The following is a 207,107-nucleotide window of genomic DNA, read 5'->3' on the forward strand; positions in this document are numbered from 1 at the left end:
TTGCTGCCCCTACTCCAGCATCTCAGCCAGGATCCCCTGACACCTTTTCATGGTGTCTTCTTCACCGCGGATGTCTAACCCCATTGATGCCTCACCCCTCAGTTCCCCAGCAGCATTAGTATCTCTCTCCATCCCTCCCTCTCTTCTCAGCCTCAGGACTCCTGGGTTTAAAGATTCAAAACATCATTTGCATGTTAGTCGCTTGCACCTCCTTGCCCTGAAAAGTCTCCATTGTTTGTCTTGACCGTGTAGGGTAATTTATATTTTCATAATATTTATATTTGAACATAGAAACCTCCAGTCCTTCTTCCCTCTTAGTTGTCCCCTCAATCCACAAAGCCTCTATGAGGAAGGGGCTCTTTGTACAGCTGTGACTCCACACCAGGAATCAATTCTCTCATTTGCACATCCCCAGAGGACACTTTGCCTATCTGCCTGTTGGACAGTTCTCTATGCGAGCACAGAATTGAGGTCTCACTTTTCACTTGGAAAGCACTGAGCTTCAGGATGGGGGTGTAGCAAAATCCACCCTAATTTAGTCTACAAATTACTCCATCTCTCCCACAACCCCTCACCTGAATTGCCCTTTCTGGATCTGTACTACTTAGAGAAAGTGGACTGCAGCCCTACCTCACTGGTAGCATCTCTAGTGCTGTGCTTTGGCTGTGTGTGCTCTGGGCTAGAACCAAAGACCAGCCTCACCACTTCCCAGCCACAGAAGCAAAGGCGAGTAATTTAACTTCTCTGCAGCCTCAATTTCCAGGATGGTACCAATCCTTGGGAATTCGTTGAGCTCTGCTTTATGACACAATGTATATTTTAATTTTGTAAATGTTCCATAAGTGTTTGAGGAAAATGTATATTCTCCAATTTTGGGTTCAGTGTTCTACATGTGTCCATTAAATCAAGTATGTGGATTGTGTCAGTCAAATCAGTATACTTGTTGGGGTTTCTGTCTGTGGGACTTATCACTTGCTGAGAGAGGTTTTAAAATCTCACACTATGATACTATGATGAAGGATTGGTTAAGTTCTCCTTATAATTCTGTTGAGTTTGGCTATAGATAGATATGTAGATGATAGATAGATGGATATCTGATAAGAGTGTTTCATCAGATGCATGCAAATCTAGAATTCTTATAGCTTCACAGTGAACAAAGTCATTTATCATTATGAAGCAACTTTCATTGATGTAGGCCTTAAAGCCTATTTAAACAAATGTTATTATAACTTAATAAGCTTTCTTGTCATTAGTATGTGTCTGGTATGTTTCCCACAGCTTCACTTTCTTATCTCTACCATTCTGTTTCAGATTGTGCTCTTGGAAACAACATATAGTGCAAATTTGGTTTTTCTATCCAATGGGAAGTCATAGTCTTTTAACTTTGGAGTTTAGTTCTAATATATTTATACTTATTTCTACTATCTGATTATGTGCCATTTGTCCCATTTTTTCTCTATTTATTTTTATTCTCTCCCCTCTTGACTTTTAAATGTTGTGGAGGGCTTGGGGTATTTTTTTTATTACAAGAGCATTTTTATCTTTTGTAAAATAGGCATCATAATAGTATCTACTACAGTGTATGTTGTAAGGATTAAATGAGATGAAGCAACTCATACAAAATGTGTATCCAGTGCCTAGCACATAGTAAGCACTAATAAATGTGAACTATATTAGAAGTTCTAGTACTCTTTCATCCTTAGGGTTCCCTCATGTCTTGCAGTTCCGCTTCTGTTGTTCTCCTTTCTGCTGACGTTGTCTCATTTGTTCTCAGTGCTTTTTCTTTCATTTCTCCTTTGCTGCCATTCAATTTCCTGTTTCCTCTTACCCTTTTATCCCCATGGTGGAGCCTCTTGGGGAAGAGAGTCAGGATGGAAGGATTTGGTGGTGCAGCAGAGACAGGAGGAGACAGAGCGGTGCCTTGTCCACTGATTCCCATTCCACAAGATGATAAACTATTGCCCAACATGCAGCCAACTCTGAGCATCACTCTAGGCTAGCCATGGTGAAATTGGATCAGCTGGAATCCTCACTTTCTCTGAAATGAATGTAAAGCCAGAGAACTCACTAGCTAGGATAATATTTACTTCCTTAGCACCTTCACCTGTGAAGTATAGCCAGATGCTCACTGTCCACTCTCAAGAAGAAATCTTGCTGTGGGAGAGTGGGTGTCACCCCACTAGAAATTTGTATATACAAACCAGAGCCTGGAAAGAGGAACAAGTTGTGCTCAAACACATTGTGGTCAGAGGAAAATTTTGTCATCATTGTTGTGACATAGCTACAACTAAATTTAGCAAGCTGTATATATATTTTTTTGTGTATGTGATGCTTGGAGAAAGCAACCCATTGTTTCCAAAAAGCAGAAAAACCCCAGACCAAAGAAGAAGCCCTCTTCTAAGTTGGTATTTTATTGGCATGGTGATTCCTTACTCCAGTTACTTCAGATCTTTGCTTTTTCTCTGTCCTCTGTAGCATGACATTCTTTCAAGATAGATTGTGTCACTGGAGGAACATGGTCACTTGGTGGAGTTTTGGGTGTTTTTCTGTTCCTTGGTGGTTTCCACACTTGGATTATACTAAGTGAAGTAAGTCAATCAGAGAAAGGCAAATACCATATTATTTCATTTATATGTGGAATCTGCAGAACAAAACAAGCAAAATTGAAACAGACTCATAGACATAGAGGCCGAACTGGTGTCTTGCCAGATGGGAGGGAGATAGGGTGCCTGGATGAAAAAGGTGAAGGGATTAAGAAATACAGACTGGTAGTTACAAAATAGTCATGGGTATGTAAAGTACAGCATAGGAAATAGAGTCAATAATATTATAATAACTGTGTATGGTGTCGGATGGGTACTGGAAATATCACGGGGATCACTTTGTAAAGTATATGATCATCTAACCACTGCACTATTCACCTGAAACTAACATGAAATAATATTGAATGTAAACTGCAATTGAAAAATAAAATTAAAAAAAGAAATAAAAAGAGATATTGAACTTCCATATTTTGAATGGGCCTCACTTCAATATGAGAGTCTAATCTTTTCTTTTTTATTGAATTTATTGGGGTGACATTGGTTAACAAAATTATATAGGTTTGGGGTATACAATTCTGCAACACATCGTCTGTATACTCTATTGGTATTGTGTATTTACCACCCCAAGTCGAGTCTCCTTCCATCACCATTATCCCCCCTTTACCCTCTCCTACCTCCCCCCACCCTGTTTCCTCTGGCAATCACCATACTGTTGACTGTGTCCATGAGTGGTTCTTTTTTTTTTCCTTTGGAAATTAGCATATACTAATTTTATTCTTCATAGTAAATTTTAAATAGATAGTATTTGTATTTTTAAATTTCTTTATTACAAAAGTACAATTTCAACTTGTAATGTAGGTGAAATGCAAACACATTTCTGACTATATACAATAACAAAATTCCTCTCCATGATTGAAAAATTCTAAAAAAACAAACTATAAAATGTACTGGATCTATCTTCATCAAAGGGAATGCTGCTACCAGCATGAAAATAAGAGCAATTTAATTTCTTGCAATCCACAGAAAGTATATGAAGTAGAAGGTGAGATAAACATATGCTGCAGACAGGGGTGCATAGTGAAATACATCTGGGAGGGGAGAGAGATTTAGGAAAGAGTGGGAAAGGGAATGGAGGAGAGAGAGAGAGAAAGAGGGAGATGAGAAATGGGAGAGGTCTTTCAAATGTAGTAGTCAGATAACTATCCAATTTGAAGTGACTCAAAGGGGGTTTTACCTTGCCTCCTATTCTCTCAATTTTTAAAAATCTCAGGACCCCTTTAAATTCTTAAAAATTATTGAGTACCCCAATCCTACTTTCTTCGCCTCTCCCACAGATTCATTCCAAGGGCATGCCTTACTCAATAGCCTACATTGTAAACTATCTCAGGGTTTATATCCTGGGGAACCTAACCTGTGAAAAATGTCTAACATGGTGTCTACCATATTTATGCCTCAAGTATTGAAGTAGTTAGTTTCTTCAGTTATAGGTAGACTTGACTGTAAACAAACTAAATTTAATAACTTCTAGACACTTGTGGCGATTATAGACTTTGTAAATATTCTTCAAATCTCATAAAGTATTTAAGAGATAATGGCATGTATTTAAAATAAGGTATAATTGTTAGGGAAATGCAGATCAAAAGCACAATGAGTTACCATTCCACAGCCATTAGCATGGCCATTTATTTTTAAAAACCACAGGAAATAACAAGCATTAGTGAGGATGTGGAGAAGTTGAAACACTTGTGCATTGTAAAATGGTGCAGCCGTTGTGGAAAACAGTTGGAAGTTCCTCAAAAACTTAAACATATAATTATCATATTATCCAGTGATTCTACTTCTAGGTGTATATCCAAAAGAATTGAAAGCAGGGATGTGAACAGATATTTGTAAACCTATGTTCATAACAACATTATTCACAATAGCTAAAACATGAAAGTGACCCAAGTGTCCATTGATGGATGAATGGATAAACAAAATATAGTATATACATACAGTGGAATATTATTCAGTCTTGAAAAGGGGAAAAAATTTGACACATGCTACAACAGTGATGAACACTGTTGACATTATGCTAAGTGAAATAAGTGAGTAACCAAAGGACAAATACTATATTATTCCTTTTATATGAGGTGTCTAGAATAGTCAGATTCATAGAGACAGAAAGTACAATGGTGGTCACCAGAGGCTGAGAGGAGTGGGAAATGGGGAGTTACTGCTTAATGCATACAGAGTTTCAGGTTGGGATGATGAAAACATTCTGGAGATAAATTGTGGTGATGGTTGCACAACATGAACATACTTAATGCCACTGAGTTGTACACTTAATGGTTAAAATGGAAATTTTTATGATATGTATATTTTACCACAATAAAAAATAAAACATTTTAAAAAGTATAAATATGACTGAAATCTTGCAATACATTAGTAAATTGGTTACACAGAATAGTTAATGAATTATTTCTTTTTATTGCTAAATAATAGCTCATTGTATGGATATACCACCTTGAAAACATTATGCTAAATGAAAGAAGCCAGTCATAAGAGACCACATATTGTCTGATTCCATTTATTTGAGACGTCCAGAAGAGGCGAGTCTATAGAGACAGAAACTAGTTTAATCATTGCCTAGGGCTGGGAGGAGAAGGGGAATGAAAAGAGGAGTGACTACTAATGATGCTAATAGACACAGGATTTTGGGACAGGAGGGGTTGGTGATGAAACTTAAAATCATTTAATTCATTTTATTTATTTAATTTAGTGATTGATATTAGGGGGGAAGGGAGAGAAAGAGAGAGAAACATTGATTTGTTGTTCCACTTATTTATGCATTCATTGGTTGCTTTTTGTATGTGCCCTGACCAGAGATTGAACCTGCAACCCTGGGTATCAAGATGACGCTCTAACCGACTGAACTACCCAGCCAGGGCTGTGAATTCATTTTAAATGAGTGAATTATATTTCAATAAAGCTGTTGTTAACAAATACATTAATGAAAACCAAAATAATAGAAAAGACTCTTTTGAGGAATATATTTGTTGATTGATCTAGGAAATTAAATGTTTATGCCTCAATGTGGAAAGGTTCATGGGTGTTCTTGTATTTCCTTTCAATCATTCAGTAAGTACTTAGTGAAAATGTTCTTTGGGTAAATAACACTATTGAAGGTACATAGCAATCTACAAAAAACAAAGCATTGTCTTAAAATATGGGATCTGCCTTTCAGAAGGTTGCACTCTGTTTAAGGAGACAAGCCATACACACATGAAATGAGACTAATTAAGGCAATGCAGTGTTGGAGTTCAATTATCAACATGATAATGATTCCATTTGCCACACACAACCAACCAAACTTACTATTATTATAAAATTAGTGATACTAAAAATAAGATTTTATAGTGGTTAAGAGTAAGGGCTCTGAAGCCAGACTGCCTGGTTTGAATCCTGGCTCCATCACTTTCTGGCTGCATGACCTTATGCAAGTTACCTAACTTCTCTATGCCTCAGCTTCCTCCTTTTGAAAATGGGGATGATTATGATAATAACACACTTCAGAGGGTTGTTGTGTAAGGATTAGATGTATTCATGTAAAGTACTTAGGTCCTGGCACATAGTAAATGCTCAATAAAAGTATTAGTTACTGTTATATCCAGAAAATGATGGGTAATCCGTTTGATGACTATTGAATGTTTAAACATACTTTTTAAAGATACTTCTTAACAGAGCTGTGACTCTTTTGTCAGAGATTTTGGCAGCACATATGCCAGGGTGATATTCAGAAATGTCATGATATTATTGGCTCAAGGTATCTAAACTGTCTACTATCCTGATTGGGCAGAAACTAGGGGTTCAATAAGTACTAGAATTCAATGAAAAAAAGGTAGATTAAAGTGTTAACATTTTGGATGATAAGGTTATGCAATATTTTTTGCTTCTATCTCATTTTTCCCTCAAAATGATTGGATTATTTTATTTGGTTTTATATATTTATTGCTAATATTTGTTTTTTGTCAATTGTTAGTTTTTAAAATTTATCTTTATTGTTGAAAGTATTACAGATGTCCCCTTTCTTCCCATTGACCCCCTCCACCCTGCACCCCCAGGCCTTCACCACACTACTGTCTGTGTCCACGGGTTAACATTTGAAGCCTACAGAAATGTATAGGGACCAACATGACGGACACACATATACCAATTAAACTGGGTTATAACTTTAATAAAGTTAGCTTTATTAAACTGTAATACTGTACCATATTTGCCCAAGTGTGCTTTCTTTCTTTTTAAGAATTAAGACATAGACAGAGTTGACACCCCATATGCACTGTTCCCAGAGTCTCTCTTACACCATCTCTCCTTAGAGTTCTCATTATCTTGAATATTTTTATACTATTACTACAATGAGTGTGTTCATAAATAATATAGGAATATTTTGCATATTTTAAAACTATATAAAAATGGTAGTCTGTACATATGTCGTTCTGAAACTTGCCTTCTTCATTCAGCATTTTGTTTGTGAGACTCATTAATGTTAACACATGTAGCTATAGTCCATTCATTTCCCTTGTAGAATATTGCAGAGTGTGTATGTTTACTTATCCATACTGATGGAGGGCATTTGTATTTCTTCCACTTTTTCACTATTACAAATAGGGTTGTTATGAACATTTTTTGGCATCCATGCAAGTTTCTTTAGGTGTCTGTCTAGAAGTGATATTTTCATCTTCCACTTTACTTGATATTGCCAAATAGCCTTGTAAAGTCGTCATACTCTTACCAGCAGTGCCTGCAAGTTGCCATTGCTTCACATTTTTGCCAAAACTTATTTGTTGTACTTTTAAAAGTTTTGCCAATTTGATAGGTGTGAAATTGTCCCCTATGTAAAACATTTGGGATGGTGATCGGTACATAGTGGGGTCTCAAGAAGGGTGAGTTATTATTTTAATTAACATTTCCATAATCAATATGGACATTGGGTACCTTTTCCTTTGTTTACTGGTCATTAAAGTTTCCTCCTCTGGGAACTACATCTTCATGTCCTTTCCCCATTGTTTTTGACTAGGTTATTTGTCTTTTTCTTATTGATTTATCAGGTTCTATTTTTCTTACACTAATCCTTTGTTGCTTATGTAGTCTATGGCATGTTTTTAACTTCATTTATGGTGTCTTTTGTCATTTGGAATAATATTTTTTGTTTTAATGAATTCAGATTTATCATTTCCTCCTTTGAATTCTGCTTTTTATTACCTTGTTTATACAATCCTTCCCTATTAGTGGTTATGATTTCTCAAGGAGCTCTGTTTTTCTGCCCAGAACTTAGGTAACCAATCTTTCATTTAGTATCCTCTGCCAATGGGAAGGCTTTTTTCTAATTTGCTATTTCACCGAGGGAATAAGTAATCAAGAGTCCAGGACTTATATAATGCTCTTGGTTTCAAGACCTTGGCTCCCCTCTCTGTATGTGCATTGTACTGAGAGCAACAGAACTCCAAAATAATAGTGCCATAAACAAGAGACAAATTTGTCTCACATAACAGTCCAGAGAAAGGCAGTCCAGACTGATATGGAGTGTTTGTCCCCACCATGCTCTCAGATACCCAGGCTCTTTCTATTTTGTTGTTCCACTTTATGTAGCCCATTTTTCAGATCACTTCATGGTCCAAGATGGCTGCTCCAGCTGTAGCCTTCACTTTTACATTCCAGCCAGCAGGAAAGAGTAAGAAGTCAAGAAGATGGGGCATGACAGCTGTCTCTGTCTTTCAAGGAAGATTTCCTGTAGCTTCTATATGACATTTGCTTTTGTATCTCATCAGTGAGAACTTAGTCACAGTAGTCTTTATTCTGGGTGGTCATTTGTCCAACTCAAAACTAGGAGTTCTGTGACTATGGATATGGAGGAGAATGGATATTGGGGGATAACAAAGTCTTGGCCATAGTGCTCAAATCTCAGGTAACTAGATCACAGGTTGTCTGTATACCACTCTAGTTTTTAGTTCTCTCATCTTTTCTGGCACCTTATTTTCTTGCACTCCCGACTGTGCCTTTCATCCATTCATTTAGTAAATATTTATTGAGCATCTACTATGGCCTAGGAACTGTTTTCAGAGCTGGGTTTACAGCAGTAAACAAGACAAAGATCCTGCCCTCATGAGGCCTATATTCTAGTTGAGAGAGACAGACCATAAACAAACAAGAAAATGCAACCCTATAATGTCAGAGGGTGTGAATTGGTATGGAGAAAAAGGAAACAGGTTATAAACGGATGAAGAGTGGTAGAAGTGTGATGAGCACTTATTATTCAGAAAAGAACTCTGTGATAAGGTGACATTTGAATAGAAACCTGAATGAAATGAGGAAGAAAGTTATGGCATTATTGGGCAAGAGCATTTCAGAAAGAGGTAAGAGCAACTGTAAACACTCTGAGGTGGAAGTGGACACAGTTTGTTCAAGGAGCAGCTAGGAGGCCTGTGAGTCTGGAGCAGAGCCGGGTGGGAGGGGGAATGAGGGGGGTTGGAGAGGGATAGCATCTGTGCTCCAGAGATGCCAAAGTGCCAGATAAGCCAGGGCTTGGTAGGCTTTTGCTTTCATTGGAGTGAGAAGAGAAGCCATTGGGAGGTTTGAACAGAGACATGACATGATCTGCCTTATGTTTTAAAAGGATCACTTCAGCTGCTGAGTTGAGAATGGACTTTAAGATAGTAAATAGTGGATTCAGGGAGATAAGTTAGAAAGCTACTGTTTTTGGCAAGGCAGGAGATGGAAGTTATTTGAATTAGGATGGTAGTAATGGAGGTGGTGAGAAAGGGTAAGATTAGAAGTATATTTTGAAGGTACAGCCAAAAATATTTGCTGAAGGATCAGATACAAGGTGTGAGGGAAAGAGAAAGGTGGTGGATCGGCCTCCTAGGTTTCTGACCTGAGCAACTGATTAAGTGGTGACACCGTTTACTGAGATGGGGAACTCTGGGTAAAGAGCAAGTTTGGGGGATGGAAACCAAGAGTCCTGTTATGACCAGGTTAAATTTTAGCTCTACAAGGAGAGAGGTCATTATACGATTGGGTATAGGATTTTTGAGTTTAGAGAAATCTGGGTTGGAGATACAAATTTGGGCGTCATCAGCATATCCATGGCTATGAGATTAGATAAGATCACCAGGAAAGGCAGCAGGGAGGCTGGTAGATTTGGAAACTGGTGTGATGAAGGCATTCTCTTCTGATTCCTCCAGTCGGTTTTTTTGGGTTTTGTTTTTTTCCCCTTTTTTCAGTGAAATAAGAAGAAAGATCGTTTGCTGACAGTGAGATGGTAGAGAGGAAACTGGAGGTTAGAGTAGAGGGGAGATGGTATGGAATAACTATGTGATGTTATATTTTATAAAACGTTTCTAGGTGTTCGTTGTGGGAAGGATTTTTGCATTATCCAATGATCAGTTTGCTGTCATAGCTCATTTTTATGAGGGAAAAAGTTCCTTTTAAATTAAAAGACATGTAGATACTTACAATCATACTGTCCAAAATAATCCAAAAGATTCAGAAACTGGCTTATTAGGCAACATAAAGCGAAGAAATAAAAAAAGAAAATAGGAACTGAATTGGATTTCCCCTTTATTTACACAGGAGGGGAGACATCAAAGAGTGATTTACCTTGCTCCCAGCAAGATTTGGCAACTGTCATCACGTAGACAGGGTGAACTCCCATATTTTGCTACTAGTCATGTTTCCAGAGAAGAATGCTGCTGCTGTCCAATGGCACGCTGAAAGTATAGACAGGGCAGAGGACTAGAAATCGAGGAGCAAATGCCTTCAGGTGTCCTTGGCAGATTATCTGGGTCCTGGCTACATGCAGATGGTGTGGTTCCAAGCTAAAGCATGTCTCAGTGCCCACTCTGGAGACCATTGGAGGAAAGAAAGCAACCCTAGTCCAGCCAGCCTGTGAGGTTAGACAGAGCCAGCATGTGTTCAAATTGTCTCTTCATTCTTTGCTTTGTAGTCCCTGTCACTGGGACTAGATTACAGAGCACTATTAACTCTCCTCCCAGGCCACCTCAGAAAACAATGGCACACAATAACATATTATTTCTCCAGTGCCAGGTGAAGGAAGAGGCAAACTCATCTGTAGCTTATACTTCACCCAATGAGGAACTTGAAAACACAAGAAGCATGTGTACTTCCGCATGTCTTGGTTGTAGATCTTTCCTTGTAGTCTTCACTTTTGCTTAACTGTCCATGTCAGAAAACAATATGGACAAGCAGCTCAACTAAAAGAGTGTAAGTATGGATGAAGAGGTGGGACAGATTCAAGAACTGTTTAGGAGGTGGGATCTGTGGGACTTCCCTGGTTAGATGTGGGAAGGAAGGACAGTAAGGATTCCAGAGCAGCTACATCCTGCCCACCTATCTCTATAAGATGAGCCCATGACCTAAGAATGGATTTTCCATTTTTAAATAATTGGAAAGAAATCAAAACAAAAATATTTCAGAATATATGAAAATATGAAATTGACATTTCTGTGCATATAACTGAAGTCTTACTGGAACACACACCCCATCCATTTGCTACATATTGTCTGTGGCTGCTTTCTTCCTGAAACGGCAGAGTTGAGTAGTTGTGACAGAGATTGTATGGCCTGCAAAACTTCAAATATTACATATTTGGCCCTTTATGGAAAAAGACCACTACTCTAGATTATTTACCTGTAGGTTTCTGGCCTGGGTAACTGAATGGGAGGTAGAGTCATCACTGAGATGCATGCAGAACACGAGAAGAGGAGTAGGTTCCCAGGGAAGAGGTGGGAGCATGATGATCGTGAGGTGCCTGTGGGTCCCCAAGGGGAAAAGCCCAATGAGCAGCTGGGTATAAGGCTGCAGAGTTGAGGAGAGAGGCCAGGCTAGAGAACGTGGACATGAGTATTAGCACTCTTACCCTTCTCTGGAAGTGAATTGCCAAATTTCCATAGTCTCTTCCCACTGTTTTGGTAGGAGGCTTGGAGCTCCAATTTTATCTTCAGTTTCAGTGTTTGCTTTAAATATAAAGCTTTAATTTCTCATAGAATCCTAAAGGAGTGGCACAAAGTGGGTTAAAACTGCAGAGAGGGCTTCTAAGAATTTATTCAAGAAACTGGAGTAATCTTCAGTTTAGTCTCTAGTCTTCCTAGGATATAAGGCCTTTTTTTGTTTTATTTTTATTTATTTATTATTGACATAGTATGAAACATAAGAAAACTTGTTTAAATTACAGCTAAATGGTGGGGGAAGGGTGTAACTGGATATTTTGATTTTATTGTTCTAGGTTGTACTTTGACAGAGTGGAGAAAAACAAAACCAAAAAGGCAGCATCTTTTTTTAAAACATATCTTTATTGATTTCAGAGATAGGAAGGGAGAGAGAGAGAGAGAGAGAGAAACATCAATGATGAATCATTGATTGGCTGCCTCCTGCACATCTACCATTGGGGATGGAGCCTGCAACCTGGGCACGTGCCCTATCAGGGAATCGGACCTCGCTCGATCTCCTGGATCCTAGGTCGATGTTCAACCATTGAGCCATGCCTGGCTGGGCAAAAGGCAGCATTTTGTATTCTTGAATGCACATGGATTACTTTGGAAAATAATTGTTTTTCACAATATAAAGATTACATTGATTTCTCTGGATACCGCTTATTTCATTGGTTTGAACCCTTTTGCCCAAATGAAATGATCTTAGGAAGCCTTGATAACAGAGACAGAAGTGGGGCTTGCAGGGGCCTGGGTGTGGCTGGAGGAGGTTGGGTTCCATCTAGCAACTGCCTTCTGGTGTCAGTGAACTGAGTTTCCCTCCCTCCCTCCCTCCCTCCCTCCCTCCCTCCCTCCCTCTATTATTTTCCTAGATCTCTCTTCTTTTCCTATTGATTCCTCTCAGTGTGGTGGCTACGAGCATGAATTTTTACACCAGGTTCTCTGGGTTCAAACTCCAGCTCTGCCACTTATTGGTCATATGAACTCAAACAAGTTATCTAGCTTCACTGTGCCTCAGTTTTCCCATTTATAAAATGGCAGATAGTATTAATAATTACCTCACAAAGTTGTAGTGAACATTAAGTGAATTAATTTATGCAAAGCACTTATAACAGTCCCAGGCACATATTTAAGTACTATATGAGTTATTATTAACGTCATAATTCCCTTCCTTAACCTTTGTTCTCCTTTCCTCATTTTTTACTGTTCCGCAATTACCCTATGTGTATTACTGCCTAAGCATGAGTCTTGTTTTATGAATGCTGGGGTGGTTGTGTTTTGCTTAGATGTGGTTCTGTCTTTGGGCCAGCCAGAGTAAAGTGGGACCTCTATGACTCAAGGGAGAGTCCTCACCTGAACAAGTCAAGTCCAGATGTCAGTCACCTTGGTAAAAGGCCTGTGTTAGGGAAAGTCTTCATTGGTATGTCTAGTGGGACACTGACTGTCCATTTTCACCAAGAAGATGTCAAAATGTCTGGGAAGGACCTCCTAGGGTGAGAAGAAGGTTGTAGGGGTGAGAAGCAGAGAGAAAAAGCAAGGAAGCTAGATGTCTCTGAAGTGGTCCCAGTCTTTTTTAAGGCTATATATCTGAGATATTTATTTCCCTTTTGTTCCCTCTTAGAGTTCAATAAAGGCATCTCCTCCTCCTTCTTTGACTATTATTGTTTTAATTTACATTTCTTTAATAAGAAAGTTGAACATTTGTTCATGTTTATCAAACATTTATATTTTCACTTCTGCAAATTGCCTATTCATGTCCTTTACCCATTTTTTCTACTTGGAAATTAATCTTGTTGATTTGTAAGAGTTCTTTTTATACTAAGGATATTTATCCTTAATCTATCATATGTACTACAAATACAGGGTGGGCAAAAATAAGTTTATAATTCATATGAAAAAAGACATGCAGCTTATAATGATTACAGTAGCTTTATTAACTGTTTTGTGTACTCACAACTGTAAACATACTTTTGCCCAACCCTGTATTTTACTTATTTTTTTTTCTTTTGACTACTTATAATGTTTTTAATTTAAATTTTATGTGATCAAATTTATTAATCGCTTTTCTTTTTTAACTTCTGGATTCTGACTCTTTCTTAGAAAGACCTTCTCAACCTCAAGATTGTACACATAGTAATGCATGTTTAATTTTGGTTCCTTAAGAGTTTTGCTTTTTACATTTGAAATCTATTTTTGTATAAATAGTAAGGTAGAGATACCTTATATTTCATGCAAATACTTGGCCAATTATTCCAACACTATTTATTGATTTATTTCTTAAAATGCAACCTTTGTCATATACATTTTTGTATACACCTGGATCTATTCTGTTACATTCTTCTGCCTGTGCTTTTCTATATTAGTAAATGCCCAGTTTAGAAAAATTAAGAATTTTTTTAGAGTAGTTTAAGGTTCACAGCAAAATTGAGAGCAAGGTACAGAGATTTCCCATATACCCCATGTCCCCACATATGCATAGCCTCCTCCATTGTCAACATCCCTCACCAGAGTGGTACATTTGTTACACTTGATGAGCCTACACTGACATATCAGAGTCACCCAAAGTCCATAGTTTACCTTAGGTTCACTCTTGGTGTTGTACATTCTATTGGTTTGGACAAATCTATAATGACATGTATCTATCATTATGGTATCATATAGAGTATTTTCTTCCTTTTTTGTTTTTTTAAATCCTCACTGAGGAGTGAAGAAGACATTTTTTCCATTGATTTTTTTTAGAGAGAGTGGGGGGGGGAGAGAGAAAGAGAGAGAGAGGAGAGGTTTCGACAAAAACACATCAATTGGTTGCCTCCCTCATGCGCCCTGACAGGGAGTGGGAAGTGAACGGCAACCCAGGTCGGGTACCTGCCCTTGACAGGGAATTGAACCCATGACCCTTCGGTCCATGGGCTAATGCTCTAACCACTGAGAAACACCACCCAGGGCCAAGGCCTTAAAAAATTTATCATAATTGTTGAAAGTATTACAAATGTCCCCCTTTTTTTCCTGTGCTTCACCTCATCATCCCTCCCCACCTCCAACCCTTGGAATACACGGATGTTTTGTCTCCATAGTTTTGCCTTTCCCAGAATGTCATATGGTTGGAATCATATAGTATGTAGCCTTTTCATATTGGCTTTTTCACTTAGTAATGTGCATCTAAAGTTCTTCCATGGCTGTTCATGGCTTGATAGCTCGTTTCTTTTTAGCACTGAATAAGATTCCACTGCCTGGATGTACCACAGTTCATTTATCCATTGACTTACTAAAGGACATCTTGATTGCTGCCAAGTTTTGGCAATGATTAAAATTGCTATAAACATCCATGTGGTGGTTTTTGTGTGGACATAAGTTTTCAGTTTCTTTGGGTAAATATCAAGGAGCACAATAGCTGGATCACATGGTAAGAGTAGGTCTTGTTTGTGAAATTGTCAAACTGTCTTCCAGAATGAATGTATCATTTTGCATTCCCACCAGCAATGAATGAGTTTCTGGTGCTTGACATCCTTGCCAGCATTTGGTGTTGTGCTTTTCCAGATTTTGACCATTCCAACAGGTGTGTGGTGGTTTCTCATTGTTGTTGTGTGTTTTTTAAAAATTTATCTTTATTGTTGAAAGTATTACAGATGTCCCCCTTCCCCCCATGGACCCCCTCCACCCACCCCCAACCCCCGGTCTTCACTTAACTATTGTCTGTGTCCCTGGTCTCATTCTTGCTTTAATTTGCATTTTCCTGATAGCATATAATGTTGAACACCTTTGTAAATAGTTTTTTTGCAAATATTTTCTCTCAGTCTGTGGCTTGTCTTCTAATTCTCTTGACATTGTCTTTCACAGGGCAGGAGTTTAAAATGTTAATGAAGTCAGCTTATTATTTCTTTTATGGATCTTTTTTAAAAATATTTTTTAATTGATTTTAGAGAGAAGGGAGAAAGATAGATAGAAACATCAGTGAGAGAGAAACATCGATTGGCTGCCTCCTGCACGTCCCCTACTGGAGATCAAGTCTGCAAACCGGACTTGTGCCCTGACGGAATCGAACCAGACCTCCTGGTTCATGGGTCAATGCTCAACCACCAAGCAACACTGGCCGGGTTCATGGTCCTGTTTTTGGTGTTGTATCCAAAATGGCATCACTATACCAAAGGTCATCTAGGTTCTCTCCTGTTATCTGCTAAGAGTTTTATGATTTTGCATTTTACATTAAGATCTGTGATCCATTTTGAGTTAAGTTTTGGGAAGGATGTAAGGTATATGTCTAGATTTATTTTTTTGCATGCAGATGTCCAGTTGTTCATTCCAGTACCATTCGTTGAAAAGACTATCTTTGCTCCCTTGTATTGCCTTTGCTCCTTTGTCAAAGATCAGTCGATTATATTTATGTGGGTCTATTTCTGGGTCCTCTATTCTGTTCGTTGATCTATTTGTCTTTTCTCTCATCAATCCCACACTGTCTTAATTACTGTAGTTTCATAGTAAGCCTGAAAGTTGGGTAGTGTCAGTCCTCCAACTTTGTTCTTCTGTAAATACTTCCTCTTGATTAATTATATTATTCATTTTAATGTCTGTGAGGGCAAGCCTTTGTTTCTTATTCCTCATTTTTGGTATTAGGTCTTTTTACATTTTAATGCTTTCTGATGAACTTTACAATTTGTCAAGTTAAAAAATCCTTTTGGGGTTTTGATTAGTATGGCACTGAATTTATAGATATTTAGAAGAGAAGTCACATGTTTATAATTGTAACAAGGTATGTTTCTCCGTTGATTCAGGATTTTATTTTTATGTCCTTCAGTAGATGTCCTCTATACCCACTGCTCTTCCTTCAGGGCTAATATCTTAGAGATCCTGGGTTTTGTTTTATTAAAGGAATCAGGCCGCGACAACAATAGAATTGGAATTGTTTGGCCTTGTTACCAAGTTTGAAGGTTGTTAGTAGTGAGAAAGACTTCTCCAGAAAGTGGAAGGAATAGCTACAGAGATCATGAAGCAGACCTTGAACACAGAAATGAAGGTCAACCAGACCACTACCGCTTGTGGTATGCAAGTGTGCAAGGGGCAGATAGTTGCAATTGAGGGTAAAATCATCCATTAGTAGGACAGTGAGATCTCTCAATGGACTTATTGGTGGGATGACCAACAAAAGGGTCCTTGAGGACAAACCATCTTGTGGAGTAGCCATCCAGGAAGCCAGTGAGGCAGGTAGTCCTTCTTAGACAGCATGTACCAACTTCTGCACCACTGATATTAGGGGCCATGTAAATTTTTGTTGTGGGGGGCTGCCTGTGTATAGTAGGGTGTGTACCATCATATCTAGTCTCTACTTTCTAGATGCCAGTAGCTTTCCCACTTCCTAGATGTGACAACCAAAAATGTCTCCAGACATTGCCAAATGTCCTCTGAGGGAGCAAAATCACTCCTGACCGAGAACCATTGCTAAGATCTAAGGGACCATGGAGCAAACAACCAACCAACGTGAGCATGTGAGGTCAGCTAGCAGGGTGCCAGTGGTGAAGGTTGGGGCCTATGCAATTCAAAGTCTCGCCCAGTTGGCTTCCTGGAAAGGGGAAGTACAAGATACCCCACCCCCACTCTGCCACATCCTGGTAGAGGAGGCAGGATGGTGGGGTAGCTGACTTCCTAGGGTTGTCCCAGCATCAGCACAGGAGGTGAAGAAATGGAGCAGGGGCAGAGACCCATTTGCTCATGGCCATCTGAATGAGGGAGACTGAGGGCAGAGAGGTATCCATCTCAGAGAAAATTTTCAAATTTTAGGTCAAGAGGGAAATTCCGCTTCAAGATGTTTACTTAGTGGAGGCTTGTCAGATATTGACTAAATGTCAGTTTCACCGAGTTGCAGCAGCTGTAGAGGCTTGGTGAAATGTCCTTAGGTGAGATGGGCTGGATTTATGGGTTATGGCTGTGGAAATCCATTTATCAAGACTGGGCATTGTGAACCTAGTGTGAGGAGAGTGCCCAGCACAGGAGTATGCAGGTGCTACTTGGAGAGATGAAAGGACTAAGTGGGGGATGGCACTAGGGGGTAGGGGCCAGCATTTTACTAGAGTCAAGGAGACAGTAGACCTCAACTCCAATCCCCATCACCTGAAGTGAGAATGAAATGTCTGTAAATAGGGTTAATTGGGCAAAATTTCCCCTAAAGGGTTTCTATAGCTACAGAGAAATGGGCAGGAGCTGGGGAAGGGGAACTCTGAAAAGCTGTCTGATCTATTTTAAGAGAGCTGTAAAATAGTTATCTGTGAGTGTTGACAGTTGAAATCCAAATGAGAGGTATAAATGAAACTCAATTGAAGGAGGCTGTGTTTTAGACTTTATAAAGGGAATACTGAGGGAGCAAGCCCCATCAATTCAATCTCAAATAAAAAACCACTCTGTGTAATCCTGATAGTGGAAGGAAGACAGAGGATGTGCCAGTAAGCAGAGGGACCCTACAGTTAGGGAGCATAAGGGACCCCTCCTCCATGCTCAGATGTGTATGGAACCTATGACGATAAACAACTGGCTTCTGTTCAGGAAGACAGACACAGCGGCAGGGCTAATATTTAGCCAGGATGCACCAATATGGCAGCACTGGTTGTTAACAGCTAGCATCTGTGTGTGTTGGCCAGCGTCCATACCATACAGGAAATACTGTCCTTGCATGGGGGCAAAGTTCTCCATCATATGATGAGACTTAGTGAAGCTAGGTGATCTGTAGAATATCAAATGGCAAAAATGGCCTGACCTCGACCTGCCCATTTTCCCTCCTCCACTTCCACCTGGAATGGAGGGATGGGTCTAGAGACATTGATGTGGTAGATGGCAAAATTCTATGCTTTGGGGCAGCATGTATACAGATTTTACCAATTATATATATATATGTACCAGGTAGTGTTCTCTGTGTGTTACATACTTCATTGAATTTCCACAATAATGTTAATAGGTACAATTAATACCTCATTTTGCAGATGAGAAAATGAAGGCAGAGAGGTTAAGTAATGTGCCCAAGGTCCCACAGCTTGGTAAATGACAGAGCTGGGATTCTTACCCAGCCAGCTGAGTTTCAGATTCTTTGCACTTAACCACTAGATGCTATATAGAATTAATGCCCAAACTCTCAAAATGAGTCATCATTAGAGGGAAGCCAAAGCCCCCAGGTGAGGCATGGGGACCCTTAACTAGCTCATCCCCACCAAAAAGTCTCATCCAGAAGCACAGAGTTATTATGAAACATCCCTGGGGGCCATCATGGTGGTGGCAATTCAAAGAGTAATGACAAAAATCACAAGACGGTTAAACCAATGGGGATAGTGCTGGAATTTTCCCTCCTGAAGATTCTCTTTCCAGGGCTAAATCTTTGAGTTTTGTTTCCATAACGAAGTGGTGGTGGCGGGTTACCTTCTTTTCTTTTTAAAAAAATATGTTTTTTATTGATTTCAGAGAGAGGAAGGGAGAGGGAGAGATAGAAACATCAATGATGAGAGAGAATCATTGATCAGCTGCCTCCTGCACACCCCTACTGGGGATTGAGCCCGCAACCTGGGCATGTGCCCTGACCAGGAATTGAACCGTGATCTCCTGGTTCATAGGTCGATGCTCAACCACTGAGCCATGCCAGCCGGGGAAGGGTTACCTTATTTTCAAAAATAAACATTCTTTGTATATATCCAAAATTATTTGCATGAAAATAATTTCTCTTACATGTGACCTGAAATGTATTCAGTTGACCCTGTGACTACTTGGGGTTGTGGCGGAACAAAGTTACCTTCTGAAAGGCTCTCATTTTCATTGTACTTATTCTATAGGGGTAACTTTTAACTCAGTCTCCCTTCCTCTCTATTTTGTGTGCCTAGCTTTAGTTTGGGATTAGGAGGAAAGATGTCATAGTACTTTTTACCACGCTGGTAGAGCGGCTCTGGAGGCCTCTCAAATCCTGACTATCGCATGGAAAAATTCTGAAATAATTCACTACATGAGTGCTATCGGACCTGATCAGCTTTGCATTGAACATAACTGCACATCTATACTGGCTCTGCTTTTGGGTCTCAATATTAAATGTTCAAATATATTAAAGGTAAGCACTATTATTTATATCCTTCAAAGAGACATAAGATGTTTCTCTTCAAGGATACAGCATTCAGATTAATTCAGTTAATGACAGAAAAAGATTACCTTTGGATTACATATGAGATCATAACAGTTTATCTGCATATCTGCCCACTGAATGCTGCCTTGATCATTCATATGCCTGGCTCACAGTAGGTAATCAATAAGTGTGTGATGAATGGTCTACAGTTGCCAGATTGCAGCCATGACCTGTTCACATAATAGCTTCCATTAGTTTTCTATCAAAGCAACATGCGGGCAGCATGAAGGGTGAGTCCAGATCCTTTAAGATTCTCAACTCTAGGAGATCTACTGAAGCAATTATTACAAAATACTACCATACAGAAAGAACCAGAGTTATAGCTCAGAAATTGAGGTTGCCTGAAAAAGTTTTCTATCAGGAAAACAAAGCAAATTGAGCATAATTTTTCTGGACAAAAAGAAAAGGCTGATTTACTCAGTTTGAGTCTAAGACCAAGGAATAAAGGAGTCTGAGAAACACAAGATAGAGTATGATACCTGATTTTATATACATTCTATTATTATTTTGCTTTGCGTGTCCCGTGCAGTAGTGGTCAATTTGTATAATGAAATGAAGAAGTTAAAAATTAACTTCGTGTTAAAAACTCTGCCTAAGGTACTTCCTCAACACACACACACACACACACACGCACGTTCCTACCCATCCCTCAAGGCTCTGTTCGTGCCTGTCTCCTCCACAAAGATTTTTTTATTCTACATCTAGAATGGTTCTGACTACTAGAGACACTTGTCATTATTGTTGATTTAATATTAGTAGATCTCTTTGTATTATCTTTTGTATGACTATATCTTCCTCAACCACAGTCTCTTTGAGTGCTGCAATACTGTCCACATTGCCTTGTACAAAGTGAAGGCTCCAAAGCACTTATTCTGTGCCAGGCACCTTTAGATTCTGGGGAAAAAGAGGTGAAAATCACAGACTCTACCCTTATAAATCTTACCTTTTTAGTAAAAAGGTAGAAGAATTGAACCTTTTTTGGTCTCTCTAGAAAGTTGCAGCAGACTATAGGATATAGTATAAAATAGTTGAAAACACTGTGGACTGTGAGTCAGGATACCTTGGTCTCATCTCTAATTTGATGTGTATTCTGAGTACATTTCTTAACCCTTTATCATCCATTTCCCTATATGCCATATAGGAATCATATGGTCACTGGGAGAACTAAATCAGAAAACAGATACAAATCTTATTGGAGGGGAACTGTCTCAAAGGCATCTATGAAAACCTCACGGCTAACACCATACTTAAAGGTAAGACTGAAAGCTTTCTCCCAAAGATTAGTAACAAGACAAGGATGTCTACTCTCACCACTGCTGTTCAACATTTTACTAGCAAGGTCTAAGAAAATGAAATTTAAAAAATCAAGATTGGAAATGAAGAAGTAAAAGTCTCTGTATTTTCAGATGACATGATCTTATATAGAAAACTCTAAAGAATTCACACAAAAAACCCTTAAAGCTAATAAATGAATTCAGCAACATTTCAGGATACAAGGTCAATATACTAAAATCAGTTGTATTTCTATAAACTAGCAATGAACAATCTGAAAATGAAATTAAAAAGACAACTCCATTTACAATAGCATTAAAAAGAATAAAATACTAAGGAATAAATTTAACAAAGTGCAAGACTTAAACACTGAAAACTACAAAACATTGTTGAAAGAAATTAAAGACCTAAATAAATTTTCAAAATCCTTCATTCATGGATTGAACACTTAATTTATTAAAATGGCAATGCTCCTCAAATTGAATTATTCATAGTAAATCCTACCAAAACCCCAGCTACCTTTTTTTCCCCCTGCAAAAACTGATAAGCTGAGTCAAAAATTCATGCAAGGGGCCCAGAATATACAAAACAATCTTGAAAAAGAAGAACAAAGAGGACTCACACCTCCCAATTTAAAAACTTACTGCAAAGCTACAGTAATCAAGACTATGTGGTACCAGCATAAGGACAGACATTATAGATCAATGGGAATAGACTGAGAGCCCAGACCCAACCTATACACTCATGGTCAATTTTTTATATATTTTATATTAATTTTTAATATAATTTTTAATTTTTTATAAGGGTGTCAAGACAATTCAGTGGAAGAAAATAGTCCTTTCAACAAACGGTGCAAAGACAACTGGATATCTATATGCAAAAGAATGAATTTTGAACCCCTACCTCACACCATCTACAAAAATTAGCTTGAAATGGATCAAAGACCTAAAAGTAAGAGTTAAAACTATAGAACTAGAAGAAAACATAGGTGTAAATCTCCATGACTTTGGATGAGGCAATGTCTTTTTAGATACAACATCAAAGCATAAGGAATGAAAGAAACCAGATAAATTGGACTTCATAAAAATTGAAAACTTTTATGTTTCAAAGGGCACTATTATGAAAATAAAAAGGCAACCCACAGGAGAAATAGATTGAAATCATATATCTCATAAGGCACTTTCATCTAGAACATATAAAGAACTCTTGCAACTCAACAATAAAGACAACCCAATTTTTAAAAAATGGGTAAAGAATCTGAATAGACATATCTCCAAAGAAGATATAAAATGGCCAATAAATGCAAGAAAGAATGCTCAATATTGTTAGCCATCAGGGAGATGCACACAAAAACCACAACAAGCTCCTCTGTGCCTAGCACAGCCATGGCTTGTGGTCCCAAGAAGCATCTGAAGCATGTAGCAGCTCCAAAGAATTGGATGCTGGATAAATTGACTGTTGTGTTTGCTCCTCATACATCTACTGGTCCCCACAAGCTGAGAGAATGCCTCCCTCTCATCATTTTCCTAAGGAACAGACTCAAGTATGCCTTAACAGGAGATGAAGTAAAGAAGATCTGCATGCAGCAGTTTATTAAGATCGATGGCAAGGTCCAAACCATTATAACCTACCCTGCTGGTTTTATGGATATCAGCATTGACAAGACCGGAGAAAATTTCTATCTGATCTATGATACCAACTGTCACTTTGCTGTTCATTGTATTATACCTGAGGAGGCCAAGTACAAGTTGTGCAAAGTGAGGAAGATCTTTGTGAGCACACACAAAAAAATCCCTCATCTAGTAAACTCATGATGTGCTTGCACCATCTGCTACCCTGATCCCCTCATCAAGGTGAACGACATGATTGAGATTGATTTGGAGACTGGCAAAATTACTGATCTCAAGTTTGACGGTAACTGGTGTATGGTGACTGGAGGTGTTAGCCTGGGAAGAATTGGCGTGATCACCAACAAAGACACTGTGGTTCTTTTGACCTAGCTCATATGAAAGATGTCAATAGCAACAGCTTTGCCACCCGGCTCTCCAATATTTTGTTATTGGCAAAGGCAACAAACCATAGATTTCCCTTCCCCATGGAAGGAGTATCTGCCTCACCATTGCTGAAGAGAGAGACGAGAGACTGGCAGCCAGAGCAGTGGGTGAAGTGAGCTCTAGGTCACATGATTGGAAGAGTCTTTATACTTAAAGATAACACAGCAAAAAACAAAACAAAAACACCCCACAATGAGATACCACTTCACACCAACAAAATCCACACCAACAAAACCACCCCACAATAAGATACTACTTCACACCAACTATGAAGGTAATAATCAAAGAGGCAGATAATAACAAGTCTTGTAGAGAATATTGAGAAATCAGATCCTTTATATACTACTCTGGGAATGTCTAGTGGTGCTGCTGCTGTGGAAAATAGTCTGGCAGTTCTTCAAAAGGCTAAACATAGTTACCATATGACCCAGTAATTCTACTCCTAGGTATGTGCCTAAGAGAGCTGAAAACATGTCTACACAAACGTGTATGTAAGTGTTCACAGCAACATTATTAATAGACAAAAGTAGAAATAATCCAAATGTGCATCAACTAATGAATGGATAAAATGTAGTTTATTCATACAAAGGAATATTATCCAGCTGTAAAAAGGAATGAAATACTGCCCAGCTGGTGTGGCTCAGTTCTTTGAGCATCGTCCTATGCACCAGGAAGTCGCCGGTTCACTTCCCAGTCAGGGCACATGCACGGGTTGCAGGCTCCATCCCCAGTAGGGCATCTGCAGGAGGCAGCCGATCCATGTTTCTCTCTCAGCGATGTTTATACCTCTCTTTCCTTCTCCCTCCCTCTCTCTGAAATCAATAAAAAACTTATTTAAAAAAGAAATGAAGTACTAATTTATGCTGCAACATGGATGAACCTTGAAAACATCATGCTAAATGAAAAAAGCCAGTCACAAAAGGCCACAAATGTATGATTCCATTTACATAAAATGTCAAGAACAGGCAAATCCACAGACACAGAAAATAAACTAATGGTTGTCAGGGGCTGGGGGGTGAATGAGCAGTTACTGCTAACATGTTTGGGGTTTCATTTTGGGGTGATAAAAATATTCTAAAACTAATTGTGGTGCTGGTTGCACAACTCAATGAATATACTAAAATCCATGGAATTTTGCATTTTAAATGGGTGAATTGTATGGTATGTGAATAGTATCTTAATAAAAACAGAAGAGAAAAAAGCATGTTGGAAAATGTTTTAAAATGCCATACACAGAGGCAAAATCTTTGAAGAATTTAGTTACAACTTCAAGCAGGAGTTCGATAAAAAAAAACCACACACACTTTTCTTAGAGAGTGACTATTATGTGGTTAGGGACTAGAAAAAAAGCATTTATTGTAAATGGACCAGATAAATAAAGCACTCTTATTAGCCAGCTCCCAGGATAGGGGAATAGCCTTGTTAAACAAACCCAGCCCCATGCACAACCAACTTTTATTCTATTCCTTCCCTGTGTGCTTTGATAGCTGAAGTAATACACTGTTACAACAAGACTGAGACTGAAGATAGCCCAACATTTTGTGGATCAGAGCCTGAAATATATATCTGATTATGAATATTTTCAAGAGTTTGGAAATTCCTATTATTCCAATACATTGTTTAGGTTCTTCATCTCAGATAAAAGTAGTATTTACAATAAAAAGGGTTTTATAAAAATTCCTATTATTCCAATACATTGCTCAGGTTCTTCATCTCAGATAAAAGTAGTATTTACAATAAAAAGGGTTTTATTATGCTGACCTATTTTGTTTAATTAACCAGTGAGTAATCTCTTGTTCTATGGTATGTTGGTCAAAGTTCCAAGGCTGTTGTTCTCTGTAATTTTCTGCCCATACTCTGAAAGTTGGCAAAATAAATCTAGGAAAATTGTGTCATGACCAGGAGAACTCATTGGCCACTGGACACAAAATTATTTTCAACTTTTCCTTTTTTCTCCTTAGCCATCAGTAAGTCATGTCCAGTCTTTCAAAATACCTCTTGTGCTTGTCCTTTCTTTTCTATTCTTTACTCATATCTAGGGATTTATGAACCCATAACCAGAATACTGCAGTAGCTGTCTAATTGGTTTCCATATTTCCATCTCTCTCTGACTCAAATACACATATAAAGGATTAAATATATTAAACTACAATATAAAGGATTTAATCTCTAAAAATAACATTTAATCAAGTAATCTCTATGATTAAAAACCTTGACTGGCTCCCCCGTTTACTGAGTCAAGTTCAAACACTATTAACCTGGCACTGAAGGCTTCCAAAATCTAGGTGCAAATTTTGTTTCCACATGTACCATCTACCACTTTCTTGAAAAAACTGGTTTCCTCTCCATTCCCTGAACTTCTGCTAATTCTTTTTGTACCTTTGCTTATGATGTTCCTCCTGCTTAAAATATCCTCTCATTTTGAAAGCCTGTTCAAGGCTTACTTTTGTCCATGAAACCATCCCTGAACATTGCAATTCACAGTGACCTCTCATTCTGTGAATGTGCTGAGTTAAGGACAAAAAAAGGTTAAGGACGACCAAATGAATATTTGGCAATGCTCATATACAACTTATATTGTTAATTCTTGTATTATTTCCTTTTGTGTATATCTTGCCTCCTCAACTAGACGCAAGTTCTTTGAGGGCAGGGGCCAGTGGAACCTCAGTTCTTGAACTTAAATCATTCCAGGAGGCTGCCTGGGAAGCGGTGTGTTGAAAAAAATGAATCATTTTTTCCAATTAGAAAATATTCACAACACAATTTCCTGAGATGTCAACAAAGTGAAGTTTAGCGGTAAACTGACTTATACGCATACATTCTCTCCTTTGTTTGTTGCCTGAGAGATACGTGACTGATCATACAGGTATCAGCATGAAAGGGTTGTCGGGTTGAAAACTGAAGTTTTGTTCAACAACTGAGACATTGTTTCCTGTGAACAACTTGGTTGAGAACCGAAATTATTGAGATAGGAGATGTTCGAGAACTGAGATTTGACTGTACTTTAAATAATTACCCACAGTGCATAACAGTGTGCTTGGTGATGTGACAGGAACTAATTATCGACAAGAGTGCTGGCTTTCCCAAGATGCCGCATTCTCACATGGCAGCACTCTAGTGACAGTTCCTTTCACATTCATGCCAAATATAATCACTTTAAAGTGTAAACTAACTCTACAGGTCACTCCAAGATATTAAGGAATTACAAACTGCCTCTGAAATTTCTGAATCCCTATTAAACTACCAAATTAGTCTTCAATAATTAATTTCATGCCCCCCTGAAAGTTTAAAAATGGCATGTAAAGAAAAATGGCCAAGGGATTACTGGCTTCCAGTCCATATGGCAGCGTAGGTAAATGTGGTACTCACATTCTCCCATAACCACATCAAAATTATAACTACGGAACTATGATTCAGAACTGCCTGAAATCTAGATGAACAGAAGTCCTACAACTAAAGGAGTCCTACAATAAAGCATCAGCCACATCTAGACTGGTAGGTGGGGCAGAGATGAGGAATGGGCTAGTTCCATACCCACAGGCAGAAAAAAATCAGGAGGGATATCTCAGCTTCAGAGGTCACCCTTTAGGAACAAGGCGTCCCAGCCCCACACCAGGCCGCCCAGACCAGGATTCCAGTGCCAGGAAGAGAAGTCCCCATAACTTATGGCTGTTAAAACCAGTGGGGATCATGGCTAAATGAGACAGAAGCTGTGGGAGTTCCAGGTGTTCCTCTTAAAAGGCGGTATGCACAGACTTACTCAGGCTCACTCCTTCTGGGTTCCAGCACTGGGGAAGCAGCTCAAAGGCACCAGAGACATACAGGGAGGAACTGAATTCTCTGGCATCAGGGCAAGATCTGGGGGGGGGGGCAGCTTTCTCCCATAGAGAAGTGAGGGCAGAGGCCATTGTTCCTTTTCTGAGCCAGCAGGCGAGCATCATATCTGAGTCTCCATCAACTTGGCTATCATTGTTTGCCCCACCCTGATGATTCCCTGAGACCCTGCCTCACCCAACTTGCAGGCCCACCCAAGCTATTCCCAGTGGCTTTTCCAAATGAATGGCCTGTCTTGGCTCATGCTTCAGACTTTCTTCAAATTTCTCAAACAAACAACATCTGGCCTTGGCGTGGCCCATACCTCTTGCTAAATGGCTCCAGGCCCGGCACTAGGGACTGTCGGCCTTGGTTTTCAGCTTAATCTCACTGGGGAACCTCCAAACCCAGCACAAGCAGCCATGTATAGATCATTTTGTAGCTCATACTTGATGGCCCAGGGAAGAACACAGGTGGCAGCTGACCTTGCCTTGCAACTCTGGGGAGGCCCCAGGGCCAGCATACTCAGTGAACAGCTTCAGATCATGTTGAAGCACCACCCAACAACTCAAGGAGCAGACTAAGCCCTGCTCCTTGGGGTGGGCCCCTGCATAGCTTTTCCTCCATGGTGGTTGAAGTCAGTCCTTACAGCCAGTCTGATTGACCTGGGGGTAAATCCATCCCATTAATGTGCCAATAGTAATCAAGGATCAACTATAACAGGAGGGTATACACAGCCCACAAGATGAGTGTACCTGGAGTGCCCAGCTCAGGGGAATGGGAACCTGTGCCACTGGACCCATAGGACACCTACTTCATAAGGCCACTCTACCAAGCTTAGGAGATGCAGCAGCTCTACCTAATACACAGAAACAAACAGAGAAGCAGCCAAAATGTGGAGAGAAAAAATGTGTCCCAAATGAAAGAACAAAACTCCAGAAAAATAGCTAAACAAAATACAGACAATCTACCAGATGCATAGTTCTAAACATTGGTTATGCCCTGCTTGGCTTGGTCAGTTGGAGTGTCGTCCCATGTACCAAAAGGTTGCAGGTTCAATTCCAGGGGAGAGCATATACCTAGGTTGTGGGTTCAATCCCCAGTTGGGGCACATACGGGAGGCAACCAATTGATGTTTCTTTCTCTCTCTCTCCCCCTTCCTCTCTCTCTAAAAATCAATAAAAATATAACCTCAGGTAAGGATTAAAAAAAAAATCACTGTTCATAAGGATGTTCAATGAACTTAGGGGAAGAGTAGATGAACTTAGTGAGAATGTCAACAAACAGATAAGAAACATAAAACAGAACTAGAAAACATAGAAAGGAACCAGTTAGAAATGAAGAATACATTAACTGAAATGAAGAATACATTATAGGGAACCAATAGTAAAATAGATGAACCAGAGGATCAATCAGAGATTTGCAAGAAAGCAGAAAACACCTAATGAGAACAGCAAAAAGAAAAAAAATCCCCCCAAATGAGAATAGTATAAGGAGCCTCTGGGACAACTTCAAGCATACTAACATTTGCATCATGGTGATGCCAGAAGAATTAAAAACCTTATGTAAAAAAATGATGGAAGAAAAAAAAAAATGATGGGCCCTGACTGGTGTCACTCAGTGGTTACAGTGTCAGCCCATGAACTGGAGGGTTGAGGATTCGATTCCCGGTTAAGGGCATGTACCTGGGTTGCAGGTTCAATTCCTGGCTGACCCCGGTCGGGGTGTGTGCAGGAGGCAACCAGTCGATGTGTCTCTCTCACACTGATGTTTGTTTCTCTTTCTGCCCCCTCCCTCCCACTCTCTCTTAAAAAAAAAAAAAAAATCAATGGGAAAAAATAATGATGGAAAACTTTCCTAACCTGGTGAAGGAAATAGACATATAAGTCCAGAAAGTACGTCCCAAGCAAGATGAACCCAAAGAAGCCCATACTAAGACACATGATAATTAAAATGCAAAAGGTTAAAGACAAAGAGAGAATCTTAAAAGCAGCAAGAGAAAAGCAGTTACTTACTTACAAGGAAGCTCTGATAAGACTGTCAGCTGATTTCTTAACAGAAACTTTGCAGACCAGAAGGAACTGGCTCAAAATATACGACCTACAACCAAGATTACTCAAGCTATCATTTAGAATTGAAGGACAGATAAAGAGCTTCCCAGACAAGGAAAAGCTAATGGAGTTCATCACCACTAAACCAGTATTACATGAAATGTTAAAGGGTCTTCTTTAAAAAGAAGAAGAAAAAAGATAAAAATGTGAATAATAAAATGGCAATAAATACGTATCTATCAACAATTGGATCTAAAAAGCAAAATAAACAAGTGGAACAGAAACAGACTCATAGATACAAAGAACATTCTGATGGCTGCCAGATGGGAGAGGGGGTGAGGGGATGAGTGAAAAAGGTGAGGAGAGTAAGAAGTACAAATTGGTAGTTACAGAATAGTCATGGGGATGTAAAGTACAGCATAGGGAATATAGTAGATAATATTCTAATAACTATGTATAGTGTGTCAGATGGGTACGAGATTTATTGAGATGATCATTTTGTAAGTTATATAATGCCTAATCACTGGGATGTATACCTGAAACTAATAGAATATTGTATGTCAACTGTAATTGAAAACAAAAAAATATAAAGAAAAATGACCAAGTCAGATGCATAATCTCAAAGATTTACTTGATCACAAAGTATTTAAAAAGCCAAGGTTCCATACAATCCATTTATACTTCAGTGTCTGTTTTTCTGTTGTTTGCAAAATAGGCTAACCTACATAAGAAAAATAAGTCTAAAACTTAAAATTTACATGAAAAGCAGCCAAAATTATATGGATAATTCAAGCTAAAAAAGTTCTTCACATCTTGGTTTCTCCTGAATTATTTAGGTAGTCTGAGATTTCTTCATTGTTAGAAATGTAATTCCTAGCTTGCAGTTGCTAAGTCTGCGGTGGTTATGTATACTGACCCAAGAAATGCTACAACCATTAAGTTCTAGCAAAATGCTTCTTAACCTTGTAAACTGAAGAAAATAATCATTACAAATCCCTACCTCAGACTCTGCTTCCCAACTTTGAAGTTGCATAGCATGTACTGACTGCAAATTCTCAGAAATGTTTTTTCAGCTAATGGATAGCCTCAGATGATAAAGTTCTGGCAACAAATGCCGCTTGCTAGGGAATCCCATGCCACATGTGAATCCCTCATCTTGTGTGTTGGAGGAGACCAATTTGATTACCTGGCATCATCAGATCAAAAGGAACAGACTGAAGGAACAGTGATCTTGGTATTTCTATGTATGTGCTTTCTTTGTGAAATTTTCCTTTTTAAATAATGCTTTTGTTTCTTTTAGCCCAGCCTTGACTACCAGCAGGCAAGACTCTAAATTATCTCCCCAATCTGAAATATCCATGTTTTATGGAAATTTGACCATTTTTTCTCTAAGGATTAGTATAATGAATTGAGTGTGTGGTCAAAAAAAAAAAAAAAAATGCTAAGTTCAAAGTATTATTTCCTTCACTTCTAATTACAAATAAGTTTTACCTTTTATTGTGTTCCGTTATACAATTTTACACAGTACCATTATTATTTTAAGCAATAATTAAGCAATTTGAATTTATGTTTTTGAGTTCTATTTCTCAGTATATAGATTTACCTAAAAAAGTATAAACCAAGCACAGGGGTGCAATTTTCCAGGCACTTCCACGTTGCTTAAATATTTACAAATATGTAAGCACCCTGTTTGAAAGCATGAACATTTTGGTGTCAGAAGGAAACACTCCATGTACATCAAATCTTTCAATTTTAACATTTGCACAGCTCCAAATATTCCTGAGAAAGGTCAGTCTCGATCTTGTGTTACATCTGTGGGTCCTCATATTTCAGCAGCATATCTCGGGGAACCATAACCTCTGTCACTCGATGTACCACTAATTGCACAAAATACATGTAACGTGTTGTTCATCCAGGGAGAATGCATCGTGTCTTCCTGTAATATCTAAAACAAAGGAAATCTGCGTGTTTATCAGGAAGCAAAATAGCCACTGCCCAAAAGTATGTGTTTCTGAAATTACAGGCATATTTCAATTTATCAGTGACACTTAGCTATTTAAAATGACATCAAGCAAAAAGAGCAAAAAAATAACATTACCGACTTAAGTCTTCAAAGCTGTATTACAAAGGCAGCATAGCAAAAAAGCAGAAAAGATCTGGTTACTCATTAAGAAAAACACAAGATTGTGTAATGCAAAATTCAGTAAGAAGTGAGAGGTAATGTAATCTTTAAAGTGTTTTTTAATGCACGATCATAACAAGAGCTCTAAACAGTGGGCTCTTCGATATGAGTTTATGGACCATCTTCTAGCATAGTATTCTCAGGATCACCTGTGGGGCTTTTCAAACATGCAGATACCCATGCACCTTCCCTGGAGACTTGGAAAATAATATTAAATGATGAGAAAAGGTCATAAGTGCTTATTTCTAAACATGCTCTGTAATTATATAAGCTAACTGATAGATTTTTATGAATGTGAACTTCATAAAAATATTTTTATATCCCATAAATATATAAACATATATACCCATATTAGTATACATACTTTTAAATTATCTACTTTGTGTGATCAAAAGCAACAGAGATCTTATGTTTAGATTAGGTGAAAGAAAAGAATAGCATACACATAACATCCAATCTCTTCACCATACCATCCCAACTTAGGTTTCAAGTTTTCAGTACTTGGTTCTCTCAAGTTAGCTCTGAAACTTGAGTATTAAACCTGCAAATTGGTCTATGGTGGCAGTAATGCATCATATCCCTTACGTTGCTACAAATCATGTCTTATATAAAGTCCCTAATAGAAACAACTCCTCTTTATAACAATCACCACTCATGACATGAACCTGAAAGCATATAGATGTTTAAGAGATGACTAATTGATTACCTACACCTTTCAGATGTGACTGCTGTAAAGGGCAACTCATTGTAAAGAAAATAAAACATACCAAACAGACACTACAATGGCCACCACAAACTGTATCTGATTAACAAGTCTGTAATTAATAGGTTTAAGACAATATAAGTCCCTTTTTAAAAGTCAACAGCTTGAAGAAATTTTTAAAAGGACTGTATATTTTAGTACTGTAACACATTATATTGAAAAGAAATAGCCAAGCCATATCTTTTTGTTAAATAATGACTTATGGAGCTCAACAGAATAACTCATATTTCAGTACATGTTAACAGTTTATTTTATTTTGTATTATATTTTCCTTTGGGAAATAATGTTTCAACATATGTGACCAAAAAGGGGCTTTCTTTTATATGAGAGTCTAATAGAAAATATTGATTTACAAAAATTGACTATAAAGTCAACATTTGCCTCAAGCAAGGCACATCTGAATATGATATATTAGGACAAGAGAGCTTGCATAAATATAAACCAACAGAAACTAAGATTTTCCTTGGTTAGCTAGCAATATATAATCTCAAGTGTCTAAAATACTGGTCTCTACAACTAAATAAAATAGTCATGATTTATGGGAATTAAATGAGACAGGTGGGAAATACGAGAGCAGATTTGTAAAATCTACGGTTCATGGGGGAAAACTATAAAATGATTGCTCTAAATATCTTGATCACAGTAATAGCAGTAATCTGAATAATTTGTTTTCAATTTGAATATCTTAAGAGTTCATGCAGTTAGGTCATGCAGCTGCATGCAAATTAAACAATTTCAATATAGTAGACATTGGCTTAAAATGACATGTGTAATTATTTTATATCTTTTGTGAAGGAGGAGCTTTTGCTGTGTGTTTTTTTTCCTATGGATTATGAAGAACAGAAACTGATAAACTGGACAGTTTCTAGGAATAAATCATGTCATCTATTTGATAAAAGTACACCTGAGAAAAGTGATGGTAAAGAAAGGTATACTCCCACTGTATTTATGGGCTGAGTTTGAGATAGAAACAATAAAGAAAGTGAAATGGTTCCCCATCTTCCTAGGAGACAAAAAAGGGCCTCTGAAAACTGAGCAGCAAAGGGATGCTTAGAACAGTATGCAATCATTCCTAAGGGGGCTAATAGAAGTAAAGATAGAAAAAGAAGAAAAAGAACACTGATTCCAGACTCCTCAAGCCAACAAGATTTTCAGCCACAGAGAAGGGCAAGGAGGAGACTGGGACAACCAACTGGTCATTGAACAGATGGGATAATGAAAGTGTGGCTGACTGGATTATCTATACTGAGCAGATGTTGGAAAGTTAGACTCCTGGTTGCTCAATGCAGCCTTGGACTAACAGTAACTAAAATCCCCACAGCTCTTTCTTAGAAAAAGCAGACAAAATAAATTCAGAGAAGTAGAACTTGATTTAAAGCCAACTAGTTGTTTTCCTAGAAAAATTCTTCCCTTCTCTTCTCCATCATCACACTGAAATCCTTTGGATGCTAACCACTGTCAGCTTGTTTATAAGTACAACCTTTCTGTGGCAGTCTCATGAGGGTAAGTGCCTTCAAGTAATCACTGAAATACAGGCAGTGGGACAGATGATGGTCTCCTTTCTGGAACCATCTTTAAGAATGTGTTTTCTAAAGGGTTGTAGTTATCTTGTTTCTTTTGAGTCTTAATTTCTTAAAAATTGAGAGTTTGAAGTGTTTCTAAAGCAAATATTTATCTTAGTGGGTGTTTTCCTGAGTAAGGAAATGAAGGAGACTTTATAAGCTTAATAGGCTAAGTCAATGAGGGACTAGACCATCATTCTGAGACTTTTACACGCGTGTTTAAGATGTTAAAATACTTAAGACAGTCCATGTATAGGGTGGTTGTAAATACAAATTTCAGGACCCCAATATAGCGGTGAAGTTTCCCCAGGATAATCCAGGAGTACACCAGTTTTAAGGTACGTAGCTATATAAAAGTCCTAACTACCTAATAATGGCATAATTTGGCTCTACGTGATAAAGGGTCTTTGTTTCTGTATTTTACAGGTTGGGTTTTACTAAGTTAAATTGTCATTACCACTCAGTCATAGATTAAAATGCTAAGAACTTCTATGAAAATAGTGAGTTTCACAGGCTGTATGAGTATTAAGAAAATTTCTAAATTTTGGAAATCACTCAGTATCTCACCTAAAGGACAGTATCTAGTTTCTTATAGCCACAGTAGGGATATTCATTTAGGGATTTGGCTATTGAGCCAATCATTAACTTCTTTAGGAACCTTCTTGAGAGACTCTTATCCATGCGCACAGTAGATCAATTCAGACTTGGTCAGCTAGTCACTTTTAATGGCATTGTGGCACAAAGAACAATATGGTTTATATCTGATAATTGCTTTATCAATTGCTTCAAGTTTGGTTAGCATTATGTCATTTAAATGATTAATGATAATATGAGCAAATTTTAAAATACAGACTGAATAATTTCAAGCTAATACACTTTGAATAGATTTTGTTAAGTAATAGTTTAAGGACCCAAGATCATGTTTTCATGTTCAACCACCCTAATACTTGCCTGCTCATGGATAATGTCAGACAATTCTTTCACCATTTCTCTGAAATTTGACTTTAGCCCTTCATGGTACTCAATCTGATCCTCTTTAATTAGCCGCTCATTTAGTTCAAGTGCGATGCTGCATGCTTGTATGAATTTCCTGTAGATGAAGATCAAAGATGAAGGTTTTGTTATTTACTCCCAGAAAGTCTCACTGACAATCATTCTGATATTAACTTTAACCATGGCTTGCTTGCCTAGAAGGAAAATAAGAATACTGTATTTTTCCCCTGTGCCTTTGCTAATACCACGTCATATCTGAACTAACCTTTCCTTTGTTTTCTGTCTTTTCTCTCCAGTTTCTTATGTCCTTTAAAACTTGGTTCAAAATGTACAGGACGCCTACTTCCTCAGTCATTTACTTGTCATTATATTAGCTAAATTTGTGCTAACATTAATTTGTATCTTTATATGAGTCATTCATTAAAAAATAATTTATTTGGGACTATGTACCCAGTACAGTTCTGGGTGCCGTAGGGATGAAGCATCTGCCCTGGGCTCGTAAGAGTGGGCAGAGTGGATGACATCATAAAAGGATTTTTCCATTATTTTGTGTGTTTATGTTTAATATCCATAATTAGAGTGTAGGTCTTAGGAGACAAAGTACCTCACTGCCCATTTGTTTTGTATCCCCATCATAGCAACTAGTAGAATCTTTTTGTACATTCCAGGCACTAATAAATATTGGTGAATGAATGACTACTGGTTACTCTGCAACCTGGAACACCTAGCTGATAACACATAGACAGGAAAAGTAAATGAAATAAGTTGGGAGCAAATGAATGGGTAACTTACCATCTTTCTTTTAGTCTATTTATTCAACTGTCTCTCTTATTCTGAATGTAAACTCTTCTCATATATTACATAGATTCAGACATCCCTTAGCTTACAGGAATGCTCACTGAAGACAAGCTATTAAATGCCCTAGACTGGCAGAATACAAGTAGAACTAAGGACACAGGACAGGAGGCAAACCTCTTCAACCTTTCATTCCCATCCTAAATGGTCAGAAATGCTGTGGCATGAGGTCAGTGGGGCAAAGGAGGAAACTGCATAATGAATTTAGGCTTGTGTTTGTGTCACAACATCCAAAGCAATAATAAGTTGGTATAGTTAATCTCTTGTGTCACTAGAACACTGTTAATGTCCTGCAGCAAGAAAGAGATCCCAAATTTACTCACTAAATTACCATTAGGAGGTCACTTAAAATACTGTAAAGAGAATAGAGAGTGCCCTTTTTTGGATGGATATTATTTGGTGAATATTTTGGTTTAAGAAAAAATGGAGTAAAGACTAGAGGTCTGATCTGAAAACTACAAAGCACTTACCTAAACATGTCTTTCAACTCATTGACTTTCTTAGGTGGATACTTGCTAGCTTGGCTATCATTTAAGAAAGCCCTTGCATATGCTAAAGGACCAGCATTTACCTAAATTACAGAAGGAGAAATATGAGAGTTGTCAGAATGTAATCAAAAAGTAATTTTTGCATTTCTCTTTTTTTAAAAAAACCCAAATACATTAAAAATCTGCACCTGAGAAACATATTTACTATTATTACTATAAGGTTATTTGAAAAATGATTAACTAAAGCAAATAATCTGCAAAGATGATATTCTAATAAATTAGGTAATGATTTCTGATATGTAAATACAGAGTTTGGCTATATTCAGAGGGATTTATGTTCAAGTCCTCTGACACAACACAAAATTTATTTATTGAAATTGAACACAGTATCTGTACTGAGTTAATAAAAAAGGCACAGGTGTTTGCACTCATAAGACTATAACACACAATTGTAATTAATGCTTGCTCTGTGCCCTTAGGAAAGCAAGAGGAACATCAAGAAACATTTAATACATGTTTAGCAACCAACATACCTGCACTGAAACACAGCCCTGCAATTTAAGTTGGAGCTGAATCATGTCCACATCAGCAGAAGAGCAAAGTTTTTGCAGCTCTGCAGTTTTATCTTTTATTTCATCAGTAGCAACATCAATTGGCTTTAAGTTAATCTGCTGCTCATAGTTTATAGGGATCCTCTTCTTCACATATGGAAACGAGTTTGAAGCTATTGAAATGTTAAGATTGATTTACTATCTTAAAAAGTCGTTTACTCGAACAGCCAAATTATTTTTAAAAATCCACTGTGCTTAATTTCCCCCATGCCTTCTCTAGACAATAGCTTAGGGTACCACATAGTACCTTATTACTTCAGGATTGAGAGAAAGAAATTCTCTTTATGAGACACCTCAGAGCAATCACGATTTACATATAGAATAACCATGGTTTTATCACATGCCCATGTTTGTGCAAGCCAGTGACTGAACAGCAGAACAATGAATGATTAAAATTTCAGTTACATTTCCTGGCTGGCCAGCTGCTACTTGTGTTTCTTACAAAGGATCAAGTCAGACAAGTTATATGCAAAGTCCTACTTACTGGTCAGGATTGTACGGCGTTTGCACTGTTCTTCTATGCAGCCTTGCTTTTTACCAGATAATGTATAAGGAGCCTCAAAAACAAATTTGTTGATATTATGGTTTCTTTCAAACTCAGTCTTTCTTTCTGTAAGTTCTTTGTCATCAAAGTAGGGCTTCACATAAGTGACTTGGATATGAGCATATTTTGGATCAAGCTCTTTGGCATTTACCTATAAATAAGAAAGTTTTGCTTTTTATTCAATAAAAGGGAAAAGGGGGTACAGGTAAGCTACTAACTCTTTTGAGATCAACTGAGGAACACTGCCACTATGGCTGTGTTCCCAAGTTGAACAGACACCTGGAGGAGGTCTTTGTTCTTTTATTAGGGATCATTTCTTTCTGATTATAAAGAAGTTACAGAAACCTATTTGGAGATAACAGAAATGTAGGAAGAATATTAAAAACTATAACCCTGCCCCTCAGTAGTGACCGTTATTCCCATTTTCATATATTTCCTTCCAATCTTTCTTCTATGCACATATATTTACAAAACTGAGATCACTGCTTTATAATCTGAATCCTTAAAAACATATTAAAATGGTCAACTGTATATTTGAATTCCACCTAAATATTTATTAGAGGGAGGACTCTGAGAAGATGAGAGAGCACCAGAAATCTACCTTCCTACCTAGACAACAGTTACATCAGACAGACTTGGCCAGTGTAACTATTTTCGAACTCTAGAGTCTATTGAAGGCTTGCAACTTCTGGGGAAGACTTGAACAGAAAACTGCAGTTGATTTTGATCCGTTTCAGCTCTTGGAAGCTACTCAGACCTCACACCTCAGCCCCATGTCAGGCAGCTGTGCACATGTTCCTGGAAGAGCATTATTCACAACAGCAAAAACATGAAAGCAACCCAAATGCCCACTGACAGATGGATAAGCAAAATGTGGTATATACACACAATGGAATATTATTCAGCCTTCAAAAGGAAGAATAAATAGTCCACGTTATGCTACAACATAAACGAACCTGAAGATATGCTAAGTGAAATAAGCCAGCCACAAAAAGACAATTCCACTAAGATGAGGTATTCAGAAAAGTCAAAATCAGAGAGACAGAAAGTAGAATGGTAGTTGCCAGGGGCTGAGGGCAGAGGTGGAATGAATTATTGTTCAATGGGTAGAAAGCTTCAATTGTACAAGATAAAGAGCTCTGAAGATGGACAGTGGTAATGGCTGCACAATAATGTGAACAAAGTCAGTATCGTTGAACTGTATACCTAAGATGGTTAACGTACACTTTGGTATGTGCATTTTACCACCATAAAAACATGTAGTTGTATATTGTTGTCATCAACATGACTTTTAATGACTGTATGGATAAACATGACTTATTGGACCAGTCCCTCATTAATAGATTCGGGTTGTTTTCCAACTTTTTGCTATTGCAAATAATGATGCGATGAACATCTCTGCATTTAAAACTGTGCAATTTCCCCTCCTGACTTATTCCTTAGGATAAATTCTCAGAGAAGTTGCTTAGTTAAAAGATTTACATGTTCTTATGGATTTTGATATATATTACCAAGTACCCTACAGAAAACCTTATCAATTTGTACATTCACAGCAGTGTTTGACATTGTAAGAATGGGTACTCTTGACCGTATTAATCCTATCTTATGGAGGAAGGGGTCCTCAGGAAAGCACACTGGTTCTGTTCTAGAGACATAAAATTTTAGTGTTTTGGACCATTTTGTAAAGAGCCTGAATTCCATGTTAAGAAGCTATGATGCTGGAGGCAAATCCCAGAACTGTCCCTTTTGGAGTTTCAATCTATAGGTTCTAACAACCCTCTCCTCCAGCAGTCTTTCCATGAACTCCAGATGATGCCTAGGATGCTCTTTCAGTGTTTAAGCCAACTAACACTGACCTGTACTTTATCAATATCCTTGCATTTTATGATAGTCAGGCCTTTTTGTGTTTAGTGTAAGAAACAAAATATCAAACAACAGAGACCTTCTAAGAAATAGTCCCTGTATCCCCTTTTTTCCTCCACATATATAGGACGGACAGGGGATAGAAAGTTTCTTACCATCTTTTAACTTCTCCCAATCCATTCTACTTGTTCTTATATAAAAACCTAAAAGTCTATCTCCAGGAACCTTAACCTTCTTTTCCCTCCCATTAAAAAGCTAGATCTCTCCAGAGAGCTCTTAGGAGATAGTTCATGTAATTATCTGGCTAAGACAAAACATAGAAGGCAAATAAAAAAGGTTAAGCCTGATTTTAACTTTATAAAAGTGAATTACATATGTAGTAAATCATTCTAATAGTACACAAGGGTATATATGAAAAGTAAAAATTTCTTTCCATGTAAGACTCTAGTCCCTCTCCTCAGGGGTAACTATGGTTAACAATTTGATCTGTATCATTTCATAAATTTCCTAAGCCTAGCTTATACGAGTGTATGTGAATAAGCTTTTACAAAAATGTGATCATATTATCCATACAGTCCTGCACCTCATCTTTTCCCCACTAAATAATATTTTGGTAGATTTCTAAGTGTTGATGTGAAACTCTTTTTTTTAAAATATATTTTTATTGATTTCAGAGAGAGGAAGGGAGAGGGAGAGAGAGAGAGAAATATCAATGATGAGTCATTGATCGAGCCCGCAACCCGGGCATGTGCCCTGACCGGGAATTGAACCCCGATCGCCTGGACCCTAGGTCGATGCTCAGCTGCTGAGCCACGCCCGGACGGGCGATGTGAAACTCTTAACACCTAGGTTACTGTATCAATTCTGTGGGTAATACCACCATTTCTTTAGCCATATGGACATTTAGACTGCTTGCAGGTTTCTGCTATATAAACTTTGCAGCAATAAACACCTTTAAACATACATTTTTATGTGTGTACATCTACAAGATAAAATCTTAAACGTGAAACTGTTGGGTCCAAGGACATCCACAGTTTAAAATACTGGAATATGTTACCAAACTGCTCTTTACATTGTCTGTGTTCTTAAAGCAGATTTTGTTTTTGGCAAGGTAAAAGAGTGTTTTTAATTTTTACTGTCACACATTAAGAAAGAAATAAGGATGTTAAAAGTAGCAACTGCTTATTATATCTGTTGCCTGTGAAGAATGACTACAATATTGTGCATACACATAATGTTATGAGTCCAAGCACCTGATGGTGGTTTGTCACTAGCACACGGTGGCCAGGTTTTCAGAGGCAGAATAAAACAGAAAACTGTATGTTGTTCAGCAAGCCTGGCTTTCTATTAATTTCCCATTTATAGTATTAGTAGCGTGGCAGCAAGCCTAAGACTATCTGGCTTCAGACAAGGAGATACAGTCTTCTGTTGTCTTAATCCAATAAAATACAAAATAGTCAAAACTGATAAGGAAAGAAGCAGGGAGGTTTTGCCAAATATTAATGAATTTTGATGTACCAGTAAATCTATTTTTATATGTCTAAGGTTCAAGGTAAAACCATCTCCAAGAGATGTAGGTAAGTATACAAAGTGAAGAGATCATTTTCATGGTAGACAGTGAAGTCTCCACCACTGCCATAGGCTTTTGCACTTTGGCAATGCTGCCAACTAGCTGTTAAGCGCTTTGCAAAGCACCAGGCCCATCAGAGTTACTCAGTAAATACTGCTGTGGCCTCCAGATCCTAACTGTATAAGTCCTTTCTACCTTAAAAATCAGCTCTCATCCTGGTCATTCCCAAGGTGACTAAGGATGGTCAGGCATTTGTGCTGTGCTTTCCTGAAATTCCATCTATAGGGATCTATGCATTTCCCAGGAAAGGGCCTCTCTCTTTTTTTCAATCCTCACCCAAGGATATTTTTTCCATTGCTTTTCAGAGAGAGTGGAAGGGAGGGAGAGAAAGAGAGAGAAAGATCAATATAAGAGTAACACCTTGATTGGCTGATTCCCGCACGTACCCCGACCGGGCCCGGGGATCGAGCCTGCAACCGAGGTACGTGCCCTTGACCGGAACCCAACTGGGACCCTTCAGTGTGCAGGTCAACGCTCTAAGCACTGAGACAAACTAGCTAGGGTGAAAAGGCTTCTCTTGATAGAACCTTTCTCATCCTGCCTTGGCAGGACCTGGTGGGATGGATAAGCTTTAGAACAAGACCAAAGGTATCTCTCCTAAACCCACTTCACTGCAAATATAACTACTGAACTAGGGATATCTTAGAATAAAATGTGTGCCCCAAGATGATTTTTTAAATATATATTTTTATTGATTTCAGAAAGAGGAAGGAAGTAGGATAGATAGAAACATCAATGATGAGAGTCACTGATCAGCTGCCTCCTGCACGCCCCCGACTGGGGATCAAGCCTGCAACCCGGGCATGTGCCCTGACCCAAGATGATTTTAATCATAAAGTATGACATTGAGAATCATGATGAGCAACAGCAATGAAAATAATAGCTAACCTTTATTAAGTCTGCTGGCTTCTATTATTATTAATGAATGTTTTTTATGTACCAGGAACTCTATAATCACTTTCCATATATAAACTCATTTAATCCATATAACAACTCCACCAGGAAGGCATTATTATTATTATTATTATGTTAATCCTCACCAGAGGACATGCTTTTTATTGATTTTAGAGAGAGAGAAAGAGAGAGAAAGAAACATTAAAGTGGGAGAGAAACATCGATCGACTGCCTCCTGTATGCACCCCGACTGGGAATTGAACCTGTGACCTTTCAGTGTATGGGATGACACTCCAACCAACTGAGCCATACCAGCCAGGGTGAAGGCATTATTATTATTTCCATTTTACTAATGAGAAAAACAAGGCACAGAGAGGTTAAGTAACCTCCCCATGGTCACACAGCTAGAAAGTGACAGAGAATGGAGATTTGAATCCCACTCTCTCTGACTCCAAAGCCCCTGTCCTTTCTTTCACTATCTGGAAAGGCTCTATTTCCATGATTCTCCTCCACCAGCTAATGAGGAAAAGTCAGGAGCAATAAACCATGCTTGGAACTAACAATTAATGATCTCACTATGCAGGGTAGAGTTACCTTGTCTGAATCCTGAATTATTTTCACATTCTCTGTACCAAATTTTTCACCATAAAGTTTAACGAGTCTCAGGGAAATCTCCGAGAGGCCAGTGAGCTTTGGCTCTTTGTAGATGTACTCCTTTCCATCTTCTTCTTCAAAAAAGGACTATTGTAAAATTAAACATACAATAATTTATAAATGGAATGAGCAAATAGCATTGAAAGAAAATCTACTAAATACCTAGCAATAATGCATTTGAAATACATTTTAAATAATAGTAATGCACTAAAAGCCACATCCATATATTCCCCCTTTTAACTTCAGATAAGTGAGAATTTTCAAATTCACAGTCATATGAACATCTAATTGGCCTGAAGATTTCCACACTAGATTTTTCTTGTTCCCAGTATACTTACCTGTTTTTTATTTGAAAGCTTGCACTACTAGATATTAAATATATACTTTTAGAAGCTTAACAGAAAATGAAAGTAAGGGGAAAATTCAAATGCTCTATGTTGTACTCTGACCTAATGGATTTAGATATGAGAGCCAAAGTGAACTTTACACTTACATAAGAGGCTTCCTGCTACTGTGATAGGCACTCTATCTGGACAGAATTCCAGATCCAGTAACTGCTGCTACAATTATCTAATCATTCAAAGGTGAACATTTAAAAAGAAAATAAACTTTATGAACTAAAGTATACTTACTTGCCCATAAAAGGCAACTCTGAAGAAAGTGCCTAAAAGTCTTTTTTTGGTGTGCATAACCTCCAGAATTTTTGTGTAAGCTCCATGAAGAGTTCTATAAACTTGAGTAAGTTTCTGAAAAATGAGAATATACAAATCAGCTTTGTCTGTTGGTTAATTACTAAATGTCTTTAAGATAAATAAATGCCCTGGGGGGAAAAACAACAGTATTTTCTTTTTAAAATGGTTTGAAAACCCTCTCTCCTATTGTCACAATTATACAAAATTCTTAAACAACTTTAGCTCTAAGGGTAGAGCTAAAAAGAGTCAAACAACACTGTATTTTTAAGTAACATGCTTTATTTCCTTAATATCTCAATGGTAACATGCACTTTAAAAATACTATATTATTATTGACTACTATTTTCGGTACGTCTGAATTATTTAAACTGAAAGAGAAGCAAAATGCTTTGCTTGAACCTTTAGGTGGAGAGATAGAATAAACAATTTATGCAAAAACTTTTGGAGATAAAATGAAAGGCAGATACAAAAATAAGTAATACTGAGCCTCAGTGAGGGCTGCTTTTATACAAGTTCACAGACGTTTTCAAAGAATGTATTCTGCACACCCAGAAAAGGAGAGCACATTGTGCAAAGAATATTATCAAGAATGTGAAATGACAACCTATAGAATTGGGGAAAATATTTGCAGATTACAGATCTGATAAAGGTTTTGTATACAGAGAATACTGAGAACTCTCACAATTCAACAAAAAAGACAACTCGATTTTAAAATGGGCAAATCAAATAGGTACATGAAAAGATGCTCAATATCACTAATCAGGAAAATGCAAATCAAAACCATACTGAGATACCACCTTTTAGAATGGCTATTATCAAAAAGGCAAGAAATAGGTGTTGGTGAGGATTTGGACTCTTCATGCATTGTTAGTGAGAATATAAGTTGGTGCAGTTACTATGTAAAACAATATGGAGGTTCCTCAAAAAATTAAAAGTAGAATTACTAACTGGTAGAGCAATTCCATTTCTGGGTATTTATCTGAAGAATATGAAAAGAAATACACACCTCCATGTTCAATGTAGCATTATTTATAACAGCTAAGACATGAAAACAATTTAAATGTCCATTAATGAACAGATAAAGAAGATGTGGTGTGTGTGTGTGTACCCACAATGGAAAATTATTCAGCTATAAAAAAAGAATGAAATCTTGCCATTTGTAACAACAGGGATGGGCCTTGAGGGCATTATGCTAAGTGAAATAAGTCAGACAAAGAAAGAGAAATACTGTATGATCTCAACGTATATGTGAAATCTAAAAAACAAAAAAACTGAGCTCAGGGACGTAGAAAAGAGATTGGTGGTTGCCTGAGGCAGTGAGTGGGTAGGGGCAAAATGGGTGAAGGGGGTCAAAAGAGACACATTTATAGTTATAACATTAGTAAGTCACAGAGATGTAATGTACAGCATGTTGACTACAGTTAATAATACTGTATTGCATATTTGAAAGAAGCTATGAGAGTGGATCTTGAAAGTTCTCATCACAAGAAAAAAAACTATGTAACTGTATGTGGTGATGGATGTTAACTGGACATATTGTGATCATTTTTCAATACAAATATCGAATCATTATGTTGTACCCCTGAAACTGAAACTGATATAATGTTATGTCAATTATACCTCAATAAATTAAAAATTATATATAAAAGAAAAAATATGGGCAAAGGACTTGAATATACATTTCTCCAAAGAAGATATACAAATGGACAAGTAGTACACACAAAAATGTGCAAAATCATTGGCCATTAAGGAAATACAAATCAAAACCAAAATGTGATATCACTTCACATCCACTAGGATAGCTTTAATAAAAAACCAAAACAAGTGTTGGTCAGGATGTGACATGTGTACATTGCTGGTGGGAAGTAAAAGGGAAAGCAGTTTGGTGGTTACTAGAAAAGTTAAGCATAGAATTGTATGGCCCAGATATTCCACTCTTAGATATATACCCAAGACAAATGAAAACATATGTCCATACAGAAATTTATACATGAACGCTTACAACATTACTATTCATAATAGCCAAAAGGTGGAAACAGCCCAAATGTCTGTCAGTAGATAAATGGATAAATAAATTGTGAAATATCATTCAGCCATAAAAAGAAATGAAGTTCTGATACATGCTACAAATATTATACTAAGTGAAGAAAGCCAGACACAAAAGGTTGTATTTTGTATTAATCATTTTTTATGGCATAGCCACAATAGGTAAATCCATAGGCATAAAGCAGATTAGTGGTTACCAGGGGATGGTGGACAATGGTTATTTCATGAGTATGGGGTGTTTTTCCAGGGTGATGAGAACATTTCGAAGAGAGAGAGGTGATGGGTTCTCAATATCATGAATGCACTAAATGCCACTGAACTATGCACTTTAAAATGGTTAATTGTATGTTATATGAACTTCACCTCAATAAAAAAGGAGAGCGCCTGGCTGGTGTGGCTCAGCGGCTGAGCATTGACCTAGGATCCAGGAGATCGTGGGTCAATTCCCAGTCAGGGCACATGCCCGGGTTGTGGGCTCGGTCCCCAGTAGGGGGTGTGTAGGAGGCGGCTGATCAATGACTCTTTCATCATTGATGTTTCTATCTCTCCCTCTCTCTGAAATCAATGAAGATATATTTTTTAAACATTAAAATTAAAAAAAAGGAGAGTATGAAAGCAGAAGTTCTGTCTCTAAAATTCTTTCCATATTATTTCCTGCAGTTGAGCTCAATTTGAGGGAAATTTGCCTTACCTCTATGGCTACTATCTCCGACACTTCTCAGCCTATCCCATAAGGATACACTGAAAAATTACACATCAGCATCCTAAGAACAATGACTTCATCACATGCAGAGTGTTTGGGGATCTATACAGACCCTTACACCCCTACAAGGAAACAGTTGTTGTTCCCTATTAAAAAATATTATTTCCTTTAATGTATAGGGAACACCCATTTTCCTTTCTTAGCTATTAGTTGACTAAGTAGCAAAGTGTTCCCTGGGTTTCTAATAGCTTGACCTTTAAACCCAAGAGCAAGAAAGTAGGTATTTTGAGTCTTTTCCCAGAGGTTCTTAAGATATAATGTTTTGATAGGAGGGGTAGTGCCAATTCTTGTCCCCTAGCCCATTCTTTGCCATCTATATGACTTAGAGTTATTTATTTAACTCTTGCTTATTAACATAACCACTTGAACTCCACTATGATTTCTCAGGCATGCCCCGTATACACCAAAAGTATGGCAAAGAGAGAAAGACCCAGGACCTGGGAAAAGAAAGTTTTATCAGAGCCAGTTTGGAGAGGAGATTAGAACACTGTGCAGATGATGATACTAAGTACCCGTGTTCTCACTCTTAGAAACATCTTCAACAAAAACAGACTGATATATATGTTATAATTACCTGCTTGCTATATTTAAGTATAAAACAGCTTTGCTTTTTTTTTCTTTTCTAAATGGACCCTTCCCAGCACAGCAGGAGTAGAAATTATGACATGAATTCAGAGATGCAAATATTTAAAAAAAAAATCCTGTTTAGCGTTGGTGGCAACAGCTGTTCATTATACTACTATGCTTTATTAACTACCCTTTATCAACAGCCTTGTCTGGCAAATTAATCTGGAAAAACTCCTCATAATAGAACTATTACTAGTGTCTTATTACCTCCCAAATTGTCATCTGCCAGCACCACCTTTAGCCTCTGCCATGGAATTGCAAAGAATAGAATCAAGTCTATGCCTCTTCTGGGGCAACATGAAAATTCAGTAGCTTTTTAAAGTGAAGGTTTAGTGAAGTCATCATTGATTTTTTTTTTTATGCCCTGAGAGAAGTAGGAAGATGGCTAGAGAAAACCACTGGTTTGAGAACCACTGGTATCATCTAAATTTATATTTTGGTTGCCTTAGCCTTCATTTCAATTGGAGCATTTATATAAATGTAAGGTAAGATTCTAAGGATTGAACATTTTTAAGGATTATAACTTTCCAACTGGACAAATGTGTCAAAGTGATACACTAAGTATTTATATTCTGTGATAAAACACAAATGTCATACTATAATTAACCTTCTGTTCTTCAGAGGTGACATAGTAGAGTGATAGTACCATAACTACATTACTATTTTTTCCAAGACCAAAATAAAATATTAAATCACAGATTTGGAAAAGGTTTACTATCCAGAAAATATAAAGACCTCTCACAATTCAACAAAAAATGGAGTAATGATGCAAATGTTTAAACTACTGACCTCAAACTCACGGCGTTTCTCATAAATTGGAATGATCAACTTGGAAATCTCAGAAATTATTTCATAACGTTCTGCTTTCCATAAGCCATCCACACACTGTTCTAGCAACTCCAGCAAAACCTCCTGCATTAAAACAAAAATGCAATCAGGTATTAACAATAGTTTTAGAGTTCTGGACAAATAAAATTTGAACCATTTCAAGTTAATAAAGGATAAATAGAATGTACTAACTTAAATGAAATGCACGGGATTATATTTCTGTAACTATAGTTTTGAAATCAAATAGCTGAAATATTTGAAATTGAAACCGTTCTTAAAAATATGAAATTGTTGACAACAGTAAACTACATTTATTTTGTTTATTCATATAATGAAAATATTGACTGTACTTACAAATGGTAACACATTGGGAAGGATTATCTTTTAAAGGGGGTAAGTTGTTCGTTCCAAACTGAGGATGTCTGAATCTCTAACAGGGCGAATTTCACCAAGCCTATAAATGTCCCTTATTTTTCCGTTACATTGAAATTATATACTACATATAATAATCTTAAGAAAATTTGACAACTCTTAAGCTGTTGCATTCGTGATTAGGTATTTATTAAAATGATGTGATTTTGGTAAAGAATGCTTCCTTCCTGACTATTGGTTCTAAAATTAGTGAGAATGATAGGTGATAGCTCAGGATAGAGATCTCTGACCTTGCCAGAACGGTAACAGCTGCTATACAACAAACTTTTGTGAACCATCACCTCATGTTCTCAACAATAAAATGATGAAGCCAATTACTGATGCTATCCATAAGTCTTCACAGTTTATTTATCTTAAAGATGTTTACTTCACACCTATAGAACTGATTAATAAAATGGCTTTTCCTATATGTCTTTTAAACAGTTTTGAACACATCTTTTTAAACCAGCTCTTTCACTTGTGTTTCTTGTTTAGCTGGTAGCAACACCCTATAAACCCTTAGCTAGAAAACTAAGAGCAGTTTTTACTTTACCTTCTTTATGGGTTGAGTTGTCCCTCAAAAAACCAAAGTCCTAACCCCCAGTACCTCAGAATGTGACCTTATTTGGAAATAGGGTCATTGCAAATGTAATTGGTTAAGGCGAAGTCATACTGGAGTAGGGTGAGCTCTTAATCCAATATGACTGGTATCCTTAGAAGAAGTCAGTCATATAGGGTGAATACCATGTGACTAGAGACAGAGATTAGAGTAATGCAGCTATAAGCCAAGGAATGCAAAAAATCAACAGGCATCATCAGAAATTCAAGGAGTCAAGGATACTCAGAGTCTAAGACGACGTGATGACACCTTGATTGCAGGTTTCTAGACTCCAGAACTGTGAGACAATAAATTTCTGCTGTTTTAAGCCACATAGTTTATGTACTTTGTTGTGGCAGGCCTAGAAAACTAATACACTCTCTTTCTTTATTCATCCCCTAATCAGTTCATCACCAAGTTTTACCAGCTTTACTTCCTAAAACTTTTCAAACTGGTTCTTCCTGTCCATCTCACTCTGATTGCTAAGGTCCAAGACCTCATTATTTTTTCCTAATTGATCTTCCTGCCTCCAGCCTTGGTGCTTTCCAATCTATCATCCACATATCTGCCATAGGGTTCTGATTAAAATGCAAACCAAACCATGTACCTCTCCCCTTCTTAAAATCTCATGATGGCTGCCTATCATTTACAGAATAAAGAAAAACTCTTTCATTTGGCACACAAGGCATGCAAGGATCTTGCTGATACTTCTATAATCTATCTCATTACACCCAGCCTGGTACTTTATGCTCCAACAATAGTAAAACTACTTGTAGTTCCCCTGAAGCACCATAGTATTGTCTTAATTTTGTGCCTTTGTTCATGCTATACTGTCTTGTTCTTTAATCCCTTTCACTTGGTTAACCTCTTTAAAACAGCTTAGGTATCACCTCTTCCAGGATTCTTCTCCTGATCCACACAGAGCAGCAAGACACTAGACTTCTTTTTCCTACTATGATAATTCATTGAATAAATATTTATCACTAAACTTGCCCATTATCTATGCATCTGACTTTCCAATTAGGCTGTGATTCTTTAAAAGTAGGGACAATATCTTATTTATATTGGTTTTTTCAGTCACCTGGATAGTGGCAGTGCACAGTTGTCCGTTAAATGTTGTTACTTTAACAAATGATCTTATATTAACATTTAATAGGTAAATTAAAATTTCCAGCAACAATGGGAAGGAAGAACTTTCAAGGAATTAAAATTTTGTTATAAACTAGTGAGGTCTGTCCTAGGAATGTAAAGTTGGTTTACAATTATGGAAAAATTCAATGTAATATACCAACTCATGCCTACTAGAGTGGCAGAAATTTAAAAAGACTGGCAACATCAGGTGTGGAGCAACTGAAACTCTCATTCATTGCTGGTAGGAGTATAAAATGGTCCAACCACTTTGGAAAACTCTTTGGTAATTTCTTATAAAGTTAAAATATATAACTTCCTTAGGATCTAGCAATTTCATTCATAAATATTTACTCAAGAAAAATAAAAGCATATGACCTAGCCGATTTGGTTCAGTGGTTAGAGCATCAGCCTGCAAACTGAAGGGTCCTGGGGTTTGATTCTGGTCAAGGGCACATACCTCAGTTGCAGACTCGATCCCAGCCCTGGTTGGCACACATGCAGGAAGCAACCAATCGATGTGTCTCTCTTACATCGATATTGCTCTCTAGCTCTCTCTCTCCCCCTTCCACTCTCTCTGAAAAGCAATGGAAAAAATATCCTCGGGTGAGGATTTAAAAAATAAATAAATTAATAAAATAAAAGCACATGTCCTCAAATGGTAATACATAAGAATGTTTAAATCAGCCTTATTCATAACAGCACCAAACTGGAAACAATCTAAAATCCATTAACAGGAAATATATTAAAATATAATATATCGATACAATTGAATATTACTTAGTAATGAGCAAAAAACAAATATGAGATATACTGAACATAGATGCTTCTCAAAAACAGGTTAAGCAAAAGAAGCCACATACAAAAGGGTACATACCGAACAATTTCATTTTTATGACACCAAAACATGGGCAAAACTTATCCACGGTGATTGAATTCAGATGGTGGGTGTGGGGAGACTGTGGAAATGTGCACAAGGCTACTTTCTAGGGGAATGGACTTGTTCTATTTCTTGTTTCTGGTGGTAAGTTACATGGGTGTATACAATTGTTAAAATCCATCAAACTGTTCATTTAAGATGTGTGCATTTTGAAGGGGATCCAAGATGGCAGAATAGGTGGAAAGTACAAGTACTGCCTCCCATGACCACATTAAAATTACAACTAAATTACAGAACAGTCTACCTGGATAATCATCTGAAAACTAGCTGAACAGAAGTCTTATAATCAAAGATTTACAGAAGATACCACATCAAGACTGGTAGGAAGGGTGGAGACACAAAAAGGGCTGGCTCTGCTCCCACATAGGGCAGTTTGAATCTGCATGGTGGGAGAAAATTAGGTTTACTGTGTGAGTATGCAAAACAGTTTATTCTTATGTTATTACTTATTAATTATTGTATTATTTTCCATACAAACTACTGCAAACCTACTTTTGCTCCACACTGTATATTACCCTGGTGAGCTTCATGCGCCTGGTGACTCCCTGAGAACCTGCCTCATGTAAATCTCATACCCCCACTCCAACGCTCCTTCAGTGGCTAGCCTAATGGACAGTCAGCAGTGGATCTCAGGGTGCCTTAAGTGTTTTGCTGACCTGCTCCAGGCCCAGAACTGGTGGCAGCCAGCCTTGGTGAACAGTGAGGCCCCTCCCATGCAATCAAGGCCCAGCACAGGCAGCTACCAATCATGGATCACTTTGTAGTTCCCAATATGTAGCCCATGGCTGGTCACAAGCAGCGCCTGACATTGACCTGCATCAGGGTCCCTCCAAAGAGGCCCCAGAACCAACACAACTGGTGGCTGGCTTCAGAGCACTATCCAATTAGCTCCACATGTGGTACACCCAAAGGATGGTCTCTGCAGGCACCAGATCCTGCTGGGGCAAATTACGCTTCGTGGGGACAGCCCCCCCCCCCCCCCCAGCAACTTGTACATTGCGGTTGGGGCCAATTCTCACAGCCAGCCAGACTGAGGGTCAACCCAAACCAGAAACGTGCCAACAGCAATCCTGACTTAACTACATGAGGGATCACATAACCACACAAGAGAGACTTCCAGAGCACCCAGCTCAGGTGATCTGAGAGACTGCACCACTGAGACCCACAGGACACCTACTACATAAGGTCAACCTACCAAGGCTGGGAGACATAGCAAAACTATCGAATACAAAGAAACAAATAGAGGCAACCAAAATGGGGAGACAAGGAAACATGTCCCAGCCCCGCAGTAGTGGCTTAGTTGGTTGGGTGTCATTACATGCACCGAAAAGTTGCAGGTTTAATTCCAGGTCAGGGTACATGCCCAGGTTGTGGGCTTGATCCCCAGCAGGGGGCGTGCAGGAGGCAGCCAATTGATGTTTCTCTCTCTCCCTCTCCTTTTCTCCTCTCTTTCTACAAATCAATAAAAAATATTTTAAAAAAACAGCAATCGAGTTAAAATTATTTTTTAAAAGGAAACATTAACTGCTTTCCTTGAGAGTATGAAAAAGAATCAGGCTCAAGGATATTTCTAAGAGTAAGTTGAAGCTGCTTTTTGAAAGGCAATGATGAAACTTCAGTTTGTGCTGATCCATTTATCTCCCACAAACTCCCTGCAATCTTTCCACTGCCAGTCATAAAAACTGGAGGTCTATGGAAAATCATCTAAGGCCCCAAAAGTGAATTGATTTACCCAAAGCTTCAGTCACATAATGAACTAGAATTAAAATTCAAGTACCTTGATTCTCTGTTATGATTAATTCAGCAACTATGTTTTAAATATCTACTCTTAGATTCTGGGAGTAAAAGGAAATCTCACTGTCATTCAAGTCATTGATAAAGCCTCACATTCATGCAGCACTTAATGACTTATAAAGAGCCTTTATGTTTATTGTGAAATGACCAGGATAGTATTACTATATTTTACTGATGAGGAGAGACACCCATATGGAAACAGTAGGTAAAGCTTCCAGGCATATCATTTTAGTTAAATAAACCAGAGCTAACTTGAGATTTGCTTGTATTCTAAACAAAAAATTCATAAAATATTTCTAAAGTGTGTCTCTGTCACTTTAACTAACCTGAGTGCTTCTTGTGTTTCTTAATACAAGTTAAAATATATATATTTCTATGGGACTACAATCTCTTAAATCTCTCTGCTTTTGTTGTTTGTTTTTTTCTTTTTTTCATGTTCCCATTCTTCAATTGTGAACTTCTCTATGGTTCAGTCCTTGGTCCTCCGGTCTTCATTTGCTATGTTATCTCCCATCCTCACTCTGCTTTGGCTCTCACACAGACATGACTTCCAGATGTTGATCTCCAACCCTTATCTTTCTGCTTAGGTTCCGTTCTGAATTTCTCATGGCCTAATGGTTATTTCCATTTCAATAACCTTTTACTTCAAATTCAACACACATCAAAAACTGAATTCATCATCCTCCCTGTAAAATTATCCATCTGTGATTTTTCTCTAATATCCAAACCTGAAATCTCAGAGCTACTTTTGAGTCTTACCCTCCCACAGTCAGCAAGGTTTCCTCTTTCTGTCATAGTGTTGCCTGAATCTATCACTGTCTCGGTTTAGGCCTCAACTGCCTCACATCTGGACCCTTAGGGCAACCCCCACCCTAGACTCTGCCTCCAGCCCCTATCTACCTATCTCTAATACATCTCCCACATTACCAACAAATTAATCTTTCCTCTTCCTTGCTTTCATCTTGTGATTATTCTGCTCAAAAACCTTTGATAGCAATTCAACATTCTAATTAATAAAGCCGAAATATTCATAGTTTCTCAAAATCAGCCCTCAGCTACTACTCTTCTCTATATGAACCCACTGGCTTAGTCCACAGAATCCCCTTGCTTGTGCCCCAAACATGCCTTATACTTTCCCGCCTCTTAACTCTTGTCCTTGCTAGTCTCCTGCTAGAGTGCCTTCAGGAAGAACTCATTCTTCAAACCCCTCTAATCTAATACTTCCTCTGTTCTACCTCAGCTCAAAGGCATCTCTTTCACCTTTGACTTTGCATGGAACATAGTTTATATTATTCAAATGGCACTGTCTTGCTGATTTCCCTTCTGTGACGGTGTCTTATCTTTCAGGTAGACATTAGAGGTTAGAGTTCAGCTATATCTAATTATTTGACAGCTCCTATATCTTCAAGTCCAGAGCTTTGCTTATAAGTCAGTGCTTAGTATATATTTGTTGATTGTGTGACAACTGAAGCTCTTAGCTATCCATATGAAGTTTAGAGTAGAAATTTTCCATTTAAAAAAACTTACATGCATACTCTGCTTAGCTGTTACCTTAACTATGTTTTTGTTTGTTTAATTTTTAAAATATTTATTATATATTATTTTAATGTGAATTAACTATGTTTTTAATGGAGATTTCCCCAAAGTATGTTGACCCTAGTCTTGTTACTGTGATGGTGATTTGAGGACAATAAACACTGCATTTCTCAAACCAGACAATAGGAAGAGTTCCAGATACAGGACGCTCCACATTCCTAACAGGAACATCTTTGCTCTGGGCAGTCTTAATGCTTACAATTCATCAACCCCTAGTTACCTTCTAAGTTGTAATAATTTTTAAATAAAAATATATTTTAAGAAGTTAAATTTATATAATTGACAATGCAGGCCCTGGAATCTTACTTCAGTATAATGGACATCCATCATTCCAGCATCTTCTTTCATTGCTCCTTCTTCATCTATATTGGGAGTAATTTTCTTGAAGGCTGAACATCCATTAGGGAATAATTCTGTGTGAATTAAAAAAACAGTGATGTAAATTTATATAAGAAAGTGTATTGTAAATAACAGGTAGCCTTACAGCGATTGGTTACCCTTAAAAATAAAGGCAGATATTTTTGTGAGGAACAAAGTTATAAGTATAATTTTCAGTTACAAAATTTTTTCAAATTTTAAGCTGGAAAGTCACTGAAATAACTGTTTAGAAAACAATCACAACTATATGAATTTTTAGGTTTTGGGTACATAAGTTAAGAATTATGTACAAACTGAAATGTCTGTGTAATTATCCTCAAAACAACGGATAAAATATCAATTATGAAAGAAAAAAGACTTGCCCTTCATAGATAGCTGTAGCTTCTGTATTCCTGACTGCTACCCTAGGGAAAGCAAGATGCAAACTTTCTAAGTAGAGAGCACTGCCTCGAGCACAAATTCTCCATTAAAAAGTGGGAGGAATTTGGAGGATAGGGAAACTGTCCAACTCTTGATAAAATAAGACAACTAGTCAGAAGAAGGGTAAGAGGTAAGAGTCCTGAAGGGGTAGGGGGAGGAAAAAACCTGTGATTGGGAAGGCACTGGGGAATAAAAGCTTTGTAGAACTTAAGCTATCAGATCTTGAGTATAAAGATTTGGGAAAGTGATCAACATTACCCTATAAGGAATGAAAATAACAGACTCTCTGGGAAAGAAAATTTCTTTTTCAGGGCTGATGGGGGAGCCCTACAGGCCTGAAGCTTGGTTGAACCTTGGGTGCTATGCGGTGGTGGAAGAATGTAGAAACTTGACTCTTGTCTTCCCTGGGGGAAAAGAGTTGTGCCCTTACTCAGGAAGAGAGACATCAAGTCTGTCCTCCAGAGAAAGATCTAGAACATTTTGAGGTTCTCAGACAAAAAAGAAATAGATCTGTTTTTTATTTTATATTTTTGGGGGTGGGAATAACTAACACCCAGTATCACCACTTCAAGGTAACTTTGGTTAAAAGAATAGAATGATAATCCTTAAGGTCTCTCTTGTAGAAGGAACTAGAGCTCTGGCTGAAGGAAGTATGAGGCTGGGGGTGGGGCAGAGAGAACTGCACACCTCCCTCCCCTTTCCCTTTCCCTTTCAGTTCAGTTCTGAAACATAAGAAAAAAAAATCTGTAGTCACCCCTGGGGGGCAAGGGCCAAGCCCTTGCTTGTTTAGGCAACCACCCAATGACACATTATTTTTTTTCTTAAAAACTCTATACAGAAGAATGAGTCTCCAACGAGTCAGCTGGTCAGTAGTATTTCATTCCATCTTGATTTAAACAATATATTGACTTCAAGAATAATGGCTTAAGACTTTGAGGAAACATAAACTTATTGGCAATTGACATGCCAGAGATTTATAATATAGCTAACTCTCCTTCCCTTTTGTACTCATTATCAAAGGACACTTAATGATAGAAAACAAATGATTCCAGAATTATTCAATTATTTTTTAAATTTCTCTTTATTGTTGAAAGTATTACAGATGTTCCCCTCTTTTTCTGTTAAATAAGTTTGTTTTAAAAGTGTAAATAAAACCTTTTTTTTTTTTTTTTTCAGTTCTGTACACAAACATACTTTTATTTACTCAGTGAATATCTAGGTCTTGTCTAGATCATGGAGTTCTCCAACTGGATGACAGGTTAAAGGTTCAGTTTTTAACTTGTTTTAAATTAGTAGTCTCCTTTAGTATTACTGTCAATTTGACCAAATAATTAACAAAAGAAGGTGTTTTGGATCATCTGAATGATTAAATCTAAGGGGAAAAAGCCTGGGGATTTTCCCACTGGCACCATTTTAGAATAAGTTTTTCTAGTTTAAGCAAGTAGAATATTACAGTTTTAAAAATAGATGGCACCTATAAATAAACATGCAAACTTCTAAATATTATTTTTGTTTAAAATGCAAAACATCACTTTTTCCCATGCAGACAGGGCCCTTTGATTTCTATGAAGTACAAATTCTAAAAAATCTTGAAGGTATTATAAAATAAATATTTAAATAATTAGTTAAAAGCACAATTTCCACTTGTTGAAATATGTCATACTGCTTGGTGCTCAGGCAAGCTGCTTCAAGCTAACGTCCAAAAAAATCACAGCAATACGTAGATTCTATATTAGTTGCTATTTTGTCTAATCCTATAGTTATATTTTTAAAGCTTAAGGATTGATAATTGAGATAATTCCTGATTTTTTGTTTGGTTTTAGGGTCTTTTGAATTCTTCATTAGATAAATTACAGATCTCCATGTCTTTGAGTTTGGTTACTGGGAGGTTATTATGATCCTTTGGTGATGTCATGTTTTCTTCATTTTTCATGTTCCTTTAAGTCTTGCATTGCTGTCTTTACACTTGAAAGCAGCAGTCACTTCCAATCATCTTTACTGACTGACTTTGGGAGAGAAATGCCTTCAACCTGCCCTGCTTGGGATTTTGAGGCTTTCACAGATCTTCTATGGATACACTGGCTCCACACTTCTTGTTCCCTCTTGTGGGAGAATTCTTAAGCTTATATGCCTTCTCTCCATCATGCAACACACCGGGCCAGGTACTAAGAGCCTCCCTTTTTGCTTTCCCAAGAGTGGTGCTAAAATTCAAGTTTGTGGTCTCTCCCTGGCCCACAGATTCTGGCCGACTTTCTGCGCATGCTCATTAGCTGTCTGCTAAAGCTTGCTCTTAATCCCACAGGGGCATGCATAGGGAGATGGCTACAGGACAGGAGAGGTGTGGCTGAGGCACATGGAGCACTGGGGGTGCTTGTGGGCCAGTTGGAGGGATCTACGGGCTAAATGTCCCTAGCAGCATGTTGGTGGGATTCTTGATATAGTATATAATCTGTGTCCCTTTAATGCCTTCTGAGAGTCCTATCAGCCATTCTCTCAGCTTCTTCCTGCCCTCACCCTCAATCATGAAGTTTACAACTGAGCACTCCGGATGGGGCAAAAGAGCAATGGGCCTCTTTGGCAGCATCCTGTACATCTGTGGAAGCCAGGTGCCCACTCACATGCTCTCTCTTCCCTGTGGAAGAAATCACAGGCAAGAGGTCTCTCTTGGCACTGAGCTGTGCCACCTTGAGGAAGGGGTGACACTAGTAAAGTTAAACTACCCTCTCCAATGCACCTAAACTTGTGTGCCTGTGTGTGTATTCCAGTGGCACGCTGGAACTTCTCCACTGGACTCCTGGATTCCCACCAAGGCTCTCTTGTTTATGGGTGACTATTTACAATAGTATTCTCCAGGGCCTCCTAGACTGCAGCTGGGAAGGGCTGGAACCAGTTCTTGGGCCACTGCAGGATCCACAGCCAGGACTGAGATCTGTCTGCCTACTACCTAATGCAGAGGTGGGTAACACTTCTCCCAGGCCCCTTGGCATATAGCGCTGGATCCCACAGCTCCCACAAAGGCAATTTTGTCCATGAATGGATGCCAAATTGTTGTTGTTGGGGGGGGGGGGGGAGACTAACAGGGATGTATTATTTGGCCATGTTGCTGATGTGCTGACTCCCTTTAATGCCAAGGTACTGTTACAGTAAAGTGGCCGTGGAGATCAAATCTGTGGCCAGTTATTGGTGAACTTGAGGCAGACGAGGGGAAAGTAAGTGACTGGTATTATCCAGAGCTTCTCATGAGCCCTGAGAAGAATTTAATTTGTAGCAGACTTCCAGGGAGACAGTGTTGGAAAATAAACATTGGCTATCAGGCTTGGCCCTGTGCTATTTAACTCTTAATGAAAGCAGAAGGCAAAATGAACAATCCAGTTTTTTAAAAATAACAACCTCTGTTAAACACTGAATGAGGCTAAAGGTGAACATATTTTTCAGAGCTCAATTATATCACATTCGCAGTTACAAGCTACAAAGATAAAAACTATTGTGCTAACTGAAATTCTCCCCATCTCTAATAACAGAAATATCTTACTTTTTCGATGAAGAAACTCTGCCACCAAAGCTGCTACATGGACATAACACATTGCTGCCTGAAAAAGGATGACAAATAAAGAATTGTTAGAATGTGCTCTGGGGGTTTGGCAGGGTTGTGTTTAGAACAAAGCCTAATGTAGTTACCTCAGAAAAATCTCCATTTTTCACATGAATCTTGGCCATGCTATCTAGCCAGGTTTTCCTGAGCTCTGGGGTGCTTGCATATGACTTGGCTAAGCTATACTGGAGATCAATTAGCATTTCAGGGTCTTTCTCATGCTCCTTCATTTGAGCAGTGGCCATAAGAACAGTACGAATTCTCTTGGTCAAATCTTTGACTTCTGTGGGAAAAGCAGTTGCCTAATTTCAAAACAAAAAAAGACATGTTTATCAATATTACTGATGTGCTCTAAGCCTCGGCATTCAATCCTGGGGCTAACATACGATTTTTTAAAAATTGGTTTTACAGAGAGAGGGAGGGAGGGAGGAAGGAAGGGGGGAGAGAGAGAGAGAAATATCATTGCCTCCCGTACACGCCCTAACTGGGGATTGAACCCGCAACCTGAATATGTGCCCTGACAGGATGTCAAACCCGCAACCTTTCGGTATATGGGACGATGCTCCAACCAACTAAGCTACGCTTCTTGGTATTTGGTTCTTGGCATGGGGCATGTATAAAGAATTTATTATTTATTATTTATTTATTTATTATTAAATATTTTTATTTTATTATTATTATTTTTAAAATATATCTTTATTGATTTCAGAGAGAGGAAAGGAGAGGGAGAGAGAGAGATAGAAACAGCAATGATGAGGGAGTCACGGATCGGCTGCCTCCTGCACGCCCCCAACTGGGGATCGAGCCCGCAACCCAGGCATGAGCCCTGACTGGGAATCGAACCCTGATCGCCTGGATCCTAGGTCGACGCTCAACCGCTGAGCCACACCCAACCAGGCAAAGAACTTTATTATTATTATTTTTAAATATATCTTTATTGATTTCAGAGAGAGGAAAGGAGAGGGAGAGAGAGAGGTAGAAACATCAATGATGAGAGGGTCATTGATCAAGCCCACAACCCGGGCATGTGCCCCGACCGGGAATCGAACCCCGATCGCCTGGATCCTAGGTTGACGCTCAACCGCTGAGCCACGCCCGGCCGGGCAAAGAACTTTAAAATTTTGTTTTGTTTTCTCTCCTTTTTAATTTAATTTAATTTTTTCCATCACCATTTATCCCCTCTATACCCTCTTCCATCTCCACCTCACCCTGTGATCACCACACTGTTGTCCATGTCCATGAATTTTCTCTTTTTTTTTCTTTTTTGCTCAATCCTTCTACCTCCCTCCCAACACCCCCCTCAGCTGTCTGCCTGCTCTCTATATGAGTATGTCTCTATTTTGCTTGGTAGGACAGTAACTAAAAATTGACAGTAGACTTTTTATCAGGCAGTGGTCTACGTGCTTTACATGTTTTAATTTTTATAACAATCCTGTGATTCAAGCACTATCATGATTCATTTTACCAATGGAAAACTGAGGCACACAGCAGTTAAGTAGCTTGGCTAGTCTCACAGTTGGTAAGTGGTAGAGACAGGATTTACACCCAGGTAGTCTGGCTCCAGAGCTAGTGATCTTAGCTAGTCTTCCATACTGACAAGTATACCTATCCTATCCACCAACTACCACATACAATAAGGTGAAAACCATACTACAGTGCCCACTTATACAAATTAGAGCTTATGAAGCACAGAACACTCTAAAGGATTTAAAGAGATAACCTCTCTCAAATGTTGTTTTCGTTCCCCCAAACCAGAAAGTTAGAGTTTCTTTCCTCTTTATTATGGCCATTAAGATAGTCCTATCACTTTCTCTTAACCCCACTGGAGTAATCACAATTATCTGTATGATTAAAGACGATGAATAAGTGACAAATATAGGGGTTAGGGAGCTTTCCAATGTGAATATAACTAAAAGTGGAGGAAATAGATTTTAAAAGTGCCTTCTTTATCCCTTTCAAGTAATACTTATATACATAAAGTTCCTTCTTAAACATTAAGAGAGATTACACTTACTGGAGGAAAGACATACCTTGTTGTAATAGGGTTTATTGGTAGTGACTAACCTACCAGAATAAAACTAAGTCATTTCAGAAATGAGTCATGCAAAAGATTTCCTATCAAGGAGAGCCAAAACAGACCCCATTGACTGTGAAAAAGTTTCAAATCCAACTTTTATATAACATGGAATTAAGGATGGTAACAACTGTTAGAATATGAGTAAAAGATCCTAAATGACAGAAGCTGTTTCTGCGCTCATGGGAATAGTTGGAGCATATACTTATTTCCTGGGGAACCAATAGAACTGGCTGGAAAGCAAACTTTCCCAGCCTGACAGTGCTTTTTTTTTCCTTCCCAGTCTGAGTGATGTTCCTGTGGGAATATTTTTTGCTACACAGAGTCTACACGTCCCAAACATCAAGTATGCTATGACTGTGAGCTTTATTTTTTTCAGACTTTAAACAAAATTGCCCAATTATGCTGGAAGATGACCTTTCCCAAGAATGGAGATGATTCCTCTGGGAGGAAAAGTCCTTTATTGGCAGAGGTTTCCTCTTCCCTTGTATACATATATCACTGAAGATTAGAAAGAACCTGCTCTCTGTGCAACAAAACAACAAATGAATTTTGACAGTGATACAGGTTTTAAGTATGTAGGTAACAAAGAGGAATGGAGTTCAGGGTCTTTGGGAGTGCCAATAAGTACCTATGGCAAACCTGAAAAACTAATTTGAAAGAAGCCCGGCCAGGCGTGGCTCAGCGGTTGAGCATTGACCTGGGATCCAGGTGATCGGGGTTCGATTCCCGGTCAGGGCACATGCCCAGGTTGTGGGCTTGATCAATGACTCTCTCATCATTGATGTTTCTATCTCTCTCTCTCCCTCTCCTTTCTTCTCTCTGAAATCAACAAAGATATATTAAAAAAATAAATAAAAGAACCCTGTTATTGTCATCATAGATGTATATCTTAAAAAAAAAAAAAAGAAAGAATATATGCACCCCTATGTTCATAGCAGCATTTTACAATAGCCAAGATTTGGAAGCAGCCCAAGTGCCCAACAGTAGATGAGTGAATAAAAAAGCTGTAGTGCCTTTATCCAATGAAAAAGTACTCAGTTGTAAAATAGAAGAAAATCTTACTTTTTGCGACAGTATGGAGAGTATTATGCTAAGTTAAATAAGCCAGTCAGACAAAGACGAATAGCATATGATTTCTCTTATATGTGGAATCTAATGAACAAAATAAGCTAACACACTGGAGACAGACTCATGGATACAGAGAAGAGACAGAGAGCTGTCAGAGAGGAGGGCGTTGGGGGCTAGGTGAGAAGGATCAAGCAAAGAAAAAAAAGACTCATGGACAGAGACAACAAGGTGACTGCCAGAGGGAAGGCAGTGTAGGGGAGGTAGAAGAGGGAAAAGGGGAGATAAATGGTGATGGAAAGAGACTTGACTTGGGGTGGTAAACACACAATACAATATACATGTGATGTACTATAGAATTGTATACTTGAAACCTACATAATTTTATTAACTAATGTTGCCCCAATAAATTCAATTAAAAAAATTTAAAAAGTTATCTATGGCAAGCCATAATCAGTTAACAGATGATTCTTAAAACTCATCAAATAATAAATTCCTTCTGTGCCACTCCTCATCTGTTGGAAATGGATCAGGCAGCTTTAACTGCTCTAGGAAGTGAGATCTTGTGAAATTTCAAATATGATAGTTAAGAAGGAAATGGCCCGGACGAGCGTGGCTCAGTGGTTGAGCATCGACCTAGGATCCAGGCTATCGGGGTTCTATTCCCGGTCAGGGCACATGCCAGGTTGCAGGCTCGATCCCCAGTTGTGGGCATGCAGGAGGCAGCGGATCAATGACTCTCTCATCATTGATGTTTCTATCTTTCTATCCCTCTCCTTTCCTCTCTCTGAAATAAAGATATATTTTTTAAAAAAAGGAAAGGATACATTTATTTTCTGAGTAAGTTTAGAAATCAAGCCCAGAAAAAAATTCAAATCCTACTAGCCATAACAACTGTGTTTACACAGTATAGTCAGTCATCCATTTGTTCAACTAATATTGACTATATGCTAGGTACCAAGCAGCGTTTTGCTGCTAGAGATACATTGGTGTACAAGACAAAGCCTGGACTCATGAAGCTTACATTCTATACACTCTACTCTACTGAAAGTCGTGAATCCAAAAACAGTTTAATTCTAGGAGTATAAACTTCCCTGACAGTGAAAGTGCTTCTAATTGACTAAAGCGAGAACATACCTTCATAGGTCTGTCACTATTAGCAAAATTGTTGATAATGAATAAAGACTCCTGAAATCTTGATCCTCCGCTTAGTGCTACATCAGCTATCAGCTGACTTACAGCAATTATTATCTGTGGGCAAAAGCAAACATTGTTTTTCAATTGTCTTTTAAACAAATGCTGTTTATTTTCATCATTGTGTAAGCCCATAAGCACTCATATGAAATGTTTCTTTTAAAGATTCTACACAGTTCCACCATCATCTACTTTCTTCAGACATGAGGAGTTTAAATTCTTCTACTGAAACAGCAACTTCAAAGGTCCCAATTTCACATTTTTTTGGAACTTTTCTTGATTAGATATGAAAATTTTTTCAAAGCTCATAGTACAGCCAGATTCAAAACTGTTTCATTAACAGTGAACTGAAACAATGGTGATCAGGTCTCTATTTTGAATATGCTTGCTAGGTTGTACCTATGGCAAAGTTGAGAATAAATGATATTTTTTTTCTATGGTTTCTCATTCCTTTTCGCTAGTCTATTTAAGTGTCCTGAACTCCCAACTCCAGCACCTCAGTTCCCTTTTTTGTTTCTGACTAGTGCTTATCTAGTTTAGACAGCAGTACATGTAATGGCCTCCGATGGTGCTTTTTAATCTTTCAGGATCCCTTTAAGGAATGCCTGATTAATTCATGCTAAGGTGTTAATGGCTGGAAGCTTTACCTCTGGTCTTGGGAAGCAGGATACTATAGGAGCTATGAGTGCAGGCTCTAGAATCAAACTGCTTCAGATGCAAATCTTGACTTTATCAATTATTCACTGTGGGGCTTTGGAAAATTTACTTAACCCTATTGTGCCTCACTTTCCTCATTTGTAATATGGGAATGAGATGTTCTGAGGATTAGAGAGGTCATAATCATAATAATACTAGTTAATCTTTTTTTTGAGCACTTACTATGTGCCAGACATGGTTCCAAGTCTTCACATTTATGAACTGATTTACATTTGAATAACAGACTTGAGAGAGCTGATGCTTTGACCCAGAAGAACAGACCCTACTGGGGAATTTCAGGCATACTGGCACACTAATTGCAGATATGTTTGGGGGAAGATGTTATTCAAGTGACATCCTCATATAAAGGTGAATTATAAAGGCCCTTACATATAATGCTGGCCCTAATACCCAAAAGTAACTATATAGCAGATTTTTACAAAAAGAATACACTTTCATCGGATTTCCATGTTACTGATGACATTTCTAAAAACCTGCTTATAGCTGTTTCCCCATTTATGACCCATTTCCAATAAACACCTGCAATGGGACAGACCATAGCAGTGAAGACATAAATATAACCAAAGGTTTCCCATATTACAAAGAGGTCCACTAAGCTAAGAAGTTCCAATTATGTTTTAGTTCAAGGCTGTTTCATTAAATAAGCAGAAAAATATGGAGATGTTAAATAACAACTACCATGTACTAAGTGTCTATTACATGCTAGTCATTATGCCTGGCACTACACACACTTTATTTTTCTCCCTCATGATAGCCCTGCAAGGTGAAATATACTTGGCCTCATTTTACAGATGAGGCAAATAGTTAAGACAGACTGAGAAACTTGCCTAGGGTCACATAGTAAGTAGCTGAGCTACGATTAAGCCCAGGTAGGTCTGATTCCAAAGTTCATTCTTTCCACTACACCTTGAGACTTCTCTCATTTTTTACTTACTGGTCATGCTGGAACACGAAAAACACAAACTGTATTACTACCTGTTATGAAATATTTAATAAGTGTTTTGTTTGTTATTTAGTCATCTCATTTAATCTTCACAACAATCCTATGAGGTAGGCACAAATATTTACCACTATTTTACATATGAAGAAACTGAGGCATGGACACACTAAGGAAGTAATCTGCTCAAAGTCATACAGTGTGTTAGTCCCGGAGCCTGAACTAGGGTCTATGTTCTTAGCACTTATGCTCTAGAGTAGTGCTTTCCAATAGAAATACGATGTGAACCATGCACATAATTTTCAATTCTCTAATAGCCGCATTAAAGAGTAAAAAGACACAATATATTTTACTTAACCCAATATATCCAAAATACCATTTCAGCATATTGTAAACATAAAACAATTGAGATAGTTTACTGTTTTTGGTACTTAGTCTTCAAAAGCTATATTTATGGCACATCTCAATTCAGACTAGCCACATTTCAAGTGCTAAATGGCCACATGTGGCCAACAGCTATTATATTGGCCTGGGTAGCTCTAGGTCTTGATCTAGAGGCTAAAGATTGAATAGAAGAGGAAGAGGTTTGATTTTCACTGACCTGCAGATGGGTCCTCAGAAAGGTTTTCCTTTTGGTGTATTCAAAGTTGTTTCTCATCAGAAGATACAAAAGTGCAGACGCTTCATTCCTGGTTGAGCTAATCTTTGAGGTGCAGCACTTTAAAACCTCATAGCAAAATGCAGCACACATGTTTACCCTTCCTTTGAAAAAGGCTGAGGGAAACTAAAGAACAGGAAAAACATAATTAAGTATCTGAAAACCCAATCATAGAAATCAACCAACTATCAAATGCCAACTATATTCTCACCTAAGTCTATGCTAGGTGCTTTGAGGATACATAATGAACTTAAAGACTAGGGCTCTGCTCTAGAGAACCTGAACTAGTTAAACACATAAAAGCCAGAATGTGTCAATTACAGAGCCATTCGAGTCAGTATACAAGTCACTATAAATATGTGAGGTGCTGAAAATAAATGGTACAGATTGAGAAGAGCTCATCATGATCTAGAAAAAATGATAAGTAGATTGTTGATAATAAGCATTAAATTAATGAATGACTGAACCAATGAATGATTGATGGGTCTCAATCTGACCCTTAAAAATGGGAAGGACAATCTGAATTATTTACTCTTGTGCTTTATATTTAAACAGTTCCTTATATTATGAACTTCCAAATGCTGAGAAAATTATAGTGGGAATCTACTGAGCAAGTAAAGTTCACCTTTTAACAAAATGGGGTATAGATGAAGTGTATACACACAAACATATACATGCACCCTCTGTTTATAAAAAGCGTTAAGATATATTTTGCATAGGCAAAGTAGTCAATATTATCATCATAACTTTGGTGACAGATGGTTATTAGACTTTTTGTGCTGATCATATCTGATGAATATGTGTCAAATCACTATGCTTTACACCTGAAAGTAATACAATATTGTATGTCAACTTTACTTTAAAACGACGTATTTTTGGCATAGAAAGAGAGTACAACAGTCTAATACTTAAAACAGCCAAGTGGCTATTACTTTAAGAATGTATTCAGTCTGCTTTGTGGAAGATAAACTATACACATAACATGGGCTTGTTACAATCTCTCATGCTTGCATGCCTAGGCAAGCAAGGAGTAAGCTGCTTCTGGGTACACAATGGATGTTTTTCAGGAAGTGCGAAGCTAGAGGGTCAACCTTTACAAAATCACTTCTTGGAAATCTTGAATTTAAACCCATGTTGTAGGAATCTATCTTTTTATCACCTTAACACCAAGCACAATGATATGAAGATATGAATATTTAATAAGTGTTTTCTGATTGGCCAACAGGAAATCTCACTAACAGTTTCATCAGATAAAAACAAATCTTGCTGGACAAGATATTCTACTATGAAAATAAAGGTGTATGGGAGGACATAGCTGTAATGTAGTTAATTCACTATATTAAGTCTTCTATCCACATCACTTCTCTGAGTGGGCAATGGCCAAAATTATCTGTGACCTCCCAACTGTCAATTCCAATGGACTTCCTTTCCCCCTTATCTTGTTAGATCACTCTGTAACTCATAATAATGTTGACACTCTCTTCTCTTTTGGCTTGCATGATAGCCTTCTTTCTTGCCTTCCTACTTCTATGACTGCTTCCTTTAATCTCTTCTGCAGATTTCTCTTCGAACCTCTTCCATGTTGTTTTTCTCCAATGTACTACTCTTGACTTATTTTTTGTTTCTTCCTCTATATACACTCCAGGAGAAATCAAATCATTCCCATGGCTTCAACCACCATTCATATGCTGATGATCTCCTTAGTTCACTGTGCTCCAGCTAAACTGGGCCTTTCAGTCCCCAGAATTTCAAGCTCTTTCCCAACTCTGGGCTTTTGCATATGCTTGCCCTTCTCCCTGGAGTGTTCTTCCTTGAGCTTTTCCAACAGCTGGCCCCTTTTCATATTTTGTCTCATTTAAACAGTGACAAACCTATCTAAAGTAAGAAATCTCTCACAAATCATTATTCTCTATCATAGCACCTTGGTTCCTTCTTAGCAATTATCATAATTACTATTTTATTTACCTGTTTATTTTCTGTCTCCCTCCCCCCCAGGAGACTGAAAGCTTTATGAAGACAAGATTGTTCTTTTATATCTCTACTATTCTATCTCCAGTACCTGCTACAGTGCTGGGCAGACAGAAGGTATTTAACAAATATAGTATGGATGAATATATGGATGATGACTCCAAGTTTAGCTCTCTAACCCAAATCTCTCTCCAGAGCAAAGGTCTATATATCTGATTGTCGATGCTAGCAGCTCTAACTGGATATCCTTTAGGCACCCTAAAAAAGAACTCATTACCTTTTACCCTTTTCTCTACATTTTGTATCAACCACCATGACCCACTATACAATCACTAAACTGATGACCAAATCCTATAAAATCTATATTCTTATCATGTCTTATATCTGCCTTTGACTCTCCACTTCCACTGCCACTGCCTTACTTTAGGGCCTCATTTGTATCTAGCCCATTGCAACGTCTTCTTACTGCCTTTAGTATCATCACCAATCCATCTTCCACACTACTTTTTAAAGATTTTTCCCTGTCCACACCAATTCTGTTAATACTGTACAAATCTAATTGGGTTACTTCAAAACTCCCTGGTGCCTGAAAGATGAAGTCTAACTCCTAAGATGAGTACACATTTACCTCTTCATCCCATCTCTTGCTGAGTCCATGCTAAGTCCTAGCTCCACAGTTGCAGAGAAGCTTTTGCTAAATTAGAGTGTTTGCTCTCCTTCTCTGCCCACCCTCAGTTCTCTGTATAGACTTCTTTTATCCTAATGGCATTTGTGGATGTGTGTGTGTGTTTGTGTGCACACTTCTCTCTACTGGACAATAAGCTCTCGGACCAGATCCCCAACATAGTATCTAGCACCAGTAAGAACCTACCCAGTAATTGTTAAATGAACTATTTTTGAATCTCTTTCTCATTTCTTATAAGATGCTTATAGTGAATTTGGTCTTCCATTTATTTCTTTTGTATTAAGGAATTGCAATTAAAAACAACCTTCAAATCTACCTAATTTCTATATCAATTAAATGCAACAAGTGATGACAAAAAAGTTTTCCATGCTCAGTTATCCGATTATACAAATCAATTAACTGAGTTTCTTTATTTTATTAGAGTTATACATACCAGAGGGGAAGGCCTGAACTGTACCTTTCTATAATTTTAACTCCGTCTTGGTTTATGATGCTTTTTATTATGTTTAAAAGCTAACAGAAGCAGACCAGAAATAATTCTCTGCTGTTTCAGTCATATTTATTCCTAAAAGTCCAGCCTGAAGTTTTTTTTTAAATGAGGTAAGTGGCCTGAAAATTTACAGCCCACAGATACAATTAGCATTGAAAGGAAGAGCTCATTCATTTGACCCTATATTGAGTGTCTACCATTTGCAAGATATTACACAAGGGGTTATAAAACTCAGTGTGTGCTTTCAAAGTACTTATACATGAATGCACTAATAGCTTATATACCTTCGGCATAATACTTAAAAAAAAGGCAAAACAGAAGAAAAACTGGCAAAGTTGTAATTGAAAATGGTATTTTTCAAAGGAGCTTACTGAAAAAGGTGCAGCGATGACTAGGTGAAATGAAATAAAAAGCACATTCTGATTTTAGGGGATTCTTGGTTAGACCCTCTTTATGTATTTGGCTGCTCTGTTTCTATATTTACAAAGGCAGTACAGTAAACCCTCGATTTTGCAGACCTCCATTTAACGGAATTCAGATTTAACGGACTTTGATTTAACGGACAAAATTTCCAGTCCATCTATCATATGTGAAAATTAACACCCTGTTAATTTTAAAATGCTTTTAACCAAGACTTGCTTATAATTAAATGAACAGGTTATTTTTTGTTATTAATTCACTGTTATTTTAAACAAATAGGCCATATGTTGGAAAAAACACTGTAGTAATTTCACCATCATTAATATTACATATCTACAGCTATAGTATACATATTTAAATCCAAGAGTCACCGCCCATAAACAATGTTCCGGGAATGATTAGCACATGATCACACTGTATCATAAATGGTAACTGGTTCTGTTTTCCCATAGCATGACTTTGTGCAGCAGATGTTCCCACGTGTGCTAAGCCACACCCCAGCCATGCGCATTTGTTTAATCTCAGTGACTGGTGAATGCACGCATTTACTAGACCTATTCAGTATAAATTTAAAATTACAGTAATACATATGGAAAATGTTTCTGTGAAATTAAACTTTTCATACATACTTTAATTACACAAACATGTTTACTTAAGTAAAAACAGGTAAACTAACTGATTTGTCAATTTTTTTTAACATACGTATTCGGGAAACCAGACACCCCTTCACCTGAATTAGTCCGTTATATGGAGGTTTTACTGTACTGGCTTAATGGGTTCAGTATTTGAGATGTAGATCTCATCACAACGATCCTCTTTTCCCTCTTTTCGTCTTTCCATGAAGCAAGCCCACTAGCAGCTAGAAAGCTCTTGTCCTTACCTTACTAATGAAAGCTCGCAATGAGGCAAATACATGTTTCAGTGATGCCTCAGATTGTCCGTTTTTAAGAAAAGCAAGATGAATATCAAATACTTTTTTCATTAACGGGTTGTGGCCATCATTATTTAAAAGTTGACTCTAAAAAACATGAAAATACATTTTATAGAAATAGTTTATGCCACCATGCCCCCAGAATGAGAGATCTGACTTGACCCATGCCCATTTATCAATCCACTGTCCGAAAGTTTCAGAAACACAGGAAGTTTAAAACATCGGTGCCATCTTTCAACTTGGAAATCTCAAAATACTACATAAATTCATTTGTACTTGACTCTATCATTTTAAGCATAGATGAAAAAATTATTTTTCCAATGCAACACGCCAAATACAGAACTAGTATGGGAAGAGTAATTTCTATTAACCTAACCATATTACTTCTCAATTAAAAAACCAGTAAACTTAAAATAAATGGATAAAAGGAAACTGGCCTTTGTATTCCTCTGAGGGAGACTAAATAATGTAAGAATTAAGGAAAATATTAATCCTATTTTAAAAGTCTATTATCTAATTTACTTTTTAAAGCATGCTTAGTATAAGATATGTTTAGCCGCTGGTGAAACATTAAACCCCCTATGAGTAGAGATAATAGGTATGACAATTGAACAGACCATATAAATTGTTTAAATGCTCCTTGTAAAGAGAGATATAAATGACACAATAAATTGTAGAGAAATATATCTATTGGTTTATGAAGCTATTCTTTAAAAAAGTATTGGTTAACTTCTCTAGCCCTATTCTCCTATCCCTTCAAAAAACTAACAAGTTACAACTTGGCCAAAAACAACAACAACAAAAAACAAAATAATATGCAGAGTTGTGATGAATCTAATGGTAACATCGACAGCCAGAATCTATGAAGGGTGTTAGATTTTTCTGGCTCTTTCCTTAGTCTATTTTCAAGTATGATGTATGGTTAGAAGCATAGAGCCTTGTGATGACTGGCCTAGATCTGAATCCTGAGTCTGCCACTGACCAGCTATATGACATTAACCTCCCTGTGAGCCTCAGTTTGCTCTTACCTCAAAAACATCCCTGGTGCCCATTTGCAGTCATCCCCCTTCTCCCTCCCCCAGCCCCACAATAAAAAAGCTGAATTAATATTTGTAAAGCACTTAGGGTAGTACCTGACATCAATCAAGAGGTATGTTTGTTAAATAAATAAGAAGCATCTTAACAGGAGGGAGGAATACAATGCAAGCCTTGAGACTAAATACCCTTACTTATTGGCACAATAAAAAATGAATTTGGTTTGCATTTTAACGAGAACAAACAATATTTCATAAAGGGATTCTGAAGCCTATTTCTTATTAGCATCTAATTCTGCTTTCCCTTATGAGCCTCTTTAAAAAGGACAGAAGGGGGAGAAAAGAAAAAATTATCTGTATAACTCAGGTATAAGCAAGCAAGATTTTTCAATTTTCAGTTCTCCCCGATGTTACATTACAGTTTTGTAGTTTTAACTCTTCTAACACTTCTATTATCTCAGTCTACTCCTTTAACAACCTTGCAAGGTCACTGCCTTTACCTTATTCTTTTTAATCATAGCAATAATGATTTGTACTGAAAGGCAAACAGCTGAGAAAAAACACTAAGTTCCTGACTAGGGATGCCAGCCAGGCTGCCTGGACATTATCTAGCTTAAGAAGACATCTCATCACAACGCGGATTTGAGCAAACCGATTCAATCATAATTTGGGCTAAAAATTACTGGATATTTTAATGAAAGTATGAAAGAGAACTGTTTTTAACCACCAAAATGAAACTATTAGATATGAGTAAATCTCAGTGAATTCTCAATGTCACACTTTAGTCAAACTTGGTCTGCCATCCAAGTTTCCTGATTGCTATGCTTCCTCTGACTGGTTATTCTTTGTATAATGTTTTCTTTGCAATGATGCCAGCTGAATTTTAACTCTTTATTTTTACCTTGAAGCACTGGGTAAAAAACGATATGGTATCTAGTACTATTAAAGAAACTTCAGTAGCAGTATTGCCTTCAAGAAGTGCCTGATGGAAAATGTCTGCTTCAGTTGTTGTAGAACCTAGGATTTAAAAAAAAGTAAATTAAAACTGCTGAGATTCACATTATAGTTTTGAATGATTTTTTTCCAAAAAAAAAAAACTCAAGCAAGAAGAGAGGAAGCTCTCCATACTTGCAGATCTAATGAGTTTCCCTGTATTTATTCCTGAATCAAATATGGTCTTGGTTAATCAAGTCTACTAATTTTTACTTCAGCTACATATCAACAGCTCTGTACACATAATTAGGTGCCCACTCCTTTGGAGACAAGATTTTAGTGATGAACTAGGGCGATATAACTAGGAAATAATGTGGGAGGCATTTTAGGCCATGCAGGCTGTAAGACGCATTTTTTTACGTCTTGAGTCTGTTAGCTCAGGGCCCATCTGCTCAAGGCATTTGTTTTTATAATTAGTCCTTATCACAAGGCCACTTTTGCTGGCTTCCTTCTCTGCAACCTCCAGAGGACTGTATGAAAATGAAAGTGTTCTCACTCTTTTACTTTTTATTAATATTTGCTTTTCAGAGGATAGCTTCCATTTATATAACCCTCTAGCTTCCCCAGCTGGGCAAGATTTCTCTCTTTGTCCTACATGCCTTGTCAATAGTTCAACCTGTGTGAAATACACCTTTGTCAAAACAGTATTTACAGTTCTTTAATTTTTGCAGTCAGCTCAGCATGTATAATCCCTTAAAATCATTGAATAGTAACTTTAAATAAATATTACATATACTATTATGTTATACTATTATTTGCATTAAAGTTTAATAGTAGAGCCCTGGTGTGGCTCAGTTGGTTAGGCATCGTCCTGTGCACCAGGAGGTTGCTGGTTCGATTCACGGTCAAGGGCACATGTCCAAATTGCAGGCCCAATCTATGGTAGGGGGTGTGCAGGAGGCAGCCAATCAATGTTGCATTCTCACATAGATGTTTCTCTCTCCCTCTCCCTGCCTCTCTCTCTAAAAATCAATAAAGTATTCTTTAAAAAAAAAGTTTAACAGTAGCAATGAAGAATATCCAGAATAAGAACAACTCAGTGAGAAAAATTAACTTAATGCTGAACTAAGAAAAAAATACATTACCTAAAATTGCTGAAAAATCCATGCATATTTCATTACAGTCATGTATGATGAAATGATGGTATATAAATACACAGATATGCAAACAGATCAATGTATGTGAAATCATTTTCAATTATATTGGTTATTTAAAACAAGGTTAAATAGTATTACATGTCTGTTTCAAATGGGTGCCCTACACACATTTTCACTTACTGTGATTAAGTGTAAATGAACTTTCCAGGCTACTAAGATGCTGAAGTCGGGCCTGCATTACTCCTGATCTGTTTCGAAGAGCTGGCATGGTTTGAGATTTTCTGTCTACTCCAAAGTGTTTTGACAGCCAGGCATCATGCACCCTAAAATAAAATTTAAAGTTAGGAATTGGAGTACTCTGATACTGTATTTCAATGTTAGGTGTGTTTTTTTAACTAAAAAAAAAGATTAGGTTTCCACATAAACACTATACTATGATCAATATTCTTCCAACTATTACTTGGCTTAAATGAGACATCACTGGAAATTTTATGAAGTTTTAATGTATATTTAAAAGAGCTGATACTTTAAGAATATAGTTAAGGAATTTAGAGTTATTTACTTCCCTCCTTCTCATCAATTACATCAGTGTAAAGTAGACAACACTCTACAAGATTCAATCTTTTCTTAGGAGGTGAGAAAGGGCAAGAGTCAGTGGAAACAGTGAGAGGGCTGCTAAAGAGTTGAAATGGAGTGGGGGGAATTCCTGGATGTTGAAGAACGAGTGTCAATCAAATGTTTCTAAACTTGTGTTAAACTTGGGCCAGAAATTTTTACTCTTTAAACAGGCCTATTGCAAGAATTTGCAATTTTTTCTTTAATGTTAAGGTTCCATTAAAAAAAAATTACAACCGGGTCATACAGGAACAAAAGAAGAAAATGAGTTTGTCTATTCTCTAGGAAACATAGTGGGAGTCAGCAGAATGTTAGAGGTTAAGGCTCATGGTGGTAGATACCATGCCAGCTTCAAATCACGGGGAAAGACAGTGGAAATTGTCACCTGAATTACCTATTATTAGGATGTTCCAGAGACGCAGCAATTATAAACCCTATACAAACAGCCTCTTCAGTTTTTGGAAGTGCAATGGAATTTAACATAAAAAAATGAACTCTGTTTGTGTTTCTTTAATGACAACTAACTCTACTCCTACAATTTATCTCATTGAGATAAGCAAATAATATTTTCCTTAGGGTCCCTCAAGCACTTTTAAAGATTTATTTCACTAAGATTTATACAGCAAAAAGGAAAAATTGATCATTTATAATGTTATCCCAATCACTGCTGAGGATTTCTGTTTACCTTAGCAACTGAGGTGTGTACTGAGAGTTTGTAGATAAAAGTACAGACCTTACAACTGTCCTCAGTTTATGGTTTCCTGCCTTCTCCTGAATCTAGCCCTTCCAAATACATCCTTCAGAAAAGACAGCATTTGTTCCAGATTAGGAAAGAAACTCTGCGTATAGGGCTAACCATTACCCTTTGGAAAACGTAAATGTATCAGCTCACATTAGTTTAATTTAAACTTTGAGTTGAGATATGTTATATAAATCAAGGGTTGTCCTTTTTTAAATTTCTTGGGGTGACATTGGTTAATAAAATTATATAGGTTTCAAGAGAATTCAAAATGTATTAATAATGTACTTTTTACATGGCATGATCAAGGCTGCCCTCTGTTGGAAGAAAAAGAAAAAAGTGGAAATTGCCAAGGGAATTACCTTGCTATGTTTCTTTTCCCCATGTACCTAAAGTGAAACAAACATACTCTAGAAAGAAGAACAGCAGCATGTTAGTAAAGTAGTATAATTCTCTGCAATTTAACAAGTAATATTTGAAAAGTCATGTGCTACAAAGAATGACTACTTAAGTCATATTATAATGTATGTTTTGGCAGACAGAAATAAATATACACATAACTACTTGGGGGCTTGCCATATTATATCTTTCTACATTTATTTGCTAAAAGTACATCGGCATCAGAAACGTCCATGTCTTCATGTACAATTTTAACAACATAAAAAAACCCCGTCAATGTAAATCATCCTTTGAGTCCTATAACATATCATAGCAAAGGTATCTAGTACAGTTAATACCTAAAAAAAGGTTCATAAGCCCTAAAAACTGGAGTAATTGCTATGCTTTTTTATAATGGTGTTAAAACACTTTCTATTACTGAAAATCTCAAATACATACAAAATTAGAGAGAACAGCATTCTAATCTCCAACATACCCAGCACCTACCAGCCTGAACAATAATCAATTCATAGCCATTTTTGTTTAATCTCTACACTGAACAAGTCCTCTGCTCTCCCTCCACCCTCCCTCCATACTTCCCATAGTTTTTGAAGCAAATCCCCAATATGATATGTTTTCATTAGGAAATATTTCAATACTTTCAAATAATTAGAGTAGTTTGTTTTCTTTTTAATCTTCAGTGTTTTGTTTGCTGCAATTTCCTGCAAAATTCTGAAAGACTTTAATAAATATTTATGAATTGATTACACTCTTGTTTTGGTAGATACGCACATATAATATAATAAATAATAATATAACATAATATAATAATAATAATAATAATAATAATATATGTACTATTTATTTTAAATTTTCCTACATTTCATTCTAATTTTTCTTTTAGTTTTCATTAATGTAAAAATAGTTCAACATACAATACAGGACGGGGCAAAAGTAGGTTTACAGTTGTTTGTATGGAAAATACAATAATTAATAATAATACAACAATAAACTGTTTCTCATACTCAAAACTGTAAACCTACTTTTGCCTTGCCCTGTATAGAACAACTTCCCACATCTACCTAGAAAAAAAGACTAGATTTTCCCCCAAGTGCCTTGGAATGGAGATATCTGTATCTATATCAATCTATCATCTATCTATGTATCTATGCATTTGTGAAGTGGGTGGAATTACTCAGCTCCACCTTAGAGTACAAATTCTAAATTCCAATCATTTAAGCTTCTCTATTAAGCCAGCATCTGCCCTGAATGATGTAGGACATCTGATGCCACTTCTAGTTTTCCAGATCACAAAAAGACTCCTACTAAGCTATAAAAATGATCTATTATTAGTTAGGGTTTTCTATAATATCACAAGTATTCCATCACCATATTTTCCCTCTATGTGTGAAGAACCTGTATGTCAGTATCTGTATTATCAAAATAGTTTAAAATTTCCTACATTATTAGCAAATAAGATGTTGAAATCAGGAAAAAGGTAATATTTTATTATGTATAAAACTAAGCTCCCCCCAAAAGGGGAAAATTTATAAAAGTAAGTTAACTTACTCTAAAAGTATGAGAATGTTTATGAGCTCCTGAGGTGATACTTTATTCCAGTAAGTTAAGAGAGTATCTGAAAAAGGAATAAATAAAGTGTTAGATCTTGAAATAGAGCAAATAGCACTGTGAACCCCAAAGTACCAGTAACAGCTTCAACAACCATCAACTCACCGCCAGTTTTGCTCAATACACACACTGTATTCTTTTGAATTAATTCCAAATATATGTATTTTAGTCTAATTATTTTAACTTCTTTTTATTTTATGAATGTTCTTTTGGATAGCTCATCCCAATCTTCCTATCATCCTTGAAAACAAAGGAAGGGAAGCAGACCAGGGGTTTTTAATGAACTTCCTCAAATTTTATGCAAGATGGTTCATTTATGAGCATTTTGCCTAATGGTGGGGATATCAAGTACCTCTGCCTGCTACTCAAAGGGTCTCTGAACCAAAAAGTCTGACAACTCTAAACTTTACAGTAGATAATGTTTCCTCCTCTTTGCCTTTGGGTTATAAACTCAAGTCCTGGCAATACACACACAAACTCCAACTATTTCAGATATAAAAGTCCCTTAAATCTATTACATATACTTATATTTTTACCTATTTCTTTACTTCCAACACACCTGCTTATGGAGTTGTTTTTTTAAAGGAAATTGCTGCCGCTTAACTCTCTAATTCTTTTTCATCTTACTCAGATATAGCTAGCGGTGTCAGCAGATCCACTTCTAAGTGTAAACATCCTGCAGGTATCGGAAAAGCAGGCAAACGACCAAATTGCAAGCCCAGCTAGAGCCTCCTGAGGATAGGGATGGAGGACCAGGTAATGTTGGTTTGTATGAAGGGGGAGATGTATGAGGGTTTTGACTTTACTTACAATTTTTTAAAGACCAGGAGTATTGACAGTTTCCAATGATTATAAAATATTGGTCATCAAGAATAAAAATGCTAGACCTGAGTCAAATTAGATTTGTTTTGTATTTTTAAATTAAGCTAGAAGTGACTTCCTGTATGCCCCCCCCCCCCCCCCCCCGCCTGCCTTTGGATGCCTCTCAGCTCTGAGAAGCTGGGCTCCCAGAAGTCACCGGGCTTCCGGCCTCTCCGGCTTCCGGCCTCTACAAAACGGTCGACCACAGGCGCCATTTTCCCTTTGCTGCGCACCAGCTTTTCCTGTCAAAAGACTGGGGCCTCGTTTCCACCAAAAATCCAGACTCCTTCTTGTCATCCCTGAGCCATCCCCTGCCCCGTGACACCATACCCTGAGGCAGCTTTGCATAAGGTCTGTAAAAACGGTGAAGGGCTTATCCCTGCGGCGGGCTAACACTTAGAAACTCTTAAACCATCTTTTAGTCTGTGGCGTCATCAAGCCGCTGGCTAGTCTCAGCCATTTCCAAATCCGAAATTGGTGAGACATGATGCGCAAAGGGAACATGGGTGGAGAAGACAGGAAAGATGATAAGATACCTCCAGAATCTGATAAAATGGAGTTAAGTATATGTGACGTGTCGAGTGATGATTTTAAAAAAACCTGGCTAACACTAAAAAAGCTCCATGACAAGGAGCTACACCGTTTACAGGCAAAATTAACCAGTTTGAGAAAAGAGCGGTTGGGGGATGGAAGATGGACAGGTTCCACAGCCAAAATTAGAGAGCTGACTGAGCAACAAAAAGTCCTTAATGGTACCATTCAGGCCTTGCGAGAGCAGTTACGCTCAAAAACATGTGACCGCTGTATAGTGAATGAAACATACAAGAATACACTACAGCAAGAATTTTATGATATCCAACAACGAAACCTTAGGTTTATTGCCGAGATTACTGCAGAAAGGAATAAACTAAGAGAAGAAAATAAAATGCTTTCTGCAAAACTTAAAGTGACACAGAAAAAGCTTAGTTTTTCTGAGAGTGATGATGACTTCATTCCTTGTGCTCAAAAGCGTGGGTCAGTTTTTACAGTCAGGGATCCACCAGAGGGAAATCCGGTGCTTCTGCCTATGAGATTAAAAAAGGAATCAAATACTGAACAGATGAAATCTAGAGGGAACAAGGAACAACATACAAAGCCATTTCTTAGTCCAGACCTCTTTGACATGGCAGACACCACTTTTGAGAGTATTGCGTCTAATGCCACTAAGTCTACCACTGGAGGTACTTCCACCCAGAAGTCACCTACACTTTTTCCCTTAATATATACACAGAGTACTCAAAGGGAGCATGAAATTCAAGTTGTCTCAAACCTTTCTGAAGACAAGCTTGACCAGGCAAAAAAGATACAGATATTTACACACAAGACCTCCACACAGAAGACCTCTACTCAGATGGACTTCCCTTGGAGCTTTTCCAGTTTTTCTACAGAACAAAATCCAGCAATTGAAGTAATGTCTGAAACTTCAGCAGAGGAAAATATGCCTGATAATAGAATCTCACTTCACACTTTCACAGAGAAAAAAGAAACACGCTCTTCAAATGTATTTCCATATGACTATACTTCAAGTAGGAAAAGATCATCAGTTGGTATTCCTCGTTACAACATTGGGTTTTTGGGAAGAGACAGCAGTTGCCAGATATCTTCCACTGAACAATTGACTTTGAGAAAGAATACTAGTGAATCTACAGTTGCAACAGGGTATGGTGTTGATAACCCTCAAGGTGATGACAGTCCCATTTTGGGGTCTAGGATAAAGAGAAAAGCCAGGATGCAGCGTGAAAGAAAGAAGTAACTCTCCCTCATCCTCTCTCTTAAGGAAACTGCTTTTCTTTCACAAGAGGACAGTCTTCCAGTCATTTGACACTATGTAAATAACTGATAACCTCTGACTCTGATTCCATTTCTCAGGACATAGTAAACAAGGCAATAACACTTAAAACATAGTTTGGAAAATATCTTAGACTTTGAAACTGAATTACTGCCAGTTAAAAAACTACTGCTCCCTCTACTTCTATATAAAAGCATCTTTTTGTTGAAATTAAGTTGCTACTGTTTATGAACTAATATAAAAGAAAGCCAAGAGAAGACCTGACGTGAGTTCAACACTTAAACACATATAGAATGACTAAAATGAAATATTTACCGGACAAGACAAATAACTAGAATACATCTATTGATGAGGACCCAGAAGCTGAAATTTTTCAGAATAAAATGAATATGACTTTATAGATATCATACAGCATGACCTTATATGTACATAAGATAAAAAGGAGATGTGACATTGACTGTATACTACTTAATTAAAAATGTGCTTTTAAAAAATCAAAAAGCAGAAGAAAGAAAAGTCTAACAAAGATCAAATTTTTAGCAAGTAAGGTCAACATTTATGAGGAGGACTTATGAAGTTCTCAAGAAACAAAGCAGTTATGGTTTTACCCATGACATCAAAAAAGCAGCCAGGAGCTTGTCACTGGCATCACAATATATGGTATGTATGTGTGTGTGTGTGTGCGTGTGTGTGCGCGTATGCCACAGTATATGGAGGGTATGTGTGTGTGTGCACACGTGCATGTGTATGCACATGCCTCGCGTATGCCACAGTATATGGAGGGTATGTTTGTGTTTGTGTGTGTGCATGTCATGCATGTATGCACATGTACTGGAGTGGAAGAGGGGAGAACTAGTCAGCAATGCATCTCCTCCTCTCTTCAATCTTACTTTCCCTGAGCTGTGGTGGTGGTGAACTTTTTTTTCTTCCCAGTTTTTTTTTTCCATGTGTCTGTTGGGTCTTTTTTTTTTTTTTTTTTTTTTTGATTTATTGAGAAAATTCATGTATCGTTAAGACTCACCCATTTTAAACAGTACACAGCATAACAGTTTATAGTATATTTCAAGAGTTGTAAAACCATCACCACAGTTTTAGAATATCTTCATAACCCTATGAGGAAACCTTGTACACATTAGCAGTTAACTGTCTATACTCTCCCACTTTTCACCTTGTGGGAAGACAAAAACAGTGAGCTACAGCTGTAGTTGTTAACTGATCCATTAGCTCCTGGGAAAAAATACTGCCAGGTTGAAAATGATCTCCCTTTACTCATTTCTTTTACAAAACATGGAGGTCCATCACATAGCCTCAATATATTCTTTTTTTTTCCATAAAGTACTATGTAAAACATAAATATACTTTTATTTTTAAAATATTCTTTTTTGGGGGGGTAACAGCTTTTTTTGTTGACAGTATTATAGATGTCCCCCCTTTTCCCTGCTTTGCCCCCCTCCAACAAACCCCTGCCCCACCCCAGGCCTTCCCCACACTATTATCTATATCCATAGGCTATGCATATATGTTGTCTTTGACTTTTACTTTAAGTAAAGATTCTGTTTTATCTGTTTATTTTATCTGTTTTATTAAAATGTACCTTAGAATTTATTATATCTAGCTACTGATTTGTTTTAATGTCTCTCTAGCTATCAACTTACTTTATGTTTTTTATTATTTATCCTGCATTGTTATAAGAAAGATTTAAAGCAATGTATATTTACTGAAAATGGAAAATAAGTGAAAGATAACCACTATAATGAACAGAACCCAGGTGCTTTTATGTTCTTCATTCCTGCATTTTTTCTTTTGAGCAAAAATATTCAGAAAAGGAAGGGAATTGTGTGAATAAATATGATATTTGAGAATAAGATAATCTGATTTGACTTCCAGGTCCAGAAGACATGTAGTTTATGAAAATTCTTTGTAATGTAAAGAGGAATTGATAATACTAGTAAATAATATAATTACATACCAAGGGGGGGAAAAGTGTGAAAAGGAACCTGAAACCATACAAAACCATAAAGTTGTACTATGTAACAATGGCATTCCTTACCCTCAAAGAACCCTTCTTGTCTTTTTGTTTGCTTTTTGTTTTCCAAATCCTGGGTCAAATAAAAGTTAAAGTATTAAATATGAATTCCTGTTATTGTTATTCTTTTCTGTTTACATTGGTCATTTAATCCATTATATGCTCTGCAGGAAAAAATGTTTAGCAATTTAAAAACTATTTCCTTATTTTAGAAACTGAATTTTGAATTAAAATTATTTCAAAGAATCAAATGTACATGACTGAAATGAACCTTAAAATATAGGAACAGAGTCTTCACAGATCTGTTTCTAATGAGCCTGTGCTCTAAATGATGGTCAAACATTTGTTGCATGAAATAGCCTGTGAAGGTAAATGTCTACTAGAGTCCAGGCTTAATATGCTGGTAACTCACCTTCAGAAATCATTTTTACTATATACAGGTAGCACATCAAGAGGCTTCTGATTTCATACTGATCCAATCGATTATACTGGGATGATACACTGCTCCTTGTAGAACTCTGCCGGGTCTATAATAGAAAGACAGGAATTTTGTGAACAATATTGGTACTATAGTTTCCCATAGCCTTTAACTCAACTATTTTTATCATTAGTCCTGTTTGGGAAAATTCTAAGAATGAATCCAAATTTTATATCACACTTGGAAGGTAAATGGGCTCTTTGTTGCTACCGCACCTAGTAATATCACTAGAAATTACCTTCGTGTCTTCACCAAGATATAGCCATAAAGACTGTGAATGTTTAATTCCCACAGGTCCCATGTTTTAGTAGTAAAAAATTTAAATAATCATATGTGGCTATTCCAGGAAAATAGCTTTTACATCAAGCAGGAACTTAACTAAGGTACATAAAAGTATAAGAAACATTTTAAACTCTTTAATCTCTCATTGGAGTTTTTTATAGTCCAAACTCCAAATTATAGGTCAGAAATCTACCTTCAAAAAGGCTAATGATACTACAAGATAGTTACAATAAGGAGGACCCAGTAATACTTCAAAACTAGAGCTTCTACAAAGTAGTGATGTTTCTATTCTGTTAAAGTATCAGTTGTTAAGCATGCCAAGAACTGACCTATTTGGGGATTTATATGAATAAATAATTTACCCTTGTTAAAAATCAGTACTTTCAGTTGAGCTACAGTGGGCTGGGGATATACATTTAATAAAGTAAGATTTACTAAGAACTTTCAGTTGGAGTAAAACATCTAAGTTCTGAATGACTGCTAGCTGTGTAACTACTAGCAAGTCATTTAACCTCTTTGTCCTTTATTTGCCTTACCTATGATAGTGTCGTAATTCTAAATGGTGTGAAATAGAAACCTTTGTGAGTAAATTACTATTTATCTAAAGGTTTAAGGAAGTATAGTCCTGTGGTTCTCAAGGGGTGGTTCCCAACCAGCAGCATCAGCATCCCCTGGGAACTTAGAAATACAAATTAGCAGGCCTCATCCAAGACCAACTAAATCAGAAACTCTGGGGCTGAGGCCCAACCATCTATTTTATTAAGCACCTCAGGGGATTCTGATGCACACAACGAGTGCCATGATATAGGAGGAAAAGTGCTGGAATTAGAAAATCTGGGTCCAGGTCTGGCCCTGACAGAGTTGTGTGACTGTCCTAAATCACAATCTCAGTTTTCATTTGTAAACTGAAAGTTGAAATTATTCTCATGGACCTTTCTAACTAATTTTTATATGATTCTATGATATCACATAGCAGCATGACAACGTTTTACTGGTCTAAAATGAGTTTTTTTTCTGGTCGGCTGGCGTGGCTCGGCAGTTGACCATCGACCTATGATCCAGGAGATCAAGGTTCGATTCCTGGTCAGGGCACATGCCCAGGTTGTGGGCTTGATCCCCAGAGTTGGGCATGGAGGAAGCAGCGGACCAATGACTCTCTCATCAATGATGTTTCTATCTCTCTCTCTCCCTCTCCCTTCCTCTCTCTGAAATCAATAAAGATCTATTAAAAAAAATTAAAAAATAAAATGAGGTTTTTCTGACTCAGTGCATACATATCCCATAAACTTTAGTGTTAGGCTTGAAAAAATGAGATGGAAGAGTCAGAGAGCATATTCTGATGAAGTGATATCAGATGCTGAAATCCTTAATTTGAGGATCTAATTTTTTCCCTATATTAATGTAATTATTATAAAAGAATGTAAGGCTGAATTAATCCTGCCAGGAAGTGATTTGGTTTAAGTGACAAGGTACATTAGATGTTTTAAACTTGAACATTCTCTCTCTAAAACAGGTTACAGTACTGTGTGCAAGGGGTTGAAGGAGGTATTCTGAGTTAGAACTCTTAAAGATAAGTGTCTTAGCCCTTATGAAGAGTTCAAGATGTCCAAGTAGCAGCTGCCAGGATAGGAAGCAAGTGCTAAACCAAAAATTATGGGATGCTTTTGACAAATCCAGTACAGACTACAGGAGAGTGGCCTCTTATTTACATAAAAAGGAAGATTGTTGTAGCCAAACACATCATTAGGGTTATCACACACACACACACACGCATGCATGCACACACATGCGAGCGTGCATGTATGTATATTCTTACATTTTCGCCAGTGCTGCCCTGATCTGGAAATCCTGTTGCTCCTTCTGGGATGAGGGAACCTCTTGAGTCTTCCCTCTTAAGTCCATGTCCATTTGGAAAAGATCCATAAGCTGGAAAAAAAGCCAAGTAATTGTTAGCAACAGCAGGAACTGCCAAAAATACATTTTAAAATAAGTACTGGGTTAATTAATTAATTAATTTTGTTTATTTTTTTTTTTTAAGGTTTTAAAAATTTTTTTATTTGGACATATGGTACTTTTAAGTTTTTATGTGGTCAAATCTCTCAGTCTTTTTCTCTATGGTGTATATTTATTTATTATTGTTCAAAATATTACAGATGTCCCTTTTTCTCCCCAATGACCCATTCCATCCTGTCCCATTCCCTCCCCAGTCCCTCTCTGCGCCATTGTCTATGTCCTTGGGTTGTGCATATATACATATAAGTTCTTTGGTTAATCTCTCCACCCACCCACCCCCCTCCATCCCTCTGAGATTCATCAGTCTGATCCATACTTCCACGTCATTGAATCATTTCTGTTCATCAGTTTATTAAGTTCTTTAGATTCCATATATAAGTGAGATCATGTGATGTTTGTCTTTCTCTGCTTGGTTTATTTCGATTAGCACAATATTCTCACAGTGAGTGCTTCACAGTGAAACCTCTAAGTACTAGCTTAATTTAAGTAAAGATACAATTTAGGGATTAGATCTTCATCATCTAAAACTGTAAAGTTTATATATTATATCAAAACACATAAGAAGCCAAATAAAGGGTTAGCATTTTTTTTTTTTTTTTTTGGTATCTCTTGAAACACTTTACTATGTATGAAATTCCTTTAAAATAATTTTTTTAAAAAGCCACACAATTTGAGAGGCAATTTTATAGATAAGGAAACTTGGGCCCAGAAAAGGAAGGTGTCTTGTCCAAGACTAGAGACAGATAAGAGGATTGGAGGCCAGTGTTTTTCTCATTATCCTCTACTATTTCAGTATACTAAGATATATTTGACAAGCTTAGACAAGGAAATCTAAACAAAGAAATGTGGCTGCAAGTGTGAGTCAGGTTTTAATTAAACTTTAGTAGAGATCATGCTATGTATAGTTTTTATTGTAAAATATTTCAAAAAATACATTTCTAAACAGCCATGCAATGTATAATCTTTAAAGGACTTAATTACCAGTGTCTTTGTCAGTGCTCAGGCTCCCTCTATTTGTAGGTGAAGTGAAGCCACATGCAAATTCATCCCTGGATGCCTGTAACACAAAGTGATACTTCTGTCACTTAAACAAATTTGTACACTAGGGTAAGAAATCAAATTAGACTAAAATGATACCCTGATATTTTTTTAATCCTCACCCGAGGATATTTTTCCATTGCTTTTCAAAGAGAGTAAAAGGGAGAGAGAGAGAAACACGGATGTGAGAGAGGCACATCGATTGGTTGCCTCCCACATGCACCCCGACCAGAGCCGGGGATTGAGCCTGCAACCGAGGTATGTGCCCTTGGCTGGAATCAAACCTGGGACACTTTAGTCCGTGGGCCAATGCTCTAACCACTGAGACAAACCAGCCAGGACTGATGCTTAAACGAAGCTCACAGTGAAAGTCCAAATCAGTATCGGTATTTAGGCGACAAATCTTTAAAAAATGGGTATTTGCATACTGTAGTAAGCATGACCTCTGGCTAAGGTACAGTTAGTGATATAACTCTAGATGACTGGTAAAAGCTGCAACTGGTACAGTCTGGTTCAATTCTCCTTGCTTGGAACCAGGGGCAATGCTAGAAGGAGGGGTGTGAACAGAAGCCCTAGGTGAACTTGAGCTCCAAAAGAAAAAACAGGCAAGTAAAATATTTCCAAATATCATTGTCAAATGTTGTGAAGTAAACATAAGCATGAGCTACTGTATTTGTGAAGAAAGACCAGCCTGACACCCAGGTGGGTGATATAATCGGGAGCTACAGGTAATCATTAGGGAGGCATAGAAGTAGCTTTCTGGGGAAACCAGTGCAGGCCTGACAAATTGAGATAGGGGTATTTCCAAAGGAAGCTTTAAAGGACACAGTTTAACCTGCCACTCAACAATGTGACAGGGCTACTGAAAGTGTAACAGTGATCTTGGGCCATACAGAACATGGAGTGGGGAGGTGAGGTAGGAGTTAATAGTCCCACTGGGCAGACTATAAAGTGTACATTTCTAAGCACCATATTTTAATAGGATGATGGGTAAAATGGAGCATATCCAGAAGAGTATAACCAAGAATATAAAGGTTTTAGAATGACAAATGATAAAGTGGAGATAGCTGGTCTGGAGAAAAATTTAGAAGGCACATGTATAAGAGGTATCAATGTAAAGGTGGGAGTAGATTGTTCTATATACTATCTCTAGAAGGCAAAACTAGAACAAGTGGACAGAAAATCTTTTAGGTCTAATGTGAGAAGGGAAGTTTTGATTATTATAATGGCAAAAGGTGTTTGGCTAAGTGGGAGACTGATCACCTCCAAAGTTCCTTTCAACTCTAAGAGTCTAAGTGGAAAAAAGGCACAGACCAATTGTGATGAGTTAAAATCAACTCTTCAAGAAGTGCTGAAAGGGGGCTGTCAAGGGAGGAGAGGAGCAAAGGAACAGTTTAATCCCAGGTGCCTAACATTTTGGAGGTGAAGAATCTTTTGTTCCGTTTTCAGGCTGAATAAATATATGAAGGCACAGAACAGCAGCAAATCTTAAAACACTGGGTACAGGGAATTCTTGGTGTTCTCCTGGACCTTGTTACTTAAAGTGTGGTCCTTGGAGCAGAAGCAGCCAAAAGTTTGTTAGAACGCATAATCTCAAGCTCCATCCAGGCCTGCTGAATCAGAATCTTTGTTTTAACAAATTCCCCAGGTGATTCTTATGCACATTGAAGTTGGAGAAACACTGCTCTAGGAAGAAGTGTAAATGTAAAAATGGAGTGAAAAGCGAACCATGTAAATTGAGACCATACAGCATATGAGCCCAATTACAAATGTAGTCAATAAAACAAGATAAAACACCAACAGAAACACATTACTACTTACAGAATTAGGCATGGCTGCACAAGAATACAAGGTATCTCGGCCTGCTAATCGCTGTATATTTTCCAAAAGCAGTCCAACAAATGGGAGGTACAATTGTGCTATTTTGGCTTGCTGGTTCTGAAAAATAATTATCAGAAGCTTATAGGTATAATGATTTCACTTATTGTGAAATCTAAAAAACAAAATAAATGAACAAACAAAACAGAAATTAATAGATACAGAGAATAAATGGACCGTTGCCAGATGGGAGGGGTTGGGAGGAAGGATGAAAAAGGTGAAGAGATTAAGAAGTACAAATTGGTAGTTATAAAATAGTCATGAGGATATAAAGTACAGCATAGTGAATATAGTCAATAACATTGTAATAACTATGTATGGTGCCAGGTGGGTACTAAACTTATCAGGATGATCACATCATAAGGTATGTAAATGTCTAATCACTATGTTGTACACCTAAAACAGATAATATTGTATGTCAACTGTAACTGAAAAATACATTTAAAAAAAGTTTAATAGGTATAAAATATGTATGTATTACAAATAAAGTTGGCTCTATCAGTTTTAAGACTAAAAGCAGGCTAACATCCATAACCAATTAGTGAATCATGAGTCTATTTATACTTACAGTCTCAGAATTACCACAGAACATTGTTGGTATTTGGATTTATACAGAATACAGTCAAATCACATGCCTCAAACACAACTACATAATGTAAAAGGCAAAAGTTATTTTTTAAAGAAGAGTTGATCTAGAAAAGCAGATAATATTAGTCCTACTCTTTCACTCCAGTGAGGGCTGAGTTTTATGAGAGCAGGGATCAGCATGTCTGTCCTGTTCACTGCTTCATCCCCAGTGCCTGGGCACATAGCAGATGGCCAATATACATTAGCTGAATAGATGAATAAATGAATGAATGAAGTGAAAAAAACAAATTACTGTATTCGTTCAAGAAACATTTTTTTGCTTTGATTAAAACAGCAATTAAAACAATGTGATCTTGGCCCCTAAATCAATTATAGGGATTGGGAGATTGATATATTTATAAATATGTAAATAAAGCTGGCCACAATAGTCTTAACTCATGTCGTACCTCTTATACAAATTTATTTATTGCTTTTCTCAGCTATAGACATTCCTCACCAGATATGTGCATACACTCAAATCAGCAAAAACAGTGGTTTTCATGACACAAGAGTTGCCCTCTATATTTCAGGACTTTAGGAGGCTTGTCTGGAGATTTAGATAAGACCTCTAGGGCACAAAGGTCAACCTAGAGAACACAGATCAATAGTATATCATCTTGCTTTAATTTGCATATTTGCATTTATTCTTGAGTTTAAACAATTTTGCATGTTAATTTGCCATCTGCACTTTTTTTGTACATTTCAAGGACCCATCTTAACAGACTTCTAATTTCTAACCCTATCGATAACAGTCTCTTATCACTGGGAGATTCAGGTTCAGTAGGACTGGGCTGAGTCCTGGGAATCTGCCCCAGATGATGCTGATGTGCACAGAGGTTTGGGTATATTAATCTTGTCCAACTTCCTCAAGGCAGGAATGGACCTTACCTGTATCCTTGACAAATGGTTAGTTTATAAACTTCTTAAACATTCCAATTTTTTCATATATTCTGATAGAAAGGTTCTTTAGCTGATTTACTCCTTGAAGGTTCTACCTGTTAGGTATAACTCTTCCCTTTGGAACTACAAAGAATAAGCCTACTTCCACTTCCACTTCCACTTTGACATGGCAACCCTTTCAATATTTGGAGACAGTTACCATCAATTGTCTTAATTCACTCTTTGCAAGGCGAAACAGCCCTTATTACTTTCCTTTACTTTTCACATGGCTTTGGTTTCAAGATTTTTCACCATCACGATCACCCTTTCTTAGTAGTTCTCTAATATTTCAGTGTCCCACTTAAGATTTGAGAGGCAATACAATCTAGTGGGTAAGAGCACGAATTTTAGATTTTAGAAACACATGAATTTCAGCTCTCCTGTTACTAGTAACTTGATTGTGGTCAAATCACTTAACCACAGTTTTCTCTTTGGTAAAATGGGGATGATAATAATTCATGTGAGTTATTCAATACAGTGTCTGGCACAGAGATGCCTCAATAAATTTTAGCTACTATTATTAATATTATAGCTTCTAGATTAGAGCCCATTTTAGTTCTGATAGTGAGTGATCACTAGAGAAGGAGAGGCTACAGTTCTCTCAGGTGAATAGGAACACAGGAAAACATACAGTCAGTGCAAAATATATTAAAAGCAAACAACCTCAGAATCTATTAATAGAAGATGACTAAATAAAATAAGGTATATCCATATAATGGTATACTGCAAATTCTTTTAAATGTGGTAGATCTACCTTTAGGGTGTATTGTTAAATGAAAAAAGGAAAATGCATAATGGTTTCTATTATACAGGGTGGGGCAAAAGTAGGTTTAGAGTTGTGAGTACATGTAACACAGTTTATTTTTGCATTATTATTTATTATTTATTGTATTATTTTTCATATGAACAACTGTAAACCTGCTTTTGCGCCACCCTGTATATATTATATATAGGCTTGTGCATGTGTAAAATAGAAGCATATATAAGAAAATGATAACAGCAGCTGCTTCTGGAGAGATGAATTGGGGCATGGAGGTAAGGAATGTAAGAAAGGCACTATTTATTTATTTATTTATTTATTTATTTATTTTTACCATGTATGCAGATTACTTTAAAAAAAAAAAAAAGATTTGACCACAGCCCAAGTAGAAATTGGAATTCTCTTAGGTATCAACATCACTTGCAGTGGGTACAGTAACTGATACAGACCTCAGGACACACGTTAGACATTGGACGTTCTTGTTCTGAGCAGGAAAGATGTCTCATGGTAATTTATAAGAAGTTGGGAGATTTCCCAAAGCAGTTTATGAATAACGCGGAACAGGGACCAGTGACACCTCCATAATTTCATTAGAGGAGGGCTGAGGAATGGCAATGTGGTTGGAACTGAGAAGAGGAGGTGACTAGGGGATCTAGTCTCAAAGCAGCCTTTCCATAGGAAGCATTTTCTTTTCTTGACTGTGTATTTATTTGGAGTCACTTTGGGAGACATGATTGAAATTATAGGTACTTGAAGCTCCTCTCTCTACCCTCACTTTGGCATCTTTATTTATTATTTGACAAATGGCCTCTTAGGCCACCTGTGGATTATTTGGACCAAACAGAGGAAGGAATTTAAGCTTTGGTTAATCAGGCCCATGAAGCAAAGCTCTATTGGAGAGAATCCCATACTCATTAATACCTGTCTGAAGGTTTTGAACAGAGAGGAAAGGGCTTTGGAAGTTACTGAAAGAATAATGGGTTTGGCATTTCAATCTTTCCCATAGTCTAAAACCTCAAACACTCAAACAGGCATAATGTTTAACTTATTTACAGATAACAATAGCTGTGTGTGTGTGTGTGTGTACATATACTACTCTCAGAATTTTAAAAGTAAATAATGTCCAAATGGGTGATGTAAAATTCAGATTGTCCCCATCTTATGACGGTTCAAGTTATGATTTTTATTTACTTTACAATGGTGTGAAAGTGATATGCATAATAAACTATATGAGATATTCCACACCTGATTATAAAATAGGCTTTGTGTTTGACTATTGTGCCCAACTGTAAGCTAGTGTAAGTGTTCTGAGCACATTTAAGGTAGACTTGGCTAAGCTCTGATGTTCGGTAAGATGTGTATTAAATGCATTTTCAACTTATGATATTTTCCATTTACAATGGGTTTGTTAGTATGTAACCCCATCAGAAGTTGAGGAGCATCTGTATTTAAAATTCCACCTCTAGGTAAGGCACTAGTGAAATCCCTTTTCCTTCACTTTCACCTAAAGAGGTAGGGTAGGGGGGAGTACAGCTTCCTGCTTCACGGAGGGAAAGTTCATTTTGTACCTTTCCTGTGAATCCATTGAAATCACAGCTAAAGATGTTTTCCTCCACATTGCATAAGATCCTTTTCCCCACTAATGGCATAAGCAGCAATTAACCAGAACCCAGCAGTAACTAGCATTTTTAAAGGTGTGACTAAGCTTGGTTGGAATGGATGACTTTTAAGATAACTGGTATAATATATCTAAATGAAAAGCTAACTTGTGTTAGGTCAGTATCAACATTCACCAAAAAGGGGGCACATAACAGAGCAAACTACAATAAGTGGGAGAATGTTATTATAGTTATAATGTGACAAAAACAATGCGAACTACAGTAAGTAATAAATAACATCTTAAAGGTGAGGAGTTTAAATCTATTTTATAATAAAATCATGTAAAGCAAACTAGCAAAAAACTGTAATTAAAAAGTTGTAATTAAGGAAATATAACTGGATATAGCTGGCAGGCATTTTCTGTTTATTAAGGACAAATGGGAATGCTGCAGAGAAAGAATAAAATCAATTTCCAAGTCAGCTTTCCAAAGTGATTATAATAAGTAACATAACTTTATTTATATTTGAATGCAAAAACAAAGGGACCGATGATTAGTTATGAAACAATATGTTACCTTGAGCCATTTGATAGCAGGTGAGTTAGGTTATTCTAAATGCATATAGTTTGCAGTACACATTTTCAAGCCCATAGGATTTAATGTTAATAAGGTTTGAATATATACATTAAAGGTGCAGCAAGCCCGGCTGGGCGTGGCTCAGCGGTTGAGCGTCGACCTAGGATCCAGGAGATCAAGGCTCGATTCCTGGTCAGGGCACAGGCCCGGGTTGCGGGCTGGATCCCCAGTAGGGGGTGTGCATGCAGGAGGCACCCGATCAATCACTGTCTCATCATTGATGTTTCTATCTCTCTCTCTCCCTCTTCTTTCCTCTCTCTGAAATCAATAAAGATATATTTTTAAAAATAAGATAAAAAAATAAAGGTATAGCAAATATGAACTATAGCCATGGCCTTCACACACAGACTCATGTGTAATGTATGCAAGGTTTACATCCACATCCACATTTATTCAGTAAGAAGAAAAACTTCCTATTACATATTCTATAGTTGACATACTTATGTTTTATTATTAATCACTTAGAAATCAATATATTTATTTATGGATATATATTAAGGTATATATTTGAAAGAGTTCACATGGATACAACAGTATATGATGTTTTTTGAAAAATCATAATTTGTTTATGTAACATCATGAAATGGTTATGTTGTTCTTAAACATAGCATGAGAAACCAGTGGGTTTTTTTGTTTTTGTTTTTTAACTAGGACAACACTTTGGGTTTTTTTAGTTTTGCTTTTAACTAGGACAACACTTTCAGTTTATTCAGGGAAGGCAAATACACATTCATGTAACATCATGAAATGGTTACGTTGTTCTTAAACGTAACATGAGAAATCAGTGGGTTTTTTTTGTTTTTAACTAAGACAACACTTTCAGTTCATTCAAGGAAGGCAAATACACATTGTTTATATATCATTAAAAAATCCCATTGCCCAGCCGGGCGTGGCTCAGTGGTTGAGCGTCGACCTAGGATCCAGGCGATCCGGGTTCAATTCCCGGTCAGGGCACATGCCCGGGTTGCGGGCTGCAGCCAATCAATGACTCTCTCATCATCGATGTTTCTATCTCTCTCTCTCCCTCTCCTTTCCTCTCCCTGAAGTCAATAAAGATATATTAAAAAAAAAATCCCATTGAGTTTCCTGGGAAAAATATGGCCAAAGGGAGAAAACAGTGTTTTTTTCCAACAGTTAACTAAACAATATTTTTAAAACCTAATCATTTGAAATGGAAACAAAACATATTTGTAAAAATAAGTTCATCAATGTCATATTATGTTCCTTACTGAAAATTTCATCTTTAATGTGAAATCTTAGCAGAAATTTACTAATATGACATTGATGATTATATAGACATCCTTACCTTGTGCTGGTATCTAGTATCGAATGCATGTTTTATCAAAAGATTCTTTATGACAGAGATAGCTGTATATCTGATTTCATAATTGTCTTGAAGAGCAATGGAGGTTTCCCTCAGAAGTAGACCAACCAAGAAGTGATGCTTGCAATATTCATCTGATAAGCTGTATTCAAGATTTGAATCTGCAGTACAATGAAATTTAAAACTCATTTATAAAAATATTCAAAAATTATTTTAATATTAAAATACTATTTAGTAATATATGATCATGCTAGCAAGAGTTATTATTTTATTATTAATGAATCTGAACGATTATTTTATCATACAGAACTAGCATGCAAAATTTTACAAGACAGGGGCCCTCATAATTAGGTCTAGATGATAGCCTTAATGGTAATTTCAGGGGGTAGGATAGTCCCTAGATTCTTTTCCTTCCTAATTCTTTTAATGCTTGGAAATCTTAGAATAGAACTTAGAATGATAATGGTAATATTTGGCAATGTCTTAACACATTTCTTTATTATCTGAAGAGATTTAGTTACGACTACAAATTGGAGTAATTCTATATGACAATACTTGATTTACTTATCTGTTTATACTTGCAAATTAGGAAAAGGAAGAAAAACTAGACAACTGAATCATTCTAACAGTACTAACTACTGGCTGTTCTAGTAAATGTCACATAGTGACCTAAATACAATGAGATACAAGAACAATAAGAAAAGCAGCCTCATTCCATTCCAATTCATCTTCATGTAAATACAAATCTAAATTTTATTTCATAAAATCAACACTTCAAATTATGTCTTTCACTTCCTTTTAGATCCTCAATCCATTTTCAATCCCAGCTGCTAATACACTAGTTGGGACTTGCCTTACAACTATTCAGCAAAGATTGTGATTAAGTTTAGTAATTTCTAGAGTAGATTTCTACAATATTTCCTCTAGGCTATGCTTTAATTTAGTTAGGCCATAAAGCCAAAGGATACATCTTCTATTTTGTTTTTTGGCCACTTTAGCATTTAATATAATGCTATGCATTCAGTTAGGAGTTAATAAATGCTGTGAGTAGTCAGATTTAATCCTAAATCTTGATGCTCTATCCACCCCTTTTCTCTGACTTCCTCATAACTATTAATAAATACTGGGAGAAGTATGTGAGCTATACATGCTCAAAATCTAATAAGGGAGCAGTTGAATATTTTCCCTCTATTTTCACTGGCTATAATTCAATCACTAAAACCACTGCTCAGCAGCTACCCCCTAGAAACCAAAGCAGATGACTTCCTTCCTGCCATTAGTCATGCTCCTTTGTGAACCCCCATCACTTTCTATGCACAAGAGCCAGTACTGACTAGCCCGGGTGGCCTTATCTGGGCAGATTTTACAATGGCAGTTTTTCACTGCAGTGATTTAAAGAAATCTAATCAGATGAGTTCACCCACTCCTTCAAAACTGTGCCCAAGCAGTCATGAAACAGGGTCAGAGAGAAGCAAGGCAAGCATGGCAGATGACACACACTTAAAGGACTGTGTTAGCTACCCTCTAGCCCTCGTGCTGGCAGGAGCCTAAACTTGTTTTCTGATGATAATGTTTTCAAGTTGATTCTTCTAGAAATCAACACTCAAGTTTATTTTAAAAGCAAACAAATATACTGCCTCCTACATTTTCTGGATATATTAACTAAAGCCTCATTTTGGCTAGGGAGGATTTGAAAAGCAAACAAAGGCCCCGTCCATCTTAGCCATTCATCAAATCAATTGTTTTTAAAGAAAGCAAACTACTTTAGAGTGAACCGAGTTAAACCTACCTACTGAAGTCAAACGGTCCACCGCAAATGAAAAAAAATCTAATTAATACATGAAAAGAAAAGGGACAAATAAAAAACATAATAACATAAGAATAGTGCTACACAACAAAGCATTCAATAAAACTAGCAATGGAGACAAGTGAAGGCATTTCACAAATTTAATACATACATATTACTATTTTATTTCTGCCTTTATACAGTTCTTTTGAGCTCCTTCCAGCAGAAATGCATTTATATGATTTTCTTAATTCATTCTCATACAAGAGTACAAACACTACTACAGAGAGCAATTTTTCTAGTATCTAACATCTGTGTTTAAGTAACAATCTCTGTAACACACCAGATTTCTTCACACTATAAATACTACCATACTGACACTATGAAGGAAATGCAGAATACCATTAACAAACCTATCTGCAGATAGTAACAATTCTGAGGTTAAATTGACTGGTTTAACTAGAAAATACTATACTAGTGCTAGCAAAAAAAAAAAAGGGGGGGGGGGAGAACACAATTCCAAATGATGGAAAACACAAATACCTACCTTGAACTCGCTGAAGTTTAGGTTTTGCAAATGCCATTGGCAAATTTAGAGGAATGTAATGTTCATGATTGCAAATTGTTTGTAGGAATTCAAACTTGTATTCAGACAGAACCTAAATGGAAAGAAATTAGACATGAATACATAGTCAGGAGGCATTAAATATTTTAATAATTAAATACAGAACATTAATTTTCAAAACAGAAGTGTTTAGTATTTTAAGTATTTCTGGAAAGGTGACCCGTGCAGGAAAGAGTTAACACAACAGGCCCAAGACTGCTCTTCTTAAAAAGACCGGTTGGTTGTTGGCTGGCATTTGGGAAACTGGATTTTAAAACGTTCCCTACATGATAAGAGTGTACATTCTGTGCCAGCCAGCTCAGACTATCTGTACAAACAATATGATTTATGGCGAACACCTGCTTTCCTTTCCTTTCCAAGGCTGAAATTTTGACCAGTTTTCAATCCATGAACTGCCCCAATAACAACCCTAAACTCTGAGTCTCAAATGGGCTTCTCTGAACAGAAAGATTGCACATTGGTGGCTGCATTTGCACTGCTGGGGAGAAGGCGTGCTGTGTGAGTCTTCACAGGAGGAAGGACATGCTTGGGAAGCCTGCACACACATTGCCAAGGACTCCACTTGATGTCTTTTTCCCTTACTGATCCAGCTGAGCATCTTAGCCGTGAGTACGACTACATGTTGAGTCCTATGAGTCTTTCTACTAAACCACCAAACATGTGGATGGTCTTAGGTGACCCCCAGAACACTATGTAATATTCCCTTTTTTTTTTTTTTTTTTTTTTAATATATCTTTATTGATTTCAGAGAGCAGAAAGGAGAGGGAGAGAGAGAGAGATAGAAACATCAATGATGAGAGAGTCATTGATCAAGCCCGCAACCCGGGCATGTGCCCTGACCAGGAATCGAACCCCGATCGCCTGGATCCTAGATTGATGCTCAACCGCTGAGCCACGCCCGGCTGGGCAATATTCCCTTCTTTGAGGTACAGCTATACTCAAAGTACCTAAATGAAAACAGCAGTTTCAAATCCTCCAGGGGACAATAAATGTCACCTTTGATCTCACACTACAGTGTCTGACATCTACTACAGTTATGTCCTTATAACTTACCTTAGGATCTTTGGGGCTGAATCCAGATATATAGTCATTTATCAAATTGAAAACAAATCCTCTATCCATTAGTGTCAAACAGCGCTAGAGAAACCAAATCACAATGAACAGTTAGCTTCATAAGTCTAAGTCTGTCAATATAAGTTTTTTTTTAATTTTTAAATTTGTTCCACATCTTTGGGATGACACTTTTTCTTTTACAGGTAATAGAATAACAGTTTTCAGATCATTAGGTGACCTTAAAGAAAGAGAGAGTTGTCACTGGAATTGGAATGCAATTGTACAATTTTATAAATAAAATCATACATGGTGTCGCAAAAAATGTATACACAAGTTGAATAATTATTAATTCCAATGGGTTAAATCTGAAAAGAAAGAAACATCATTTGAGCTATCAGTTGTTGAAGTGTATATACATTTTTTGGGACACCCTATATATATACACATATACAAAAACATACATATACTATCTATATATACATATTTCCATAAATACACATACACATATATTTCCATATATACACATACACACATATATGTAACCTATTCAGTTGCACTGCCCCATTTGGGTCAACTCTCAAAGTGTAAAGTGAAGTGTAAAGTGGTCATTTTGCTATTCAAAGTGAGGCTTGCCTATGTAAATATTTCAGACCAAATGTTTTTCTGCATTTTATGAAGTCTTGGCTATTAAAACATTCTTCCTCTGTGACAGCCCTCCTAATTGTTCATATTTGCCTGCTGTCATTCTCCTCGTTAAGGCTCTCATTACCTTGCCAACTGAACACTACAGTTAGCCTCCTAACCAGTTTCATGCCTCTAATCTTTCCATCCACCTAAGTGTTTCCAGATTAATCTCTAACTCCAAGCCCTAATCATGTCACCTGCCTTCCTAAAAGCTTTTAAGAGTTCTCTATTGCCTCTAAGAAATAGAAGCATTGCAAGAAATATTAAAGGGACTGCTGTAATAAGAAGAAATAGAGAGAGAAACATAGGCATAAAGAATTCAAATGGCAATAAATAAGGGCCTATCAACAATAACCTTAAGGACTTTAAGGCAGAGATCAAGAGCAATACAGTCATAGTCATGGACTTTAACACCCCACTGACTTCACTAGATAGATCTCCCAGACAATAAGTCAACACAGAAACAGTGACTTTAAATGGGACACTAGATCAGGTGGATTTAATTGATATTTACAGAAAATTTCACCCCAAAGCTGCAGAATGTACATTCCTCTCAAGTACACGTGGGTCATGCTCAAAGACAGATCACATATTAGGACACAAAACTAGTCTCTACAAGTTCAAGAAGACTGAAATCAGATCAAGCATCTCAGATCACAATGGCATGAGATTAGAAATCAACTACAGTGAAAACACTCAAAAACATTCAAACACATGGAGGCTAAATAACATATTATTAAACAATGAATGGGTTACCACCAATAAGATCAAGAAAGAAATAAAAAACTTCCTGGAAACAAATGAAAGTGAACACACAACCCAAAATCTATGGGACACAGCAAAAGCAGTTCTAAGAGGGAAGTTCACAGCACTGCTGGCCTACCTCAAAAAGCAAGAACAATTTTTAGTAAACTATCTAACCCTACAACTTAAAGAATTAGAAAGCTCCCCTGTGAAGCTGTCGGACCAGGGCTTTTGTTTGCTGGGAGTTTTTATTACTGCTTCAATTTCATCAGTTGTTATTACCCTATTCAGGTTTTCTGATTCTTCCTGATTGTTTTACATGATCTCACTCATATGTGGGATCTAATAAACAAAAAAGACTGAGGAACAAAATAGGTCCAGAGATCTATTTTGGAACAGACTGATGAGTCTCAGTGGGAAGGCGGGGTTGGGGGAGTGGGTAGAGAGAGATTAATCAAAGAACTTATATGGATATATGCACAACCCAGGGACACAGACAATAGTGTGGGGAAGGCTCGGGGGCAGGGAGGGGCAGATGCAGGGTGGAGGGGATCAACGGGGGAAAAAGTGAAGATATCTGTAATACTTTCAACAATAAAGATCAATTTAAAAATAAAATAAATAAATAAAAATAAAAAATGAATAAAAAATAAAAAGATATGTGGATGTTTGGTTTTTAATAGACAAAAAGTATTACGTAGTAGTGTTAAAACTTTATTTTAGTTCTGGCAAAGAGTGGTCTTATATCAGAAAATCCTACTCTGGAGATCTGAAACCTGGCTGTGAATTTTTAATAAGAAAATGAGGGTAATGTTAGACATCTAACCTGCTTGAATGGATTATTGGCTATCAGGTTTTTAATGTATGGTTGATACACGATAAGGAGCTGTGACAAGAGGGGGGTGGAAAGGAGCAAGTCAAAACTGAGTGCATTACAAATCCATGCCCCATCCCCACAACAAATCAAACAGTGTTGTTACCCACTTCAGAGCACTGCATTCTAGCATTTCCCCTTACATACTGATAACAAAATATAACAATAAATGCAGTCTTCCATAACTATAAAAGTTTCTGGGATCACTCAAACAAAATAATCTCACTGACCAAAATTACCAATTTTCACCTACATGGGTTAGCAACATGTAGACTGCGGTTACATCAGTAACAGGTTGCTTTAAGTTCAAAAGACCAACAGGGGTCAGAGAAGTGATATAAATGCACAGAGAGTCAGGGGTACACTAAGGAGTGGTGGGGATTTTGGTAACCTAACTAAAGACACTCAATTTAATATATTTGAAAAAACAAACAAACAAACATGTAAAACATGCCTCTGGCAAAGTCACCAGTGTGGGACCTCTAGTTTAATTAATTAGTCATTTCAGTGGGAAGAAAAAAAATCAAACTTTGGCTGTTTAACAAAATTGATAAATCAATTCACTTACAAGTCTCTCCAGCAGCCTTATAGAGACCTAGCTGAATCTCTAGAAATTAGCTAATTTTTTCCTTTGGCTTTAAAGAAGATATGGGTGAAGAATAACTTCTTAACCATGGTCTGGCTGCCTTTAACTCACCTTCAGGAAGTTAGCCAAACTATAATTGACATTTCTGGACTCATCAGGAATCTCCGCATAGCGAATAGTCACATGGGGAATTATTGCCAGAAGCAAGGAATGTAAGACATGATGATATGCCTCAGGAAACCTCTGGCCTCTGGGAAGCTTAAATTAAACAGGCATAGAAAACAGTCAGTTGCAAAAGGTCTAAATCAATTGTCATTTTTATTTTCACATATATTCTACATGTAAGTGTTTTTTTTAACTAGAGTATAATTTTTCTCCCAAGTTAAAAAATGGCATATTTTACATCATGATAGGAACTATCTGGATCTCTAGTAATTTAACTGGCTGAAATCATCAACAAGAGTATAGTAATTCTGATCTAAGTTTAGAATCCTGTCCCTCAGATGTAGACACATCCCAGTTTTTCATTCCATTTTTTTTCCTGACACACAAAATATAAATGCATCCATGCATCTCAATTTCAGTAAACCCTTTCTCTGAAAATTATAATTAAAATGATAGAGATGAGGTAATTTTTTTTTTTAATTTACAAGTCTTGGCTTTATAATTTTAATAACTAAAAACATTTCTTTGTACCTTAAAACAGTTTGAAAACACAACTAAATGTATATACCACATTCTAGGAACACATCTATTGCATAAAGTGGTTTTAACTGTGTACATGCCTTTGACCTTTCTAAAAGGAAGGTCATTTCTGATTTGGTACTTGTTATTCCAAATGAATGTTTTCAACATAGACATTTTAAAACCATAAGACAAATGGAAAGCTTCAAAGATAGTACATTTTACATGGCAAATAACTAATATGAAAGAATCTAGGTAAAAGAACCTCTCAAGATTAGACTTTAAAAAATATGAACTGTCAATGTCAGACCTCAGGTTTATGCAATACATTTAAATTTTTTTATTTTTCAATTACAGTTTACATTCAATATTATTTTGTATTAGTTTCAGGTGTACAGCACAGTGGTTAGACAACCATATCCTTTACAAAGTGTTCCCCTGATACTACTAGTACCTACCTGGCATCATACATAGTTATAACTATATTCCCTATGCTGTACTTTAATCCCCATGACTATTTTGTAACTACCAACTCATACTCTTAATCCCTCAACCTTTTTCACCCAGCCTCCCAACGCCCCCTCCCCTCTGACAACCAACAGTCTGTTCTGCGTCTATGAGTCTGTTTCTGTTTTGTTTGTTCATTTATATTGTTCTTTAGATCTGACATATAACTGAAGTCATATGGTATTTGTCTTTCTCTGTCTTGAGTTATTTCACTTAGCATTAATACCCTCTAGGTCCATCCACGCTATTGCAAATGGTAAGATTTCATTCTTTTTTATGGCCAAGTAATATTCCATTATATATGTACCACCACTTTTTTACCCACTTGTCTACTGATGGGCACTAGGGTTGCTTCCAAATCTTAGCTATTGTAAATAATGCTGCAATGCACATAGGGGTGCATATATTCTTTCAAATTAGTGTTTTGGGTTTCTTCAGATATGGCCCAGAAGAGGAATCGGTGGATCATAAGGCAGTTCCATTTTTAATTTTTTGAGAAACTTCCATACTGTTTTCCTTAGTGGCTATGCAATACATTTTTTAAAGCAAAATTGAAAAAGCGAAGGGCTAAGAGCCCTTAAATATAAAAGTGGCTTTGCATGTCATGGCCACCTGTGAATACAATTAGCCTTCTTTGTCTACGCTAATTAAGTATTACCCTTGAGTCTACTTACCTTAATTTTATTCTCTTCCAACAAGTATGTGGCCATAGACTTTGCAATGGTTTCAAAGAAAAACCATGAGTACTAAAATAAACAAATAAAATCAATCTTAATAGTTACCCAAATCTTTGAAGCTTAGAAAACTTTAACAAATCCATGTGGATGTTATGTCTAACTTTAATAACATTTTAAAGTGATCACAATTCACAATCTAAGTTCCACAGAGTAACTTCAAATGGTGGCAGAAAGGTCAAGTTGTACCTCAGAGCCAACTGTGATGTACAAATGGGCTTTTGGTGAGAATGTTTGCTTAATGGAAAATAATGACAATAATAAGAGCCACCATCTGAATGACTACTACATGCTAGAAACGATGTCTTATGCTTTACTTATATTTTAGAAATGAGGGATTGAGGTTCAGAGATGCTAAATAACAGCCCTAGGCCACAGAACTACTAAGTAGTGGATACATGATTCTAAGTCATGTCTACCTGATCCAAAATTCTTTCTATTACACATTTGACTGAGGTGGAGGGGATGGGGAGGGTGAAGAGAACGAAATTCTGGAGAACTTGAGGAAAAAGGATGCATGGGCAAAGTGATGAGGAAAGTAAGGGTCACATGAAAAAATTATAAAAGACTAGAAATGGGAGGGTATCAAACAAGTCTACCTCTGGCTGCTTTTTTCCCCTTTTGTCCTGTTTCCTTACCTTTAACAGTTTGTTTATTGCTAAAAAGTCTGCAGACTGTTTCAATATTGCTATCATTGTACTAGCCAGGGTTTCATGTATTAGCTGGGCCTGAGGAGCACTTGGTTTTTCAGGTCGGAAGCTATACTACAAATAAAGAAAATGAACCGTAAGACAAAATTCTCACACAAAAGCAACTGCTCAGAAAGTAAGCTTATTCCACAAACCTTTATGAAGGATCTTAAGTAATTATCCAAGCCTTCTTCATGACACTTTGAGACAATATGTAAAAGAACCCTGAAACAACAGTCACAAAAGTCAGCATGTCAGGCTACAATTAATTACCATCATTTGACTGTTTGATAAGACCACCATATCTAACCCTAAAAATTCCCATTACTACCTCAATAATTAAAGGTGAGATGTTTGCATAAGATGTAATGGTAGTTTGTGTCTAACTGGTTCAAAAGGATATTTTAGTTTGGCAACCCAAATGTTCATCTCCTTTTTAAATCTCTGTCTACATTTGAAGTATAGTCATAGCTACTATGAAGTAAAAGAAGTTGAGTAAGGTAAATATTGAAATTCCCTCTAGTGAGAAGAAAAGAAATAGAAAAATAAAATGAGCAGCATGTCAACAGATGGGGAAAAAGGGAAGGGAGAGGTAGGACAGGTATAATAACATGAACTAAAATTGGAAGTAAATATAAAAGTTGTAGAAAGTTTTAAAGTTAAGAGATTAGCAGTGGTTCTCAAAATTTAGCATGAATCAGAGTCACAGGGAGGGCAGGCTGCTCAGCCCCTCTCCCAGAATTTCTGATTTTTTAGGTCCGGAGTGAAGTTCAATGATTAGCATTTTAAATAAGCTAAGCTCTCAGGTGATCTGATGCTACTGTTCTGGGAACCGCATTTTGAGAAGCTCTGGACTAGAGTAATGCTTCTTAAATTTCCATCCAGGCTATCCCCAACAGCAAGCGGAGAAGAGCAAACAGTGTGCAGGTGTGTGTAGCTTGAGTCCTGATGGTGGTAGCAGCAGAAGCAGCAAGGCCAGAAACATCCACCACTGAGCTCACGATTTTTTTGAAGTCTCCTGTTTTAATTTCTAAATTCAGTTGCATTTTGCATTCTACTCTACAACATATCCATATTGTTTCATATCAAAATAACACTTCTTTTCCCTTTCAAGTAAAAATTGATGGCTTAAGGTGACTCTGTCCAATATATGAATGCCACCAGCCACAAGTGGCTATATAAATTTAAATGGAATATAATTAAAAATTCAATTTGTCAGTTACACTAGCCACATTTCAAGCGCTCAATAGCTAAATGTGGCTAATGGCTACCATATTGGACAGCACAGGTGTAAATAGTACATGATTGGGGAAAGTTGTATTGGACAACACTGGTCAAGGGCAATGGTTCTCAAACTCTGGTGCATTATGGAATCACCTGGGAAACTTTAAAAAATACTAATGCTGAGTTCTACTTCCAGAGATTCTGGTTTAATTGGTATGAAGTGTGGCCTGGCAGAGGAATTTTAAAAAGCTCCCCAGGTGATTCTACCATGCAGCCGAGTGTTAGAACCCCTGGTCAAGGAAAACACATGAAGCTTATCCTACTATGGCTTATGGTACCATCCATCCCTGGGGATACAAGTCCCTCCATCTGAGAAACATGAAACTAAAGAAAACTGATATTAAATTTCTGATATTCAGGTTCTCATTTGGAAGAGCAATTTATATTTAAAATGAAGAAATGCAAAAGGAAACAAAACTTGCTTCTTGGTATTTCAACACCAAAACTCACATGGTGCAGTTGACAGGAACGTCATCTTCATGGGTCATATTTGTGAGAACTCGGAAGAGTTGCATAAGCATTACAGGTAGAAACTGTATCATGACTTGGATCTCCATGGCATGCAAACACTAAAATAAGTCATAATTAGTTATGAAAACAAACAGAAATATGATATAACTTGCAAATGTGAAACAACAAAAAATGAAATAATGAGAAATATATTCACTAGAACATAAGCTTATTTAAATGTGAGCTCCATGGAACAGGGGATTTTGTTAATTATTTTATCTGCATCTCTATTTTGGCACTCAGATCTCATTAATATATATAATAGTAAATGCTTACTGAAAATAACAAGTATAACTGAGATAAACAGGTTCTGGAATAAAGACAACTGACTCTTGGTAAACCGACACTCAATTGAGGAGAGATCAGATGTGTTTGGAGGTACTGGAGACGCCTACTAGACCCGAGCATTCAGTGTGTTTTACATGGGAATGTGGGCCATCAGTTAATCTGATGAGAAGATAAGTGGGATTCAATAAAGTGTGTTTCTATATATAGCTGGCTTTACACTGGCGCCATCTATAAAACTGAGGCAGTTCTGCATTCTAACACCCTCATAAAACACTTCAAAGTGCCACAACTCTGTCTCTAGTGATAGGTGTACTAACATCATAAAGATGAAATGTGTGCATATACACCCAGAAATAATACATGCAGCAAAACTGGTAAATTTTCTTTCTTCTTCCTCCTCTTCTCTCCACATTCAGTCACTCACTCATCTAAGCAACCAGCTAACCAAAAAAAAAAGTGAAAATAAATCTCACTGAGCACCTCCTACTACATCAATTCAATTAGTGCTATAGGAAGTACTGAGATGAATGAGACAAGCCTCTGTGCCTAAGGAATTCAATATTTATCTTTGTCTCTCTGACTTATGCTTCATCTTCCCATCCCTTCTCTCACCATCCCTTTTCACGACACTATCTAATCTATATCTGAGTCACCTCAACAGGAACCTCTTAGATCTCTGTGCAACTTCTCTTCAAGCAGATGCATAAGGCAAAACGTTGAGCTCAGGGAACCCATGGGCTATCCTTCAAGTTTTTCCTTCCCCTTCCCTTCACCCCTACTACCATCATCTCTTTTCATGACCTTCTAACCTATAACCAAAATAGTCTAATAATTTTCTAGGTCTCTACAATTTCTCTTTAATTTCAATACCCTAACTCTCATTTCTACATTAATTTTCCTCATATACTGATTATGTCAGTTCATCCTTGCCAAGTTTTTTTTAAGCCTCCCCATTACCAAGGGCAGTAGGTCTCAATCAGTGGTCACTTTATCCCCCACAGGACACCCAGTAATGTCAGGAGACATTTTGTGTTGTCACAACTGGGGGTGTGCTACTGACACCTAGTGGGTAGAGGTCTAAGATGCTGCTAAACATCCTACAATGCACAGGGCAGCCCATTACAACAAAGAATTATCCTGCCCCAAATGTCAACAGTGCCAAGGATGAGAAGCTCTGACCTAGAATATTAAGTCCAAGTTTTACTTAAGACCCAACCTACATTTTTAGCCTTAACAGTCGTCATTCTTCCCAAGACCAAACTGGTGTCTTCACTACTCCTTGAATACGTGTATCGTATGCATTCCTACTTTTGTGCATTTGTTCAGTTTTTAGCCAAATTCTGGCCACCCTTCCAAGTCAAGTTCAAACCCCCCTTCAATGAAGCCATTCATTCCCTCATTCAACAAAGGTGCACTGAATGAGCTTCCAATTGCCAAGCACATCTAAAAAACATGATTCCTACCATCAAGCCATTCTCAGTCGATGGGGGAAAGACAAAGAACTAAATTACTACAATACAAACAATAAAGAGTACAATAGTGCTATACACAAAATGCACAAAGGAAAAAGCAACTGAGTCTTCAGGTGAGCAGAGAATGTCTGAGAGGAAGAAGTTTAAAGGATAAACGGAATAATGTACAAGAGAAAAGAGGGATGGGTGGTGCATGCAGAATTGATCTCCCTACACCAGTGCTGCTTCTCCATTTATTCTCAAGACAGCAGCCGGAGCATTCTTTATGAAAGGAACATTCGATGCCATTTCCCCTTGTGGAAAACAAACAAAACAAAACAAAACAAAACAAAACAAAACACAACACAACACAACACAACACAAAACAAAACAAAACACCATGAACAAAAAGCTGTCAAGGGCTTTCCGTGCCTACAGGACCCTGCCTATCTCTCCAAATTCATCTCATGTCATCCTCTCCCCTCGCTGCTCACTGTGCTCTAGCTACCCTGTCCTGTCTTTTTCCCCATGTCATTCAAACATGCCACCACAAGGGGCTTACAGCTGCTGCAATATTCTGTTATCCTTTTACACAGCGTTATCAGCTGTTTGTCTTCCTCTCATCAGTCTCTTTTTAGCTTAACACGTCATCTCCTCAGAAAGGCCTTCCCTGACAGCTCTATCTAGAAGGCATTCCTGGTCATGTGAGATCCCATTAACCGGGTCTATTTTCTTCACAGCACTCATCTCTATGTAACACTACTTACTCAGTTATAATCTCTCTACCCCAACTACTGTAGGAATGTTGTTGGAACTGGTCCCCATTATATTCCCAGCACCTAGTACACTATCTGGCATACAGTACGTGCTCAACATTTCGTGAATGACTAAATAAATAAATAAAATTAGGAACCAAAGGGTAAAATAAAAATTGGAGCCTCTAGTCTCAGCAGTTCCTCAGTTCACTGAACCCTTTGCATTTACACCCTGTATCCTTCGATTGGCATTTAATCACATATTACTTGGGACAATCATTTGTACTGCTAACTTATATTGTCATTTAACTTATGTACGTACTGCCTCTCCGATTAGGGAGTAAGATCCTTACAGACAATAACCCTAACTTATTCTTCTTCACAAGCTGCACATCATCTAAGGAAATATTAAATCTCGAATAAGAGCTCAACAAGTAATTGTTAATTGGGTTGATGAAACAATGTCATTTACAGGGACAACAAGGTGTGGTAGAAGGAACATAAAACTAGGAGTCAAGAGACAAGTGTGACAGGCTCAGCTCAACTCCACTACCAACCAGCTGAATAACCACAGCAAGTCTCCTCTATTTGGGCTTGTTTCCTCATCTGTAAAAAAAAAATCTCTAAAATCTCCTTCAGCACTAGCATTCCTTAGAGGTGGTGGGTTATTTCTGTAACCACATGGCACTTCACTCACTGCCACTAGAGGGAGAGCGTAGGTCACAAATGTCAGGAATTTCACACCCTTACAACTACAAATATGAGTACTTTCTTCTTTCCATTTTAAGAATAACACTATATGAAAATGATGTCCTGTTCCATTCCATTCTGTTAAAACCTTTATAAAGCTGCCTAACTGGAGAAAAACTCAAACATCTTAGCAGACTAAGCATTCATTCATCCATAGAGCTGGAGTTCTAAACATTGCCTCAGGAAAGGACTTGAAAGGTATATGGCTACTATACTTCTTAATGATAATTAAGAATAATAGCCACCATTTGTTGACTATCTCCCTGCTTCTATCCTTCCCACAGTACATTTCTATATGATAGGCAGAATAATACTTTAAAAATCAGTCATAGGATGTCACTCCTTTGTTCAAAGCCCTGCAAGGCTTCCCATCTCATTCGGGGTACAATTCAAACTACTTATCATGGCTTATGAGGCCTTAACCCAACTGGGTCCCCAGCTACCTTTCTGATGTGATATCCTATCACCCTGTGGGCAGCCACAGTGGAATTCCTGCTGTCCCTTGAATGCACCAAGCAAGCTCCTTGGGGCCTTTGTACTTGCTGTTCCCATCTCTCCTCCAGAAATCCACATAGCTGGTTCCCCATTTCCTTTAGATCTCTGTCAAATGTCACTTTACCAAAGAGCTCTTCTTTGACACCTTATCTTCAAGAGGGACCTCTTATCACCCTTTATTCCCCTTCACTATGTTTTGGTTTTCTTTATGGCATTTATTATTACCAGACATGACATAAATATTTAATCATTTATTTGTTTATTGTCCATCTGCCTCCACAAGAAAGCAAGCTCCTTGACAATAGGGACATTGCTTTCTTCATTTACATTCCCAATGCTTAGAACATGCCTGGCCCATAGGAAGCACTTAAAAAATAAGTGTGGAATAAATTATCACAGTGGATACCCTATCTTGCTTCAGCCTCACAACCACCCTACAAGTTGGTGTTATTGTTATCCCTGTGTGAGAGATGAGGAAACAAAGGCCTGGAGAAGTGAAGTAACTTGGCTGGGGTCAATCACTGAGCTACTAAGTCACAGATCTGGGATACAAACTCAAGTCTGTGATTCCAGAACCCATCCATATCATCTCATGTTATACTACCTCTCTAAAAGAAATGAACATTTTTGTTTCCTGAGAATATCATGAAGCATTAACATAGGTCCAAAGGGAAATCCTGTAGAGGCTTCATTTAAAAATCCAAATTCCTCAGACTACCCATGGCTGACCTAGTAAAGGAGCAAGCAGATAAAAAGTTGCTGTCAGCAACTTATGACATGAACTTCAGTCCTAGCAGGTTAAATAAAGTGTTGGATTCTCAACACATTTGATAAATATGGTGTTTCTTAGATTCTCTTCTATGCAACACAAAGAAACTAGGTTTCTTTAGTTGATGATAGTCTTTCATGCATGGCCATGGGAACCATTTCACATTTTTTTCCAAGCAAAATGATTCCACCTCTCTTGGCTTTTCCCCCATAGCATTCTCTACGTTTCCTGGGCAGTCAGCAGGAAGAGAAAAGATCTGAAAAATCAATTTCTAGGACTGAAATAAACATTGTCGTGAGATTTTCCAAAAGATGTCCTCGAATTCCGGCTATAACATTTTCTTCCTAATGGAGCAACTCTGCTTCTAAACAATCACTTGCTGGAAAAGTACATAACAGAAAGTGTTCTCTTGAGGATACACCACCAAAAGTATTTTAACGTATTAGTTTGATTCTCCAATCAAAATGTGGCAACAGAAAGGCATCAATCAAAAACAACCCTTTCACAGAAAGCTGCTGTTCATTTACCTTTAAATATTTAATGAGCTCCCCTGGAACTTCTTTCGAGCCTGACTGAATCAGCTGGCAATGATGGAAGAATTTGTGCACATGTAGATCCTGGAAAACAGATGGACACAGGCATATGAAACTTGATTCATTACCCTCAAATGCAGGCTCTGCCTTCTCCCTCCTCCTGCATCTTGCAAACCTATTTATCCAGTATTCTGATGCCCAGACTTGGCAGCTGCACCTACCAACATGTGTATCCATGCCCCATGAGCCTCTTGACCACCCATCACATAAAGCAGCAAGACCAGGTAAATTCAACATGTACCTGAGCATATCAGGTAGGCCACAACTTATGCCCAACTAATCTTCATTCATTTAATTCCTTTTTTGACTGGTAGTATAGTCTCTGAAGTTGGGCTGCTTCTACATTTGAATGAAATGAGCAGGAACATGTATGAACTGACAGGGGAAGCAAAGATAGCAGCAGGGGGTTACCAGAACAATAGTCTCAGGCACTCAGTGCCCAAGTTGCCATGACGTTTCACTGGCCAGTGAGTCCAGCTGTCCTCTATGGAATTTACAAGCACTGATTTTGTGGACAGCATAGACTACATCAGGAACTGGAATAATGAAATTTGGATTTTGACCTGCTTCCTTTAATTATTACTTGTGTGACTTTGGGTAAATCACCTAAACTGATTGAGCCTGTTTCTTCATGTATAAAATGATGATGTGGGCAAGGGGGAGTGAGAAGGTCCCTGGAGGCCACATCAAGGAGCATGGAAGTCTTCTTCTCCAGCTATGATTTTTCAAACTGTGCCTGAGGCTTCTCATAGACAGTTGACTGTAATTTTATGGATGCTGAGGCTAAGAGTCAACTACAGTAGCTAGACACCCATGATCCACTGACTTTGAATATCTGTGTTCAACTCCCATCTAACCAGGAGAAAATCATCAGACAAATTCTAATAGAAGAGCTTCTACAAAATAACTACAAGATACCAGTAACTCCAGAAAACTGACAAGGTCATCAAAAACAAGGAAAGTCTGAGAACCTGTCACAGCCAAGAGAAGCCTAAGGAGATATGAGAACTAAATGTAATGTGCTATCCTAGATAGAATTCTAGAACAGAAAAAGAGCGTTAATAGGTAAAACCTAAGGAAATCTGAATCAAGTACAGACCTTAGTTAATGATTATGTATCAATATTGGTTCATTAATTATAACAAGTGTGCCATACTGATATAAGATGTTAATAATAGGGCAAACTAGGTACAGGGTATATGGGAATGCTGTACTATCCTCACAAATATTCTGTAAATCTAAAACTGTTAAAAAAAATAAAATTTTTAAAAATGGTGGTAATAGCCTCCGTATTCCTTTCAGAGTTTATGAGGCTCAAACCTATTAATGGGAATAAAAGGATTTTTTAATTTGAGAAGAACTACAAAACTTGAGCTATTATTATTAAAAATGATGTTATTACTAATGAGAAAGTCTCCCAGGCCACAACGTCTATAAAGCTGTAGGAATCATATATAGACTATTTAGTATTAAAACTGACAAAATTCAGATAATGCAACTTACTTGAGTGTAAATGGTGGACTCTAGGTGGCTTTTAATCTTCAACAAAGGCTTTGCACCATCTACCCACTTAATATCCACATTAGATTGCTGGGAACAGAAAATACACACATGAGTTTCTATAACATAGCAATGGCTAGATGAGCAACATATCACACCTTTATGCATTTCAACTTTTTTTTCAGAAACAAATGTGTTAGTTTCATACAAAGGGAATTATTGAATAAAATAACCTGCCTTTAGAATAAATGTATCCTAGATCATTTTGAATTTCCAATCCTTCACAGGCTGATAGTTTTATAATTACAATAAAAATGAATTATAAATTAAATGAATCTTTTAAAATGATGCACAAAACCCAAACCCGTTTTTAAGATTGTTATTAGAATCAACAGGCATAAGGTTACTTTGTCAAACTATTATAAAGTTTTCTAATCATTCATTTTCCATATGTATCTCTGTTGTGAACCAGCAGCACTCCTCAGACTACACTTTGAATTGCTATCAACTAGACCAAACTAGGCCAACAGAATTCTACTTTTTCAACATTTTACCATGATTACTTCAACAAATGCAGATGTTTTCCTACCCTTCTTGATTCTGCATCGTTCAGGTTCAAGTAGCCTGGGGGAAGATTGGCGGAAACTGGCAGCTGCTGCTCAAATGTGATGATTCTACCATCCTTCAGCAAAGGAACCCAGGCAAAGCCAACTGCCAAGACAATGATCACCATGAGAAATGAAATTGCAAATGCAATTAGCTACACAACTGTCTGACTGCTGGGGAGCAGGACAAGGTGGTGATGTTTCCAGAGGTCTGCACATGGAGTCCAGGTGTTGGGCATCTGAGTACTGGGGAAGGGACAATGAGTTTGGGTCACATCCTAACCCCAGCGTGGCCACTAAAAAGTTATTTATGTTATTTCCTTGACTATAAAAATGGGAACAACATGCAGTCTTTCCATTTAATAGAGTTATAGAGAGACCAAAGTGAGATAATGTATGAAAACACTTTAAAATGTGAAAAGTGCATCGATATCATTATCTTTACACTTTGGGGATAAATTTGGGTAGACTTATTTTTTAACAATTCAGATTTGTCTCATCTACCCTTACTAAGGGTGCAGTCCCTTATTTGAGCCTATCTCAGACAGCAATGACCAGGGTCTGAAATATCTTATAGCCACCCTAGGGTAAGGGACTATGAAAGACTAAGGTTACAAGTCAAGGTTGCATTCCATATTTACATGAGGCAGCATTTGGTTGGACAGCTTTCTTGATTACAGAAGGAGGAAGTATAGTAGGAAAATGCAATCAGGGCACAGTGTTTACAACTTGAATCCACTGAGAGATTTCCCCATCTCTACATTTCTTAACAGTTCTACTCAAAAGAGCCTCTTGGCTTTGTATTAGAAAACTCATCATGTTCTAGCTAAAAAAGCCAGAACCATCTGTGTCAGTATTTCCATTATAGAGATTGCTCTGGGATTCAAGGGTTTTTAACTCAGCCGTAAAAATCTTCTCTGGACGGAGTTTTGGCATTTGAAAGGGGGTGTTGGCTGGAGAGCACTTTTTAAAGCCATTGCTTTCTGATTCTTTAAAATCTTTCCGTGAGCGTGTGTGTGGGCGTGCCTGCGTGTTTATACTGTGAATACAGAAGTCAACACAAATCTGGTTAGAATATTTTCATTCACGTGTTTACTTTGGCACATGCTTTAATTCTTAAAAGAAGACTAATATGTTGCTTTCTCTAAGTAGACGAAATGGTTTTCTCAGACTCTGAAACACATCTGAAGGGCATCTTTATTAGTAAAACTTCAGAAATGGTTTACCCAGAGCTCTTCTTTTATAAAACATACAGGAAAGTAACATGAACAGAAGAACCATTCAAAAGGATTCTGTCAAAGTAATTAAACTGAAAATTAGACAAATGACAGAAGGTTTCCAGCCCAGGAAATAGGAAAATATAATTTCTTGTTCTTAGGCAATATTTTTTCCTCATAGAAATTTTTTAGATATAATTCAGATACCATACATTTCATCTATCTAAAATACAATTCAACGGTTTTTATGATACTCATAAATTTGTGCATCTATTGCCACTACCTTAATTCCAGAATCTATTCATCACCCCAAACAAGATTCCATATCCCTTAGAAGTCCCCGCCACACCACTGGTCGCTGACAACCACTAATTTACTTTCTGTCATTTTGGAATTGTTTAAACAACATTTTCGCACTGTGAATTCATCACAGCATGGTCAAGTGTGCCTCTTAGTCAAAACTCATACAGAGCACTTGGAAGCTGTAAATGTACAATGTCAAGCACACACCATCTGGCTCTAAGGTGTGAAGCCACTTAAAGGATGGACAGTTAAAAACGATGAGTGGGACATAAAATAACAGTCTCATGCTCTACTGAGCATCTTGCCCACTTCTGCCTAGGATTTGGATAAGGAAATAGTAATTTGTCTTTCAGGAGGTACACTGTCATGGGTTCACTCTGCTCTCCAAGATTTCTTGTCAACCCTCTATAGGGATACAGAACAGGACCATACTATCCACAAAAGAAACTTCCTAATATTTAGTCCTGCCACCTGTTGGACATTACTCAGATGTCAGACCCAACACTGGTCCAAATCATCATTCTGACCTGCAATTCTGTTACTTGGCAATACAATTGACCGTTGAACAATGCAGGTTAGGGGCACTAACCCCCACACAGTCAAAAATGTGCATATAGCTTAAATCAGTCCTCTGTACATGTGATTTCCAACCACCAATTGACCTTTGAACAATGCAGTTTTGAACTGCATAGGTCAATTGAAAAAATCCAATATATGTAAGTGGACCTGTACAATGCAAACCCATGCTGTCCAAGAGTCAACTGTACCTTCTTTCCAATTTTGAAACTGCAGTGCTAACTCTGAGTCATCTCTCTAGTAGTCACTCATTTGCTAGGTCTAATATATTCTTATTCTGCAAGTCTCATTGTCTCCACCCCTCTGCTACTGCCACAGTGTGCCCCCTTTCTTTCCTGGGCTTTTGAAGTACTCCCTAACTGGTGTTCCTTCCTTCTTCCTGCTCCAACTCACCTCACCCATTATATTGTTGCCTGGTTGGATTTCCTACAAAATAACCCTTACTGGTGTTTATAATGCTTTAGTATTTCCATATTGATGACAGAATAAAATCAAATCCACAGCCTGGCATTCATTCAGGGCTTTCCATGATCTGACGCCTCCTTTTCAACCTGACATCCCCAATTATTCTTCTCCTAGCATCCTGTGCTTTGGTTGTATTGAACTCTTTATGACTCCCTGTTCATTTCCCTCAATACTCTGCCTCTGTACAAGCTGTTGCTTTATTCTGGAATCCTCTACCTTTCTGTCATCAATGCATTATTAAACTCTACCCTGCCCCTAAGGCCTCACCCAAACACCATCTCCTCCTGGAAGCCTTCCCGGATTCCCAGCCACATGTCCCTCCACCAGCTGAAGTAATAGCTCGCTCTTTTCTGAGATCACACAACACCACTTTCCTGGTAACTACTACTTTCTATCTTGTATCATAGTTATATACATAGGTCTCATGTCCCCTATAAGATCATGTGTTCGCTGAAGATGAGATCTACCTTTGACTGTCTGTTGTATTCCCCATAGTACCTACTACAACATCTTGAGCATAATATTCAGACATATTTGATGAATGAATAAATGAATTAATTTAAGATTAATCCAGGCTAGTTTGGATCTGAATCCTGGGGCATGCTAACATTTATATAGTAGGTGTGACACAGGCCATGTTCATAGAGACTTCTATGTTCTCCCAAGGATGCTTCCCATCAGTTTATCTAAAGCCCTGCTGAATAGGACCAGTGCTGGGGCTTCACTACTCAAGCTTACTCAAATTCATCAAATCTGTTCTCTCATTAGAACCAGGCAGCCCCCAATCTCCCTCAGGCTAAAAAATGCCCCTAGCTCTAGACTTCCTTCCTTCTTCTTCAGTGAGTAGAACTGGAAAATTCTAGCTGCTGGGCTATTCTACATAAAAGAAATAGTACAAATACTGCATCACAATATGTGTTTCTCTCTGAGAAGGGCAATATTACTTATGTTGCTTATGGTAGTCCAAGCACATTGGCAAGCATTTGGACATTTGATAGAAATGATGATAAAGTGAACATATAACTCATTTTTTACCAATGAAATTTTTAACTCAGAAATGGGAGACTTTTTGGTGAGGAAAAGAAATGGTCTGTTGCTTGATGAAAAGAGGTTGTGCTCTGGACAATTCCATCGCAAAGAGCCTGGGAGGGAGAGAGGCATTGAAAGCACACACGTACCTGGAGTTTCAACTGTGTCCTGCTTTTTGGTTGTTCCTTTTGTGTTAATTTCACAACTTACATGATAAAAAGTGAAAAGCAAATGATGTTTCTGATGCAAGTGAAAGGGAAGCTCGATTTTAATCTGAAATGACAAAATTACACATAGAATTTTGTTTTATTTTAATTGTTAAGATGGACTGTCAGTCCTACAGTTGTTTCATCATACTTTTCCAATGACATACTTTTCTAAATGACAGGCCAAGTGGTAAAATAGGTATCATTAAAATGTATTCTAAACGATTATCTGTTCAGTTTCAGTTTGATGACAATATTCTCCTGGGTTGTGGGGGCCAACTTATTACTTTTGAAGGAAAGTCCAGTGGATTCTCCTGGATTCAACTTTGTAGCAGGATTTTCTGAAACACTGGATCAAAACCACATCTTCACAGCCCAGGGATGCTTTGTCACCCAATTTGAGTCAGCGAATACAATCATCCAAAACAGGCATTGAATCTGAAAGGCTACTATTTTCTAAGTTGCTGCCCTTCTTTGCATGAAAAAAAAAAAATGAAGCTTTGCAATTAAACATGCAAAAAGTCACTATGGTATTATGGTATACACAAATTACAGTTCATATAAATTTCTTTAAAAGAAAAATACTTTACCCATGATAAAAAAAAATTGTCATAGCTGACGCATGAATTTAATCCTAAAAATTAATACTTTAATACAAACATCTCAAGTAATTTTCCAAACAGAACTGAACTGAATGTTTGTAATGCCTCTTGAAAGTATGTGAAACAAATTACAAATTCAATTGATTTAACATACATGTATATACCCACACAGAAACACATGCAAACATGCTTTCTCTCTCTCTCTCTTCTCCCTCTCTCCATCTCTCTCTCCTGGTCAATATATAGTGAATAATTATAAAGCCTACTTAACTCTGGCATCCTAAAGATAATATGGACTACTTACTACGTCATCGTTTTCTATAGTGACTGGCATTGGCTATAGAGGAGTATGTGTTCAACAGCTTGGTGAGGGACATCTGGTGTAATTATCATTCACATAAAGCATGGTTCTGATGTTTTAACTAATTTCTGTTGTATGTATGTTTCACCACAGAATGTGCCTATTCACACCATCCAGTCCATCTGGTTATCTAATGCTCTGCTGCACATAAATATGGCCATACTCCTTCCCTGGGTTGAAAAACACAAGGTCACTATCCTTTTCCCCATCTGCTATGAGACTAGGGGGACTAGATTGAGAAAGCAATGAGTGAGGTCTAAGGCTGGCATAGAAGGCTTCCACATGACAGCAAGTGGACCTGGGGACATCATGACAGCAGGGGTGATAGTTTCAGACAAAGTCAAGAACGGAGACATGAGGCCTGAGAAGCAGAAACAGCAGAGCTTCTGGCCTGGGATTTACATCCAGGTGCCATGGAGACATGTGGGAATCAAAAGCAGTGTGCAGTCCGGCTGGTGTGGCTCCGTGGTTGAGCACTGACCCAGGAAACAAGAGGTTGCTGGTTCGAGTCCCGGTCAGGGCACATGCCCGAGTTGCAGGTGCGATCCCTGGTGGGGGGCATGCAGGAGGCAGCCGATCGATGATGTTTCTCTCTCATCGGTGTTTGTCTCTCTCTATTCCCCCTCCTTTCCTCTCTCTCTCAAAAATCAACAAAAACATATTTTTAAAAAAGCAGTGTGCAGATTTGGATAAGCCAGGTATATGCAGACTAGAAGAGGCTGTGAAAGAGACACTAAGAGAGCCACGGGGAAGTACACAGAGACATAGAGACAGACACATGGGAAGAAGGAAAGAAAGGCAGAGACTGGGTCTGAGGAAGGGAGTGCAGTGACAGGGAAACCATGCCACTCAACACTGCACAGAGGCATTTGGTACAGCCAGTGGGATTCTGGTGGCCCAGCCGTACTTCTCTCTTGAAACCTTTCACTTACAGAGAGGTACACACCCCTGTGCAGAACTATAGGAGGAAAGAGCTAGAAGGACCTTCCAAAGAACCTCTTCTGAATTTCTTATTTTAAAGCTAAGGAAATGGAGCCTCAGAAAGGGGAAGTGACTTGCTCAAAGTCAGAGAGCCAGTTAATGTCAAAGCTAGGGCTAGAATCCTAATCCCAGTCTGATGTTTGTTTCCTACATTGTGACATCATGCCAGAGCCCTTCAATTTGTGGGCAAACCTTCTGCTGTAATCAAAGGGAACCAAGCAGGCAGTGACCCTTTGTTTTAATGTGACATTTTCCATTTTCAAGGGACAAAACACTCAAGGGATTAAAAGTGCATGAAAACAACTGAAAGAGAAAAAGAAGAGCAACCACTGTGTTTTATAAATGCCAAAATAATGTATTTTTACCTCGTCATAGAACTCTGGATTTTGGTTGTGATGCGAAACAACGGCGTAAGCATTTGTGGTAAAAACAGGCCCTGCAGGTTTCCCATAAATACACTGCAAAAGAAGAAACAGAGTCATCCAATGCAGTTCTCCAAACATGATGCTAGGGAACCACATACAGTTAGAAGTACCTGTGAGCACAAGGCCATGGCCAAGGCCACTGACAGAGTTCTCACCATGAGCTTATAAATTCCGAATCATTTATAGTCACCCCAGACAACACCTAACTTGGTTGCATGATTGCTTCTGAATTTCCAGCCATCAAAGAAATGCAATTGCAAACTTTTTGACAATAAGAAACCTAACCCAGCTAATCATTGGAAGGGAAACACTCTCAAACCTGGTCCAGAAAACTTACTTCTCTAATGCTCTTTGCATTGCTTTAATACGAAAAGTTCCCACACAGCGAGTCACCAATATTTGTTGAATGCTTGTTGTGCAGTGGGCAAGGCGAGGGGTTAAAAACAACAACAAAAAACAGCAGACACATTTGTAGCCTAAAGAAATTCAAAATTAAGCTACAGACAACTTACTATTCTGTCACTTTACGAGCCACATTTTAAAAGTCACTGGCTTTCTGTGATACCAATAAAATAAACGTAAGGCCTTCTATGGTTCCATGAAAAGATCTGATTTCATTCCTAGTGTGACTTTTTCACTTCCACAGGCCTTAATAAGCTCAAGGATGAATATGGAGTCAGCATGCCAAGGTATTAATTGCCTCATTCTGTTACTTCAGAGCCAGCCTCTAGGGCAGTTAAGAAATGAAATTGAGACTCCATGTGAGTATAGAGCCAGCTCTCCTTAAATATGGTTATGAAGGTAATTTGCAGGAACTGCTGAGAGGTAACCTAAGAATCTTTAAGTACACAAAAGGATACTGCGTGGGGAAAAGGAACAGTTATTCTCATCTCCAATAAAGGGAGAATCAGAGAAAACAGGCTTCATTTGAGCCAGCCTTAATTTAACTTAGGTTTCTCTATGAAAAAGAAATCTCTTTTCAAAGGTAGGGCTATAAAACACTCTACAATTTAGTTAGGGGGCAGTCCAGCCTCTTTCCCTAGGTAGTTTGAGTGGAAGACTAGCCATCCATCTGTCTGATTTAGGCTCAAGCTAGAGAAATGGAGAGCCAGATAAACACTTTATGATGGCTAAATGTTCTGCCTTCTCTCTCAGGCCTCTGATTAATGGGGTAAAGAGCAAAAGGCAAAAAGCAGAAAGAGTAAAAATGCAAAGGCAATGTGAGGTCATAGGTACTTAAGGATTGCTGTATCAGATAGTACTAAGATGCTGCTTTTCATAGATCACTAATCCAAGTTTGGAGGTACCATTTGGCGAGTCACAAAGTAGATGTCTATCTCAGATGAAAGCAGTCATGCTGTGTTTCTGTCAGCTCAAAGCCCGGTCAGGTTTCAAAACCAAAGGAGTTTATACTCCCCTGATGGTACCATTATAAACTGTCAGGTCAAAGGAGAAAATGACCTTGTACTTGGGCATCAGAGAATGCAAAAATCAATGTGGAGCAAAGGCAGAAATCTGGTACATGAAGCTTACCCATTTTTAAAGCTCCTACCTCATTTTGTTATTTCTTAATATTTAACAAATGTAAGAGTAGAAAAGACAGTATAACATTTGTCACTTTAGTACATTTTCTTTTGACATTTAAATAAATTAAACTTAGTGTATGGAACTACTAAGCATCAAAATCTCTATCTCTACCAAAATCTCTATCTCTACCAAAGATGCTTATTAATATCATAAACAAACCTTTAGAGCTCTGGCATCACTTTCATCTGAATCCCGGAATTCCACACAGACTGCAAGGTTCCTTGCCTAAAATGATTAATCATTCCAAATGAGTCACAGAATAAGAAGGTTATAAATAACATTTTATACCCCAAAATGTATATTTTTCACTGTTTACCTTGGCAAATGTTTTCTGGCTATCGTATTTTAACTGCAAGGGATATACATACAGATGGTTCTTGTAAATGGTAAAAGGATAACAATATTTTGTCATTTCTGGAACAAACTCTTCAACCTCCACAGTAATATTTTGACAATTCTTTTCGAAAGGCTTCAGGGGCACATATGAAGAAGTAATACAATCTATAGCCAAAAAAAAACAACAACAAAAAAAAACACACAGGCAAAGACAATACAATTTAAAAATCATTAACATATTCCTACATTTATAAAAGCATACATTGACTGTATTCTCAAAGAGTATTTTTTTTAAATACGTTTTTATTGATTTTAGAGAGAGGGGAGGGGAGAGAGAGGGAAAAACATCAATCGGTTGCCTCCCGTACATACCCCAACAGGGGATCAAACCCACAACGTGGGCATGTGCTCTAACTGGGGATAGAACCAGCAACCTTTCGGTACATAGGATGACACTCAGCCAACTGAGTCACACCTTCCAAGGCTCAAAGAGTGATTTTAAAAACAGAATTCTCAGTGATTGACAAAAAGTCATATAATCACTTCAAGAGCCCACAAAAACAAGCTAGAGTAGCCTGATGCTTGTTTCAGTGGAACCCTTCAAACTAGACATGGATTGCTATTTCATTCTCAGTGTACAGTAGAGTGATTTGCCAAATATAACACATCATAATTTTGACAAATTTAAAGTCTGCAAAGAAATCCATTACACTTTTCCTCCTGGGGCTGCAATTTCGCTTTTACTGCAAAGTTTTATTGGTATCAGGGAAATAACAGTAAATTTATGCCTCCATTATTAGATCATGGCCAGTCACTTTTAAAAAGTTAACTTGGTGCAGGTGCAAATTTCCACCTAAGAAATAATGGAAGCCTTTTGAAACTACAGATCTTATGATGTGTTACCAAAAATAAATTCAATACTCCTGAGCATGGAAAATACAAAGCCTTTGAGAAGTGTAGCAGTGTATTTTATTGAAGTAGCCACTATAGTAAAGGGGTTCTAAGGGGTTCTAAGACTGCTTGTCCTTGTTGCAGGGCCACAATGATGGAGAAGGAAGGTCCAGCGAGAGGCAGACCCGGGGACACAGTATTTAAGTGGGGGTAGTTTTCTCTGATTATTATAGCAATACTTACAATAAAATATCTGGAGTAAAGGTACACAGACCAAGTGACCATTCCACTACCCAGAGGTAACTACTGTTAATATTTTGGCATATTTTCTTCCAGTCTTCTTTCTAGGCATGTTTTATATAATAATAATACAAAAATCCTACTGTATATAAAGGACCTTACCCTCCTTTTGGGGGCATTTTATCTGATGTCTTCTTATTTCACAAATTCTTTATAAACATCATTTTTCATGGCTGCATAAAGTTTCATGGCATCGTTGTACCATAATTGGCTTACCCTATCTGACCATGTTGGACTCTTTGGTTGTTTCCAATTTTCTCGCAATATAAACAATGCTGCGAAGAACATCTTTATGCATAAACTGTCTACATTTCATATTATTTCTTTAGGAAAAATAATCCATTGTATTCTCAGATGTTTTAAAATGTAAACTGCTACTCCCCTTCTTACAATCCTTTAGTGACTTTTCATTGCACTTGGAATAAAATCCAATCTTTTAAGGAGTTACCATGGTCTATACAATTCCTTGCATGATAAAATGCTTTCTACTTCTCGTATTTTGTCTTCTGTCTCCCTTGTTCCCATTGCACACCACACTAGATCCACAATGGCTTCCTTTCTGTTCATATAAACCAAGCTTTCTCCCACTTCAAGGTCTGTACATGTGCAATGCCCAGAGTGGGAACGGTACAGTCCCACCAACTACTGCATGCTGGTTGGGCCACATGATGGGCCTTCCTTGACCATCCTTTTGAAAGCAGCCCACCCCAATCACAGCCTGAAATTAGTCACTCATCTGTTTTCCGATTTATTCTCTGTCATTCCTTCTAGACTTTAATCTCCATAATTTTAAATCACCTAGTAGGTATTCAATAAATATTAACTCAATAAGTTCTTATTCAGTGAGTAAATGGATATATAGAATCTCAGAGTTAGAATGCCTTAGTTATGGACATCTATGGATATCTATTGTGAAATTGTACTCCTACTCATGATAGGTGATGGTGCCTGGCTAAAACCTACCAGCATCAGACAGCTTCACTTTAAACATTTTTGTAAATTTGATAGATGAGCAAAAGCTTTTTAAAATTGCATTAGTGGCATTATTACTAAGATTAAACATTTTTCAAATATTTACTAGCCACTTAATTTGATTTCTTGCAAAGTGTCTTTTGTTCATTTTTCTTCTGGGATTTTAGGCTCCTGTCTGTAGATAAGAACTTCTCCGTTTTGATCCCTTAGTTGATGAAACTTATCCAAGGCAAAAGGCAGCAGAAAGTGACTGGGGCACACTCACAACATCATGTATTATATATGAAGCAGCATCTTATACAATCAGCTTTCTGTAACTATTCACCATGTGTGCTGGGTTGAATTTGTGTGCCCCTAAAAACTCATGTTCACCAGAACTTTAGAATGTAATCTTATGTGGAAATAAAGTCTTTGTAATATGTAATCAGTTAAGATGACGTCATACTGGATTAGGGTGGGCACTAAATCTAATGACTAGCGCTCTTAGAAAAGGGAAGGTGGCCAAGTGATGGAAGAAGCAGAGAAAGGAGTGATGCAGCTACAAACTGAGGGCTGCCAAGAATTTCCCGGAGCCAGTAGAAGCTAGGAAGAGGCAAGAAATGATTCTTCCTTAGAGCATTCAGTAGGAGCATAGCCCTGGTGACGCCTTGACTTTGACTTGTAGCCTCCAGAACCATGAGAATAAATTTCTGTCATCTTAAGCCACCCAGTTTGTAATACTTTCTTACAGCAGCCCCAGGATATGAATACACCATGTAAACCTCAAGAAAAATATTAAAAAAGTAAAACCCTAAGATTTAAGCATAGCCATAAGACTTATTTGCAATACATGAGTTCTTACTTGATAAATCCACAGGAACACATTCTACTGTGATGTTTAGCTGCCCAGGAATAATCTGCAATTTGGTCTTCTCTGGCCTAGGGATAAAATAAGAATATTTTATGCTTAAAAATGATGTTTACTAAATGGACTGGTTAAACTTAAAAATTTTAATCTCCCATACAGGGTGGGGCAAAAGTAGGTTTATAATTTTGAGTATGTGAAATGGTTTATTCTTATATTATTTATTATTGCATTATTTTCTATACAAACAACTATAAACTTACTTTTGCCTACCCTGTATATGACTCACATTCATCATTTTAAGAAATTATAATTCTATTATACTGATTTACTGCAGTAACTCCACATACTTACTTCTTGTATTCTGAGAGCAACTTGAGAATGTCTTCATTTGAAAGCTTGCTACTATCTTGTTTATACAAAGGAGAAAATCTCCCGTCCAGATCCAGAGAGCCTTGAATATCTTTGAAAATGGGTCTAAAATAGCAACAAAAAGGGGTTTAAAATTTTTTTTACAGGATTGATAAATAATAAAATGAGTACTGGTAGAAGTATAAAATTGTGAAACTACTTTGGAAAATAGTTTGGCAGTTTCTCAGGAAGTTAAGCATGCACCTACACCATGATTCTACAATTCCACCCCTAAGCATATTTCCACATGGTACATGAATGTGCGTAGCATATTTATTTGTTACAGCCCCAAACTGGAAACAACCCAGATATTCCTCAACAAGTGAACGGATAAACAAACTGTGGTATATTCGTACAATGGACTACTACTCAAAATGAAAATTGATACATACAATAATATGGATGAATCTCAGAAACAGAATGAACAGAAGCAACCAAATAGAAGGGTACACACTGTATGATTCCACTTATACGAAGGTCTAGAATAGATCAAAGTCATCTATAGTGATAATTAGATTGGTGGTTGCCTGGGTGGGGGTGGGATGGCTGATTGGACAGAAACCTGTGGAAACTTTCAGGAGTGACTGACAATTTCTCTACTTCACATGATTGTATACATTTGTGAAAATTCATTAAGTTGGACATATAAAATGTGTACATTTTCATCAAAGATAAAGTATATCTCAAAGTTGACAAAACATAAATTAGATCTTTAGATCAATTTATATAGAGTTTATAATACATGTAGAGTTTCCAGTATAAATTTGAATTCTTCCCTCCCCCTTCTCCTCTCCCATTTTAAAGCAGCTATTTTACTGCAAAAATATGTGAAGTAATGTGCAAGTAGCCAACACACTGGAATAGCTATCGCCAGAAACGTAATTCCCCTGGCAGAGCCTCTGAAGATGTGGTTACAGACATTAACCACTGTTCCTACTTCTAAGCATACATCCTTTATTTTCAGTAAACAGGTTTATTATACATCTTTTAAATACTCCAGCCAAGCCTCCAGAGTGAGTTCCTGCTACTGCTGACAACCAAAATAATTCAGGAAGGAAAAATAGCATAATTTCTCATCCAAACTAGGGAATCAAATCTTCTAACTTAGAAGATTTTAAAATTAATTTCTCTATGAGCAAAAGAGCATCAATCACTTCACACCTGTCAGAATGGCTCCATCAACAAATCAACAAATGACTTGTGCTGGCGAGGGTGTGGAGAAAGGGGAACCCTAGTACACTGCTGGTGGGAATGCAGACTGGTGCAACCACTATGGAAAACAGTATGGAGGTTCCTCAAAAAATTAAAAATGGAGCTGCCTTATGACCCAGTGATCCCACTTCTAGGAATATATCCTAACAATCCTGAAACACTAATCAGAAAGAATATATGCACCCCTTTATTCATAGCAGCACAGTTTGCAATAGCTAAGATCTGGAAACAGCCCAAGTGCCTATCAGTAGATGAGTGGATAAAAAAGCTGTGGGACATTTACATCATGGAATACTACGCAGCTGTAAAGAAGAAGGATCTCGTACCCTTTGGGACAGTATGGATGGACCTGGAGAATATTATGCTTAGAGAAATAAGCCAGGCAGCGAAAGACAAACATCACATGATCTCGCTTATATGTGGAATGTAAAGAACTTAATAAACTGATGAATAGAATAGATTCAATGACATGGAAGCATAGATGAGACTGAGGAATGTCAGAGGGATGGAGGAGGGCGGGTGGGTGGAGGGGAGAGAGTAACCAAAGAATTTATATGCATATATGCACAACCCAAGGACACGGACAATGGTGGGGAGAGGGACTGGGGAGGGGGATGGGATGAGGTGGAACGGGTCATTGGGGAGAAAAAGGGGCATTGTAATATTTTTAACAAAACAAAACAAAACAAAACGAGCATCAAGCAGCTACTGCTATGGCCTTAAGGGGGCACAGTGTGCAACAGTAGTCTAGAGTAGGTTTTGAAGTCAGCTATGGGTTCTGATCCCTGCTCACACACATTTTGTGTAAATTTTTTCGTTTTACTTCTGTGCCTCAATTTCCTTCAAGATGGGGATAATAGTATCCATCTCTTAAGAAAATGTACATTAATCAATTAGACCACTGCCTTATACAGTTATTGAGTTAGCACTCAATAACTATAAATGATAATAACAGCAGCAGCAGCAATTGACTTTTCAGGCCGGGGCATCACTAAGGATGCTTATATTTAACCTTATATAATGCCTAACTATACCACCCTTCCCTACTCTTTGCGATTCACCTATCCTTGGCTATCTTTTTTCCCCCATTCTGTAAAACAAGGACAGTGTGCTTTTTCATCTATCAATATACAATGCTTTTTGAGACCTTCACAAAAATGACATGATTATAAATAGTGACGGAAGAGTTAATTAACTTAGAGTCTCCTACCCTTATGCTACTCTCCAGCACCCACGGAACATAATTAATTGAATTATTCAGAACATGGTGCCCTTTCCCCAGAAGTTCTAGAGAGCTGTGTACAGGCTGTTCCACAAACAAGCCAGTGAACCTTGTACTTCAAAGGTGGGATAAGCAAGAAACACATTTTAAGTAATCATTGTATACAGATTTGCAATATTTGGGGGAGGGGGCGATCATGTAAATCTACCATAAGATATGTGGTATAGATAACGTTTCCGGATAAATATACTACCTCTGAAGGGTTTGCCGAATTAGTCATCAGAAAGCAAAAAAATCTATTAATTACACACTTGCACTTAACAACTGCATTTTTTGCCTTCTCGTTTTTGTATGTTTTCCAGAATTATTCTATGCTAGCTTTTCAAAGCATAAACCCAGCCAACTCTGAAATAGTGGGCATACTGGATGTACATCATTTACTATAATTTCTGGTTTTCTGGAAAAAAATTTCCATCACTTTAGCAAATAAGCTCTGCTTTAAAATGCAATAAAACTGAGTGGTGTCAGTGGGATCAGTACCCCAAGCCAAAAAAAAATTCCCTGAAAGCAAAACATAAGAAGAAATGGAAGGGTTCTTTGATGCACAGCAAATTCTAAGAGAAAGAATTCTCATATCCTGTTATGGACTGAATGTTTGGATCCTGCCCCTGCCCCCCTCCCTCCCCAGCCAAAGTTCATATGTTGAAATCAATCCCCAAGATGATTACATTAGGAGGTGGTACCTTTGGAGGTGATTAGGTCATGAAGGTGAAGCCCTCATGAATGGGATTAGTGCCCTTATAAGAAGAAGCCAGAGAGCTTGCCTGCCCTCGTTGCACAGCATGAGGACAAAAAAAACTCAGCTGTCTCCAACCTGGAAGAGAGTCCTCACCAGAAGCTGACCATGCTGGCATCCTGATCTTGAGACTCCAGAATTGTGAGAAATAAATGTTTATTGTTTAAGCCACAAACATTTGGCATAAACATTTGTTTAAGCCAGTAAAACGTTATAGCAGCCTGAAGGGACTAGGACACATCCCAGGTGCCCCACAACATAACTGGCAAACTAGAACTGGCTTGTCAGAAACAAACTGCTGAATGCTGCTGGCAAAGACAACATCCCTCAAGTTCACATATGAGCATGATGAGGAGGGTCAAGATTACATATGTACACACCTGGCAGCCCAGGCAAAGGGCATTCTGTATTGTCCAAGGCGACTGCACACTTGCTTGGCTGTCCTGTGCACCTTCTGGGCTGTCTAAGGTCAGAAATAAGATAAGCTCAGATTTGTTCAAACTACCAGGGATTTCCCCCTAAAATAATTTCCCCAACTTATATAGTATAAAACACCAAAATCTAGAAAAAATATATTGAAATAGCTACAAATAAAACACAACACACATCAGGTACCCACTTTCCAAGACCAAAGCAGTCTTTCTTAAAGGTTTTATGTTTTCCCATTAACAGAGCCTTTGAGATATCTGGAGACAGACAAAATGGATGTAGGGTATGTTTTGGACCAGACTCCAATTGGGAAAATTTTAAGCAGTTTAAATGTGTATTTCCTTTTACACATGAGCAGACTAACACTCATCATTCTTGGGAGAAGTGGATATAGTTGATCTCTGAACTCTCAAACTAAAAGCCAAGTGACCAAGAGTCAATACAATTCATTTAGCGGGGATAGGAGCTGCTGTATGCACAGGCACTGGGAGATGACAAAGGATATTAACTGTCTATAGAATCTCAACGGGCTGTGAAATGCTGGCTACATGCTTTCCTTAGGGATACAGATGCCAGAAGCTTTTATCTATATTGAGACCCTTTTTTCTTCATAAATTAGTCACGTCTCCTCAGCATCTTCCACTTCATAAACACTACTCAAATACACAAGTAAATGCCACATAGAACAGATGGACTCTTCATAAATACTCAGTAGCTGGAGAGCTCTAATGAACTGTGCGTGAACACGGTCCCTCTCTGGGCCTCAGTTTTCTCATTTATAAAATGAGAGCAGAGAATTCAATCAATAATTTCCTTAAATTTAGACTTCAGAGCCCAGAAATTTGGATGATTATATGGTTCGCTGACTTTTAATGTTGCCATTTAAATACAAGAAAGAGTAAAAATCCCTACCATTTAATATACCAACATTTCATGAAGGAGAAATAGGTGTAATGTTTACAAAATGGCAAGGGCAAAAATCTCAGAATAAAACCCAGCCCTTTGAATTGAGTACAATTAGCTTCAGGAATTGCTCACTATCTTGTCTTTCTTTTCTCATTTCATCTTCACACAGGAGTAAATTCGACTACTACAGTCTGGCGTTTGGGAACTACAGAACTGGATCTTTACCCTCCCACCTCTGACATTCTAGGGTCGTCCATAGAGCTCGGCTGGGGGGGGGGGGAAGAAAGGTGGCTATTGCCAAGGACACAGTACAGTGTCAGTGAACAGATGTTACTGAAAAACCTTTAGCTCTTATTTTGATAAGCCAGCAGAAATCAGATTGTCATGTAAACGAAGCATAAATGAAAAGGGTGGGGAGTCACATTCAAGCTTTAGCATGCACAGTCACCTAGTCTAATGTACAATATTTTCACAACATGCCGAGAAAGTAGGTTTTGGGGTTTTTTTTGAGGGGTCACTGACAATTCCATTTAGAATATCAGTAAAAGGCAAGTTCTACATTAAGCTGAAATGTTCACAGACGATCTTTATAAATACCTTTGCTGGGTCTGAGTTTTTGATGTAGGGTTCTGCACAGTGCGCAATGTTGCCCTGGAGCACCTTTTCAATCCGTGCAACTAGAAAAATTTCAGGATGTGGATTCGTCACTGAGAAAATTCCCTGGAAAAAAATGATTTCCATTAGACTTGTTTATGTAACCTCACACATATTGTTGTTGATTAACGATTCCTAGTAGTGTTTTTAGCATAGAATGTTGGTAGTCAACAGAGAATCATGTCCAGGGCTATGGAAATAGGTTAACATTTCCTTTCAGAGTTCCCCAAACTCCCGATGTTCCTTCCAAAGTGGATTTTCTATTTTGTCACCTACTTCACATCAATTAGTCTCTAAAGTGCAGGTGGTTGCCCTTGCTGCTTAGTTTCTTGTGTTTAGCTGTTCGCAAGGTGCATTGTTGGACTTAATTAATACAACGTGTCTTGTTTGGCTTAATTGGCATGTGCTAAAATACTGTGCTTTTCTCAAATGGAACTGGGTAAACATTTTTAATTAAATGTGACTGCATGTAACTCCAGATCCATTCACTGACAATTAATACTGATTGCAGCTAAGAAAATGTGGTACTGGTCTGCTCAACAGCTTTCAAACTGCATAACATAAAAACTAAAACATCCTGTAGAAAGGATTTATTTGTGACAGGTAAAGAGCTCTGGGGCTTTCAATGTAAAGGCAGGAGACAAAGGATCCAAATCTCATTTTGTTCCTGTGGGCTTTATTTAAGGGTACTAATGTAGATGTAACTGAAGATACAGACGTTTTCTCTGAATGCATGTGGAACAACCTTGTCATCCCCTGCCCAGCTCAGCTTTTTCTAAATATAATGTCTTCCAAACAGCCTGTTAGTTGATTATGTCTGTTGTTTAAAGGAGCATCACACAAAGGAATCGAAGTGGAAAAATCCATCATTGGGACTCTACCAAGTTTTGTTTCTCTACTTGGTATATTATCAACTGTGTTAAGATAGTGCTTTCCAGTTTTCAAAGCATTTCAGACACATTATCTCATTTGTTCCAGATAAAACCCTCTGAGGTAGACAGAGCAGAAGAGAAAAGTGAGTGCAAGACATTAAGCTAAGTAATTCCTCCCATAGTCCAAAAGCTTGTAAGGATCCTGGGTTAATGGCTGATCTGGGTTTGAATTCCCAAGCAGCAAGCATGGAATGAAGTGGTTAAAACTGCTCAGGAGCCCAATTTCCTGGGTTCAAAGTCTGGCGCTACCATTTACGGGGTTTAGGCAAGTCACATCCCCTCTATGTCTCAGTTTCTCATCTATGAAATGGGGATGATGATAGTACTAGCCACTCAATCAACTTCTTGTATGGATTCAGTGAAGTCATACGCATTAGGTACCTGATTGACTAGAGTGGCCCAAAGCAACTCAAGGTCACAGAACTGGATTTCCAATACTGCCAGGAACATGCTGCTCGAGCTGTGAGATGTGGCTGGCAGACTGCCTCGAGTGTCATTTCATGCTTACCGACTGTCACCTAACTATGCTAGATTTTTGTGCATTATCTCAGTCTTCATAAAAACCCTCAAAGCAGCCACTATGGTATCCATATTTTAAAGATTAAGAAATTGAGGCTTAGAGATGTTTATACAGCAAGTAAGTGGGCCAGACTGTATACAGCCCTGACTGTATACAGCCCTGCAGCCAACATCTCACGCAATGACGCTGGATGAGAATAGTACTATCTCGGTTCTGGAACGTCTCCCATCTCGAACAATTTTGTTCTCGACCGAGATATTCAAGGAAAAAAAATGTCTCAGTTGTCAACCTAACAACCCTTTCCTGCTGATATCTCAGCACGACAAAAAGTGTCCTTCAGGCAACAAAGGCAAGAATGCCTTTGTTGCTGGCAAAATTGAAGATTAACACAATTTTAAAACATAAAGAGGTCATCAAGAGTGCTAATGTTGCTAAGGGTGTGAAAGTGCTCTCAAAACCACAATCACAGGCAAATGATTAGGTAGAAAAACTGTTGATTTGGATAAACGAAAAGCAGTTAGCCGGTGATAGCATTTCAGAGGTAGTGATACATGAAAAATTTGTTTAAGGCTAGTAGGGGTGGTTTGATACATTTAAGAAGTATTTATTTATAGATTAAACAATATATTAGACATGTACTGTATACAACAAATATTAAAATAGAATCATTTATGGGTCTGGAACAGACTAATTCAATTTACATGATTTCTAATGGAAAAAAATGACTCAGTATTCGAATAAATAGCTTCTTGAACAGCCTTCCAGAACTAATTAAGTTGAGAAGTGAGGTTCCACTGTACTGATTACTGCTATAGCTGACGTCCACTGAGTATCTATGGTTTCTCATTCCCAGTACTCAGCATTTCCCCACACTGACAATGCCAGCGAGGAGTATGATAACCTGAAACAATTTGACAATTGACAAGAGCAAGCTGCTTCCACTTGTTTATCTGTGATCACTATTACTGCTGCCCCTCCTAACAACCACATGACACCGAGCTAACATGGTGAGCCTGGTCCAGTGCCGAGCACTTTCCAGGATGGCACACCTTGTCTGACCCTCTCAACAGCCCTGGGACACAGGTACTAATGTTACCTCCAGTTTACAGGCAAGGATGCTGAGGCATAGAGATGTTCATTTTTTAACTAACACCAAGGATTCCAATGTAGGGGTATACTCTCTGGAGCTGTTCTGCCTTTTGTCGAATTAGCTTCTAGCCTTGCCCTGTTCCCAACACACAGAAGGGTAGCCAGAGAGAGTCCAGGAAGCCCATGTGGGCTGGGAGTCTGCCCTTTAGACAAGGCCTCTGGTCCAGTCCTCCTTTCTCACCAAGGAGGCATAGATGTGCTTGTACCCACACCCCCCACAAGGTAACTCTTACCCACTTCAATTCTCCCTCCCTCAAAAGAATAGGTCAGGTTCCCCCAGTTCCCAGCACTTACATAACCCTCTAGGGCATGGCAAGGCATGCAGTGGCAGGGGTGGGGGTGCTCTCTGCACCCTTTCACCAGCCCAACAACTGCTATCCCCCAGCAGGGAGGCCAAAGAGCCACAGGGAGGCAGACACCCAAGAGTCAGCAGCTCCCCACAATCCCAACTCAATCTTGGGGGACATGGGGCATTGAGCTTTCAGGGCATCTGGGAAGAAACTGCCAGGGGGCTGAGAGTAAAGTGACTGGTCACACTAACTGTGGTGTCAGGGAAGCAAAAGTACTAAATGGAGCCAACTTCCTCCATTTCCTGTGGCCACCCCATTGCTCCTCAGGAAGCCACTGGAGAGAAAGACTCTGAGGAGCAGATGGAGAGAGCCTAGAATGGCTCCCAGGCCCCCGACATCTACTAAACCCTGGAAGTTGCTTTTTCCTATAGATAATGCTGCCACTTGAATAGCCGAGCTGGAAGGGAATGGCTGCCAGTCAGCCCTTTGTGGGAGTGCTGGGGCTGCTTCCTTCTCTCTAGGGTGATGTGAAAGCAGTACATTATAGGGGTAAAAACCTGGGCTCTTTAGGGAGCCTGCTATACCTAGATTCACATTTTGTTCCCCATCTTATTAGCTCTGTGACCTTGGGCAAGCCACTGACTGCTCTGTGCTCAGTTTGCTCATCTGTAAAATGGGGATAGTAATAGTGCCTAGCTACTTTACTGGGGTGTTGTGAAAATTAAATTACTTCATACAGATAAATACCTAGAGAAATACATCATCAGTAGTAAGTGTTTGAATTGCCATTGTTGCTGGAAAATGGCTGAGCTGAGATCTGCTAGCATTGAGTCTCTTACATAGCATTGCTTCCTTGTCCTAAATGGGAAGAAGTTGAGAAAAAGACTTCTTCCAGATAAAATGTTCAACTATTTGAAGTCAATGACCATTTTCTGGTATCTTTAGTTGATTTGAAAAAGGGTTCAAAATGATAAAGCTGTTTGAAGCCACTGCCCATCATTCTCATGTGTCCAGCTCTCATCTATTCCTTTGAGCCCTCTCTCAAGCCCCACATCTTCTCTGGAGTCTTCTAAGTTAACTCCTGACCACTGACCTCTCCTCACATTCCAAGCTCTTCTACTACAATTATGCTGTATACTTTAGCACTTACTTGCATTCTGCCTGACATTGTTGATTGAGGCCTTTCGAACAGATCTAGGTTCAAACCCTGCCTGCACCATTACTGGTTCTGTAATGATGGGCAGCTTACTTAACCTCCCTGAACTGCAGTTTCCTCATCTGCAAAACAGCAATGATTATACGATTTCACAAGAGTGTGATGATTCCATGAGACACCAGTGGAAAACTCTGGCACACAGCAGATATTCAAAACATGTTGATTTTCTTCCTGACTTAGACTACAAGTGGGATGACACCTGGAAGTGAGATCACAACTTCTTGCATTGAACATATAGCTAGGTACATTGAAGTAATACAGTAAAATACATCATTGGCTTAAAAGGACCTATTTGATATTGTACAGGAAATTGTAAACATACAATTCAATAGCAAGTTCTCAAATATTTATAACACTGAACTCACTCAATCTCTCTTTTAGAAGCACAGACTGTTTTATGGAATGTGCATATATGAGACAACTATAGTCTGAGTAACAAGCTAAGGGGCCGTAAGGGAATAAGGGACAATGGACAAAGCTACCAAAGAGCTATAGCCCAAAGAGGGTAGTGACAGCACATATTTGGCAGTCTGTATTAATGAGCATAATCTTTGACCCTCAAAACCCCAATGCTGGGAATTTATTCTAAGTAGATAATTCAAAAAATTAGCTAACGTGTACACACAAGGATGTTCAATGCAGTGTTATTTATGATTTCCAAAAATTAGAAATATTCTAATTAGCTAAATCAATGGAATACTCTGTTAGCCTTTAAGAATGTGACTATCTAGAAATATTGATATAGAATGATAACCACGATGTTAAATGAATACAGTAGGTATAAAACAGCATGAATATGATATACATTACATATACTTTTATACAAACTGTATGTGTTTATATATACACACAACAGAGCTATCTAGAAAAATGTTCACCAAATTGTTAATAATTACTCTGTGGGTGGTGTTTTTACTCTCTTCTTTCTACTTTTTTATTGTGTGAATTTTCTACATAATAATGTGTTTATCTTTATAATCATAAAAAAGAACATTTTTATTTTGGGGAAAATAAACCTCCTTACAATGTGAGCTGCTTTGTTCTTCTTACTTTAATTCTTTGCCACACTCTAGTTTCCTTTCAATTGCAAAAGTCTAGAAGGCAATCAGTTCTGCTCTGCCTAACCTCTTATAGCTGCCACTCTGGTCAGAGGTCAAAATGCCAGGGAACTGTTAGGCTCTTTCTAAAGGGGATTCTTTGTACCAGACAGGACGGAAGAGAGTAGCATTACAGCTGCAACACAAGCATTTCCCTCCCATTGCTTTTCAACCGGAACTCCTTATATAAAGAGCCTTTATGCTCCATTAAAACTATCTACTCATAATGGAAATAGGAATTAGGGATGGGAGGTTATTGTGGGGTCACTTTTTCTTCAAAGAAATAAGCCTTTCAGGTACCTATTGCCCTGCTCAGAAGTATGCACATGGGCGTGTGTGTGTGTGTGTGTGTGTGCGCGCGTGTGTGTCTGTATCTATGTGTCTGTCTGTCTCTATGCTTGTGTATGTGTGTCTGTTATCTGCAGTCTATGTCACAAAACACTTTGAGACTCACATCATGATCCCAATTAAAACATTACTTCTCGAGTGTATTACTAGCATATTTATTTGTTGGTTTCTATTTTTACTCTCCAACTTCAGCCACTAGAAAAACACCTATACACAGATCTTACAAGAGATGAATGCCCATTGAAAACACTGGCCTGAAACAATGAAATAACCCAAGGGTGTTTCTGTTTCTTATTCTGAAGGCGCTGCCAAAACGAAAAGATCATCGTTTACCTGCTTTATGTAGCGTAACTGAGACTCAGCAATTCCGTGAATGAAAGACTCGGGTGAAGAGCTTTTTGCATGTCCATCACTGGCTGGTTGGGCTGAAGTGCCCCACAGCATTTCCCGAACAGATGGGGGATTAAGGTCTACGTGGAAGTCAGCTGAAATCTTACAATTGTTCTTTACATCAAATAAGGCAAGATTGATAAAAAAAGGTTCAACCTGGGAATGAAGACAATTCCATTTTTAAACTAAGACTTTTTTAAGTGGAGGGTGGGAAGGGACACAAATTACAAAATAATTTTTTTATTCCTCAAGTATCTGTGATTACAGTTTCTTTCTGAGTTTAGCTAAAATTGCATTACAGCTCATTTGTACAGAAGAAAGAACATTCTAGATAACAAGCATACAAATTTTAACTTTTGTCAGGTATAAATAATTTCACACTTATAATTTTTTAAATGATGAGTAAAAATCAGAAGCTAAATTTAAAGCACACCAACTGTTCTATAAATAACATTTAATTTTCTATAGATTTATCGAAATTACCCCAAAATAATGCCAACGTTATAGAACAGAAATAAATCTTCCCTTTTGTTATGTTACAGTGAACTGGATTATACATTTCATAAGAGCTAATATCAGTCAACATCACATTACTTGACAAAAGCTTTGTTGCCCCATCAGCAGCTTTGGAAGACATGATTCCTCTCTACAGATGGCATTTGAAAGCTGGTCACAAAGAGAAATTTCATGCCAGATGGCATAAAGATTAACCCTTCACACACAGAAAGTCTGCTGGTGTATTTCGGCTATATTGTAAGAGAATATTTTTCAAAGACAAAACTAGAACCAAAAACAATCAAGATGATCATGAAATGCAGACTCTTGGCAATTTACATTTATAGTTTCAAGTATTTCTGAGCAACTCAAATGATCCACTAATAATCAGAATTTTCTGTGCAGAACAAAATTTATTCACTCTGAGAACAGTGAGTGAGGCTGATTGCACAGCATCTGGACCCCTGCATGGCTTTGGTGTTCATTACTCATGGCTCTGAGCCAATTTCACAGAAGTCACATTCTCTAGTAGAATTCACAAATTTGAGGGTTCTCCAGGTTCTGGAGACATGTCTCTCTTGAATGTCAAGAGCCTATTCTATCTGCTATTTTAAATAGGTAACACTTTCACAAATCTTTCAACATGAAGACATATTCCTATTTTGGCACAAGAAAGACATTTATGAAATTCTTCCATGTCAAAGGTATCAAAACATGTAGCAATGGAAGTTTTATCCAGTAAATTAGTTCTCAGTGATTAAAAAAAAAAGATGTTTTCTTAATGCACTGGTTTAAGGGAGGTAGAAGGAAAAGTCATACATACATTTGTGGGTGGTCCTTTTGCATTGTCTCCAACTTGACCCAAAATATTGAAAGTTAAATCATGGCAATTTACCAAGAAACGTTTATTGCATTTCTCCTCAAATGGCTTTATATCAGGTTCAATTCCTGAAAAGTCCAATCTCTACAAAACAGATAACATGAATCATTTCCAAAGGAAAATAGGATTCATATTAATATAGATCTATGAGTAAAAATTACAGAATCCAACAGTTCTCTGTCCATTCCTCATTTGAACTCTTTTCATTTTATTATTCAACAAGCCTTTGTAGAGTTCTTAGACTAAGGTTCAAACACCAATAAAGAAATGCTGGAGGGAGATAATAAGGCTCTGATTTCAAGCAAAGGAAAAGTCACAATGGTGTACCATGACCTACAAAGCCCTATATCACATGACTTCCTACCTCTCCTCTCTGACCTCATTTCCTACTACTTTTGACTTTCCCCCCACCCTCTGTTCCAGCCACACTGGCATCCTCAGCTGTTTCTCTAGCACACCAAATACACTCCCACCTCAGGGCCTCTGCACTTGCTGTTCTGCTGGGAACCCTCCTTCCTCAGATAGATAAATGGCTTACTCTCTTCATTTCATTCAACTGCCATTTCCGCAGAGACCTTCCTTAACTCTATAAAAAACTATACACACTCTGAGAGTCTATACTCCTTTTCCTTGATTTAGTTTTCTAACAATACTTTTAAAATGTTTACTTAGGTGTTTATTGTTTGCCTTCCCCACAAAATATATGTTTGAGAATGGTAGGAGTTCCGTTTCTTTTATGAGCTGTACAGGAGGCAAAACTGACATGAATGGACATGGGAGAAATCAAGAATTACACAATGGTCTCTAACTTGGAAGATTCGGTAGATTGTGATGTTATGAACTTAACTGTGAAATCAAGACGAATAGCAAATATGAGGAGAGAATGAGTACAGATGATTTCAGTTTGGGATGTGTTGAGTCTGAGGTGATGTAAGTGGTTGGAAAAACAGGAGAGGTCTAGGTTGGAGATCTCGATTTGGGAGTCAGTGGCAACTAGGTTGAGAAGGAGGACAAGGTTGGAACCCTGGTGACCACCTACATTTAAATGATGAACAGAGGGAGAGAGGTGTCTGTGTAGGAAACTGATAAACACTGAGCTCAGCTTCTAAAAGAGCTGTGGTATTGTACCTTAGCTGCCACAGAAATACACACACACACACACACACACACACACACACACATATATATATATATATATATTTTTTTTAATTTTTGGTATTATAGAATTTGCTTAAAGTTTAAAACAAAGATATTGAGAGTCAAGGAATTCCTCTTAGTACGGGAGGAATTTGTCCCTCCCCAAACAAACTCACAGAATCCTCCTCCTCAGCTCACAGAGCTCAGGCAATCTAAGTTCATCTGTTCATTTTGAACGTTTGAACAGACTGACATTCTGTTCACAAGTGGGAGGAAAAGTATCGATTGTGGGACAACTTACTCTACTTTCATTAAGACCAGAGACATGGCAGGCAGGAAATGACTGGGTGAATCTGAGCAGAAAATACTGCCAATATGAAAAACTCAAGCCAAGAAACACAAGAATTTTTCTCAATTGCCGAAGTAATTCAAGCCAAAACAGGTATTGCACCTAAAAAATCTTGGATAATTATAGCCATTCTGACCCAGCCTGTATCACTAACAAAATCCTCCTTAAAAGAGCCCAAAATGTAATATGCATACCTGAAAGCACAATCCTTCCCCTCCCCACTCCTGAGTCTATTTATCTACAAAGGGAATACAAATGTGTGGGCCTAGACAGCTCCCCCCTGAACACTTATCTATCTGTGGAGCCAGAGGAGGCAAGTCATTGCCATGGAGATCAATTCTAATTTCCGTCCATTTATCTGCTCTCCTTTCTATCTTAGACAGTGGAATGTGAAGAGAAGCTGAACTAAACCACCCCAGCCCCCAAATCCTTTCCCTTCTGAGGTCTGTGAGTGCAAATATTGGGACATATGGCCCCCCAGTAGTTCAAGGTGGGAGCCATTCCCTTCAGTCAGTCAGTGTTTCTTTATTCTCTAAAGTCCATGGTAGAAAGCATATCTGTAAACACTGAACTGTGGCGAGAAGAGAAGGCTGACGTCACAGGATGGCACTTCGCCTAGTAAAGGTACTCAACACATACGACATGGGCTTCTCTCTAACGAGGCTGCCTTCCATAATCAACATTAAATTCAATTTTCTGTCTTCAAAGTTTCATCACTACTGTGAATTGTTCTCTCACTTGTAGCTCACTGATAAGCAATTCAAACATAAAATCAGTTTAGTTCCATGACCACAAAAACACTACATCACTTTTTTTTTTTTAAAGATGCTGAATTTAGTTTCAACCACAGTCAATTGGCTTCTTTGTATAGAATGAAAGGGGCTGACATGTCCAATTAAAGCCCAATCAGGAGGAGGGAGGGGGGAGGGGGATCAAAGCCTCAGACATGCTTGGAACAAGGAAATAGCTGAATGAATATCTTAGAACTAACATTCCCAAGGCCTGCTATACTGTTAAGTCATATAACTTATATGCACAGTGTAATAATGATATAGGAGGGAAAGGAAAGATGAAACATTTAAAACAAATTTTTCCCATATAATAAAAATACCACATGAAAAAATAAAATTACTTGGAAAAAATTTCTGCATTATTTACAGACTATATACTTTTTCCATTTCAAACAAAAAAATATTGTAATTAGGAAACTGTAAGATGCAAAAAGAAGACACCAAATCAGTCTTCCCAAAATTATATTTTCACTAAGAAAAAATTGTAATGCTAATATAATGCATATTTTTCTATTTAAAAAAACACACAAAGATTTTAACTAGAAATCACATGTAGAAAAAGTGAAAAGAAAAAAATCAGTCATACCACAAATAATTTCATTTTCTCATGAAATGTTTTTCATTGGGAAAAATACATGTAATACTTAAATACTGTAGAATTTTTCCATTTCAACCAATCAGCAATTTAATTAGAAAATATTATGAAATTAAATATTAACTGTGTATCTCTTCGTTTAAAAAGTACCTAACTCATGAAAAGGTAAAAATCCACATGCACATAAACCTGCATTTCCTGTAGCACTTCCCATTTAAAGTGATAGTAAGCCAGACATGAAAATTACCGGTTCTACAGGCCTACATCAAAACTGGAAAATCAGTCGCCTGTTTCACGTGACCTGGTGTTCTTTATACTGCTGAAACTCACTGTTACTAGACCACAATTGTATCTAATAGGTTAAAGGAGCACCAACACCATCTTGAAGGATTCTTTAACTTATCCATTTTGAGGCATGAGATGAAGTGAAAAGAACATAGAGAATTGAGAAAGAAAATCATATATATTTAGTCCCAAACTATCTGGGTATGTGACAGTCCTCATATGACAAATATAAAGCAATCAGTATTTCCCAGGAGTGCAAAAATCAGTGATTTCAACATTTTACAGGTGGCGTTTTTTCCCAATAAGCAATAATTGTAGGATTATTTAAATAAATACATTATTAATACCTGAACTTCCGAGTCAAAAGAAAAGAGGTTCTGTCTTCCATCTCCTCTACTGAGTTTGTTTAGCTGTTCAGTTTCTCTTCCATACTAAAAATTTCAAAATATATATTTATATATATGCATACATGCACCAAACATTATTTCCTTCAAAACAGTATTAAATACCATTTAAATATATAGTTTCTGTGAAACTAGCAACCTGACACAGCTTCAAAAATATCCCATTCTCTATTTCCATGTACTTAAGACAGATAAAGAATGCTTGCTTGGCAGAGAGTCACTGTCACTATCACCCACAATAAGCTATAGATCAGGTTCTTAGACACTCTATGTTCCTCTCATAACATTAAGAATATTGTTCAACCCGTAGTACCAAAAGGAATCCAAGAGACTGGATGCAAAAGAGAAATAAACAAGACAGAAAATACTCTCTTTTACATATTCATGGTGCTAGCCATAGAATATTATATACAATTCTGATTCTGTCACCTTAGGAAAAACATAATGGGCTGTACAGTCTGAAATGACAAAGAGTCAGAAGGGGTATGTTAAAATCTATAAAATCACAGAAATCCTAGATCAGGGGGTCATGAGTATGTTCCTAAATTTTGGAAAATAGCTTTGAAACTTAAGAGAAGGATAATTTTAAAATATAAAAAGATACTTCTAAAATTGTGTAAATTAGTAGTCTAGGAAAAGGAATAAAGTAAAAATAAACAGGTTTGACAAGTATTTAAATAAATAAATGAGTCATTAAACTTTCTAATCTATTGTAGTATAGAGTCCACAGAGTATAATATCTAACCCTACTAAGATAGGTGTGATAATCACCTCCATGCTTTCAAAATTAGCTCATTTCAAGCTCCACGGAGAGAGTAATTAACACAAATTATATGTGTTCACCAAAATCTTTGAAATTATTTATATACATATGTATTTACATATAGAAAATATATGATTTGCATATGAAATTAACATATATAAATCATTAGATTGAATATTATGTTCAATCTGCATCAACAGCCCCTTGAAAGGAGAATATTTATTTTATGAATGACACAGAGTACAGTCAGCCTTCCATATCTATGGGTTCCACACTCACAGATTCAACCAACCACAGATCAAAAATATTGTTTTTTAAATGTTACATTGCTGCTATGGTGTACCATGTAATTAGTCCTATGATGGTTGCACCTGTACTGAACATGTACAGACTTTATTCCTGGTCATTATTCTCTCAACAATACAGTATAACAATTACTTGCCTAATACTTACATTGTATTAGGTATTATAAATAATCCAGAGATGATTTAAAGTACACAAGAGAATGTAGGTACATTATATGAAAATACTATGCCATGTTATATAAGGGACTTGAGCATTCTCGAATTTTGGTATTCCCCAGGGTCCTGTAACCAATCCCGTGAGGATACTGAGGGATGGTTGTAATTGAACTGAATAAGAAGTAGCAAATAAAACTAATAAAGTCACAACAATCTACAAGTACTTCCTGGCACCTAGAAGAAGAAAAAAGATTTTCCAAACTGTTAGTTGGCACTTTACAGGTCCAACTTCAGGAGTGTAACTTTTCTTTTAAAATCTCTACCTGTTGCACTAATTTGCTGTTGCTTTTAACTTAGAAATGACATTGCCAAATGGAACCCAGCATTAAAACTTTAATAGCTAATCCTGCATTATCTCAGTTGAAGGCAAGTTGCCATAAGAAAGAGGTACCTTCATCAGTTCTGGATGCATGCTCCTTTCCAAACTGGCCATGATGCTCTCGGCTTTGCCTTGGCTGCTAGTTTCATCATCTGTAAATTCATTGAAAGCAGATGTTCCAAATCATGCAGACCATTACTAATAACCTAAAAGGAATATCTTAACTATCTCTCCCACCCCATCCTCACCTACTAGATTTATTGCAAAGAATTTTGATTATGAAAGCATAGGGAAAACTTTAATGGACTTTTGAAAATCTGCCATGAATTCTCTATCCATTTTAGTCTGGTTATATTTCATGTGTCAGAGCCTACACAGTATCAACTCTTAAAAAAATCTATCAACCTCCATAGTCACTTTTAATGAAGAAGCAGGTCAACCTTCAAGATTAAGAGTTAAATGTTCACCCTACACAACAGACATTTCTATGGATTAAAGACAAGGGCTTTACCTCAATAATGAATCGTTAAAAAATTCTGACCTTGTGCTGCTTCTACTGTCTCCTTTTTTTCTTGCACTAAACTGTCAGTATTGATCTGGATAATCTTTTTCAAAGTTATCAGCCATTCCTCCATCTCTTGCTCATTTTCAGCAGCCAGATAATGGCTGTACTTATCTAACATTTTGAGTTCAAAAGCATGGCGGCGCATTTTGGGGCACTAGAGGAAAAAAAGAAAGCATGTGTTCAGTTAGTCTAGTTGCTCTTTTAATATTAGATTTCACTAGTTTATTTACTTCTACCTCAACACAGCACATAAGTGCACCAATACTTTTACGAAAGAATTGCTTCTTTCAACTAGAAATAGGAATTCCAAGACAATGAATGACCATGTCAAATGTCATCTTTTTTGTTCTCTCAGTACTGAGCACAGTGGTATGTGCACAAAGTCAGTATAAAATGCTATTTGTTGAGTATTATCGTTTAAGGCCTTTTGACATCCATCACATTTAGAGAATAACACTGCAACATAAAAGTAACCAATGTTTTATAATTTTCACCCTGCTTAAAGTTTTCCTTGCATATTTGTAGATTTTCAAAATTGGCCCTTAAAAACAGGCTTAAGTGGACCTGAAATAAATCTGGTACTTGCTTTATATCATAACATAAAATGCAATATCAATATCTAATGCACTTGACCATGCATAAGATGCACAAAACTGTAGTTGATTCACATTAAATTGTGGCTCCCAGTAAAAAAATAAAATAAAAAATGGAAATGGCCAATGCTGATAAAATGGCAAATAAAAGCCGCCTCCTTTCTTCAAACATGATGACACATTCTTTTATATTACCACCTTCTCTGTCATGACCAAAGAAATGACACACTCCCTCTCCCAAATACCTCAGCATTAGCTTTAAGAAATGTTCATGAATCAATCATTTCTACTGCACAGTCATTATTCAAGAAGGAACCAAGAAATTTGCTCCTTCTCATCTTCAAAGCATAGTAAAGGATGACATCAGACTACTGTAGCAAGTCATAAAGATTTATATATTTGAAAATATTTGGGAGGGGTGATCATAAATAGATGAGGAAAGCAGAGCCTAGGAACACTATAAAGAAAGGTCAATCCAGACTACAGCTAATTGAGAGTTTCTGTGGTTTGTGTGTTCTCTTTCTTCCAGTAAGATAAAAAAGCTGTTATTTATATGTATATGACACCTTCTAGTCACAGAGATTTTCATATTCTTACAAGTTGTTTTTCATTTCATTCTTATGACAATCTCATTTGATCAGGTAATAGATATCATTAATCCCACTTTACAGTTTTAAAAATTAAGATTCAGGTATGTTGAGGGCATTGAACTCACATCCCATGCCTCCTAATCAGCCCAGTGCTCCTTCTAATTGACCATGCCACCCTGGTTCTGTAGTAATGGCTCCTATCTCTTGGTCAATTGACTTTTTATTTAGATCATCTCTCTGCCCTGTTTCCCACCCATCTTTGTCCATGACCTCTCAGTAATTCAAATCAGCAAACATTTGTAAGCCACTACTGTGTGTAAAACACTGATAATTATTATAGAGGACACAGACATGAATAAGACATGGCCCCTATAGTCCAAATATGAAGGTGGAGAATTACCCACAAGTTAGAGTATGATTCACAAATTAGAGAATAATAGAGGAAAAAGCAAAGTGGTCACACAGGGAAGGTGGAGCTTAATTCCACTTGTTGGGTATGAGGATGAGGAAGGAAAAAGAAAATTGCTCATGGCAGAAGTGCTATTTGAGCCGAGTCTTGAAAGATAAGGTTCAAACAGGAACAGAAGGGGAATGTATATGTCAAGCAGAGAAACAAATGTAAGAAAGGCACATACATGTGAAACTCTGTAGAGGGCTTAGCCTAGTATGATTAGAGCACAGACTGTATGGGGGCATGTGCTTATAAAGCAGGGTAAGGCCCAATCACTATGGGCCTGCAATGCCATGGTAAGACATTTAGATCTCACTCTGTAAGACAATAAATCAAGAGCCAAGCCCGGCTGGGCGTGGCTCAGCGGTTGAGCGTCGACCTGGGATCCAGGCGATCAGGGTTCGATTCCCAGTCAGGGCACATGCCTGGGTTGTGGGCTGCAGCCGATCAATGACTCTCTCATCATTGATGTTTCTATCTCTCTCTCTCCTTTCCTCTCTCTGAAATCAATAAAGATATTTTTTTTTAAAAAAAACCAAGAGCCAAAAGGTTTGGGGTAGACAACTGAAGGACCCTATGTCTGTCTTAGGAAGATAGATTGGAGCAGGACAACAAATCCGAAGGCAGGAAGGCAAGACTCTAGGCAAGAGAGGAGAAAGAGGAGAACCAGAGGAAGGGAAATGAGAATGGAAAAATGGTAAGAGATTCAAGAAGCCCTTCAGAGCTAGACTTCAAAAGACTGGGCAAACACCTGAATACTGGCACAGATCAAGAGTGGGCCAACTGCAGAAGATTCTGAATTGTCTAGTATAACCATGTTGGTGGATGAGATGCCGTTAACCAAGAGAGAAAAATGCTGAGGTTCTTAAGAGTTGATCAATAACCGTTTTTAAGAGAGATAAAGAAAGATTACCTCTACAGCCCTACCTGAACAACGTCAATGCAGGCGTCCAAGTAGATGCAACCTTTAGATTCTTTTGAATTTTTTTCATCTTTATATGAATTGAGAATATATGAACCATCAGGAAGTTGAGTTAAGTAAAAATACCGTCTCTTGAACACCTATGGGGGAAAGACCAGCAATGATACATTTGTTACTTTATACACTGCATTTGAAATGTTTCTTTGAACTAAAAACCTTGAAAAGCTTGCCACAGGCATTATATATGAACAATCCTCAGACAACTGTGAGAAGTTGTTAGGAATTATAATGACTCTTTTTTTTAAGATGGAGAATTCGAAGTCAAGTGATTTACTCTCAGTTAATCAAATATCTAGAAAAGAGGTTTTAACACTTTAAAGTTTATGAAGTATTTTTGTATTTGAATTACTATTTATTTCACTATAGCATCCTTTTCCCATTTAATTGCAAATCATGACTGGTCTTATAATTTCCATCATATCATCACAAATCCAAGTATAAACATAATATATACATACACAAACACAGCCCTCTATCACATATTTATATTTCACCCACACATCTGACTGCACTCACCTATGCTGTTCCAGTGTCCCCACTTCTGAGAGTCCAGCTTATAATGCACTCACGGAGAGTCACTAGTTACCTACCAATTGTGCAATGACCTGAATGCTGAGATTTGAGTCAAAAGGCCCAATGGAGTTGTGCCATTTGTTTGCAACTGGGGATTCACAACAGTTAAGAAGTAGTCTGTTCCTACAACTCATAGCAAAAGCCACAGGAATTGGGGAAAAGGAAAAAGCCTGATTCGTTCTGATGCTATCTCTTTATTCTCCCCTGAAAAGAATCTTGGACCTGATGAAGAAAGTGAGAAAAGGGGATTTTGAGCTTGCTGATGAATCTATGCTTCTTTCAGTAAGCCACAAACTCCAAGCTGTGTCAAGCATTTGTTAGGGTAAAATTCACCAGGATGACGGATCTAGAATAACATCAGGGAATGGGAAGAGAGACTAGGAAATAGACTTTTAGTTATTATTGAGGAAATGCATTCCAATGCATCTTATGTTACTCGCAGGAGTTCGCTTTCAGATTTAAGCTTGCCATATTTAATCGCCCATCCAATTATCCAGTTATGATCTGTGACTATTTTAAGAACTATAATTATGAAAAGAGTATTATTTGGCAATCTCATTCTTGAAAACTACTTCACTTCTGGCAAAGTACCTGAAATATCAACAATTTATTTCTCCATAGCATCAGTAAACAAAATATAGAAACATGTTAAGGGGCATTTCTTTTTAGGAAAACCAGTAAATAGAAGTAATATACTTGCAGTTATTTTGGCCTTGTTTAAACATCAATTTTACAATGAATGACAAAAATATACCAGTGGGAGGAACACCCTAACAGGTTAGACTGGTAAATGCTACAGCTTCTATTTCAGGGAGTGGCCATGTGGGCTATGTCGTATCAACAGAAAGGAGTCCAAGCAAGAAAATATCACTTTGTTTTTCAATGCCAATCAAGTAAATGTTACAGCATTAGGATACTAAGGTAGAAAGTGTGTGTGTGGTAGCATATACATACATTTTCATATTTGATTTACCCACAGTTAAGTTTACTCAAGCTGAGAAAACTTGATTCATTGGAGAAATCTAGATTCATACACAAGTATACACATGGTAAATATATATAGACAGAAATAGATATGTTTGCTTATTTTCATGACAATGGTTCATTCACATCTGTTATTAAAATGATGGAACCAGAGGACCTAAAATTACATACTGAGCTTATTTCCAATGAACAAAACACCAATTTTCAAAAAGTTATTATAATAACTATTTGAGGAAAATTAAAATACATTTTCCAGGCAAAAATGAATATGAAAGATTACAACCAGATTAGAATCTGAACAATGATCAAATCTAAAATCAGTACAGTGGTACAGTCTGTAGAATCCACTTACAGAATCCATAGCCAGCAACAAAGGGGGGGAAGAGGAAAGGAAAATACAGAGCAAATATTTGTGGCACAGAGTCAAATTATAGTCTGTAAAAATTTTTTCATGCACAGGTGCCTCACCAAGGAAAGATGTTTTGTGGCAGCCGCCACTTCCAATATTAGCCAAGCACATCATTACAAAAGAGATGGAAAGGGATATGAAATTATAGTAAATCACTTCCTGTAACACTGTAATTATGTCTAAATGTGACACTGAGGTAGGTAGCTCATGAATCTGGGGAGAGAGCAGATGCCTACAAGTCATATGATCTTGATTCTCATCCAGCACTCCTGCTCACAGCAGTGAAACTGTCTCAAGACTGCTTCTCTCTCAGTTTCCTCACTTGTAAAATGATGGGATCAGACTAGATGATCTGCAAGATCATTTTTTTCATGATCTACAAATAATTTTATTTAAACTGAATGAATAACACAGCAGCCTTCCTAGGCTAGGGGCCGCCCTCCCCGAAAAATTTCCCACAGGCTAAAAGCACAGAGGGAAAGCAGGGGTGAGGGGAGGTAGAAGGGGGTAAAGTGAGGATAAACGGTGATGGAAGGAGACTTGACTTGGGGGGTGAACACACAGTACAATATACAGATGATGTATTGTAGAACTGTGCACCTGAAATCTATATAATCTTATTAACCAATGTCACTCCAATAAATTCAATGAAAATAAATAAAAGCACAGTTTGTACAGTAAGGAAGTTTTAAAAGTCATTTTCTGTAGAAATCAGACTCTGCCTCAACATATCTGTAAGATTTCTTCTCTTTCTAATATTCTATGATATATGTTAGGTTTCAACTTCCAGGAAGCTTTTAAGGTGCCTTTCAAAGAAGAAAGGAGTAGCCTAAATCTCTCACGTGGAAGCAAAAGGAAAATCAGAAACATGACTTCCCTGACACTTTTTAAATTTCCAAGATGTTGCTATTTTGGGTACAGGTCTACATTGTTGTTGGTTTTTTTTCCTTTTTAAAAAGAAGACAGCTGTTAAAATAATGACTATACAGAACAGTGGTAATTATTCTATATCATACCTTTCATCCGAAGGCCTCAAGTCCTTTGTAACCAATAACTAATTCCTTTGATGTCACTCTGGAATAAGAATCATTATCCACATTTTACCTAACAGCAAACTAAGAGACCAAGAGCTCACTCAAATTCACACATGCAAGCCTGGCCCATGTGGCTCAGTGGTTGAATGGCAACCCATGAACCAGGAGGTCATGCTTTGAGGTCAGGGCATATGCCCAGGTTGTCGACTCAGTCCCCAGTAGGGTGTGTGCAGGAGTCAGCCAATCAACGATTCTCTCTCATCATTGATGTTTCTCTCTCTCCCTCCCCCTTCCTCTCTCTGAAATCAATAAAAAACATATTAAAAAAATTCACACAGGCAAGTCAGTTTTGGAGCTGGAATCAGAATCATGTGACAGAGACAAACAAAGAGACTTTTGCCCACACCTTTCCAATGGCTTCCCATCAAGGTTCGGATAAGACCCAAAATACTCACCAAAGCCTGGAATAACGTACATGATCTGGCCTCGAATTACCTCATGGACTTTATTTCTAATCATGCTGCGCTTACCTGCTGTTCCTCAAACACCTCAAACACAATCCTTCAAGCTTCTGCATTTTCTGTTCCCTTGGCCTGGAATCCTTTTCCCCACCTATACACATTCTTCACTCTCTTATTTCTTTCAGGTCTTTGCTTGAATCTTACCTCTTCTGAGAGGCCTCACTGTAATACCATATTTTTTTTTTTCATAGAACGATCACTATCCAAATATATCGTATTCACCTATCTGTTTATTTGCTCTCTCTCTTTTATACTACTAAGGTCCATGTCTCATCCACTGCTATACCCCCAGTACCTATAACAGTGCCTAGACTCAATCAAATTTTGCAAAATGAATGATGAATGAATAATTCATTCTCTAGTGCAAACTTTCTAGTAGTTTCTTCCAATAGAATGGTGTTTCTTAATGCCCATACTTCTCCTCCTCGCCTTTATTATTTTTCCTAGATGGTGAAAACTTCCCACCTTGCTCAGTGAGAAGCATGAATCCTGACAAGGGGCCCACTCAGACCACCCAGAAGAAAACAACAGAGAGAAAGCCAGAGATCATTCTAGAGGCCCTGAGCTGTCTGGATGAAAACCTTTTAAACATGACCCTTTCTGGAGCAAGAACAAAGGCCTTTTAACACTCATCTGAATCAAAGATGGAAGGCAGGAAAGTTTGAGAGCCCAGAATCCTTTAATTTAGGAGAGCCTTTTATCATTTTATATACCAAATCTCAATAGTGCTTACCTATGTGTATTACCTAGAGGGTAATTCTTTTCTGCCAATTACATGAACCAGGACCCCTGAGAAAGGATGCGCTAAAGGCTTTAGCAAAGTAGAAATGGGGCCAGGGAAACTGACTTTATGGAGGTCTCAGACAGAACAGAAAAGAAGAGGCAGTGAGGAAAGGGACAAAGCAGGAGAGCAAGAGACATACTGGGTCTCAGAGTTGTTCTACACAAAGGTTAAAGACACAATGGGGAAGAAAACCCCATAACTTACCAGAAAATTGGGTTGTGCTTAATTAAGAAAGAATGTCAAGAAGTTTATCCTGCTGCAGAACCCCTATCAGTAGGTTGGAATCTAATAAATCACTCATCTCTCTCCACCATATCATTTTATAGTCCCACCAAGTTTTAATCTATCACATAGGTCTACCCTCTATGAAACTGGTTAAAAATCAAATAGCTTTTCTTAAATAATTCCACCATAACTGAGCACTGGACATTTTTTAACTATTTAGTTTGAGGCAAAGTCTAGTAGGAGGGGTCTACAATCCACCCTTCTTGTTACAGATGAATTCTTTTATCAGCTTGATTTCAGCATCTAATGGCCCTGCTCAAATTTTCAGTGACTCTCACCCGGCTAGTGTGGCTTAGTGGTCAAGTGTCGACCCATGAACCTGAAGGTCACAGTTCAATTCCCGGTCAGGGCACAAGCCTGGGTTGCAGACTTGACCCCCAGTAGGGGGTGTGCAGGAGGCAGCCGATTGATGATTCTCTCATCATTGATGTTTCTCTCTCTCTTTCCTTCTCCCTTCCTCTCTCTGAAATCAATAAAAACATATTTAAAAATTTTTTTCAATCACCCTCAATTATCCACATGGTAAGACTCACATGCCTGATCCAGCATTCAAGGGGCTCCCACAATTCTACTAATAATATAAAATAATAACAATTGCTGCCATCTGTGGAATGCTTAGTCCATTACATTTTCTGGCAAAGTGCTTTCCTCATATTATATCATTTAATGCTCATAACGACCCTGTGTGGTAATTACTATTATCATCTCCATGTTACAGAGGAGAAACTGAGGTACGAGGAAATACCAAAGGACCAGACCAACTTTATCTCCCATGACTACCCAACTTCTCCTAACACAACTGCCCTGTACATATTGCCTGCCATACTCATCTCCTTTCTGATTCCCTTCCTTTGAGGCACTACCTCCTTCAAGAAGCCTTCTCTGTCTCCAGATGACAGTGATCTGGACTCATATAACACTTGGTCTCTGTAACACCTTTAAACAATTCATTATTTTTATTATGTCTCATCGCCCCAAATAGGTTTTAAGCTCTACAAGTCACACTTCTCTTTACCCTCTGCAATGCTAGCATGTTATACTAGTGTTCAGTGTATATTTGGTGATGAATTAATTGATTCCTAATAGCATCAGGCATATGAGTAGCCCCTAATAAATGACTTTCAACAGTCACCAATGAATAAGAGAAAATAAAGCATAAAAAACAAATTCATGAAAAATCCCTTACCCATAAAATGAGTGCAATCCATTTGTTAGCTGTGAGAGACAGTATGGTAGATTTGGCAATACGACTCACTAACACATCAAAGATTTTCTCCTTTTTGTTCCAAAAAACATGGTGACCTTGACCTCCCAGCAATTATTTTAATATTGTATGTGCTTTCTTATTTTCTTAGGTAAAATACTCTTTTGGTTTGTTCTCCCACTGCAGAAGGGGAAAAAACCCTCCCGTAACAGTCCAAAAACAAGTGGGGACTTTTAGACTTTAGATATATAACAAATGACTCTCTTTTGTGCAAAAAAAAAAAAAGTAAGAAAAAGAAAGGGCACCAAAAGTGAGTCATATATCAAGCAGTTAAACTTGCAACCCCGATAACATACCAAGACACTTCAACGTTTAATTGCTGAGGATGGGGAGGAGGAAGCTAGAGGAATGTGATCAAACTGAGCCAAGAAGATGCATAAAGGTGGGTCTCCCAAGGGTTGGCCAAGAATCTGCAGCAGATTTTTTTTTTTTTTTTAATGAAAAACCACCCCAAAGAGCAGAGTCTTCCTTATTCCATATATCATTATATCCCTTAGGGAAAACAATTCTAAATACCAGGGGAAGGTCATGTCCAATATCATAGCTAGCTAATCCACAATGAATTCCTGCACTGATACATAAAGAAGTTTAAGAAAACAGATGTGTCTAGCAGCTTCTTGAGAGAGAATGTAAACGAATAGGTTTCTGTGGGAATTAGAGTCTCTGTCAAAGGGAGGATTTCTTTTCTATGATATCTTAAACTTCTCTCTAAAACTTTTCCAGGAATTGAACTTTCCAATGGGTGTGTTCTCATTAACTAGAAAGTACAAATTGAGGAAATTAATCACCTATGACAAGTCTTGTCTTGTTTTAACATGAACACCAAAAACAAAGCCAATTATAGGCTCTGAGTAAAGTGATCACTGTGCCCAGACAACCACCAGAGCTTCTACAAGAGCTATGTGATGCCAGCATCCTCCTCAGTGAGAGGAAGTGCTCCGGCACTGAGACTGAGACTTGGAGAGTGATCCATATCATTAGCTGCTCTCCTGAAGCCTGGGTTCCTCCAGGCTACTTTCTCAGTCAATAATGGGGATGCTCAGGAAGCACTTCTGGGGGAAAAAAATGACAATTGCAGAAAACAGTGACGACTATAACAACAGACCAGAACTTGGGGGAAGGTGTATACTGGGGGAAATGCAAATTTTTATCCCACAAATATGGGGTCATATAATCTTCCAATATGAAGAACCCAGCTTAGTTCCTTCACCAGCCCCTTTTTCCTTAGAGCCCCTCACCATCAACCTGAATGTTCTTGAAAACTCTGTGGCAGCTAGCTAGGGAGGTTTAGCTTTCTAAAGCAACTCACATATGAATTACTTTGGCTACATTATCCACATCACATTACAGGTCCTGTGGCTGCTTTCTCAAAAGACCTTACAGTAAGAATCTTCTGATTCCCTTTTATCCACTGGATTTTGATGAATTTCTTCTCTTTCCTTCATTCTTTTCTTTCCACCTTCTCTCATAATTTCATTTTTCTCTTCATTGCTATTATATTCCCTTATTTCTGATAGCTAAAATATCTAATCCCTGGGGTGTACACCTGAAACTAAGACAATGCTGTATGTCAACTGTAATTTAAAAATTAAAAATGATTTGAATTATAATAAAAACTAAAGAAAATTTGAATTTAAAATATATTAAAACTTAATATCATGATGGATTGTGAGGTTATATTTATATTTGTGTACACAGTATCTGAGGCAGTCTCCAGTACAAATCAACACCATCCTTTGATAACGGTTTTTAATTGCTTCACAAGAGGTCACAGCTATATCACAGTTCTATATCTGAAGGGACTCTCAGAGCTTCCTCTATAAGATTACTTAGAAAGATTAAACAACTCTAACTACTGAAAATCACTGTTCAACAAGTCTAAACAAAAACAGTAGAGGTTCTTCCAGAAAATAAAAAATACAACTACCATATACAAGCACTTTAAAATGGTTGTGCATCATTTCGAACCTGCCAAAGGATAAATTCTACATTATCTTTAAAATCCAGAAATGTTTAGATGAATAAAGACCCTTACATGCATGCCTCACACTAAAAGGCACCAAGCTGCTCTGCTTTAATCCCTGTCAGCCCCAGAATGATCTACAGGTGAATGTCAAGCCACAGCGCATTGAGGAGGCCCAGATGAAACAGGAGGGAAGATGCATGGCTCCTGCAGGTTGTTATTTGCCACTGCGTCATGATGAGTACCCAGATCCTTCTGCTGTACCTTCCTGGTTCCTCTGCTGTGAGTTAGCCAGGCTATCAAAGCTGAACTTTCCAATAGAAAAGGTTCTCTGCTCTCAACTCTGTGAGCTCTAGCCTTTTGGTGATCGTTGCTAAGGCTACCAAAGCTTCTCACCAGTGTGGACTGAAGGTCCCAGCAGGCAGGGGACTCCAAATGCACTGAGGGTAAAACTGCCACCAGTACTAGGAAAGTGACTAGATAATAGCACACCCAAATCATCTTCCCATCTGCTTGAGAGACTCATGAATTTTCTTCACTTCAAAGATCTCATGGTAGAAACAAATATATAGAAATTTCATTTCAGAATGTCTCCTACATTCTGTCAGCCCTTTGCCTCCGTTCTGCCTCTGCTTTTCCCAGCTCTCCAAGAGCTGGGTCAGCCACTCACCCCACCTTTAGGTTTAGCCTCTCTTCTAGACCCGAGCCAATCCAGGTGTGAAGCAGGAGGAAGGTGTATGACCCCTCCATCCCCGGAACGGCATACCTAAAGGTACAAGCCGAAGCCCCCCCCCGCCCCCCCGCCATGCCCCTTGGTTTATAGGCCTGAACTTTCCCTTTGCCCCTCACTCCAAATTCCAGCCTGGCGACTACAAAACGGCTACCCATGCCCAGTCCACTCCTGGCTTGCTCTGCTCCCTATACTCGCATGCCCTCTATTTACAGGCAGAGAGAGTACAGTGAACACTGCAAGTTTCAACTAATTTCAGCGATGCTGAACTAAAAAACAGTTCAAACACAATTATTATAGGAAAAAGTATCTTGGCAAAATCCTTCAGACACCTTAACTGAATTGAGCTGAACCTTCCTCTCATGCCCATTCTCGCTGTGATAAATCCTGAAATACAACACTACTGCTATGGCTTAGGAGGTGAAACCAGAAGATTACAGGATATATGTTCACCTCCCAGAAATCCAAAATGGAGACCCACAATCCATAATGGAGAATAGCTAGAATAAGTGAAATCCATACCCAGAAACAATTTCCAAATCTCATTATGGCCTTTATATTTCAAATTATTCTCAATTCATTTAAAAAAAAAAAGCTATGTAGCACATATGACCAGTTTGGTTTATTCTTCTTTTCCTTCGTTTGCCTACTGTTTGGTAGAGGTTTTCAAAAGAAATAAGTATTTTTATGGTATGTGAATTCTACCTCACTAAAAATAAAAATAAGTGGCCAAAATATATGAACAGCTGGAGAAAGAAGGAGGAAAAGCAAAGAGCCTGGGCTCAGCAGCAGCAGAGAAACAGTTAGCTGGAGACAAGCAACAGCTGTTCCCTTCAGCCAGGCCACATGGTCACCAGGTTGCCTCAGACCCGCCACCCACTTCATGCATTTCTGGTTCCTGGCTGGCCCCTGTAAGTGGTGGACTTTGCAACCCTGGGGATAGCTAATACACAAGCTGAACAATCAACCTCAGACCAAATGACTGAATTTCGTTTTCTGACATTGTAACAAGTCACCACAAACTCAGTGGTTTAAAACAGCACAAATGTATTACCTCACAGTTCTGCAGACTAGAAGTCTGACATAGGTCTCATGGGACTAAAATAAAAGTTGTTCTCGGCCAGGCATGGCTCAGCGGTTAAGCATTGACCTAGGATCCAGGAGATCATGGTTTGATTCCCGGTCAGGGCACATGGCCGGGTTGGGGGCTCGATCCCTAGTCAGGGGCATGCAGGAGGCAGCCGATCAATGATGACTCTCTCATCACTGATGTTTCTATCTATCTCTCTCTCCCTCTCCCTTCCTCTCTCTGAAATCAATAAAGATATATATTTTTAAAAAGTCTCTGCTAGTGAGAAAGCTTAAAAAAAAAAAGTTGTAGCAGAGCTGTGTTCCCTTTTGGAGGTTCTAGGGGAGAATCCATTCCCTGGCCTTTTCCAGCTTCCAGTAGCTACCCACATTTCTTAGCCCATGGCTCCTTCCTCTGTTATCAAAGGCTCTCACCCTGCTTGCATCCTCCTGTCTCTTTCCCCAACTCTCCTTTTCAGCCTCCCTCTTCAGTTTATAAGGAAGGACCCTTGTGATTACATTGGGCCCACCTGGAGAGTCCACGATAATCTGATCTGCTGATTAGCAATTTTAATTCCCTTTGCTGTGTAAAGGAACATTTACAGGTTCCACGGATTACGACATGGACATCTTTGGGGGGGGGGGGGCATTATTCTGCCTCCCACATCAACCAATCTGTATTTGATAAATTATGAAAAAAAATTTAAAGCATATACTTTTTATAGGCAACTGTATTTTGATTTATAATATAATGGGCTCCTAAAAAAAAGTTTTATGTAAAGCAAATTACAATTTACCAGCATTAGATCATCTCACTATTGAAAGGAACCTTGTGGTGAACTGTTTTATAAATATGTTAATTCCCTAATGTTTTATTTTAGGCCTGAGCATGGATAAAACCTTTAAATATTTTGAGAATATTAGGGGAAAGGAGTACAGTCAAAAACCATAGAACTTCCCTGGCCAGTATGGCTCAGTTGGTTGAGTGTCATCCCGTGCACCAAAAGGTCGCTGTTTTGACTTCCAATCAAGGCCCCAGGTTGGGGGTTTGATCCCCAGTTGGGGTGCATACAGGAGGCAGCCGATCAATGTTTCTCTCTCACATCAATGTCTCTCTCTCACATCAATGTCTCTCTCTCACATTGATGTTTCTCTCTCACATCTATGTCTCTCTCTTTCTCTCCCTCCCTCTCTCTTCCTCTCTCTCTCTGAAATCAATAAAAACATATATAATTTTTAAAAAAACCATAAAACCATTTTCTGACAACCTGCACAGAATTGTAACCTTCACACATGCATTTCTTTACCCGGTAACTCTGACAGGAGATAATAATAAGGACTTGAGTCTCACCCACTCAGCTAGTGAGCACCAATAGTGTGCTGGTTAAGAGCATAGGCTCAGGCATCAGCCTGCCTAGGCACAAATCCCACCTCTGAAGAGTTGGAGCTGTGTGACCTTGGATTAATCATTGAATTCCTTTATGTCTCACTTTCCATATCTGTAAACTAAGAATAATACAGTACCTAGAACACAGGGCTGCCATGAGGATTAAATGAGATACAGAATATAAATCAGTATGGTGCTTGGCTCATACTCACTAAATGGATTCTCCTATCATCACTTGCAGAGGCCCGTGCTTAGGTGCAGGAGACACATAAGAAGCATCCTACAACTTGTATTCATTATTTTCAGAGCTTGAAAATGAAAGTGAGAATAGGACATGACCACTAAATGGAAACCAGCAGGCAAAATATTAAATTAAGATAAAATTTGAGTCTTCCCTTGGTAGACGCCCATGGTTTCTGCTTGCAGGCAATGTGAAAGAATGACCTTCAAAAATTAATGGAAGTGTGAATCATCCTCAGGAAACCACATGACCTTATATTGAACATCTGAAAGAGCAGTTCTATTGGGTATGAGAGAATAACATTTTTCCCTGCCCAGAATCTTCAAGTAGTTTTACCTTTGGACTTTAATGGCTCTTTAAAGCCTCCCGAACAAAGCCAACCTCATGTCTGAGACATTCAGTACCCTGCACAATTTAATCCCTCTCTCCATTTCTACCTTGTCTTTATACAACTCACAATTCTGACCAAAGCCCTTACATAAATTCACTATTCTGACCAAACTACAAAACTCTCTAGTTCTGACAGTACTAATGTACTGCCTTATATAGTAGTTATTTTGGTATGTTTCTTATCTAGCTAGTATGGAGGAGAGAAACCCCCATCTTACATAATCATATATTTTCTCTCTACTCACTACGTTTATTTCCACATAGAAACCTGAAGGGCTGGGTGAAAAAGGTAAAGGGATAAAGTACAGATTGGTAGTTACAAAAACAGTCGTGAGGATATAGAGTACAGCATAAGGAATATAGTCAATAATATTGTAATAACTATGTATGGTGCCAGGTGGGTACTGGAAATATCAGGGGGAACACTTTGTAAAGTATATGATTATCTAACCACTATGCATACACCTGAATACAAAATAATATTGAATGTAAACTGTAATTCAGAAATAAAAATAAATAAATAAAAGAAACCTTTGATGCCCTTTGGGTTCAAAGCTATTTTCTTTATTCCACTGACAGCCTCCTTTTTCAGCTTCTTGATTCAGAGGGTAATTACATTTCTTTAAAAAGCTGCACTTCTAAACTCATCCCGAGGTTTCAGATTTTTAAAATTGCATACATCTGTGAGAATCCGCTCATTAAAGATTTTTTTGGTAGGGGTTCATTGCAAAAATTTTTTTAAAGAAATATTCTTTCCATACAGGCTACTAATGAGAATATCCTTAAAATGATGAAATACTATAACTACTTCTTACCTTCATGGTAACCGTGATGGTGCTATTTACATTCGCTTTATACAACCAGCCTTGTTTTATCACACCACCCTTCTGAGAACACAAAGAAGATGAATCCTGGAAAGAGCAAAAATCATCAGTGAAACAACAGCAGTGCATCTAATCAAATACTATTTGGGGGGCATGAACTAGGCCCTGCCCGTTTCTAATTGAAGCATAAAGTTCCCCTCCCTCTGAGAAGATGTCTGATTAAACTTGAAATCCTTAACTATAAAATGAAAGGCTCTGTGCTGTGCACACAGTAGGCACTCAATATTTACTTAATCTTACGAGCCATCACCCGGGAAAGTCTTCTGCATTATGTTAACAGGCAAACTGCACCTCAAAATGTCACAGAGATCCCTCATCTGTCCCATGAGGGATCTATCAGGCAGGAGAGTCCAGATGAATCACCACACCACATGTCCAGTGCGGGAAAAGCAACTGCATATGCATGTCCCACAGGTGGGAAAACATGTCTATATACAAATCACAACCCAGTTCACTTGATTTTTCCTCAATTCCATTAGGAAATGCAACAACTTTCTTTAATTTTTTAAAAAACTCATTCGTTTGAAAGTTGTCCACAGATCATTCAAATACAATTCTTTCCCTCATCTTTTCCTAAGGAAATCTCTCTCAGTAGAAGTGACCTTGAAGAAACCAGTGCAGTGGCCCCAATCTTTACCTCATCCTTCTCACAGTCCTCATCAATTTCAAATACATGATTGGGAATCTTTTCTGGTCTCAGAGATTTGCTGAAAATGCAAGAGAATTGTCTTAAGACACTGAACAAAACAGACAAAAACAAAACAAAACAAGATCAGTGGACGTCTTTCTTTCACAACCAAGAAAATGCCAAGACATGAGGAAGAGAAATTCTTTTCTCCTTTCCAAACTCATTCTCCCTTCTGGTAAATGTATACTACCTTTTATATAAGGACTCCCACATGTGCATCCAGCAGCAAAAATACATTGTCAGGAAAGGGCAGAAATTGCCAAAGAATGTGTGCCAGAGCTGTTATTGGTGGCAGAACCTTATCTTTCCCCAAGTCAAAATGCAATATACGCCCTGGCCAGTGTGGCTCAGTTGGTTGTCATCCTGTTAACCGAAAGGTCACAGGTTTGATTCCAGGTCAGGGCACACACCCAGGTTGCAGGTTTGATCCCTGGTCAGGCTGGGAGCGGAAGGCAACCAGTTGATGTCTCTGTCTCTCTCCCCTCCCCCTTTGACTCTCTCAAAAAATCAATAAAAACATATATTTTGAAAAACAACATAGTGTAATTATGGCTCTTCCATCTATTTGGTGTATGACCTTGGACTGGTCATCTTAAGACTCAGTTTTTTGTGGGGTTTTTTTTACTAATCCTCACCCAAGGATATTTTTTTCCATTGATTTTTAGAGAGTATGGGAGGGAGGGAGGGGAGAGAGGGAGGGAGAGAAAGAGAGAGAAACATCGATGTGAGAGAGACACATCACCTGGTTGCCTCCTAAACGTGCCCCAACCAGGGCTGGGGATCAAACCTGCAATCCAGGTACATGCCCTTGACTGGGAATCAAACTCCTGATCCTTCCAGTGTGCAAGCCAATACTCTAACCATTGAACAACACCGGTCAGGGTAGGACTCAGTTTTATTTATTTATTTTTAATTAATTAATTTTTTTAAATTTTATTTTTGTTTAAAATATTACAGATGTCCCTTTTTCTCCCCAATGACCCATTCCACCCTGTCCCATCCCCCTCCCCAGTCCCTCTCCCCACCATTGTCCATGTCCTTGGTGGACTCAGTTTTAAAGGACATCTTTAGGACTTAGTTTTCTCCTATGGGAAAGTGCTTTAAAAACTTTAAAGGGCTACACAAAGTCTTATTTCTCCAAAACGTTATCTGTATGCTATCCTGTAAGGTTGGTAGTATGAATGAGAAAAAGGAAAAAAGTGAGGACTCAAACAGACTGGCCCAAGGTCATCTAGCCAGTATGTGGTAGATATAAGATTTGAACCCTGACAGTCTGACTTCTGGGCCAGTGTGGTCATGGCAGTTCTTCAACTCAACTGAATGAGAGGCACTTTGTCAAGAGATTATCTAGGGTCATCAAATTGAGACATATATTTTCTAGCCTTTTCATTGACACCACTGGAAAATACTCAGTACGTTATCCAGAATCAAATGAAGGTGATTTTATGGTCAATACAGACACACCAAAGCCAAAGAGTGAACTCATACATTTTGGAAAGGATTTCAGTGAGCAAAGTTAAAACATATTCAGTTACCCAAAACACTGCATTTACGAAACATGCTGGTTTGGTTGTTTGAGGTTTTGCTTTACCGTAAATTATAACTAAAAAGTTTCACAAGTGGTTAAAGAAAAAGTAAAATGTTTGATAATTCTCCTTTTGGAGGCTTCCTGTGAATTCTGAACTTACCATGGCAACATTCGAAAGTCCCCAGAGAAGTCTTCATACTTATAGTTTACCACATGCCAATCTGTGCTGTAGGTTTTAATACACTGAAAGAAAAGAGGAATCTCTCATTTGATGTGTACAAAAAGTCTACATATAACCATTTTTTAGAATTCTGGTAATAAGCTGACAGACTTTTAAAAATCACTTGGGAAATTTTGGTATTCGGATCAACCCTTGGGGATTGACTGTGTTTCCCTAAACCAATTGGAAGTAATAAATGCCAATTCTATGCTCTCTTGAACACTGAGTCCAAGTGCAGACAATATTCAAATCCAAAAGAAAAAGACTAAGAACACATGCTACTTGTGAAAGGATTGAAGCTGTAATATCTGTACCACATCACATAGACTTGTCAGTTATAGTGACAGTAATTTTATTTTCCACTTACCCTAAAGGAAGAATATTTGAAATATACGATGAATATATAAAAAGCCTTTGAGCTTCTTACCTCTTTGACAAACAAACTCTGGGCCCTCTTCTCAGCATCTTCTGGTACAGTGGACTGCACTGTTCTGCGCTGACGACTTATCACCGAGATCTAAAAGACAAGGACCGTTCTTGCTGTAAGAACTGGTTTGGAAAATGCAGGTGTTGTTTTTTTCCTTTTTAAAAAAAGTGATTGTGAACTCACGGATATATCTTCCATTGGAAACATAAGCAGGTCTCTGAGGGGGTCACTATAAATCTGGGTTTTTCTTTGGGTGATAACATTCTCATAGTCCAAGGGCTCAACAACTTTGGTCTTCTCCTTAATAAGAGACAAAAAGAAAATTAATATGGTTAAACTCACAAGAGGTAAGTTTCTCTCCATGTACTAGAGATACATTATTTCACAAGAAAAGTGATTACAGATTATAATAAGCACTTAAAGAAGACATTTTTCAAGAAAAATATTCTCCATAACTAGACACACACACCAAACACATACATACACATAGGCCTCTCTGCTAAAGATGAGAGTTCTGGAGAGAAAGCACTATACTCGGCTTATCCATGTGCCTCCTAAAAATTGACTGAATTTAAAATAACACAAAAAGTGGTATATTTGGAAGCCTAGCAGTTGATATTTACTGAATATGGGCTATTCACTGGGTAACTGAAGGGGAGAAAGTTTCAACGTTCATGTGTCTACTCTGTACCAGACACACTGTCCAAAGGGTGTATCAAGTTCCAGCATAGCTGGGGCAAGCACAGGTACTAGAGATGCTTGATCCAGTGGGAAGGGCATAAAAGGGTGAGGTTCCAAGTGGCAAAGTCAGTGGATCCCTGTTGGACTTTCAGGCAACCTGGCCATTGATAGTAAGGCCCCAGCCTGAGGCTACGGTTACAAGGAGCAGGGCCAGTGACACTGAGTAATCTAAGACATGATTTATTAATAAGAGAGCTAAAAGCATTTACTGAGCCCTTTCTATATGCCAGGCACCACGCCAAGTGCATTCTCTACCTTTTCTCATGTAATACTCATAACAACCCTATGAAAAAGGTTGAATCTTTGTCCTCATTTTACAGATGAGGAAATCCTGAGCTCAATTCAGTTTAAGTAACTTGCCTGCCTTCTGAGCTGGAATTCAAACCTGGGTCCATGAATACAAAGGTACTATTCTTTCTACCTCAAGCAGCTTTTCCTCCCCCCTGAAATACACAAAGCTACTAATGTTCAAGGTACTGATCTTGGAATAGGGTCCCATCACCTCCCTTCCTATCATCTTTTCCTTCACTGAACTTACAATGATCTGATACACCATCTATTTACCTCTCTGCCTATCTAAGAACAGGGATTCTCCTTCATTAGTTCACTGCCATAATCCCAGCACCTAGAACATCACTAATTGTTGAATGAACTTGGACATATTCAGATTCAATCAGAGCCATGTCTCAATACACTAGCTAAACCAAGGTGGCTATATTAGAGATTTCTAATAATAATATTTTACTTAAATTAGATTATTTTTCTTAAAACTTTTATAATAAATTATTGTGATGATCACTTAGTAAGTTATATAATGTCTAATCACTGGGGTATACACCTGAAACTAATATAATATTGTATGTCAATTGTAATTAAAAAATTGAAAATGATTTTAAAAATTTATAATAAAAAACTACATAAAGAAAACTTGAATGTGAAATATATTAAAACATCATAATGGATGAATTTAAGATTATACTAAAACTTAGTATCATGATGGATTGTGAGGTTATATTTATATTTGTGTACACAGTATCTGAGGCAGTCTCCAGTATACTGTATCAACACAATCCTTTGAAAACGGTTTTTAATTGGTTTATAAGAGGTCACAGCTATATCACAGTTCCAAATCTGAAGGGCACCTCAGAGTTTCCTTTATAAAATTACTTAGAAAGATTAACCCACTCTGACCAATGAGAATCAGTGTCCAACAAGTCTAAACAATCCTAACAAAAACTGTACAGAGGTTCTTCCAGAAATTAAAAATAGAACTACAGCCCGGCCCAGCATGGCTCAGTGGTTGAGCGTCGACCTAGGATCCAGGCGATTGGGGTTCGATTCCCGGTCAGGGCACATGCCTGGGTTGCGGGCTCGATCAATGACTCTCTCATCATTGATGTTTCTATCTCTCTCTCTCCCTCTCCTTTCCTCTCTCTGAAATCAATAAAGATATATTAAAAAAAAAAAAAAAAAAAAAAGAACTACCAAATAAGCCAGCAATCCCACTTCTGGGTATATATTCAAAGGAAATAAAATCACTATCTCAAAGAGCTATCTGCACTCCCATGTTCATTACAGCATTATTCGCAATAGCCAAGACACGGAAATAACTTGTGTCCATCTACAGATGAATGGATAAAGAAAATGTGATACACATATACACAGACACACATGCAAACACACAAAATGGAGTATTATATAGCCACAAGAAAGAAGAAAACCCTGTCATTTGTGACAACATTGATAAGTCTGGAAGGCATTATGCTAAGTGAAATAAGCCAGATAGAGAAAGAAAATACTGTATGGTAACACTTATACGAGGAATCTAAAAAAAGTAGAATGGTGGTTTCCAGGGGCAGAGAGATGAAGGAAAAAAAGGAGATGTTGGTCAAAGACTTTCAGTGTAAGATGAATAAGTTCTGAGGATCTAATGTACAGCATGGTGACTACAGTATACTTGTAAGTTTCTAAGAGAGTAGATCTTACAAGTTTTCACCATATAAAAAAAGGTAACTGTGAAGCGACAGACGTGAATTAAGTTGATTGTGGTAACCATTTCATAATGTATGCATATATTAAATCATCACACTGTACACTTCAAATCAAGCAGATCATCCCTATCATGTTTGTGAGTACTCATGACAAATGAGTCAAAATAGAAAAAAAAACACAAAAACAATTTAGGGACCTCAGAGATCTTCTAATAGGAAAATTGGACCCCTTGTCCCATATGTACCATGTTCTCATGGACCTAAGTGAAAGGAAACTGTGACTGCAACTTCCAGCTCTAACACTCAATGTTTGTGATCAATTTCTCAGAGAAGTTAAATGAATAAAGCCCCATCTAAGAAGGCAAGCCTTAGGCACTGAAAATAATTTCAAAGTCTTGCTTTGGGTGCCAACCATTCTGCTAATACAGACTGCAAAAACAGTCCTCAAATTTCAATGTTTAACCTGTTGAATTAGAATCTGCTAATCTTTCCATACAATAATCTCACCAGTACCTTCTCCAAGTAACTGTGAAAAAGAAAATGCTCCTTCAGCTTTGTAATATAGTTGACAAACTAATATGGAAAAGTAATGTCAAAATGAATCACTTCTGCCCTGGCTGGTGTGGTTCAGTGGTTAGAGCATTTGCCCTCGGACTGAAAGGTCTGGGGTTCCATTCCTGGTCAAGGACATGTACCTGGATTGCGGGTTCGCTCCCCACCCCCAGTGGGGGCACCTTCGGGAGACAACCAGTTGATGTGTCTCTCTTGCATTGATGTTTCTCTCTCCCTCCTTCCCTCCCTCCCTCTCTCTCTCTCTCTCTCTCTCTCTCTCTCTCTCTCTAGCTCTCTAGCTCTCTCTCCCTCTCTCCTCTTCCCTCACTTCTCTGAAAAGCAATAGAAAAAAATATCTTCTGGCGAGGATTACCAACAACAACAACAAAATCACTTCCTTAAATGCACAGTATATACCTTTTAAAAAAGAAACTCACAGTTCCCCATGTGTTTTGAAGGCCATATATTCATGCTACAGAAAAGAAGGTTTCATTTTTCATTTAAAACTGATTAAACTAAGCATCTGGGTCTTCATTCCTACTTCCTTTGTCAGGGCTAACTCAATTACAGAAAAAGTTGGGGTAGCTATTCTGATAACCCACAAAGCTTCCCCTAAAAGAAAATTTAGTCCAGTGAATCAGACTTCATGTTTTAAAGAAGAAAAAGAGCGGTTGAGCCGCCGCCGCCGCCGCCACCACCACCACCACCACCACCCCACCCCTGCCTCTAATCCCCATTTTTTAACTCCATCCCTCTCCCAGGCATTAAAAGCACAGTTCAAACTAGAAGTGGAAGAGAGAGGCTAAAGTAGTAGTCAGTCCCAAAGAACCGCACCCTACATTTCCCTTCCAGTTGGATTCTTATAACTCTGTTGGCATCCAAGACAAGGAAAATCTTTGACTTTTCGAATTATGATTTAATGGTGGCCCTGCTCTGCAGTCTAGTACATATCCCTTATCTAACTTTCTTATTTATCATTTTATTATTAGACTTATTATTAGGCTTACCCTAAATAAAGCTTCTATCACACACAAAAAGGGTCATTCTCTCAGGTTTTCCTCCCTGCTACTTTGTGTGGGGATTGGCCTGAAAGGTGCTTTTTTCACAACTCAAGAAAGCTGTCATGTAATAAACAGTACTTTACAAACACTCAAGTAATAGCAAGGTCACGCTGTGCACTGCTACACAGTTCTGTAGCAGTTTTAAGTAAAAGGCAAAAGCATTTATACAATCTGGAGAGAAGCAACATATGTTTCAGACTTCTCTCTTCCTAAATAGTGACAGGAAAACAATCAACTGAAATTTGGAACCTACTCAGTTTCCAAGAGGAAAAAAAGAACGAAAATGGTTTGCCTTTGAACGTTCTCATTCACTGATTTCCTAATCTCTTTTGAAATATCTTGCTAGTGATATTATTCAGGTTGGTTTGTTGTTAGTGTTGTTTAATTTGATGATCACTCTGCAATCTTAAAAAACCCCACACTTTCATATAATTGTCTAACCACTATGCTGTACACCTGAAATTAATATGAAATAATATTGAAGGTCAACTGTAATTGAAAAATAAAATTTTTAAACAGTGAGCCAGCAAAAACCACACACACCACTTTCAATATATATTCTACCTTTTTCACACAAAAACCTCTCCAGTAGACAAAGAAAATACTATCATTTCAACTTATACATGAAGAAACTGGGTCAGAGGCCTACATTTAGTAGCAGAACTAGGATTCAAATGCAGGTCTTCCAGATCCTGATCCTCTTTTCTATTCATTTGTTTATTTATTCATTCATTTATTTATTTATTTTTAGTTTTTAAAAAATCTTTATTGTTGAGAGTACTACAGCTGCCCCTCCTTTTTCTCCCTTGCCCCCTCTACCCTGTTCCCACTCCACCCCAGGCCTTCACCACCCTATTGTCTTTGTCCATAGGCACTGCCTATATGCATATAAATTCTTTGTTAATCTCTTCCCATCCACCCCCTCCCTCTGAGATTCATCTTTTTTTTTTTTTTTTTTTTTAGCAGTGTTTCCCAAACTTACATACAATCTTCAAAATTTTTTGCACATCTTCTGTACTATCATGTATTTCATATTTTTCTTCAAATTAAATCTCTTCTTAATTGAAATACATTTATTAAAACAGCACTCTTATATCATCCCCATACAAGAAAATAAATCAATATTTTCCTAATCTCTAACAAATAAAAAATCTCATCTTTGTACCACAGTTTGGGACACAGTGCACTCTTCCAGGCTTGCTCAGGCCTCTAAGGACCAAATCTAAATGGACTTCCTCCATGTATAAACCCTAAAACTGTGAAGAAATACACAATTCCACAAATTTAGATGATTTTTTGATTTGTTAGAAATCAAATCAAACCTGTGTTAGACAGAGTGAAAGGACGGACACTGAAAAAGGAAACTTAGCACAGATTCAGTTACCGTCTGTTTCTTGGGCCAGGGGGAGGAAACATGGCTCCTAACTAGGAGTCACTAACAAAATCAAATACTTAGGCTTAATGATTCTGTGGTAGTTCCTGTGCATGCTGTACAGGGTGACTGATCTTTCACCATCTGAACTATATCTGTACAAATGTAAAACCAAGCTGGTAATCCTAAAATAAAAATGTAAATATGTATGGACCATGTAGATATTCACCCATCTAACCACTCATGTATTTAAAAATAAATACACATGACTAGCAAGTCTATTTATGCTATCATTAAAAACTTAACCGTATAATTTTAATTTCATTTAAAAAGCAATAAATAATTGTGTGATGTTTCTGTGTCAAGAATGTGAAAAAGGCTGGGTTATTTTTGTTTAGATATTACACCAAAGGTCATTAGTTTCCTGGTAAATCTTTTACTTTAGAATCAAGTTCTCCTTAAGAATTCTAAGAATGTCTCTTCTGCAAGTCTAAAGTGAACACTGACTTCACAGAATGCCTCCTATAGCACACTGGGAGGGAGACCAGAAGCAGACAGAAAGCTTAGCAGTGGGGCACAGGGCCAACTCAAAAATCTCCTTGCACCACCACCACCCAATTCACCAAATTAAATTTCAGTGCAAGAAGGAACATGGCAACAGCTGGTTTAAGAAAAAGAATTATTTAGCCCAAAAGTTAGAAGCTCATTTATTGCTGTCAGACTAGTTTCATGGCATCTGAAGCTATTCTTATTGAAAAATAACAATCTTAGGAGAGAAGTAACATACTCAAAAAAAAGGGGGTTACTCAATGAGTCTCTTCTTCCATCACTCCTCCACCTCCCTCCCTTGGCGATTTCTCCAAACCCTCTGCGCATTCAGTTCCCCTTTTGTTTCAGACGTTCGTAGCACGGTTTGGAGTGCTTTCTCCACAGAGAGTATCTTAAAATAACACTTCGCACTCAAAATGGCCACTGGGGGCATGCAATTTCCGGCAACGAAGAAAAGAAAGTAAGTTTGGTGTAAGGCAAATTTATCAAGTCCCTACTCGGGTCCAAGTCCTGTGCTGGCGCCTATTAATGCAGAGATGAAAAAGAACCAGATTCTACCCTTGAAAAGCACATAGTCTAATGGGGAGGACAATAAACCCAAGATGGTCAAGTTGATCACTAAAGCTATTGTAACTTAGAGTCCCACTTGGCTTCCGTGCATCTGTCACACTCTCTCACAGCCACATCTTGTTCCAACAAAGCGAATGCACAAGTGTTTTTGCATGCTCAAGTATGTGAGCCCATCTATCCACATCTATATCAATCAGAAGAATTTCCCTGTATGGGTATATGTGGTCCCTGATCATTGCATTTTGTCTTCTACTTTTGTTGAAAACTCCGTAAGATCAGAGACTAGGTAACTGTCGAGAGCAGGAGGATGAGGGGCAGCAAAAGTTGTGTTGTGACTAACAAAAGTGAGAAATGTCACCACAACAGACCAGAGATTTCTAGAGGAGGACCCTACACAGCTTGGCAACAAACCATAACTATATGGAACTTTTTCATAATGTTCAAATAAACAGTATTTGACTTTGTTATGATCCTTTCTTTTCTAAATCATATAATTACCTTCACCAGCCCATTTCTTTTCCTCTTTCCCAGTAGGAACTCCAAGTACTGAAGAAGCTTTGAATTAATATAACCTGATGATGATACTACAGGAGGGAAAGTCATTTTTTTTATTAGTACAACCCAACTTGGCAAAATAGATGAACATATTTTAATAAAGATTATCATGGCAAATCTTGGCACAAAAACCCACATACAAATTGCATTCAAGACGCTGACCTTTTTTAAAGCTAACAACTAAGGGCAAATAACATTTTATGAGACCATTGGGTCATGCTTATTCCCAATCCACACTTTGGCTCATGTTCTTCCTCTGACATTCGACCACCAACCTCTCTAACCCTACAGCCCTTATTGTCTTTACCGACCATTGTGGCATTTACTCAGATGTAGCACAGAAAGGCTTTGTGGGTAGTTTGCTAAGTAGTCTCCTTACGAGAATTGTAATTATCTGGAGGGAGAAATGGGGTGCCTTGTGCTTTCTCTACCACTTACATTGAGCATTACTATATACCAAGTTAAGCATTTTATATCTATTAGCTCATTTAATTCTTTCAAAAACCCTGCAGGGGAGATTATTGTGCCCATTTTACAGATAAGGAAATTGAGGCTCAGGCAGGTCTACTGTCACACATTAGTAGAGCTGGGATTCAAATCTGTATCTGATGGACTCCAGAGTCAGTGCTCTTAACCATGAAACACATAAACCTATGCACACTGAACTTAACAAAAACAAAACATTTCCCCACCCTGGCTCCTACCACGTTTCATTTCCATGAATGGACTTTGCATTCTAGGATTTGCTAAAGCTTTCTCAAACTACCCTATAATTTTAACTAAACTGAGATCTTGCCTTCTCTTGCCCTGATGGTGCTGAGCATGATTGGCTTAGAAAGCTTGTAATACAATTGGATAAGGAGTTTTGCATTTCTAAGCTGTTACTTCCAATTTAGCATTTGCCCTCATTGAGGAGGGATTAGCACCTGAGGTCTTTTTACTTCAGGGGAAGGAGTTGGCTGCTTTAACTTCAAGTGGGTAAGAATCAAATTACAAAAAAACACACAACAACCCTGAGAGGACCGTGCCTAATTCATCTGTTTCCTCCACAGAACCTAGCAGAGAGCGGTGAGAACTACAAAGCCAGAAGCTTTGTGGCTCATGAGGGATAACCAGCTGAGTAATACAAAGAGAGTGATCTTACATGTATGTGCCTACCAGGCCAAAATGGCAGCACACAAGAGAGAGAAAAGGCATTGCTAGGGCTTTCAGAATTAATTTTCAGATCTCAGCTTTAATTTAGAAACAACCGTTCTAAGAATCAGCAAAATGAGATTTAAATCTAACAGAAGCACAGGAAAAATAAAACACTTTTCTCTTTACAGTTTGAGTTTCTGCAGAGGGAGGAAATCTTTTTAAATGACAAATTACTTCCCTTTTCCAAGTCTATTTAACTACTTATATAAAGTGAAGAACTATTTTTTAAAACGTACAACGAATTTATATTGTTTATTTAAAAGTCATAAAATAAACAAGTCTGTATACATATTAGTTCCAACTCCGTTAACAAGTACTTTTCATTACATCCAACACAATATTATGCAAATAATCTAGATTATCTACTAATGAACTCTCTATACCCCAAAACTTTTGATGAACTCTATACCCCAAAACTTCATTTTAACCAATACTTATAACTTTACTGAATATGCTGACAGGTAGGAAAACTGATTTTAATTCAATTGATTTGAATTCCTGACTTTGTGTTCACTTTGTGTTAATAAATATTTAAATAACTCAAAGATAACACAAAAAGAGGTAAAAATGGCCCAGCCAGGGTGGCTCAGTGGTTGACCCATGAGCCAGAAGATCACTGTTTGATTCCCATCAGGGCAGGGCAGGGCAGGATACATGCCCCGGTTGCAGCTCCATCCTCAGTAGGGGCAGCGGGGAGTGCAGGAGGCAAGCCAATCAATGACTCTCTCTCATCATTGATGTTTCTATCTCTCTTTCCCTTCCTCTCTCTGAAATCAATAAAAACATTAAAAAATGGTTAAAAATTAAAAGTCTTGAATAAATTGAGAAAATGACAAAGTACCTTTATAAACATAGAACACTTTCTATTCTTTAGCAAACCATTATTGACCAAAAAAAAAAAAAAAAAAGAACATGCCTTGGTTATACATAATGGCTTTCTTTCTAATAAATCAAAGAATTAACAGGTTCACACAGACATACAAAATTATTGTTTGCAGATAATTCATTCATAGGAGAAATTAGATCGTACTCATTCTGTGCCTGTCAACTAATGTATAACCTGCCTTAGATCTTGGTGCCCACTGTAAACTTGAACAACAACAAAAAATCTCGTTGACTTTTTCCTGAGTTTTATAAGCAGAACCATAACATACACTGCATTCTTGAGCAGAACAAAATGTAAAGTGCACTGATGCTCTGTAGGTATGTGGATTTAGCTAGCTAGATTACTTGCATTCAATGAAAACATAAAAACCCAAAAGTCCTGTTTGTGTCCATCTGAACACACACAACAAAACAAGTCTATTTAGTTACAAAATCTCAGTAATCTATAAAGCAGCCACACATCATTTTCCACACTGGATCCGACCACTGTTTTACCCATCCCATTAATTTGCTCCTGATAATGGAGTAAAGAAAACTGATGGGCCCCATTTTTAAATCAACCTTGAAAGGGGCAAAAATGTACCTTTCTATAAATATTTTCATTTTCCATGATCGGACATATTGGATCTAGCCATGAATTGAAATTCTCTCCGACTTTTTTGAACCTAACAGTACTTTTCAGCCTATAGCATTTCATGAGATAATATATTCTAAAAGCTATTTAAAGTAAATAAAGTGATAGCTCCTTTGACTTTTCTTAAGGTTACCTCTTTAAAATGTCAGGAGATGTCCCAGTTCTTGGTATAGTAAGTAGATAGTGGCCTGATCCATGTTTATCCAATCTACCCACCCAGGATTAAGCAGGCACACCTTCAGCGAGGCTCTGTCTTTTGGTGAGGTGATACAGGAGTCTATAAATGGTTGCAAAGTCCTTCCTAACCATGTTCCACATTTTACTGTCCTATTGGCCCTAGCGCATCCTGGGCAGACTGCCCTCAATGTCAGGTCTACAATCACTCTCGTGATGTTTTAACTGAATGTAATCAAGTTCAGAATCTACTCTCCTATTTAATAAGTTTCAGTTATTTCCCCAGTTCTTGTTCATCCAGAAACTCATCTCTCACTTTCCTGTCCACATTATCCAGCCTTATGGGGTTGCACTGCAGTACAGCTCCTGTAGCTTGGACTCTCTCAACTCATACGAAAGGGTATTAAATCAGACTGACATCCTCTGGGCAACCACCCCTAGGCTATTCAGCTTTTTCACATGTTTCATTTTTTTTAAAAAAATGCTGCCCTATCTATAATCTTTGTTTCCTTTTTTAAGCCAATTCCCTCCCTATTGACAAATGTCCTGTCACCAGAGATACCATTTGAAAGAAGAGTTTTAGGGGTTGACCCTTATGAAAGGTTTTTTGAAAGTCTTAAGTAAATAACCTTGAGGTGATGAAAATGTTCCAAAATTGATTGTGGTGATAGTTGCTGATTATTTGTGAATATACTAAAAGCCACTGAAATATATACTTTAAATGGATAAGTTGTATGGTATGTGAAGTATATCTCAACAAAGCTCTTAAGAATACTAAAAGAGAAAAAGTGAAGGGATTAAGAAGTACAGATTAGTAGTTACAAAACAGTCACGGGGATGTAAAGTACAGCAGAGGGAATATGGTCAACAGTATGTATAGTGCCAGGTGGGTACTGGAAATATTGGGAGAATACTTCATGAGTTATATGTCTAACCACTATGCTGAACACCTGAAACTAATATAAATTTAAATGTCAACTGTACTTGAAAAAGTTTTTTAATAATAACCTACTCAGTTTTACTTCCTCATATCTAAAAAAAGTCCCTCCAATATTTAGTAAGAGATGAGTTCCCAGTACAGAAACCATGGTATTCCTCTCTAGAATGGTTAGGTGTCAATGCCTGAAGATCCTATACTGTAGACATAGATCCCACTGACCAGAGGAGTACAAAAGTAAGGCAGCCCCATCGTTCTGAGGGCTATTCTGGAGATCTTATAAACAGAAATCCAAAACACACAGCTTAGTTCTACAAAGTCACTGAGCATCAACCATGTGTCAGGCAGTGGGCTAGAAAGCTGAGAAAACAAAGATGGACAAGATGTGGGCCTTGCCCTTATGAACTCATGGGCTTGAGGGAAGGATAGATGACTAAAGAGAAAATTAAAATATGATGGGGTAAGGGCTAGCACAGGGGACACAGAGTGCTGTGGGTATGCAGGTAAGGAAGAGATTAATTCTACTGGTGAAGGAGGCTCAGGGAGGAGGCAGCAGGTGCGCTGAGCCTTGATGAACTGATTTAAAATGCCCATGGCAGGCAAGGTGAATAAAGAAAGGCATTCCAGGCAAAGAAGAAAGCATAACAGCATGGAGTAACAGCATGTACTCAGAGACTGAAGATGAACAGAATAGTGAAAAATGACCAAGATGAGCCAGAAAGGCATGTTTGTGGAGGACCCTGTATGCCAAGGCAATGAGTTTGGACTGTTTCCTAGTGTAGGCAATGGGGAGCCAGCAGAGGTTTCTAAGCAGGGGAATGAAATGAACAGATGTTTTACTCATATTTATTATGCACAGAAAGCCAGAAGGTCAGCGCTAATGGAAATTAATCCATAAAATGACAGCATAGGCTGAAAATTTGACCCATTGTCTACATTTTCCAGGAGCAATATGCTGAATTATGGAAAACTACTTATTAGAGGTACATACAAAACTACTGAGGAAAATAAAGTGAGAGCTGTGTCTGTGAAGAGGCTTTCTTTGAAAGAGAGAAATGCTTGCATCTTCCTTGTGTGACAGAGATGAAATTAGCCTGAACATTTCATTGTGAAAAGAACAGCTGCCAATCTGTACTTAATTTGTTTCCAACACCTTTTCTTTTTTTTTCTTTTTTTAAAAATTTTTAAAGATTTTTAAAATTGATTTTTAGAGAGACAGGGAGAGGGAGAAAGAGAAACATCAATCGACTGCCTCCTGCACACCCCCTACCAAGGATCAAGCCTGCAACTGGGCATGTGCCCTGACCTGGAATCAAACCCACAACCTTTCGGTGCATGGGGTGACACTCAACCAACTGAGCCACACTGGCCAGCACTTTCCAACACATTTTCAATCGCTAATTTGATCCAACACAGTTAAACTTTTGATGAAACATAAGTTGGGTCACTATTCCTTTGCTGAAACTCATTTAATGGCTCTCCATAGCCTGCAGAAAAAATATTCAAACCGTTTAAGACTTCTAAGATCTGGCCTCCACCTGCAGCTTCCAGCCCAAGCCTTCCAACCACAGTGGGCAGATCTCCTAATGGGCCCTGTTATGCCATCTTTGCTTATCCTGAAACCTCTGCCTAGTTCTCCCCTGAGCCCCACTACAAGACTCTATAAGCTGCCAATCTCTCTAGGTATAAATGGCCACTCTTGCCTACCCATTGCTACCCACCTCCTCAAACCCAGAGCTAGTACCTGTACTTCCTTCCCCATCCCAGCCCTATCACAAGGTGCTGAGGTGCACTGCCTGTCCATTTCCTTTTCTGTCTGTCCCCCCACAACCAGAATGAAAGCTCTATAATTCCAGTCTTTGTCTTATTCACTGCTCTATTCCTAGCTCCCCAAAATTCTATCTTGAATGACTGAATGAACAAACTATAAACCCATTGTCAATATCTTTCTAACACTCAGCATTAAGATTTTTCTGCTTCTCTTAATTTTTCAAGATGACCACAATCTACAAAATACTCAATGAAATACAAACATCTGGGTTGCTGTCCAAAGGAGCCCTGCTATTGAACACTCTCATAACATAAATCATCACCCATTAGTTTCTCATTTGGTAAATTCACAATGTCATATATGAAACTTTCATAGAACCAGGCACACCTACAAGAAGAAATGTAGTATCAGGAAGTAGAAAATCGTGTTGGTTGAGCATTCAAATTAAACCAGAAAGGAAGTTGATGACTCAGGCAAAACTCCATTTGTACTGGTAATAGTTTCCCTCCCCACTGCCAAACTTTCTCCTAAATAGCCTCTCTCTCCCCATCTTTCTCTTCCTCCAACTCACATTTACTCTGTGTGCTCTTGCTTCTTCCTCTAAAAGTAATCCAAAGTGTATCCCTGTTACACATGCCCAGAAGCACTAGCAAGAAGCACTCCCCCAATCCCTGATCTAAGCATTTTGCAATGCTAACCCTCATCCCTCGTGAATACCCCATGAGACAGACTTAGAACAATCCTGCCTCTACCTAGAGCAGGGGTGGGGAACATCTGGCCCTCGGGCCTTATATGGCCCACAAAATCCTTTGGTCTGGCCCTACCAAAGCCTCACCAAAGACAAGCAGTTCCAGCCATCACATTAGGGGTGAGCTAAATGTATGACCAAATATAACAGGCTAATTTTTAAGTTGATGACTTTGTATGGCCCGTGAATAATATTATATCCAAGTGTCCCTTGGCAGAAAAATGTTCCCCACCCCTGACCTAGAGCATGTGGCTGAACCACTGTCATAACAATAAAACTATTCTTTTCCCAGAAAAGAATCTCTACACCTTCTCCCCAGTAAATTCTCCAGCTAGACTAACATAAGCCCATTCTCTCAATATGACAGTGCATTCCAGCCTCCCTTTCATTCTCAGTTCAACCTGGACCCCATGGCCAATACCCCTCTTACTAATCCCTTGTCATTCTGAATCACATCTACAGCCACTCCCCAGCCCTGGATCAACACCCCCACCGTACCCCTGGATTGTTTTTCTTTGCTGCTGCTGGAGACTTCATTTACACAGACACAAAATCCTAGGCTGAGTTGGGCTCTCAGTCCCAACCCCAAGGCTTTTACTTATATCTGGTTAGCTCCCTGACCTATAGAACAGGACATTCGCGATTTCACAAATGGAAAATCTCCTCTCTTACAAAGATGCCCTGATTGATCTGCATAGCCTGATGAAAGGGCTGTACTACTGAATCAGATGTCCCCACACTGATGTTAACAACATACATGTAACTCTACTTCCTTCCACATTTATTTGGTAGCCAACCCCTTTTTGGGTGCCACTTTCTCCATTCCGAAAGTGACTCCTAATCTGGGGACTTAAGTGATCCTTAGATGGGCTATGAAACTCTAAAATTATATGGAAAATGTTCTGTGAACATCTTTGTAGGACAGGCGCCAGAGCTTTCCATAATCTTAAAGGAGTGGGTGACCCAAGAAAGTTTAAGATGTACTGTCTTACCAACTTCATATAAACAGGTTGCATTATTTTTATATAAGATGTATTGGTTTTGTATAATTATAAAAGCAATACATGTTTATTGAAAAAACTTTAATCTGGGGCTGGGGATAATAGTCATGGTGTTTAAGGGTACAAATTTATAATGAGTAGTAAATGACCCTAGAGATCTAATGTACACTATACTGAATACAGACAATAATACTGTACTATAATTATGTAATGTGATAAATATTGCTAATTGACTATCATTATAATATATAAATGCATCAAAGTAGCTCCTTGTATACCTTAAACATAAGCAACATTACACGTCAAATTTATTCCATTTTTAAAAAGAAAGAAAAACTGGAAGAACTGGAAAAAAATGAAACTTCTACTCAGATGTGGGAAATAAAAGAATTTTTAGCCTAAAATTTTAAAAAGGAAAATAGAAGTCACTTAGAATCCCACCGTCCATAGATGACCACTGTTACCATTTTAATGTTCCTCCATCTCTTTTCTATTTTTTTATTCTTCCACATGGGATTCACACTGTTGATTTCTGATAGTTACAGTGTTCCAAATAATATACAATAAACTTCACAGTACAAAGAATTTGGGACTAATATTCAAAAATCCAAGACACATCGACCAAGAAATATTTATTGAACACCTCCTGTGTGCATGACGTACTACTCCAAAATAAAAGAGGGAAATCCTTATCCAAGTTCTCACACATGATGGCTAAAAATTCTAGAGATTTCAATAGGCTATGTGAATCCCCAACCTAAGAAAGGGGGGGAGGCAGACAGCAACAATGATGTCATTGTAGACTTCGAGAAATGCAATTAAATCATTAGAAGTCAGGTGTGTTTTTAATGAGTTTTCCTTTATTACCACAATGAGGACTCTCATCTAATGATAAAAATACATACATAGTAAAAATAAATACATATGAGACAAGAGTATATGGTAAAGGCCCTGGTAATTTCATAGGACCCATAAACTCTTTCTGGGGAAAATTCCCTGTGTTTTGAGCAATGACATTAGAGAGAAACTGTGGCCTCCTATAGTGGTGACCATTAAAAGGACAGCAACGTTTGCAGGTGGAATTCCACTGTGTTTACAGAGGAAGATCAGTGTAATTACTTCACCATCACTGCTAACATATTTCACAATCAAGATAATTCTGGCAAAACAGGATTACTGGTTCTCTGCTTTAAATATATATAAGGCAGAGGAGGGGCCGACTGAAGAATTCCTTGCCATCTAAATCCACTCTCTCCAATACAATTTTCATCCCACATTTAAATAATATCCCATTTTCAAGCAGGAAAGCAAATAAATCTCTTTCCAGAACTCAAGGCAGGGCACAGTGAAATGCTTAAGAGCTCTATCAGGTTGCCCCATTCCTTGCTAAACCATTGAGCCTTTTCCTCTTTCCTCTGACCATTGGAGGTTTCTCTGAGGGAGCAATCCAGGCCTAACCCAATAAGAGTTTCCTGGAATTCAGGAATGTACTAGCATCTTCTGTAGAAGCCTCAGCCTCTGGCCACTTCAAAGGCTGGCCCTGCTTTCTTGTAAACACCACAATGGGAGGGTAGCCGCTTAGCTTTCAGGCTGTAAGCAAGGTACCCATCAGGCAAAGAGGCAGAGGCAGTCCCTTGTGATGCTGTGGCATCTTTCTCTCCCTCAGGAACCCGTGGCCAAAGTTTCTTTCGGAAGTGGATAGAATGGCTGAAAGTGGACACAAGAGATAAGAACCACACACAGTATAAAGAGGGCTTGAGCGGTGGCTAAATGCATGCTGCTCCAGGGCTCAATGTGCAGCATGAGAATGACCAGACCTGCAAGCCCTTTTATATACTTTCCATAAAAACTGTAGCTGGAAGCCAGGCCTACTGACCCTAGGGCCCTGTGCTCTGGCCAGCAGCTGCTCCCACAATACCATCATGGTTTGAGAACGCTGGCTGCTGGGGAAAGGCTTTGCAACCAAAGGCCCCCGCGCCAGCTACGGTTTGCACTACTCTGCAGCCTTTTTTATTTCTTTTCTGTTTGTGAACACCAAAATTTCACCAAGGAATGAGTAGGTGCTGCTGTGCCAGTTATTCAGGAAGTGGTAGAAAGTGACTGTCATTTTTACTGACAAGGGGAGAGTAGTTGAAAGTAAATGTGGTCAAATGAAAAGATGTATCCTGAGTGGTGGAATTAGGGGTGATTTTTTTCTTCTTTTTCCTTTTGTTTTTCTTGAAATTTTTCTAGCACAAATATTGCTCTTATAATCCTATAATCCTATTACACACACACACACACACACACACACACACACTTTCTTTGTTTTTTTTATTATGGTAATATACATAACATAAAATTTACCATTTTAACAATTTTTAAGTGTGCACTTCAGTGGTATTAAGTACACTTACATTGTTCTGCAACCATCACCACTACCCATTTCCAAATCTTTTCATCATCCCAAACAGAAACTGTGTACCCATTAAACACTAACTCCCCCATCCCACATGCCCCAACCCCTGGTAATCTCTAATCTACTTTCTGTCTCTATTAATTTGCCTATTATACTTACTTAATATAAGTAGAATCACACAATACTTGTCCTTTTGTGCCTGGCTTCTTTCACTCAGCATGATGTTTTCAAGGTTCACCCATGTTGCGGCATGTGTCAGAATTTCATTCCTTTTAAAGACTGAATAATATTCCATTGTAGACTTATACTGTGTTTTGTTTATCTGCTGATGGACATTAGGGTTGCTTGGACCTTTTGGCTTTTGTGAATAATGCTGAGAGGAACACTGGTGTGCAAGTACCAGTATGTGTCCCTGCTTTCAGTTCTTTTGGGTAAATACCTAGAATTGGAATTGCTGCATCATAGGGTCATTCTATATTTAACCAATTGGGGAACTTGCCAAGCTCTTTTCCCCAATGGCTACAGCATATTACCATCCCACAGCAGTGCACAAGGGTTCAGATTTCTCTACAGCTTCTCCAACATTTGGTATAGATGTGGAAGGGAATCCTTATACCTCTTTTTACACCTCCCTTGGATGACTAAAGAAAGAACTGAGGTCTTCTCAATGAGGTAACAACTCATAACTCATCCCTTCAACTTGACTTCTCCCTAGGCACCTAATGCTGTAGGACACTTGTGTGCTAGTGAGAGTCACAGAAAGGGAACTCATACTGGGTGTGATAGGTGAGCCCAGTGGGGGCAGAAATCCTATAGACTTTTAAGATTCCTCAGTTCCACCCAGCAGACGTTTGTTTTTTAAACAAGCTCCGGTCAGTTTTAGTAAAAATTTTTTTTGCATGATTTACTTTTTACCAGTCTGTTCTGAAATGCTTCTAATGATACCATAATCACCTGGGTCAATGAAAGCCAGTGTATATACTCTGCAATATTTCCCACACACTGTGCCCAATTCAATAGTATTGCCACTGTAGTGATGGGCACCAGTCTCGGCCAACATGGTGTAGTAATCCATTTCCACAAGACTGGCAGTTGTTGGCAAGGATGTCATTTCACTTTCCTTTGTCTGATCATTTTCAGAGTCTGCTTGTACCTCAGCACGTACTTTCCACTTTTCATAACAAGTTGGAGCCTAGAGTTGATCGACTCTAGCAACTTTTTCATCTTCTTATGACCACCATCTTCCTGCTTGAGATGTGGGATGGTCACCAAACAAGAGCAGCATCGGAGATGGCTAGGGAATGAGACAGGCCAGACAGCAGCTACTCTTTCTCTGGCTGGGTCTTGACTACACATATTCAAACTCCCAAAACTTCCAACTTCTCACAGGAAAGATAAACATGCAGACTTATTACTGAATGGAATGTTTATGTCATTATTGTGAAAAGTGACACCCAAGGTCAGTTCCACCCCAAAGAATCAAACTCTCCAGAAATGATTCCCTCCGTTTGTCAATTGGAGTCATTGCCTTTTTCTGTTTCTCTGCCTTTTGTTTTTCTGCTCTCCTCTCTCCACTCCCACCAACAAGATAGGGCTTCTCAACAACTATTTGCCACGTGGGAATTTACTTTCCAAGTATTTCTGAAATATAATCAATTTCTACAGGCAGTGAGAAGAAACAATACATACTCATCTTCTTCTAGGGATGGTCCTGGCATTATCAGGGGATAGTCAAATCCCCTGCAATGATTGTGTCTCAGGAGCTTATGTGAATAAAACAAGTATAAATTTCAGGACTACTGGGAGGCTGAATTGTTGAATATCCTTAGACTAAAGGTGAGAAACCCAGTGCAGGTCCTGTAAACTAACATTCCTGCTCTACAAAGTAAGCATTTGCTATCAAAAGTATTCTCAAGTATAGAGCACTGATCTACCAAACTGTTTTTTCATAAGTAGACTAATATCTGAAACTTTTCCCTTAACTAGGAAACACACCTCAAACCCCAGGGCAGGGAGGGGCATGAACTGAGTCCTGCACATGCATACACTTAGCAAAGAATCAAATTAGAAGGATATCTGTAGGAAGGCCTTTACTTAGACATTCCAAAGCAACTGGCTTAGAAATGTTAGTGTTAAATAATTCTTAGGAAATCCTTTTTTGTACTTCAATTAGGAAAAAACAACAACCCTCAACTCCTTTACCATCTGCTCACATGTTCCACCTTCAAAGCCATTTCATTATTGGGGTGGAGGCCAGTTAAAGAGAAAGTAAGAGGAGAAAAAGAGAAAAAGAAAAAGTAGCTCTTCTCTACCATAAGTCTAACATTTATTGAAAGCTTTTATTGAAAGCTAACATTTATTGAAAACATTTATTGCTAAGCCCTAGGTGCTGTGTTAAATGCATTACATATGTTATCTCATTTAATTCTTGAAATAATCCTACAAGGTAGAAAATACTATCATTACTCAGATTTTATCAAAGAGAACAAAGACCGAGAGAGGTTAGGCAACTTGCCCAAGTAAGAGATATAGTCATGTGGTAGGCAGTATCCCAAGATTCCTGCTCCCAGTCTACTGGCTCTATATAATCCCCTCCACTTCAGTGTAAGTGGGACTTGTGAATATTATGAAATGTCACTACTCCCCTGATCATGTAACTAATAAACTGCCTCTAAAATCATCAAAAGGGAGATTATCCTAAATGGGCCTGGCCTAATCAGGTATCCCTAGAAGAGGAACTGGGCTCTTACTGGAGAAAGAGATACACCTGCTGGCTTTGAAGAAGCAGAATGGCATGTTATGAAACCCATGTGGCTGGACCTAAGGGTATCCTCTAGGAGTTGACAACCATCCCTAGCTCAGAGCCAGCAAGACAGGAGACTAGTCAGTCCTACAATCACAAAGAACTGAATTGTGCCAACCTGAAGTACCTTGGAAAAGGCCCATGAGCCTCCACATGAGAATACAGTCCTGCCAACACCTGTAAAACCCTGAGTAGACTCCAGCTGAGCCCTGCCCATACTTCTGACCCAGAGAAACTATGAAATGAGAAGTGTTATTTTAAGCTGCTAAGTTTGTGGTAATTTGCTACACAGCAACAGAAAACTAATACAGTCAGGATTCGAACCAGGGCTGTTTAACTCTGGTGTGCATGCTCTCAACCACTTCAGTAGTTTTTGTATCAGTTTCACAAATTCCTAACCATTTTTTAACTCTTCAAAAAGAATAGAGACATACATTTCTATTGAATAGTAATGGTTATGATCTTTTCCTTTTCTGATGCAGTTTTCAAGTTTTAAAAATGTTTTCATCATATTCTAGTAAAGAGATACATTTATTGGTTCAATAGAAAACTGCTCAAATACAATGTGATAAGAAGTGAAAAAACCAGTAGTATGTAAAACATAAGATTTTATTTACCAAAAACACCTTGTTAAAGCAGGTGTGGCTTTGGTAAGGGTTCCAGGCTCAGGCTGTGCTACTTTTGAATATTTGACTATTGCATGATCTGCAAGATCTGTCATATAGTGTCTCCAAAGAGATGACAACACATTACCTCTTTTAAGAGGGCCCAATTCACTGAATAGGAGAAATTAGTGAATTCTCTGTTAGAATGAAATCAACTTAAAGAGAATCCCCCCAAAATCAAACCCTGTGGTTGCTTCTTGGACAGCGTCAGTCAGCAAACTCCTGTTTCATGGTCTCCTATCACACACAAACTGTACATGATGGCAAATTAGATGAATAATAATAGCTAACACTGACTGAGCTGGTGCCAAGTGTTTACCAAAGATTATCTCATTTATGCCTCACACTTACCTTATGAAGTAGGTATTATCACTATCACTCCCATTTTATAGGCTAAGAAACTCGGACTTAGAAAGGTTAAGTCACTTTCCCAATATTGAACAATCAGAAAAGTGGCATTTCAAGTCAGATGCTGAAACCAGAGCTCACATTCCCAGTCACTTTGCTGTATTACCCCTACTTCTGCTGCTCTCCAACTAGGAAGTTCTGCCATCCTTTGCAGAACTAGCAATGTGCCTTCACATAGGAATGCTCAAGAAATGTTTGCTGATAACAATAAAGAAGGAGGCCTGGGCCTGAGCGTAGTAGGTAAGGCTTCCAGACCATTGATCCCTGTGAGAAGATGGGAGGCATGGAGAGGGAAGAAGTTGATATGAGATAAGGAGACAGGCTGAAGGCAGCCCCCACACTGATGTGGGTGCCAATCTAAAAGTAAGTGAGCAAGGACGATACTGGATCATACTACTGAGAACTCCAAATATACGTTGACTAACCATATACAGGAAGATTCGATTCTTGCCCTAAGATCATAAAAAGAAAACGAATTCAGTTTTCCAGAGTGTATTTGGAAAAGTTACGGCTACACATCTGGAAGTGATTTTCTCACACACTAGTTCCAATGAGTCATCTACAGTATTAAGCAATGATTCCATAGGGTGAACCCTGATCACATTTTTTCCATTAAGTGGCATCCACTGAGGTCAATGAAAGGCAAAGGCTGACCCAGACTTGGAGAACCTTACCCTCCACAGCCCCATTTTATATTGTCAAGAACATGAGTTTTAAGAGGTACAGGAATGCAATCTATCTCCCAGCACTAATGCAGGACCTTCTAATAGTTTCCTTTCACTGGTCATATGCAGAAGAAAATGGATCCAAAAGCTGCTTGAGGGGGTCAGCAACCCTAAGTAGAGCTGGCAGAAGATACATTATGGGGCCCTGTGTAAACATGGGGCAGTCAGAAATGCAGGGTGGGGGGCTCCAGAACAAAAAAATAAGACAACCTGTGGTACACAGAGTACAACCAGAGTTCAAGACCCTTAAATCTGCCAGCAAGATTTTCCCCATGGATTACTATAGAAAGGATTGTGAATCCATCCCTTGCCCTTTTAATCACATCCTAATACAGTGACTACACCCATCGACTTTCAACCCATATCATAATGGTTTCCTAATATTTCAAACCTCTAGCATTTATGTTTAGAAGTATAACTTAAGGCCACTTCCCAGTGTCTTCTGACACTTGGATTTCTTTCAGATTACAAAGAAGGAATGAGTCATGTTCTTTCAGAGACTGCGGAGTCACTTACAAAGGCTATTTTAAATCTTTCAGGTGACAAGGGTATTATTTAGTTCCCAGAAACAATAACTGACTAAATGGCTTCTTCAGGGTTGAAGGAGTTAATGCAACTTCCCCAGAGATTCTTCTCTCCCCGCCCCCACAACAATTGGATTTTAAATGGCAAGAGTTGAAAAACCCTAAAGCATTAACTCCCACCTTGCAAAAGACATAAATTAGTGGGTGGTCATTTGCATTACAAAGGACTTTGCTTTGCCAAAGTATTCCCATCAAGTTTATTCAAAAATCAGATTCCCCTAATGTATGCTAAATTTGCATATGGGTGTCATTGAGCAAGTACAGCTGTACCAAAGCTTGAGTTTGATTAGGTACCTCTTCATTGTGCTTTCATTGGTTCTTACCCATTTTACTGGGGGAGGGGGGGGTGCATTGCCTCCAGAGTAATACTGTGAGGAGTCCACCTTAAAATTTCTGTCTCACTCCCCAACTCTAACAATAAAATTGCTTTGCTTTTACCTAGCACTTATCATCAAAGCCTTCAAAGTATTCAATACACATTTGCTAGTCTTCATAATTATGCCAAACAAGTTGGCAAGAAAACTAGAAATGCAACCTTCCAAGCTATTAGGGATGGGCGGGGGATAATTAGGACCATGGACAGGCAGAAAAATTAAAGGTTCACATAAGTACAAAAGAACTACATTTAAGTTTATTTTTTATATTCAAATTATTTTTATTTTATTTTTTAAATCTTTATTGTTCAGAGTATTACAGATGCCCCTCTTTTCTCCCCCCCCTTGCCCATCTCCAAGTGGTTCCCACCCCACCCCAGGCCATCACCACTGTATTGGCCCAGTCCATGGGTTATGTATATATGCATATAAATTCTTTGGTTAATCTCTTCCTGTCTCCCCACCCCCCTTCTCTCTGAGATTAGTCAGTCTATTCCATTTTTCCATGTTTCTGGTTATATTTTACTCAGTGGGAACTACAAGGAACTTAGTGGAAGCTACATCAGCATGAAAAAAGATATAGAAATTATGAATAAGAACCAGGCAGAAATGAAGAATAGTTGACATCAAGAACACGCTGGAAAAAAATAAATTAATTTTTAAAAAGTTTTAAAAATAAAAAAGAAAGAACACACTGGAAGGAATTAAAAAAAGGCTTGATGAAGCAGAGGTTTGAATAAGCAAATTAGAAGACAAGGTAGAAAAACAATCAGAGCAGCAAAAAGAAAAAATACTTAAGTTTATTTTTTTACAAACAGGAAAACAAAATATTTCATGCTTCTTACTTTTTTAAAACAGGTTTTAAAAACTGAGCAGAAAGTACAGAGAGTTCAGTTTCCATGTATCTCCTGCCCACAAAGAAGCACAGCTTCTCACATTATCAGCATCTCCCATCAGACTGGTACATTTGTTACAATCGATGAAGCTATACTGACATACCAGAGTCACCCAAGTCCATAGTTCATATTAGGGTTCACTCTTGGTGCTGAATATTCGATGGGTTCGGACAAATATATAAGGACATGTATATACCATTAAAGTCTCATACTGCCTTAAAAACCCCCTGTGTTCTGCTTCTTTATGCCTCCCTCTCCCTACTTTTTTATCAAGAGGAAATATTCAAAACTCAGTTTAAATACAACAAATCCATTTTATATCCACTTTTATATTACAATCAGAGTTGGAGGTTGGAAAGAAAGAGTGAAAAATGTGGAGAGAAGACAGAAGAACAGAAGCAACAAAAAACAAAATCAAGGATGGGCATGCTGATGGGGGAAAAGGACACAATAGAGACAGAAAAAGAGACCCTGCTTACCTAGAAGTGAACAAGAATCTAATTATCTTAAATGCCAGAGACAAGATCTTCCATTTCAAAGCCCCTAATTCATCAGTAATTCTTTTATGCATTTGTTTTTAAATCCACATGAAGTCTTAAGGTTATTTTTTTTAAAAGAAAAGATACAGCATGTTCAAAATCAGAAAAACTGAAACCAGAAATCCTCACAATATCAATGCATGTCATCTATTAATTGGCTTTATACTTGAAATTTAAGCTCCTCTAGTGATTAATGTTATTATTAATGGAAGAGAGGATGACTATAGTAGCAACAATGTGAGACAGGTTTCACATGCAAGAAAGATGAGAGCGATTTTAATTTATATTTCAAGAAATTCAAGGTATACATTTCTGCTTCTCAAAAATTATAAAGATAATATGAAATATTAATTACATAGCTATATGGAGACATACAGGCATGTATAGCATGGGTGTGAGTGTATATACAAATACATGTATTCTCTGGAACTTCACTTTATAAAGAATACATTGTGATCAAAATTTGGGGAATTTAAGCAGACAGGAATGAAAGCAAATGGGAATTGAAATAGAATTTCTAGACCATCCTAATTTTATTGGTTCAGCAGTCAGATAATGTGAGATGTGCAAAGTAATGGTCAAGGAGCTGCAGGATTATAGGAGAAATTACCTTAATAATAATAGCACCATGCTAATTACCATATAGGTACTATATATCATATATATGCCACATGAAAATAGCAAATTAAAAAGTATGAAACTTATCTGAAATGCTACCTTTTTTATTATAAAAATACATGCTCAATGTAAAATAAAATAAATGAATAAACATTTTAAAAACAGAAAATATAAAGAATAAAATTTACTCATAATCCCACCATCCAGAGATATGCACTGATATTATATATATACACATACAATGTAGACATACACGCACCCACTTTTTGAGAATGTTTTCTTTGACTGTAACAATAAAAAGAGCTAATATTTATTCAGTGTTTCCTATGTTCCAGGCATTATTCTAAGTGCCTTGTTGTATTATTTATTTTACTCAATCCTTACAACAACCTGTGAGGTCAATACTATTATTATCTCCATTTTACAAATGAGGAAACTGAGGCAGAGTGATTAAGTAACTAAATTTACATATATCACACATGCATTATTTTAGCAAAATATGATCATACTTTGCATGCTGTTTCATAACCTAAACTTTTTTCCATGTCAATAATAAATATAGATGGCACTTTAATTTTCTTTTATTGATTTTAGAGAGAAAAGGTAGTGGGGAGAGATGTGCGAGAGAAACATTGATCGACTGACTCCCGCTGGACATCGCACCCACAACCTGGGTATGTGCCCTGGCTAGGAATCAAACCCGCCACCTTTTGGTGTGGTTCAACTAGCTGAGCCACACCAACCAGGGCTATAGAGGGCATTTTAATGACTGTATGGTTTTCTGGTGTTTGGATGTATATTTGCCCAGTCCTTTACTTTTGTGTATTTAGGTTGTTTAAGTTTGGGAATATTTTTGTTGTTGTTGTTTGCTTGTTTGTTTTACTATTGTAAACAGCTCTGTAGGGCTCACTGAGGTCAATTCTATTTCCATTTCACAAATAAGCACAAGGAGGTTCCACAAAATTAAAGAGCAATAGCCTGCCCAAGGTAACAGATTATCAGGGGAATTGCTGGGCCCTTCCAGCATTCCCATTAAGCATTAGCTTCTTCACTCTCCTGCTAGCTCCCTAAGGCATTCACACGCTATTATGGCTCACAGAAGTTTTCAACTATAGTCACGAGGCAGAATGAAATCAATCCTCTCTAAAACTTGAAGAACTAGCATGGTAAACTGGAAAATGCCCCACCCCCCACCAAAGACATGCACCCATCCTAATCCCTGGAACCTGCAAATGTTCCCTTATGGCAAAGGGTCTTTACATAGGTGACTGAATCAAGGGTCTTCAGATGAGGACATCATCCTGGATGATCTGGGTGAGCCCTAAATGAAATCACAAATGTCTCTGTAAGATAGAGGCAGAGGGAGATTTCACACAACTGAAGAGAAGACAATGTGACCACAGAGGCAGACTGGAGTGATGCAGCCACAAGCCAAGGAATGCTGGCAGTTACAGGCGCAGGGAGAGGCAAGGAACGGATCCTTCCCTAAATTCTCCAGAGGAAGTATGGCCCAGTGATACCGATTTCAGATTTCTGGCCTCCAGAACTATAAGAGAATAAATTTGTTGTTTTAAGCCACATAGTTTGTGGTCATTTGTTACAGCAGCCACAGGAAACCAATATGACCAGAAAGGGGCTATAATCCTGCAGGAGAATTGTGCTCCAAATTGCTGGGGGGGAGGGGCAGCGCAGGGAGGTTTGACCTAATCCAGCAGGACAGACAGGATTCCCTTTAGCAGGGAAAGGGTTAGAAGGGCATTCCAGGAAGAGGGGTCAGCATGCACAAAGGCATGGAGGTGAGAAAATGTAGGGTGTGTTTGGGGAGCAGCAATGGACTGTGTCAATGTAAGAAACATTGAAATCTGTAGAGAATTTTTTTGAGTAATCTCAATGGATTGAGATAATGCTCCAGAGAATGGCAGTTTTGTACCTTATTTTATACATTATAATCAAAAGAGAAGACGTATGTGGGTTACATGAAATCTATTGGTCATAGATTAGGAAGGTAGGAGAAAGCAAAGTGAGGAAACCTCTAGGATTGGATGAAAAGTAAAATGATAGACATATACATCTTTTACATAGGTGAGTACAGGATAGTTAACAGTCAACAATTAACACTATAGTAACAGCAATGAAGGGATTTGTGGTCTTTGCTCTGTGGGGTCTAGAAAAAAGGGAAGTTACCTTGACATGCCAAAGGTATGTTATCATAGATACAAAAGACAATAGACAGGCTCAGTTAACGTAAAGATTGACTTTTGTAAGGGAAGATTCTAGCCTAGGACATGACTGCCCAACATGACCTGCTTTTAGGTAGGATGTTTTAATTTCAGATCATCCTATGTGGTTACTTTCAGTCTCTGAGTTTGTAAGGCTGCCAAGCAGGCCTTCCTTGAGCTTGTCACGTTTAGTATATGGCCCCTTTTTGTCCACAGCCATGGCATGGCTAGAGTACAGAAAGGAATACGTTGGAAGAGAATTCAAAGGTGGGATGGGCTGCTAGGAATTCTGGGTGCTCATTCACTGCAATGTAGAGCCAATGCAGATAGAGTTGATATCTCTGTGGGTTTGGGAATCTGTTTTTTTTTCCCCTTATCCTCTCTTGAGAGGCAACAGAATGATGGTCAGTTTCTAGCTATAAAGACAATAACATTTTTGCTTATTGTCAAAATGGTCCACTGTGATTTATCAAAAAACAAAAAATACCACAACAAGCCTAGGGATATGTGAAAAAAATCCTGCCTAAAATATTCCTCCAGGGAAGGGAGAGGAAAAACGGCAGTGGAGTAGACCCACTCAGTTCCACGTAATGTCAACTGGGGTCCAAAGACCAACTCTGAAATGTACCTGGTTACTTTGAACAGGGTATGGCTTCTCCCAAATAATTACCCCAACAAAGCAAAATCCTCCATTCAGTTGGGCCATGGGAACTTCATCTGTCTTTCACATGGAAGGTTTTACTTTTGAAAGGTCTACTAAGCCAAAGGCCACTCTTTCCCAATTAAACCAAGCAGAAAAAACAAAGTGACATAAACTGGGCTCTGTAGTTGTAATTATATCATTTCTTAAACTCTTCATTCTTACACCATAATTCCACGGAATAGGACCTCTACTTCTTTTAATTAGAACTAAATCCACAGCCAGGACATTTTAGGGAACAACCTTGCCAGATTTGTAGCTCCACAACATTCCCTTACCATCCAGGCCACTGGATTTCTAGAAAAGGCACCCAGCCATCCCTTACTTGCTCAGGCCTCTGGAATTTTCCATCCTTGGCTAAAGAAAAAGGTTAAAAAAAATAAACACCGTAATGGCCCTGTCCCATGGAGAACACTTTTTGAGCAAACACTGAGGAGAGAGGAAAGGAAGAGGTGAGAAAAAGATAAGAATGGGAGAGTGGGAATGTGCCCACTCACAGTGGAATGAGCATGGTGGAAGGGAAAGCAAAGGGCTTGGCTATGGGAGAGGTATGGCGGTGAGGCTGGACCAGGGAGTCAGTTATACAGATTATCCTGGAATGTGAGTGACACAGCAGAGGTGAACACCAGGAGCAGCAGTTGAGGAAAATCAGAATGAGGGGATAACAGTAGGGGATAGTAGAAGGTGGAAAGGGAAAGAAAGCAACTTAGTAGGGAGAGGACATAGTAAGAGGAAGCCAGTCCTGGTGAAGGCCACTCTCAGAGGAAGTCTCAAGGGCTCAGAGGGGCAGCCTTCAAATTCAATGCTCCCATTCCTGTCTAGCAGGGTTTGCTGCCTTGAGAAATATGGGTCTGGAATAGGTGTGAGCTGTTGCCCCATCTACCTGAGGATGTCGAGGAAGTGAGGGTAGACAAACCTCACACATGAGTCCCTCCACCCTAGAAACCTCAAAAGAAATCTGGCCTTTACAGGTTTCTGGTGCTCACAAATCCTATCCTCCACCTAAATTGGAGAATTGGGTTCCAAATACCATATACAGTAGGGAACTGCATACAAGTTTTCTCTATGTTCCTCAACTAATTGATTTAGGGTCTTGAATTATGGAAGTTGACCATGTGCACTGCCTCCATCCCCTGAATAAGTGTCTAGACACCACTTTTGTCCCAAACAAAACTGTTCTGTTAACTAACTCAAGGGGTTCGCTGCTTGGGGCACTCTATTTAAAAACAAGAGATGGTTGTCACAAAGTAGTGTTATTTTACTTGCAGCAAGAAAAGGAGGCAGGATTCTTACCTAAAGCTCTGCCTCCCTGAAGGAAGGCTTAGCCATTGTTTATATACACCATTTGGTTATATGTTGATTTCTTCCTTGCAGTTGGCTACTTTCAACCCTTTGTGTTCCTGTCAGCTCATCCTGTTTACGACTGCATCTACAAAATGCTGTGCCTTATTTTAATATTTAGCAAGAAATAACATTTAGAACTGCCCAGACCTTGAGAGACCCTTGTTCTATCTAACAGTTCTATTTACCTAGCACAATTTCTAAAGGGTTTGATTTCTTCCTGTCTGAATCTAAAAATATACTCATTAAATATTGTTAATATTTTAATCTCTGGTCTCTTGGTCTACTACAATGAAAAAAAAAACAAACATACACACAAACCCTTCCTTCCATCTTAACTTTTTTTTTAAATCTTTTAGTTTCCTCAAATTAAGTCCTTGTTTTGCCTTCCTTTCCCCAACCCTCTCTGCAACCTTGCCCTAAGTGGATTTAATCCACTAAAAAGAAATCAGTGAAAATATATTCTCTGCTTCTTTTCAAGCAATAGTTCTAAAAGCCATTTCCCTTGGGATCTGAGCATGAACTGAGGAAAGTATCTATCTTTTCCTTCAGCTAAGGCTCTCTTCCACAGCTCAGCATGTCTTTCTTTCTCTCTAGCTCCCTCTCTAACAACACACTTGCTTTCTAGTTCCTTCTGGTATAAACCACAGCCCCGCATGTTCAAGTTCTAAGGCATCGACTCTGTCACAAAGCTCATTGATTGAATGCATATATAGCTGCCCCCATAAGCCATGAATTTCAGATGAGAGCCTGTAACAAAGCAAAAATCCCCTGGTCCTGACCAGGTAGCTTGGTTAGAGCATCGTCCCCATACGTCAACGCTGTGGGTTCGATCACCGGTCAGGGCGCATACAAGAATCAACCAATGAATGTGTAAATAAATGGAACAACAAATCTCTCTCTCTCTCAAATCAATAAATTTTAAAAAATTAAAACGTAAAAAATCTCTAACAGAAAAGTAGTAAATCAGTAAAATAATATGAAATAAAATATAATAAGCCAAGTTGAAGGGAAAGAGCCTATAATTTGAAGAAAATGAACACCAGTTTCTAAAGACGATTTAAATAGAACTACAGTTAATAAATACTCTTTCATGTTTTAGAGATAGTAGAGATTAGTAGTATACAAATACATTAGAAAAAAAAATAAGATAATTCCAGTGAAAACATCTGAATTTTTTTTAATTGAGGCGGCTTATAAGGAAAATTGAAACTATTTTCCTACTGAGGTGGAAAAAATGAAAAATGGAACAGGAGAAAGTGAAGGCAGTTAATTTATATTTTGTACATATTTTGAAACAAAATCTGGGGGTTTCATAACTTTTTACATAATGATTTTCAGTGCATCACAGCCAGGTCAGTTATCCAAGGGTCTAAAAAAAAAAGCTGGGCGAGGCCTTGGAGCAATATAGCCATGGCCAATTAGAATTGATGTAAAAATAGAAAATGCAATCCACATCTATGATAGAGTACTTCTTCGAGCCAGTAAAGCTCTCTGCCAGGCAGCTCATCATGAGGGCTGGTGCAAATGTGATCAGCCAGGAAGCTTTTGTGGTGCTTGTCTCTAAAATGGCAGTGACTAGATTTGGTGAAGAGAGGAAGTTTCAATTTCTCTCTCAACTGAAATCATCATGAAGCAGGAAGAAATCTGAGAGATTTTCCAGTCCTTCTCTCTGCTTCTCCAATCATATGTTTGTTTTTAGAAACCCATTTCTAAGAAAGTGTTATATAGGCAGTTAGATAGACATGAGCAGAGCAAGAACGACGGGGCCAGGTACAGAAACTCACCAGGGCAGAAAGCCCCAGATGCCTAGCAAGGAGCGAAACTGGGAAAACAGTTCCCCAGGGTGACCTATCCTCCCCTAGCATATCGCTGGTCATGCAGTTTACACCCCGTGAGCCTTTCCTCCCTAGAAACAACATCTAGGCCTCAGTTGTATTTCAGCTCCAGGCCCAGAAAAGCAGCAAAACCAGATAAGTGATGCTGTGGCTGCCTCAGGACCAGCTACACTGACTAGTGACCCCCTGCCCTGGCACCAACCAATCAGTGAGGACCATGACCCCGAAGAAGCACACCTGGAAAGCTGATGACTATTCTATTGAGACACTCCCCTGAGACACCCTCTAAGTTTCCCGCCTGTAAGAAAGAGATAAATATGCTCAGGACAAAGGACCCAGCTCTTGCTCTTCCCCCCAGGGAAGCATGCCAGCACCATCTCCAACGCCCCCAGGGGACCCCATGAGACTTGCAACCAGGGGAGCAATGGGCAGCAGCAGCTCATCCCAGGCTTATTCCCTGAACCTTTCTCTAAGGCCCCCCTTCTCTCTGACTCCTCAGTGAGCCAAAGCGGCCCAGCCTAGGCTCTTCTGTTACTTCTATGCACCTTTCTTGTTTCACTGTTCTAAATATATTTTTGCTGCTGCCAATAAATTCTTGCTTTCTTTTCTACACTTTGTCTCTTGATTGAACTCTTTCCCTCAAGAAGACAAGAACCAAGGTTTCGTCATCTTCCCAGTAACATACTTGTCTCCTCAGTAACAAAAGAGTCCTCTAATTACCTTGGAAATGAAGGAAGGCCATGCACGGTCTAACTTGACCTTCAGGATGGTTGAAGTGCCTCTCACACAGGACACATGAGAGATGCCAGCCAAAGAGTTATTCTCTGTGATGTGCAGCCATCCCTTTCTCTTTTAAACACACACAGACCTACCTCTTTACTCTTTTCTTTAACTGAGGCTGGAAAATTCCATAGGCCTGAACTGGCTAAGTGCCTGCCAAGTGTCTGGCCAGCTTGTATCCTGAAACACCTCAAGTCTGAAAGCAGTGCCCACTTACAAGAACTCCAGACTGAGGGAGTTTTGTGTGGGATAAAAATGTTTAATTATGAAGAATTTAAGAAAACATCCAAATTGAAACTGCAGATTGCAAACCTGTATTGCTTTCTTTTGGCCAAAATTCTCAAAAGTGATTATGTGTCCTTGTTATTCTGTGAAGACTTCTGCACCTGGCTGTTTGCCGGTCTATTAGATCCCTGTCCCTCCTCCACCATAATGTCAGAATCTACAGTGGGAACCCACCTGACCCCAGCATTCCACCATTCCTCAACCTGCAGCAATGCCTGAGCAGTAAGCAGAATAATGGTTTCCCAAAGCTGTCCACATATTAAACCCTGGAACCTGTAACTATGTTATATTACAGGGCAAAGGGGATTTCGCAGGTGTGATTGAGTTAAGAAATTTGAGATGGGGAGATTATCCAGATGGGACCAATGAAATCATAAGGGTCCTTTTTAGTGAAAGAGAGAGGCAGAGAAGAGTCAGAATCAGAGAAGGAGATGTGATGGCAGCAGCAGTGTCGGTATGATGCAATGTGAGAAAGACTGGACAAGCCACTGCTGGCCTGAAGATGGAGGAAGGGACTATGAGCCAAGGAATGCAGGCAGCCTCGAGAAATTGGAAAAGGCAAGGAAACAGATTCTCCCCTGGAGCTTCTGAAGGGAGTGAGGCCTTGTGGACACCCATTTACAACCTCTGACCTCCAGCACTGTGAGATAATAAAGTTGTGTTGTTTTAAAACATGAAGTTTGTGGCAATTTGTTATAGCAGCTACAGGATACTAATAGGCCATGCATCTAATCCAACCCTCAGCAGGGCCACTGGCTAGAACGCGTCATCCCAGACACTGTCTCCTCTGAGTTCTCTAAGCAGGCATCCCTTTGGTCCACCATACCACCACGCTGAGTAAGCTATGATAAGGTCATGGTGAGGATAGGACAGACAGCTCTCCTCAAGACCAGCAATAAGACCAAGCCTTACTCCTAGAAGAACTGGGCAACTGACAGGAAAACCAAGGCATAGGGTTACATACAGGGTAGGGGATCAAGATAAGGACACAGTGACTGGGATAGTGACACAAGGGGACAAAGAAAAAGAAAAAATCCAGTGACTTTAAATGGATTTTAAAGACAGAGCAGAACCAATGGCTTATAGGGCTTGAGGCCCAGAGTCTGAATGAGAGAGCCTCTTATGTCTTATGCATAGACCCAGGCTGGTATCTGGGCCTGGTGCAGTGCTGAGCCAGCTCTGGATATCAGAGTAGCTCCAGCTACATGCAGAGAAAGGAGGGAAGGAGGCAGGGAAAGGGAGAAGGGCTTCAATTACAGAACTGAAGAAGCCTTATGGCCTGGCTGGTGTAGCTCAGTTAGTTGAGCATCGTCGTCCCATGCACCAGGAGGTCACCGTTGCGATTCCCGGTCAGGGCACATGCCTGGTCTGCAGGAATGATTCCCAGTAGGGGCCGTGTAGAAGGCAGCTGATCAATGTTTCTCTCTCATTTATATTTCTATCTATCTCTCCCTTTTCCTTCCTCTTTCGGAAATCAATGAAAACATTTTTTTTTTATTTTTTATTTTTTTATTTTATTTTATTATTTTATTTTATTTTATATTTTATTTTATTTTATTTTAATTTAAAGGAGCCTTATGGAATTCTCCTCTGGCTCCTCTGATGAGAATTCTGCCAGACCATTTTGTTTGAAAAGGGCAAACAGAGGCCAAGTTCCCCTGCAAGCAGTCATGTTGGTCATTAGTAGTGGAGGAGCAATTATCCTCCGGGGCAGGTTAGCAGAGAGAGCGTTCTCTGCCCCACAAGCAATAGAGCATGATGTAAACACTCTGCTGGACAGAAGGGGCCCTATTGGCCTTGTAAGCTTTTATTTTTTTATTTTTTTTATTTTATTTTTGTTTAAAATATTACAGATGTCCCTTTTTCTCCCCAATGACCCGTTCCACTCTGTCCCTTCCCCCTTCCCAGTCCCTCGCCCCACCATTGTTCATGTCCCTGTAAGCTTTTAAATAACTATTTAGTTCAATTTTTGCAACAGTTGATTCAGAGCCCTGGTGAACTTAAGTTATTTCTTGGTGGTAAATTAGGCATCTTAGAAGGTAGTATCCTCTTCTGCAGGTCTCTGGGAAACCATTTAATGCACCAATGCATTAGGAACTTGTTAACCTATGAAAATAAATTGGTTATGCCAATAGCATTCTTCCCCTCACACCATGAACACTGACAACAGGTCCTGCAAGGCATAGAGCTGGCAATTTCTCAAGTGGGAAAACTAAACTAACATAAAAGGCATGGAGAGAAATATATATGTTGTTATTTTTGGACAGCACTAACCCACTTGAAAAACATCTTAAAAACAATTCCATGAAAATGATCCCATGGATCTCCGCAGGGCCAGTGTTCTGTAGCTTTTCTTTTCCATACAGTTCTTCAAATAGCAAAGAAAGGAAGAACAGCCAATTGCAAACAGTTCTCAAAATCCTTAGGCTTACTTTGGTAAGGAAAAATCTATACTGATGCATGCCCACATTTCTCAATAACAACCCCACCTCTCCTTTTTTTTTTTTTTTTTTTTTTTGTCTTCACCTCCTACTTTTCCACTAAAAACCTAAGCTTGTTCAGAAATAAACACTATTTCCCAATAGAAAGAGATCATTACCAAAACCACATAAAAAGAGCTTCCTCCACCTGATTTACTGTGGAATCTGTCCCAGGAGCTAGTACTTCTTTACCTAATTACTACAAAGGAACCGAGACATCTCCAGTTCATCATCTGTTCTGTCATTCAGTAAATATGGACAACCTACAGTCTGCCTCACCTGAAACCGTGCCTCTGTTTCCCCACTTAGAGAAGAGAGGTGGTGATCATGTGGTATGTGTTTAATCATGACCTGTAAGAACATGCGAGGCCACAGGCATAATGGCATTTTTAACTCTTCATAAGTTTGGGGCTACAAAAATACAAGCTCTTGTCATCGTCTACAAAACATTTCCTACAAAGGCATTCCCCAGCCTCTTGACACATTTCACTGAAACACTTCAAATAAAGATGTTCTTTCCCAGAGGCCTGGAAGAACACTTGACTTCTTAGTTAAATCTCACCCAGTAAAATGTTTCAGTCATTAGAGAAAGCAGCATGATGGGAAAGCCCAAGTACCAGAATATCTTCAAACATTTCTCAGCAGCTTGAAACATATACAATCTGACACAAGCTGTCAGGAAAGGCAAAAATACAGCTTCCTGTGAGAGATCAACTCAATGGGTAATAAAAATAAGGTGGAGAAGAATTGCAGGAAATCATTAATAGCAAATTTAGGCATGATCGTGTGAGATTGTGCACAGACAATAGGTAAACCACGTGTCACTGGAGCAGATGGCATATTTTCTGCAGTACCGACTATGCTGGAAACCTGTACACACTATTCCTAATAGAACTTATCCTGCTACCACAAAACCAGAATAGCCAAATAGAAAAGTACATTAATATCTTAGGAGACCTTTAAGATTTAAATGTTTCCACTAAAAATGCATATTTCCAAAATAAAGCTTTAAAAAGGCACTTGAATTTCAATACTCATTTGATTTTTGAAAGAGAGGATTAATGACTGAAAGAGATGTCAATAAAGTTTTGAGAGAGAAAGAGCACTAAAGTTCTATTTTTCCATACAGAGCCCAACTCTCCTCTATCCACCCTCTGTGTAAACCACAGTGAATAGGCTGTCATAAAAGTGACTGCTTCTGCAGGGGCCACATACACAAGTTCCCCAGACTGGAGGGCCTTCTCCCTGGGCACAGGACTGGGTGTTCCTCCCTACTAGAGGAGTAGCCTTCCCACATCAAACTAACTAGTCTAAAGGCGAGAACTGCCAAAGACCCAGAGCCCTAGCTCACATCCCCTGGGCTCTTAACCATGACCAAGTCCAACTGGAAATGGATATTACTAAGAACATAATGGAGATGGAGAGGGGTCTGTCAGCTTTTTTTTCCAGGAAGGGTCTGAGTCCTGGCTCAGCCATGTAGCTCACCCGTTGGGCATGATCTGGAACAAGGAAACAAAATTAAAAAGCAAGGATACCTGCTTCCCTTCTGCCAGTTTACTTTTGTCTGTTGACTTGTAACACACAAAAGACTTCTCTTGCCCACCATAAAGCCTGGGAAAAATGAGAACCAATAGTTATCCAGGGCTTTCCATGTACCAAGCTCTGTTCTAAGTGCTTTGCATGCAAAAACTCCTTTAAGCCTTTCAACAAACCCAGAAGAGGGTTATCAAGGCACAGGAATATAACTGGCCCCAGGTCACCCAGCTGGTAAGTACATAAACTGAACTTTGAACCTGGGCTGTGTGCTCCCAGAGCCCACTCCAAAGCACTCTGCTCTAACAAGCACAAGCTTCCAAGCAAATTCCAGCCAAATGAGACTGTCCTTTTACCCCGCTTACTGCTCTGGGAGTCTCCAGGGTGGGGCCCTACAAGAATCAACAAGGCATCTGGCTCTACGTTAATATAAGCCACTGGCCAATGTTACCCATGAACCGCCCTGCACTCCTGTCAAACGCTAAAGGAAAACAGATCAAATCCCAAAGAGATATGTATCATAAAGTTACCGTTAGCATTTACAGAAAAAAAAAGAAACTGCTCTAGCTACTTTTCCCTCCTGTGGTTTTCAGCCTTCCCTTCTGTGTTTAAAAAACAAAAAACTAATAATTTTTCAATGTTCCTTACTGACACTTCTGTACCTCAGAAGCCAAAACCAGGTAGGTGAACAAATTGACTTCTGAATTCCAATGAGCAAGAGGGGGTCCTGGGGTGGAACCCTGGGGATTTGGGAGGGTAGTTAAGCACTTTATACAGTCCCCAGAGGTCAAGTAAAGGAATGCCAAGATGACTAACACACGTACACTATATGCGAATTTCTCAGTGCCAGAGCTACCATTTACTTTCCTCATTCCCAGTTTTAAAAAGGCCACTGTAGTCAAATAAATGTAGGAAATGCCACAGAGATTAACACTGTTCATTAGCAAAGCCCTACTGAACATTGTTGAAGGCAGGAAAAATCAAACTCTTGAAAAACATTAAGGATCACAATAAAAGAGCTTGAGGTGCAAGGGCAGAAATGTTGTAAATAACTGAAAGTAGAAGGCAGAACCACTAGCCTCCTGCTGTGCTCCTATCTTCTCTGTTCTTTGCATACATGTAATCTCCCTTCTTAGCTGGTGAGTACCTTGAGCACAGGAAATGTCCTATTCAGCCTCTTCAGGTACCTGGGGGAGGACGCTAGTCAGCCCCTCATCAACATTGCTCAAACCCTGGTGGGAGCTGCCCCAGGGGGTGACATAATTTACCATCACAGATCTAACTGGAAGTTTGGGGCTGGCCTCAAGACCATTCCTCCACACCCTGCCTGACTCCCACTTCCCTAATGACCCCCAATGGTGCAAACCTCTACAATCAGCTAATCTTACAATCTCCTCTGGCTCTTCCTCCCCTTCCTGATCCCACTTGGAACACTTCTCTGTCCTCATGAACCTTGGTCTTTTGTCAAAATACATGGCTATTGCTCAGCCTTTTCCTGGAATGTTCTCCCCACCACCTTACTTAAATGAAACCTCGCTTTGCCCTGAACAACCCTCTCAAATTGAGGTGGTTCACTTTCTTTTTCCTTCCCGTAGTACAGAACATGCTTTTCCATCAGTTCACCAAAGCTGAGAAATCTCAAAATCATCTTGACTCCACCTCTTCTCTTCCCTCTCTTCCTCCCACTTCTTCCTCCCTGCCCCTTTCGTCCCCCTTCAAGAGTTACCAAATCCTGTTGATTTTATCACTGAAATACCTCTTACAGACTTTTCCCCTTATCTCCATTCTCACTACCTCTGCTAAAGCCTTTGTTATATCTCTCTCTGGAACTACATATTTTAACTAGTTACCTGGCCTCCAATCACCGAACATCCGGCCCATCCTACTTACTGTTGTCAGTGCATTTCCCACAGAGTACCTACTGCATTGCAGGCACTGAGTGAGGCACTGGGAATTGAGATACACAGCTTCTAACTTCATGACTCATATTCAGAATGAGTAAGAAATATTGTCCTCTTCCCCATTGCATTCTGATAGACCCTTCCAGAATGCATTTCCCCCCACACCAGATCTCTGGTTTTTTAACCTTTATGCTTTACTTATACATCAGGCACTTCCCATATATTGCCTTCTTTAATCCTCACGAGAACTCCATTACTTGCCTCAGTTCACAATGCAAGCAGGTGACAGGTCAGATGCAAGCCCAGGTCTGACTCTTGAGCCTGTGCTCTTCCTCCCACACTTTAAGTAGGACACTGAGACCTTGGGAAAGAGCCCAAACAGGTTGACCAGGATGGTGAAGAATCTTGAAACAAAGTAATGTGAGGAATAAAGGAAAGAAATGAAGGCTTTTCGGCTTTTGAAAGAGTGAATTTAAAAATGACATGGTGGTGCCCAGCCGGGCGTGGCTCAGCGGTTGAGCATCGACCTAGGATCCAGGCGATCGGGGTTCGATTCCTGGTCAGGGCACATGCCCAGGTTGTGGGCTCGATCCCCAGCTGGGGGCGTGCAAGAGGCAGCCGATCAATGACTCTCTCATCATTGATGTTTCTATCTCTCTCTCCCTCTCCTTTCCTCTCTCTGAAATCAATAAAGATGTATTTAAATAAAAAAAAAAAATGACATGGTGGCTGTCTCCAAATGTTTAAAGGGTTGCCATGTAAAAGAGGAAGCAAACATATGCTGTGTAGCTGCGAACAGCAGAGCAAGGCCTAGCCCAGGATGGAACTTCAGAGTAAGTTTCAGCTCATGAACCTTTTTTAACAGTCCTCTAAAAGGCAGGGAGTGTTTAAGGAGAAGCCAAATAATCATTTTGCCAGGGACGAGTATAAGAGACATTCCTGCCCTGAGTGGGCAAGTGGTCTAGATCAGCATTTCTGTGCACATCAGACTCACCAGTTTTTAAAAATACAGACGCCTGGCCCCACCCCAGGCTTATCGAAACAGAATCTTGGGGGTGGAGACCGTTATTGCAAGAATTACAAACAAGGAAATAGTCTGTAAGAAGAGTCACTCAAATCCTCAAAATAAGAAATACAAATGGCTAATCAACATACAAAAACTGTTCAAAAGTTCTCAAAGAAATGCAAATTAGAAATGTGATGTACCATTTACCTCCTATCAGGTTACACAAATTAAGAAATATTAATAACCAGTGTTGGCATGGGAGAGAGGAAATGAACACACACATATCCTACTGGTGAAAGAGTAAATAGCAACAACTCTCTGCAGAGCAATTTAAGAATGTTTAGAGGAATTTTTAACACTAAAAGAGTGTCTAATGTCTTCGCAAGCAATTCCAATGCTAGAAATTTATCCAAAAGGGACAATCTAACAAGTCTGACAATGCCTGCTCAAAGATGTTCATTCAATTAATGTTTATACCAGTGCTGTCCAAAGGAACTTTCTATAATGATGGAAATGTTCTATGTCTGTGCCGTCTTATGTGGTGGCCACTAGCCAGATAGTGAGGATTTGAACTGTGGCAAGTGCAATTTAAGAGCGAATTTTTTAATTTTTAAATTTAATTTAAATTTAAATGTGGCTAGTAGTTACTGTGCTAGACAGCTCAGGTTTATAATCCCACAAAATTAGAAACTATCAAAATATCAAACAATAAAGGACAATTACCTATGTTACACCCAAAGTGGAATTTTGGCAGTCATTAAACATGATTATGTAGATTTTTATTTATTAGTGTGAATATTCAGACAATATTGGTAAGTGAAAAAAGCAATTTTAAAGCTTATATATTTATTTAATCCATGTTTTCTTTTCTTTTCTTTTTTTTTAAATATATTTTTTATTGATTTCACCGAGGAAAGGAGAGGGAGAGAGAAACATCAATGATGAGAGAGTCATTGATCAGCTGCAGCGCACAACTCGGGCATGTGCCCTGACCAGGAACCGAACCCTGATCGCCTGGATCCTAGTTTGATGCTCAATGGCTGAGCCACGCCGGGCCGGGCAATCCATGTTTTCATATATACACAAAGGAGACAGAGAGGAGTTTTGACATAAATATGTCAGAATATTGAGCTCCCTCTGAGTGATGAGATGCTGATGATTATTCTTTTCTGGTTTTCTAACTCTTCTACAGCACACATACATTATGTAATAAAACAATAAACGTTTCAGAAAGAAGGCTTACTGATGATTAGAATAGGAAAAGAATCAATCCAGAGAATCTAACGTGTTCATCTTAGAAAACAAACTCTACCATATTTCACAGCAAACTCTGAGCTGTGCTTTTGGAAAGATCCTCCAGGAGTATCTTGGCCCAGGACCTTCCTAATCTGGAAAGGCCCGCAGGAGTAGTGAGACTATTCCATGTTCAGGAACCAACACTCCAGGTAATTCTCCTGACTCTTAGTTCATTCAGATCCAAGCTAAGTCTCTGAATTGGAAACGCTTGGTCAAGAAGCCCACTGAAACTGGCTTTACTCCCAGTGTCAGTTGTTCTGTCCTATATTAAGTACTTTCCATAAATTCCCCAGGAGACAAGGGAGCAGAGGAGCTCCCTGAATCCTTTTCAGGCCTTCCCTAAATTCCAACCTAACAAACATTCCATGCAAAGGTAGTGTAAGCCAGGTGGGGGAGTCAACAGCTACAGAATCTTTTCAGCCATTCTCAGCTTTGGGGGAATTTTTCTCTGTAGGAGTTATTATATGAAATCTGGCTGTGCCTGCCAGGGGACATTGCATGCATTACCCGGCCTCAAGGGGCTACAACCTGTAATATCTAGCAACTCTTTCCTGATCTTCTGGCACACAAGGAATTGAGGCTAAATTCAGCAGTAGCAAGCAAACAGTATTTAAACACCTAGTAGGTAACTTTCCCAGGCCCAATGACTCCTCTTAAGGAGAGGAGAATACAACAAATTTATCACATGCCATTGTTCCCCCAGACACAAATAGCTATATCCTGAATTATAACAAAAACAGCGTTAAAAACCTCTGCTTTTAAAACATGTATATATGTAAACACTTTTCAGTTAATCACATACACTCTTGGGTTATAATATTCTTCTCCATGCCTCCCTTGAGAACTCTCTGCCAGTGTTCAATTCTGTAATTACCCGTTTCCCTGGGTTAAAACTGACCTTCATAAAAATGCCATACAGGAAAATGCAGCAACGAAATAGTCTCTCTCTGTGTACTCCATTACATAGCTAACAGATTTGTGGAAGTCCTAACAACTGAATGAAGGTCTGAATACACAACTACATACTATATATAGCCCACGCCTTCTGAATTTTTCAAACAGTGAGCAAAAGGGAATGATGGTAGCAACATACCTACAAGGGTATAATTGTAAAAAAAAAAAAAAAAAGAAAGAAAGAAAAAAAAGAAAACCAACCACCTAAACAGGAAATACTGTATTTGTTCAGCTTGGTGGGTTTTCAAAGTTCTAGTGACAGATACACCAGAGGAAAGCTTGAACTGCTGCGGGAATGACTCCATACTAAAGTCCTAATGACATTAGTGCCATGGGTTTACAGCAGCAAGTGTAAGTCCAACTTCAAATACTCCTAATAAATACTTTAGGGCTTATATCAGAAAAGAATCAGAAGTTATGGAGGCAGCTGTCACGTGGTCCACTGGCTATCTGGCCACTGTGGCACTGCTAACTCTGGTTACCAGCTCTTTGTGTCAAAAGCAGGGGCCAAGAAAGAGAGCCATTTGGGAGACTACATTCCATTTAAACCTGTTTCCTTATTTCTTAACTGAATGAACTGCTTAAAAACAGCACTCACTAAGGTGCCATGAATAATCTAAAATTGACTTGTGTACATGTTCTGGGTGTTCTATTGAGAAGGACATACGCACGGACAGACCCAACCCAGGTTGGAACTAATAAAAATATATGGAGAAGAAGTCATCCGCATTCACTTATAATTGTAGTGCATCATTGTGTCTTGCACACGGTAAAGGTTCAATAGATATCAGTTGATTAAAATTCCTAGAATCTGTTCTCCCCCTCCCCCCAAATTTCAATGTGGATCACAAGCCAGAGGAGTAATAAATATCATTCCTGTGCCTTGCCTGGTAAAAATCTGTGGCCTTGGTTCCAAGAAAGCTAGGCTGGCACTGTCTCCCAGAAGACTCTCCTCCCACTAATAGTTTTTCCAGCTTTGCCACACAGTCAATGGTTAGGAAGGAGCAGCTGCACCTGTGCTACACAAAATTCTTTTTAAAACCTAAAAACCTGGACAAGAGTGCTAAGATTAACTTTTTGCTGCTGAGGGTAGCAGGTCAAATGCTGGTCAAATCCCAGTGGAGGTTTGCTGAGTCCCATTTATTCTCTCGAGACCATCTGTCCACTTCACAGGCTCCCTTCACACAATGTGGTAAGCCAGCCACTGCTGCTCAAGCAAGGTTTTCTTTCTTCCTGAATTTAGGAAAGTATTTCCTGTGCTAGGCTGATTGAATCACTTGTTAGCAATTACCCAAGAGAGGGCCCTGGTATAAATGCCCTACACACAGCTTGCCTTTCTCTCTTAACTAGCTGATGACAAATCGAGGTTCTAATCTGACCCAACAGGACCTCATTCTAAAATCAGTGAGACACACAATAAGCCAAGTCCATTTAAACAACGTTAAAGGTCTGGGTTTTGCTCTGCTAAACAGCAGGATTAAACTTCCAAGGCTTCAGCCACCATAGAGAGAGATTTCTTTAAAGTCACTTGGCTTTGCACAGTTGTAGCTATTACGGATCAGATCTTTATCTCAAAGGTACACATTCTACCTTTGATCCTCCTCCAGAACTCCCACTAATGTCAACTTTCTCCACTGTTGGGATCAGGCCCCCGGCTTCCCTTTAATGTTGGTTTTATCGCAAATTCTACAAGATCAACAGAAAAATTACAAGAAAAAGCTGTGAAATTCCCTTCCGATAAGTTGTTTTAACAACAACAACAACAATAAGGCCCACTCTCAAATGATGCAATTTAAACACAGCAGACGATACTAAAGGTAGAGAGTGGAGAGAAAATCGAACAACAAACAAAAAAAACCAAAGTAACAAAAACACTCGTTAACCAGTCTGATTGCTTATTTAGGGCTTGCTCGCTAGTCCAGGAAATTAGCAACGACTGTCTAGAAAACAGGAGAAGGGGCAAGTGCCCGTTTAGCACCCATCCCCTTTCTCCAGTCAGACAATCCGGATGAGGCTGAGGATGTGATGGGAGGGTTCCCAGGGGGTCAGCGCGCTTTCAAATCCCCATCCCCCCAGCCCTAAGCGGTGGGATTCTCACTCCAGGTCCTCCATCCCTGAACTGGCACACCCCACCTTCCCCCAAACCCCCACGGCTCCCCATCTCCTTTCTCTGGAGCACTCCCAGGTCCCACGGGACTCCTCGCCCTGAAGCGGCCGACCCCGGCCCACTTGCCCCGGAACCCCGTTGTTTCCAGTCCCCTCCCTCCGCGGCTGCAGCAGCAGCAGCACCTCTTCAACACCCATCACCACCCTCTTTCTCCCCAGTAGCAGGAGGAAGTCGCTCTGCTTCCTCTGTTCTCACCGCCCGCCAGAGCTTGGGCACCCCGGGCTTTTTGGGTGGGGTTCTTTTTTGTACACACCGTGTGTATGCGCGCGCGCGAGTGTGTAAGTGCAAAACGTTCAACGCATCCTTCCGCCTAGGCTGCCTCAGGTGCCAGCAGGCGGGAATCAGAATCTCGACGCTCCTGGTCCCCGGTTCTTTGTGGAGGGTCCAGGACTGCGCGGGGTCCGCTCCCCAGCTTTCACCCCGGGCCTGGGTTCCGAGCCCCCGACGGCCCGCCAGCGTCCAGCTGGGCGCACAACCTTCCGCGCCCGGAAGCCGCAGAGCTGTCAGCAGGCGCCCAGGACTCGGACCCCGGCCAGCTGCGGCCGGTGCGCAAACTTACTGAACCAGAGACGAAGAGCGCGGGCGCACCGGGGAGCAGTCCGGAGCGCTGTCCCGGTCCCAGCCCCCGCGCGCGAGAAGCCATCCAGTGGCTCTCGCCCGGAGCGGGTACCCAGAGACGCCCCGTGCCCCCGCCACTCACCAGCACCACGGAGCCCCGGACGGCTTCCGACACGCTCTGCCGAAGCTCAGCCGCCGTGCCAGGCTTGCTGAGCCGCTTGGTGAATTTGCGCACTTCGGCCATGGTCGCGGGTGCGGGTCTCGGCGGGTGTGCTCAGTGCCCCGGGCGGGGCCGGTGGCGGCCGCTGGTGCTCCCTCTGTTTACCCGAGGACCGGCCGGCCACATCGCCGCACCGCGCCCGCCAACCCCTTCCTCCCTCCCTCCCTCCCTCCTGCGGCTCCTCCCTCTCTCCCGCGGCTCCTCCCTCGTCCCCTCCCGCGCTCGCGCTCCGTCTAGCCCCACGGCGGCAGCGGCGGCCGCTCCCTCCCCTAGAAAAATCAAGCCCAGCGCGCGAAGATCCCAAGGAGGAGGGCGTGTCTGGGAGAAAGGGTGTGGGGAGGGGGTGGGGGAGGAAGAGCTGGGGGGGGGGCGAGGTCACGAGGGAAGAGGGGGAAGTGGCAACCGCTCGGGCTCCGCCCGGAGCTGCTGTTGCTGGTGCTGCTGCATCCGGGAGGGGAGGTCTGGCTGCTGCTTTTTTCCCCGTGTGTGGTAGTGGTATTGGGGGGAGGGGAGCAGAGGAGAGGGTTAACCAAATGTCTCCAGGTGTGGGGTGCGCGCTACCCCAGTGTTCCTTTGCCGCCCCAGAGGCTGCAGTGCCCGCGGAAGGGCTGGGGACCTTTGCGTCCCCCTCCCCCGCAAGCCCCCCAGGGCGCAGGCTGCCAGGGCTGGGAAAACAAAGTGGAGCGGCCGCCTATTGTGCGCTCCGCCAGGGAGGGGTCGCACCCCTGTGGAAGGAGGGAGAGCGGTTTTCTGGCGCTAGTGGCGAGCCTGGGTCCTCTCTCCCCTTCCACAGCGTTTATCTTACCCAGTTGGTTCTCCTTCACAAAGACTACCCAGGAGGGAGCAGTGCGAAGTGAAAACTTGCTGTGGCAGTGCAGACCCCCACCAACATCACCACCAGGGCAGGGAGAGCTGGTGGTGAAGCCTGAGCCTGTGGCAGGTTGGCTAGTTCAGCAGTGACTGTGCACTAGGGGTGTGGTGGGGGTGGCATTGGGAAGGCCACTGCCTGGGCTCTGGAGGACTACCAGTCTTCTAGAAGCTTTTCCATCAACTCTCCATTTCCTACTCCTTTCCTTATCCTCTTCACCTTCCAAAAATTGTTTTCCAAGAATTAAAGAACATTTTCTAACTAGATGTAAAACAAACATGCTTAAGGCAGGAATAAGAATGGGAATCGAAATAGTAGTGACCCTGTAAAACTTCCCCAAGTGCAAAGTGAGAGAGGCTGGCTCCACTGGCCATAGCAGTTTCTGTCTGGTTTCTTCGTTTGTGGAGAGTTTGAAACTGGCCCATAATTTCTGGAAACCAGAGAATTCTTACAACTGCCAGAGGGCATTTTCCCCACCTTCAAAGACCAAGCAGTCACACCTTCATAAGGAACTTTGTTGTGGGAAAAAGGGCATGGTTGATGGTCTCTGGGAACCCAGCAAAGGCCAAGTCTCTTACCAGCAAGTCTATTCCAGCAGCCGATATCAGTCTCGATAAAACACAGATGGAGGGTCGTGGAGGGCCTGGGACTGGGAAGTCCTCTAAACCCACAGAAGCCTTGCATCACCAGTCTTTGCTTTGCACACAGTGTGTGTGTGTGTGTGTGTGTGTGTATAATTTGTTAATTGTTGAATGTAGGTGGATCAGCATAAATTCATGCCCTCCATTCCTTGAATGCCTGTGTGGCCCACACTGTTGATTACCTCCACAATAGCCATAACACTTTTTCTTTGCTAAGAGAGCCCAGATATGCTTCAGGTATAGGACAGAGCCACAGGGTTTAGGAAAGGCAGGCCCAGGTCCCGGTGATGAATTATGACTGGTTAAAAAAAAAATCATGATAATCTCACTCTGTTTACTAGTAGGATGGTCTTGACTCCCACTGGATTTGGCTCAATGGAATATAAAAAGGAAGTGTGGGAGGAGGGCTCTTGAGAAAGTTTTTCCACCTTTATAAAAAGGGATGGGCAGGGAGATATCTATTCCTCCTTTTTGAGAGGGGTATTTTCTTGTGATGTTTCTACTCCTGGCAGCCATTTTGCAACCATGAGGGAAAGCAAAGATCATTGGAGAGAAGACAATCCAGAATCTGGACTGCACTGAACTGTTGAACCTACCCTACCTAGCACTGCCTACCTACCACTAAGTTCCTTTTTATGGGATACAGGTAAACCCTTTTGGTTTATGCAACTTTTAGTTAAATATTCTCTTACTTTCAGTCAAAAGCATCCTTACTGCTACAGATTTTTTTGTAGCCATTGAAAGTACACAGGGTTGAACAAGACAGACAAAGTCTCTTCTCGTGAAGCTTACATTCTAGTACAAGCAAATGAATGTGTTAATTTCAGACAAATAAATGTTTTGTGGAGAATTAAGGTGATATGATAGAGAGTAATTGGAGTTGGGAACCTAATTTAGAATAGTTGATCAAGGAAGTCCTCTTTGAGGAGATGAAAATTGAGCTGAATCCTTTTTTTTAAAATATATCTTTATTGATTTCAGAGAGAGGAAGGGAGAGGGGAGAGGGAGAGAGAGAGATAGAAACATCAATGATGAGAGAGTCATTGATCAGCTGCCTAGCCTGCAACTCGGTCATGTGCCCTGACCGGGAATCGAACCCCAGTCGCCTGGATCCTAGGTCGACACTCAAGTGCTGAGCCACGCCCGGCCGGGCGAGCTGAATCTTGAAGGGAAAGGAGAAGCCAGCAGAGATCAGGAGGTAAAGCACTCCAGACAGAAGGAATGACAGGTACAGAAACCTGGGGATGGGAGCAGACTTAGTGTGTTCAAAGCCAGAAAAAAAGGCCATTGTGGCTGGAGCATTGAAGGAGGGGCAGTGGTATGAAGTAGAGTTGGAGAAGTTGGCAATTTCTGCAGAGCCTTGTGAGCCATCAGAAGCATATGTCACACTGATGGTGTGCAAACACCATCTGGTCATTGTTCAGGCTCCATGCGCAGTCCTGAGACTGTGGGTTGCACTTTTCTGCTTTCGGTCTTCTGTTTAATTACATTGAGCTATGCACTGAGGGAGGATGCAGGATGAATTGAAGACACTGTCCATTCAGGAGGAAAAATGAAAGTCTAGTAGAGGATGTATTTCTGATTCAAGGTAGTCTGTAGTAAGGACCATACTTGAGGTCAAGAGGCAGGTGAGATCCCATCCGATTAGGGTCTATGGAAGGCTTCCTGAAGGGAGGGGGTATTTGAGCTAGACCTTGAGGATGAGTAGAATTTGGACACAACTATGTACACATAGTAAAGGGAAGTTGTAGGGGCAACTGTACAGCTTCCAATAGGGCATTTTATTGGGTGATTTATTTTACACATTTGTTAAGTATCTGATATAATCAAAAATTCACCCATCATGTTAACACTATCCTAATTGAACCTGAGATTTAAGTATTAGAAATGCCGTTGAACCCGGCTGGTGTGGCTTAGTGGTTGAGAGTCAACCCAGGAACTGAGAGGTCACAGTTAGATTCCTGGTCAGACACATGTCCTGGTTTCCAGCTTGGTCCCCAGTTGGGGGCATGCAAAAGGCAGGCAATTGATGATGTTTCTCTCTCATAGATGTTTTTATCTCTCTATCCCTCTCTCTTCCTCTCTCTCTAAAAATCAGTGAAAACATATTTTTAAAATATATATATCATTGAGCTCTTCAACCTAGAAATTCTACCTCTGTGAATCAATGTCAAATAAAAACTGTCACATATGAACTGAGATGCCTGCAAAAATATGCTCATTGTACCAATGTAATAGCAAAGTATTAGAAATACCCTAAATACTCATCGATAAGGGACTGCTTTATCGTCAATCCCTAGACCAGTGCCTGGTACATAGTCGGTGCTCAAAAAATATTTGTTGAAATATCATTTCAACATGAATGAATCATTCATTCTAAGGGATTCTCTACAGCTGTTAAAAAAGAATGAGATAGCCCAGCTGACATGGCTCAGTGGTTGAGCACTGACCTATGATCCAAGAGATCACGGTTCAATTCCCCAGTCAGGGCACATGCCCAGGTTATGAGCTCAATCTCGAGTAGGGGGCATGCAGGAGGCAGCCAATCAATGACTCTCATCATTGATGTTTCTATCTCTCCCTCTCCCTCTCCCTCCCTCTCTCTGAAGTCAATAAAGATATATTAAAAACAAAGAATGAGGTATATATGTATATACTTACGTGAGAAAAGCTCCAATAGAAATATAATGTAAGGCACATATGTAATTTAAAATTTATTAGTAGCCATGTAAAAATTCAGTAAAAAGAAACCAGTGAAATTAATTTCAATAGTATATTTTCTTTCAATCAATAGACCAAATATACTATAATTTCAACATGAAATCAATATAAAAATTATTAATGCAGGTTTTTAAATTTTTTCTATAGCAAGTCTTTGAATTCTGCAGTGTATTTTACCCTTCCATTATTCAGATGCTATCTTGTCATCAGAAATCCATGATCTGTATTTAGATTTCATTATATTGGTTGAAAGAGTAGATTCACATATCCAACTTGTTTAAAAGTTTGCCAATAACTGTATCACACGTCAGTTTTTATATTTAAATATTAATTAAAATTAATTAAATTAAAATACAATTTCAATTTCTCAGTAGCACAAGTCACATTTCACACATGGTGATTAGACAGGGCAGGCCCAGAACATAAGGCCCAGCACCTAAGGGTCACTCAATGATTAATTAAAATATACAAATTTATCATGTGAGGCTTTTCCAAAGAGAATATGTTTGTGGTTACTTGGATAAATAAGCTTATAATAAGCAAACTGTGATTGTGCACAGCTGTATAGTCTCCAAGCATATTAATATCCATTATCTCTTTTAATCCTCAAAAACAATCTTGAGAGCTAGGTAGAACCAAGACTGTTTTTCCCATTTTACAGATGAAGAAACTGATAAAGATAAGTCACATCATAGTTGGCAGAGCCTGAAATAGAAGGCAGGTTTTCTAGTTCTCTTTCCAATATAGCATATAGTGTCAGGTAACGTGAATGGCCCTGAGAGAAACTCCATCTAACTTTATCTCACTATGGACACATTATCCATGAATTTATAGTAATGGTGTCAGATTGGATAAATGACTGTTTCAAAAAGTTAAAAGCCACATTGCAATAATAAGACATTTAAAATAATATAGACCTTATTGAATATATATTAACGGCCTATTACACCATTTGGAATGTTGAGAATTTTCTTATTTTCCAGATAAAGCCACAAACTTTACCCTCTTTTTTTTAACTTTTTCTAAATTCACCTCCTTCCAAAAGTGTAATAAAAATGCTGTACCCATAAAGCGTTTGTGGATTTAAGGATGACCTTTTCCCCTACAGGAATCTAATGATATGTCTCTGAAAACGCAAATGTGGGGGTCTCCAGTATTTCAAATGTTGTAGAAAACACTAGGTGTTACTTGTACTGTAACTGTATATTCCCGAATGGGAAACGCATAAAAACACCGAATAGTCTAGGCTGGGGAAAGAAAATGAGGACTTGGTGCTGAGCAAGTTGAGTGGAAGCTATCTCTGGAGCAGAGTTGAAAAGAGCAAAGGCAGACTTTCAGGAGCCTTGAGGAACAGATAGGTTGTGTCCAGGAAATTTCAGGGACTAGGATCAGAGCAGAAACAAGGGTAAGGAGGGCAGACACTTAGAGCTGGAGCAGACTTTACAAATCACTGAGTGACTAGATTCTAGTTTAAACTGCTTCATTCTA

General features: G+C 38.6%; 1 protein-coding gene and 2 pseudogenes across 4 annotated transcripts; 1 reads left to right on the plus strand and 2 right to left on the minus strand.

The window, feature by feature from the left end:
- The first annotated feature begins 22,330 nt into the window (after positions 1–22,330).
- Positions 22,331–23,236, plus strand: LOC308550865 (small ribosomal subunit protein eS4 pseudogene; annotated as a pseudogene). Its single transcript has one exon. The product of its transcript is annotated as a small ribosomal subunit protein eS4 pseudogene (transcript).
- A 6,239-nt stretch (positions 23,237–29,475) lies between these two features.
- DOCK11 (dedicator of cytokinesis 11) lies at positions 29,476–201,565 on the minus strand. Of its 2 annotated transcripts, XM_081125564.1 has the most exons (54): positions 201,312–201,565; positions 157,547–157,663; positions 157,364–157,453; positions 156,877–156,959; positions 155,138–155,207; positions 154,432–154,527; positions 141,929–142,063; positions 139,344–139,521; positions 138,875–138,954; positions 137,143–137,226; positions 133,582–133,722; positions 132,207–132,419; positions 126,265–126,387; positions 124,713–124,795; positions 121,046–121,168; positions 120,689–120,765; positions 117,665–117,849; positions 117,508–117,573; positions 115,702–115,794; positions 113,336–113,459; positions 109,581–109,702; positions 108,995–109,081; positions 107,426–107,515; positions 102,331–102,449; positions 100,752–100,821; positions 100,546–100,671; positions 99,848–99,919; positions 98,094–98,240; positions 95,095–95,178; positions 93,964–94,075; positions 93,420–93,458; positions 91,613–91,791; positions 85,690–85,806; positions 83,812–83,887; positions 82,634–82,743; positions 80,470–80,584; positions 75,283–75,349; positions 73,698–73,745; positions 72,162–72,304; positions 70,793–70,908; positions 68,807–68,944; positions 64,307–64,489; positions 61,995–62,108; positions 57,802–58,017; positions 57,656–57,713; positions 53,632–53,738; positions 46,820–46,942; positions 42,535–42,648; positions 41,843–41,989; positions 36,802–37,012; positions 36,240–36,430; positions 35,689–35,789; positions 34,322–34,460; positions 29,476–30,808 (listed from the first exon to the last, which is right to left on the minus strand). In XM_081125564.1, exons 1-54 carry the CDS (start codon positions 201,411–201,413, stop codon positions 30,686–30,688), a joined length of 6,267 nt encoding a protein of 2,088 aa, XP_080981690.1. In that variant the 5' UTR covers positions 201,414–201,565; the 3' UTR covers positions 29,476–30,685. The 2 variants fall into 2 exon arrangements, with proteins under 2 accessions (XP_080981690.1, XP_080981691.1); XM_081125565.1 differs by lacking the exon at positions 93,420–93,458.
- Positions 174,327–175,855, minus strand: LOC308551630 (large ribosomal subunit protein eL30 pseudogene; annotated as a pseudogene). The gene has a single exon. The product of its transcript is annotated as a large ribosomal subunit protein eL30 pseudogene (transcript).
- Positions 201,566–207,107: the final 5,542 nt, after the last annotated feature.

Source organism: Miniopterus schreibersii, assembly GCF_964146895.1.
Source record: "Miniopterus schreibersii genome assembly, chromosome: X".
Lineage (NCBI taxonomy): Eukaryota > Metazoa > Chordata > Mammalia > Chiroptera > Miniopteridae > Miniopterus > Miniopterus schreibersii.

Bases quoted from the DNA above. Each gene is read 5' to 3' on its own strand.
- DOCK11 (XM_081125564.1), bottom strand. From the start codon at position 201,413: ATGGCCGAAGTGCGCAAATTCACCAAGCGGCTCAGCAAGCCTGGCACG. The intron at 157,664-201,311 runs GTGAGTGGCGGG...TCTCTTATTAAG, and splicing joins TCCGGGGCTCCGTGGTGCTG to GAGAAGACCAAAGTTGTTGA. The intron at 120,766-121,045 runs GTAAGTATGTGG...TTTTATCCCTAG, and splicing joins TTGCTCTCAGAATACAAGAA to GCCAGAGAAGACCAAATTGC.